General features: G+C 42.6%; 1 protein-coding gene across 1 annotated transcript; it reads left to right on the plus strand.

The window, feature by feature from the left end:
• Nucleotides 1-44,652: 44,652 nt before the first annotated feature.
• Nucleotides 44,653-194,310, plus strand: fat4 (FAT atypical cadherin 4). Its single transcript, XM_033632605.2, has 17 exons — nt 44,653-50,217; nt 119,285-119,416; nt 128,430-128,691; nt 130,500-130,850; nt 134,072-134,994; nt 137,879-138,053; nt 155,590-155,770; nt 160,928-161,178; nt 161,645-165,994; nt 167,543-167,647; nt 169,499-169,806; nt 176,503-176,588; nt 178,332-178,511; nt 178,969-179,093; nt 182,201-182,418; nt 187,730-187,991; nt 191,143-194,310. The coding sequence occupies exons 1-17, from the start codon at nt 45,124-45,126 to the stop codon at nt 193,047-193,049; spliced, it is 14,910 nt and encodes a 4,969-aa protein (XP_033488496.2). The 5' UTR covers nt 44,653-45,123; the 3' UTR covers nt 193,050-194,310.
• The last annotated feature ends 94,048 nt before the right edge of the window (nt 194,311-288,358 follow it).

Here is a 288,358-nt window from a genome sequence, read left to right on the forward strand (position 1 = left end):
TCTGGTTGATGAGCTACTTGAATGCTTAACCATTGAAATCTGTAAAGAAAATAATAAACATGTTATTGTTAGCTGCATATATAGAGCTCCAGGGGCAAGCATTGGAACTTTCACTGAGTGGATGGAAAGTATGTTTTCAAAAATTAATGATAAAATAATTTTCATATGTAGAGATTTCAACATAGACTTGTTAAATCCCAGTAAGCACAAAAGTAGAGATGAATTTATGTTTATTTACGTATTAACACAGGACATTAATGGATACTTTGGTTTAGACTAGGTAGGGAGGTTGTTATTGTTATTGTTATTGTTATTTATTATGTTAGGGAGAAGGGGTGGGAGTAAACAAGTTTTACTTCTTCTCACTCCTTTTCGGATATGCGTATTGTTTGATTTATGTTACTTCTTATTGGATTCAATATGTTTTTAAATTTTTTTTTCTTTCTTTTTCATATTGTTTATTATTATTTTCCTTTTATTATTGCATCATATTCGAAATAAACATCTCAATCAATCAATCAATCAATACAAAAACACTGTGTCCTAAGTGAATCTGACGCGAGTGAGCATCACTTTGGATGTATTGTTTCTGTTGGAATTGTCCAACTGGCTGAGAGCGACGCAGCGTTGGTGTTTTGAGCTGAACTTTTGTCGAGCACACTGTTCCAATTTATGTCTGTCGCTCGCTTTGAAGGCTCCGCAAAGGACGTAGATTGATTTGTGAAGTTGAGATGAGGAGTTATCAACCCAACACCTTCTTCTTTAACTCATTCATTCATTCCACTATCGCCTGTCCAAGGTGACACTGGGTGAGAGGCGGGGTTCACCCTGGACAGGTTGCCAGACTATCACAGGGCTGACACATAGAGACAGACAACCATTCACACTCACACCTATGGACAATTTAGAGTCACCAGATAGGCAGCCTGTGTGGTTTGTTTACATGACATAAGAGAAGTGCAACAGACTCACTCGCTGCTTGGGCACAGTGTAAAATTCATATGAAGCACACATTTCCTATAAATAGATTTTTTGTAAGTGTGCACAGTGCATCTGCCACATGGCCGAAGAGACGCACAACCAGGACACTGTCAGGAATGTGATTTTGGCATTGAAATATAAGATCCAGACAAATGAGCTCAGCAAGACCATTTTGAAGTGTATTTGTTATAAAGTTTGTGAAATATTAATACATATCCTGACCATTGTCAGGTGACTGTAAACAAACAAGGAAAAACTAGTTTAACTACGTATCTAAAGTAAAGACAAAGTCAGTGACAAAAATGCAATTTGATTGAAACTCCAAATTCCCCCGGTGCAACCCCATCTGTCAAAAACATTTCTAACAAGCGACCAACAAAACAAAACAAAATTAAAGGGAAATTTCGGTTTATTTCAACCCGTCTCCTATCGTCCTAAATTTGTTTCAAGTCACTAGTGACATAGAAATAATAGTTAGCATGTTAGCCGTTAGCCTAGATACAGCCGTAGCGTCAGACCTGTTAAAACGTAATTGAATGGGCATCCTTTCAAGTGCAAAGTTAGTCCACTAAACAAGCTTTTTCTCCACAAAGACCGCCTCATATCGTTAGGATAAATGTCAGAGAACATATAGAAAACGACATGTAAATGTGTTGTCTTACCTTACCAGTGTGCTGCCATGTTTGTTTACCATTTAGCTAAGGCTGCAACCGGTCCCATTCCTTGCAACAGAGGCATTCCTCTTCTGTGGGCACTGGGGCACAGCATTCACACGTAACGTTACACCACCAATCTCCAGAGCTAAAGCCTTCCAGCAGCCATTACTCCTCTGTTGTCCTCTACCTGTTGTGCCTCTCTCTCTCTCCTCCTCCGTTCTTCAATTTCAAGAAGCTCTTCGTCAGTGTATTCTGGCTCTAATAAATTTAGGACGATAGGAGACGGGTTGAAATAAACCGAAATTTCCCTTTAAGTTACAAAACGTGCCTTTCTTAGAAAAATGTGACATTTTAACAGATTAAACAACACATGTAATATGTTAGACTTCTACCTCCTCCCCCGAAACCCCCATATTCACAGAACCACCTGATAAACAACTCACTCTGAAGTTGATGAATTCAAGCACTTGGACAGTGACTTGCGGGGTCAGACACCCACGAAAAAGCCGTCTTTTAACATCGGCATGATATGTGGCCAATTGGCATTAAAGTTTAACAGCACCCGACGGCGTCAGAGGGAAACATGGCGGGACAAGAACGAAAATTAAGTGGGATTTATATCTACTTAAGTCTTGTGTGTGATTTATCCTGGCTTCATATGAGCAGAGGAAATTTCCGCTAGTTGCTAGGCTAATTTATACAATGTAAAATGCCATAGGCGTGTGCTAATAACGTTAGCATGTTGTATTTGTTTGGAAAACGTGTTTAGTATGAGACAGTTGTTTTGTCAGTGAACCTTGTGAGTTGTAATGGAGCTTAATTTTTTAACGTTAGATTTTCCAAATGTTGTTGTTGTCCAAGGCTTCATATGAGTAGAGGAAAAGTCCACTAGCCGCTAAGCTAATTTATACAATGTAAAATGCCATAGCTTTATGCTAAAAATATTAGCATGTTGTATTTGTGGGGAAAATGTGTCCAGATAAAGACAAGTGTTTGTCTGTGAATGCTGCGAGTTGTAGTGAAGCTGATTTGTGTACTTGTGTTTGACATTGTCGCTATTAAGCCATGTTTAATGTGTGTTTAATGTGTGGTTTGAACCAACTAAACTTTACAGCATTTCACAGAAACCCCACCGCCGACTAGTGTTTTGGAGGTGTAACTGCAGAGTGACACAGACACACCACCGCACAAGTATAAATGCTCACAACCACGTAGGCTGCGGTGTAGGCTCTGCATAGAGCTGATGCACAAGTATCAATCCCGCTTTAAGGTGGTGAAAGTGTTTTCGCATCCTGTAAGATTATAAAGCCAAACCCTGCCCTTTATTCCTAAACCAAACCAACCGCAAGTGTTGTCGATGCAACGTAACAGGCAGAACTTGACACAGCATCCCAGAACATCAGCAACCAATTCGCCCAGGGTACCTTGCACGCCGTATCTAGACGTGGAAAGTCCATGACCAAACATCGATGTGACGAGGTTGGAGTGAGAATGTGTTGGACAGAAATGTTTGACATGATCTCAGTGTCCTCAGTCGTAGCTACAGGTTTGAGATGCAGGTTAGTGATGTAGCACAAATTCACCTGAGCCGTCTATTTTTTCCTTTATTGCTATTTTTAAAAAATGACATATTTGCAAGTTTAAATAGTTTTTTATTATCAGACTGACAATTTGCTGATCCCATCAAGCAGGTGAAAAATAATTGTTTTGTTGTATTCGATGCAGGTCTGTCTCAGGTCAGTGTTGTACGCCTGTAGAAATAGTGTCTTTAAAAAGAAAACTCTCAGACTCGACAAATGAAAGTGCTCAAGTGGAACCTGAGAAGGAAGAAAGGTGCACTGTTAGACGACTGAACAATAACCTCTGCTCACATCGCCTGCGGGCAGGAGGGCCTGGCGTACGATTACAACTCCTAAAAAAGCACAAAGCAGAGGCAGAGATAGGGGAGTATTTTCTGTCTTCCTCACCTCCAGGTGTTCCTGCACTGCGGCGAGCAGCTGAACGTCTGATTCAGCCGTCACGTTGCTGCTGTAAGACTTACACACTGCTCACTGCGGGCCTCTGGGACCACACAGCCTTGTTTGCCACATTCCTCTGGCACCCGGGGCGAGAGTGATTGACACCTGTGGCCAGTGAGTCACAGGTACAGGCCCATCTCACCCCCCGTCTCACCCCCCGCCAACAAGCTGCCCTCACAAAGGCAGCCTCTGAGGGCGGTAAGCTAATCCGACAGCTAACTATCCAGCCTTTCGACCTCAGACTCCCCCTTTCATCCCTTCTCTCCTCTCTCCTTGCTACTTCGCTGTCTTTCCTGCCTCCTTCCTTTCCTAACTCTCTTGTCCATCCTTCTCCCGTCCTCTAATCACTTGCTCTCCTTTGCTCTCCTTCCTCCCTGATCCTCTCGTCTCCTCCTGACTTTCCTCCTCGTCTTTGCTTTCCTTCTTCCTTCTCCTCTCCTCCCGACCTTGCAGTTACTGCACACTCTATAGCTACATTAGCTTTCATTGACTACATTTATTTCCTGGCTCCATCTGATGATGAGATTTCTTCATTCCACTTGACCCAGAATAGCCTGAAAGTGAAAATGTCCTCACTCTGGAGACTTCTACAAATTTTTCCATGTGTGCAGAGACATTTATTTGTCATACACTCCATGTTCAGGTTCAAGGGTCCTTCCTTGAGCGGCAATTGTCAGATTATAACCTGACAACCATCGTATCTGTCTCGGCTGTAAGAAGAGTTATAAGCCTAGGACAGGAATACTGTACATGCCTTGGCCTGGGGCCACCTCTGCAAAATGACAGGACGCCAGGGGGCAGCTACTAAACAAACATTAACAATATGTATCAGTATCAATAATAAATGAATCGCCTGTTTTCAACCCTTCAATGTTTGCTGTTCTCATTCATCTTTGTCAAGAGGCAAATCCAGTTGAAACAGCCCCGTGCAGGTCAGGTGTACACAGGGGCGTTTCTAGGATTTGAGGACATTCGGGGCTTAGCCCAGACTTCTGTCGGGATCCACCTCAGGCACTTTTTTTTAATGAACAAGCTCTATTTTGATGGGGGTTTTCTTAATGCACTTTGGCGCCTTATTTTACCATTTTCATTGTGAATTAGAACATGGTGCGGGGGGAGGCACTCGCACCCTATCGCAAGCCCATGGTTTGTAGGTTGAGTAGGCTATCACTAGCCCACCTATACTTATCCTATACGTACCCCAAGATGGGGTCCAGTATTGCTCGTCTCTAGCTTCTGGGTTTACTTCTTGGGTCAGCACATTCTCACTCCAACCTTGTCACTTATTGACGTTTGGTCATGGACTTTCCACGTCCACATATGACATGCAAGGTACCCTGGGTGTGTTGGTTCTTGACGTTCTGGGACGCCGTGTCAAGTTCTGCCTGTTACATGCATTGTCAGTTTTTCAAAATACACTTATGTTTTCACAGGAAATGTACAGTTTGCATGCAGTCTCTTTCAAAATAAAAGCACCATGTCGTACAATGCTGCAAATTGACATTTTTTTCCTCCAACAACAAAAGCACATGGTTCGGTTTGGGAAAAAATGCTCTCACAGGTAAGAGTCGGTGTTACTGGACTTAGGACCCTACAATACCAAAGTGACGACACTTCCATTGACTCTTGTGGAATGCTGAAGTTAAGCCTCACGTGCCCTCTAGTGGGGCATGAGCGCATTACCTTTCCATTAACTTGCAGTATGTCTGACGCACACTTGCTTTTAAGTTGATGAAAACGGCCTTGTTTTTAGTTTTAGGTGTCTTGGTCATATTAAGTCATCCTTATAATTTGTTTATTTCAAAATGTAGAGAGTAGCATTATGGTAGACAACTGTTGTTTTTGTTTGTTTTTTTACCTGTAAATGGATCACCAATGCTCCTATTACGGTAAATTATGGTATTATAGTTTGCTAGACTTTGGAAATGCACAAGAATTCTAGGGCTGTACCCAAATATTCGGATATTCGAATATTCGTTTCTATGGGTAGGTATTCGTTATGAAAATTTGGTATTCGATATTCGTTTTTTATTTACTTTTTTTTTTTTTAACATATTTTTTTGGTGCTAAATGTAGTCTTTTTGTTGTTGGTAAATGTAGATTATCAATAAAAATAAAAACTTTTAAATTGCATTGTTAAAAATGTGAAAATATAGTATAGCCTACCAACGGAGCTTGTGCGCACGGCAGGCGTCTGAGGCAATGCCAAGTTTTACCACTTTATCACTATTCCCTCTAACTTGTAGCTGTTTTTTCGTTATCTTTTGAATTTAATATAAATTATGGAACCGTTTTTGTCAACGTTTGTTTCCCCCGTTTTGTACAATAAATTGTTGTTTAAAGTTTCAAAAAGTTTCTTTTGGAGTGCGTGACACACGTGTGTTTTGAAAACGACCGCGGACTGTCACCTGCTCAACACATCAGTACCTTCGGATGCCATGACAGTAATAGCCAATAATGTCAAAATATCATTTACAGACCGATTTAACAGACGATCACTGCTGCCCGACCCACAGGTCCATTTGCAGGTCCCGCGGGTTACGGGTCGACCCGTGCATCACTACTCAGCTCAGCCTATAAGGCTGTACACAACAGTAAGGCTATAGACATTATATTCTATTCAGGCCGGCAGAACCAGCAGCGCATCGGCTCTACAGTGCACGGCACTGCTGATTAACCATTTTATTGCAGCACAGAATGTCTGCCAGCAACCAATTACTTGCAGAGGCTTCCTACAACTTGTTTCAGCGGTTCCAATTTAATCAGAAGACAAATTAAACGGGATGACTAGCCAATGTGAAAATCAAAGCATAGAATAATGTACTGAAGGAGACTGCTGTGCCATCACATTTTTTTGTGGTTTGAGAGCAAAGATTCGGTCGCCGCTGTGCAAAATTCCACAATACAATTAGGTCCAAAAAACCCGGAGGCTGCCGCCTAGCGCGCCTATCCCGCCACTAGAGGGTGTGTGTCACTACTCTGGTATTGTAGGGTCCTAATTGGACCCAAAAATCTACTGTAACCATGCAGAAATTAGAAGTCAGCTTTTGTCGACCCCTGTCTGAAATCATGGATCCATAGTTTCAATGTGACTAGACTGACAGAAAGGGACAAAGGGTTTAAGAAAGAAAGACAACAAAGGGAACATAATAAAAACAGTCAAGTAAATTATATAAAAAAAAATTACACATTCAGTGCTCAGTGGTGGAAGAAGTGTTTTGATCTTTAACTAAAATAAAAGTGCCAACACCACGTTGTTAAAAATAAAAATACTCCTCCACAAGTTAAAATCTTGCACACAGCAGCACAAATAAGCAGCTTTGTTAAGAGTCACACACAAACAAAGGTAGGCGGGGAATGGCATGTCAGCACCACTTAGTCAACACTCATCTGTCCACCACCCTCATCATCCTGAGGGAGGGTGAAGGAGTAGGTGGAGAGGAGGGAGTTGGTTGGTTGATGCAGGTGACCTGTCTTCCCACACGGTCCGTCAAGCCTCTGACACGCTGTGAAGCCTCAGGGGGATCAAACACAAAGCGCCCGCTCATCAACGAGGCCGCTGTTCCCGAAAATCTGATCATGTTTTTGTGTAAACACCCTGAAAGCCTCTCCTTTAATTATATAAAAAAGCCAGAGATTAGTGCGCTGACAGTTACCTCAATGGAGCTAATTGTGAGTCATTTCATAGAGCAGCAGAGTTGAAAATGACTGTTGGCTCACAGCCCAAATGTGTCCATTAAAGACAGCTCTGAACTGGCCTCAGTCATGGAGGAATAATCTGCAAGTGATGTCAGGACTCAAACAATGATCCACATTCAGTCACATTATGGCAGAGAAAAGGAACACCACACCTTCACCAGCTTTATTTTATCAATGAAACTCACATTATTTGTACAAGAGGGAAAGGTGCAGCTCGAGATTAGGAAAGTGTTAATCATTACAAAGTTTTTAAAGACTGTAAATTTGAGCCACTTTACAAGTAGCTGCAGTTCTGCTGTTGTCAACATGCCCAGACATAACAGAAGTATATCTAAGTGTCTGTTAATTTTGCTTTCCATAACCCAACACTCGTTAACCAGTAACTAACTCCTTCATTTTTAAGAGAAAAAATGATGTAAAATACAAGGCCTTTTTTCTATTGTGTTGGCTTTGCTGACAGACAGCCGACTAGCTGCGTTAACATGCATAGTCCCCACTGCCCACCCTCAGGTCTCAACTGGCTAGCTAATGTTAGCCCTGGCTGCTCTCTACTGCGAAGGTAGCTGGCTCATTTGGTGATTAATGCTGGTAACAGGTGCAGGACAGTGTTGCTGCAGAAACATGGTGGCCACCCCAGTTAGGCTTGGTAGGTCAGCAGCTTCATTTTGAGGGGAAAAATCCCTTTAGCATTGTTAACTATGTTAGCACCACTAGTCGTGCTGACACTGCTAACAGTGCTAACAGAGCCAACTGATATCATATGCTGTAATGAAATCGAGCCCATATAAACGCCCCCTCTTATTGTATTCACAACCTCGTAAGTGGAAATTTTCTCAGAGCTCAGAGTTCACGACTTCGTGTACTCAGCTTCCCATGTCGTGACGTAAACACAAGTTCATGAGTTCCATTTGAGTGAAGTGATTGTTAACAATGCTAAAGGGGGTTTGCAACTCTACATTTAGCTGCTTACTCAAAGGGCACCCAGGGGAACACCAGAGAGTGGGCACAATGTTTGGGGTATAGACAGCGTTATTCGTGATAATGGCTGAATAACAGTGTTGTCAACTTAGCGACTTTTCAGACCCGTCTAGTGACTCTTTTTCAAAAAAGCGACTAGCGACAAATCTAGCAACTTTTTCTGATGTTATTGGAGACTTTTGGAGACTCTGATGTGAAAGCACGTATCGTTCTTATTATTCTCAACGAGCAGCGGATGCTGCCGTGGGCCCCTACCCATCCCAAAGCACTCACTGCCGGCCCAGTCCCCCCTCCCAGCTGCAGTCAGAGCAGGAGATGTTAACCCCTCCGTGTCTAGACTGCAAGTGAATCACGCATGCGCGGAGCCACCACTGGCTGATCCCGACCTGGCTTACATTCAGGGCGGGATGTAAATGTAAAATGTTCTTTGTCTAATCACTGAAAGAAGATTCATTTGTAGTTCTAAACATATTCAGAGTGTTTTTTTACTCAGTTTTTGTCTCTCCCACGACGTTATTCCTCTCTCCTACAGCAGCCATTACAATTCCATGCGACAATTATGCAAATTAGGCGATGACATCATTTAGCGACTTCTAGCGACTTTTAGGACAGCCAATAGCTACTTTTCTTACTGAGGAGTTGGCAACAGTGCTGAATAATCGCCGTTAGCTGTAGGCCATGTGCTATAGGCCCTGAGCTAGGTTCAGCCATTAAGGTGGTGCGCTGTTCACTAAACTGAAGAATAGCTAAATTAACCTAAAAGGGGCTTTCACTTCCAGTCATTTTAATGAGGGGAGGCAATTTCCAACACAGTGGTGAATATGAAGCACTTGCCAACCACGTGCACACACACAGATTTTCCTCTGCCGCGTTGAGTTCAAGGTGTTGAACTTCTCGCGGTTGCCATCTGCCCAGCTGATCGATTAGCAGGCACAGAGCACAGAGAAGACAAGATGGAGGAGCTGATAATGGTGGTGTCTGAATACCCAGAGTTACAGCACCAGTTACAGCCTGGTATAACAATTCCACCACACTTGTCCAAATATGTAGAAATCTTTTACAATTTTAGTGATTTCTGTTGTCTTATTACAGTGTGCAGCTACAAGCTAGCTTGCACTTATGCCAGCGTTCAGTGAAGCACCTGCTTTTGGGGTGAACACTCTTGAAGGTAGATGGTTGTCAGGGTGGTTAACGTACAATGGTGTAAAGGCAGCTAAAGATATAACCAGTCAAAAATATTCTCGGCAGTTAAACAATTAACAGTTAACTGTTGGCGTCCCTCAACAGATTAGCTGCTAGCTACCTCTGGTGCAATAATGTTTAATTGTGCGCTGTCCCTGCAAAGATAAGTTATGAATTAAATCAAATTAAATTAAATTAAGTAACAGTTTAATGCAACAGAGTAATATATAAGTTTTCACTGCAAGCCCCAAATAGTCAGCCAGACAATCAGACTGCATTGGCATCTTGTTTCCTTTCATGATTTAGTCTGACATACTGTGTTGTTCATGTTAGATGTTGATTTATTTAATTTCAGCCTAACCCATCAGTACCATATCTGCCCTGTCATTGTCACTGATAGTTGACACTAAAGCCAAAATAAAGACTGCTCAGAGCAGTTACCATTTTTCATTATGATTGAAGATGTTGGTTTAATAGTTGTTGTTTTTTTCTGAAAGTTGACTTATAACAACTGAACAGCTGCTTTGATTTCATGCTGCCATTTTTGTGACCATAATGTTCTGTTGCAATTTATCTGGCTGAAGCTCTTGTTTCTGGCTCTGGCAGAAGAAGATGACGTCCCCATTATTAATCCCACAACAAAGCTCTTACTGGTCTTTGACTGATTGTTTCTCCAACTGGGCAAACAGCTGTCAATGCACACAAACACCAGATTTATTTGTATCTCTGGAAGAATCGGAGATGTGGGCGGTGATTCATAAGTCCAGGAACCAGTCTACCAAATACTGACAAAGGAACTGCTGAGTCATTTTTAATGTCCATTTTTGTAGACTACTGCATAGTAAACACTACATAATAAACTGATTCTCATCCTTTGTACCATGGCAATAAAAAGTAATGATTTCTGATTGGCTAATACAAGTAAATGACAGATACCATGACAACACCACATCCATCAAATGCATCGAACTAACCCTTCGCTAAGTCCCGCCCCCAGACACAGACTGGCCGATCATAATGTAGCATCGGCCGGCTCAGACCAGGGTCCGACAACAACACAGCTGTGCTCCATTGACTCAAGTCTCGCTCACCAGACCTTTCTCAAGAAAAGAAAGGTCTGGCTGGGCCGACTCTCACTTTAAGATTGGAGAAGAAAAACGCCCCGGCTGCTTGTATTTCTTTCAACCGATCACAATCATTCTGGGCGGTGCCACAGCAATGGTGCGCTTGCAAAAATATTGCCGGGGGGAAACAGGTTTTGGTGTAACACAAAAATATCGCCTACAGGACACGAACCATGGCAGAAAAATGGCTACATCCCCGCAAGATCAAACACCGCAAAACTTAGTAAAGGATGTGTTGAAAACGGTTGAAAACTGCTACACAACCGGAGGTGGTAGGGCGGGACTTCAGCGGGTGGCTCGTTCCACCCAATGAGAGGCTGATCTATGCAGTGAACTTCCGTCCACTCAGACTACATTGACTCCAATGCAGTCGTTTCAGATTTCCTTCATTTTCAGGCTGGTTTTGTGGATTTGGAGCTAAATGTTGTGCCTGGGGCACGTCGTGTATTAATGATACTCGTTACCTGGAGAGGTTGGAAAAACATATACACGTTTCTTCCCTGTTCCAAAAACCAAAATCAAACCCTGAAAAGTGTAGGGTTAGCTAGCTAGCTACTGAAGATATAGCCTACTGAATGTATACACATGCTGCTTTTGCTTTGTAATGATTATAACAGTGAAACAAAGACCAACCCTGCTGTACAGGAACCAGTGAAGGGAAGCAGGGAAACAATGCTCATATTCAACCAGCTGTGTGTCATCACAGTGTGCTCAGATGAACGTTGTTTGCCTTCCCCCGGGGATCCCTGTACGAGGTCTGGGTGCTGGCAGTAGCACAGGGGCGAAGCCAAACACTGTTCATCTGCACACACTGCGATGCCACACAGCTGGTTCAATATCAGCAAAGTTTCCCTTTATATTCATTGTCTTGTGTGGCGATCAGCAGTGATGTGGTGGTTCACTTTTACACTGTGATCTGTAGCCTATAGTTCGGCTTTAGCTTCTAACTATCTTTGTCTTTTTAACCTGTTGTTGCTGCTGAGTCAGTTTGACATCCTGGATATATCCTTCAAACACAGACTGTAGACCCCTCTGTCTGCTTCTCTCTGGAATCACTCTTTCATTTTTCCACAAATATGATAATATTTTTTCAGGGAGTGCAGTTAGTTACAGTGTGGGCTCCATGCTTACTGCGACAGCTTGTTGGACCATCACAAAGGGGCGGGGCTTAGCAAAAGACACATTGCCACACTATGATCATTAAGATGCTGGGAAAGGCAGCAGTTGTTAATAAACACCATTTGAAGACTTGAGATACCTCTGCACTGAGCAAAACGAGTGTTAGACAGAAAAACATCTGTAAATGATGTCTGAAAAGGAAGACGACTCTTAGAGCCGGGGAAACAATGCTATTTTCTCTCTATTTTGCAACATATTTCTGAGGACACAAACACATAAAGTCTATATAAACCTTCATTTCAAGACGGAAAAAATAACAAGAAAGGGGTAATAAACATGCTTTTATTGCGGCGCATGTTCAGGGCTCTGAGACAGTCTCAGTCACAGATCGTTTGCTGGGTTGACAACACAAACCCAAGTCCATCATAACAAGTGTGATAAACTGCCTGAGCTTGTGTACAGAGAAACACAACATCCACGATGTGACACAGCAGGCATCAGGGCAGATATGATAAACACTGCATTTCCTTTAGACGTTTTTTTTTTTTTTCTTTTCTTTTTTTCTTGGTCGAAACTGCAATCTCAACAGCAACGGAGTGGAACCACAGTGCATTATCCAGTCTGATGAAAGTTGAGATACGGTTTGAGCTCGGGCAGTTTGTCAGGGAATGTATTCCACTTCCTTGCACATACTGTACAATCATTTGCACTGAAAGGAAGCACATGTAAGACCTGAAATATGATCATGGAAAGGCCCTTTCAAAATGACAATATCAGAACCAGTATTCATTTTCCATTCTGATAAAAACGAACATACACTTCTATATGTTTAAGCACGTTCTCAACAGTGATTCATGCTTAAGAGACACAACAGATTAACATGGTTATTACCGCTGTATGAAAACTGCTGACAAAAGAATCACGGGGAAGAATCCGACACTGCTTCTTGTATTGTTGGAAGATGAAATATGAGATAAATGCTCAGCGCAAAACGACCCCTCAACCTCGATCACAGTGATACTGTATGAGCAATGCGTGTGATGGAGGAGATATCATCGGTTTTGTGTTTGCACAGTGATACCTAATACTGCTATATAGAGAGGACATTTATCCTCAGGAATGCAGCAGCGATAAAAGTGGATTTATGGGCAGTTCTGTATGCTGGGGGCACTGTAAGGCACACATTGTTGAAAGTGAATTTACTTCCATTGTTAAAACATGTAACACAAGCACAGCCATTCAAATGAATGAAATGAAACAAATGAACCAAATTGTTTTTAATCCTCGAGTAACTTAAAGAGGGTTTCATGGACAGCTCCTCTTGGGGTTGATTTCTCTGTTGGAGGAATACAACAGGGTCCTCTTGTTGCTTCACCAGCTTCTTACAATAATAAAATGCACGGTCATGGCCATGGGGGGACTAAATCTGCAACAACTGATGGGGGCATTAACTGATCCTAAAGCTCGTGTACAAAGAACTGGATCCATAAAGGGTCGGAGGCGGTGCCCTGTTCAGTCTTATTAAAGTTGCTCAGTGGCACGAAAGCCAAACATGTTCAATTGCCAAACTGCTAAAATTAGTTGATCGTCAATGCTTCTGCACTGTGTGGCCCATGGACCCTCTTACTGTTAGTGAACAGTATGATGTTTTTTGGTAGGCGGGGCTTAGCTGGAGGCAACAGTTCTCCACAGACATTAGCTAACACTAGCTAGCAAGTTCTGTTGGCTTGTTTTAGACAATGGAGGAAGATGATACAAGTGGTGCGTTCAGAAATACTCATTACGAGTGTTGGAGCACACTCTGGGACAAATTTGGAGCGCTGTCTGAACATACCGTTCGATCCAGAGCACCGCACTCTCAGAGTGGCAGAGCGCACTCTGGACACTCTGTAACTGTTCTTTAATTCATATAGAAATATAACGCTCCCTTTCTTCGACCAACAGGACTCTCATTTCAGTGTAGAGCGTCAGACTGAATTTACCAAGGCGTTTCCTCCAGTTTGTTTTGCTATGGAAGCTAATGTTAGCTAATGTGCTAAAATGTTAGCGTTCCAGAAGAATCCAATATTCCTCTTAATCCCTCCCCAGTTTCTGATGAGGTGGACATGATAACCTTTAATACACATAACGTTATTTATCCCTACAACAGGAAATACTTTGCGCTGCACATGTGAGCATTTTTGATGATGGCCTGCGTCCAGTCCTTTGGTCTTATCACATTTAACCATAGTTGTCTTTGTTTTTGTTGACGGGCAGTGGCGGCTGGTTTTGAGCCATGACTCCTTCTATTCTGGCTCCCAATAACACAACAAGACAAACACATTTTAACACTCATATGTAGCCTCCAGCGGATAAAATGATGTCATTGTGACGTCAGCCCTAAAAGGGTCTATAGAGCAAGCACACTACAGCCGAGTCAGCAACCTCTGGTTTAACACTCTGTTAACTTGAAAAACTTCTAGACTTTTAAAATGTCATCAGACTAAATGGATTGAGTTACAATAGTGAAAGGAATCACTTGGCGGGGGTTGTAACGCTCAAAAAAATATATCCACTGATTTACAGACATCTTTTTTGAAATGTAAGTCAATGGAAAAACAAAGTGTTTTTGGGCAACAAGGCATCAGGTGATAATGTAATTACACTGTTTGACCACTGCGAAAATTGGCCTCAAAGCCCAGCACACTTCCTGGCGGCCTAAGTGGACCATGCTCATGATGTATTGGCTGTTCTCCAGCTAATGCACTAACATTGCAAGAGGATAACCATTCATTACATTGTATATATATATATATATATATATATTAACTTAAATTACTTTTTTTTTACTTTGCAAAAACTATCAAGTTCAACAATGATATGGCCTTTGCAACACTTTTATAACATTTTAGTTTTTCACTTTTTAATACTATTGAAAGAAATAGAGATTGATTGTCACTGATTTTATCTGACCGCAGCAGTTGAGCATCGGCTTCTGCTGGGGTACGGCAACGCCACCTGGACAGGACTGCAGGAAACTGATGTACTACTATGAACTAGTAGTATTAATAATGGCAATTTTTAAAGTTTAATTTACGTTTATGATTACATTTGCTAATGATTTTTTGTTTGGCAGTGTGGTGGCTCCCCATTGTTTCAACGGCCCAGTATTCCAAAGCCCTGTCAGAATCGACAGAAAGCCTATTTCACCAATAGCCTGTTATCCCAAAAAACAAACACCCACTGCCCTGAAGTCCCGTCTTCCAATAATACGCACTCCCTGTGGTTAAACAACCCAGGCACTAGGAAAAATGTTCAAATTTTATATTTCCAAAAACCACAGATACATTAGGGTTGTCAACAACGCTGCAATGAGTGTGTAGTGAAATGTAGGCACAATTTAGGCACTTGGTTATGGTTAGGAAAAGATCATGGTTTGGGTTAAAACACGCACGTTTGGTGGCACAAAATTCACTCATAAAGCAGGGACGGGTTGGTGGAAGAACACCTGGATTTGATGGCACAAACACTGATGGGGAAACAGTTTTTGTTTTTGGGATAATCAAAGTAAATGGACTTTTGGTCCCATGGGACATTTTTTGGATTAATGTGGCTTTGGAATTTTGGGGCTGTCAAAAAAAATGGCATGGCAAGACAGCAATTTTTCAGCAATATATTAAGTGAAACATTTAGAGCAGGCTTGAATGTTTGGGGGTGTGTTCTCCATATATATTATAATTTATTCCTGGCATTAACCCTTTGAATCCTGAGAAAATTGGCTTGATTTCTTTTAAAAACATGGGAAGAAGGTAATGAGCAATTAAAGAATTGACCCAGAAAATGAGCAAGACATTAGTAAAAAGAGAAAATAAAAAAATAAGAACATTTGTGAAAAAAATAAAGTTAAAAATTAACAAACAAGGAAATGATCTGGAAAGAGGGCTTGAAAATTAAAATAATTCTGTAACATTTTAAAATGTAATAACAATTACAATAATAACAATAATTTTACCTATTTTTTTCTTTTTTCTGTGTTTTTTTTAAATTCTTTTCTAAATCTGTTTTTTTTTCACCCAATTTGTGGGACATTTCTCATCAGGTTGCTCAGGGTTTAAAAGTTTAAATACTTGCCAAAGGCATCTGAAAGCAGTACAAGAAAAGTGATGTCACTTCAGGTTTCAAATGTACCTGTGGTCCTTACTCTTTAATACCAGCTAGTAACAAGCTGTCTGCGCATGACATAAGGACTACAGTGCATATATGTAATAATTACTGCCCTGATGAAATGTTGTAACTGTTGTGATGTCACAAATGGTGACCTGAATGGCATTTAACAGGAGCCACTGGAAAACCAAATGACTTCTAGCAAAACTTAACAATGTTTGGTGAAAAAATGAAATGAAGACAAACAGTGGATCCCACCCCACCCCCTGATGTTTCCACATGTTCCTCTGGATCCCGAAACGTCTGTTAGAGTCGTTCAGTTAAGATTAGACAAGATTGTTCAGCTGCATAAAAACTCATGCAGCCTGGTTTGAGCAGAGATAGATCTTGGCAGATGCAGAGATTAACTTTGCAAGCATTAAAATTCCATGTAAAGCGTGTCTGGGGGTTTGTCACTATGCCGACAAACACAAACTAAAACAGCAGAAGAAGAGAGGGAACGAGAGAGCACGGCAAAGAGGGGGAAGCTCACAAAGCAGGCTTTTTATTACCCAGAACCCCACTGTCTCCCAGGGAGCACATATTTAATTACAGACGTGACAAGGAAGACATGAGGGAGTTCAAATGCAACGAATCTGTCATCCCCCCGCCCCGAGTGGAAATCGCACTCTCACCACACAGCATGCTGTACAGATTAGCTCGGGGTCGGAAATTACAGAACATCTCCCAACCTCAGTGGAACTCTCTGCAGGAGCTTGCCAACTTTCAGAACCAGCTTCCTGCAGTCTAATGAATCTCCCGCTTCTCTTTAGAGCTGGCTAAATAGAGCTTTCTGTCCGAGGGTTGTTTCTAGCTTATCTCACAGGAGACGGACGTTTATTTTGCTTTATAGCAAGCGTGGCAAATGTGATGTTATAAATAGATTTTATCCTGATTCAACTATTTTTCTAGCAATAGCTCGAGGCCTGAGTCTGAATGTACTTTTTTATTCCTACTTGAAAAGTGTATCCCTAGGCATTTCATAGGCAGCAGTGCATTTGATACCAGTGTAACTCAAGAAATGCTTACTATGTTAAACTTTGCTTAATGGGGTGCCTCAGGGATCCATCCGCACCCCTGCTCTCCCCCCCCCCCCACCCACCGCGACACCATTTATGATATGTGATCGCTGAATCGAGGGACACAAATCACGGGATCCCCCTCTCACTTGTGGGAGGTACAGTAGGCGCTCGCCCACAGTCAGCACATTTTAACACAGCTTCTCTTTTCCGCGTTTTTCATGGATGAACGTAACACTTTCAGAGCTATTATTTTCTGCCTTGACAAACATGAAATGTATCCCCTGGTAATAATAGAACTGCGGGAGGCATTTAAAGAGGTGGCTCAATGTACAGTAAAAGATTTACACACTTCTCCACAGACAGCTTCAGGCTTTTATCTGTGTGTGATACGCAGCTCCCACATGGTCACAGAGGATAACATACTCCACTGTGCTGAGCTGCATGCTTCACATCTGAGTAAATAGATAAGTGCTGCATAATCTCTGCTGTATGAGGCGTTTGTCTCACGATGTACAGCATCCAGAGTATGTGCTCGGATCATTTACTTAAAGCTGCACTAATCAATATTGTCATATCAACATAGATCAAATAACTGTGTGTAATGTGATGGAGGCTGCTTGTAGTGACAAACCCACAGAGAATTAACACAATGACTCTGCAGCTCAGCTCCGCATTGTAGCGTAGTAGTGTCTTGCTCACTTGATCGCCATTTCAAAGCTGATAGTGTGTCAGTGTTTACAGCTTGAGTCAACTGATACAGTAAAACTACCACAATGTAAGAGCAAATCACTACAAGTAAAAGTCGTGCATTTAAAATTTCAATTTAAAGCTCCACCAAGCAAAATTCTTACATTAATAACTAGTAAAGTAATTATTCGTAGCTTTAAAGGTGCATTTTGTTTGTGCTTTTAGCATCTTTTTTACTCATTATTCTGGTTTTACAGCCCCCTCATCAGCCCTGTTTACATCCACTGGAGACATTACAGCTCCCCAAAAGTGAAGCCAAAACATCTCAATCACCTACTGGTGGCTGGCTGCAGTAAAGTATCGGCTGATGCTGGCAGATGGAACATGGGCTAAACTCAAAGTTCAAAGTCAAGTAATTTTTCCCAAAGATGGTTCCTGTCATTTTAGGTCATTTTAATCACCCTGATGTTGTTCAAAATTCCTTACAAATTTGGTTTTAATTAGTTATGTGATGCTATAAAAAGAGAGCTCGACATCATGATTGACAAATGTATGTGCTCGAATCACGCTTGGTTTGGTGGGTGTATGGGCGGGAACTCGTTGAGATCACTACTGCACAGACACTGGCTCAAAATGACGTCACCAGTGCAAGATGGCAGCAGCAGTATCGGAGGTATTATGGCCTAATTTTTGCACCATGGTGGGAGGAAGCAGGCATACTGTAGAGATGTGGGAGATCTCCGGGGAGTCGTTTTACAGGTAAAAATGAACACCAGACGAAATACTTCTCACCTCAGTTGTAGTTTTATTAAGGGCAGACGTTGTGATGGTACAGGTCACGGCTTCAGCAACAAAAAGAGACTTCTAACACAAAATAACTGGCACATGTGCGGACTAGCTTCTTCTCCCATCAAAAGTAAAACAACGACAAAGCAGACGTGACGTCACTATCTAACCCACAGGTAGGCGGCGATCATTACAATACATCACTTCCCTGTCATCAGAACGACATTTATACCTGTGCAGTGGTGTGTCTGTGTCACGCAGTTACACCTCCAGAACACTAGTCGACGGTGGTTACAGTGAAGTGCTGTAAAGTTTAGTTGATTCAAAACACACATTAAACACACATTAAACATGGCTTAATAGAGACAATGTCAAACACAAGTACACAAATCAGCTTCACTATAACTCGCAGCATTCACAGACAAACACTTGTCTTTATCTGGACACATTTTCCCCACAAATACAACATGCTAACGTTATTAGCACAAGCCTATGGCATTTTACATTGTATAAATTGGCCTAGCGACTAGCAGAGATTTCCTCTGCTCATATGAAGACAGGATAAATCACACACAAGACTTAAAATGCTATTTTTGTGGAGGCTTTATTGTGTTGTTGTTGTGTGTTGTTTCCACCGAGGGAAATGGTTTCAGCTTACAGAAATAGACAGGAGGTCTGCGTCGCCGCAATGTGTAGTTACATTTATGGGGAGGTGCACGTCAGGCCACAAATCCACTTTACTTCCATCAGCGCACTGGTCATGTGATCACAGCCTTCCTGATTACATTATTTATATATTAATAATTGACTCATGATTACGTGGGTTTTATATGAATTGTGGTGCATTACTTTTCATAGGTATAGGTACAATCAGTGCATGAGGACAGACTGTTGTTCTGCTTTCCCAATTGGCCATGAAATCAATTAATGCTGCTTTAAGTAAGATAAGCCAACGATGATAGTGAAATAACTATGCAGTCATAATGAAACGGCCCATTTCAGTTTTATATTGTTACACTGGATAATTATTAGTGATGCATCCATGCGTACTCAGCATTTTAATGTTGTCAAGGTGCAGCTGGTTTTAATTATCTGATACACAGTTGGAGAGTTTAATGTGCTTTGTAACAACACATTTTATATGCTTATTGTAGGTATTTCTTTGCAAAGTAAATGCTGTCAAATCAATGAAGTGGGGTAAAAAGTACAGTATTTACTTAGTGAAGAATATTATGCATAGGTAAAAGTCTACAGTAAGTACAAACAACAGAAACAAAATTATATTCAAGCACTGTTTTTCAGTAAATGTAATTTGTCTCATTCCAGCGCTGACAGCAGTGTTAATTACATAGTGTTTGTTGATGTAACAGTAGGAAAAGGTTACTCAGCTATAACCATAATCCTCCCAATAAGCTTCTACAGTGATGCCATAGTCATGAAGTCCAGTGTTAAAATCTAATTGCAGAAATTACTTTTGTGCCTTTTAGTGGAGATTATTTCATCAGTAAAACATTCGAGTGTGTGAGAGCCCAGTCCTGGAGGAAACATTGTATTATCTGAAATCACGACGATGTGCATTGATTCTTCACTCCACACGAGGCAGGGCAATAGTCCTGAGGATGATTCAAAGATGAACTCATCTGAAAGGGCAATCAGGCTCAAGTGAATTGCCTTTGAAAGGATTCCAACTTGTACTTAACCCGAGATGCCATCAGTCTGACACCAAACCCAGTGTGCCGTTCAGAGCTCCTATTAGCCTGTGTCATTAAACCAACATCATAAACCCTGCTAAGTACAGTTTCCCTGCAACTGGAAATGTTTTCATGGATTTAGAAAATGGTGCCCCTGCTGATATGGTACATAATACCGTCATTTCAGTTCTTGCCAAGTCATTACCTTTATTTGTGTCGAGGGAGCTAGTTTATGAAATGAGGTACGTCTTTAACGCCTAAGAAAAGTAAGGACCTCACAGCGAGAGGGAAAACTGTCATGTTTTAGCATGTAATAAATTGATATCTTATTCAGACAGAGGAAGTGATTATACATGACAAGTTATTGTGATATACAAAAATATATTTATACTTCGGCTGCTAACTACGGAAAAAAGAGATCTGTGTTTGAATCACCGTCCCTGTTTTAGTGTCATTAATGGTTAGCTGCATTTAACCAGGGAGAGTTAGCTTAAAAGAGAAGTGTGAAGGGGGGCGGCACGGTGGTGTGGTGGTTAGCACTCTCGCCTCACAGCAAGAGGGTTGCCGGTTCGATCCTGGGCGTGAGAGCCCTTCTGTGCGGAGTTTGCATGTTCTCCCCGTGTCAGCGTGGGTTCTCTCCGGGCACTCCGGCTTCCTCCCACAGTCCAAAGACATGCAGGTTAATTGGTGACTCTAAATTGTCCGTAGGTGTGAATGTGAGTGTGAATGGTTGTTTGTCTCTATGTGTCAGCCCTGCGATAGTCTGGCGACCTGTCCAGGGTGAACCCTGCCTCTCGCCCGATGTCAGCTGGGATAGGCTCCAGCCCCCCCGCGACCCTCAAGAAGACGAATGAATGAATGAGTGGCCGACACGAAAATGCAAATGCCCCTTTCTAGAGCCAGTGTTTGGTTTGTCTGTTCTGGGCTACTGCAGAAACATGGTGGGCTTTGTGGACCAGGGTAAGGTAACAAAAACACAACAGTTCCCAATTTCAAATGATTATACACTAATGAAAACATAGTTATTGATATTATATTGCATTTCTGGCAATATATCCTCCAAATCATACACACTGGAACTTTAAAGCCCAGTTCAGACCAAAGATTCACGACGAGACGAGTGGAAACATGCAACTACTTGCAATGCTCTGTCCTGCAACGTTCTAAAAACCTGCCGGTTCACACCAATGCAACTAGATGAGATGGTGTATCATCTCTATGCAACAACTCTCTGTACTTCTGTTCTGATTTGCAGCTTTTCAGGTTTATTGTGTGACTGAATATAATCTGTAGCTTCTTAAAATATGAATGAGGATAGTGATAGTGAGATACTGGCTACAGTTGCATCTGTAGTAGTAATGGATCGGCGAAAAACAGAAACAAAACCAGCATCAGATGGACTGTATTCATAATAAATACACCACAATAATATAAATAACCAGTGGCAATTAATCAGTCAGTGAGAATGTGTGTGGTGGGCGGGGTATAAGAGCATACAGTGAGCAGCAGCAGCGACACCAGCTGAGTTACAGGTGACACCATCAGCTGGTCCGAGTCAAGCCCATATCTGGAACTTTTCTCTACGTTCTAAAACGGTATCATCTCATCGTGTATCTTTGGTCTGAACTGGGCTTAACAGTAGTAAGCTAAGGGCCGTTTCATAGTTGACGCAAAGGCACGCAGACGCGAACGCACTGGGACGCATCAAGACGCATTGGCCGCCATGATGCTTGCTTGCGTCTCAAAACGTGTTGTCCGTTTTTTTTCATACACTACGCAGTGACGCGTGTAATACCATGCATTGCCAGTGAGGGTGATAATATAAGCAATGTACTTTTTGTTATTCACAGAAGAAGCAGGTATAAAATATGGCGGGCGAGGAGGAAAAACTTTGCGAACTCTTACGGGCACACCCCCATTTATACGACAGTTCTAGTGCCCTGCACGCTAATAAAAGAGCAGTACTAGCTAGCTACAGCAGTACTAGCTAGCCGGAATGTACTGGTGACTCTGCTACCCCCTATTGCACGAGCGATGTATTGCATTTCAAGTGTCGCCGGCATTGCTTGCGTTCAGTGTGTTGACTGTGAAAGGAAGTGTGTTGCTCGCGTCGCTTGCTTGTGTTGCAACTATGAAACGGCCCTAAGTTCTGTTGCTGTGGATACCCACAGGTTCATATTTCTTGCGCACTCACTTAAAGGGAAACACCACCCATGGAAAATATACGTCAGAGCCAGACTTTGGTGTCAGTTTTATTGGAGTCAATGTGGTGGGCACTGCAAATAACGCTAAACCTGTCATATCTTTGTGGTTTCAACTTTGACTGAGAAATCTTTAAACCATATTAAGAAACACACATCATGTGATGTTTTTTAATCTAAATGCGCACTTTTGTTTTCCTTGTTATTGGTCTCCAAACAGATCATGGCTCTGTCCAGCAGCTAAATCTGCTGGACAGAGCCATAAAGGTTCAATCAATATTGTGAACATGAGTTATTCTCTGTCAAAGCCAGAAACCACAGAAGGAAGTCTCAGACGTGTGATGTCATCAAGTAGAAAGTCTGGAGCTGCTCCATCTGAGAGCCTGATTTTGTGGATCCACTGAATGTTTGTTCTCTTTTTATATACACAATATATATAATATACACATAAGCGTTATTCTATTGTAGTGTTCTCAGTTCAAAAACAGAAAATGTACCCATGTACTCGGAACATTCTCCTGGGTGCACTCAGCGTCATCTATAACATCTTTCACCATTTGTTGACAATGAGACAGCTTCAGACTCTATCCCCTATGACTAGGGGGGCGAAGAGGACAGGAGGAGTGACTTATAGTGACTGATAAATACTAAACTTCACTCAGTATTTTCATGTCAGATCTATTATCTATACAGTGGCTTTGCTGTTGTAAAGATTACTTTTGCTGCTATAGAAACATTTAATTATATTTAAAATATTCAATAATCCTGTTCTGAATTTATTTATTTATTCATTTTAAATTAATTATTATCTAAAAAGCAGTTATTCAGAAAAGAACCGATAAGAATACTGATAAAGTACCAAACCAATCAGGAGTATTAAACGTGCAATATGTAATTTTCCGCCACTAGGGGTCTCAAACCAAAACAATAACAGAAGACGGAGTTGGATGACATCATGAAGTAGCGTGGGATCATGGAAGTTGTATAACAGATACAGATCTAACGTTCCTCACTCCGTGTAACTGAAACCGACCGTGGCAGTTTTTTTGGCAGAGCGAGCTTCAGCAGCAGAGAAATGCTCATGGACAAGGTATATTGTTTCACTTTTTGCCCGGACATGTCCACTTTTCACGTCCCGTCCGGGGTGTCCGGGTTTTTTTTATAAACTGATTATAATGTCCGGTTTTCCGTGTGTTAAAGTCATGGTTCTCTTTTTTAGCGACTGTCTCGCTAACCTCAGGTATTTACACTCTATTCAGAAATGCTACTTACTTTAGCTGAGCGGTTAGCAATCTGCTAGTTATTTGAGCAAGCTGCTAGTTACTTAGCTTTACAGTTAGCGATGGCTTCTCCCTCTCTGCTGCTCTCTCTTGCTCAGTGCGTCTTATGTTTAGCTATTCCTCTGCCTCTTTTATAAATGCAGTTCATTTACCGGCACCAGCTCAGCATTATAGAAACCTATCGTTAGATGTTGTGGTTAGCCAGCCTCTGCTCCACACCGCTCCGCAGTGGTGGCCGCTGGCTGGAGCGATGGTGTCCCGGCTGGCAGCAGTGCTTGCAATACACTGGTGGAAATGATTAATATTTCGATAACATCAGCCAGATGTTTGCTTACCTGTCTAGTAGAACACATGCAAGGTCGGCGTCGAATTGTAGTCCTAGATTTTCACAAAGCTCTTTCCATCTCGGAAAGGCCACACCAATATTTATCCTGGATTTAGCTCTCTTCTTATCCCAAATTCTTCTGGGATCGCTTGGTTGACCCGTACGTTTCCGTTTTAACGGCTTGTTTACCGGGACAGCTTCGGTGTCAGAATGTGCAGCAACCGTCAATGCATAATCATGATCCATGACGAGTTAGCTTAGCCTAGCAACAATAACGTTCATTCTCTGACGTCTCATCTGGTCTGCTGCTGCTTCTTCTCCTTCATTTAATGTCTATGGTAACTGGAGTTACGCCACCATTGCGACCTAATGACACGGTCCGTAACTGTTATTAATATTTCATATTTATCTGGGTTTGAAAAATTGTTGGAAGCATTTCTGATAATCAAAGTACACAACTAAACAAAATATATAATATTGGTTTAGTCGTTTTTCGAAAATTTTATGTGGAAAAACTACATATTATACCTTTAATAAGAGCAGTATAAAATCTTAACGATACCCATCCCTACCTATGACATTACAAATTTGAGTTTTAGTGCACTAACTTTTGGATTTGGAAGAGAGTTGTTTATATTTACTAATATTTTTGGACTGTCTTCGACCACAGGTTTCACAGGGATTAATTTTTAAAATGGGTGTACTTCCCCTTTAAGGTGTCTGTTACCTGAATGATAAGCACAAGGGCTGATGCAACTGCTTAAAAAGTCAAATGACAAAGAGTAGTCGATGTCATTTTAACCAGGAGAGTAACAAATGTGAGTTTAAAATATCTGTATTTAAACTAAACATTCATGTGATGTCTTGACATGACAGCCAATCAGTGCAGGGTTTCCTAAATGTCCACAGAGAATCAAGATGGAGGCTAAACAGGAAGTAGCAGTTAGTTAGCTAGCTGTAGCAGAAGCATTCACACAACCCCAACTGCATGTTGTACAGTGACCGAGTTAAAATGGATGACTGGAGGAACATTTACTAAACTACTGGAGCTCCTGGTAAGTTTTAAAATGCTTGTTATTTGATATTTGATACCAGTCAGCCTGTCTCTAGTTTGAGTCGAGTTAGCATGAATTGGCTCTCCCAGTTAGCACTAGCATTAGCTTTCCCAGTTAGCACTAGCATTAGCTTTCTCAGTTAGCACTAGCATTAGCTTTTTCAGTTAGCATTAATATTAGCTTTCTCATTTAGCACTAGTGTTAGCTTTCTCAGTTAGTACTAGCATTAGCGTTCCCAGTTAGCACTAGCTTTCTCAGGAAGCTTGTCAGGTTTAATGAATGGTGGTTAAAACTGTTGACAGGAGCTGTGTTCACGAGCTCCTCTTACGGTTCCCAGTTTGACTCATTCTTCATTCTGCGACTGGGCGAGTTCATGGACTTTTAAGTCGTAATTTAGAAACAATAATATTTGCCAAAAAAAAAAGGATGTGATGTTTTAAGTTTGCTGAAACAATGTGAAGCACCAAAGTCAACAAGTTTTGTACAAAAATGTTTGCACTTTCTGAGTTGTTGTTCCAACCTGACTATCTTGAATTTTTCCAGCTGACCCAGTTTTTGCAACACCGTACCTACGGCCTAGACTCTCCATAGACATACCTTACGCTGTAGCCTAGGATGTAGCCAGACGTGCCAACCTGGTCTCACTCCAAAGTTGTCAAAAAGCGCTGCTCGGGCAGTAACTTCCAGTGTCAGACACTGACAAAAAAGCTGTCCTTTCGTGTCAGCACGATATGCAGCCATTGGTCGTTATTGTTTAATGGGGGAACTGCCCATTGGTTCGACATCCCATTGTTCCGACCATATTAAACTCATTGTTCCGAAGTCCGTTCCGAAATCATCATGATGCCCTGTGGTTAAGGTCTGGTTAGGTTTAGGCACAAAAACCACTTAGTTAGGGTCAGGAAAAGATCATGGTGTGGGTTAAAATGAAAAAGAAAGTGACAAACACATAAGCCGTGAGCCTGCTCCGCCTCAAGCCGGTCGCGGCGCACCATACGCCCGCCGCGAGCCGTTCAGCACCGCGGACAGTCGGACTAATAGGATGTCGAACCAATGGGCTGTCGAACCAATGACATGGACCTGTTTAATGGCACCTGGCGGCATCAGGGGGAAACACGACAAGACAACAATGAAAGTTAAGATGGTGAAAGTCCAAGTAGGGTGGGCGGAAGGGGATGGTGGATGGGTCCAACAACCACCGACTGTCACCTGTAAGGCCAGTGTCTGCTTCCTGTAAACCAAACCCTGTTCTTTTTCCCTAAACCCAACCACATATGTGTTGTTGAAGGAAATAAATATCAGTTCATGGTGTAGTAACGACGTAGTTCGTTTATTTTTAAAGAGACTGTATGCAAACTGTACTTTTTCTGTGTAAACGGAAGGGAATTTTTTAAAAGTAGACAATGTATCAGGCAGAAGTTGACACGGCATCCCAGAACATCAACCTCGCACGTCTTATGTCGACGTGGAAAGTCCATGACCAAACATTGATATGTGACGAGGTCGGAGTGAGAATGTGTTGGACATATACCTCTTCAGAAATATTATCTACAAGTCGAAGCAACGACGTCCTCCTGTCTATTTCTGTAAGCTGAAACCATTTCCCTCAGTGGAAATGAAGCTTTATTTACTTTATTTCACAGACAAGAAACAATAAATCGTGACAGCAATAAAGCCTCCACACAATGGCATTTTAAATCTTGCGTCTGATTTATTGTGGCTTCATATGAGTACAGGAAAATCTGCTAGCCACTAGGTTAAACAGTATGAAAATCTTACAGGCTTGTGCTAATAACGGTAGCATGTTACATTTGTTTGGAAAACGTGTTTAGTATAAGACAGTTGTTTTGCCGGTGAACCTTGTGAGTTGTAATGGAGCTGAATTTTGTAACATTACCTTTGTTAAATGTTTCTGTTGTCCATGGCTTTATATGAGAAGAGGAAATCTATGCTAGCTGCTAGGCTAGTTTATACAATGTAAAATGCCATAGGCTTGTGCTAATAATGTTAGGAAAACATGTTTATACTAAACATGTTTAGTATAAGACAGTTGTTTTGTCAGTGAATGTTGTGAGTTGTAATTGAGCCAGATTTTGTACTTTTGTTTAATGTTATTACTATTAAGCCATGTTTTATGTGTGTTTTGAATAAATCAAACTTTACGGCACTTCACACAAACTCAGCACAGTGTTTCCTGTGTTTCCTTAAGTGTCTAAAATGACTTTCCATTCCAGACACGAAACGGCTGCCTCTGTTGTTCTCAAAGTTAATCCTAAATTCATGTTTCCAGTCAGAGTGAAGCATACGCACGGCTCTCAAACACTGAAATCTCCACCAAAAAGACCTTCAGATTTCACATTTGCCCTGTTTAAATTTGTCCTCTGCACCTCAGGGATGTTTGTAGAAACTCAGGCAAACTCTCAGACCTCAGGACTGTGTTTTGAAAGGGCATCCAGAAAAAAAAGAGGGGGTCCGGCGAGAGTGTGAAATTGGATAAGGGGTCTAATGAACAGCAGCACACTCCACTCGCTGCAACTTGTCACTGTCCTCCTCACTCCTCTGCAGCCTCGGTGTGGAGTTTCATATTAGTTTCAAAGGACTCAAAGAGCACAATCCTCCTCATTTTCTTATCTTGACTTGGGATCGACTGCATGAGCAAAGCAATTTGCGGTGTGTGTATATGGCAGCTGCCCCACTGTATGATCCCCATCTGTATCTATCACAGGTCAGATTGTTATTGAAATGACTTCAGTTACTTTTCTTTGTGTTGCCTGAATCTCTCCTGAGAAACATTTTATTATAACGGCATGGTGAAAATTAAAATGAAAACAGCCCAGTCAACTATTTTTAACTGACAACAGAAGGATATTTAGATTCCCTTTTTATTAAATCATGCAGATATGAGCCATTGAAAATCTAATTTGGATGCTATTTTTCACTGGTTTGTGTTGGCGTAAACTTTCATATCAACATCCTTTCTGTGTCTGAATGTTTGCAGTGTAGGTTTTGATTGATGTTTCGTAATGTTTATCATCTTCAGTTTTAATTATGTATTACTCAGCAACATTATCATGCAAACATATGGCTCCCTGCCACTATCCAATTATGCCCAGTTAGTCAAAGGCACAGCAGTGACCACTTTAGCCTCAAATAACGTTGCGAAAACAAACAAAATGCATAATTTGCTAATTAGCCAGACTAATTATTTTGATGACACATGCCATTTCATTGTTGAGTCACTCATTACAGAATTTATAATTGTTGTTAATGATATTAATAGTCTCTGTGCCTGTGGTGTAACATACTGGCATCACTATTTTTGGAGGATTTTGGGAGATAAAGAGGCAGAGAGCCGGTCATCCCCCCTCTAGACTCACAAAAATATTTTGGTTTTTCCAGATTACCATCAGCATGATTCTGCTATAAACAGACCGGTGTCCTGAGGAATAAACAGTTTGGGGGAAAAAATTAATTAAAAGAAAAAAAACATTCTGCTTTGCTGTGCCCTCACTGTTACTGCTGATCAAAGATTAGTTTTTTTAATGATACAACAGTGACACCTGTGGATCAGCAGGGGTACTGCATGTAGAGAAGCAGGCATAATCCAGTGTTTTCACAGATGACACTGCATGTATTATTTTTTTGTTGGTTTTACTCAAAAATCCCTGATATTCAATTCTTAATTTTGAAAAATAGAGGGTAAACAAGAGAGGACAGCAGAGGAGATACCCACCTTTTTGTGGCTTTCAAGCTCAGTTACATTGATGTGCAGGTATCTCCTCTGCTGTCCTTTCTTGATTGTCCATTGTACCGACGCACCCAAGATAGACTTTTTGTCGCCCCAAGTAGGCGCAGTTTAACACCAGCCCTAAAACATAAAGGTTAAACAAGAAAGGATGGCAGAGGAGACACCCACACACCAATGTAACTGGGCTAGAAAGCCACAGAAAGGTCCACTGGCTGAGATAAATGCTAAAATAGTCTATTTATTTAAGACATCTGTGCACAAAAAAGGTGTTTAAAGTGCAACAAAAATAATAAAGAGCGAGTTAAAACAGCAGCAAACATTTCAGCCCTTGACTATCATCAGTTCTGTCAGTGTTTGCTGTGCTTGGTATTTTTTAAGCCCTCTAAGCGGACTCTGCTTTTGCAGTCCCCCGACTTTTTTGCACATATAGGCCCGTTTCCACTGCAGGAACTTCGGGGTAATTTTACGGGGCCGGGGCCGATGGTGCGTGTCTCCACCGCAGGAACCACCCCTGAAGGACAGAGTTCCGGAACTTTTACAAGGGCTAAACAAGTCCCTGCCTCGGAGTAGGTACTCAGAACAGCCCCGAAAAACTCCTGGCTGGGGCTTGGGGATTACTTGGTGCTGATTGGATATACTCAAGGAGGGATGAGACGTTTTGTAAATAACAACATGGTTATCGTAGATTAGCTGGGCTAACCGTTAGCTGTTAGCGGTGTCTGTAATAACTCAATAAACGGTCCGTGAAAAAAAAAAAAATTTTCCAGCAGATATCTTAGTTACAACATGATTGAGCTAGCAAAGCAGTTTTGTGTTGCTATGTGTGGTATTTATTCAGTTTTGGGAAATCACCATGTCTAGAAAGCATCAGCTGACAGGGACAGCTAACAGCAGCAGCAAAGCTAACATCAGGACGTCATCTGTTAAAAGCCTCCCATTGTTGGATATTGTCAGTTCATTTTAAAGAGGACTCAGTTCTCTTTCTGGTCAACTTCAGCTCTGCTGGGGCCTCAGTCCTCTTTCTGTCCACACTATAGCCAGTATATAATGTATGTTGACGTACTTTATTTCTTCTGTGTTGACGTGGCACTGCAGTGCGGTTATGAAGCCCCTCACTTTCAGATGAACTTAAAATTTGAGTGAACAGCACTGAGGACTTGAGGTGGTCTGAGTACGATTTGCTTCAGAGAAGTCTGAGTTCTCTTGGCATGTTCACATATGTGCAAAAAATGCCAAGTCACTGCTCTGAGTCCTCTGAGTGTGAAAACACCCTTAAAGTCCCCCCACACACTCAAAAATGTATTTTAGGATATTGTTCTGTTGTGCTGGTGTAGAGTTTGTCTTTAGCAGGCTGTTTTCATATTCATCTGCTGAAGGAGGAAAACTCCTTAAATCTGAGTTTAAGAGTGTTTTCACATAGTCCTTTTTAAATGAACCAAACTCAGTCCTCTTAAAGTGCACCAAAAAGTTTGTGTTCACATTGTCAGTTCATTTGAAAGAGGACTCAGTTCTCTTTCTGGTCAACTTCAGCTCTGATGGGGCCTCAGTCCTCTTTCTCATCACACTATAGCCTATATATGATTTATATTGATGTAGTCTTGTTTTTACTTTGATGTGGCGCTGCAGTGCGGTTATGAACTTAAAATTGGAGGAAGACCTTAGTGTTTCTGTGCGTTGTGGACAGTTGCTGTTTGATGTTTTCCTCATTTCATATCTGGAGGAGTGCAGTTGTTTCATCGTCAGACCAAAGTACTCCTTGTCCTCTGGTCGTGCTGTCATTATCTGTGGCCATGGTTCCATTGTGTTTATTATGCATCCCACTGAAATGTGATCTGTCTGCGGCAATTTTGGAGGGCTACAATACAATAGCAAAAGGAAAAGCGAACCCAGAGCGTTTTGTGTTCACAATGCACAGGAGGTGGTCTGCGTTCGGCTTGCTTCAGAGGGGTCTGAGTTCTCATGTGTTCACATTTGCGCAAAAAATGCTGAGTCACCACTCGTAGTCCACTTAGAGGGCTAAAAAAGGACCAAATACCCTAAGGGAGCAATCACACCGATATGAAACGCTAGAAACGCTAGAAACACGACGCCAGTAAAACCATTGTTTTCCTATGATACGGCGCATCTGACCAGCATTCAAGCATCTTTTTAGACGGGTGTTTTTCCGGCGTCTTTTTAGACGCACGTTTTTGTAGACGCTTCTTTTTAGACGCGCGTAGACGCTGAAAAGATAAAATATTTTCAACTTTTTGAGCGTCAGACGCCAGTAGCTAGCGCGCATTGAATAAGCGCTTCCAGCGTTTCAAGCGTCTTTGAAGCTTCTGCGTCTCTAGCTTCTCATTTCTGTGTGATTGCCCCCTAAGACTTATAACCAGCATTGTAAGCCACTAATGGTCCAGTGTGCAACTTACACCAGTGCAATGTGAAAACATGAAATGCCGTACACACATGCTGGCCGTGACGTAAGAGACATCTCGTGTCCAGTATAATCATTTGAAACTAAAAATTATCAGCACAATCATAGATCCTGTATTTTCCGGAGGGAGACAGAGTAGATGTAATTCAAGAATTTTCACCAGGTAATTGAACTTCCTTTCTTTTTGTGTGTGTGTGTGTTTGTGTGTGTGTGTGTGTGAAAACCATATCATACACAAGTTATTATTCAGATAAATCAAACCATACCTGTAGGGATTTTCAAGGTGTGTTGGCTTTGTAAATCAAAGGAGTAATGTGGCTGGTGTAAAGTGAGTCATTACTCAGGCTACAAGCTTTACTGAGTTTAACACATGGTGCAGAATTCATTTCTGTTTTTATTATTTCTTATTAATACATATGGTGCAGCAGATGTTAACAATAAATAAAGAAGCAAACAAAATAAAGAGACGAGAAAACACAGCTGTTAAGAATCTCATCCAAAGAAATGAATTGGTTGTTTTATGACTTTATTGGTTGTTTTTTGTCAAGCTTGAGCAGCAGTTTGGACAAGAGTATGTGGATTCCTTAACATTACACCTGTACTGTAAAATATCACACAGGTTTTTAGAGGACTCAACTAATCTTTAATTATTAAATTAATCTAAGTACACAGTTTTTTTAGGGCTGTACTCGACTCAGAATTATGTCTGTGGAATCCAAAACATTTTCACTCCGACCTCGTCACATATTGACGTATTGTCATGGGCTTTCCACATCCAGATATGATGTGCAAGGTACCTTGGGTGTGTTGGTTGTTGATATTCTAGGACGCCGGGTCAAGTTCTGCCTGTTACATGCATTGTCTTCTTTCAAAATACACTGCTGTATTCATAGGAAATGTACAGTTTACATTCAGTCTCTTTCAAAACAGACATACTACATTGGTAAAACACCACAAATTTATGTTGTTTTTTTTTTCCTTCAACAACACTCACACGTGATTGGGTTTAGGAAAAAAGGACAGGGTTTGGCTTTACAATCCTATGGCCTCCCGTGTGAAAATTGGTGGTTGTTCAATCCATCCACTTCCCCACTCTACTTGGACTTCTGCTGCCTTAACTTTCGTTGTTGTCCTGCCCAGTGTCATTAAACAATAACAGCGACCAGCCACGTGTCATGCCATTGTAAAAAGACGGCTATTTTCGTCAGCGACTGATGCCAGAAGTCACTGACCAAGCAGCAGTTTTAGACGACTTTGGAGTGAGACCAAAGTTGTTGTAACTTCCTTTTTTTTTTGGTTTAAACATGTATCAGTGTCTTACAGAGAATATTTCATTGTTGAACATCTGATTCTAATACCAACATATTCTCACTCCCAACTCGTCACATATCGCTGCTTGTTTACTGGACTTTTGACGTCTACATATGACGTGCTAGGTACCCTGGGTGCGTCTGTTGTTGACGTTCTGGGACACCTTGTCAATTTACGCCTGTTACGTGCATTGTGTCTTTTCATGACGCACTTCTGTTTTCACAGGAAATGTTCAGTTTTGGCTCGTTAGATGCGCAGTCTTTTTTTAAAATAAACTTACAACATCGGTAAAACACAATTTGTATTTACTTTCCTTTTTCTTGTGTCAAAAAAGCATGTAGCTAGGTTTAGAAAGAAAGCCATCCATCTCCTCCCCCGCCCATCTTACAGGGACTTTACAGCTCCTTATATCAAGCTGGTTTCTGTTGACAATTCAAACTGATGATGTCCGGCTACATTACAAACTGACGCTGCTTTACCGGTATTTGACGATTTTGGAATGACACTGGCTTGGAACACCACGTTACTTTGTCGTGGCACGTATTGTATTGAAATGACGGGAACTGCCCATTGGTTCGACATCCCATTGTTCCGACCATATTAAACTCATTGTTCCTAAGTCCGTTCCGAAATCATCATGATGCCCTGTGGTTAAGGTCTGGTTAGGTTTAGGCACAAAAACCACTTAGTTAGGGTCAGGAAGAGATCATGGTGTGGGTTAAAATGAAAAAGAAAGTGGCAAACACATAAGCCGTGAGCCTGCTCCGCCTCAAGCCGGTTGCGGCGCACCATACGCCCGCTGCGAGCCGTTCAGCACCACGGACAGTCGGACTAATGGGATGTCGAACCAATGACATGGACCCGAAATGACGTGGTGGTTGCACAGTTGGGTTAAGGCGCAAGAACTCCTTTAGGCAAAATAATTGCACTTGTTACATATGGGACATAACTTAACTGTAAAGGACGTAAGTACGTTAGAAAAAGGACACAAACAGTTTTATACCACCAATGAGGTTGAAACACTAAATACTGCCCATTGTGTGACATCACTGAGCCAGGGAATGTGTACATCCACCATGACAAAGGATCCTGATTGAATTTGCAACACATTCTCACTCCAACCTCATCACATATCAACATTTAGTCACTTTCCATGTCCAGATACGATGTGCGAGGTACCCTGGGTGTGTTGGTTGTTGATGTTCTGGACATGTCAATTTCTGCCTGTTACATGCATTGTCTTCTTTCAAAATACACTTCCTTTTTCACAGGAAGTGTATAGTTTGCATACATTCTCTTTCAAAAATAAACACACTACATTGGTACAACACCTCAAATTGATTTTTTTTCCCTTTAACAACTAACGCAGGTGGTTAGGTTTAGTAAAAAATAACAAGGCTTGGCTCTGGAATCTTACAGGACGCGAACACTGCTTTCCTGGGTGAAAGTCAGTGTTTGTTGGACCCATCATCCACCACCCCTCCTACCCACCCTAGTTGGACCTCTGCAGCCTTAACTTTCATTTTTGTCTTGCTGCGTTTCCCCTGACACTGCCAATTGCTGTTAAACTGTAATGGCGACCAGCCGTGTATCATGCTAACATTGAAGGATGGCTTTTATTGTCTGTGTCAGACACCACAAGTCGCTGCCCAAGCTCCAGAATTCAACGACTGTGGAGTGAGACCGGGCTGGATGTTCCATTGCTACTGTTTGTCGGCATGTAATTCTAACACAATATGTGCCACCTTCACATACTGCGGTGCTCAAAGGTCATGGTCATTTCAAGTATTTCTGTGAGACCACGTTCACATAGTCCACATTTCAGTTCATCCCAGAAGTGCTGGATGGGGTTAAAGTCGGGGCTCAGTGGAGAAACCAAACATGAAACAGACGGGGTGTCCACATACATTTGGTACATATAGTGTATTTATCTTCCTCAGCTGTCACAAAGTGATTAAAGCTACCAGACGTTAGATCATATAGCTCTGGTAGCTTCATCAGTGAGTTAGCGGCAGCTCTTAAACGTCAGGATGGGTTAACCACTCCATCTCATGTCATCATCATCCCGCCCTTTTCCCCTCTGACTGACTCCAGTGAGAACACACTGAAATACCTCATGTATATTTCATCAAAAGATTTGTATTCTGTAATTCTACATTTCAACATGACTGCAACATTTGGCCCTCCACCCTCGAAATGAATGACTCTGTTTGGTTTGTTTGGCAAATGCCGGTGCACACGATATCTTGTGCGACGCCCATACCCAACAGTGGAGTTTACTGATTGATATTTATTTCCTCGCGCTGAGATTTTCTCAGCGTGAGCAGACGAGGGAGATGGAAACTGGGAGAAGTGTGAGCACGCTAGGAAACAGCAGGCCCTCACATTAGACTCGGCAACAAGGGGTCGCTGGGAAAGCGGAGAAAACTAGGATGACAATTTAAAACCCAGAAGCATGTTAAACAAATACAGACATGCAATAGATCCACTGTCAGCGTTAATGCTTGGCCGTTCACACACTCGTTATTGGAAAAGAGGGCAGCGTTGTTTTGCTGGCTCTCACTTCCCCGAGGCATACAATAACCTTTTTGTAGCTCACTTTTTAAAAGCCCATTCAACTCAACTCCCGTTGCCTGAGTCTGAAACCAGCGACTCGCTTGTAAAAAATATACCCTCCTCTTCAACATTGTTTCTCCGCGACCCCTGAGGGATGAGACGGGGCCGACCCTGAGAGCCGCGCTCAAGTGCCGCAGAATGAAAAGACGATGATTAGCATCTCATTATCCGTCCTCATATCTGATTTAACTCAAGTTCAAACCTGATTGTCCTTCTCTGCGTCACTTCTTTCCGGTCACTTCTGCACACTTCACAGGAGACAGAACACGGTGCATGAACATAAATGGCTGCTTTGCATTATACTACAGCTCTTCATCTTCTCCTTGACTCCTGTGTTTGATCTTTATAGCTGAGCTTTGACTTCACAGTATGTTGATAGATTTTATGAGAGCAGGCAGTGTATACGTGCGCTGATTTTTTTTTTTTTTTTTAGACTTGAAGAAACAGCCTTTGATGGTCAGATCTTATTGAGGGGAATTCACATTTCTGTCTGACATCTGTTGGTCCATGTTCGGTTATTAACAGCCAAACATAATTTCATTTCACTTTCATTTTAACATCCTTGTAAACTTGTTTTGCATGCAGCTTTCTGCACGGCCTCAGAAAAGTTCATTTCCAGACAAAAAAACAACAAACTACTCAGCTGGTGCGTGACTGATTTACATGGCAGTACCCTAATATTTCATTCAGTGTTGACACTAATCTGAAAACACCTCTATTTTAATGTAAAATCAGCTGGAATCACAAGGTGGGTTGCAGCAGGGAAAGCTGCCTGCACCAGATTTTTGTGTAGGTGACACGGCATAATTTATGAGTGGGCAGCTGAAGCTTATTCAAGTGAGGAAAATCAAACATTTATTGTAGGATTGATAGTTTGATCCTTGATTGTTCTTGAGCAAGACACTGAGCCCCAACTGCTCCGTCTGTGTAAATGTAGTGACAAAAGCATCTGCCAAATGAAGGTAACGTTAAGATACTGTGTTCTCAACAGCAGTAAGAAACATCTGGTCTAGAAACGTTGACTCATCAATCTCAGATCTGTTGTCTCTCTTGTTCTTTTGGTTTCCTTAAATTCAGCAATAAAGTCGTGATGAAAATAAGTATGTTGTTTGCAGTTTTCCACTGATGTGTATTAGACAGGAGGTCTGCGTCATCTCTGGAGAGGTGCACGTCAGGTACGGCGTCAATTCCACACAGAGGTATAAATCCTACATTAGTCAGACAGTAAAGAAGCTTTTATTTACTTTAATTTCACAGATAAGAAACAATAAATTGTGAAGACAATAAAGCCTTCACAAAACAACATTTTAAGTCTGTGTGTGATTTATCCTGGCTTCATATGAGTACAGGAAAAGTCTACTAGCCCCTAGGCTAATTTATACAATGTAAAATGCCATAGACTTGTGCTAATAATGTTAGCATGTTGTATTTGTGGGGAAAACGTGTTTAGTATAAGACAGTTGTTTTGTCAGTGAACCTTGTGAGCTGTAATGGAGCTGAATTTTGTAACGTTACCTTTGTTAAATGTTGCTGTTGTCCCTGGCTTCATATGAGTAGAGGAAGAGTCTGCTAGCCACTAGGCTAATTTATAGAGGTGTAATGATACATCGATCCACATCGATACATCAATTCATTGATTAACGAACCGATTATATCGATGCAAAATGAAAACATCGATCCATATCGTCATCTTAAAGATACACATTTATTTTGAAATTCACATAGAACGTCTGTGTCACCATTTCTGGGCAAGCGCGCCTCCACTCAAACAACAAACACAGCTCGGAAATAAAATGGTCACATCATATTCTAGTTGTTTTTGTGAGTTGATGTAAATGATTGTGTTAGATGGGCATATGATATCGCGTCATATCGATCACAGGCTCCTGAATCCAATCGAATCAAAATCGTATCGTGACAGACTTTGTGATATCGGCAAACATCGTATCGTCATCCAAACAAATCGATATAATACCGTATCGTGATGAAGCTGGTGATTTACACCCCTAATAATTTATACAATGTAAAATGCCATAGGCTTGTGCTAATAACGTTAGCATGTTGTATTTGTGGGGAAAATGTGTCCAGGTAAAGACAAGTGTTTGCCTGTGAATGCTGCGAGTTATAGTGAAGCTGATTTGTGTACTTGTGTTTGAAACTGTCTCTATTAAGCCATGTTTAATGTGTGTTTAATGTGTGTTTTGAATCAACTAAACTTTACAGCACTTCACAGAAACCTCCACTGCCGACTGGTGTTTTGGAGGTGTGACTGCAGAGTGACACAGACACACCACTGCACAAGTATAAATGCTCACAGTGGCATAGGCCACGTGCGTAGGCTCTGCATAGATTAATTTCTCATTGTTTTATGTCCCTTTGTTGTCTCTATGCTTATGTTCTTTTTAATTCTGTCTTTGTTGATCATTTTGCCAATTTTTGTAGTTATTTTGTCGCCCTTTTTACACAGAGATTATGCAATAGGGTCACTACTAAGTCCCTTCTTTATGTCTCCTTTGCATTTTTTTCACTTCGTTTTTTTGGCTTTATTAGCTAAGACAGTGAACCCCTTTTGCTGCTGTTCTTCTTCTTTGAGTTAGCCGCTTACTGCTTGTAGCTGCTTTTGGGTCGCTCACATAACACAGTGTGAAAACGTCACTCCTGTCCTGCCCATCGTCCCGTCCTGCTATACAGACACTGTTTCGGCACTGTTACTACCTCCATTCTCAGTGCAGAAGCGAGACAACTCTGTCTTCCTCATTTGTACCTTTGGACCTTTTCTACAGAACGGCAAGGGTTCATAATGGTGCAATATTACCGCCTTGAGCAGGCAGTGTAAAAGGGGGCTACTGTCTCTTCGCAGTTCCTTTGCATGTCTTTGTGGTTATTTCTCCTTGACTTAGTTCTTTAATTCAGCTCCTGAGAGTTAGGGTCAATCCCAATACCCCTAGCCCTTGTCCACTACCCCTTGGCCCTCAAAATGAAGCAACGAGGGGACGGGGTAAAAATCTTTCCCTAGGAATTGGGACACCACTCACTACGTCACCGTGTCGGTTACGTTCATGCGTACGTAACTATTTTAAACAGGAAGCTGCGAGCCATCTACATTTCCAACTTTCTTTACGTGTCCACCAAATGCCCCCAGACTTCTCTCCTTTCAATCATCTCATTCCTCTCACCTGACCCTCCCTGCCCATCTTCCACACCTGCACCTCCTTCCCTCATCAGCTGCTCACTATATAAACCAGCCCCAATCCATTGCTCCTATTCCAGATTGTCTGGTGTGTTCAGCGTAGCTTTGTAGCCCTATATCTGTCTGCTTCTGCCAGTTTGACGTTCTCCCTGATTGTCTGAACTCTGGACTCCTGCCTGACACAGACTGAATCGTTGTCTGATGAGGTATTCTCAACATGCTTTCTCACAAAGTGTTTGTCAGGAAGAGATTTTGAACTGACTGCGGCGCCAGACAAACGGTCACGAGTGTAACCAGAATGATGGGAATCCTCCTCTGGGGACCATGAATATAATTAACACCAGGCCTTACAGCACTGGAGCCAGTAGTTGTCCAGATGTTGCGCTCTGGACCAAAGTGTTGGATGGACGGACTCACCCGCTGATTCACTCACACTGTCCTGAAGTCCTGGCACCAGCAGGGAGAGGAGCTTACTGTGCTCGGAAAGATGTAAAATGGCTGTCACAAAGTGGCAACAGACGAGAATGATGACACAGAGGAAAATGAGAGAAAACTAGAGAATTAGGACTTACATGAATCCCTCTTGACAGGTATTTTAAGCACAGCAAACACAAGCCAACGTCAGCGCCAGTCCAAACCATCTCAGCATTTCCATAATAGAAAATGAAAGCAGCCTAGCAACACACTCGTCATCTTAACATACATTTTGCTACTGTGTGTGCATGCCGGTGCAGGCCATCAGATCAACATCTCTTCCACGCCAAAATTAGCGCTCTGATCAGCGGCGGCACATGAAAACATCAGTCAGTGTAAGGGAATTAAAGCAAACATAACAACTTGATATTTATATCAAAAGCATCCTGAGAGCTCCTGGCTTAGCCGCCGTAATCAGGTTAGCACAACGTCTCCTGTGGGGAAGTAATCTACTTTGATGCTCAGTCTGCTACCAAAACATTGAATGTGTGTCAGGCTGAGCAGCTACCAACCAGTCCAGCCCACTCTGTAATTTAATTACATTAGTTGACTCATGTCCTACTTAACGTCCAGGCAGCCAACGGCCTGATTACGGAAGCCACAAATTGTCAAATTCCAAACCTGAATAAACATTTATGTCTCTCAAAACCAGGAGGGTTGTAATTATCGTCCATAATGTGATTTCACAGGACAGATGAAGTGCAGCGCAGGAGTTCACTTCCCAGATCATCTGCGCACAGATTCAAACCGCTCTTCCTACTGCAATTAGACTTCTCAGTGAACTCATATGACCTGGACCAAACCTCATCTCATAGCACGCGCTGTAGATATTTATCATAAATATGTTTCTGCAGATCATAATGCCTCGAGTTCCCAGCTCAGTCGCCAGAGGGGAAATGTAAGCATCGTACATTTCTGTAAACCATGAATGTTGCATTTGTTTTATGCGTCTCATTAAAGTGATGTCGTATATGAGCTGACTTCGTCATCTGGAGGTGGAGGGGATGGTGGTCATGGCGTGTCACCAAGGTGAGACACCTGCCAAGCTGCAGACCACTGTTCAAGACCAACAAACCGTTAAGCGATTTATTGTTGTGTTTCCAGCAGCATTTTAGGCATGAAAAGTGGTTGCTTTTAACTGAGAGTTTGTTGCTTTTCCTGTCAGGATTGTGGCACAGAAAGCTGTTGCTCTGTTTTTTACAGACATTGTTTGTTGTCGTGTCAATCATGCCACAAAAACAATTGTTTTGTGCCGAGACATCGCTGCATTTACAGCTGAGATAGTGTATTAAAAAGCAGTTGTTTTTTTTCAAGGCATTGTTGCATTTCCTGCGGGGATTGTGCAAATAGAGACAGTGCCTGTGGGGTGGGGGGCCCCTGTGAATGATCCAGATTGCCACCTTGGAACTTCACCTGTGTTTAGAAAAAAGCTCACATTAAATTAAAAAGGGTGCCATTTGCTATAAGATGCAAACCCATCGCTGTCATAATTTTCTTTTCTTTTCTTTTTTGGTCAAATCTATAATGAAATTAAATGCTTATTCTCGGGGAACGTGCATGTGGATGCTGTCTGATGTCAAGTCTCTATTTGATCACGTGACAACGCGTTACGATACAGTAGTTTAGGTGCAAAATCTGTCATGACTGACAAGCTGAGCCACAAGTCCAGGGTGCGGTCATGTCTTTTAAACATAAAAGTGTCAGTAAGAAAAGACAAGAGAAACGAACAGGAGGGAAAAATAGTAAAGCTCCTTAAATTAGACTCATTTAGATTTTGTATTAACAGTCGGCAGTGGTGTGTGTGCACCTTATAAGAAGTATTTAGCGTGCATTAGGGCCCGTCATAACTACTTTATGCGGCTGGCCCCCATACTCGGTATTTTAAGCCAAAACATGACCTTTGCCTGACCATAACCAAGTGGTTTTTGTACCTAAACCAAACCACACATTAACTTCAGCGTTGTTGCAACATAAAAGCGTCCAAATGTACCCTATCCGGGTTTACAGAAATGTACAATGCCATCACTTTTCTCTGGCGATTGTTTGGAATTCCACCTGATCGTACCTTACCCCACAGTGTAATTAATTACTGCTCACATGCAAGCATTTAATTCCAACATGTATATTCAGTCTCCTGTGGGGAAGGGATTGAAGCTCATCCTACAGCAGCATTATTATCTGCCTTATTTCTTCTAACCCTCAGATGTTACTTTGAGAAGTGAAAGTGTGAGGTGAACGCTGCTGGACTGAATATGAAACCATGCTATTTGCTAAAATGACAATATTATTTAGGTATAAAACAATAAGAATACACCAATATGAAACATTTACATTATGGAACTTAATTCAAAGTAAATGCTAAGATTTGCATGACTGGACTCATTTTAGGAAGGCACAGTAACTACTACAGTAAGTGATTGTAAAAGTGTCACTTCAAACAGCTTTGTGAAGCTCTCTGTGAATTATGTCACCCAAATGACCAAATTTCCAGTTACAGTAATTACAAAATCAGTGAGTTATATTTTGTAACCCTTAATCTGTCCAAATAGTCTTTGACTGATATATAATTTTATATTTGGATCGTCTCTGCCTGCTCTGCCTGTTACTTAACGTGATACCAAAAAAGTTGGATTAACTGGCTTTTTAAGTTTTTGCTTTTTTTTTTAACACTTCAGTCAGTTTTGTTTTTTTTTTAACGGAAAAGTACATTTAGGAAATGTGATAGAGGACGCTGAGATATCTTATTCACTACTAAAATTAAAAACAGCAGTCGTTTCATGTTAACCTGTGATGTCACCGAGCTGAAGATACAATATGATGCTCCTGCAGAGAAAACAATGATACTCCCATCGTATTTTATAACTACAGAGTGATATCAGAATCAGAAATACTTCATTGATCCCAGAGGGCACATTGTGATTCATTACAGTCGCTCCGATGTAAAGAACAGAGAATTATAAGGAGTAAGAAATAAAGTGTGTAAATATAAAGCAATAAAATAAAATAAAAATTAAATTTGCATTGAAAAAATAAAATGTGCATTATGCTGCAGTGTTTGAATATTAAAAATAAAATATGTTTTGTCACTGTGCTGAGGCTGTAAGTGTGAAAATATAACTACAATATATACAGTACAGGCCAAAAGTTTGGACACACCTTTTCATTCAATGCGTTTTTTTTATTTTCATGACTATTTACATTGTAGATTCTCACTGAAGGCATCAAAACTATGAATGAACACATGTGGAGTTATGTACTTAACAAAAAAAGGTGAAATAACTGAAAACATGTTTTATATTCTAGTTTCTTCAAAATAGCCACCCTTTGCTCTGATTACTGCTTTGCACACTCTTGGCATTCTCTCCATGAGCTTCAAGAGGTAGTCACCTGAAATGGTTTCCACTTCACAGGTGTGCCTTATCAGGGTTAATTAGTGGAATTTCTTGCTTTATCAATGGGGTTGGGACCATCAGTTGTGTTGTGCAGAAGTCAGGTTAATACACAGCCGACAGCCCTATTGGACAACTGTTAAAATTCATATTATGGCAAGAACCAATCAGCTAACTAAAGAAAAACGAGTGGCCATCATTACTTTAAGAAATGAAGGTCAGTCAGTCCGGAAAACTGCAAAAACTTTAAATGTGTCCCCAAGTGGAGTCGCAAAAACCATCAAGCGCTACAACGAAACTGGCACACATGAGGACCAACCCAGGAAAGGAAGACCAAGAGTCACCTCTGCTTCTGAGGATAAGTTCATCCGAGTCACCAGCCTCAGAAATCGCAAGTTAACAGCAGCTCAGATCAGAGACCAGATGAATGCCACACAGAGTTCTAGCAGCAGACCCATCTCTAGAACAACTGTTAAGAGGAGACTGCGCCAATCAGGCCTTCATGGTCAAATAGCTGCTAGGAAACCACTGCTAAGGAGAGGCAACAAGTAGAAGAGATTTGTTTGGGCCAAGAAACACAAGGAATGGACATTAGACCAGTGGAAATCTGTGCTTTGGTCTGATGAGTCCAAATTTGAGATCTTTGGTTCCAACCGCCGTGTCTTTGTGAGACGCAGAAAAGGTGAACCCGGACCTGAACCCAATCGAGATGGTTTGGGGTGAGCTGGACCGCAGAGTGAAGGCAAAGGGGCCAACAAGTGCTAAACACCTCTGGGAACTCCTTCAAGACTGTTGGAAAACCATTTCAGGTGACTACCTCTTGAAGCTCATGGAGAGAATGCCAAGAGTGTGCAAAGCAGTAATCAGAGCAAAGGGTGGCTATTTTGAAGAAACTAGAATATAAAACATGTTTTCAGTTATTTCACCTTTTTTTGTTAAGTACATAACTCCACATGTGTTCATTCATAGTTTTGATGCCTTCAGTGAGAATCTACAATGTAAATAGTCATGAAAATAAAGAAAACGCATTGAATGAGAAGGTGTGTCCAAACTTTTGGCCTGTACTGTATGTATCAGTAGAATACCTGGCCTCCAAATTCCCCACATCCCAGTCTGAATGAGCATGTGTGGCACGTGCCATTAACCCACCTCACAACCCACTGGACTAAATGGACCTGCCGCCAACGCACTGGTGCCAGACACCGCAGGACACTCCCAGAGATCCTGTGTCCATGCCTCGACCGGTCAGAGCCAAGTCCGATCCAAGGAGGCCCCACCTTGGATTAGGGGTACACCTGGGGTACTGCCACATCACAAGAATCCTTGAGCAGATTGGGACCTGGGAAATTTAGAAGCCAGGTCGACACCTTGAGCTTTTTGTCACGCTCCACAGGCCATTTCTAAACAGTGTTTGTAGTGTGGCATGCTGCTTTTTTCTGCTTTCTGCTTTCTCTTCCTACCATGAGGGGGGGGGGGTACTTGGTCTGCAACGGTGTTTGAGTGAAAGGGTGGGAATAAATAAGTTTGTACTTCCTCCCACTCCTTTTTGGACATGTAATGTTGTTTATGTTTTGTTTTCATGCTTCCTTTAGTAACCTGTGTTTTTCTTTATGTCTTTCAACCACTGTATGACTGGTTTATTTGCTATTTACCATGCCACTATCTAACTAACCAACTAACTACTTCACACAGCTCCAAAGTTATCATATGTTTAAATGAATCCCCTCCTGCTCTTTACGTTTTACTGAAATGTACTTTGGTTGCAAGTACCACACTTTGGCCGCTAGATGGAGCTACTCACCCACACATATGGAGCTTCCTGCAGCTTCCATTACATGCAAATATCACACTGGCTGTTATAAAGTCTGGAAATGACATTAAATAGCTTTATTAGACATGTAATTATAATAGAGAAGTATATATTTTTAATGCATTAGGTTTAGAAAATAAAACTGTGCAGAGGACAATAAGCGTCAGTGTGCACATAATTTAAATTATCCAGCAACAATAGAGCATTACATTTAAATAAAAGGTTGTTTCTGCAGCAAATTGAAGCACAAATAATTATATGCTCATGTAGAATTAATTTTATTTTTATAGGATTTTAAGGGCATCATTATAATACTCCTTTATGATAAGTAATAGGACTAAAATATGATTTTAAAGTGACTTTTTCCACATGTTATGCTTTGTGTTACCCTCTGTTATCCAATATTTATTGTGAGCATTGTTTCTATCAGAGGATGAGTGTGTTTCTGTGTGTTCTATGACTAACTTTGATACCCTGGGGTCATTGAGGCAGTTTTAACAGGCGTTAATCAGTTACTGAAGTAATTAAGAGCGCTCGGGGCATCGTTACCTGTTTCATTTGATTGACACCGTCTTCCACGAGCTGGGACAAGCGGGCAGCGCTGCACAATGGAGGGGGAGAGGCGGTGGGAGGGCGGGCAGGAGCGCAGCTATCCAATGGGATCAGTGATGGGAGGGAGTTGAGTCCAACTCCAGCTTTGTTCCTAACTTACTGGGACTCCTGAGCACAATATGACTGAAGCGCCTGCACCGTTATTCCACGGGACGGTGCGTAAAGGCTGAGCCGCCCGCTCGCACTCTACACCGCTCAGTGTGCGCCCTAACTTTGGATAAACTTTTTTTTTTCTTTCTCCACGCATCTTCCAAAGGAGCCAGGAAGTTTTGTCTGTGAAGTGGATTGTTGTGAACATGCTTTTTGCGGAGTTGAAGTGAAACTTGTGTGATCTGTAGGAACCATTCTCTCCATTCAGAGGATTTAGCTGCGCTGCGCAGGATAAAATAACACTTCTGGAGTACTTTGGGGACACTGAACAACTGTGGAGAGACACTCTGCCGGGCTTCCCATTGAGTTTTCTCTGCACATTCGCTGGAATACAATGCTCTAGTGACTCGTCGGAGCTCAGTGAAGTTGATGCATCATAGGCATGGACTCTGTCTGAGAAAGGTGGACCGGCTATCTGACCATGGCGCTCACAGGTAGGGGCTTTCATTTGATTTTACTCATGTTATGGACTCTGTCGCAGTACTCAGCGTCCAGCCAAGTCCGTCAAGAGTTCCAGGTCCTGGAGGAGCAGCCTGTCGGCACCTACGTGGGCACGATAGAGACCAAGCCCAGCTTCACGTACCGCTTCAGCGAGAACCACAAACTTTTTGCAATTAACGGCACCACTGGAGTCATTTACACCTCCTCGGTGATTGACAGGGAGGTTTTGCAGAGTGATGTCATCAACGTCGTGGTGCTGTCCAGCCAGCCCACCTACCCCACCGAGGTCAGGATAGTAGTTTTGGATATTAATGATAACTCCCCGGTGTTTCCAGACGCGTCCATTGTCGTGTCTTTCAAGGAGGACGCCAGCAGCGGCAGGCAAGTGATCCTGGACACTGCTACAGACTCAGACATTGGGAGTAACGGAGTTGATCACACCACGTACAGAATAGTGAAAGGCAACGAGCAGAGGAAATTCCGCTTGGATATTACAGTCAATCCTAGTGGAGAGGGGGCATTCTTGCACCTTGTTTCAACTGGAGGCTTGGACAGGGAAGTTACTCCCTTCTACCAGCTCCTGGTGGAAGTGGAGGACAAAGGAGACCCGAAAAAGTTTGGCTACCTGCAAGTAAATGTCACAATCCAAGACATAAATGACAACCCCCCTATTTTTGATCAAGATCAATATCAGACTAGTGTTTTTGAGGATGCAGCAGTAGGGTCCAGTATTCTGCAGATTACAGCATCAGATCAGGATGAGGGAGCCAATGCTGAAATCAGGTACTTTTTAGATGAAGGGACACCTTTTCAAATCGACCCCAAAGCAGGTACTATTATAATAAAGGAGGGTTTGGATTATGAGAGTAAGAAAGAGTACTCCCTGACTATTCATGCTGTAGACAACGGGGTGCCGTCGCTGTCAGGCAGAACAGAAGCCACAATCAAACTTTTAGATGTGAATGACAACGACCCGATGGTGAAGTTCAGGTATTTCCCCACCACTTCTAAATTCGCCTCCGTGGATGAAAACGCACAGATTGGCACAGTAGTGGCTTTACTCACTGTGTCAGATTCAGACTCCCCCACAGCTAATGGTAACATATCTGTTTCAATCTTAGGAGGCAACGAGCAGAGACACTTTGAAGTGCACACGTCCCCTGTGCCCAATTTGAGTCTGATCAAAGTGGCCAGTGTGTTAGACAGAGAGAGAATTTCCTCATACAACCTGACTGTGTCTGTGTCGGACAACGGCAAGCCTATTGCTCGGTCCTCCTTTGCCAGTCTGGTCATTTTTGTGAATGATATCAACGATCACCCACCCATATTCCAGGAAACACTGTACAGAGTAGATATCAGTGAAGACATACCAAAAGGCAGCTACATTAAAGGGGTTTCTGCAACAGATGGTGACTCTGGGCAGAATGCCAACCTGCGCTACTCCCTGGTGTCTGGAAACGCTTTGGGCTGGTTCTCCATCAGTGAAAACAGTGGTCTGGTTACCAGTGCCGCTTTGCTGGATAGGGAAATAGCATCTGAAATTGTGCTTAACATTAGTGCCAAAGACCAGGGGCTGCAGCCTAAGATTTCCTACACTAAACTGATAGTCAACATCACTGACGTGAACGACCAAGTGCCCACATTCACACAGAGCACATATCACGTTTCCCTGGTGGAGCACGCTCCTGCTGGGACTGAGCTGGTGCTGCTGTCTGCCTCAGATGACGATCTCGGGGCCAATGGAACTATCCGGTTCTCATTTGATGCAGAGACTCCAGCCAGTGTCCAGGAGCTGTTTCGCCTGGATGCCGTGTCAGGGCGATTAAGCACAGCCGTGGAGCTAGACAGAGAGGATCAGGCCTCCTACTTACTCCACATCCAGGCAGCAGACGCAGGCAGCCCTCCTCTGCACTCTGTAGGGAAAGTCAACATCACCCTGAAGGATATCAACGACAATAGGCCAGTTTTCTACCCTGTGCAGTATTTTGCAAACGTGAAAGAGAACGAGCCCTCGGGTTCTTATGTAACCACAGTTTCAGCCACAGATCCAGATTTGGGTCGAAATGGCACGCTCAAATATATCATTACAGCTGGAGACGCTTCCAGATTCCGCATTAATAGCAACACAGGGAGAATCACCACGCTCGTGCCCCTGGATAGAGAGGAGAAAACTGCCTACCAGCTGCAGGTGACAGCAGCAGATGGTAGCGGCCTGCGCTCACACACCCAGGCCATAGTGACTGTAACTGTCATAGACACACAGGATAACCCACCAGTGTTCAGCCAGAAGGTGTACAGCTTTGTCATGTTTGAAAATGTGGGCATCGGGACAGTTATAGGGACTGTGTCAGCCACCACTGTAGATTTAAACACAAACATTTCATATCTAATCACCTCGGGGGACCAGAGGGGGCTTTTCACCGTAAACAGTGCAGGTCAGATCACAGCATCGAGCCAGATCGACAGAGAGGAGCAGGGTTTCTATCAGCTGAAGGTTGTAGCCAGAGCCGGGGAGATCACAGGAGAGGCCTTTGTTAACATCACTGTGAAGGACTTAAATGATAATGCCCCTCATTTTATTCACGCTGTGGAGCACGTGAGCGCGGTGGAGAACTGGAGCACAGGTCATGTCATATTCCAGGCCAAAGCTTCGGATCCCGACGAAGGCACAAACGGCGTGGTGGTTTACAGCCTCAAACAAAACCCCAAAGGCCTGTTTCATATTCATGAGAAGCACGGCCTCATCACGCTGACCGGGCCGCTGGAGGTCACCACGAGCTCTTACGAGGTCGAGGTCATCGCATCAGACATGGGGGTCCCCCAGCACACCTCCAGCCTCATCCTCATCGTCAGCGTTTATGACGTGAATGACAACTCGCCTGTGTTTGACCAGCTTTCATACGAGGTCATCATCCTGGAGTCTGAGCCCGTCAACAGCCGCTTTTTCAAAGTGGAGGCCACCGACAAAGACTCTGGTCTTAATGGGGAGATTATGTATGACATCGCGGGTGGCAACACTGGGGATGTGTTTGGCATTTTCCCAGACGGGCAGTTGTACATCAAAGCAGAGCTGGACCGAGAGATACAAGACAGATATAACTTAGTGGTTGTGGCCAAAGACCGGGCCGTGGAGCCGCTTAGTGCCACCGTCAATGTCAGCGTGATTCTAGATGACGTAAACGACAACCGTCCCCTCTTCAACAGCACCAATTATGTGTTTCATTTTGAGGAAGAGCAGAAGAGGGGTTCTCTGGTTGGACATGTTTTTGCCGAGGATAAGGACTATGGCCCAAACAGCGAGGTCAGATATACATTTGAGGCTCCGCAGTCCAACTTTGAGCTGAACGCCATCACAGGGGAGTTGACCAGCACGCTGCAGTTTGACCGCGAGTCGCTCATGAGACAGAGAGGCGCCGCCGTGTTCAACTTCGTGGTCGTCTCGTCAGACCAGGGTCTCCCCAAGCCCCTCAGAGACCAGGCCAAAGTGCAGGTTTACATTCAAGACATCAACGACAACCCGCCTAAATTCACCAAAGACATTTACCAGGCCTCCATCTCCGAGTCGGCTCAAAACCTGACACAACTGCTGCGGGTTTCTGCCTCCGATGTTGATGAGAATAAAAACGGACTGGTTCATTATCACATATCTGAGGGCAACGAGGAGGGACAGTTCACTATTGATAGCAGCTCTGGGCAGGTCACACTAATAGGAAAGCTTGACTATGAAACCACATACTCTTATTCACTGAAAATCATAGCTGTTGATGCTGGAGCTGTGCCCCTCTCCTCCTCCTGCATGCTTAGCATCAGCATCCTGGATGAGAATGACAACTCTCCCTCCTTCCCTAAATCCTCACTGTCTGTAGACGCCCTGGAGAACATGAGGATAGGGGAGCTGGTGGCCTCTGTGACCGCCACTGATGCGGATTCAGGTCAGAATGCAGACATAACGTATAGCATCACAGCCACAAACAACCACGGCACCTTCAGCATCAGCCCCAACACCGGCAGCATCTTCCTGGTGAAAAGGCTGGACTATGAAACTCAGTCATTTTACAAACTCAACATCACTGCAAAGGACAATGGCAGACCACCCCGCTCCTCATCCATCCCTGTGGTCATCCATGTCAGGGATTTTAACGACAACCCTCCAGTATTTGCCCCTGGTGACATTTTTAAATCCATTCCTGAAAATCTCCCCCTCTCAGCCTCAGTTATGACAATTACAGCTCATGACACGGATGCAGACATAAACGGGGAGCTGGAGTACTCCATTGTGCAGCAGATTCCCCGGGGAGGTCACTTCAGCATTGACCCGGGCACTGGGCTCATATACACCACCAAGGAAATCGACAGGGAGTTTTCAAATATGTTCGAGCTGACAGTCAAAGCCTCCGACCAGGCGGTTCCAGTTGAATTTCGCCGCTTTGCCCTGAAAAATGTCACAATATGGGTCACTGACCTGAATGATAACGTTCCCACTTTTGTGTCCCAGAACGCCCTCGTGGCTGAGCCAAACATAGTCATCGGCTCCATCCTGACAACAGTTCTGGCCTTTGACCCCGATGAGGGTGCAAACGGAGAGGTGGAGTACGAGCTTGTGGAAGGAGACTCTGACACTTTCATCATGGACAGGTACAGCGGTGATATTCGTCTGGCCTCACAGCTGGTACAGTCCCGGCTCATGTACACCCTCACTGTGTCCGCCACTGACCACGGCACCAGCCGCAAGACCTCCAGAACCGAGCTGACCATCATCCTCCAGGGGATGGACGGGCCCGTTTTCTCACAGCCAAAATACATCACTATCCTCAAAGAGGGCCAGCCGCCGGGGACCAACGTCATCTCCCTGGATGCCTCGAGCCCGCGGGGCTCTGCGACCAAAGTGGAGTATTTCATCGTCGGGGTTCACAGTGATGGAAAAGCGGTGGGACGCCTTTTCACCATCGGCCGCCACACTGGAGTGATACAGACGGCTGCGGAGCTGGACCGAGAACAAGGCTCCGACCTCTACCTGGTGGATGTGTATGCCATCGAGACGGACGCCAGCCAGCCCAGGACACAGCGTGCTGAGGTGAGTACACTGCTGACTTCTCTGTTCTCTACAGGTACTGGAAACCACCTTATATTTTGTTGTATTTGATCTGTTTGGCAGAAAGAGGGCATGAACTCACCCACTGGCATTTGTTATAGACATTTGGATGGAATAAGTGTAATGAGATCAAGGTTTGAGCTGGAAAAAAATGGGGAGTGAAACTGTCCAAGTCACACATAAAACAGAGCCACCTATTGCATATGTCTGCTCATTAATTAAATTCCTTTTTACGCATGGCTCTGCATTATATTAAATCATAATTTTCTTGGACATGAGTAAGCAGGCCTTGTTCTTTGGCACGATAACTTTATTGTTCCCGTTTCCAAAAACACACTAGCCATAACAATTCATCTCGAATGTGCCTCCTTTAATATTTGAGCAGTCTTGGGAAGGGAAATGAGTGCTGCATGTCTTCTACACAGGGTCCTCTGCTGCTCTTGTGAACTGAAATATTCTTATCAGCGGATATGAACTGCACAAATCAAAAAAGGACCACATTTTAATTTCCCCGCTGTAGACATAAATCATTCAGGGCTGCTGTTTCAGGTTCATGGACCATGATGGCTTCTCCAGTGTCTCAAGTAGAAATGAAAAGGAGAGTAATTCAGTGCAGGTATGCATCATCAGTGCCAGTATTACTTTGAGCCTTTGAGCCTGAGGCTGTTTTGGCACCGGGGTGGTCTCGGGGTACCTTTATACCACCAGGAACTGCTCCACAGGCAATAAGTGACCATTAAAATTGGGTGACCTCTTAAGACTCTGTGAAAAGACGCTGAGGGCGGAGAGAGTGAAACTTAAGCTGTCCACTGAGTTTGCATTATGTGATGCACCTTTTTCAGGCTTTCCCTAAAGAAAGAGGGAGTTAAATTCTCTGAAGTGTAATGCGGGAACCCTAAACCCAGTTTTGGGTGGCTAAGGCCTAGCCGCCAGTCAAATGAAAAACAAATGTGAGCCTACGTATGTTTTGGAAAAACCAGGACTGGAGATGCCATGTTATTACAGGCTTGATGATGCACACATACTGCATTCAAACTGGACTTTTCAGAGCAAAAACAGAAAAAGGTGTGAGCTTCTTCTCTGCTTAAAGGAGCAGTGTGGAGGATTTAGTGGCATCTAGAGGCGAAGACTGCAGATTGCAACCAGCTCTGACTTCTCCCATGTGCCAAGTATGAAAATCCGCTCAGAATTCCTTAAGTGTTCATTGTTCAGGAGGTTTTTACCAGGAGCCGAATTATCCGCAGAGGTCTCCTCTTCTCCAGTACAAACAGTTTGGGTGATTAAAAGTGGTAGAAACACTGAATAAAGAAGTTTCACAGTACAAATCAATGTTTCTGAAATACTGATTTGTAACCTTACACTGCTTTATTAAGTGTTTTTATTGGTTTTAATCACCTGGTCTGTTTGTTTTGGAGAAGAAGAGACCTAAGTGGATGATTAGGCTTTCGGTAAAATCTTGCACACTGCACCTTTAAGATCTAGACATTCAGGATGTTTTTACCAGGAGCTGAATTATTCGCAGGCGTCTCTTCCTCTCCAAAACAAATGGACCAAGCGATTTAAACTGGTAAAAACATGGTTCTGGGCTACTGTAGAAACATGGCAGTGCAACAAGGTGAACTCGGTTCCTTGTGTAGATATAAACGTCTCATTCTAAGGTAACAAAACCACATTGATTCCTATTTTCAGGTGATTATACACTAAAGAAAACATACTTATTATATTAAATTTCAGCCGATATATCCCCCTAAATCCTACACACTGGACCCTTTAAGAAATCTGTTTTGTGTTATGATGTGAAGTGATTTAAGAGTTTAAGATTAGCTGGATGTTTGACAGTTGTTATTGATGCCTTTTCAACCACTGCAAATATTGAAGCTGAAATCTAATACGGCAATCAGTTATTTTGGAGACAAACTCACACATTATTGAAATCAAGGATTACTTGGCAAAATCGTGTTAGCTAAGTTAACTTAAAGGTTCGCTCTGGCCAAATGGGAATATCAAATGTTGTCTCACTTTGCCTGAAGCGAAGATGGCAATCTGCTTTCCTGCAGACTCTACTGTCGGACTAATGAGAGAATATAGTGCTTCAGTGCTCAGTTCCCAAACCTTAAAGTCTAGATTGGTTTCATGCTAGGCTTGAACTTTCTCACCCCTCAGAGAGATGACTTTACCACACCACCTGGCTGCGTAGTCAGTCTCTCCATTTTGAGAAGCGTGAGATCTAATAACTTGGAGGAATTCAAATGACCCTCCACGTTTGGAAACGTGGGCTGGTTTCGTGCTGAAATGAAACGCAGTCGTCTTTATTGCTGTATTTTTAATAGCAGAAATGAGCAGTATTTGTATCTCCTCTGTCAATGGGATCTCAAAGGATACTGTGTGGTACGATAGTGTAAACCTTCAGACTTAGACTAATGTTTTTCCAGTGCAGTGTTTATACACCAGATACCCGGTAGCAACTGGGGGATTATTTCCACCCCTGGGGTTGTGACCCTTTCACATTCTCCATTTCCCATTCTCCCCATTGATTGGGTGCATGAGGGAAAGCTGGCATTTTTCCCCTGTCTTCTATACACCATGTGTGATGTTTTGGAAACACTGGAACAAAGAGAATTTGGCTGGACATGCCTTATCGACCGTCGTGATCTTAAACAACTCAAGACCCTGCTGGGCCTGCAGTGGAAAGAGTGCAGAGAGAGGGATTCTGGGTTTTTTCCTGACCTTTTCTGCATTTTCGAAAGTTTCATTGTGGGTGATTGTTTATAAGATCTGTCATAGCAGGACTGTATGTGACGTTTGGTCACAGCTGGGTCATGTGTGACGTGCAGAGGGCATTTCTTTTGGCCATTTAGTGGTTGTTGAACTCCTTACAGAAATTCAGATGATCATATTTAGTTTGGAATGTTGCACAGACGACGTCATTACCCAAAAATCTCCTTCCTCTTAATATCTGATGCAGATAAATACGCCAAAAAATGTCTTGGCAGCAGGTTCATCCATTGTTGGTGAATCCAGATTGCATTCATAGTGTTCAGGAGGATGTTTTTTATTTCACTCCAAGTTTTGATTCATCACATCCTGCATTGTCCTCGTTCAGAGGTGGAGAGAAGCATTTCCCCTCATAGTCCAAACTGAGTGAATCCACACTGCATCACCTCAGACAGACTTCTCTCCTCGAGCTGAAACTTTCAAGGGTTGGTGTTACTTTTGGCCACGTTTTAATCAGCGATGTGACGGCAGGTGTTTCCCATCAGTTGCTAAAAACAAAACACCTGCGCGTCACTGATTGGGATATAAGCAGGAGTGTGAAGTACTCGAAAGTCTATTAACCTGCTGAAGAGGTTTATTTGTTGATTCTCAAGAAGAATGATCTTTAGTCGTTATAAGATAAACAAGAGTGCAAAGGTTAAAGTGGAATAAATAAGATAAGGACTCATTTGGGGATCAAACACTCACCACAGGAAGGCTTGAAAGCTGTGGGTGGGAACTTTAATTACAACTTTTCGTCATGTTTGCTCAAACTGTCACTTCATCTACACAACAGAACATGCAACAGATAATCTGTCACTTCCAATGTCATTGCCGCACATGAATGAAAACAACCAGAGTCGAGGAGTTAACGCAGCTGTCAATCATGTCAATCACTGCTCCTGAACTGCATCAAACTATCAAACTAGGCAGCACTGATCAAATATGAATCAAGACCCTGTTACTGCACTGCCTATTTCTCACCTAAATGTTTTCAGAAACATTTTAGTGTACTGTTTAGCTGTGAAATGAGAGGCTGTGGCCCGGCCGCCATGTTGGAAACAGTGCACCTGAAGCAAAGGTTTTTGTTTCACAGCCAAAGAATACACTAAAATATGTTTCTGAAAACATATACGGTGAGACATTGGACATACACTAACAAAATCTTTATTCATATTTCATAAACGCTGCCTAGTTTGACAGTTTGATGCAGTGATTGACATGATTGACAGCTGCGTTAGAGATTCCTTGGCTCTGATTGGTTGTTTTCAGGCCCAGACCTAGCTCATTTGGTGCCCTAGGCATATCTTTTGCCAGAATATGTTTGCTTGTGACTTTTATTTGAGCAGTTTGGGCTCTTGGCATCCAACCAGCAGCACAATGATGTTACACAGCTTTCAGTTTGTTTATTGCTGGTGTTTTCAGCTGTTTACATTTGTAATTTGCAGCCAACAAACATGAATGTAACTGCTGCAAATCATTCAGAGTCACCTTCAAACCCTATGTTGCCTACTGAGAAGATTTTTGGTGGACTGCTCCTTTAAAGAAAGAAATGTAACCGTGTGATGAGAAATAAATCAGAGAGAACAAGTTTTTTCTCATTGCCACCTCGACTGTCTGTTTCTTATCCACTGTACTCTTCCCCTTCATCTGCCGCCTCACACTCAATCCCTCCAGCCCCATACACCAGACCGCTACAACTGTTTTCTTAAACTCACTGTGAATCAAAATGAAGTGCTGTTTTTTTTTCGGAGAGGCCCTCAAGTGCCACATCAGTCCTTGCCCCCTCCTCTTAAAGGCATTGTTCCTCCCCTGAAAGTAAACACAGTCGGAGCGCTCAACAGGCCTTCCTTTGTTTTGCCTCCGTAGATAAAGTGTTGCACTGCCCCGGCCACAGATCGGGAGGCTTTTGTTATTTTTTTTGTCTGTGCCAGCGTCTTGCCTTGGCAGATTTAGGAGTGTGTATGGATGCCCCTGTCAGCCGGCTTTCCTCCCCTCTCCTCACCGGTGAAGGACGTGGCGTAGATCTGTTTGGAGCTGTGAGGCTGGAGAAAGAAATGGTTTGGGAGGGTTCTGGACGTGTCAGACGGTGTTATTGGGAGCTGTGGGAATGGAGGAAGAGGAGGGGTGGAGGGAAACACTTTTAGGAGGGTCTTGGAGGGGCCAGACACAGGCGGCGTTGCAAGGAATCATGGGAAGGAGGAGGAGGCAGGGGCAGGGCTCCTGATCATGTCGTAAGCAGGTGGGAGTCATTTGTTGTGTAAAATGATGGACGTTGCCATGGTAACGCCACCCACTTGTTTGTGGACTCCTTTGAAGTTTGTCATTTTGACTGTCGCCATTTTGGATTTTTGGAGAAGTGACCATATTTGGACAAGAGGGTGACGTTAACCATAATGCTAGCTGCTAGCTCGGTTAGCACAGTGCATTTACAGCTATGGTTAACTGTGATAATGCTAATGCTAACGTTCGCTGGCGGAGAACAGGCTTAACCCTTTAAAAACAAACGTCCTGTGGATTGCAGCTGGAGATTGTTGCTTGCATGATCCCGTTTAAAGCTATCTAAAATAGGGGCGCCCAGTAGCTCAGTGGGTGAAGCAGGCGCTCCATGCACAAAGGCACTGTCCGTCGCTGTAGCCACGGTCTCAATTTTGACTCGTGGCCCTTTGCTGCATGTTGCTGGGTAATATTTATGTTATCCAGTGTCAAGACTTTGATCATGTGACGAGACGATATGTGCATGAAAGTGTGCACTGGGGCCCATTGTAACTACCTCATGCCACTGGTCCAGGCCCTTAATTATGCATAACTTTAAGCCTTCATCCCATTTAAACAAGTGAGTTATAGCCCCATGTGGTCATTCAAGGAACTGCAGTTTTTGGCACTTCAGCTTCATTCTTCAGCCCTGGAGGTTGCTGCTCGGTGGGAGTCAGTCTTTGCAGCCACAGTCTTTGCAGATTAAAGGCAGATATAGAAGTTAGTGTTGATCTTTGTTGCTATGGACAGCTTGAGCTCCTCCTCTTTGTTAAGCTGTATATCTTTGTCTCTTCGCATCTCTTTAGTGTTTCCCTCCCTGCTTTGTGTTTCTGGGAATCTGTTTGTGTCTCTCTGTGTTGTGGATCAGTCTGATTCATAAATCTCGCTGGCAACGGACTTCAAAGTTTGCTTTTCACTCTGCGTCTCTTTCATTCCCTCTTTTGCTGCCTCTGTGTTTCGGTGATGCTGAACCTCCTCCAACATGAAGGGAAATGTGATGAGTTTCTAGAGAGGATAGAGCGTGAGATAAAACCTGTAAAGCCAGACAGGTCAACGAGGCAGGGAGGGGAAGGTCATGTACGTCTGGACAACATGATACGGATGCTGGTTTGTGTCTGTGTGTGAGTGTATTAATAAAAATTGAAAGATTGATGACAGTTTCCAGAGAAAGGTCGAACGCTGATACTGATACCCCCAAAGCGAAGCATTTAGTGTTCTTTGTCGAATCAAACTGAGCAGAAAAAAAAGCTTTGATTACACTCGAATCATACACAAGCTCAGTATTAAAATTTCATGTTTCTCAGAGGGGACATTTTCCAACAACTGGAGGAGGAATGATGCAGAACAAACTGCCTCCCTGTGTGTTGTAATTCATGGTCTAATTGTGATTTTTTGACTGTGTCTTCGCTCGTGCACTTGAGCTCGACAAAAGGGTGGTAACAGTCCAGAAAGGCCGTAACCAAGGTAATAACTCACGCTGTAATCCGCCCGGACACGCGTTTTCGAAATGGTCATTGTGGAGGTGAGCATCTGCTCCTGGTAGGTGGTCGCTGCGGGTGAACCTGCGGGTGAGCCGGTGCAGAGGAGCGCAGGTCGTCCCAGAGCGCCTGTCCGTTTTTATGAGACAATCGCCATAAAAGTTGGATAAACATTCGCTCATGCATAGATGCGTGCAAGCAGACGCTGCCAAACACACACACTGACCACAAGTTCAAACTGCCTCTCAAGTGCAGGCAGACTTTAAATGGTAGCCACAGTCAAAATAATTCAGTTTCATTTAGATTATTATGATTATGTTACTGTCAAATAAGATCATTGCGCTGCTTTGTGACTGCGATTCTGCACATTCAGACGGAGCCTTAACGAAGCCAGCAGTTTATGTTCTCCTTTTATTACACTGGACTGTTTGTTAGTGTTTGTCTTGTTCCATTTATTTTGTGGCACAGTATAACTTTGTTTGGAAAAGTTTAAAGCTGTCACTCCTCTCCTCATTCGACCACTTGAGATGAACATTAAAGTTATGGTTCTTTGTGCTTTTCCAATAGCCTCTCTACAGAGCTCATATAGTTTTAAGTGTCTTAAGTTTTGACTGTAGTTGTATGACACGCCGTCTCACATTTCACCGTGTTTGACTTTTTTCCCATCAGAGAGCAGCGACTGGCACAGCTCACACTACACATTTGTCAGACTCGGGGGCTGAGAGGTCAGGAGCAGGGTCATATTGTTCTGCTCTGCCGTGTCCTTTAATGTTAAGCCAAGTGTCACGTTAGTCATGAGAGAGCAAAACTAACTTTTTTTTGGCCACAGGCCACAAAGGCTGTTAAATCTCACAATTCACCAGTCAGTTTGGCAAGACGAGATTCAGATCTGTGTGCACGGCTGAATACCTGCTGCTCCGGAGACTGAGGAGACAAATTTATCATCAGTAGCATAGTGTCAGAAATGTTGACAATGCTGGCAGTGTTTGTCAGCATTTGTTTGAACCTGCTTAAAATCCAAAATGTTAAGGTTCAGTTTATAATTCTGGAGACAGATAGTTGACTGTTGATTCTCTTTAACTCGGGTGGGTAGTCGGTCTGAACCAACAATTTAAAGCATTAGTATTTGACGACCTAGAAATGAGACAGCTGGGACCTTTTTAGTCAAAGAAAACTTTATTTCCATTTGCAGTAATGTATTTGGTGGTGTAGCTCTGTTCTGGGGCCTCTGCTTTTCCTAGGCCTAGGCAGAAAGAGTACACCTCTCCACAGCTGGTCCAGCCATGGGTTCATATTTCTCCAAAGGCATTAGTTCAAGGTCCTCACAATTTACTATATTCAGCTTCGTACTTGTGTCTGGCCATGTCGTCGAGCTAGTTTTCTGTTCTCTGTCAAGTAGCTGTCTGTTAGTCACTCACTATGGCAAGCCTTTTTAACATTTAATTGCTAAGTTTGACTATCCGGAATTACCATTATAGATATCAACAACACCATTTTGACTAGTCGTAATGTCATTGTGACTAGTATGAATTTTAATTGAAGATATCTATAACATCATTCTGACTAGTCAAAACTCTAATTACAGATATCTGTAATTCAGTTTTGACTACCAAGATTCAAACTACTTTTGCCATTCATGTGTATGGGGATTGTCATTATAGATATCTCCAATGTAGTTGCGGATATCTGCAATTCTTATTGCAGATATCCGCAACTGAATTGGAGATATCTACAGTTCAGTTGCAGATATCTACAACATCATTTTGACTAGTCACAATTCAAGTTCAAGATATCTACAACGTCATTTTGACTATCTGAAACTTAATTCAAGATATCTAGAAAGGACCATTAGATATCTTCAGCTGATGATAATTAAAAATATCTTGAACTTGAATTATGACTAGTCAAAATGACGTTGTAGATATCTCAAACTGGAATTACAGATATCTCCAATTCAGTTGCGGATATCCGCAATAAGAATTGCAGATATCCGCAACTACATTGGAGATATCTATAATGACAAACCCCATACACATGAATGGCAAAAGTAGTTTAAATCTTACTAGTCAAAACTGAATTACAGATATCTGTAATTAGAGTTTTGACTAGTCAATAATCTAATTACAGATATCTTGAGTAAGAGTTTTGACTAGGCAAAATTATGTTGCAGATATCAGTAATGAATATCCAGTCTAGCGATTAAATGTTAAAACGGCTTGCCATACACTCACTCTCCAGCAGAAAACTGCACTTCAAAATAAAAGCTCTTTTGACATGTTTGTGAGTCAGTTGTGGTCCATTCACAATGGACCTGTGACCCACTTTTGGGCTGCGACTCACCAGTTGGGAACCACTGATCTAGTACAGTAGTTCTCAACCTTTTTGTATCAAAGACCCCTAAACTGATAGCCATTAGGTCAAGGACCCCCCATTTAATAAGATTTCACTTTAGGGGCTTTAAGGACTTTAGGAACTGGAAAGATTCTTGTCATTGGAAATGATAAAGACCAGAATTTTGATGTTGTCAACGGCAGTTTTGGAGATAAACATGGAGGAAATAAATCCTACGATCAAGGTAGTCACTCTAACTCCTCCTTCTTTCATTGGGCGTACTTCTATAGTGAATTAAATAGTGAAAATGAAGTATTCCTCACTTTCTGGGAACCCCCTGGAACTCTCTCAAGTACCCTTGGGAGTCCCTGTACCCCTGGTTGAGATCCACTGAACTAATGACCCCCTCAAATTTGTCTTGTGACCTCTTGTGGGGATCCCAACCCTAAGCGTGGGAACCACTGCCATAGATTAATAAATACTGTGTAGATAGGTAGATAGATAGATAGATAGATAGATTGCCAGGGTACTGAGGAGCAAAACAGAGCGGACTTTGGTTGGGACAGAAAAACATAAAGTTGGCAGTTCTCTGTCAGACAGAGGTGAGGTGTTGCACAAAGTTATTGCTCAATAAAAGAAGCCAAAGCCCTCTGTGATTAAGCAGTTATAGAAATGTTGCTGAATAAGATATAGATTTGTCAATGTGGTTGAAACCAGACTCCAGCGGATCAAAAGAGTAAGTAACTAAGATCATGTATCTGACAGGCGTTTGGCAGTTTGTGATGTTACTGTAGACACATTTTGGTTCACGTTCAACACCCATCCCGACGTCTGGGTAGGTTTTACTACATCAGTAGATATTGTTAGATCTTGTAAACTAAAGTAAAAGTACACGAAATTACCTTTGAGATCTCATTGTCTTAACTTTGTTATACTCATTTCATTGTCTGCTGTGGCTAACTGAATTGTCCTGGTGTGGTAACTCCACCCTGCTGCTACTCTAAACAGGTTAAAACAAAAAATTATTTACACACTCTACTTTTAAACTTGGTCTGCCGCGAAATTATGTTTATAAAGGGAATGCACATGTATATTAAAAGAAAACTCTCTCGGCTCTGCGGTCGACTGTCCGCAGACTTTCTTTTTTCACTTTTGCCCCCTTTTCTGCCTCATGCAAAGTCAATGCAAGACCTCGGGTTAGAATAATAAATGAATGTGGCCAGAGCTGTGCATGCTCGGCGGAGTTTTGCATCATCGGGTTTATTTTCACATCAGAGATACATTTCTCTTGTTCTGTGACTTTGATTGTCATGCCTCATTTGGGAGGGGTCATTCCTCTGTCTTAAGCACACATGCTGCGACCAAATGTGAGACTGAAATAGTATTAATCGCCGCCGGGAACTCTCCTTTGGTCTGGCGTGATCAAAAGGGAGACTTTTGCCGTTTTGTACCAGGAGGGAGTGCAATCACACGGGTCCATCAGAAGCTGTGATCTAAAGTTTCCAAGCTTAATAGTCATTCAAGCGTGACAAGGTTGATTGGGAGTCGTTGAAGTGATCAGGTTAAGCTATGATTCGGGTCTGAGCAAGAGCTAGGCTGGGAAATAAATCTTTGCCTGAGTATGACTCCATCCCAGAGATTTCTTCATCACTTCTCTCTGTGCTGCTCTGACTGTGAAGGGACCATAAAATATGCCCAAGTCTGTCCAGCTTTGAAAAAAAAAAAATGTTCCACTACTTTCACTTGTAAAACGAAGGGAGGTAGAGAGAGAGGGAGAGCGGAGGGTTGATTTTGGCACATGCTCTCCTTGGTAATAATGGATCCCAGCTACAGAATGATTTGTTCTTACACGTGACTTACCGAGCTCTCTAGCATCAACAAACACTCAAACACATCCACATGCAGGAATACACACGGCAAATTTCCATTGTTTTCAGAGCTCAAACTTCACCGTGCTGCCTCGCTGACCTGCCTGTCTGTCTCTCCGTCTGTCTGTCTGCCTTGCTCACACTGGCTGTCCATCAACGGCACCTCCAAAGTGACATTTAGTGCGGTCGCCTCCTTCACAGATCCTCCCATCTCTGGGGACATCAAACGAGAAGGGGAGAGAGGATGTGCATTTCTGCATCGTATGCACTGTTCTCACGTGCACACACACACACACACACCTCATCGCCACAGTTTGCGGTAAGCTGAGCGACCCCGGGCAGGAAGGGGTATCTCCCACAGCCTGGGCAGATAATTTAGGAGCTAGATGGGAGATGGAGGGAGGAAAAAAGAGGGAGGGGGAGGGAGTGAGGTTTGAGCTGGGAGCTAAGGAGGGAGGGCTGGAGTAGGGCTTTAGTGTCAGAGGCAGGAGACAAGCAAAGATAGACTGGCACCAGAGAGCGAGAGCCCGTGTTATTGTTATCTCCCCTCTTATTTTATGAGTTTTCCATCAGGAGATCCACTGGAGCTGCTGCTCTGTGTGCAGCACACGCTCCCACTTTATTAAGAGGTTAACCATATTGTGATTTAGCATTTGCACCAAGCTTTACTTTTATGTTTCCTCGTTGTTTTGTTGTGATTGTTGCTTTCAAAATCTTGTGCTTTGTCTCGCTTGCTTTGCTGTGCAGGTCTTAACTCAAAAAATAAGCCAAGCCACAGTCCATTTGCAGCTGTTTTCAATTTTGGAATTGAAATATTTCAGCTTTCAAAATGTCCCTGCATGACTTTTCCGGCAATTGATTTCTGTGCAGGTTTGTTGGACTTTTAAAATGTTAGTCGTAATTCAGCTCATGCGCTTCATTTGACAGCTTGTTGGCTGTAGGGTTGGGCGATATGATGGTAGAAACATGTCCACCGGTAGAGATTTGGCAAAGCTGTTTCTGCCACGGGAGCTATTTGGGCAGGTTATGTAGCAAATCAGGAGTCTCTCATTGTACTGAAAAAGGGGAAACCTGTTATGCTTAAAATTATTGTTCGCAGGATCCTTAAAGGAATATTTCACCCACAAAATGACCATTAGTGTATCAGTTAGTCATGTCGTGTTACCTCGAGTCCGTGAAGAAAACGTTTTTCTCGCATGCCTCGTGCAATAACGTAATTATCGTGATAATTGTGATGTCGCATGTGGGAAGATGTTACGTATTCTGTGGTCTGTACTCGGCAAAATCTTCAGTAAGCTTTTGAAGCCCTCTCTGATGATCTAAGGCAAGATATGAGGTAACACTCACCCTGATCGACCTTGAATCACGTCTCAGGTCGTCTTATGATATCACAACCGTCACGCTCGCTTAAAATATGATTCCAGTGCAAGTATTAGAAAAGTGCTTGTGCAGTGGCCAAGCCTGGGCTTGTAATGAGCTTGTCAGCTGTACAGCCAGTCACCCAGCAGCTCTTTGGCATATTGGCGTGTTGATGTCATGAAGAAAATGATCTTAATTTGCCGCTTTTCTCTGCACTGCTACAAACAGTACCAGAAGTGATCCTTCCCCAAAAAAGTTGACTTTTATTGGCTTCGTCTCTCACCTTGAAAATCCACCGGCCTTTCAAGTGTGATCTAATGGAGTTTCCCCCTTGTTACAGCTGTGTTTACTGCTTTGTTCCTTTTGTTTTTAAAACCTTTATACGCTTCTTTTGTAAAGAGGTAGGTGCACTAATTGTGTAGTGGTATTTACCTCTAAAACCTAATCAACCCAGCGGCGCGCAGTTTGTTTCAAAGTCATGCTGTGCAGCCAGACATTGTTCAAACCCACAAAACTTTGTTATGAATTCTGGTGGAGATCCTAAACTTTCCAAGAATACCAAATGTATGAGGCACGATTCTGGAGAAAGGTGGATAAAACAATGTGCTAATCATCTAACATTCCTACGTATAATGCAGCCATTAAAACATGGAGTCCTGGGTCTGAATATTTCACTCACTGGAAACATCATATGTCCTCATTGAAGGGCTAAAACATGTTAAACAGAATATATGTGATATGGTTTGAAAGATTCTTCAGGAGGAATAAAAAAAAAACTTAAGGTTAAAGGATCAGTTCATCTAAATTTAAAAAAAAAAGAGTCATTTACCTCTAGTGGGATTTTGATGATCCTAGTTTTTATTCTCAAACACTAGCCAAATGATGCCAAATCTGCATTACAAGACACCAAAAAATCTTTGGCATGTACGGTTCTTAAAAGCATGGATATGTTACACTGGTACATTATTATATAATGTTAAAGGTATGGTTAACTTATGGATAAGTGTAGGCAAAAACAGCCACTGGTAATGGTTACAAAAAGACCATGTTTTGGCTTAAATAACACACTTTTATTGGCAGGAAACGCAGAAATATCTTGGTAAAAACAACCATTTTTTTTCAATATCATCAGGGCAGGAAACATGGCGATGTCTTTGTAAACAACGTCCACTTTTGGTTGCACTATCTGGGCAGGAATCGCAGCGATGTCTTGGTAAATACAGTTGTTCGATGGGTAAAAACATCCGCTTTTCGTTGCATTATCCTGGCATGAAAACTCAGCGATGCCTCGGTAATGACAACAGTTTTGTTTTTATACCGACAGGAATCGCAGCGATATCTTGGTAACAGCGACTACTTTTCACTGTGTTACCCTTGCAGGAAACACACTTCGTGGCACTATCCCTAGATGACATGCTATCTAGCATGCCTTCCACCTCCGAATGACAAAGTTAGCTCACATACTACGTCTTTTAGAAAAGTTGATATGAAAAGTAAAGCATAGAAATGTATCATATTCTTGGTTTGCAGAGACGTACAGTGCCAACATTCTCTTCCAGTGACTGACTGGGCCGGTGAGACAATGTTGTTATGTTATGTTAGTTGGGTGAACTGACCCTTTAAGCTTTTATTGAGCTGACAGGTGCTTCTTATCAGGTGTTTCTGTTAACTCACAAAACCTCCTCAACACACAGGCTTCCCTACTCATTAAAGTGCATGTACAAATCCTCCTCCCATGGGCCGTTCTGCAGAAAGGCTGCGGTTGTGTGAGCACGTAGCCGAGTGGAACGTCTCGGGAAAACAGCTTGTGGTCACCAAGACAATAACTGCAGCGCATGAGCCTCACTTTGGAGGATTATTATCTCATTCGGGGAGATTCTTGGATCAGAGTCGGCTCGATGCTGGCGAGGCTGCTCTGTATTTTCAAAGCAGTAATCCTAAAGCATCTTATTTTTCACTGAAATATCACAGAGCACGCTGGATGCAAGCTTTGCATTCAGGCTTTACCATCCTGCATGAACGCTGTGAGACTCTGCACGGCAGCGAGCGAGCGCTGGCCCCCATAGCAAACAAAACACAGTGTTTACACAAATTTGGAGCAACTGATCTGCTGTCAGAAACAGAGAGGAGAAAGGACTCCTGGCTTGAAATAGCTAGGCATTTTGGTGAATGCGGCCTTCCTCTCCCCTCTCCAGTTGGGCCTGTTTAATTGAAACCAGCTGGTGAGCATTCTGGGCAGCGATGTGCGGGTCCAGTCAACGTGACTCAGGCTGTCTTGCTCACAATTGGGGTACCTGAGCCGCCCTCCCCGGCTCTGTTGTCATGCAAAAGTTATGTTTTTATTAAAGGTGGTGATATCTGGAGCTGCAGAGGAAAGTGTGACTGTTTGGAGCTCGTAGCTGTGGCTCTGGTTTCGATTACATTCGTTGACAATGTGCTATTTTTACTCTTTTTATGTCCTCTCTTTTCTGCCCACTCTGTGATTTTCCCATGCAAATGATGAAGTGGCCTAATTTCAGCAGGCTCTATTGTGTGTGGATGTCGAGGTGTAATTTGACAAAAGTGCCGTTCTGAAAGTTGACTTTATGGTCTTCACTTTAAAACACTGTGCTATTCTGACTTGCATTGCTTGTGTTTGTGTGTACATGTGTGCCTGCTTGCTCACATGCATATCTCCTTTATAACAGCACATGCCTTCAGTGTTAAACTGCGCTACTCTTGCATACTTTTTGCACAATCTACCAAATCTTGGCGCCCTCTCCTCATTTTTCTCCAGTTATCATGCTCGGCGTCTCTGGCACTGACACGTAGCTCCCCGGGATGAAGAAACAGAAAAAAAAAGCAGCCCACCGAAAAATGAATCATCCAAAACTTTGTCTAAACTTGGCTGGCTTGCTGCTGACGGACAGGTCGTAATGAAGTCTCCCTCCCAGGACATTGTGTTCTTATGGTATTACATGGAGGGTGATCAGATATTACATTGTGTCTCTATCTCCTCCAGGGGGCTGCTGCTAGTGGGGCTTCTCTCGCACTGAGGTCTGCAGACTAAGTGCATGAGCCTGTGGGTGTATGACTGAGACAGAGAGGCGGGGGTCAGTACAACAACAGCACCACATGAAACTTAGCCTGAGCTCCCTCCAAATCTGACGTAAAATTTTACACTGCAAAACATCCATAGTTCATTATAAAGTAATTTCTCTCTGGTGCAACACGAATATTTAAGCCTGTTTCCAATAAAGTGAACTTTTCCAGAAATGAATGTCAGTGTGTTTGAAACAAGAAAAACTAAGTAGCTGAACTGTAATCAGGACAAGGAATCTTGTTTAGAAAAACAGGTTTATCATGCTTTGCATCATTTTTTGTCATATGTGCATATAATAGTTACAACGTCAGATGTTCATATTAATGTAATGTGTTTCAAATAATGAGGGTAATCCCTGTGAGCAAAAGAATCTAAGGCTCAATGTGTTTCCAGTGTTTTTTTCCACTTTGGCTACAAGATGATGTCAGATTATGACGGATTTCTTTCTATAGTCGTCACCAAGTGTTTACATTGCATAGCCTACACTGCTACATGAAGCTACAACATCAGGGAAACATGTAAATGTAGTCACTGATTTTGTAAATTTCTTCCCAGTTTTGGATTATATTCCTGCTGAAACATGCCCAGTTGTAGAGATTTCGGTTTAGAAGCTTTCATTAGTAATTTAAACATGAGAAAGTGCTGCTAAACTCTGACTCCGTGTACACTGCTACATGTAGCAACATGCTAATGTCAGAAAAATGTAATCTTGGTTTCTGACGTTGTTAATTTCTCCCTGATTTCGGCTCATATTCCTGCTGGAACATGTCCAGTTGTGTTTGGAAGCTTCTCTCAGTGATTTTTAACGAGAGAAAGTGCCACTATAGATATTCATACCCTGGCTGCAAGTACATAATGGCATGTAGCTTATGCTAACATCATGGAAACATATAATCTTGGTTGCAGATGTGTAAATTTTTCCCACATATGTTCTATCTATGTTCAGAAGCTTTTATTAGTGTTCTTTCATGGTAGAAAATGCCATTGTACACAGTATTTCACTGGCTACAAGTGCATCGCTACATAAAGTTACATGCTAACGTGGTTGCCAATATTGTGCATATCTCCCCGATTTCGGATCATATTCCTGCTGGAATGTGTCCAATTGTGTTTAGAAGCTTTTATTAGTGATTTTTAACAGGTGAAAGTGCCACTATAGACAGACATACCCCAGCTTATGCATGTAGCCACATGCTAACGTCGGGAAAACCTGTAATCTTGGTTGCCAATGTTGTACATTTCTCCCCGTTTTCAGATCATATTCCTGCTGGAACATGTCTGCTTGTCTTTAGAAGCTTTTACTGGTGATTTTTCAGGGTAGAAAGTGCCACTGTTCTTCATTACAGTCATTCTTCAGCTGTGAGCACACTGCTACATGTAGCTACATGCTAACGTCAGGGAAACATGCTATCTTGGTTCCTGATTTTGTTAATTTATTGCCAATTATGGATTATTTTCCTGCTGGAACATGTCCAGTTGTGTTCTGAAGCTTTTACTGGTGATCATTTAGGGTTGAAAGTGCTGTTATACACAGTCATTTCCCAGCTGCAATTACACTGCTACATCTAGCTACATGCTAATGTCAGGGAAACATGTAATCTTGGCTGCTGATGTTGTTCATTTCTATGTTATGTTCTGACTATTAAAGCATGTAAACATTGTTGTAGAATCTCAAATACAGTATGAACATGAAAATGAACATAACAGGTCCCTTAAAATATTTGCACTGCACTGTGGGTTTTTTCAGTTTTAAGAAAACTAGATTTTAAAGTGAAACTTCAGTCATTGGACACATCATGATCAGATTACCCTTCATGGGGAGGACTGTTAAGCCTATGAAAATAGTTATGTTTGATGGCATTATTATGTCTTCTGTGGCTTTGGAGACTGTCAGGAGCTTTGTCAAGTCTGTAAAAATAACCTTGGTGATGTCATCGGGGTTATCGCGGCTCAGGCTCGGAGACTTCAGAATGTATAACAGAAAGATTGCAGAGAGACAGAGCGAGGCAGTAGCACAGGAGAAATCCCAGACGTGTATGGGGGAGAAGCAGGCATGTGTTTGTGCATACTGCGAGTGTGTTTGCATCTTCCCCTGAAACCACTGCAGTCATCCAGCACGCCAGCTGCCTCGGTGCTAATCCCTCCTCCTGCAGATTTACACATGATCTTGCAGAGGCTTGGTGCCATTTGATGCAGTTATTTGATAATGAGTGAGTGATCCAATGGAAGGCAACACTCTCAGGACCTTCCCAGTGAATCATGTGACCTTTGACCCAACTTGGCAGAACACGAGCGGAAACACTGCCTCTCGTCTTGGCAGTTAAACAACCAGCTATGTGTGTCTCCGAGTGTGTGTTTGTGTGAATATATACTCTTTTTAGGAATTGTGTTTTATCAGGCTGATAAATGTTTGTATGTGTGAGCATATGTGTGACAGGGTCCGACGGCGCGGTAGACTGGCAGCACGAGTGTGAACTCTGCATGCTGCCTTTATTCCTTTGACGTCTGACAAGGCTGAGGCGCTGTTGGTAATGATGTGGTTATTACTTCCCATCATGCCTCACTGCAGGCCGGGCCGTAAAACAGTGCGGTATACTCTCTTTGTCCCTCGTCGGCTGCCTACGGGGACCGACACTTTGCTGCTCTTTTATGAAGCGTTTTAACTCTGTGGAGAAATGTGCCGACACACTCGTGGGACCTCATTTACCAAACAGCCTGATGTGTGATTTCATCGTATTATCCTGTCAAAGATGGGAAGTTTAATTCTGTTTTCCTCTTTCATGTCTCGGGACAGTGATTTTTAACCAAATTCTCCACATAGCAGCTTTGATTGTTCTCCTTTTTCTTCCTTTTGAATTCCGAGTATCCTCTTTGGGAATTAAACTCTCCTCACGGAAATCAATCAGTAATAGGGCATGGGCATCACATTTCGAATCGTCTTTGAAACTCAAGATTTATTCTCAGGCTTTATACACAGCCCCCCCGCTGTTGAGTTTGCACGAGCCCTGCGAGGAGGCCGTAGTTGCCCCGGGCCTGGAGCAGCGCCAGCTGCCGTCATATGGAACCAGTTTGATCCCCTGACTGTCAAAATGCCCCGTCTGCCCCCGGTGTTGGACTCCATATGGAGGCTGCGTGGACATGGTGCTGTTTGGTATTAACACAACAACGACTTCAGTCTCTCACAAGAGTTGGGATTAGATATCCACCTCGTCTCTCGCCACAGGAGGGTCAGATGACAGAGAGGGCAAAATGTTGAAGTATGAAGTGGATTCGACGTCGACGCCAAGGTTATATACTGATTTAGAATTTTAGGAATTTGCTGTAGATGCCTGGTGGGGCTGTCATCGTCATAATGGACAGAATTTTTATACAGATACACTCACATCTTTATATGTTCTGTTTATTATATCTATTTATTGATAGAATTTAAAAGCACTTTGACCTAAAGACAGTTCTGTTTGCTGTTTGTTGTGTTCAGCTTTGATTAGCAAGTGATCTCTGAGAAATGTGGTGTTTAACAAAAGTTTGTCTACTTGGAACAGAGGATGCTAATTATACAACACGGAAGCCCTTACATGAGGAGTATTTATCACATTAGGGCTGCAACGTTTATGGTGATGATTATTTTCATTGTCAATCAATCTGTTGATTATTTTCTTGATTAATTGATGAAATGCCAGAAAATGTCGATCAGTGTTTCCCAAAGCTCAAGATGGCGTCCTCTAATGTTTAATTTTGTCCACAACCCAAAGATATTCAGTTTCATGTCAAAGAGGAGCAAAGAAATGAGAAAATATTCACATTTAAGCAGCTGAAATCTACAGAACATTAATTGTCTGTCGGGATCAAGTATCATGTTTTCACATAAGATAATTAACTTGTGCGCACAAATAAGAAAAAAAAACTTTTGGGACTTCAGGAGCATTGTAGGAATTAGAGAATTTGGACAATTTTTTTCCTTAAAAAATTACTCAAATCACTTATTCTATTATCAAACTAGTTGGTAGTTAATAGTTGACAATTAATCAATTGCTGCAGCGATGGATTACCCAGCTAGACAGTTTGATGAGTCTGCTAATTATTTTTTTATACTTTGTAGAAATGAACGGAAGCCAGTGGTTACCTGAGATGAATTCAATTCAGTTCAATAGAACTTTATTCATCCCGAAGGAAACACTAAGTACAGTAACCACAATTTAACGCTCACAACCAGAACAACCAGCGGGTTCCTCGGGTCAGGGTCACAACAAGAAAAAATAGAGTGTTAAGTATCTGCCAAAATATACAAATGTAGGCTACAAGATAAGTGTTTTCAGGGAGCAAAAGCAAAAACCAGTGTCTGACAGAGTAACAAAAGGAGTAAGATGAGTTACTAAAAATGAACTAAAATGGTGGACAAAGCAGCCTGCATGTGATAATCAATGTAATATTGAATATGGTATAACAATTAGAAGTGCAGTGCGATTTAAGAACATAATTTTAGTGCAATATCAAGGAAGGGAAAAGGAAAAACAAATCCAAATCTAATCAAAATCTTACAGCAATGTTTTCAGAGAATGTTTTGCAAAAACACAAAGCATAGTTGTAGAGTTCAAACCTGCAAATACAGTAAAATTTGTCATATTGGTTGTCAGTGTTGCAGTTCAGTGTCAGAATTCAGTCATTTCTGCACGTCTTGCACAATCTTGATTTATGCCAAAAAGACTAAATAAAAACCAACATCCCTTCCTCGCCGTTTGAAAATCTCTCATCTTCAAAAAAAAAAAAAGAAAGCGTTTTTGTTTCCCTCATTAATCCTTCTCCGTTCGTTTACAAAATCAAACTCATATCATTATGACACAAATTAGCCCCCTGCAATCATTACCCCATTGTTGGGGTTGTTTACATTGTTGTTTTTCCACTGCTCTGCATACATCAATTCACTCTCGCCTTAATTAATTCTTGCAGTGAAATTAACTTGGGAGAAGTCCCGGGATGATTCATTTAGGGTGTATATGATTAGGACCAGCCTGGAAGATCAGAGGCTCTTTTTAATCTGTAGCACCGATGCTAATTCATCCACCACCACCCCCCCAAACTCCCCTCCTCCTTCCCTCAATCCCTTCCTGTCTTGTTTCATTCTTTCCGATCATAAGACCCCCCAACCCCTCTGTGCAGTTGGTGTCGGATGGAAATGAGGTCTATGTGTTTCTTTAGGGATAGGAAGGATAGATAAATGGACGGATGGATGGAGGGGATAGAGTCCCCCTGGTGTGGAGGCGCTCTCTCCAGGTCTCCATTGAGCGGAGATTACATCGGCGGTTGGTGGCTGTAAAATGCAGCTCTCCCCTGGCAGACACCAAACAGGACTCACAGGAGTCTTTTCAAACCTCCCCATTGTTAGCGAGGGATTATTCTTTGGGTTGTTATCCCATTACGCTGTAATGGTAGCAATTTTCTGCTTAGGAATTTGTATTTTTCGGGGGGGAAATACATGCCAGAAAGTTTTTGAATCAGGCATTTATCATCGGTAATTTGTAAAAAAGTGTTACATTTCCATGGCTCGTGACTTTTTAGATCCAGAAATACTTGTTTTCATTGAGGCAATGATATCCTGTATTTATATGTAAAGGCATATCTGTCTTGATGTGGGTAAAAGCTTTACTAAATTGTTATAAAATTACAAAATGAGACAAAGGGTAGGTATTAAAGGATTGTTGTTACAACAGAATTCCTCAGCACAATGCTTAAGTCGAATTCTTGGAATATTTTGGGTATTAATTTTTTCCTGACGTGAGCAATGGTCCTTTCTTCATCATGGAACGGGACATCAACAAGGCTTTTCAAAGTAATGCTCTTAACAGGTCATTAAGCTTTTTTTTTAGTTTTTCTGTACGTTTGCCCAAACACTAAAACCTTGTGTCTTTCACGTCTGATTAGTGACACTTTAATAAAGTCGTTTAAAGTTCAGCGGACTGAATTTTCCACCTTTTCTAGTGTTTCTATGGTCACGGGGAAGCGACCCGCATTCAGGCCTGTACGCAATCTTTTAAATGCAAATCCTTTAAAAGTAACTGTGTAATTCTGTCTATGGGGACTCTCCCGACTTGGCTGCGAGAGAAAGTGTTTTTTTATATAAGGCAACCACGGCTGTTTTCCTTTCTGTCTTCTTGATCTGACAGCAATTGACTAAGCCAGTCCTTAAGGCGTGACAAAAGCTTGGCAAAATCTTTACATTTCTTTTCCTCCTCTCTCCCCCCTCCCTTGGCTAACTTTTCTTGGATGGGCCAAGGTGGACAAAGCCTGTCTTCTCTTCCACTTGATTGGGTCAGAAGGCTGAAGTTAAATGTTTGGTTCAAAATTGTCTTAGCATTCCCAGCATCATGTTTTCTCTTTCTCTTTTTTTTTATGGCGCTTGGGTAAGCTCGGACGACTATGTCGAATCGGTCACAATCAAATCATTTACGGTGAGCTCACAGCGAAGGAATTAATGCATTTTATATGAGGATGCCGAGTCTGAGGCAAAGTCCCCTCAGCAACATGTGAGAAAACTCCCTCTCTTTCTCTCTCTGTTTTACTTATTGAAATTATAGCTGTCACCCACTTCACAAGGAGGAGAGCCAGGGGAAGCAGGTCATTGACTTGATTTTCATGGGAAGGCTGATTCGGCCATTCAGGGTCTGATAGGTCCAGTATTGACAGCCCTTTGCGGGAGGGGAGGGGAGCATGCCGCCTTCATTGTACCCACGGTTTGCTGAGGAAAAACAAGAGAGCGCCTGGGAGACAAAGACCTCAATGGGAACAGTAGCCCCTGTGTCCCCTTGCCTCTGACTGCTGCTGCTGGGAGGCTTGTGTCTTCCATTCTGGCCTCAAGTGCTACTCCCACCCTCTCTCAAACACCCCGCCACCCTCGTCTCCCGCTCTTTTTTCATCCTGTCAAGTGGCTGCAGAGGTGTTGCCGTTTCATTCTCTGACCCCTGACACCCTCCCTCTGAGTCCCATCGCGTCTGAGTGCAGAGGTTGTTTGTCATCTTCATTTGCAGGAGGGTGCTCTTCCCTTGTATCTGTCGCGGGCCGTGTGGGGAGCCTCGCTGGTGTTCTGAAGCCGGAGTTAGACCTGGGCTGATATCGGCCTTTTACTGCAATACACCAAATCCTGTCAGTGTCATTCCTTTATCGGTAAGGATTAGGGTATTGGTGCTCGATACCTTTAAGGTGTCAACCAAAATAACCCAAGTAGTACCAACTTCTCCAGTCAAACAATACCTGCTTTCAATCCTTTTTGTACCCAGATCTAGAAAGAAATGACTGCTTGCATGGTGTTATTTCCAGCCAATCATCACGAGCATTCTTAGATTTATTGCAACCTGTAATTGGTCAGCAACTTATACAATCTGTGTTGTGGTGAAGACAAATGGGTGTATTTGGTAATTCAGTGTGCCAAGATGCCAACAAAGCATCCGGAAGTATGGTTTTACTACATGCCTGTGGTGTCTGGTGGCATTTTACGGAACTGAATTCTTCCATTCACATGATGGGTATCGAATGAAGTAGAAAAAAAGGTGCTCTACTGGTATTGGTGTCACTTTAAGGGTACGGGTATCATGATTTTTTAAACAATACCCAGCCCTACTACAGAAACACTGATCCCACTTCTCTCTTTTGATACAGTTTCTCAAGTTCTGCCAGCAAGTATGGTTTTCTGATACTTCTACTTTACTATCTCCTGCAAAGTCTGAATAATAGCTGAAAACATAAGCATGTTGGCTGCTGCTACTCCAAAAGCATTTGTATACTGGAGACCATCTTGAGATGGGATCAAACCAGATTGTGAGTTTGGCAAAACATTTGAACTATGGCAGATTTATTCATTATGCCCTAGAGTGCCCTGGATCAGTGGACAGGAGTGATTGATTGAAACTTGGATACAGAGAGTTGTGACTTAAAATGTATGTAGGCGTGAAGTGAGAAGACCTGTGGCGCTTTCCCTACTTCCTACCCTTGCTTCCGGTGAATTCAGCCTTCATTTTGATCTCAGTTACACCCCTGTGAAGTTCTGTGGCTGCATCTTCCATTGTTGTGACGCAGCCCAGAAGAAAATGTTGGCATTTAACGTTTCTGCAAACCATTAATACGTTCTACTTGTAAATGTCATACGTATTGTGACAACTTCTGCCTCACAGAGGACAAGGAGAAGTTCTGAACACTGACAATCTTTATTGACTTGTAAGAGCCTAACATCAGACTCAAAACCTCAGTGGAAAATTCAGCTACAAATTAACACACAAATGACAACAACTAGCATAAACCATCATGTTCTGAACAGACAATAGACAACCACAGACAATAACAAAAATTGACATTTGTGTTATGCAACAGAAAACAGCAAACTACAAACTACTCAGTCCAGCATGCTTGGAAATGTTTCTAAAGTGATGTAGTATAACCGAGGCCAGACACATGCCAAGCTGCAGATCACCGCGCGAGACCAACAAACAACAAAACAACACAGGTCATTGTCGCGTTTCCAGCTGCTTTTTGGCGCCAAATGTGGGTGATTTCTGGCAACCTGTGGCTCTTTTTCCAACGGCGATAGTGGCAGGAAAACCCAGAGACATTGCTGCTTTTCCAGCAGGAATTGCTCTTACAAAACCAGGTATTTTAGGCCAAAACATGATCTTTTCCTTGTTGTTTTTGTGCCTAAATATAAGCACATGTTAATGACAGCGTTGTTGAAACAGAAAGTTTCAACAGCTCGCTACATAATACCAGACAAATGTGACATATCTGTTGTTTAGAGAAACATACAATGCCAACATTTTTTATGCTGTTTGGCTTAGTGATGCTGCTGCGCCGACAAAACTGTCCACAGACAGACAGACGGACATGTAAACACTTGGCAGAGTACTCAAAACCACTTCTGTGGTAGTTCCGTCTACAGTAGGCGTCTTCAGGACCATATTTTGCCATGACACACACACACACACACACACACACACAAGGTTGAAACAATACCAGCCACGCTGTCACAGCTGGTAGAAACACAAGTTCAATACTGGTCAAGTCCTGCTCTCAAGCACTTGCTCTTGTTTTTACAACTTCACGTTGAGCCAAAGAGCCCTGGCCACTCATCAGAGTGTGTAGGACACTAGTCTGGGTTGAAGGTTATCGGGCCACTCTTATCGAGGCCTCTCTTTGAAGTAAGCCCTGGCTCTGTTTCCCTCCTGATAAATGCTGTATGTGGGCTCAGTCTGGGCAGACGTCCAGGATGTGTGAAGGATGGAATCATTTCTGGTCCTGTGTTTTGCAGTGTGTTCCAAAACACCAACTAATATATTGCCAAAGGTTGCCAGAAATAGTTTGGACGCTGATATGATGCTGGAGAATGCAGCGCTGCGTTGTTTGGTGCAAACTCGGTCCAGATCTTCACCTCTGAGCGTTGTGCTGTTACCGAAAGATAACTCACTTTAATTTGTCATCAGCCTGACATAATCCAGGGTCTGACATTGCTCATGAGGCTTATTTATCTTGTACCCTCTCGCAGCTAAATCTGTAACCCTGCACACAGATTAACAGAACGCACTAAACTGAAGGATTTAGAGATGATGTGGGACAAAAAGCGATCCTGCTAGTTTCTGCTGTCAGTGTGTGAAACAGAAAAGGGGGGTTGACCCTGTGGGTTTATGAGCAGGAAAAAGAAATACAACGGAGGAGGCTGAACTCTAACCCCTCCTGACTTGGCTTCCAACCTCTCCGAGCACTCTTTGACCTCTAACCTTTAGGCTCTTTGGCTAACCCAGGAAATTGCCCCGGCCCCCCTCTGACAGCCAGTCAGTGCTGCCTTTAGTACCATCTTTTCCGACGTGTGGTGAAAGGGCCGTAATGAGAACACAATCGAGAGTCCGACACTCTGAAATCATGCAGCGTTGACAGTCGGAGATCACAGTCCATGAATTTTTGTTTCTAGACATCAAAATGATGATAAGCCAACTGGTAACCATTAAGCTGTTTGAAACTCGGGCCTGTATCCTTCAAAGAATTTCATGAACGCACACATTAACATCTTGGTTCCCTTCAGATTTTTTCCTTCTTTCCTCTCGGTGACCACAGTGGATTGGCATGGCAGACTTTGTAGAGGGACTCTATCCTCCTTACATCCCACACACCCAATCCCCCCCACCACCACCTCAATCTAATACTGGCTCCTTTTGAAGTGTGGATTTTCTGGAGAAGTGCTTTGCGGCCCCTCCCCGCCACCCCACACCCAAATCTGTCTATTGATGTATCAGGGCCCCTGCTTTCATACAGGGATATGGTCCCTCGAATTTCGGTCGTGAGCTCTTTATCGTAATTTACTGTATCAGGGAGTGCTTCTCTCCTGGTATGTGGGGATTGAAAGGAGCGGTCATGTGCTGAACTGATTAAGAAGTTGGTGGTGACCCGAGGTTAAACCCTCGGAGAAGAGAGGAGGGGGTAAAAATACAAAAAGCAGTCGGAGCGGGCGTAGATGAGGTGGTAAAATGGGTCACACAAAAGGTGGAAAAAACATCTTGTCCCACTTGAGAAGAAGTGAAACTTTGCAGACACTAAGGTCAAGGATTCATCTCGCCCACTGCTGCCAGCGCCTCCACCCTGAAAGAAGTTGAAACTCCATTAAAAAACGAACCTTTCAAATGTCATCTTGACTTGTTTTGGTAAAGACACTTTTTCCTTATCATATTCCATTAACTTGCAATTACCTCACTCCTGTCTCTCCCCACTCCGCGCCCTCACTCCTCATGATTCAAGGCACCACCAGACTGTTTTCGTAGCTGGCTTGTCTCTTTGGAGGACTGGAGTAAACTGAATGGTGACAGCTTTGCCTGCCAGGCGAGTTGTGTGGTGCAGTGTCTGTATTGAGTCTGAGTTTTTCTCCCCCCTCTCTCGGTCTCTCCCCCCTTCTGCGTTTGATGAGAATCAGACAGATTTAGCCGAGGTTTGTGCAAGCGCAGAGGCCGGCCGGCTCTCCGCGCACCGCTGCTGCCGTGCTAATAGTGGCACAGCCTTGGACCGCAGAGATTACGTGTTACCAGGCTGAGATGTCACAAGCCCAGGGGGCTTTTGTTGCCATCAAAGGGACGCCTGGTCAGTCTGTTCCACCATTAGTTATCACACTGACTCAGATGAAACAATACAGGGTGGAATTAAGGGAAAAGAGTCATGAACTGTGACACATCTGCTCAGCCCAAACTTTTTTTTCCATCCCATTTTACAGCCTATTGACAGGACCGTCCTAGAAACTCTTATTGCAGGATTTCCGCTCTCCCTTTGACAATTAATTGCTGCTGTCCTTCCTGGCAACAAAGTCACATTAAAGAGCACTGATCCGTTTTGATGGTTAACTTAACCCAGCTGAGCAGAGCCCACTCCAGCAATCAGATGTTAACGGCATATTGCGTTTAATTTGGAAAAAGTGTGTTAAGGACTCTTTTCTTTTGAGCCTTAGTTGTCGTGAGGGGAGGCGGATCGGAAACTTTCTCGCTGCCAAATTGGTGGTCAAAGTGGCCATTGCTCTGCTCCGGCAGCGTGACAGTGGTCTTATCAAACTTTAACGATTCTCGCCACAGAAGTGAAGATGTCTCAATGCTGTCTTTGTAGGGAAGCCCTGTCCGTCAGTGCTCAGTGAAAACCGTGAAAAATCGAGCTAAGTGGAATTAATGAGCGAATTTTGCCCCCGAGACCTGCGCTGCCTCTGTCTTTGTTTGTTAAAGTGAGTGTTTTCACTGCAGCCTTTTTGCCCTGGCATGGGGCTCGCAAAGATCTCTGGGGTCCAACAGGTAATTCCCAGGCATTTCCCCTTGTTTGGCTAAGGGAAAAAAGTAGAGTCTACCCATTCTGCCCATCCGTGTATGTTAAAGTCATCAGCCAGTTGGGAAAAAAAACAAAAAAAAAATGAGGTGGATGTGTGCAAGAGCGTCCTTAATGTTCATTACTTCATTCAGAAAAGATGTGTCCCATCCTGGGAAATGTTTTAAAAACTGAGACGTGGAGAAAAGGGCTTGTCATCTAAATGGTGCATTCTTTTTTACGTCTGTCACGATGCATTTAGCTCCAGTTAATGGGAATAAAGTTTACTCAAAGAGGAGACGTGTGTATATTAATTGCGAGCGTTTCCATTCGGCTCCGTGTACATCTGAAGAGTAAACAGCACTTCTGATTCTACTCAGATCTATTTCAGCTAAAAGATGACCTCTCTTAAAATTAAACTGTGCCATTAATTTTCAGCTGTCCTCTCCAAAGACGTATCAGAGTGTTGTTTGTATGAAGATTTGATGGTTTGGCTTGTTAGAAAGTTCTGGATGTCTGCAGCAATTATGTTGCCAACTAAACGTCCATATCCAGTTGCAGATTCAGAGAAAAGACAGATGTTGTATCTTCAATACTTCATCATAGCACAAAATTAAGATATACTGTGTTATAGTATACAGTATGCACTCGATAGTATTCTGTTTTGATTTTATTAGACAAGAAATCAATGTCTTTCTCAGTAAGTGACACAAGATGTGTGCAGTTACACATCAATTAACCGTGACTTGAAACACGACTGACAATTAGACAAGTAGAAAGCAAAATAGTTTGTCTTTGTCTTTGGTTTTCAGTGATCTTACTGAAGTTGTTTTAATTTTTTTGCTGCTGAAAATAGCTTCTTAATTTCCTGTGTGAATTACATTGTCAGACAGTGGTGTCTGTCAACAGTACACACAAAAAACAAGCAGGAATAGTTTGCATTTGGACATCTTTGACTGTACTACATCATGTCATGGTGAACACACTTAAGACTTATTTTGAATATTGTTTAACTTTCCAGTTATTTTCTGAATTAATTAATTGTTTGGTCTGATGAATTCAGGAAAAAGTAAAAGAAAAATGCCCATAAGTCGGCAAGATTTCATTGGTCGCTTAGTTGCAGAAAAAAAACAAAAAACAAATGTGAAACTCTATTAGGAGCTGCGTCTTGTCAAATAAATCCAAACCTGTATGACTGGACCATGTGGGAATTTAATTTGAAAGGACAGACACAGGAAGTGTCCACGCTCAGCAGTCAGACAGGAGTCAGGTTAATTTCCAGGGCTGGTACCTGCGGTTATTCCACAGGCTAGTTAATAACATGTCGGGCAGGAAATCCAAAGTGTGGGATCATTTTGAGAAGGTGAAGGACAAACCTAAGGTGATATGTAAATAATGCCCTAAATGACGACTATTGGTCGACTAGTTGGGGGCAGAGACAAAAACCCAAATGATACCCAACCCTAGAGACAAGAGACAACAGTCTGAGAAGAGTAATTTCACATGGCGTGTTCTAAAGACAGAAAAGTAGACAGCGAGAACAGTTTTAAATCAGGAATGGACAGACTGTTATATGTTCATTCTTCCCGTGGGCACATCAGAACCAGTATGTCTCATCAAATGTACTGAGACCGTGGCGATTTTTAACAGCGCCAACATGAAGCACCACCATGAGACGAAAAGCAGGGCATCAAAACCTTTGTAGAAATGCCACGCAATGTGAAGTTAGGACACGGCTCGAGAAACTGTTTCCTGCTGTGATATTGCATCATGTGTGGATTCTTATATTTATTTGCGGTGCATGTGCGAGCAAAGTCCACGCGTGTGTGTGCGAGGTTGGTGTGTTGCTTTGTGGTTCTTAGTGGGGATCCTCCGGGGCCCCAGAGAGCCGACGATAAAAGCCTTGTGTGACACTGAATCACCGGCCTTTAGAGGATTTCCACGGCCCTGAAAGGCAACTGTGATAATTCGGGGACAATCCTTCCCCGGTGGTCTCCCCATTGGCATCCCTTAATAACTGTATTAGCAATTAAGAGACGAGGCCGAGCCGCAATCCGAGCCTGCAGCCACCCTCGCAAATTGTACCGTCTCCCCTCGTTTGGTCCGTGCTCGCGGCCGGGCTTAATGGGCTGTGAGAAGACATCATCCATGTACTCTTTAACCCTCATTCATTATGGTCTCACCATAATAGATAACAGACTCAAGATAATGTCACTTGACGATATAACACCATACGCTGTGTTTATTTTCAGTCGCCGTCCCTCGACGGTTGTGTAAGATAATAAATGAGCAGATCGGGGAACAGCTAAGGCCGACTGAAATTTCTAGGTTGAGGTTACAGATATGGGAGTCTAACCCCCGGTTTCAACACCTTCAGGCATGGTGAGTGATGTGGGGCCCAGGCAGGATCTCCTGGAGGATTCTGGGTAACATTCTTTGCATTAATGCAATTTTATTTTCACTGATTCACCAAGAGGATAACCCAGCTTTCCTTCCATAATCACACTAAACCTCACATGCATGTTTCCTCAGGCTAAATTACAAACCTCCCCTCACGGCTGCGATCATCTGCCGGCTTACGTCCTTATGAGGCGTCCCTAAGCATGTTTCATGAGGCTGTTGTTGGATGAAACCCACATGTACAGCACATTATCAGGCACCATCACTTTACAGTGTGTATTCAGTAGAGTTTTAAAATGAAGCAACGTCTACTTGCAAACCAATATTACATCTCGTGTCTTGGAGTTCTGAGCTTTCCCACCAGTGACTGATTTTGTTTATAACAGGGATACTCTACCCTTTAGCAAAATGACAGGAGGTCAGAGGCCAGTTAATGACATTAATAATATTTATCAGATAAAAATGAATAAACAAGGAAAATCCAGTGGCAGCAGCCTCACACAGGTCAGATGTACGCAGGGCCATTTCTAGAATATGACGACGTTCAGGGCTCAGCCTGGACCCCTGATCCTCCCCTGGCTTTTTTTTTTTTTTTAATAAACAAGTTTAATTTATAAAGTCAAGGTAAATAAAAATCGGTTATTTCTGTCTGGAGATAATATACATGTCACCATCAAACAGTTTTTCCCTGCTTCTGTGTCCAGGATTTTTTGGGCACGCCTGAAATCATGGCTCAATGACGCCCTGGAGCTAAACTGAACATAATCCCTCCCCTTATGTATAGAAATTACGTTACTTCGAACATTAAAATGCTAATTTGCTAACTGTGTGAGCGGCAAGTTCGCTTCGTTGAACGAGCTCTCTACAAGCTCCCTCGGCTCTTTCAGTCTGTTAAATACATCAATGAACATCTTCATGCTAAGTCAAGCTACATAGCCGTCACTGAGTTACCTATCAGTCGTTTTAGTTACTACTTACTCCTGTGGGTGTGTGTTGTGCTAACGTTAGCTGCTGTTAGCTGCTGAACGAGAGGCTCTAGTTGCACACTGGCTCTCTCTTTCTCCAGTTTAGATCAGTGGTTTCCAGCCACGGGGTCCAGCTCTCTCCGTCATTCAGCGTCATACTTGCGTTTGGCCATGTCGTTAAGCTAGTTTGCTGTCTCCATCAAGTAGCTATCCGTTAGTCACTCACTCTGCAGCAGGAAACAGCACTTCACAATAAAGGCTCTGTGCCAGAAATTCGCCGTTCTTAAACTTGACGCATTTGTGAGTCACTTGCGGTCCATTCAGAGTGGACCCACGACCCGCAGCGGCTCCATCTTCGTTTCAGCTCCTTCAGTGGACATGTCCCAGAGTCTTAGAGCAAAGACACCTGCTCACTTCTTCAGAATGTTGTAATCTAATATTTTCAGGTGTAACTGGGCTGATTTGTTTTTGCTTCACTCACACTTAAAGCATTTTTGTGCACTCTGTCTCCTTATTTAAGATTCAAAGTACAAAAAAAAGTGTGAATCGTCTTATTTTCATTGTCAGTTAGAAAAAGGTTGACAGGCCTCTCTCCATCCTATCACGGGCCAGATTTGGCCGACAAGCCTTAAGCTGAGTATCACTGCTCTATAACCTTCTTTGACTTTGTCCTTTCAATTATTTTTTCTTCTATAAACCAACACAACATTTCATTTGTCAGTAAAACTCCAAAATAAATATTTTTGAAGACATGTATGTATCTAGTTAATGTTTTAGTACAATTGCAGAGTGGCAGCTTTGTCACTGAAGTGAACTCATGCAGTTCCCCACCCACCACAATAAAAGAGACCTCATTTATGTTCACTTTTAATACATCCTTTAATGTTTTACAATGATATGTTTGTCATTGTTTTAAAGGGAACAGTCTGTGTATTAATGAATCCGTCAATAAAACCGGTCACTTGATCTCTTGAAACCTCAGTGACATACTTTTTGTTTTTTAATTTATAACTTTGGCAATTAGAAACATCACAGACACAAACTCAGTTTATTAATTGGAGTAATTTTTTTTTCAGTGAATATATATAGTTTATCCTTACAATCACATTGTGAGTTATTATTTTGGGCCTTTGATTGAAACAATGCCCTCTATTTTTTCATGCTCTGTTAATTGTTTTATGATCCCTCAAATCTGTCCAGAAAATAATGCGTATGTTATGTTTATAAATCAGAAGCGTGTCCGTAGTTTCAGTCAAATCTCAGGAATCTCAGTGAACGATCAGAATGCTTGAATTTAACCAATAAAAAGTTCAGCTGTCAGTGCTGCATTTTTTTCTGAGCGGATGAATGCATTTGGGACATAATCCGCTCTATCTGTGAAGAATCGTCTAAATGAGCTCGTGCTGGTGCATTTTTCACAGACTGTAAATTTCTTTTGGACAGAGCTCTGGTTGTTTCATTGCTCCTGGAAGAGAAAACACCCTGTGAATCATTTACCCACAAAAACATAGCAGAATACGCCACAAAAGTTTGGATGATTTGGTCTGCTTTTCTTTTCTTTTTTTTGGCACTTGCCACCTCGACTCTCCTCCTCCTCCTCCTCCTCCTCCTCCTCATCCTCTCCCAGCGTCTCACAAACCCTGTGGTCAGCGAACGTTAAGAAGTTATGGATGAGCATACTGATTCCTCTGATGAGCGAACCCCCCCTTCCTCTATTCTGTCCTAATAGGAAACAGGGGAGATTCATCCTCCGATCCGCCGTCCACCCCCGGAGGCCCATGATTGGGGATGTGTATGGTGGGGAGAAACCAGGGATGACAAATAAAGGCTGAACTCTTGAATGGCAAGGTTCTGCTTCCCGTGGCTCTGTTTGCAGCGTGGACCCCGGAGGCCATAGCCCCTCCGCCCGGGGGGTTGTCAGTTACTGATGGCACTGTTGTTGGTTCCAGTGTGAAGGGGGCCGAAGAAGCCCCACCACAATCCCGCTTGTTAAATAGCATGAATTAATGAAGTGGCAGAGCTGGGAACTTCCTACCCCTGAGCGACTTGGGGGGAAAAAAAAGAGGGCCACTTCCTTAGCATTTCTATGGGCCCCCAACTTCTTTTCATCCTGTCGGCTTTTCCCCCCCAAAACCCCCACTTTTTTCCCCCCGCCCTCCAACACCCTCAAAACTTCTTTTTTTGAAGTCCTTTAATCCTCGGGATTTATGCCGGGTTGGGAACTGCAACTGATAAGCGGCCTCAATAAGCAAAAAATAAGATGGCTTTTGCAGAGTCATAGGAAATGCAAATGTGAAAAAGTGGTCATGGCTAACGGCACCGAAACTTAGATGAAAGAAAGTTGCAGATGTGAATGTTTGTGTTTTCGGCTATTTTTTTTTTTTGTTTTTGCTCCCTCACTGAAACACATGCTGCGAGTGTTTTTACTGGTAGCTCATTTTACAGTTTGTGTTACAACTTTGTCACAAACTTTGTCTCCACACAAACGACAAACCTCTGTGCTTTTGGATCTTACTAAAAGCTTTAAAGGTATGCTATGCAGGAAGTGACAGATGTTACGTCCCGTCAACTTTATTTACCGTCGTGAGGTTGAACAAGCTTGACAAACAGAAATATGGTAGTGTGGGTTCTGATTAGCTAGGTGCCGCAGTGTTTGGCTGACAGTTTTTGGGTGTCAGGTGGTATAGCTTTGAGAAACAGACAGCAAGAACTACAGTATGTGACGAAAGGCTATAGTCACGACATTAACTTTTATGAACAAGGCAAAACAACGTGAATTTAGATTTCTGGTCCCAACAAGAAATGGAAATGTAAAGACCAAAGATGACAAGACTTTCAGTCTACTATCAGTCAACATTGCTCTTGCACTGCAGCGTATATGTGCCCTTTTCCTCTTCTGGGGATCACTCTATGTATTTATTACTGACTACAGACTATAGCGCTGACCTGACGTTGGTCTCTCTTCAATGTAGAAAGTTACTTTGAGGTGACACATAGCCTTACAGAGATGATAGAGTGCTCTGGGAATGACGTTTTTCCGTAGGCTGATGTGGAAGTTAGCATCACCATGGTACCCTTTATCAAAAAGCCTGTGGGATTTTTCCTTTGGATTTAGGATTGTTGCAGAAAATAAGCTCTGAGGCAAACAAATGTTTATGATACTTGCATGTTTTGTTCAGCAAGATAATCTTCACAACACAACTTTAATGATTTTGTAATCCTACATGGAGTTGCCAGATGTAAAAAACCTAACTGTTAGCTATAAATTAAATATACTACAGACACATACGACACGTTTTCCCTGCAAAGACAACATGCTAACTTTATTAGCACAAGTCTATGGCATTTTACATTGTGTAAATTAGCCTAGCAACAAAGGTTCCTCTGCTCATATGAAGCCAGGATAAATCAGACAAAAGACTTAAAAACTCTATTTTTGTGGAGGCTTTATTGTCTTCACAATTTGTTGTTTCTTATCTGTGAAATTAAAGTAAATAAAAGCTTTGTTTCCACTGAGGCAAATGGTTTCAGCTCACAGAAACAGGAGGGGGTGCACGTCAGGCTACAGTGTGGGGTCTACATCGAAGCAGAGCCTACGCTGTAGGTACGGCGTCAGTTGGATGCAGAAGTATAAGTCCCACTTAAGTCCCTACCTCACCTGTGCGCCGTTATTAGCTGAGGGCTACATGCCACTGCTCGGAGGCTGCAGCCCAGGGACGTCCCAAAATAGCAAAATAAGAAGAAAACACAGTCAGAGGGCGGAGTCTCTGCAGATAAATACACCGCCACACACTTGTAGTGGGTCATAAGTGATGGTAGAGAGGGACTATTTTGTATGAGTGTACACATTGTTTTTCAGGACAGTCCTGCATAGTGTGCTTTTCATAAGACTCAAGATTGCCTCAGCAGCAGGACAGCATTCCCATGGTGCACCAGTCTCCATTTTTACTGCCACCCTACCTTCTTAATATACGTTATTTATGAAACTCTTTCAGGTTTAGCTGCTGTTTTATTAGTCTAATGTTACTTATGATGTCAGTCTTCTACGCACCTGATTTACAGATAGCCAAAGACACAGTAACACTTTTATAGAACTGTAAACTGCCCTGGTGATGCTGATGGATGGCAGCAGCAGTACAGTGCCTCTAGTGTTGCACATGACCACGGGCAGGGGTCGATTTAAAATCCCCTTCAGTCCCAAACTCAGGACAATATTTATCAACTCTTAAGTGAAGCACCTCAAAGACAAATGCCACCTGAGGGAAATTCAATCTTTTTAGGTATGCGTCTTGCTGTTTCATGAGAATCCTGCACTCTTAATGGTCCGTGGGGCTCATACTTGTTGATTTAATGCACACTTAAAACGCAAAGTTCATACATAGCAAGTTTAGAATAGCTTTTGAGAGAAGATTCACATGGATCAGAGCATGCTGACGCCTCTTGTTCTTTCATTTTGACGCGAACAAGTCAATTTTATTGAGACAGATTGGCCTTCAGACCGCGGCTGCACCTAGACCTGTCTCATCTCAAAGTCCTCCGCAGCGGGTCCCTGCAGTGAATCACTCGGACGCAGACCGAGGCCGCTCTGCAGATAACACAGATCCCTTTGAGGTAAAGGCTGGTTGGCCGCCAGGTCCCTAATGGGAGCGTGTTTATACTTTGAGTTTTTATCTGCTGTGAAGGGCCCTCCACCGTACAAAGGCTGGAATTCCACTCGTAAAAGCTCGATACTGCAGCACAAAATGACGTAAATAAATAAATGAAAGGAATAATCGGTCAAGGTGGGTGGAAAGGCAGCAGTATGCCCATCGCATGCAACAAAAAGGTCGATGGTATCTCCTCGCTGGACCAGACATGCATGCAGGGTCTACTTTTCCGTGGAGGGGGGAGTGTAAACACGGCCCCAAAGCCTCGGCTCGCCTGCTCATTTTAGGGGCAAAACACTTTAAAGACTCTGATCCCGTGCTTTGATAGGGACGTTTCCATAATGCCTTTTTTCCAAAAAGAGTAGCATTTGCGTGGCGACTCCTGTGCACGGAGTAACTGATGTAGACGTTTCAATGTCTGGCTGCACCAATTTCAGAGGCGGCCATTTAATGTGGTTATTATTGAGTGATTAGAGTTGGCTGTTTTGGTAATGCACAATTATGCTTCATTCATTGAATGTTATTTCAAGCGTATCAAATCTATTTTCAGCCTCATATAGAAGAAACAACTTTCCTGCTTGTTTGGCACATAAACATTAACACTTTTTTTTGCATGGAGCCAAATGACTCTCTGCATGAGAACGATGGAGTTGGGCCAAAATTAGAATCTGAGTCACTTCAGATACCAAGACAGGAGGAACATATAGTTCAGAGCCTTCTGTGGTGGGAATGCCACCGAATGTTAGCATGGTTTGAGTTAAGCTAGCGTAAGTGTACTGTCAGTGTCAGCCTAGAGAAGCTGCAAGACAGATTGAAGTCTCAACTACTTTCTAACATGCTAACGGCTATGTGTGGGGGAATAATTAATTCTGAGATGCATCACAAGCCAGACTGTCGACAGCGGATTGTCATACTGTCCTCTACTCATCCTCAAATAAGCCTCGAACCGACCATCATCCAGGTGAAGCTCCTGGACCAGCTTCTTTTTTTTTCCGGAGGGTCTAGTGTGCCCGCACGATGTTCCATTTCCGTGTGTCCAGCGTTTGGAAACAGCCTTTCACCATCAATCAGAATCAGAGCAATCCCGTCCGCCTGTCCATTTCTTATACAGATTTGTGAGTTTACTGCACAGCAAAACAGCTAATAAGCTAACAACAGGTGATTCTGTGGTTGCCAAACAACAATTATCAAGAAAATTTGGCGCAAAATGCAAAAACAGCTCCGTCCAATCAGGCAGGCTTCAACAAAAAAGGCAATATGTGTACAAAACACACTGTCTGATCAGATATGCGTGAAACTAAACACATTTCAAAACAGTCAGTGTGGCGTCCAAAAGCACCTTACAAGCCACCGCATCAGATTTGCTCAATTCCCTGACCAGCTTGTTAGCTATGATATCACGGCAGCGCCCCAGACTGAAATAATGAGCAGGTTGTAGACTCTTCCCATGGACAAAACACTGGGAAGTGACCAGCTTCAAGCCGGGCGCAGAGCTCTCCCTCCTTGCCCGGCCCAAGCGACGTGCCTATTATCTCCCAGCTGTAGGAACCCCTGTGGTTGCCGTCCGACTCTCATCCCCCTCTGCAACAAAGACCAGAGGAGCTGCAGGTAGCGACGCTAAACCGGGTCCTGTTTCTTTGAATAAAAGGACGGGAGGGCCTCAGTGAGCGCCCCTTTGAAAAGTTTATGAAATTAACCAATTAGGACCTGCAGGGTAGTGAGATAGAGACGAGAAAGGGGAAGAAAGACCCTTCTCTTTTTCTCTCAATCTTTCTTTCACACACACACACACACACACACACACACACATTGCCCACTCTCCCAAAGCCCAGCATGGATTAATCACTCTGTCTGGGCGAATGAATGGTCGTTCACATCGCTGAGGCCTGTTATTTACAATTAAGTAGTTAGACAATAAAACTCACGCCGTGGAGTCTGCTCAGTCCTCCACGGTCTGCTCTCACTGCACCACTTTGTCCTGGGTTTATTTTTTCCTCTTCTCTCAGTTAATTCTTTGTCACTCCTCTTAATTCTTTACCTCTTTATGTTATCTCTTGTTTCTTTTCCTTTCACATATTTTCCCATTTTCTCTCGTCTTCTTCTGTCACTCTTTCTCTTGCCTTTTCTCTATTTGTTCCTCTTTTGCGCTCGCTCTTTTTACCCCGTCCCGCTCCACATTTTTTCCTTTGCAATCTCTGTTTTTTTAACTCCGTCTCTGTCTCTCTTACTCACTCTTTCTCGATTTAAACGTCTTTTTCCCCTCCTGCTCTTATTTTGCTGAGAAGGAGCAGAACCAGATAATGAGGCGAGGAAAGGTCCCGGCCCATTAGCTTCCGATGGAGGAGAGCAGCAGACTTGTATGACTCTCTTTTGCTGTTAAGTCAAATCACTCACTGGTAAACACATTGATATACTGACTCACGCAGCCACATCCGTGTTGAATTTAATATGGATCTGCGTAGATTTAATTTAAGGTCACAGCCTGTTTACTTGTCTTTATGCTCTGTTTACATATCATCAGTTATTTATCAGTGGGTGTTTATGTTGTTAAGCTATTTTTTCTCATTCTTTGAAAACACTGTAATACAGAGGTTTACTGAGAAAGTGTCATGTTCACTCCTGGCATCTTCTGAAGAGAAGGAAACCTGCCCTTATGACTCTGCTGTTTCTGTGACAACAGATACAAGAAGGAAAAGAAAGGAAAATGGAGCCTTAGATGATCAGCATCGAATAAAAAAATATCGGTGTCATACATTAAAGAAGAAAGAAACCTCATCGACCTGCGTCACATTTACAGGCCGCACAGGAAATTTGACTTTGGCAGGGTGTCTGTTTTCAGCCTCTGGTGAGACTACATTCAGGTAACTAAGAAAATACACAGTTTAGCAGGCGTGCGTCGTCATATGTTAGCCTTAACAGTCCTCCCTGTAGGTGTGGTTACGGAGCTTTGCTTTTGTTTCAAAAATGCCATTTTATAGGACGAATGTAAAAAGGGGGGGACACCCCTTTAAAGATGGGGTACTCCCAAAGGTGAACGTAGGGGTACAGAAACTGGGTATGAAACGTTTCACATATTGACTTTTGAAGCCTAAGCGTGTTTGGTAATAACTGAAACAAATTTAGTGTAATTATAATACTTAAATATGTACATTTGACTTTGTCACACATATTACTGCTGTATAATCGACCCTGTTACACTCAGTCTAAGACTAGCATTTGATGCCAGGCTGTACCATGAATATTTTTTCTGTCTGTATCCGTATTGTATTTTAATAGACCTGTGTGCTGTTATGACGCAGTGCAATTCATTAACCTCTTCAGTGTCTATGTATGCAAACTTGAGTCAGAAGAACATTCATTAACACATTCAGACCATAGACTGTGTAAATTAATGTACATGACCACTGCGACGTCACCCATTGGTTTGTGGCCTCCCATTTTGAAGCCTTATGTTTTTAGCATTTTGGCCTTTGACCGTATTTGGACAAGAGAGTAGAGATAAGCTTCATGCTAGCTGCTAGCTTGGTTAGCAGGGTGCATTCACGGCTATGGTTGACTGTGATAATGCTAATGATATTTTTTGTGAGCAAAAAACAGGCTTAAAACCATTAAAGCAACTTGTACTTACTGATAAAAAAAGAAGTACGACTTTTAGTACAACTAGACACTGAACATGAGGTTCAAACATTTAGGCGACAAAAACAATTTACTTTCATGAACTGAAAACACACTGAAATACCATCAGCTGCGTCTGTGCCTATACTCTGTGATTCTGGAGTCGCTGTGGTAGCAACTTGTCAACGGACAGCACCACCTGTGGCTTAACGTGGTGACGCCCTCCATTACACATAATTTTAAATCTAAATAACATTTAAATGAGTGAGTTACATAAAAATTCATCCCCTGTACAGTTGTCACAAATGAGGAAATTAGCCACAGAGACTAAAACCTTTTTTTGTACCAGGCTGTAAACATGTTTATTTCTGCTATAAAGTTGGGTATTTTAACATGGGGGTCTATGGGGACAGCCTCAAGTGGCCATTAGAGGAACTGCAGTTTTTGGCACTTTTGTGTTGGCTTCATTTTTCAGTTTATCAGGTTATCACTTGGTTTAAACCACTTAAAAACCAGCATTACCTTTAATCTTTGTTGACTGTATCTAACATGACCTTAGTTGTGAAAAACAACACTAACAAGCACAACTCATAAACACAGTGAACTCACATTGGTACCCATGTACTCACAATCACTCACACAACCAAGCCGTGCAGACAGCGGCGGTCAGAGTACAGACTGCGACTTGTGTCCAGCAGCACGGTCACTCATATCCCCCTGAGAGTCAGCATTTACTACAAAACAAATAACAGGAAGCTGTGCTGGCTGCGCTGCGAGAATTCCAACAATCCCCACCCTTGTGTTTCGTTCCTTCCCTTCTTCTGCTGACTTAACTTTACGACCTCCTCCAGCCTCGTGTCGCCTCGGTCAGGCCGGGCCTGAAGTGGTTTGACACGGAGCAGTGCCACTGGGTATTGTTTCGCTCACATTGTGACTCAGGGATTGTTTGTTTGTCCAGTTTTTGCCTTATTTAGAAGCAACAGCCGAGGGAGGAAAAGTGTTGGAGGGGGTCAGCTTGTACACAACTTCTTGATAGAGAGAAAACATATCTGTGCTGTGGATTGTTGCAGGGTTGGTGGTTTATTTAGTTTCAGCCTCAGCTGCTCTTCGTCAGGGCTTTTTTTTCCTTCTGTGCTACGTGCTCTTTATTCCCATCGCAGAAGGACTGCAGAGTTTGGAAACTCTTGGTGCCATCTCAGATCTTCCTTACGTGGGTCTTTTTTCCACATAGAGTTCTTCCAAGTCATTTGTAGAAGTGGTCTGCTAAAAGCTTTTCTTCCTTTGAAGCATCTTGTTCTGAAATGGAGAAAAACTGTCACATTTCCTCAGACTAAATGACTCTTGACATCACAGTAAACGGATGAGTTAGTAAGTTATTCTGTCCATTATAAATATTCCTCTGATTGATAATAAAGCCAGCTGTTGTCTCCAAACCTGCCATGAATTCTAAATAATATTTTCTTAAAAATAAAGTGTGTAACTGGAGCATTAAAACCTTTTATTCTCTGCAGTCAATCTTCACACATATAGCACGTCTTATATGAGCATATAGCGTCCAGCGCTGCAGCGTTGGTTTGGTAGTAAATCCCACAAACTGGTTGTAAAGCTGATTTACAGACATGATGGCCACAGTCGATTACAGTTTGAACTAAATCTGGCTCAGCTCTGTTTATCTTCCAAATCTGGACGCTGGAGAACGTTTAATTAGTGTCAATAGTGGTTTAATTATCCCATTCGTTTTCGTGTCATAGGTTGCTGCGCAGCATAAATACACTTGTGTTACACTTGTGGAATGCGTGGAAACTGACCAAGATGTAGAACCCTTAAATTTGACATCCCCATACTCGGCGAATAGATCTTGATCGCACTGGAGGAGAAAGTTAATTTTTATCCTCTGTATTTATGCTGCTTTATATTTCTTTTTAACAAAAAGCAGGCCTGCCATGACAGTTTTTAAGCAGCGTGGATTTGGAGGTCCTGATGTTTCATAGTTATGCACGGACCAACTTTGGACAATGTCATCAAGATAGAAATAAACAGCCTGGCCAAGCGAAGGCGGAGAGGTTTTGGAAAACTGATTACAGGCCTTCGATTTCTAGCCCACACTTGACCAAAGAATCAACATATTTAGTGTATAACATTTCAGGAATAGATGAGAAGAGAGACCAAACAAAAAAGAAAAAGAGAAAGAAAGAAAGAGGAGAGTGTTTAACAGAAAATAGCATCACTCTTTTCGATTGCCAGCTCCAGGGCCTTTGCCAATAACAACATCGAGGGGAGTCGCTTGCAAAGAGGAGCGCACTCCTTTTTGGATGGATTACATTTACAATCTTTGTTGAACTCTGCCCAAGAAAAAGAGAAAAAAAAGATTGCTGTCACTCTCTTGGTGCAAACACTATCTCATCTCCCCAGCAGACTTAACCACATTTAGGGTATTTGGGGTAAAAGTTGTATCATGTGTGCAAACGCTGTACCCTGCCCTTAGTTTGACTTAGAGAGGATAAATGGCATCTGTAATCTGTTTGTTTTCATACGTGTGTGTGTGTGTGTGTGTGTGTGTGTGTGTGTGTGTGTGTGTGTGTGAGTGTAGGTGAGATAATGCAGAATACGTCAGCCGGGGCTTAGATTAGGTTTCGGCCATGTTGAGTGATTCACTTCTGGGTTATCTTAATTCTTTAAGATAAGGTGGACAGTTCTCAGACTCCCAGCGCTCTCACTGTTTCACCGTAGTAACTGTCCTGGATCTTACCTGCAGTCTGAATGGGAATTAGTGTCATCAATGAGATGTTGGTATCGAGCCAAGGTAATTGGGTTCAGAGGTGTTGTAAGCAGCCACACAGGGTAGCATGACCCACTCAGTGACTTAAAGGCTCCTTATTGTAAAATGTTTTAATGTTTTTTTTTATTTTGGATTTTTTATTAGGTAGGTATAGACCCCAGTAGTAAACAGCATGATGTTTTTTGGTGGGTGGGGCTTAGCTGGATGCAAAACAGATCTCCACAGACATTAGCTAGCACTAGCTAGCAAGTTCTGTCGACTTGTTTTAGACAATGGAGGAAGATGATGTGAGTGGTGCATTCAGAAATACTCATTCTGAGTGTTGGAGTGCACTCTGACACAAACTGGACCGTTGGTAAATTCAAAGCGCTGTCCGAGTGCACCACACTTTCAGAGTGGCAGAGCACATTCTGGACACTCTGTCTGTGGAGACAGAGCAGCAGAGCACCGAGTGGAGTGAATGTGTGATTAATTTAACTGTTCCTTAATTCATGTAGAAATATAACGCTCAGTTTCCTCGACCAACAGGGCTCTCGCCATTAACTTTCCAAAATAAAGTCCCATGATGTTCAACCAGAAGAGGAGGGATTTTTGTGTATAAATACTTTTAAAGTATCAAAATGCTAAATCCACAAAGAAATGCACACAGTCTGTATTCAGAAATGGTGCCTTTAAATGAGCCATTAGGACTTCCACGAAGTTGTGATGTCACAAGTATACTACATAAAGGTAGAGACTGTTGCTATAGTGCCATTACAGTCATTTCCTAGGTGCAGTGACAGCGATGAGACCTGAGAGCGCTGATGTGAAAGACCCAGAAACACTGACCAATCAGAGCAGACTGAGGTTTCAGGAGCGGGGACTTAAAGAGACAGGCACTAAAACAGAGTTTTAAACAGCGAGTGAGCGCAAGTATATTCAGGCAGACAGTTTGAGGAAACCAAAGTGTTATTTGAACATTAAAGCATGTAAACATGTTCTAGGAGAAACCCAGAATACAAGTATGAACCTGAAAATGAGCACAACATGGGACCTTTAAGTTCTCCAGAGCGAGCCTGAATGCACACACAGTGCACAGTGTTCATACAGGCCAACATTACATTCACATTTGGGTTGGATTGCCTTGAATTTGCTACAACGGCCTCAAATAGCTCACAGTCAAGGCTTCAGCCAATGATCTATTCTCCAAAGACAAATGGCAAAACTGTAATACCACTTATTTTCTTAACCCTGGCCAAAGTATAATGAACATCTGCAAAAATTACACGTCTTAATAAGATTTTCCAAACGGCAGTCCACAGTTTGTCTGACGTCACTCCAGCCCCCTCCCCTGCCTTTTTTTTTGCCCCAAAATTCACATCGTGCCCTTAAAAACTTTCCCCGGCTCCCACCCAGGCGTCCCCGCTCACTGTGACAGACACCATTCATTAGTGTGCTGTATTTGTCCGTGCTGTTCGGCCTTTTCCAAACAGAGGAGATGAAGCAAACACCCAGGAGTGTCTAATGGTCTCCCCAGCTGTTGATGCACTAATTGCAGAGGCCTCCGAGTGCCGCGTATCCGTCTTTGAGGCCGTGATGGATCTCTGAGAACAGTTGCAGATGAGACCGGTCGCAGATGAAACGTCACACGCAGAGTTGGGGTTAGCGCAGAGTGGCTAGCATATATCACTCCCCGTTTTTGATAAATAGTTTCCTTTCCCAAACACAGCTGCCTCGTCAAATATGGGGTCCTCTTTCCCCCCTCTTTACCGCTGCCCCAAGAAAAACCAAGACATTTTGGATAAATGTTAGAGTCCAGTCCCACCTGAAATCACTCAACGCTGTATGGAGAAGTGCTGTATGGGATACAGTGTGGGATGCATTATCCATGTCCGCCTCTGGAACACCGTTTGACCGTCCTCAGCTGTAAATTATAAAGCAGTAGTCCCATCTGTTAACATGCCTTAGAGCCTTGAAATTATTTTCTGAGAGAGATGTGAAAACATGCAGTGGTGCATCAGCTAAATAAATAATTTTGCAAACGGTAGTGGCTTTTAGTTTAAGACTTAATATTATTGTGTTATGGACTGGTGTGTTAACTGACTTAACAAAACTGTAAACTTTTATGTGAACGCCTGCATTTTGTGAAGATTCCCATCATATTATGTTAATGTGGGTTTACTTCCACATACTTTACGTTCTGTGGGTATTACTGCATACCAGAGGGGGCCGAGTAGCAGGAGAATTAAAGTACAGCAGTTGATGCTATTTGCCTTTGTTCAGCAGATTAATCCAAAGCACCTCACAGCAACACAGGATGTTTGTAAACCTGGCAGTGTGAATGATAAACCCTACTCACTGAACTACAATGATCAGCAGTGATTCAAACTGACACAATAAGGCAGTAAAACAAGTTTATTCAATAATCACATGAACATTATTATTATTATTATTATTATTATTTATTTTTTGTCTTAAGGATGTGTCTGGGCCCACAACATCAACGACAACAGTACCTGAAGCAGTACAAGGTCTCTTAGGCTGCTTTCAGACCTAGAGTCGTCTCCTTTGGTCTGAATCAGGGACTAATTTTGTTCCAAAGTTGTTTAATTGCCTAGAGTTGGTTCGTGTTCTCACGGCAGCATTTACAAGCGGACCAGATCAAATGCCTTGTGTGAGAAAGCTGCTCTTGATTGGTCAGAATTTCCATGTGGGAAAAATCCAGGAAGTAAATCAAATGTTGAAGAAGAGTACACTTGCAAGATAAATGTGACACTTTCTAATGTCACAATGGAGGGACAACTACGCAGGTTGATTTTAGCGCTGCTCATCGTGGACTATATTGCTGTCATTGTTCATTTTAGTCAAACCATACAGTTTGAAAACGAGGCGCATTGGATGTGCTGAATGTGCATATTAAGGCAGTACAGGAGGAGGTGCACATTAATAATCCTCCAGGACTGTAACATGCTCATGTTTAACCCAAACAATGTGTCATGTGACTGCAGTTGGTTCACATCCAGGTCGGAACACGTTCTCACCACAAACAAATCGCACCAGAGTTCGTTTGTAACCAGACTGAGACCACCTCTTCAAGAAGGTCTCGGTCCGGTTGTTTTGGTGCACACCAATGAACTTGAGTTCGATTGAACGGAACCAAACAGGGCAGAGTTGGCTTGCTTTGGTCCGAATCAGGGGCTAATTGTGTTATAAAGTTTTTGTTACAAAGTTGCATAATTGTCTCGAGTTGGTTCTGGGGTTATAGAGCATTTAGAATATTCAGAAAATGAGGAGTTTCCTTAAAAAAAATTGGAAATTTCTAGTTATCTAGTTATCATTATGTAACCGCTAAGCCCTGATAGAGCAATCGTTAGTTGTATGCGAATATAAGCGTTTATTGATGTACTTGTCAACAATTAAATCCTCCTGTGGACATCAATGACGTGATGCTGGTGTATTAATCTGATAAGGAACGACTAAACTCTTAATAGAAACACTTAAAATGCCCTTATAGCTACATACAACTACATTATAATGTGTCAGACACGCTAGAACTCCTAATAAATGCCAATAGGAAGACTTTAAGTGAAGTGTTACCAACTATTGATCTTCACTGTCATCCCATTTTGTGGTTTGTTTTATTTGAATCCAATTCTTCCCATTTCAGTCAATGCTGTATTGATGTATTCACTTTCTTTTTTTAATCCTGTCATCGGTATTCAGTGAACGCAGTGTGAGCCCAACCAAATGTCCCACTGTTGCATTGATGTGGTGCACAGAAATGACATAATCTTGCAATTTTCTCTGAGAATGGGACCGTCACCACAGCGACGAACAACTATTTACGAATTTTGCCTGTCAACGCTGCGTTCATAAAGATACGTCGTTGGCCCGGTCATTCACTTAGTGAGGGTAGATAAGACGGTCGCTGAAAGAGAGATGGTGAAGTGCAGATAAAGTCCGGGAAGTGTGTGTTTGTGAGAGAAAAGTACTGAGTGAGAAAGTGTGTTTGCCTACAAGCAAAAGATAAGAGAGTGAAACCAATGCCAACTGCTAACGCTGTAAAGTAACCCTCCGTCTGCTCGGACACCGAACAACCCTCTTGTTAAAATTCCATTCATGGATCAGCACAGTCACACATTTCACACTGATCTCTTCCTGATTTGGATCCCTAGTTTAGCAGAAAACAAACAAACAAGCAGTCATTGGTGTGAGATTATGTCAAAATCTTCTCACGGCAAGACAAAACCCCTCCAGTCCTTGTTTGGTGTTTGTTTCACATGAGCATGTTTGGCTTTCTAGTAATGAGCCCGATCCTTAGCGGTACCCAGCAGGCCAGGGAGTGCTTTTGACAATTCCATTCCCCGTCTGGCTGACCTTAATCTGGATTAGTTGATTTTCTTTCCTTGGATTAACAGCTTGTGGTTCAATTAAACTTCACGCAGCCGAATGAATTTGAATCATGGAAATACAGAGCGCTGCATGGAGCTCGGAGCGAAACTGAAAAAGCTCCAACTGCAGTGTTTCCTCCGTGGACAACCTCTGCTGTCCGGCCAAACCATCTGGCCCTGGGAGATTTTTTTGGCCTACCGAGTTTTAGGGCTACCGTGCTATGCAAAGGCATTCCTAGACAATGTGGAGACATAGAGAGAGGCGGTATAGCTAAAGGGTTAGAGACTCTCTAAAAGGCAGTTTGAAGTCTTAACTATGAAAACATTCCTCAGAAGTATAATTTTTGTGCTTGAGTTGAAGCTTTATGGGATGGAAACAAAGAGCCACTTTACACTGGATAAGTAATGTTAGATCAAAACCCTGTGCAAAGGCAAAGCGGAGACAGGAGAGCTAGCATCCTATTTAGCTTTTTTTTTTTTTTTTTTTTTTATTTTAGCTAGTTTAGCTTGCTCAGTAACCTTCCAAAGGTCAAACAAGCCACTCTAGCATCCACCTTTTATTCCACAATCATTAATCACAGGGTAATAAATGTAATTTTTTCCAGTTTCTTTTGGACTAGACTGTATCTTTTGGTTCTTTCATATGCAATTACGTTAGCTACAGTTAGCTACAGTTAGCTACTTGTGTTTAGAGAAGTGTTGTTCTTTAGCTTCACAGTTTGGTTTTAGGGGGTTTTGTTTCGTGCTAGTACATAAAAATAACATATATGATATAGGGTGCTGAGACAGGAAGAAACAAGGGCTCATTTTCATGATTGTAATTGTCAGAATATGTAAGAAAACTAGACTTTAAGCAAATCCAATGGCGCATTAAAGGGAGGGTTGACCCCCAAATTGAAAATACATATTTTTCTCTTGTCTGCAGTGTTACTTATCAGTCTAGATTGTTTTGGTGTGAGGTGCCGAGTGTTGGAGATCTCAGCCATAGTGGTGGCTGGTGTCTTCAATATAATGGAAGTAAATGGCACAAAGTGGAGACAGAGCTAGCACCCTTTTTAGCAAGTTTAGCTAGCTCAATAACCAAAGTCCAAACAGCTCACAGCTGTCAAGGTAAAGCAGGCACTTAGCTTGTTTTTATTCCAAAATTATTAATCCCATTGTAATAAAAGAGTTACAAAATGCCTTCATGTTCACTGTCATATGTGATAACTGATCAGATTCACAGTTAGCTACTTGCCCATGGAGTACTATTGTTCTTTAGCTTCACTGTTAGCTTTTTTTTGCGCTCTTTCATAAAAATATCATGAAACATGTAGTGCAGAGACAGGAAGAAAACAAGGGCTCATTTTCATGTTTTAATTGTGTCAAAATATGTAAGAAAACTTGAATTTTGCTTACAATGACATTATTAAAAGGACAGTTCATCCCTGAATCTACTGCTAGCTCACCTAGCACCAATGAGCTAGCTAGTTACAGCTCAGCTGAAGAGGATGTCATCAATGATTACATCTCGCACTATAATGAGCACGAGGCTCTCGACCATGAGTAGATGCATGTTTCCTTCTGCACAGCGATACGGTTTGTAGTTGTGGTGTGGTCGAAGGAAATAGTTCCCACATGAGACTGCTCACAACAAGGTCTGTGGATTATCTTGAGTAACCGGGTCATGATTCCTGGAAAGAGACGTTACTGTTGAGTTTTTCAAATTTTTTTGATGCTTTGAGCACCACAAGCTGAGTGCCATCTAGTTACATTATATTGGAGAGAGGGCAGACATGTCTGTGGCTGATATCTCCAACACTCGGTAACTCACACCAAAACAATCTAGATTGATAAAAGCACTGCAGGTAAGAGGAAAAAAAATTGATTTTGGGGTGAACTGTCCCTTTAATGCTTTTGGAGCAAAAATGAGAGCTTGAAAAAATGATTGTAAAACTACAACTTGAGCGACCATAAAGCCCACAGCTTGACTCACAGGACAGGCTGAAAAAACACGGGGGAGAAGAACTTGAATGAGAAACACCTCCTCAATAAATAACAGTTAGGTGCCCTTGAGAAAGGCACTTAACCACTCATTCAAGCCACAACGGCTTGAATAAAGCCTCTGGTTGCCAACAGTAGATGGCTGTGCTCGCACTGAGCAGCTCCCAGGTGTGAATGTGTGTAACTGTGTGAATGCGAAGCAGACGACTTGGATGCCGGCTCAGCAAAACCCTTCCCTGGGTAGAAAGATGAGAATTCAATGGTCCACTGACGAAGCGAGCTTCATGTCAGATGGAAATTATATCACCGTAATGGAAAATAAACCCCTCGCTGTGTGACGGTCTGGTGTGCTATACTTCACAGAATGGAGACATACAGTAGCATTTATTTTGTTAGAAATATCTCATTATTTGTCTTAACTCGCGGGCTATTGTTTAAACAGGTAGGAATAAACAGTGGTGGCCCAGAGCTGGAGTTACTCGAAATCTGAGCTACATGTCAAATGAAAGAGGAGCTCTGGCGTGCAGTGGAAAAATAGAAACAGGAATTAAGACCCACAGAGGGAGAGACTGGAGGGATGTGCTTGTGAGGGTAGTGACTGGATTGGAGAAGTACTTCAGTTTGACTGACAGTGGGTACAGAAGGCAGATACTGTCAGTACTAGGAAACATTTTTACAGCATTCTTTCGTTATCATGCACTATGTAGGGATTCCTCTTAAATTTAATTGTTGTCAGGCATCTGAAACGGAATTCCCTAAAAACTTGGCGGACAGGACAGTTAAGTTCGGTAGGTTTCCACTGTGAAAAGTTGCGGATGGTACCAATGAGTGCTGCACGGAGCAGTGAGTGACAACAACCCCGCCCACATTTAAGAGTACTGGTTGCGATCTAGGGTCTAGGTACCATGTCTGAAGGGTTGCTTTTGGTTCCAAAGCTACCATACCGAAATTGTTTGGTGGAAACGGGGCTGGAGAGTGTTCGATGCCTGTATTTGTAGCCTCATCGGCTTGCATTGGGCCGTCTCGTCACTTTTTGGACAAGCTAAAGTTGTTTATTATTTATCACAGGTTATCCACTAAAGTATGAACGTGCACTGAGATGGTCAAAGAGCATCTGCGTGCTGCAAATTCACACTCATCGGGGTGAAGTTTTGAGGTAGTCCCCATCTGAAACAGCAAACACTATTACTTCCTTAATGTAATCTAGTTCCTGTTTGAACAGGATGTGCAGGCAGGATGAAGTACAATGAGGGATCAATCTAATGAATAAACCAGTCAGTGTGATCGAAGGCAGGAAGGTGGGATTGTTTTAAAAGAGTTTTATTGGTTGGATTTTTGCCATGCCAGCAGTGCGGCTGCGGCGATGGCTTTGTTGGTCTTTGGGTAGGTCAGTCGACCACTTTGTTCTTAACGGAAATACCTCACAGTATATATTAGACAGAGTGCCATGAAATTTTGTTCATGTATTCATGGTCACTGCAGTATAAATCTTACAGATTTCCCCCTTAACTTTCCCTCTTACATCACCACGAGGCTGACATTTTGTTGTTTAGTCTGTTAGTAGTTGTTTTTAGTTTTAACAGTAGCGGTAACTCTGAGATCGACGAGAGTGATTAGTGATGGACAAATGGATTCTTCTCGACAGCTAGTGCTGCCTGCCCCACAAAACTTGTCTTCAATGCAGTACCAGTCATCATGTATAAGTTCACATTAATACAGATATTTATTTTAATGCATTGATTCAGCATCCTACTTGTTAATAGGTAGGCCGTGAATGCTCAGTGTTACAGAAATGTCAATGATCAACCATCTGTCATGGTTCGAGGGCCAAGTGTCAGACTCAGTCCCAGTTACCTCTGCAGTCTTGTGCTGTATTCACTTGGTGTCAGAATAATCTGATCATTTCCACACTTACTTAAAGCTCATAGACACACTGAAGTTGGAAGAACGACCATCAAATGAGCACGTGAATGCACCGTTGGCCTTGGCCTTGGCCGGTGGAGATCTTGACTTGAGTCTGATTCGATTGCTTCTCGTTCACTCACTGTAGCAGGCAGCGTGAGCAGTACCTTATAGGTGTTTTCAGACCAAACAGTTCTGGGGAGCTCCCCCGAGAACTACGTGCAGCTACAGGGTCTTTATGTTTTTATGTTCTCTTTTGCACCACCAATGGGAACATTGAAGTGACGTACTGCAAGCCCAGCAATGGGAGATGGGGCAATGTCACTTTGGCTTGTATTTCCACCTTCACATATATGCTCAGTAAAGCCTGAACTTCATTGTCGGTCCATTTATTTCATTATGAGCTGTTGTTTGTGTTGTTGGCCAACAGGTTTTTAAAAATAGCAGTTGCTGGCGCTGCATTGGCTGTGTTTGACCAATCACTGTACACTTACGTCACTCATGGTTCCTCTTGTACTGGGAGAGTACTTACTCTTAAGTGGGAGCTAAAAGCCCAACAACACGGTGTTCTAAGGGGCCATACACATGCAGCATCTTTAACCGCCTGGAAACGCCAGGTTGGGCGCTACTCTTGTGCCTACTATGTGCCAACTTTCAAGGGCGCGGAGGCAGGTTGCATCTGAGGTTGCTAAGCAACCATAACCAGCACCAGTGGTTCCCAACTGGTGGGTCGTGGGTCCATTCTGAATGGACCACAAGTGACTAACAAACACGTCTGTAAAAAACCACACTTTATTTTTAGGTATGATGAGTTACCAGCACAGAGCTTTTATTTTGACTTGCTTTTTCCTGCTGTGGAGTAAGTGACTAATGGACAGCTTCTTGATAGACACGGCAAAGTAGCTCAACGACATGGCCAAATGCAAGTATGACTGAACGTATTAAACTGTGGACCTTGAACTAACGACTGACTGGACCAGTTGGGAACCACTGTCATAGCCTACTTACCAGAAATCCTGAGTGCAGAGTTCGTCTTCTTCTAGGCGTTGTTTTTTAAGTGTATATTAGGGCAAAGTATTGTCTGTGGGACAGATGTCAAGCTCTGGTAGCGCTGCAATAAAAGGATTAACCTCTCCATATTTACCACAGACTGATCTTTATGGAAGACAGGAAATATAACTGCCAGCTTTGATTGGTTGGTTAATTGGTTATCTCAGGGCACACTCAGGAACTCAGGACAACGTTGCTTTAGTTTTTGCAGTGCGGACACAACAAAAGGGGGGTTCTGAGGAACAAGAAAAAGTACCTCTGGTCCAAATACACCTCATTGATAACAGCCAGTGGGCAAGTGAGAAAGGTCAGGGATTTTTGAGCATATGCATGTTCGACAGGCCGAGCCGGTACATATGGGACACAAAAAAAGAGTCGTTCAGAAAGATTAATTGGTTATTTTTCACCCAACACTAACACTGAATCATTTTTCTATGTGTCTGAGAGAGGACATCCTTCATATCAGCATCAGACAGCTGATTTCTAATGTTTACTGAAGGGCTATTATCAGCCTGACATGTCAGTTCAACACTTTGGGACGCTGTTGATCAAAACCAGCAGGACAGGCTGAGAGAGGGACTCGAAAAAGAGCGTGGAGGTGGGGGGTTCGGGAGGAGAAGGAGGGGAGGATAAGAGGAGGGGAGAGTACAGAGAGAAAAGAAGCAGAGAGGAGAGACAAGAGGCCCAATTGACTTTAGGGCCTCACTTGTCTTTTTCTGGTCTCTCAATTGCTGCCCTCATTCCCCTTTTCCACTCCCCCACTCCCCCTCCTTCTGCCTTTGTCCCGCCGTGCCAAGTGGTTGGTTTCGTCCATGCATACCGGGCTGTGGCGGTGGAGGGGGGTGTTGGACGTGTGGAGGTGGAGGTGGTGACTGTTCCTGTCGGTGACTAGATCATATGTGACACTGTAAGCCCTTTTACCCCGGCGCAGCCCTACTTAAATCCTCTTCTCTGCACTCACTGACAGCGGCCAGACGTCCTCCAGCTTAGACATTAGAAGCTTTTGTTTCCCCTCCTGCCCCGGATGACGTGCAACCGTCAAACCAATGTTTTGATTTTTTGACGTAGCGTCCACGACTCGGCCCGTATGGTAGTGATACTGGCACGGCTTGTGGTCGTACGGATGTTTTTCTCGGATCCACAGAAAGCCATGAAAGTGGTTGTGACTGTTTGTGGGTAAATATTGTTTTCATTACGGGGACTCGTCGTTGACATCCTGTTAAAACTGACCCAAACACTCACAGGAAAGTAAAAGCAGATCTGATTTTATAACGTGCACAGGAAGAGATCGTGCCCCTTTGCTCCTTTTCCTACAAGATATGTGTGTATTTGTGTTATCCGAAGCTGCTGAGTCTAAACATATCTCATCTAGATTTTTGTCCCGAACACAATCTGCCTTTTCCTGCATGCATTGTTTAAAATGTTGTGTAAATGTTGAATTAATATGTCACTTGTCAGGGCTCTGTTTGTGTGTTCGCTGGGTGTGGGGTGAGTTTCGGATACATTGTATATCTTGAGTTTCATCCCCACATTGTTTGCTACAGATACTGATAATGTTTTCAGATTTTTTTTTTGTTGTTGTTGTTGTTATTGTCGCTAGACTAAACAATTTCCTCGCTAGTAAACACTTAACGTTGTCGGACTTTGGTGTTCACCGTTTTAAGGAGCCCTTTGTTTGAGTGATTGCTGGTTTCACTTCCCAAGTCAGGACAGCATTGCGCTTTTGTTGTCTGAGTATTTCTTTCTGTCAAATTCCCAAATGCCCACAAGTCCTGTTGTCTGGGCCGCCTGTCTCTTTTTATTTTTTTTTGAGGGGGGTAAAAGTCTGGAGGATTTATTTAAACAAGAAGTGATAGAAATGAAGTACAGAAGTCGTCCCCCTCGTCTGCTTTTCTTCTCCCAGTACTCAAAATACATGTCAGAGCTGCAGGAGAGGTCAACTAACAAATGACACCCTTGTGCTAAACTGGGGTTTTGACCCCAGAGTAACCAAGGGCTCCCACAATGCAACTTCTCCGAGGAATTAATCATCACCTTCTGACCTCGCGCGCTGACCCTCTAAACCCTGGAGAAATCCTAAAGGTGTTATGGATGATAGTGGAGACCGAAAGAAAGGAGGAGGAGAGTTAGGGGGGAAAGAAATCTTCCTCTCTCATGGGGCGTCTATGGGGCCTTTATGAGTTGACAATTAATAGTCTCTGTAGGTTTCCTGAATGGGGAATTGAGACGAATTGTCTCTTGGCTATTCAGCTGCGTTCAAGCGTGCCGCCAGACAAAAAGAAAAAAAAAAAAGAAAAGAAAAAAGCGATGGCTGTGAAGGCGAATTACCCATAAGGCTGTTTTTGAAACATTTCCTTTTTGTTTTGCAGACACAGGCCCTATGGGAAGACCCCCATGTGCACTCACACACACACACACACACACACACACACACACACACCACCCGGCGGAGTAGTGACCATTTCCAAAGCCAGAAACCTGCCAAAAACAGAGCCACTTTAAAAAAGTAATCTTTCAACAGCTCTTCTTATTGCGAGCCGTTTAGCCGCGGGACTGGTGAGGGAAAACAGATCATATTGAAGCTGACATTTGTTTGTTCGTGCTTGACGTCTGAAGGCAGAAATTATATTCACTCATTTCAGTAGCCACAGAACAACATGCTGTACGTCAGTCACTTTCGCTTTACAGACAGCTAGGCATTGATGTTACGGGCCGAGCCGTAAATCATGAATCAGAGCGCCTCAAATTATGTGGAACTCTAAAGGAATGGGAGGCGAGGCGCTCGCTCCATGGAGAACGTTTTGGATCGCATCCGGAGAATGCAAAGGATGAAGCTGGGAATTGCCATGAACGGTGGGAGATAATGAAATGTGCAGGCAACATGGGAAGGCCATTGAAGTTTTTTTAATCCGCTAATGATGTCTTAGAGCCCTAGAATTCGTCTTTGGCCACAGGATTTCTTCCCATGCTATTTTGTCTTGGAGGCTGAAGTGCATACAAATGGCTTGTTAATTAAGATGGATGGTACTTCTAAAAGGCCCATCTTCATGATAATAAGAGAGAGTTAAACATGTGAAGCCTTTAAGACCTCCTTGTAGGGTGGAAGTGCGTGTGGAGGTATGTGTGCGGTATGACGGCTGGGGGGAGGGGTGGCATTACCGTCACACATGTATGAATAAGCATGTCGTAGCCTACCGTGTGATTGGTGCACAGTTGGCATTTAGTATCTGTGTGTGTGAGGGATAAAAGGGAGGCAGAGCTATCTCAGGGTCCTCCAGTCTGTTTCCATGAATGGCCTCAGCAGGGGGAAACTGTCCCTCATTGTCAAGTCATTTGGCAGAAGTCTTTTTTACGCCACCTCATGTTAAATTCATCAACATTTCTCCGTCATTTTTTTTTCTTTTGCCCCTCAGAATGTCTTCAGATCAGGTTTTCTTGCCAAGCTGGTTCCTGCTGAGGCCTAAATGACCGCGGCAGATGTATGGTGCGCCAAAAAGAGCAAGAGCTTTCATGACAACGAAGCATAAAGGGAAAGAAAGTTCTTGGCTTGTGTGATGTGAAGCAATGGGCTTGATTAGGCTGGCTACTGTAAATATAGTCTGTCCATTATAGGTCAGAATAAACCAGACACAGAAGCAGGACGCTAACAAATTAGCAAACAAGCAAAGCAACATTGTCATTTATGTGGAGTTGTGTTTGTCCACTTGATGAAGCAGGTTGAGGGTTTCTGATGCAACTTCACCTCCTTCCAAGGTGCATGGAGAAGGGAGATAATGGCATTGAAACTCAAGACCAAGACCTCTTGGTGCAAGACCACAGGAGGTCTTGAAATAAATTTGTTCTAAATACTTCAAGTGAGTTCGCTTACCCCTACTGTCATGTTCAAAACTGCTCCCTATCTCCCACATTCCCCCTCTGAAATGACTGGAGGTACCTAGTCAGTACGTTGACATGCACAGCTTAATCGAGCTATGCTCAAAATTTGATTTTGACGTCCCAGTTTATATGCAACTGAGAAAATCGAATTACTGACGGGAACGTCGCTAGGTGGCGCTATGCGTCGTTTCAGCGGGTTTATACAGCCCCCTTTCCGACCTATTACGTCACTTAATAATAAACAACTAGAGTCAGGCGGCAGACCGGCATTTTCAAACAACAGCAAGATGGATAATCGTACAGCTTTGTTCATCTCGTACGTAATGTACGCGTTACTGATTGTGCAGATAAGGTGCGCGCTTTCCCTCGTGGTCATGGTGATTTTGAGAGGCAGACAAGAACGCCGTATGCTGTTGGAGGGCTACAACAATAGCATGTCTTGTCTTTTCCGGGGTCATACGGCAGCGAGCATACGCACATGCATTGTCTAGTTTAACTCCGATTACGGCGTATACATGCCGGAGAAAATCGAATTTCAATCGCATTATCTGGGTGTCTTAATCGGAGTTGGAGAACTCCGATATTAGTCGGAGTAACGCGTTTACATGCACTTCAGTTGTCCAGTTATAGTCGGATTAAGGCAATAATTCGTTTTTTTCAAGTGTCATGTAAACGTACTGACTGACTGCGGTGATGTGAAAGCCCCTCAACAGTCGTAAGAGTGGTATCTATCTTTTCTGACTCTCACTAAGAACATGAGTTAGCATAATTCCCAAAACGGCAAACAACTCCCCTGAGTGCGCTCAGAGTGGCTCATTCTGATCTTTGCAGTTTTTATACAAGCACAAATATATAAATCATTAAAAGGCAACAAACCGTAGTTGCGAAATCTAAACTTCTCTTCCAAGTTATTACTCAAGCTGTTATCTTATTCTCAGCCTGATCAGCAGGAGCTCTGGGTGGCAGTCAGACTTCCTTCTGGAGCACAGGTCAACCACAAGATCGACTACTGCATCAACCCCCCTGTTCACACACACACACACACACACCCTACCCACCCCCACCCTGCTGCTCCTCCCAACATTAATGTTTTCAGGGGTTTTTCACATAAACAGGGGCTGCAGGGGGTGCCTGCAGCTTTCCACACAACAATCCCAGTCCTGTTTTGGATTAAAGCTGGTTTTTACAACACCCCATCAAACACACACACACTCGTACACACATGCACTTACATTCCTGACTCTCTGTCCTCCACTCAGGCCTGTTTAAATGGAGTAAACAGCAGTTAAGTATCGTCTTTTTTAAAGTCTCACCTCAGGACGGAGAAGTCTGATGTTTTCAGTCCAACTTAAGTTCATAAGTTTAATGTAAAACTGAACTTACTGACATAAATGGAGACGGGCAGCGACTTGCAGAGAATTCTTTCTCAATAATATGTCAATGAAGTGACCGTGAAAACCCCCAAAAGACATTTTTTGTTATGCCTGCCCTGGCTTGCTAGACCTAAAAAGAGGACAGATTTCACAGCCCGAACGCTGTCACCAACAAACAAGGAGCCAGGGAAGAGTCTGGGAACATCATTTCCTTTGATGATGCTCTCTGAACTCCCCACCACAACCGTGATGGAAACCAGATCTAATGAATTGATAATCAAATCAGTCCCAAACATCATTACAGTAGGCTAATTATTTAACCTAGATTTCTAGGTTAAGGAATTACTACGGGGGGAGATGTCATCACAGACGTGACTTGTAATAATTAGGTCAAATCCAGACTGAGATGCTTTGCTAATGCATTTTTCGTCCCCCCAGCTCCTGTAAATCTCATGCATTTATCACTGCTCGACAGCAACTATGAAATGGATGCCATAATAGTCTTTAAAGCCTCTCGCAGATCTTCCAGAAGTCTTGGAAAGTAACGTTGGCTTTAGAGGAAGATGCCTGATATCGCATAGATTTGGCATTTATCTGTTAAAATCCCACTGATGTAAAGCCTGAGAGTACACGCTGGGCCATTTGGAACAAACTCCATGTCTTATATATATTTATGATGGCTCCAGACACATCAAATCAAATTAGCATCAAAAGAAAACAATAATACTTTTTTTGGGCATCACCAGGGCTCGAAGACGTGCTTCAGTCTTTTATATAAATACATAGCTTTACCGAATTGGAAAAATACTCCATTACAGGTCAGCTTGAACAGAGAAATATCCTCACTCCCTTTCAGTGCGTTAATTTATTGATGTTTTAACCTGTGAGCTATATATTTAATGTTGTACGTGGTCCAGGTGGCGCTGACTTTGACCACCTTATTATCCTCTTGGAGAAACTGTAGCAACGTGTTATATTGCAGCTGTCGGATGAAAGCCGAAGCTTGTATCTCCAATTCTGGGGATTTTGCTTCCTCTCATATCAGTTGAAGGATTACATGCTTCTCTACAGGCTGGAAAACATTCTCGTACCTCTTATCCTTTGTAAAAATGCATTGCCATAAAGTTGAACACAAGGCAGCTCGTGAAAAGCCGGCGTCGTTATCGGAAAACTGCAAATGAGCTTATCTTAAGTTGAGTGTGAAATGTTTTCCAGCAAAGTAAGTGGTAAGTACAGCCTTTAGAAGTGGGAACAAAATAAAAGTACAGTGTTTTAGAGCTCTGATCGAGCCCAAAAAAATCAGGTCTAACCCTAAATGAACCCACAGTTTCTGTGAGTTTTGAACCCAAGCCACATTTTTCTTCTAAAAAATATATTTTTTTATGTGTTATAAATATTTTTAGTATTAAAACATTTACTACAAGCTGAGGCCTTATATGTTTCCTTCTCTTCTCTACTTCAATAGTCTGTCATCTCGTACACAACAGGTTCGGCACAGTGGGCTGCGTCCCTCTGTGTTTCTAGTGCAGTGGCTCCCAACTGGTGGGTCGCAGTCCAAATGTGGGTCACTATTACATTCTGAATGGACCGTCAGTGACTTGCGAACGTATCAAGTTTGTTAAAAACACACTTTACTTTGAAGTAGAGTGAATTTCTAGCACAGAGTGTTTATTTTCAAGTCCCGTTTCCTGCTGTAGCGTGAGTGACTAAAGGACAGCTAGATGACAGAGACATCTAGCTAGCTCGACGACATGGCCAAACTCAAGTATGAGGCTGAACGTATTAAATTATGTGGACCTTATTATTCTATTCGTTGGGAAAATTCGCAATGTGAGACAAAATGAAAAGACACATTTCCTCCTTTGCCTCTCTCAGAGCTATCCTCCACCTTCTCTGTGCGGTCCACATCCTCCTCTTCATCATCATCCACCTCAGTATTACTATCTGACCTGTTGAACGTAGCTGCCTGAGTCATGAAATGATTCTGTGCGCCCCGTTCGTCTGTGTCGTCGCCGGTGTGTCCTTCTACCACATTATCTTCACTGATTCTTGATCAAACGTCTCTAAAGGCTCTGACAGATGTGAAAAATACAAAAAATCAAAACTGTTTCGAAAATTTTGACACAACGTCAGGTCGTATTTTTAGATGTGCAACAATTTCAGACGAACAAAAACGGACGTAAATCATTGAGAACCGACCTGATTCAAGTCCTGGGGAATAATGAGAAGTTAAAGCCTGGTCCGGCCCAAACCCGGCGGGTCGGGTCAAGTCGGGCCCAACTGGGCTCAAGGTCTTTTCACACACTGAGGCCAATTTTTTTTTTGGTCCAATATAATCACATTTAACAAAAGTAAACATGACTTCAAGTTGTGTCAATCACGTTTGCACACTGAGTCCGAAACTGTCATCCGCCATTTAAACTTTCAGAGCTGCTTTAATTTTCTGTGTGACGTTTGACCAATAAGCAGTGAAGAAAGTGTGGCAGCAGGACACATCAAGACAGAGGAACAGGTTGCACAGTATCCTGTCATAACTCACAAAGCTCACTATCAGAAGGTCAGATAATAAAATTCAGGCTAATCATGATGACGAGGAGGATGTGGACTGCAGACAGAGAGAGGGTGAAAGTGTGGAGACAGAGAAAGGACAGCTTAGCCCCTTCATGTAGCTGCGGTACCAAATGCCAGACACAGGGAAAGAGTGGCACCAATTTTTATTTGGTCTTCTATTGTGAATTTCTGCAACAAATAGAACAATAAAATGCATCGGGCTCAGTGTGCAGAGGCCTTCAGCCTGAGAGTCAGAGCTCTATTGTGGTTTTATCTGAAATGTGGAGGAGCAACAATGTGAAGTGCCTAAAAACAGCCATCAAATCTGAAGCTTTCCAGTAGCTGAAATGGTTCAGAATCAGGAAAATCTTTGTTTTTGATCTATTTTGAGGGTTTTTATGAGCAATTACAAGTGTTGTGTTCCTCAGCTTTCTCCTCTCCATGGTCTGCATGGTTTGAAAGCCGTAATTGGAGGTGATTGTGAAGGGAGCGCGGTGATAAGGCCGTAGACTCACGCAGAGTCTGCGGCACCAACATGGATACCGATAGACGGCTGACTCCAGTTATGGTCTCCTTCCATTTTTTAAGAAGTCCTTAAAAAAGACAGATAACTGATAAAAAGAAAATACATTTCTTTCCCTTACATCTTCAAAGCATACTTTCACAAATAGGCTAATTATTTTGTTTTCTACCTTTCATCTCACAAGGAGGAGAAAATGCTTGTTTTGATGTTCTTCTAACCTCTTAATCCAGGGATACAGAATGCGCCGCGTTTAATAGGCTATGGTAATTTCAGTGATGGCTTTGAATTGTGCTCGGGCTTCAAGGAGAGCTAAATCTTGTCTCGCCTCCATTAGCTCTACTCTGATCTTGCGCAAGGTCTAATTAAACTTTCCGTCTAACTCTCTCAGGTAGGAATAAGAGGGAAAGAGTTATGGCTGTTTATAGTGAAGACGAACCCCGGTTTGCACCGCTCATGGCCGGATACAGGACCATTAAAAATGGCAATCCATCACGATTTGTTTCCACTCTCCTGTGTGCAGAGATGTTGGCGAGCCCAGAGCCTCTGTGAAACAGTACGCTGGTCCAGATGACCTGGTGGGTTATTCGTTCTGTTGGATTTTATGTCCCACCAGAAATGCTCAGAGGGAACCTCGCTTGGCAAGTGTTTGCAGGGGGCTTGAAGAGGCCTGCTGTAGACAAACAATCTTTTAACAGTTGGTGAAGTGGTCCGCCGAGAGGACAGTGATCCCCTTTATTAAAACCACTTGTCCGACATTGTCTCTCCTCTCTCTCCCCTGGTTGGTTACATAAGGCCAAGGTGCTTTGTGATCGTTTGCAGGCTCTCCTGTTTTGTTTTGTCTGTCTCTTTCTCTTACTCACTCCAGCTCTGTTTTTTTCTTTCCACCGGGCTGCAGAAGATTTTGGGGGCACTTGAGGGGGATGTGATCGTATCCTGACTTCTCTCTCGCACTGCGCGTTGAGGTTTGGCCGACGTCCAGCTTTGTCTGCTTTTTTCCCGGGCACATTCCCATCTCCGGCACGCTCAAATTCCTGTCTCCGGAGCGCGCATGCACTTTGCCGAGCCTGATGACTGCGGTTGGAAGATGAATTACTCTGCAGGCATTTGTTTGACAGATCGAGCCAGTCGCCATTGTACACGTGTTAAAGAAACCCTCCGGAGGAGATCCGTTTGACCTTGTCTTAATTATTTAGTTGTGTTTCCTTTTGTTTTTAAAAGACGGAGCAGAGATGGCACTTTTACCAGCGTCCTTGACCCACAGAACCAATTAGTTCTTAAACTCCCCATAAATCTGGAGCCGAGAGTCCAAGATGTTCTATGTAAACATTTGGAACAACCACAAGGAGAGGTAGGGAAGGAAGTGAAGATGAAGTGAAATAATGATGGCCTTTGTCTGCATATCTCCGGAGTTGCAGGAAATGAAATATGTTGAATGTGCCGTTTTATCACCCACTTTACAATTTCTCTCACACAGCAGGGCATTCATCAGATGTGCGTGGATCATGCCATACGGTTTTCAGATTAAGCAAAGCAACGCAGACACGGGCCTGGGCTTTTTCTAGACGCTCGGTAATCCATTTTCAAAGTTGAGAGGATGACAGATTCCACTGTACAATATAGAGTGGCTCTTAAATAGAGCAGGAACTTTGGGGAAAGTATGAATTTTCCAATGTGCAGGAAGTTAGAAGTCTCTTGGAGGTTAATGCTTTGTTGAAGCAGTAGTGGGAATTAGTCAGGACGTCCTTACTGACCTGCTTGGGTGCGGTTCTTCGAAGGTTTCACAGTCAGTGGTTGGAAGGGATGTAACCTCTCCGTCTGCATATGAGACGTCCCAGTGATGACTCTCCCTCTTCTCTGGAGACACACAGCAATTTGAGCCTTAGTATTTTTCTGCTTCTGTTGGAATCGTGCATGGATTACTGAACGGGTCTTCTGGGCACAGGCTGAGGGACCCAAAGAGTCAGGGGACGCCTGAACCTTCACTTGCAAAATGTAAAATGTCAAATTAACATTTACCGACCAGGAGAAGACTCAAAATGACCACAAAAAGACACAAATTGGGGCGTTGGTGGCTTAGTGGATAGAGCAGGCGCCCCATGTACTGGGCTGTTGCCGCAGCGGCCCGGGTTCAACTCCAGCCTGTGGCCCTTTGCTGCATGTCACTCACTCTCTCTCTCTCTCTCTCTCTCTTTCGTACTTGACTGTCCTATCAATTAAAGGCAAAATGCCCTAAAAGATATCTTTAGAAAAAGACACAAATTATGTCAAAGAGACACAAAACAACAAGGACATACAAAATGACCACAAAGAGATGCAAGGGGGAACTGCAAAGGAACTACAGAAACAGGCAAAACAACCAAAAAAGTCACAACATTACCTTAGTAAGACAAAAAATGACTACAGCAAGACAAAAATGACTACAAGAAGACACAAAACAAGTGCAAAATATGACTACAAAGAGATACAAGAAGAGGTGCAAGAAGAGGTGCAAAGGAACTACAAAGAGACAAAAAATGACAACAGCGAGACACAAAACAACCACAAAAGAAACAAAAGTTTCTCAATAGGACACAAATGACTGCGACGAGACACAAGCAACTACAAAAAGACACAAAACAACTACAAGGAGACATAAAATGACCACAAAGAGATGCAAAGGAACTAAAAAGAGACACAAAAATAAGTACAAAAACAGCAAAACAACCACAAAAGTTCCTCAGTAGGACACAAATGACTACAAAAAGAAATAAAAAGCACAAGGAGACACAAAAACACCACAAAGTGACAAAAAAATGTCAAAAAAGACACAAAATTACCTCAAGAAGACACAAAATGACTGCAACGAGACACAAACGACTACAAAAGACACAAAACAACTACAAGGAGAGATAACATGACTGTAAAGAGATACAAAAAGACCACAAAGAGACAAAAAAATGGCAAAAAGGACACTAAATTACCTGAAGACGAGTCAAATGACTACAAGACACAGACGACAACAAAAAGACTCAAAACAACTACAAAGAGACACAAAAAGACCACAAAGAGATGCCAAGGAACTGCAAAGAGACAAAAAAACAACTTCAAAAACAGGCAAAACAACCAGAAAAAGACACAAAACCACAAAAAGATGCATAATGACCATAAAAAGACACAAAGCCAGCACAGAGTCCGTGTATCTTGCTCCTGTGTAGGAGAGGTGGTGGGGCCCCTTACATATCTGTGCCCAGGAGTCCATTGTCTCATAACCCTCCCATGGTTGGAACACTCTGCTAACCAGCCCAAGCTGCACCGGCCCTGGACTCGGTCACGGTCCTCACATTACACAAGGTTCCAGCTGAGGCATTAGAGCGCTGTAACCTTAGATAACCATCATGTCATTGTAAACAAACAGTGCATCAAACCTCAGATTGGATTAGATCTGGTTATTTCTTCATCCTACGTTGTGGAATCAGCACATTTCAAAACCTGTTAGTGTTGACTCTCTTTTATGGCATTGCAAAAATTCCTTTGTGCCATTTAGTTGTTTATACTGCGCCAAAACCTGACTAATTCCTTTTAAACAGCACATGATTCTGGCTCGGCTCTGTGATGAAGTGTTATATTTGGAGCTGCTTTCTGATCCCCATTTTTTTTCCTCTTTTTGACACATCAGGTCCAACTCGAGCTCATGTGCACATCAGTAAAAAATGGATGATGCAAAGTGGAATTGTTCAATCTCAGAGGCCGACTGTAACGAGAGCTGGAAGTCGGTGCTTCCCCCGACCCCTGACCCCGAGTCGTCAACAGCATCTAATGAGACATTTAATCATTTTGAAATGATTGTTTCCTGCAGGAGGCGCACCCTGCTCCGGTTTTTACGATCAGATGAGCTCAACGTTTACGGGCCAACTGTTGCATCAGCTGCGCTCTGAGTCCACATTTTTTTGGTCTGCTTTGGAAGAAATGTTTGTGCTAATGATGTGAATTTCAACCTTTTCACTCAGAAGTTTGCGGTGTTCGACGGAGCAAGCATGCACTGTATTACTCATCTGTAATGCAAACCATCCCTCACTTAATTAATCAGAGCCTCTACTGGTTATTAAGTGGGTAACTGACAAAGTCTGTGCGCAGCCTACATGGGAACATGCTCAAATATTAGATCTCTTGCTCCTGCGGTGACTTTTCCCCCTGTCTGTCCGTCTGTCTGTCCATCTGTCTATCCATCTGTCTGCAGAGGTCTTGGCAGGACTGCAAGTATGAGACGTTTTAAGTGGGAAACATATGAAAACCTGTGCTACTTGCACTTTTTAAGATGTGGGGAGAATGGCAAAGGTTGTTTGCTCTCAGGGACGCAGGTGATGCTTTTACCTTCAGCTGTAACCAGAACTGTTTCTTCTCACTTTGGATATTACAGCGTGGTGGGATGGAGGAATTAGTTTGGTGTATTCTGTTACTGTCGAGGTAAACGTCTGCACTTTGATGTCTGCTTTGCTTCCACAAGCAAGTCGTTTTAAAGATGGCTAAATGTCGGGTGTCAGTGTTACAAAATGTGAATGCAGCAACGTTTTGATACTTCTTTAAGGTCAGTTCACCCAAATTACAAAAACACATACAGTATTTTCTCAACTGGTCTCAGCTGCGACAGTTTTGGGGTGCTTTCAGACCTGGAGTTGTCTCCTTTGGTCCGAATCAGCGACTTCCAAAGTTCTAAAGTTGTATAATTGCCTAGAGTTGGTTCATGTTCTCACGGCAGGATTTACAAGCGGACCAGATCAAATGCCTTGTGCGAGAAAGCTGCTCTTGATTGGTCAGAATTTTGAGCTTTGCAAACGATGATCATCAAGTGTGTGCTCACACATCATCCTCTGACCCAGTCAAAAATGTCCAAAAGAAATTTCAACACATGACGCAACCTGTTACCTTGACTCCAATTTCTGATCCCTGGATTAGCCAAACTGAATTAGTTTCAACTCTCTGAAGGGAAGAAAAATGCATTTTCATGTTAAGACTAAATCTAAAATGGCTGCCAAAATTATCACTGCTCTACCCCAACACAGTGGAGGTTAATGGAATCTTCTTTGGTGCTCCTCGCAGCATTAAAAATGACATTTGAAAAGCTCGACAGCAGCACGTCCTTCCAGAGTCAATGTTTTGGTTAGTCTGGATAATCCCTCAACAGCTTTCATATGGACTGTTTCTTTGGTTGAAAGTAGTTCCAGTGAGGTCGGTGAATTATTCAAAATAACTGGAACATTTTTACTGGAAAGACAAACTGCTGTTGAATTTTTCAAACGTATTTTTCCCATGCTTTGAGCACAACAAAAAAATCCATTCCCCCCGATGATATTAGGGTCACCGCAGAAATTCCAGATAGCTCAAAATCACATTAACACAAAACTATCTGCATATGATTAGAGGTTAGTGGAAAAAATAAACTCTTTGAAATATGGATCAACTGAGTCTTGACGTTCAAACTCTATGATTGAGAAAAGAGAGCAGATTACATAACATAAGCTCAGACGTCTGAATTATCCCACCTGTCATCCCTGCGTATATCATATAAGCTCTGGGAATTTTGTGACAAGATGAATTTATCACTGCCGAGCTCCGGCTCCGGTCTCAACCTCTTGGACAAATACCTTCCATCACTTAAGGTCTCATAATCGACAGCGCTCAGGAACCACTTGACGCGTGAATCATTCATACCTCCCTATAAATAATAAAACCCTGGCAGCCAGTTAGCAGCACCTGCAACTTGAAACAGTAGTTCGTGAAACACAATCTTTTACCTTGTAAACTAATGTGTTTCACCTGCCTCGGCCGGGGCATCTGGGTCCGCCGCCGCAGACAGGTAGATGGAACAAAAACCTTTCTTCCTGCCTCTCTCAGCCTCCCCCTCCTGACCTTGCTTCCTCTTCCCTCCAATGAATTTTTCACCAAAGCTCTTTGATATATTCCCGTCCCGTGGGAGCCTGGGTAATGCAAACTGGAAGCGTGAGGCGTAATTATTTCTCAAAACTGCACTTCTGCCCTAATTAGTTCACTCCTCAGAAGTGGGCCTTGCATTATTTACACATCAAGGGGACACACAGGGCGGGAGATAAATATTCATTGTTTGTTGACTTTGCCCCGGTCCCTCGGCTCAGGCGCAAGTTGAGTCGAGAGCCGCTGTCATTGTGCCTTGTTTGTGCGACTTCTGCATCGCTGGTGCCCGGGACATAATCTGCCTTGTTCTTCTGTAATTATCTCCAGTCATGCAGACACAGGCTCAGAGTTGGTTTAATAAGTGGACAACATCCTCGCCCTGGCACGAGCGGATCAGGCAAATAAAAGTGTTCAGTGATGAGATTTGTTGTAATTGCAACCTTATGGAGATTTGCCCCGCTGCAGTCGGTGTCAAAGCGGTAAACAGCGAGAAGCATATTTTATTCAGCCAGACTCTGACACCATTTCAGCTCCGTCTCCCCCAAGCTTTTTGTTCTGGGTCATCTTTAATGAACTGAGTTTTTCCAAAAGGAGTCTGTGGCAGCTGTTTGCGAAGAGTTTCCTGCTACTGTTGGTTGCAAAAGCAGGTCTGTGGGACATGTGACGTCTTTTTCCTGTCAATAGGAGGGTATGAATAGGCTGCTGTATCTGACCCCCCACCTTGGTGGTCGTACGGCCTTGAGGCCTATTGTCTGCTCTACAAATGCCTGCTGGGAAACTCTTGTTGCCTCGAGAAGCTGCACCCATTGTAGACTTTTGACAACTGTTCTTTTCCCATTTCCTATTTCATCTCACTGACGCGCAGCCTCGTCCGTGTGTGTTGCGAAAGAGAGGTGGGGGCATCTTGTGATGCCTGGCACAAGAATTACCATAATCACTGTCAACATTAATGGAGATCCTATCGCTGGAGAATTTAAACACGGCTTTTCCATATTTATAGAGTCAATAAACAGAGAATGCGCAGCAAAATGTCTGTTATGATTCAAAAGCGAGCCATGTTTACTGGCTTTGAAATGCATATTTGGGTTAGTGGATGAGGTGGAGGGGATCGCAGTTTAAGTTGTGGGATATGAGTGGAAATGTAATATCGCCACACCAGACATAGAACATCTGAAACCATAAATGTCTCACTCTCACTGTCTCCAGGGTTTCCACTTTCCCTCAGACATTTGCATAGCTGAGCTTGTGTAACTGTTCTCTGTCCTGCTATAGGTGGCAGGCTGCGGTGGGTTGATTCCCACTGGAGCTGTAGCAGTTAATGTATTGTTGTAAGAAAGTACCGGTGTTATATTTCTTTTAATTCTAGTGCTGTTGTAGTTAGCTGTTGTTTTATTTGTGCGTCATGCCAAATATTTGTGTGGTTGGCCGCTGATTGACTGATTGGTGACAAGCCCTGGCTCACAGTCGGCGCTCCAGTTCATCCCAAAGGTGTTGGAGGGGGTGGAGGTCAGGGCGGTCAAGTTCTTCCATGCCAAACTGGAAAAATCATTTCTTTATGGACCTGGCTTTGTTGCTGTATTTACAAGTTGAAACAGGAAGGGGCCCTCCCTTAATTGTTGCCACAAAGTTGGACGCACACTATTGTTAAAATATTAAGATTTCCCCTCATCGAAAATAAGACGCCTCTCCAAGACTATGAAAAACCAAAGCACAAAGAAAAAAGGATATGGAAAAGGCCGTCCACATATTTTTGACCTTGTTGTATATTAACCGCAAACCAGGATGGTGACAAAGAGTTCCCCAAGTGTGGTGAAAGAGCCGCTGGGGATCCTTAAATGGGCTCACGTGGTCTTTTTGTAAAATGCGGAAAAATAAAATGTCACTTTGATTTACTTGAAATCACATAATTTCTATAAACAATTGATCTAATCATAGGTTTCCGTCTCACCACTGCGGAGTCTGTATTAAATTTAGGCTATCAGAACAAGTCTCACTATATGGGACAAAGTTTATGCACATGGGGGGTCTGTGGTCCACAGTAAATGTGTGTTTATTTTGGTTTCTAAGACATGAAAGTGAAAATCCCTGAGCTGCAATTAGTTTGCTCTACTGTTACACTCACTGTAAATCTCTATGGAAAAGAGCCTCAAGTCAATTTGTAACTTGTACAACTTCCATGAGCTCCAGTGACAGTGGGGTATATGAGTTCAACCATAGACCCACAGTGCAGCTCTATAGACATGTTCCTTTATGACAGTTGAACATGTGGGTACTGTATATGATGCAGTGCTACAAATCTCACAACAAATTTCTTTCTTCTTCCTCTTCATTTCTCGTCCATTTGAACTGATGAGCAAGTTTAATACATTCATTCTTAATTGCATGCATTTAAATATTTGATTTAAAGGTAGCCCAAATACCTCAAACCAACATGGGAGATGCATGTGACTGCTACTCCGCTAAGCTAGGCTAGTTACCTTTTATCTGGTGCTACTTTTTAATGTTAAATGTAAATTAGCTTTACCTAGGACCATCTCATATGCTAGCTGTAGAAGGACTTTTTTATCTTGTGTTAGCCTACTGCTTTTCTCCATTATGATTACATGTAATTACTGCTTTGTTTATGTGGTTTAACAAACACAATTCCTAAAACATCGTTGCATCAAGATTGATAATTAAATTGCAGGAAACATGTCAGGAAATCAGGGTAAATTAGCTTTAGCTACAGCTATCTCACCAGTTAGCTGGAGTACACTCAGAGGCTACAGTGATTACAGTTAGCGTTAGTAGCTACTACTCTGCTAAGCTAGTCAGTTAATGTTAGTGTTAACTCAGTTACTAAGATGTTGCAGCATCAACATTGATTTATTACAGGAAACTGTTTTTGTTTTTTATTTTTTTAAAAGTTGGTAAATTAGCTTTAGCTAAGGCTATCTCACCAGTTAGCTGTAACTAGCCTAAGTGCAGTCAGAGGCTGCGATGATTACAGTTAGCATTGCTGCTACTTAGCTAAGCCATGTCAATTAATGTAACCTTTAAGCTCATAGGACTTGGTTACCTGATGTTACCTCTTTTATTTAATATAATTATGATTACATTTAGTTACTGCTTTTCATGTGGTTTAAAGAATTAATTATTAAGATGTTAGCGCATTAAAACTGATATTCCATTATAGAAAACAGGTAGAAAAAAGAGGTTAAATTAGCTTTAGCTAAGGCTATCTCATTAGCCAGAATGCAGTCAGAGGCTGCCATGATTCCAGTTAGCATGGCTGTTACTTTGCTAAGCTAGGTCAGCTAATGTTATCATTTAGCTAGTAGGAATTCTATCTGACCTGACTTTTTTACTCCACTATGATAACATGTAGTTACTGCTTTTTATGTTGGTTTAACAAACACCTATTTCCAAAAATGTCTGGGCATCAGAATTGATTATTTAATTACAGGAAACAGGTTTAAAAAGTTGGTAAATTAGCTTTAGCTAAGGCTAGTTCACCAGTTAGCCGTAATTAGCCCAAATGCTGTCAGAGGCTGAGATGATTACAGTTAGCGGTGCTGCTACTCTGCTAGGCTAAGTCAGTTATTGTTAACTGAATTACTAAGATGTTGGAGCATCAAAACTGATTATTCAACTACAAGAAATGAGTAAAGGTTGCTAAATTAGGTTAAGCTAGGTTTATCTCATTAGCTGTCTGACCTCTACAATTTATCTTTGACCTCTCTTTTCTAGTTGTTGCTAAATTTAAATGTTTTCCTAAAAGTTTAACATTTCATTGGCGTAATATATTTGTCACACAGTAAAACAGATAGATGTCAAAAGGTCTTGTTTTTAATTCACTCTCAACCAAATATATATTTGCTGTGTTTTGGCTTTGCAGGCCAGACTGATTCCACTATCAGATCTAAATAAATGATCTTTGGATAAAACAATAATTCAGCCTCCTTAGTTTTTGACCTTTCAAGTTAATATACTTCACTTCATCATTTCACAACTTTTCCTCTCCAGCCTCTGTGGAGTCAGAGAATGATAACTTTCCCCTTCTTGTGCAGCTTCTTCATCATCTGAAATTCAAGAAGATGGACAAGTTTTTTTTTCTTTGCAGGGATCTTAACAGCTGTAGCAGGCCAAGTTTGGCAGAGCCTTAACGGAAACTGTGGTGTTTATTCTTCCTCTGCAGGTGGAGATCACGCTGCAGGACGTCAATGACAACCCGCCTGTTTTCCCTAATGATATTCTTGATGTGACCATTGAGGAGAACGTTGGAGATGGCTTCAAGATAATGCAGCTAACAGCCACGGATGCAGACAAGGTAATGGCTCCCCCAGTTTCTATTCTGTCTGACAGTGTTTTTGTGCTTTTCTGTGCCCGTTTTCCACTCCGCTGCTTTCAGAATAGATATCCTGGGAGTGATTTGAATTGAAAATATGCTCTAAATTTTTGTTCCTACAGTGTAGAAACCACTATAGATTCAAATGGGATTCAGACGCCAAGGCAGCTGTCATTAATGAAATGAAGCTAAGTCGACATTTAGTGTCTTTATTTTGGGCCATTCTCATGCCAAAGGAATTGCAGATTCTTAGGCCGCTGAAACAACATTAAGACCACGGTAGGAATTACTGCATATGAGTGACAGAGTGAACAATAGCTTCGATTAAGAAGCTGACAATTGTGGGTATTGTATAACGACTGGAGCCACGGGAGGAGCTTTAGTTATTAGTTGGACAAAAATATGGAGTCAAACATATGACATGAGAGTACGGCTGAAATGATTGTTGAAATAATTAATTAGTCGATGGTAAGAAATTAACAGAGGTGGGACAAAGTCTTTTTCTATTCACATGTAAGTCTCAAGTCTTTGCACTCAAGTCCAAGCTAAGTTCCCAAGTCAAGTCCCAAGTCCTTTAGTTGCGGGTCCCAAACCAGTCATATTGCGCTCTTCAACAAATTTAATGAGAGGTGTGCAGTAGTTAGAGTTGTCACCTCACAGCAAGAGGGTTCCTGCTTCGAACCCAGGGTGTGGGAGCCCTTCTGTGTGGAGTTTGCATGTTCTCCCTGTGTCAGCGTGTGTTTTCTCCAGGTACTCCAGCTTCCTCCCACAGTCCAAAGACATGCAGGTTAATTGGTGACTCTAAATTGTCCGTAGGTGTGAATGTGAGTGTGAATGGTTATCTGTCTCTCTAGCCCTTTTTAAATAGGAATTGTGCAAATTTGCAGGAAAGCCCAATCAGTCTTCTTTCAGCATTGGCAGTATAAAAACAAAATTGGGGAGTGCAGCAAAATGCCGCCTACCTACTTTTGTTCATACAGAATGTGCCTTTTTCGGGGCAATGGGGGGCGTGAGCAAGTAACAAAATGTGTAGCTCAGCGTGTGACGTAAACAGTGACGTGGGAGGGAAGCCGTGGCTGGTCAGTCCTTTGGCGATTCTCTCATAAGTCGGCCCGTTCTTCACTGTCCCCATCATCTGACGGTTAATGGCCTCTTCGTTTGCGAGGACAAGGAGGGTGCACAATTCCTTGTCTCCCCAGTTGCTCTTCTTTACAGTGTCTGTCAGGTTTGTGTTTCCCTCTTGCTACTAGCTGCTCATTCCTGCTATCAGCTGTTTCCTGTTTATCCACCGCCAGTGGGTCGCACGTGCGGCGTCATCAACAGCTCCTCTCACAAGTCATCAACAGCCCCTCCTGTGACGGAAGGGCGCCTCCTTCTTTTTAAACCAATAAGATTCTGCCAATATGTCTACCCTACGAGGCGGAAAATTGGGCACCTCGGATCAACTCGCCAATCCTGCTCTGTGTGTCTAAACCCTTGCAGCTTGCCGGCAAAACGGCCCAACATTCGCCGAAAATCTGGCAGTGTAGAAGGAGCTAATGTGTCAGCCCTGTGATAGTCTGGTGACCTGTCCAGGGTGTACCCCGCCTCTCACCCAATGTCAGCTGGGATAGGCTCCAGCCCCCCACGACCCCTAATAGGCTAAGCAGTTACGTAGAATGAGACAGACAGACTGGGCTCTCTTCACTCTCAGCGACACAAACATATAGCCCACATCTATGAATCAATCGGCCTTCATACATTTTTCTCCTCTGGACACACACACACACAGAATTGTCCTTTTCTGTCTTGTGTGTTGACGTTATCTGAGACGCGTTGAGGCCACTGGTGTCACAGAGCCTGCAGGAGAGCGGCCAGCGATTGATTTTTGGGCCTGCCGCTCCGATAGTCCCTCCGCGGCCTCCATAGTTCACATTACATCACCGAGATCACTCTCAATTAGTTAAAGGCTCCATCTTTCGCTGCTTTAGGCAGGATATGGACATTAAATCCTGCAGTGAGTGAAACACAGGCTCTGCCTGCATCTCCAAGGCCTGCGGTCTCTCACCTAAGCCAAAGGACACAGTTGAAGTGAATGGAAAAAGTCAGGCCATAGAGGGGAGAGAGATCAGAAAGGGGGAATATGGACTCAGATTTAATGTTAACTTATGAGGCCACACGTCTTTTATTGCACAGCTGTTGCCTCACCGCCTTCTCTTCGCTCTGATTGTGAGAAAAGTCGCACACTCCTGGCCGTTTCTCTTTAGCCGGGACACTATATTGACTGTAAATCTCAGACCTGGAGGCAGGTCCGTCTTTTCAGTAGGGGGATTTTAAGGACATTATTTGATTATTTTCTTTTTTCAGCGCCAAAGTATTCACAGCTTTGATGTTGAAAGCATATGGTATTGAAATCAAACTGCGCAGTTGTTCACTTTTTCCTCATATCTGAGTTTCAGAGGAGTGTCAGCCTGAGCTGTGGTCTGTAAGATGAAACTTTAGGCTTTCAGTCATTTGTTGAAAAATACGCATTCATGCACACGTATGCAAGTCCTCCCAAATGATCAATTTCAAGAACTTTAATTAAAAAAAAAAAAAAAAAGCCACATTTTGCTTCCAGACGGGGATTCAAATGAAAAAGAAAACACAGCAACACTTGAAGAGAATGTAGAGGAGCCTTTTTAGGAATTACAGATTCTAGGGATGTTTACTCCAAACTTCAGTGCTGCCATGAATAGGTTGCTAAATAGAAGCCTGTACTTCATTCCAGCTCTCACTCAGAGCCAGATATGAGGCCAGCCAAGTCTTTGCCCACATCCTTACGCAGGAAACTTAAGTTGCGCTGACACTGAGCGTACGGAACGCATTGGAGCCCTTGTTGAGAAAGCCACATGTGTGAGCCAGTGCAGAGTAGCCAAGAGTGCAAGCTGTTGGCCAGCTGACGGGCTGAATTCAGACATCATAATGATCCCATCCAATTTAACAGTGCTACATGTGGGATTCATGTGTGAGGGTATTAAAATGCTGTTTCTACGCATCCGTTTTTCGCAAGGCCCGTTTCCACCCCAAAAAAGAAGGAAGAGGTTGCAGCAGGGTGGAGAGAAAATCAGTATAAAACTTTGCTCTTTTCTCTAACGCAGGCTGCTCTGAAAATGTTTCTCACTTCATTTAAAAGGAAAATGCTGCCTTTTGTGCTTTTGGAAAGACTGAAAGTTTTATTAGATTGCTGACCTTACGTGGAAAATATGTCACAGGTAAAAAAAAAAAGCTTTCTTAATGAAGAAAAGTGCAACAATGGCTGTTTCAGGAGCCTCAAAATGAACGGTAATGTGTTCCAGAGGCTCATACACCCACTGCAAGTGTATTTCTAGACACTTTTTGCAGTTGTGAACTTGTTGAAAACAGATTTAAAAAGCAGCAGTGCAGCCGGTCTCTGCCTTTCAAAGGCTTTATGCTTGAGCTCTCAGTGACAAAATGTTGCTTGTTTTTCAGTCTGTATTATGATTGGCTTGCGTGCTCGGTACTGTTGGATACAGGAAGCTCGCTATCCCCGCCGGCACTGTCTGCTTCGCACCTCACACTTCTCATAGGAACTGTGTGCTCCCAAAAACTACTCATCTGCTAAATGAGTTTCCTTCTGCTCCGGTCGGGTACACCATGCTCCCTGGAACACTGCTATTTAATTGGTCGGCCCCACCCCCTCCCCTCAAAGAACCAAAGCTGTAAAGTAGTCAGAGTCTTGAGTGAAGGTCAAGAGGGCAACCAGTGTGTGTGAGTGTGTGTGAGATCTTAATTACTTATGGTAGTTCAGTACAGAGAGAGGAATTAGTGCATTAATATGAGAGTGGAGATATTTTTTAAATGCATGCCTGTGTTCATAATTTGTTTAGGTGTGTGTGTGTTGGACTGTGGCCTAGATGGACCCCCTGCTCGGCCTCTCCCACCTCCCTTGCTCTGCCTTTGAACCCTATCAGAAAATTAATTGGCAAACGGCGGGTGTTGGGTTCCGGACTGCGGCCCAGGTGGCTGATGGGATTGCCAGATCTGGAGCCACTGATTGATGACAGCAGGGTCCTTAGATGAGCGGAGCCCCGCTCCGTCCTTCTTGTCTCCCTCTGTTTTTTTTTTTTTACTGGGCCTGGATCTCTGACCGAGTCTCTGGTAATGCAATGAGCGACTCGGGTCGAGAAGACGGAGGTTTTATCCATCGTAAAAACAGGCCACGGGAAAGAGATAAGAGCAAGTCATGAACTTGGCCTTACGATATTGACTCCGTCTAAAGCTGTCGTGTCTAGACTTGTTGGTGCATTAACATTTATGCACAGAGTCTGTTAAACATAGAAAGGAAAGAAAATATTTAATTCGTCTTGTGACAGACAGAAATTATGAGGGCTGCACTGAATGTCATTTTTTTTAATATTTAAAGCTTCTATTAATGTTTTTGAATGAAGCTTCAGATGTCTGTTGTCATATTTTATGACATCTACCCCCGTCCAAAAAAATCCCCAAATTGATTCATCGGAATAAATGACTTTGTCTTTTTTCTTTTATTAAATCAACTTATGGTGCAGTTAGATTTCTATTTTTTAAATAAATGTTGACTTTTGGACGGTACAACGCCCTGGAGTCAATGGAAAAGTTTGGATCACACAAGTTGGAAACAATCATACGCAGCTGGTGACTGCCATTGTTCCGACAGCCCAAAATTCCCAAGCTCTGTCAGTATGAAAAATGTCCCATTGGATCAGAAGCCCACTTCCCAGACAGCCTGTTATCCCAAAAGCAAATGCCTGTTGCTCCAAAGTCCCATATCTCCGAAAAATATACACTCCATGCAGCTAACCCAACTGAATCATCAGAATAATGTTCGCAATGCCGGTTTCTGTAAACAACAGACATGTTACATTTGTCAGCAGCTTGTGGTGAATGTGTGGTTAGGTTTAGACACAAAAACCATATGGTTATGGTTAGGGAAAGATCATGTTTTGGCTTAAAACATCCACATTTGGTGGCAGAAAAGTCGCTGAAAGAGCAGCGGTGGGTTGGTGAATAACTCCCAAGATTGGTGGCTCAAATGCAGCTGGGAGACAGCGCAATGGGTTAGTAAAAACTCCCGGGATTGGTGACTCAAGCATGTCTGGAAAACTGAAATTCACTTCAGGGAGTTTGCATTTTTGGACAATCTTTAGAGCAATAGGTGTTTGTATACCTGCCTACCTGGGCTTTGAAATTTTGGGCCATTCTAGCAATGGCATGGCACCACACAGTCACCACCGGAATACAATTCTACAAACACTATACTACTAATAATATGTCATGTGAATTTTATCGTTATATAGGTTTTAAAATATCTTGCCAAAAGAGTGCAGTTGAAAATTAGCCAACTGAATGGTTATATCACATGCGTTTTCAGTTGTTTGTTGTTTGTTTGTTGTTATTGGTATGGACTGAGATTATTCCTGACATGGTGCTAAAACACTTGTGTACGGAGATCATTTTCTTTTTAAAACCCTTTAAAAATGAAAATGTATTAATGTGGATGTGGCCTAAGTTCAACACACAGCAGTGTACAACCTAAACCTCACAAATATGGTGCCTGGAGAAGCAAAGAGATGTCACTCCATTTCCAAGGAGGCGCTAGCATCAGAGGGGCAAAGACGCTAAGCAGCGACAGGGAGTTGAGAGAAGTTTGTGCCAGCGTCCTAAGTTTAGCACTTGTGTTCCCACAGAAAACTGCCAAATTGTTCAGGGGGTTGAATGTGTATCATGCGTGCTCAGCTAATACATGCCTGAAAGCTACAGATTAAATGAGAGGTGAGAGACAGCGTGCTAATGCTACCCTTCAACATTACTGCATGCACACAGTTTATGTAAAATATAGTTTGTTATGTGAGCACCATTGTCCACCTCGGCAGTAAATGTGTCGACATGCAGATACAGCGACAGCTCAATGCAGCGCCTCTCTATATAAGCCGTCCCATTGTCCAGGCAGGATCAAAAAGCATCACACAAACATCAGACATAGCTGAAAGAGCCTCTTTTAGCTTAGCTCTTAACCAGCTGTAACCAGAGCTCCAGCTCACTGAATAGCAGTAGCTTTTTGATGTTGCTTTTTCTCTTTGGCAGAAGACACACAGTGAGACAGTTGTCTGATCTCTGATTGTCCCCGGCACAAATATAAATGTCAGGCTCTGTCGTCGGGCTCATTCAGTTGTCATATCACATTCAGTGCTCTCCTATTCCAAAGCCTCTTGCTATAGCTATCACATGTGTCATGGCGCTTGTACATGTCCAAGGCAACAGGGGATCTATTAGTTGCATTTATAGAGGAACACTATAGCCTCCAAGAGTTCAAAGACTGAGAGTGAGTATCGCCAGGACATCGCCATTCAGGTTCTGCTTCGCTTTCTCTGTCCAGTGTGACCTGTTGTCTCCTAGATGAGCCTTTTACATTATACTTTTTGCATTCACACTGCCAACAGGAACGTTGAAGTGATGGATTGTGTGGCCCCGTTCACACAGAAAGAAGCTCGCTGGCGCTGTACTGTCTTTTTTTTTGTTTTGTTTTGTTTTTTAAATTTAATGCCACTAGTGGGAAACAAATGCTTGCTGCGTCTTTTTATTATTGCCAGGCAACCAGGGACTCACCTCCTTACTTTAACCCTCTTGTGTAATCAATCGACCATTTATTTTTATCTATTTCACAGTAATCAGTGTGTAGTTCCTGACATGTTGAGGCAGAGGGTACTGTCTGTAGCTCTGGTTGAGGGTGAGAGGCTGTCAGTAGATAAACAGAGATCTGTGTGGGTACATGAGACCCTAAAAAAGAGGCTGGATCATGGGGAGCACCACCAGTTGGTCCAGGAGCTTCTCCTCCATGATGGACGTTTCCAGGCATATTTTAGGATGACTCAGGGGCAGTTTGACAACCTGCTGTGTATCATCGGCCCGTATAGCTCTGGGTATCCAGCAACCACTACCACCAGTTTCTCCTCCATTGTTTACCAACTGTAAACTTGTTGTGACCACTGCAGAAGGCCCGCCTCTCAAATCATGCGATTGGATAATGGGAAAAAATATGACAAAAAAAGACATGACCATGACGTTTTCCTGCTTGAAATTGAAGTTTTTTCAACACGAGAAGTTCAGACCGCTCTGGCAAAAACGCCAGGCACCTAGAGCACAGAAATACGAGGCACGTAGCAACGCAAAAACAGCTAGCAAAAAGTTGAATCTCATTTAAAACAGTTACAAAAATGCTTTCTGTGTTGGCCTAAGCTGGCAGGCAGTTGGTATAGCAACATCACTTTTGCTCTGATGCGTCAAAATCATGTTGTATTTCCACTGTCTCATATATACTGACTTCACTATCATCTTTTTTTTCCATTTTCTTCTCACAAGCTGTTGTTTGTGTTATGTGTTGTCTGTTTACACAGCTAACAGGTTTTTAAAAATGGAGGTTGCTGGTGCTGCACTGGCTGTGACTGGACTGGTTCCTACTCTAAAGAAGGAGCTAAAAAAGTTCCCCAAATGTCGTTCTAAGAACTAAGATCGTTCCTAATTGTTGCAGCGCAGACATAACTTCTTAGATTTAGGTTTTTAACACTTTGAAAAAACGCCATTAGTGTTTTAGGCTTCAGAGAGTTCAGTTACTGCGCTGCTAAAATTTCCATTATGTCAAGTATTTTTTTTGCCTCCTTGAGTGCTGAAACTCTTATTAAAGCCCCATTTCCACTGAGCAGTTCGGCTTTTTTTCCACTGTGAAAAGTTGTGGATGGTACCAATGGAACCGTTCGGTACCGTCCCCATGTTTGGTCCCCCCTCTGTTGGGGTACCTAGCACACGGATCTGGTACTAAAAGGTGGAGCTGTGAACACTGCAGTCTGATTGGTCAGTAGAGGACGGTCACTCTGCTCAGGGCTGAGTTGTGTCTGGTTTTGAGGCTCATGTAACCACTGTTCATACTCTGTAACTATAAAATGAAAGGATGTTTTGCTGCCTCTCACAGCACCTGGAGCCTAAGAAAAAAATAGTGACATAATTTCACTTTTTTAAAAACTTTAAAATTAATTTTTCATTATACTTGCGCAGCAGTTCACCTTAATCTGTCTTCTTTCACGGTACGACACGACGCTAATTTCTTACAACTATGCAAACACGTTGATTTGTTTTTGTAAAGAGGATGAAATAATCTGACTGCACTGAGATATTTTTGTACTTTTTTAAAGAAAACAAGACTTTCAGGCTTTATAATAGACATTAATGACTTTATAAGAAGCAGATTTTTATTTTTAATGATGTTAAAGTTTCCTGTTTTTCCTTTTAGTGTTTATTTTTAAGTCTTTGTTCCAACATTGAAATCTTCCTCTTGTAAGCATGTTTGTGTGTGTTGTTTTCCTCCTAATCAAAGACATTCATGACATTTGGAGCCTGTCTCATGTTTGTGCAGGTCAGCTGGGTGTAATCCCTTTACATTCTTTTTCCTCCTTCTTCTTCTCCTCCCGTTGATGTCTGCGTCTTGATTTGTGATCTATTGATCTCATTTGAACCCACAAGCCTTTCCTTTATGAAGTGTCTCTGTGGAGAAGGGTTTCTTTCATGCTCGACAAGTAGGTAGTTTGATCCGGAGACGTGACACGCTAACGTGTGGTAAACTGATTTCCGACCAGATAGAGTTGCTTTGATACTTGTAATCACGATGCTCTTCCACTTCCTGGCTCGAGTTCAGCAAAGTACATTTAACTTACTGGCCCCTTCGTCGCTCTGAACCCTGAGAGAGAGTTGGAGCAGCGTTCTGGGAAACGTAGCCAGCAAATATTGACTTAAAATTTGGTTTGGTTTGTTGCCTGCGATGAGCTCAGTGTATTTGAAACAATGAACAAGTAAACACAAATGTAAGTTTGTGGTTTTGTGCCGTAAACATGCAGATTTAATCATGCAAATAGATTTGAGTTCAGGTTACTGTATTTTCACTCAGTCACAAACTACAACCTGACATTCTCTGTCTTCTTCTCAGGGTCCCAATGCTCTCGTGACCTACACCATCATCAGCGGGGCAGACGACAGCTTTCGGATTGACCCCGAGTCCGGGGATCTGATCGCCACCAAGAAGCTGGATCGGGAGCGCCGTTCAAAGTATTCCCTCCTGGTGCGGGCAGACGATGGAAAACAGTCGTCTGACATGAGGCTGAACATCACTGTCAAGGACGTCAATGACCACATGCCCAAGTTCTCACGTGCAACGTATTCATTTGATATCCCTGAAGACATGGCGCCAGGTGAGATCACAGGGTTCGTTTATTCTAGCGCAAGACACCATGTGAGGCATTTATGCTCAGTGCAAGGGGTGGGCGATATGACCCTAGAATAATATCACGATATTTCAAGGTATGGACCTTTATGCTCTGCCATTTCTCCTCTAATCACATTCACATATTTTTTAGTTTTTTGTCGAGCCACGTAGGTTTACATTACCAAAGGTTTATGACAAAATCACATGACGACTCGACTCGAGAGGTAGAGACGCTGTGCTGCTGCCAGAGGAGCCGCTGAATGAGTTCCCTCTGAGCGGTAAGACACTAAAAGAGTCTGAGAAGTCCGGGGCTGTTCATAAAACATTCAGGACGCCACAGTTTATTCCACACTACTGAAGCTGCTCCTCTTTTTGGAACCACCGCGGAGTCGGTAATAATTCCGCTTTCAGCCATGCTTGTTGTTGCCGTGGGTAACAGTGTGACGTCAATAAGCCGAAATATCGCGAGTATCTCGATGTGAGTTTTTAATATGATGTTAAAAATTATACCGGTATTATCGTGAACGAGATGATATGGCACACCCCTACTCGATGCATAAACAAAATATTCTGTGGATTTGCAAGAAGTCAACGAGTTTTAACGGGAAAGTAGGCTGCCTGGCAACAGTAGCAAACGCTGATATACTGCCAAACATCGCATTTGTGTTCTGTAATTATAACTGCTGCTTACCTCAAAGTCAACATTATTTTATATTCTTTGCTTCCCCCGGGTCGCCCGTCTTTCCATGAGGCTGTTTTGCTACCGTTTACAGCGATCTGTCATGTTCTTCCATAAACCTTTGTCCCCGATGTGGTGGCTTATATCTTCCTATTAATTTCTAATGAGGCCATTTAAGTGTCCCTGTGATAGAGATGTCTGTACAGTTGAAGCTTCTTGGCCAGTCCTCCCTGTCGAGCTGAACAGTGCAGTGGGTACCTAGTTACAAAGATTCAGAGGTGCACAACCAAGTGCCGCGACAACTTTCAGCCTTTCTACTTGCAAAAGGGATGATGATTATCACATTTTCTGGTGTGCAGAGCTCACACCAGGGACTCAATGAAGCATCCAGTTACAAACTAAAACACACTAAAATGCATCATTGTAGACAATGTAGATGTTGTGGACTCAGACAGGCAAATTTATGTCCTCTGCTAAAGCCCTCAGACTAAACTCAGACAACTCTGCTAAGGTCATCAAGAGCTTCAAATTATTGGGAGCAGCTTCTTTGCAGGAGTTTATAAGAGTATATTTTATAAGAACACTCTGTAGTTTATAAGAACATTTTTATATGACTGCTGTAGCTCCTCCAAATCCTCCGTATCTTCCTTGAGGGGACAATTAAGAGTTTAATAGGTCAAAGGGACAGTAACTGATATTTGATTTATATGGAAATCTATCAGCGACCAGCAGGATTTACAATAATACTGACAACTGTCTGGCATTGTTCCTTCATCCCTCCCTTCACTTCAGTCACAGGGAGGAGAGAAACAAGTTTGGAGGTGAAAGACGAAGTCAAGTGAGGTTGTAATTAAGATACAGTTAAAGTACAGATACTTAAGTACTACTTAATCATCAGCTCTTAGCATTATCATCATGTCTACGTCTTCAGTTTAATACCAGTGGTTTGAAGGTTCCACACAGTACGGGCCAACCCTGGCCGAGTGCTTACTGAGCCACTGGTATTAATAAACAGTCCTAATAACCCCCTGCAGATATATTAAAGTCATTTTCTTCTATAGGGCAGTAAAGTCTAACTTCTCGCCTCTGTGTTACCGTCTGTCTCACTCTCTCAGGCTCCATCGTGGCGGCGATCCTGGCCAGCGACTCTGACTCAGGGTTGAATGGAGAGGTCACCTACTCGCTGGAGGACGACGACGAAGATGAGACGTTCCTCCTGAACCCGGTGACGGGAGTCTTTAACGTGACGCGTCCACTGGACTACGAGACCCAGCAGTACTACATTCTGACGGCGAAGGCCCGGGATGGCGGCGGGCAGGCCAGCACGGTCAGAGTGTATTTCAACGTCCTGGATGTGAATGACAACCCGCCCGTCTTTAACACCAGCGTGTACAGCACGTCTGTCTCTGAGAGTCTGCCACCTGGGTCCAGTATTGTCACCGTTGGGGCCAGTGATGCTGATGATGGTATGTACATGTGGGAATTAACATGGGGGATGAAATTAAATAGAAGATAAATACTAGAGCTGAAAAATTACTTACAGTGCTGTAAATATCTGAGGGTTAATGAATGAAATGGACCACATTGATATTACCCAAATTAATAATATATTTAAGCTCTATAGTTGAACATTTTTTTATTTTATTTTATTTTCCATCCATATTTTATTTCATTTTATTTTATTTTCCATCCATCATCCATATTTTATTTTATTTTAAATTTCCATCTATCATCCATATTTTATTTTATTTTATTTTACTTGATTTTATTTTATTTTAAATTTCCATCTATCCATCCATATTTTATTTTATTTTATTTTACCTGATTTTATTTTATTTTACTTTAAATTTCCATCTATCCATCCAAATCTTATTTTATTTTATTTTAATTTCCATCTATCCATCCATTTTTTTATTTTATATTATTTTATTTCATTTTACTTTCCATCTATCTATCCGTATTTTATTTTATTTTATTGTCCATCTATCCATCCATCCATCCATATTTTATTTTATTTGAGAAATGACAGGAGGCATGATTTCAAGATTACATATTTTTGGAGACATGCATTTCAAATTGTAGTTAAATCAAGGTAGATAAAGTTAAAGGGACAGTTCACCCCAAAATCAAAAATACATATTGTTGTAGATTGTACATAATGCATTTTTTTGGCACTTTGAGAGCCACAAGCCGAGTGCCATTTAGTTCCATTATATTGGTGAGAAGGCAGACATGTCTACAGCTGATATCTCCAACACTCTGCAACTCACACCAAAATAATCTACACTGATAAGTGGCACTACAGGTGAGAGGTAAAATATGTGTTTTTGATTTTGGGCTGAACTGTCCCTTTAAATTCTGGTCAAGTGTCAGTGTATTTAAAGCAAACGGTTCAGTGGGAATGCCTTAAGCAGTGATGTACTCTTATACTGTGTAAATCAGCCATAGCAGATTAATTTAATGTAAGCCTGTCACTTTGTTATGACAGTTGGTTCCACAGAAGCTCTCAAACCTACATTTTATTTTTCATTTTTATTTTGCGTCGCGCATGAATGACTTGATGAAATACGTCTTCACCGTATGATTAAGTGGCCTGAGTTATTTCTGCGTTTCAGGTGGTGGGTTTCGTGCTTGTGAAGTGCCGTGCGGTATTTGAACAGTCACCGCTACTCTCCGCTGTAATTACCGCTTCACCCAGACCTAATGTGGTTATTGTGACCTACATTCCTGGGAACTACGCTGCCTGGTTCTCAACCAGAGTCTGGCTTCTCTCTCCACTGTCCACACAATCTGACCGCGTCGTCCTCTGCAGATATATACTTGCTGCTTTGTACTGTCAAAATAAAACGCTGCCATTGTTAGCACTTCCTAAGCCCTGACCTCCGACCCCCAGACTTTGTCTCCAGAAGCCATAGCCTAAACTCGGATGGACGTAGCACTCAGGCTTTTGATAAGGGATTACTTGTGTACTGTAAATACACGCTGGAGTGTGGGAAGGTGCCGGCGCTTTCCACATGAATACCCCGTTGAGTTGAATTACAGACGCTCAATTTAAGATCATTTTAACCCCCAGTTCCAGGGGAGTGCTGCGGATTAGGCCAGATTTCAAGGAGAGATAGTTTACTGCACCCATCCACTCAGTCACACTGTGGTTGTATCTCATTTAAATAAATGTCTCAGTCGTGAGGGATTTTCCAAAACGGCACAGCCGCACTATCAGTTTAGGAAGTGGTTTGCAGTGGTGTTTCTCTTTTGATAGTGATCTGTCATGCTGCAGGAATGGATCGTCTACTCGAGAGTGGCAGCCAGAGCTCCAGCTGCTGCTCATGCACAATTTGTGGAAATGGATGCAGATAACCCGTTTAAGTGCCCGATGCAGACACATACAGAATATTTAACAATCACATCTGGAACAATGGATGCTAGTCAAAAATATCAACATTCAACCTCTAATCGTGCTGTTCTCTCTTTTTGTTATCTGGCTGCTTTTTTAATTCAAGGTCATACTAAATAGTTCCTTGTAGATTAATTTATTTTTGGCCCTGTGAGCGTCATTAGACAAGGTCTGTTGTTAAAAATACAACCGAGCTCTCGACACACTTCAAGCTGGAGTCGGCAGAAATACAGAAAAGGCAAAGAAAAAAACATGGCAGAATTTGAAAATACACCCTCCTCCTGCAGCTCTCCCCGCTCTGTCCTAAGCCCCTCCCACCAGAGGACCACAGGCGTATGTGCACTCTGCATACAGTCACCCAGTGTTTCCCATACATTGATTTATTTCATCTTATTTAACTGTACAGTTGTTTGCAGCTCATTTGCTCAGACCCTCTTTGCCCCGTGTTCTCAGTTTATATCAGACCTAAAAATGACACAAGAATTAGCTGTTAGCCGTCCCACAGTCCCTCCACCTCGTTCCCCACCATTGTGAACTGCTTCCCTGGGAGGAGAGCATGCAGAAATTTGGGAGATAGATCTATAGTCTGTGACTGTAGCAGCTCAAATTCGGCCAGCGCAGAAGGCATTGCCACGTCTAACCTGTGTAACAGCATCTTTCTGATCTGGCGGGGAGTTAGGGCTGTCAAGTCCCATGGAGCTGGGGTTTACGCTGCCTGGATTCAGGCTGGGGGACCGTCTACGGAGCTGCTGCCCACTCTCCTTCCTCCTGGTGAGGTGGTCTGTAATGGCGGGGAGCGAGGCGGAGTACACACTGTGATTCGAGGCTCAAGCTAACAGTAGCTACATACTTGTAAACTTGAAGCAGCAGCTGTGACGTGTTTTGTTTCAATAATTGTCAGACTCTTTTTTTTTAGACCCGTCTTGATAACTCCTTCTTCCTTTTTTTTTGGGGGGGGGGGGGTACATGCTTTTCAAACTGATAGAAAAATTAACATTTCTTAGTTTTGACGATGTCTTCTTGGGTTGTGTGGCATTTTTCGCTATTTTGGACATTTTGAAGACTATATGTTCGAGAAAATAATGGACAGAGTGTGAAAATGATTATTAGTTGCAGCCCTGCAGTTTGCTAAACAGAATTTGTGGGTGCTGAAGATCAAAAATTCAATTTGTTACGTCTCATTGGCACACGACACTAACAACGTGTAGTGTCATGGTAAAAGAAATCTAACTTTAAAATATTTCAGTTATTGTAATTATTGTCTTCTCATTTCTTTCTTGGTGTGTCTTCCAGGCCCAAATGCTCAGCTCCTCTACAAGATCGCGTCTGGTGATCCCCAGGGCCACTTTGTCATCAGCAAGGAAGGAGTCCTCCAAACCAAGAAGGCCTTGGACAGGGAGAGCCAATCCTTCTACAACCTGGTGATCACAGTCAACGACCTGGCTCCTCCTCCCATGACCCGCTTCACCAGCACTGCCCAGGTGTCCATCATTCTCCTGGACGTCAACGACTGCCCGCCGGTCTTCACCTCTCAAAGGATGACCTACATCCAGGAGAACACGCCGGTTGACACGGTCGTGTTCACTGCCAAGGCCACAGACGCTGACAGCGGACCCAACAGCTACATCCAGTACTCCCTCAAAGGACCTTTTGGTAACAAGTTCAGCATCGGTACAATCGATGGAGACGTCAGGTTGGTTGGGGAACTTGACCGCGAGGAGCTTTCAAACTACACCCTCACAGTCGTAGCTACGGATAAAGGCGAGCCGCCTCTGTCTTCAACAATGGATGTGTCCATGATGATTCTGGACGTCAACGACAACACGCCGAGCTTCTCGCAGAATATCTACGACATCGAGATCGAGGAGAACACCTTGACTGGGACTGACATCATCCAGGTGTTCGCCAGCGATGCGGACGAGGGCACCAACGGACAGATCAGATTTTCTATCTCAGGAGGCAACACCAACTCTGATTTCAGGATTGACTCAGTGACGGGGGTAATTTCGGTGGCCAAGCAGCTGGACCGTGAGGCACGGTCATCCTATTCACTACAGGTCCAAGCAGCCGACCGAGGCAGCAGCCCCAGGGTGGACCGTGCAACAGTCAACATAGTTCTACTGGACGTCAACGACTGCCCACCTGTTTTTGAGCTCTCTCCCTACACCGTCAACGTCCAGGAGAACCTGGAGAACCTACCGAAAAACATTCTGCAGGTCAGTATGTTTGTTTTTTCTTTTTGTCACTGACATTTAAGCAGTTGGATGACATTACCATTCACAGACACGACTTTCAGAGTGAAGAGAAGGCCATGTTTTGAATGACAGCTCTAAGACTTTAAATAAGCTAATGCCTTAACCAAATTTGTAGTAATAGGCTACTAACTTAATAAGTGCAGGTATGTGAGAGGTATCCATGCACTGAACCACTTAGCATGGTGGTCTTATTCTGCTCAGCACCATGACAAATACGTGACTAAAATGATACAGAAATGAAATATAATTGCAATCTGCTCTGCACAATTAGAGCTGTTATAGGATTTCGCCGAAATATGAAACTGGGCTAAATTGCATGACAGGGCAATTAACATCCCAAACCTCCCTGATGACTAAATGAGCCATTTATAAAAAATGGAGGGGAAGGCCTGATTCCATTCTCTTTCGCCTGTGTACCTTTGGAGGAAATGAGGGTACAGTTATGTGGTGGGAAGGGGTCCAGACGTGGTGGGTTTTTGCCCACACATCTGTGCGTTGCTAACCTGGCCATGCCTGTCTGTGGCATGCACGACAGGGAGGGCTGAGCAGCCCACAATGCATTTGGACACACCAGTGAAAAGTGGTAGTTAAATGCCGCAGCACGAGGGGGAAAAGTCAGACAGGCTAATAGTTTTGTACTCTCTGTTTTTGTGGATTCCCTGGGAAAGTCTGATTAGACAAAGTGAATAAGTAATGATCTCCCTTCCCTCAACAATTACCTTCATGGTGCCGCCCAGCACCGTGATGGTAATTAACCCTCTGCTGCTTCAGTGGAAAGACTCAGGATGGTGGCTGCACTGGGTTATTTGCAGCTATATTTGGCTGTATGGATTGAGCAACATGTTTCTTGCAAGAATGCTCCTCTTAAAGACGTCCAGGGAGAAAAACAACAGTAAAACGACTAATGTTGGAGAATGGTTTTCCGATTTGGGGAACATGGTGCTTCGGCCATTACTCTGGTGTTTCTGCGTTTCTCCTTCCAAGGATCACTTGTCAACTAATCCACTGAAATGTCAAGTTCAGTTTATTTGTATAGTCCAAAAGCACAAATTTGTAGAGTTCTGTCGTGCTCTTTATCACTGTAGATTGTTTTGGTTTGCGTTGCTGAGTGCTGGAGATATCGGCCGTAGAGATGTCTGTCTTCTCTCCAGTATAATGGAACTAGATGGCACTCAGCTTATGGTGCTCAAAGTGCCAACAAATACATTTGAAAGCTCAGCAGCAATGTCTCTTTCCAAAATCATGACCAGGCTACTTAAAATAATCCACAGACTTTATTGTGAGCAGCTTCATGTAGGAACTATTTTCTTTGTACCACGGCTGAGTCAAATGCATCAAAGCCATATTTTTGCTACGGTAATCATCATCCAAATCAGAATTCAAATGCTTTGTGTTTGTTTTTGTCCCCAGTAAAATGGTGGAGAAAATTCAAAGGAGGTGGGAAGTGTCACACACAAACAAAGCCAGTGTTCTCAGCGCTGTTATTGACACTAGATTACATTGGCTGTCCGATGACGACAAGCAAGATGAATTGCAAGCGATTATCTGTGGCTGACAACTGTGGTGACGTACTTGCTTTCCATCTAGTGATGTGGCATTTTTAATTATTAATAACTTACAGAAGCATTGTGTGCAACAGTCCACCTTCCACCTTCTCTTTCCTCTCTCTCACACACACGCAGCTGCGCTACATCCTGCTATAGTTAGCTGGGGTTGATTAGCATGTAAATATGACTGATTACTATTACACCTACCCACATGCATCTAGTTAGGGACTCGTAACAGGCGAGATGGAAACAATGGCATCCTCCCGGGCTGAGCTGTAACATTAGCTAGCTCAGTGGTGCTCGTGAGCTAGCAGTAGATGCACACTTCCTTTGGTGCAGTGATACAGATGGAGGGTGTAGTTCAGTAGAGAGAATATAGTTCCTACATGAAACTGCTCACAACAAGGTCCGTGGATTATCTTGAGTAACCAGACGAACAGTTTGGAGACCGGAAATTTGCGATGTAGATGGTGAGGTGGAAGCCTGGTTGTAGAAATTGTCAAATATTTTTTGGCGCACACCATTTTTTGCTTTTGTCCGTATGTATATTTGTAGTATGGATCCTACGCAAAATGAAACCCAGTGTCATTATTTCTGTAAAGAGACATTGCTGTTGGCTTCTTCCAACGTATTTTTTGGCACTTTGAGCACCACAAGCTGAATGCCGTCTAGTTCAATTGTACTGGAGAAAAGGCAGACATCTCTACGGCCGATATCTCCAACACTCGGCAAGTCAGACCAAAACAATCAAAATGGATTAATAGCACTACAGGTACATTTCGGGGTGAACTGTCCCTTTAATGTGAGGCTATGGTGCCTTTGCTGAATGGTGGTCACATTAACCACTATCCTATAAATGTCAGTTGCACAGCGGTATGTAGTATGAGTTAACCAACCTAGAGGAAACTACAGATCATACCAGACCACGTGAGGCTGTACTGACACCGGAGTGTGTTGAACTGAGCAACACTGTGTTTTACTGCTCGTAGATTCAACCTCTCATATGTAAGAAGAAGACTGTGTTGTGTCTTCTCTCAAAGGTTACATGGTTTTCCTCTGAGTGTTATCATTTCATGCTATTTTGTACATGAAACACAGTAAAGTACCTCAAAATTGTTCCTAAGTATAGTACATGTTACTTTCCACCACTGCTGCCATGCTATTACAGCTCTCCACTTCTCCTGTTTGCTGCAGACAAACTCTCGTTCTGCTGCTGGAAATGAAAAACACATTTCTTTTGCAACAGGAAGAAGTTTGATCCTCAGAATCTCTAAGAAACTTGTTTCTGTGTTTTCCAGGTTGTCGCCAGAGACGACGACCAAGGTGCCAACGGCCAGCTCAGCTACATGCTCAGCGGCGGGAACGACGAGGGTGCGTTCAGCTTGTCGTCCAGCGGTCAGCTGAGCCTGACCCAGACTCTGGACCGCGAGGCTCAGGGGAAATACATCCTGCTGATCACAGCCACCGACTCAGGTGAGGCCGCAGTGGATGTTTGGAGCAGCGAGGGCGGCTGATAGCCATCTTGAAATGTTTGACGGTTTTAAGTAAAAGATGATTCTATGCTGGCCTTGCGGTGTTATGTTTCAGTTTATAGCGTTCCGAAATGAGTTGTTTATGTCTGAGCTCGCACCACATTCAACTTGTTCGACTTATCATGATGATCTGGTGTATCTGGTGAGGACTGAGCACCGTGTAATAACTCCTTACATGGACATTGTTGAATTTTAGCAAAGCTAGAAACATATTTTGCAATCAGCCATCAAAACCGAGCTGAAAAGGAATATTTTCATGCAATGTCAACAAACAGCATTTTGATTTCACAGTGTGCTCAGTGCTCTTTTTGTGTGGCACAATAACCTAAACATTCAGGAGTTTTTAGCTTGCAAAATAGTGGGTGTTTTTTGACCTATTCCCCAGAAGTCCTTTCAGCGGGTTCGATTGAACAGCATCCTCTGTTTATTTGGATACGGTGGTAGAGCTTGTTATAGCCAGATAAAAGGTTAACTTGTTATTGCATAGAGGCCAGTTAATGTGCAGTTAAAGGAGTACATGCGTATCCCCGTTGCAGCCAAATCACATGGTATCCCAGTTAAGTATATGTTTCCCCGAGCTGCTCTGGCACGGCCGTCATGGTCTGAGGGCGGTTCTGTTTCATTCCTGGACTGGCCATGTGACCGTTCATAACGCTGTGTATTTTTGACTGTGCACAGGCTTTGGTGAGAATTGAGACAATGCTGCATGGAGTGTCTTGTTTTTGAGAAGTGTTAGATACTTCTACATAAACACACTTCCTAGCGTTGTATCCAAACCTTAGTCAGTGAATCATTTGCACATTTGTGGGGGATGATGTTACATGTTAGGTTCATTTTTCTTACAAGAGCACATTAATTGAAAACAGCACATTTTCAGAAGTGTAAGTCACAAAAGAAAGTGTATTTTTTTTCTCCATGCTTTGTTAGGATTTTCCCGCTGCTCAGAGGTTTGTGCCACATGGACAAAGTTGCCCAACAAGCGAACATACTAATTAGGATTCGATCCCTTTTTGTACGCTTCACAAGGACTCCATATTTAGAAGCCTGACAACAATTCCAAAATATTTTGACAGGACGTTTCAGTACAATGTTGGTGAGAGGCAGAAAGAGGGATTTGGGGTAGAATATCAAAATATCAAAAACCCCATAATCATAGTACAGGCCAAATTACCCAGCAGCATTTTCTCACATTTTTGAGGCCTCGGCTGAGACAGTGGGGGGAAATGGTTCTCCCAGGCGCTATCTGGCAGGAAACGTTGAAGGTGGATGGTGCAGACATGTCTCCAATTCTGCTGTCTACCATGACCCATTTTCAACCGCAGACATTCATCTTAACATGTTAACGTCTGCCTTTATCTTCCTGCGCTGCCATATTTGACTAGTTCTGCTCCGAGACGCTGTGTAGCTGAGAGAGAGAAGAAAACACTGAGGAGGATTTATCACTGTTGAACTTCAGTCTGTAAAAGTATTATTCTGTCAGACAGGACTTAAGCTATCTGTTTGTCTAAAAAATATGTTGTATTGTCATATCTGGTATTTGTATGACAGCCAAGATAGAATCCTGCAGCAGCCGCTGTGCCCTGCAGACACTTTATCATGGGCAGAAGAGATAATTTCATGATTTAACACCACTGCTGCATGAGTTATGATCGGACAAATCTACTCTACGTTCTCAGCTTTTTTCAAACTGTTCTCTGAACGAATCACTGACTAGTGTTGCACAGTGTACCGATACCAACAATTCAGTGCTCTCAGAAAAGGTACAATACCTTGCTTTATCAGTACAGGTACTTTAAGAATGACAGTATTTTAATAAGAGCCGTATTTCCTATGAGTTGCGTCGATGTGTGACAGCCGCGCCCTGCTTGTGATAGACAACTTAAATATGGCCCATGGCCTCAGATTTACATCTTTTCCAGCTTCAGAGTTTGAAGAGCAATTAAGGGCAATGACAGGCTAACGGTTTCGCTAAATTGGCTTTATCTTTTTTGCAAACTTAGGGAGTGCTTGTTATTTTTGAGGGGGGCGGGTGGTGTCAAAACAGGGGAGGCATGTCAAATAATTGTTTTAAGCACTGGGGAGGGACTTGAGTTTTTTATTTTGGCTGAGGGGAAGGACACACAACTTTATATGGTTCTATTTTGTATTTATTTTAAATACACCCTCTTAACCCCAAATCCTGCAGGTGGGCTTGAAAGACATGTTTGCTTTAAAAATTAAAAATCAAAAATTCAAACCATTTATCATAGCCAGAAAATGTGAAAACAGAAATGATGGTCAAATTTATTTATTTGTTTTTTAAAGATATTTTTTAGGGCTTTTTGCCTTTAATCGATAGGACAGTTGTTAGCGTGAAGGGGGAAAGAGAGGGGGGCGGCATGCAGCAAAGGGCTTTGGGTTGGAGTTGAGCCTGTGGCCGCTGCGGCGAGAGATAAGCCTTTGTACATGTGGCACCTCCTCTACCAGGTGAGGTAATGTGCGCCCCCAACACATTATTTTTAAGGAGAATTTGCATTTTGCTCAAGACATTAGCAGTTTTTGTGATAACTCTCACTCCTGTGCTGTTTGCTCATTTGATTGGCTCAAGGAAAAATATCTATAGCTTGTGGGCAGTAAAATAAAAATAAAATAAAATACCAAGCCACACCCCAGCCCTCCTCTGATAAATAAAGTACAGTCCCTTACCAAAGTGGCGAACATCTCTGTCTTAAACAAAACACAAGTTATAAATGATCAATTTATACTCACTCATGTTGGCAAAGGTAATCATGACATGTACATTTTTGTCAATAATTATGTCTGTCACTAGAAAACGTATGTTTACCTGTAAGTCTGGTACTTCCAGGATTATTAGCCTGCACATTACAGTGGTGCAATAAAGGAGACGCAACACTTCTTGGCGAAGGTTTGCAGTTCACTGAGAACTTTATCTAGGTTCTATTTAGTCAGATTATTTCCTGAATTGTTTAGGTATGTGCTGTGGTATCGTTTTAGTATTGGTGTCAAGATATTTAGGCAGGTATCCTATTGGCATTATAATGTTGGTATCAACACTATCACTGACTTCCATGTATTCAGGCCAGGCTGTGTGGCTGTGTATTCTGCCACAGTGGCTCGTCCTCCTGGGACATTTCCATCCATGTCAGTGGAGGTAAACTCATTAATCGCAGTCTGAGCAGAGCTTCAGGAACCTCTCCGCCTGCTGTGCTGACTGAAATCTGTCATGAAATGGATGGAAACAAAAGCGCTCACCGGGTGTTGGTTCCCATAATGTGTTCTGGCTCGGGAGAGCGGCAGAATTTGGCAAACGTCTGCCATTATTTGAAAATCTGTGCACAGCCCCCTGAAATGTGGCATCCATACAAGCTGCTTAGAGGTGTTTTACAAGGCGTCTTGTTGAGAGGAAACTTGAAGATCAGACCTGAGATATTTCTGTTTTTCTCTCCCTCACTCTTCCTTGTTTATGGAAAGTTGTTTGGAGCATTTCTGAGTTAACAAGTTGTGCAGATAGTGGGAGACATTGGGGGGCTGTGGGGTGCGATCTTAACGCCAGGCCAACATCTGGGATCAGCTGCAGGCAGATCAGATTTGTGAGCCACTGCTTAGTAACGCACAAGTTATGCCCCTGTTGAAGAATGTGAAACAATAAGGTTTCCAGCAGAGCCACACAGTAACACAACTTTTACCACTCAGTCTGCATAGAGTAGATGTGAGTGGACATCTGTGGATGGAGAAAACATGGATTTATTTATCTGGCAGCTGGTCAGGTGTGTTTTTGCAGCTGATTAGACTTTTATAAATACCAGAAAGGTTGATAGCGTTATTTCCATTCTGTTTTTCAGTGTTTATAAATGGGGTTCACCTTTTTCTGTGTAAACTGTTTTCTTAACAAGTCAACAATGTTGCCAGAAGCTTTTCTGATGTTGTGTTACAATGGAACAGCCTTGGAAAGCAAGAGGGACTTTTCAGGGTTCAGGTCAGGGTTTATATATGGTGTTAAGTTATTTATGAAAGTTTATCATCAAGAGTCGTCAGTTAGATGTTTGTTATTGTTGTGTTTATGTTTATAGATGATCATGTGTTCTATTTATGGTGTAGCTTGTACAGATGTTATCTGGGTTTTAAAAGGGACCTATTGTGCTCATTTTCAGGTTCATACTTGTATTGAAGGCTTCTACTAGAACATGTTTACATGCTTTAATGGTCAAAAAGCACTTTGTTTTCCTTGTACTCTTTGTGCTGGAACATCTGTATTACCCTCTGTAACAAGTCACACTTTCTACCATGAAAAATCAACAGTTAGAGGTTATAAACACAATGGGACATGTTCCAGCAAAATATGATCCTAAATCGGGGAGAAATTAACAACATTGGCGACCAAGATTGCAGATTTTCCTGATGTTAGCATGTAGCTACATGTAGCAATGTACTTGCAGCCGGGGAATGAGTGTAACAAACCATAAAATGTGATCAGGTGTCCACTTTTGTGTCGGGATCAGTTGCAGACTGACTTGGCAGAGATGTCTGCCGTTTTTTCATGGATTAGTCTGTTGTGCTTTTACTACCACTAGATGGGACAAAAAGTGTCCATGAATGAGGACAACAGGTCTAAGTTAAGCAGAATGAAGTAAAAGGTGCAGGAAACCCTCACGGTCTCAGGAGGATATGATCTGAACTTGGGAGAAATCGGGCAGAAACAACATCAGCAACCCAGAATACTTGTTTCCCTGATGTTAGCATGATGCTACATGTAGCATTGTAGGCTACGTAGTGCTCACACATGCCTGCAGCAGATGACCTTATAAAGAAATCCGCCATAATCGGACGTCATCTTGTAGCCAAAGTAGAGCAGTTGAAAAGAAAAAAGTATTCAAAACAGTCTGAAGCCTGAGGAAAGGGAAAGAGGTCCCTGTTAAGGATTTGATCATTTAATTTCACACTTCATGGTCTGTCCTTCTCTTGGTTTTTAGACATCAAAGATCATGTTAGAAGTAAATGCTCACACATCAACATCCTGTGGTTGAGAAGACTGAGAGAAGTCATGTTACAGGGTGTTTGTAGGTCCTTTGAATGTCTTAAAAAGTCTTACATTTTTGTAACTATCAGGCCTTTAAAGTCATTAGATAATCTTTTAATTTCAATTTGAGTCAAACTCTTCTGTCTGAAAGTCCACACTTCTGGTGTTAGAAAGCTTTAAACCTACTTTCTTACTTGTATAACTCCAAAAATCAGAGTTACATTTGGTTGAAAATTATTTAAAAAGGTCATAAAAAGCAAAAGTAGACGCCCTGTAATGACAAATTTAGCTAAACTGAGCAGAACTGAGGGAATATTTGGGTGATATTGAGGAGATAAACAAGTTAGTGTGACAGTTCATGTGCGGTGAGGTTGTATGCGTGCACATGCTTGTGTCTGCACATATGGATGTCTGAACTTTTATGCACGTGCATGTCATATGTGTTGTTTTTGTGTGTGTGTTTATACATTTGCATCTGTGTGACTTTGTGTGTTATGTGTGTTGCCTGCGAGTTCGTGTGAGTCTGCGTGTGGTGGTGAGAGCGTCCTCGGGCTGCATTGACATGCACCATGTTTGGTCACATTTATTAAAGGGAAGGCACAGTAAATCCCTTGGCCCATGCCTATTATGGCGGATACGGTCGCATAGAAATCCCATGTCTTTCACATCCCTCCAGCACATCGCTCCATAGTGCCACGCTGTTTGTATATGGCCTTTTGGCTGGTGGGTGAGGGGAAGTTTTCGGGGGCTAAACGACCGCTTAGCAGATAAAGAATTTTAATGACCATCCCTACTTAAAAGCAGGATCTTTTATTCTCTTAAAAGGCTCCCATGAATCTGGTGTATAAACCCTCCTGTCGCCTCCAGTTTTTTTCCCACTGACCTCATTAATTGAATAATGATCTGTCAATCACCAGCTTGTCATCAGGATGTGAATAAGAACAACAAAGAAAATTTCACTGAGCATTAATCTGTTCATCTCTGGCATATTAGGCAAATTTGGAGCAAATAGAGTCCTGTACGAACACTGATAACGCAGCGTTAAGACTTTGCTAGATCACTGTCCAACGCTTGCCACAATAAATCTTTAACAGGGTCCATTTCTGAAGGTTTCAGCCGGTCTGCAGTTTAGCGGCAACACAAGACTCAGCCAAATAAAATATCAGGTTCCTCAAATGAACTTTAACAGAGCAGTAACGTTCTGGATCAGCTCTTAAAAACTGTGCAGTAACAATGTGGTCTTGCAGAGTTTTTTCCCCTCGCCTGTTTTCTCTTTTCCACTCCCTGGTACACTTTAACAATGGCTCGATCTGAATGTTTGTGTAAATAGCTTTGTAAGTAATGGGTGGTTTTATAAAAAGGTGGTGTGGGCTGGATGATTAGCTTGGCGAGATTCACTTTTTAATGATGTTTATTTGCTGTGTTCCTCTGAGGAGCCTGGTTAGCACATCAAGTTCTCACCAAGCTAATTTTATCATAACTAGCTGTAGCTGTTCATGACTTGTTTTTATACTTAAATAACTCTCAGTGTGTTCTGTGTGTGTGAGTAGGTTTGCATGGTTTCACTCTGAAGCACTTCTCCAAGTCATATATCAGATTTATACGGCCAACGTATGAACATTATAGAGCTGTGTTATGAGCCAGCTATGCTGCCAGTGTGTGTTCTCCACCTTTCACACTGCTTATGATCTGCTTGTATTGCTGTGTCACCATAAAGTGGGGAACATGTACAGAGTGTTCCACAGATGCACTGCTAAATAGAGATTTCCAAATATTCAGCCACACAGCAAATAAAAGCACCATTGTAATAAAAAAACAAAAGGCACATCACTTCATTAAATTTCACCGCAGGCCCTAAAATATGAGAAAAAAGCAGCACTTTTTTGTCCGTCGATACGCTTTCCTTGCCTGCCCTGCAAACCGCCAAACCCTATCCCGAACATATGGGGAAGAAATTATGCAAAAGCAGTCAGACGCGGCACTCCATAAATAACTGGCGAGTTGTATAACATTAGATTTAATTTGACGAATGCCTCTGAGATCGCTGTATTATTAGAAATATTCTCCCCTTCCTTATAGCGGGAAGCAGCTTTGAGTGCTCTGCTCAGATATCCCTTTCACTCTGTTGCTTGTTAAGTGTGAGAAAACCTCTGTTTACTCTGTTATGTTTGGCAAACTGTGCATTGGGACAGCTCGCACCCTGCACTCAGCTCCGCCGAGGCCATTCATGGGTGCTGGACGGGGTCGCATTAAAAGAAGCTTTGTTGCAAAGCAACAGGTTCTCAGAGGCAGAAAAATGTCAATTTTGCCTTGATGGCGGCCAGTTCTCTCCCCCCCCTGAGTAATGATGTGTTTTATTTACGCTGTCCCTTAAGAGCACAATCTAGCCGCAGTCCATAAACCGTAATTAACCGTTTAGCCTTAAGCTTCAGGCTACAGATGGGCTGTCTCATAAATTTACACATTCATCCGTCTTCCCTAAGTCAACCTGTCCTGCACTTCCCACTTTAATGAATCCGGTTGTTTGGACATCCCAGCTTTATCCATGTTTGCCTGTTGTCCGATAAAACATCAGTCAATCATATATTGAAGGAGGAGATTATCTCTTTTGCCAGCAGAGACACTCAAACCTGCTTCTTAGCGCGGCTTAGACTGAGCAGCCTTTCCCAGGAGGTGGGTGCTGCTGTTTCCTTCAAATCAACCCCCTGCGAGGCTCTCACAGCAGTGCGCGCCCTCATAGCAGCTGCAGCGGTCAAAAAACAGATCGCTTAATCGTCATTAACACATGTATTTGTACCCCCTCTGGTTCAGAAAGTATGGCCACGGCACCTTCTTGGAGGTTAATGTGATTTGTTCGGTGGTAATGTACACTAATAAGGTGCTTAGGCCGTGCCATATGTTTATCCTAGACAATACTTTCTGGGTTGAGAGGCTTACAGAGAAAACTGTCTGTGGATCTTTAGGATGGACGAGGCAGCAACAGATGGTCAGCTGGTCTAGTTTAGTCCCAGGGTCCTGAAAGCTTGTTATTTTGGACGCCAGTTATTTGGGGTTATTCTGGGCTTTCCCATTTTCTCCAAGCGTGATCCACGCTGAAACGAACGCTTAGATCTGAGCTCAGATTCAGCAATGAAATATTAGCAGACAGAACTGAATGTCATTCCCACTGCCAGTTTAACAAGCACTTTAAAGTATTTGGGATTATTGCGAAATATCAAACAGAGGGCTCTGTTTAGGTTTTCACTGCCCCAACTGTGTCATTCCCAGATCTGAAGGGAATGTGCTGCGTTTAATTAAATGGTAATGGTGTTTCAAGATTCAATTAAAGCAGGGAGGAATCCTCATGTGGCTCGAGCGCTTTGAGCTCCCCGACGGATTCAGTTGCTTTGTGTGAAACGAGGTGCACTGACGTCAGCGCCTTTATCCCATAGTGTAATGGCTGCTCATAGGATAAAAAACTGTTATCTGAATACCATCAGTCTGATGTGTTCCCAGGGAGAATCCCCTCAGTCTTGGAGACAGGGTTATCACCAGGACTTAGCTCGGACTTAGCCTTTATGGTATCCATACCACTTCAGAGCTCAGTGACTCCAGCGCTGCTCTCTGGGGCAAAACCACCTCATGGAAACACGCCACCACAAGGTCCACTATTTTCTTAGCTGATTGAGGGAGCACGCTTCCCTGGATCCAAACCCCATTTCCTCGTGTGCAATAATAACCGAGATGAATTTGGATCAAGTTTACACACACGCACTCGTCTGGACCGTAAGAGATGAGTGGCATTCGCTTCCAAAACAATTTCCTAGCCGCAGCGAAATTACTCGTGTAAAAGCGCATAGTTTGTCTTGTTTTTTGAGCGATGATGTTGATAAGTGCTCAGTGTGAGGTAAATACAGATGATGTGAGGCTGTAATCACCAGGAGAGTAGTGTCAAGTCATGGCGGTTTGCTTTCCTAAGTAACCCAAGATTAACCCCTGAAATAAGATTATGTTCATGGCTCAAACTTCACACCGAGGTGAGGTACTGCCTTGATTGCCTTATCTGTTTTGGCCAACAAATTATCTACAAATTAGAGGTCTTGAAGCAAAACGATAACAAGAGTGCAAACACATCAGTTTCTCTCTGTGCTGTCGAACAGGCACAAACACTGACCTGGATATGTGTTTGTATCTCACTCAGTGATCTCTTCAATTAAAGAAGCTGTGTGCGATATTCAGATCATTATTATAGTGGCAAAAAACTTATGCTGTGTAAAGACATAGAGGAGTCATGGCGTCCTGAGCAGAGTGAAGTCACGCTGCCTCTGTGTGTGTTGTAATCTGAGTTTCACTGGTCTTTGTTGTGGTAGCCAGTCCGGCCAGGCGTACCGTGAGTCCCAGTTAGAGATGTGCACGACTTATGGATAAATATTGCTGCTCATTTTGTTCACCCAGTGAAAATGTCATTGTAATATTCAGGCATGTTTCCTAAAGATTTATTTTCTTAAAGAATATTGTTTTGATAAATGTTATTTGATCACTGTTATTAAGTGAGTTGTAATGTTCCATAGCGTGATGTGCAATGTTCATGATGCACAGTGCAAAGTGCTACACATTTCAGCAGCATTTTAAAATAAGATTTGGTTATTGGAAAACATGATTATTAGTTTCAAATGGCTCTGATAATATATACAGTATTATTTCAGATGTGATTTACCTCATAGATTAAAATGTGCTCAATTTTGGGGCGCACAGTAGATCAGTAGGTAGGACGTGCATCCTCTGTACCAAGGCAGGGTCCTCGCCACGCCACAGCAACCACGGGCTCAATTCCACCCCACAGCCCTCCACCGCATATCATTAAAGACTAAAAAGGCCCCCAAAAACATGTGCTCAATTTTGACCCTTTTTTTTAATTTACTTTAAGACTAGTCCACTAGTCTAAGTTTAAACTAAGTTTAAAGTTGTTTTTAAACATCGTTAGAATCATCCTCGGTCCCTGTAAGTGAGTCCCACTGGCTAGCTAATCGCTGTCGCTCTGCACTGCACTCATACGATGAATACTGCTGATAACGCTGTCCTGACCCACGGTGGTGTAGTGTAGCACCCACCCTCCAGTTCCCTCAACATTAACACTGTTATATCTTTTAGCACTGTTGCTGTGTTACCACTGTTCAAGCTGTATTATAGACACCTGTATGTTCTGAATGTTGCATGCAGAGTGTGTGGAGCCAACAGTATACTCAGCAGTGAATTTTTTTGTAGCTCCATATCACACTAAACTCTGAGTCCGCCCACTTTTTAGCGGTGCAATCAAATGCAAATGATTTGATTTAAATCCCTCCTATAACTGTACACCAATCAGATATTCTGAATCACAGGGATATACGTCACAGTACAGAAGCTAAAGACGCTCCAACTTCAGTTTGACTTGAACACCATTAGCTCTGTCAGTACTGTTGCTGTTGTTAGCACTGTTTTCTCTCTTTATTTGTAAAGTGTCAATAATTAAAACAGACAAGATTTGAAAACAGCAGCTTTAAAAAAAAACTGATAAATACACTTTGGTATGAAAAACTGAGGAATTAAAAAACAGTTTAAATGAACTTAAAACTCAAGTAAAACCGGGAAAAGCTCTCTAATGTTTGAAGTTTGCTTTAAGAAGGAACTTAAAAGAGATCACTAACTTGGCCGAGCTGATTTCCTCTGGCAGACTGTTCCAGAGCCTCGAGGCCCTGACAGCAAACGCTCTGTCCCCTTTAGTTTTCAGCAGGGCCTCTGGAACAGATAAAAGACCTTTGCCCCAAGACCTGAAAGTACGTCCTGGTGTGTACGGTACGAAGAGGGCGGAGATAGAGCTGAGAGAGAAACCATGAAGAGCTTTTAAAGTAATCAGTAAAATCTTAAAATCTACTCTAAAACATACTGGGAGCCAATGGAAAGAGGCTAAAACTGAAGATTAGCCTCTGTCCGGGCTGTTAGCACCGTTAGCTGTTACCTCCATGTTGAGAGCCGTGTGCAGACAATTTTGGCTCAGACTCTAAATTATAGATGTGCTCTGAATGTCACATGCAGCTCCTTTAAATGCGTTTCATCTGTTGATGAGCATTTACTTTTATTTGAATCTCTTGCCTTCAGTGTTGCACCTTTAAATGTCAGACAATATAACAAAGAAATAAAACAGGCTCCATTTGTATGTAGCCTCACAGAAAGTGTAGAATTTGTAAACCTGCTGTAGAAAGAAAAAGAATGGAGGGTCTGGGGACGGGATTTGCCAATGGAAAAAATACTTTTCTAACCACAGTGCATGGCAGCCATCGGTATAGGCAGCTGACTTCCCTCTGCAAATTTCCACCAGCTCTCTTTCCATGGCAAAATGATGTCATTTGTCGTATAGCAGTGGGCCAAATTGAACGCTGCCAGATTTAGGCACATTTTCTCGCCATATCCCCTCTCACCCCGCCCACCCCTTCCTCGGCTTGAGCCACGGCGCACGAGGTGACACCCGCCTCGGCTGCAGTCGTCTCAATCATTGACCCTGACACTCTACCCTGCGCTTTGCCAGATTCCAGCAAAGACTGTGTGGAGGAGATGCTGGCATTTCTCAGCACTCTTGGAGAGCATTCCTCTCCTGTTGAGTCACTCCCTCAAATTAAAAAAAAAGGGGGGGAGAAAAGAAGGATGGAGGTTATTTTCTACATAATAAAAAGAGTTCTGGGTTTGTTTTTCTTACTGTTACAGGTATGGGATTGAAATTTAAGAATCGGAAACAGACGGCATACTCAGCTGCGATGTTGACCCCGTTATTTAGCAGCCGCCGTCGTATGAATCTTAAGAATGTCTCACCCTCGCTGTAGCTATTTGAAACAACTGCCATTTACATACATTTGCATACCTGCCAAGATATAGAGTTCCTTGACGACTAAATCTGTCAGCCCACGCGATGTAACAAGATAGATCTGAGCTATTTACACATCGGACGGTAGATTTGGGGGGGAAACAGCTGCCAGGGGTTATGTGATATCAGTGAGCCCCAGGAGGCTGAGAAGGCACGTCCTGAGGCTGCACAGAGGTGCATGATGCTGTGAGGAGGGATACGCCGAGAAAGAAGAAATGCTCTGTTTGAACCTGTGGACGACGGCGGGGTCAGCACAGGTTCAGGGTCACACAGAGGAGCATCAGGGGGCTTTGGGAGCATTTGAGTGTGATTTAGGTCTTCACAAGAGGAGGGGGTGGGGTGTCTTTACTCCGTGCTTACTAAGGATTAGCCGGGGTGTCCTGTGCCTTGAAGTCCCCGATGGTGACAGAAGCAATGCAGGTCAAAGGTCACACAAGTGTCGGCGGAGGAAGAGGTTGTTCGTTCTCCCGAGGCAGTAAACAGGTTGTGACGTCACGTCCTATGCAAAAGTGAAACGCCTGGAAGGAGGGCAGTGTGCTCCACACACACACACACACACACACACACTGGGCTAAACTTGTAGCTCGGCCTGCTTCCGCTCTTAGTGGGGAAACAATGCTATTGAAATGCAACAGAGGGCCGTGTGAGGTTCAGTAAAAATACAGCAGCTGGCTCGATGTTCAAAGCCAAATATTTTCCTCATCCACTCAGTCTCTAGGTAGGAGCTAATGGCCTTTGTAGACAAAGCCACTTAGCTTCCCAGAGCCACTTATCAGCCTGCACAGAACATCTTTGATCAACAGCAGTCTTAGCGAGTTGCTGACTGTCAAACACACTTTGCCCGGCAGCAGCAGCTCCGCGCCGGTTAACTTAAAGCGATACGGACACCTTTGCTGACTTGGATCGCTCCTCAATTAAAGAGGATAAGCCGAGGAGGAGCCGGAGCTGCTCTAATCTGTTGCCATGACAACCTCCTGAATGATGACTCACGTCAATCCAGTCACGTTGCGCACTTGAACGTGTGACACCGCAGGCTCAGGCGGATTAGACAATCAAGTATGATGTTGATTAAGTAATCCTGCTGACTGCGTCTGTTCGGCCACTTAGCCACATGTTGCTTGATTACATAACAGCCCGGCGGTGGCACAGTATAGAGATGCCGCCTAAACTGGGCGCCACAATTTGTGGATTGTGTTTCTTTGCATTCGACACCAATGTTTAACTCACAGATGATTCCAGTGTTCTGTTTATGAGCAATATTCTCTTCACCACAGATATTTGTGAAGGTGGAAATACATTTTCACCTCAAACTTCAACATTGCCTATATTAGGTTATAAACAGGACTCTTAAAAAGTTTTCGTTCGAGCAGCAGAGGACGTGACTCACTTTGGTAATGAGTCACTAAAGATTAGTGCTGCATGGTTTCTGGGCCTCCTTTGGGATGGAAATTGTTTACTGTTACCTCTGTTTGTGTCATTTATTTTGCTTCTGGAATTCAGCTCTGTTTATTCTAAACACGCATGTTAGCCACTTCTGTTCTGACCAGAAAACCTGGCCGCATGACAAGCTTCAGGTCGAATGTCTGTTTGTTATCATAAAGCCATGGCAGCGAAGTGATGTTACAGTAAACCATCGTCAAATCTCCTCTTGTGAGGAATCCCCTGCCCTCTTGAAAGAAGCTGCGGTGGTCCCCCAACCCCACAGTAATGTTTAAAATTGTTGATCTTCTTAAGGAAAGTCTCCTCTCCGCCCGCAGGGAGGTCACAGTTTAGCAACAGCAACCACAGAGCTTGTGGGGAATTTTATTTCTTTGTCTTTATCTTATTCAAAGTGTGGAGCGCTACGGCTGTTAATCTCAAAACTTTCAACCAAAATGTGTCTGTAGCACTGAGTTTTAAACATTCTTTTCTGGGAGTATCTGTACCAGAGTCGTTAGCTGAGCTGAAATACCCAGTATCAAAACTTAGTGCAAATAAACAATCAGGAATGAATAAACGAATGAATGGAAATTAAAGACAAGAAGTAACATATAACAAACAGCCATGTAATTATGTTAGCAAAGGAAAAATATATATGTTGTTTATTAATGCTGGCATGTTGAACAAGATCTGCATGATGAGAATCTGCACACTGACTTTGAATCATCCACTCGTGGTTAAATCCAGTCTTTATTCCACTCTTTGTATTTTTTCATACATCTCCCACTGAGTCCCAGGCATCGTCAGCACAGTACCTCATCATCATTCATGCAGTTTTTATTTACTAAGTTGTCTCACTCATTGACTGTTATTCCCCTGACAATGACCTGACAACGCTGGGGGAATGGAGTTGTGGCTGGATCTCTTGCAGCAGGACTAACTAGACATGTATAGTGGAGACAGACAACTGGCACATACACAGCAAGCCCAAATTAATATTTAGAAATAAGCCCAAAAAATGCAATCAGCAGCCAGGGCCACCCGTAACAGGAGAATAAGGGAAAAGCTTTCTGTGGCACAGCGGCTATGGAGGCCAGCTGTAATCATGTTCATTCTAAATATAAGCAATGATCAATAATAACATCCTATACATCTGTACAGATACTCATATATATACATGTATATCTTAAAACAACAAGAACAAACATTGTATATATTGTTAGTTTAGTAAAATATAGCCTATTTCATGATTGAACCCACCTCTTCTGAAAAATGGTATAAGCCTTTGTTTTTTGTATGCATCTGTTGCAGGAAAAAAATCTGTGGGCAGCCACATGACGTGAGAAATGTATTGATCTAAACTAGAAGAGACAGAGCATGTGCATATGTTGATACTTGCAAAGCAGATTTGGGAAGGGTTCATTCACTGGAGCTTTTTCAGTGGCCCAGATATTTCCAATATTCCTAATATTTGTGAACAGCTTAACTGAAAAATCTGCCCAAAGTCACTTGAAATAGTTTGACTTGGCACATGTGATCATGTGTCTCCAGCTGATCAGTTGTGTTCGGATTTTGTTACTGCCTACGTAACTTTCTCTAGTCAGCTTAAGCCTAGTTCACATCACACAATTTTCACCCTGATTTTGCGTCGCGTAGACTCTCGTAATGTTTTGAGTGTTCATACCTGGCGATGTGTGTTTCTGTCACCGGGAGTCTCGCCAACTGCGTTACGACCTGTGTGCACACCACAAGATTTCTCCACCGAGCCCTCGCCAACAGAGCCCCTGATAGCACGGTGACGTCACCAAACTATGTTTTTTAACTTGGAGATGACACATCATAAAGGCATGGATATTCTTCCCAGTGTTGAATCAGATCTGCCTCCAGGGTCCAAACACAACGCGCCCCCCGTGATCCTGTGGACAATGGCGGCGCTTGCCTCCTCACATTTCTTCCGTCCTCCTGCGTGCTGACGTGGGACGTATCCCGCCTCTCATTGGCTGATGCTCTTTGTCAGTCGTGTCAGACTTCTCCAGTTTTCTAGCATGCCAGATATCCAGTCCCAGTCTCAGACGAGGGGACGACTTGCTCGTAGACTTGTTCACACATGAGGACTCGTCGTGGCAGACTATCTGCCGACTCACCTCCGACCCAAGGTGGCTCTCAAGATCCTCTGCGACGCCAAAATCGCAGTGAAAATCGTGTAATGTGAACTAAGCTTGGAGAAGAAATCATTTAATCACGTGGCTCTTCTAGACTTTAAAATGTCATTGAACTGAATCAAATTCTGATAGTGAAACAAATCATTTCACAGGGTTTGTGACGCTCTAAATAATGTATGCACTGATTTACAGACATCTCTTTCACAATGTAAGACTATAAGGAAAGGTGTTTTGGGGCTCAGTGGCATCACGTGATGGACGTCTTAATTCCACAGTTTGGTCACAATGTCACATTTGTTTCAAAGCCCAGCGCACCTCATGGAGGCCTGGTTAGTACGCATTAGTGTTTACACTACAAAAGATCTGTTTTCAAATGCATCTCACACCAAGTCGCCAAATGTCTACATTTATTAGATCACAATGCTGTCGTTTACAGATCGTTCACACATGTATTTAATGCTCTCCACTTGTGATCAGATCACCGCAGATGCATCTAAACACCAGGTGTGAACAGGCTCATACAGTATGACTGTAAGCATTTCATCAGCAGTGCTCGTGTGTGATCTCAGGAGGCTGCTGAGGGAAAGAGAATTCATCTGAGTTCCAAATGAGAAAAATTGGAACAAACCATAATGAGCGTGTTGCTCTGATTTTATCATATTTATAAGATAATCCACGCTGGCTGAGAAACAGAGCCACAGTGTCCCTCAAGCTCTCTCCCCTGACCTTCCACCCCACAGCACCGTCCTCTCTCTGATTCCTTATGTTTTGATTTTGCACAGACTCCGCATTAAGAGAGAATTCTGGTGGCCACCGTCCAAATGTTTTTTATTATCTCTTATTAATCCCGGCCCCCACGGTACGCGAGTTCAAGCATCTGATGTTTTTAACAGCTGAGTACACAGGCCCGCGAGACACAAGCTCAAGATTGTGTATGTTTTTATTTGGGTGTATTATAGTTGACACATTCACATAGATTCCTGCGGAGAGCTGTGGGAGGGAACAAGTACAAGTTAGAGGTGGGGAAAGTGCCTCGTACAGCTTTTCTCAATCCTCAGGTGCTCTTTGTCCTTATAAACAATGTAAGCATATGCAAATCATTAAGAGTTGAAAATACCTCCAAGCCTTTTAAAGATGTCCCCAGATCCCATATTGTGACTCTCAGTAACAAGGCTGAACTTGTGTTTATGTTGGGAATATATATCAGGCGGTGCAGCCTGCCATTTAAGGAAGGATTATAAAGGCCGGCTCAAGCAAGGCAGATGTCTGAATCTCTTTTTTTCTCTTCAGGTTTTTCTGCATTGCGGCTCGTTTTCATCTGCTATTGATTTAAATCCGTCCCCCGGGGCCCAGTGAGCCCCGTTTCGTCACCCGCTCTGGGAGAAAAACGGTTGGATTTTTGCTGAAAATAGCACTTCTCCTTGCTCAAATTCCACAGACTAACTCGCTCAGTGCCGCGCACCTTAAAATAGATACCTCGCTGTGGAAATTAAATCTTTGAGTGTCCAAGACCCCAGGAAGGACGCCTGAAAGATTTGGTTTCAGAGACATTGAGCCCTTTTGATGTGTTCTGCACTGTGTTGATGTGGCAGCATGGCCGATGGAAACCCAAACCGGCGGCCAGAGAAATTTGCTTGCATTAAATGCAGCAGAAATATTGTGGCTGAACCCTCACAGGAGCATGAATTGGTTCAGTGTGGATCTCGCTCTAAATGACGAGTCATGTACAATAAGTCACCGTGTGTCTAAAAGTCAGAATGGGAGTCTTAATGGTGCTCACATGTTACTGTTTCCCCTCTACCAGCTCGCCATGGCACAAAAAGGAGTTCCTAATTCTGTCAGTTAGAAAATTCTCCATGTTCAGGTCTGTCATGTGAATGGAAAGCATAATGAGTTGCTCCTGTCCTGGCCGCTCAGGCAGTTTCTCCTTCACTTCTTTTTAGTGTGCTCGCCGGAGGAAACTGCTGCTGTCACTGATTATTTCTTTTTCCTTCATCTCCAGGTTCTCCGTCTCTGAGCGGAACAGGGACGGTGACAGTGCTGGTGGACGACGTGAACGACAACGTCCCTGTTTTTGTCTCCTCCGCCTTCCACACCACCATCATGGAGAATGCCCCGACAGGGACGGACGTGCTGTTGGTCAACAGCTCTGACGCAGACGTGGGCGTCAATGGTGTTATAAGGTACCTGCAGGCCTTCACACTCCTCTGGTTCCTTTAACCTCGTATTAGGATCTTTTATTTGTATTTTTAAGGAATGCCTTTGGCTTACTTTTAAGAAATAACCTTTCACACCTGCCTCATTTGGCCCAGACTTTTTGACTTTGTAGTTTGATTTGAACCGAAATGGTGGCACGGTGTTACAGTGGTTAGCAGTGTGCCTCACAGCAAGAGGGTTCCTGGTTTGTAACCCAGGGTGGGGGAGCCCTTTTGTGTGGAGTTTGCATGTTCTCCCCGTGTCAGTGTGGGTTTCCTCCAGGTGCTCCAGCTTCCTCCCACAGTCCAAAGACATGCACATTAATTGTTGACTCTAAATTGTCCGTAGGTGTGAATGTGAGTGTGAATGGTTGTCTGTCTCTATAGGCCCGTTTCCACTGCAGGAACTTCGGGGTAATTTTACGGGGCCGGGGCCGTTGGTGCGTGTCTCCACCGCAGGAACCACCCCCGAAGGACAGAGTTCCGGAACTTTTACAGGGGCTAAACAAGTCCCTGCCTCAGAGTAGGTACTCAGAATGGCCCCGAAAAACTCTTGGCTGGGGCTTGGGGATTACTTGGTGCTGATTGGATATACTCAAGGAGGGATGTGACGTTTTGTAATTACTAGTTATCGTAGGTTAGCTGGGCTAACCGTTAGCTGTTAGCCGTTAGCGGTGTCTGTATTAATTCAATAACTCAATATACGGTCCGTGAAAAAAATATTTTTTCCAGCGGATATCTTAGTTACAACATGATTGAGCTAGCAAAGCAGTTTTGTGTTGCTATGTGTGGTATGTATTCAGTTTTGGGAAATCACTATGTCTAGAAAGCATCAGTGGCTGCAGCTGACAGGGACAGTTAGCAAAGCTAACATCAGGACGTCATCTGTTAAAAGCCTCCCGTTGTCGGATACGACATGAAACTACTCCAGTTAGCTCAATCATGTTCTAACTAAAACATCTGCTGGAAAAAATATTTTTTTCACGTACCGTTTATTGAGTTATTGAGTTAATACAGACACCACTAATGGATAACAGCTAACTACGTCCCTACGTTGCCCCGGTCAAAATGGTCGCGCAACGATTACGTCACATACAGAGCCCGGTAACTTTACAGGAACCTTCCTCCTACTCCGCTCTCTCAGTGGAGACACGGCGGTTGAGAGGGCCGAGCGAGAGGACGTTCCTGTAGTAGTTCCTGCCCCCCAAATAGTACCAGGAACTTCTTCAGTGGAAACGGGCCTTTTGTGTACCCCACCTCTCACCCAGTGTCAGCTGGGATAGGCTTCAGCACCCGGTGACCCCTAACAGGATAAGTTATGGAAAATGAATGAATGAATCGAAATTACAGATGTGAAACCTTCCCTGGACCAAACAGCCAAACCTCGGTCTGACAAAACAAGGTGGTCTATCCAGATCAAACTGAACAATGTCAAGTAATGGGAGCAATGTAGTGCCGCAGTGTGTGTTTTTTTGTGTGGTTAAGTGACAGAAAGAGTGACGTTGGCTTTGCTCAGAGCAGACAGGTGTTGGCTTTCGGAGCAGAAGAGAAATAAGCAGTAAGGATGTCAAGAAGTACTAAATGTACAGTGTAGCTTTTGGCTTTCTCAAGAGTCAGTTGGAAAACACTCACAAAAAAATCAGACACATTGGGATACGAGGGATGGAAGAGCAGCTCACGTAGGTGATGACGACAGGACGTAGGTATGTCATGTGCGCTCACACGATTACAATCATTCATGTATTCATTGTCTGTAACCGCTTATCCTGTTAAGGGTCACGGGGGCTGGAGCCTATCCCAGCTGACACTGGGCGAGAGGCAGGGTTCACCCTGGACAGGTCACCAGACTATCACAGGGCTGACACATAGAGACAGACAACCATTCACACTCACATTCACACCTATGGACAATTTAGAGTCACCAGTTAACCTGCATGTCTTTGGACTGTGGGAGGAAGCTGGAGCACCTGGAGGAAACCCACACTGACACAGGGAGAACATGCAAACTCCACACAGGAGGGCTCCCCCTCTTGCTGCGAGGCAACAATGCTAACCACTGCACCACCGACTGCACACTGACACACTAAACTCCATCAGATATGTCAGAGAGAATGTCGTGACGACCCAATCACACTGCACAACAAAAAGCTCCAAGTGCGTGTCATAAAATGAAAGAGTCAAGCGACACCTTTTTCTATCTAAAATACGTAATTGAAAGCATTTGACCCACATAAGAGACGTGCTTCATGTCTTCGAACATCTGTTTGTTGTCTCGTTCTTTTGACCTGGTTACACTGTGTTCTGTATTTTTGTTTTTATGCTCTTATTAAGTTATATTACATACAGAAATGTGTAACGGCATGCAACAAAAGTTCCTGGCTGAACTCAAACTGGGGACGCTGGGTTCATGACCCTGTGAAGCACTTTTAATCCAATTTATACATAAAAAAGTGTTTGACAGATCTAGTTATTGTGATTATTCAAGGTGCAACAGCAGTGCTCACAGGAGTTTAATTAAACAGAGACCTCATAATGAAATAATCAGCAGCATTTTTTTTCTTTACACAAATGACATTGTGCTGAAATGACCAAAAATACAATCTTATAATAGTCTAGATTTAAGATGTTGTGTCATTTCCTGAGCAGACAAGTGAATGACTTTAATGAAATTATATTATAATCTCATCTTTAGATTTCATTAAGAGAACGAAGGAAAATCATACGCCAATAAAAATGACCTCATCGTTTGATTTATTTTTTCCAGGAGCTTCTGAAGGAAACAGTAGATAATTTGCACTGAGGGTTTATTTCAAATGAGACTTTATTTGACAGATTAACGCTGGAATAAAACCTTTAGTGTGCATAGGACTAATGAAACATTTCTTTACGATCCAGAGGAGATGGATGCAGCTCCAGTAAGGACTGTGAGTAATCAGGTCAGCTCCACTTTGCTTTGATTCCCCGGTGTGATGTGTGTATCCTTTCAGGGCCGCACAGGACTGGGTTTTGGCTTTCCTCACGCCTTCACTGAAACGTTTTACCTCATCACCAGCTTTGTGAAATTCCAGGCCGATGTTGCAATTGTTGACAGGAGCTCAGGAGCAGAGTGTAGAGTTTTAGTCAACACCCCGAGTCATTGTTTGGGCCGCGATTCTCAAGCTGGACGACAGCTCTCTCACACTCACAGCCCCCCTCCGTGGAGGAGCTTGTAAGAGCTTCTGGCCAGTCTCTCTCAAGCCGGACACTGACTCAACTCCGACCCCTCCTCACTCCTCAGTTACCCCACTGGTTGCACATTGGGGGGTACCACAGCGCGCTCCAGTTTCCCAAAACATGGTAATGAGGATGTTAATTGTCTATGACAGTATGAGTTTTGCCCATCGGGGGGTTTGAGGCCCTTAATGGAGACCAGGACTGGTTACCTTCAGTTATTAGTTTTGATTCTCACAGCCCATTAAATGTAAAACCTGAGCTTGTCTCTGGACTGTGTTCAGATCTGTGCACCTTCATGTTGTTGATGACGTCCAAATAAGCTTTGCATCCACTCCGCTTTCAAACGGTGTTCTGTAATTTGTCGTCCCATCTCTGGAGGCCGATGCTTTTTCAAGAAGCCTTTTCAAAATACACACTGGTCTGTACATGTATGTGTCAGTTTACATTTGTGTCTGGGTCCTGCTGCTGAAATGTGATATCAGTTTGAAAGCCAAAGACTGCGGCCCCTCAGTCCTGAGGAGTTTTATGTTAGGTGATGTCATGTATAAATGTTTTATTTATTTGTACTGTGTGTGATATTGCTTTTATAGCTTTTGAATTTTCTTTGTCTTTTTTTTTCTCTTTAATAAAAATACCATGTCCCACAACAGCGGAAATTAAATTAAATTAGATAAATCGAATAAAGGACTCTGGAGTTCTCCAGCCTGAACCACAGTGGCTCCCTGTGAGCACTGAAGCAGAAAACAGTGGCAATACAATATGAAGCTGGATGCTTCAATCACCAACTAACTGATCTGATGTGGAGCCAGTGCAATGTGGTGACCATTATTGGGCATATTGTTCCATTAAATGTGCTCCTGGGAAGTTTGAAACAGTGCCCTCTATAGACCTCACAGTGACAGTACTGAGCAGGAGCCTTCAGTCTCTGGCTGTGCAGCAAACAATATGTAGAAAGTGTTGAGGAGAACGGCTTATGTAACACCTGATGCTCAGTATTTACACTAGAAACACCTGTAATAACACAGTTACCTCACTGTGACTGCCTCTGAGGAGACCTTACTGTGAGAATTTGACGGGCTGAAACAGTGATTATGTGTAATTTCATACTTCTTACTGTCCTTTTACAATCTAATAACTTATTTGAAACACCAAAACATAAGTATATGCAGGTGCATTCCTTCAGAGGCACCATGACTCACTGTTTCTCTACTGTTTTGTTCTATAAGCAGTTCTCAGGATCTGGTTAGAGCTGATTATAGACGGTTTTCAGTTACACAGATTAAACTTCCTATCAGCAAAGACTAAGAAGATTGCTTTGTGGTACACTTGAGTATTGGAAATGAGGTTATTTGAATTTTTAGAGCCTATCCCAGCTGACACTGGGACATTGAGAGGGGCGGGGTACACCCTGGACAAGTCGCCAGACTGTCACAGGGCAGATTATTTTATGCAAAAAGTTTTTCAAACTCAGCACGATGGGAATCAAGGTGAGAGTGAGTGAGAAATACAAAATACCCCCCAAAAACTTGCAGTCATTTGGCAGGCGTTTCCCAGTTCTGTTCTGCCCTCATCTCTGCCACGACACAAAAAAGTCATGTTTCATACAGTAAATATTTGGCCAAAATTCTTCCTAATCTTGCGTAATTGATGTCAATTCATGTTTTTATTTCGCTTTAATTTTGGTTAGTGTAAAACTTATCTTAAATTTTATTCTTGGTAGAATTAAAAAAGTCTTAAATCTAATAAAGCTGTAGGAACCCTGTGAAACTCCTCTTTAATAAAACATATCTGACTACAAAACAAACTTCACTGACAGACCTGATTACTATGATTGTAAATAATCCAGCACAAACTCAATTTGTTCTCTCGCCTAACCTCATTAAATTTCACGAAGCTTTCACTGACACTTGTCCTACTTTATCTTCCCCACAGCTACAGCCTGACCGGAGGACACGGCCAGTTCTCCATCAACCCAGCCACAGGACAGATTATCACCAGCTCCCTGCTGGATCGAGAGGACAGGGCCAATTACCAGCTGCTGGTCGTGGCAACAGATGGAGGGCAGCCTCAGGGCTTGTCGAGCTCCGCCACGGTGTCCGTGACGGTGGCTGACATCAACGATAACCCCCCTCGCTTCCACCATCACCCCTACGTCACCCACATACCTGCGTCCACTGCAGCAGGTCAGTATTATATGTCCTCCTATGTCCACCTGTCCTCACTGTGACTGAGCTCTGAGACCAGGGTTAGGTCATTTGTCAGGAAAATTGATATTAAAGGAAACTTTTGATTTTGTTTTAAACAAGGTGTCCACTGTTTGTTTTTACATGTTTTAACTTAAAGTTTGTTTTTATGCATTTTATTTGCACGCCAGTATATTAATAATAACACACGAAACATGACAATTTTGGAAAAAAATAAACTGAATCAATGTGCAAAGGCCTTTAGTATTATTATTATTTATTATTACTTACTGCATATTGAAATATTAGGATTATTATGGATTATGGTTGCGGGAAAGTATGTTAAAGGTCCTTGTTTTTAATCTTTTTCATCTCTTTGCTCTCAACGTGTTTGTGATTATATTGCATTGTCAGCATCTTTAAAATAAAAACAAGTTATAACACAAAACCTCTCGTGTGTCTTTAGGGTCCCTGGTCTTTGCTGTTACCGTCACTGATGAGGACTCAGGCTCCAACGCCCAGCTGCACTACTCCCTGATCGGGCGCAACTCTGAGAAGTTCAAGATCGACCCGGTCAGAGGCGCCATCACTGCCAACGAGAAGCTGACAGGAAGCTCAGAGGTCACCCTCACGGTCAGAGTAAAAGACGGCGGAGCCAACCCCAAAACGGACACGACCACCGTCACCGTCCGCTTTGTGACCGGAGGAAACTTCCCTGTCATCAAACTGAAGGAGCACGTGTTCACGTTCCCTGAGAACCAGCAGACAAACCACGTTGTGACAACGGTGACCGGCTCGTCTATGAGGGGAGGACCGTTGTCTTATTACGTTGCCAGCGGCAACCTGGATAATGCTTTTCATATCGACCAGCTGTCAGGAGAGTTGTCTATCAGACACCCACTAGATTATGAACATATTCAGAAGTATGTTCTCTGGATTGAAGCCAGAGATCAGGGCTTCCCTCCTTATTCGTCCTATGAGAAAGTGGAAATAACAGTGCTGGACGTGAATGATAATCACCCGGTCTTTGATAAGGATCCCTTCCACGCTGAGATACTGGAGAACCTTTCACCTCAGCGGGTGCTGATGGTCTCTGCTGTCGATCTGGACAGCGGGCCCAATGGACAGCTCGAATATGCCATCATTGACGGCAACAGGGAGAACAGCTTCAACATTAATAGAGCAACTGGTGAAATACGAACCACCAGGCCTCTGGACCGAGAGAAGGTGGCTCAGTACACTTTGAAAGTCAAAGCCACAGACCGCGGTTTGCCACCCAAAAACACAGCGGTCAAAGTGATAATCAACGTGCTGGATGTGAATGACAACGCTCCCAGGTTTTCCAAAATTTTCAGCGCTACGGTGGCTGAAAATGCACCAGTGGGTTACACCGTCACCAGAGTCACCACCACAGACGAGGACGCTGGTTCAAACGCCATCAGCCGATATTCCATAACAGACACCAGCCTCCCGTTCAATATAAACCCAAACTCAGGAGACATAATGATAAGTCGGCCGCTCAACAGAGAAGACACGGATCATTATATCGTCAAAGTGTCTGCCCACGACTCTGGCTGGACAGTGAGCACAGACGTCACCATATTCATAACAGATATTAACGATAACGCCCCCAGATTTAGTCGTCCCTCGTACTATCTGGACTACCCTGAGCTCACTGAGGTGGGCTCTCTGGTCACGCAGGTGTCTGCCACAGATCCTGACGAAGGTTTCAACGGCAAAATCTTCTACTTCATTCGGTCCCAGTCAGAGTTTTTCCGAATTAACGCAAGCACTGGAGAGATATTCGTTAAGCAGCAGTTAAAATATCAGAACTCGACAGGTGCTAGTAGTATAAATATAAACCGCCACAGCTTCATCGTTACAGCCTCAGACCGGGCCGTGAAGCCTCTGATGAGCGAGACGACAGTAATTGTGAACATTGTAGACAGCAACGATAACCCGCCTGAGTTTGATTCACGTAACTACTTCACTCCTGTCACTAAAAGCGTCAAGGTTGGCACCAGACTGATAAAAGTTGGAGCTCATGATAAGAAAGACTTTGGCCTTAATTCTGAAGTTGAGTACTTGATAACGGGAGGAAACAGCTCCAGTAAGTTCAAACTAGATAAAACAAGTGGATGGATTACAGTTGCCTCCTCCCTCACATCTGATATGAATAAATTTTTCCTCATTGACATCACAGCAAACGACAGAGGGAATCCTCCTTTGTCGGCGCGGACGTCAGTGCGGATTGCAGTCACGGAGGAAAACCACCACACACCTGAGTTCTCACAAAGCCAAATCTCAGCTACCGTACCTGAAAGCCTTGTTGTGGGAACGGCAATCAGAACCCTGTCTGCCAGAGACAAAGACAAAGAAATGAACGGCCTTATCACGTACAATATAACGTCAGGCAACGACAAGGGTCTGTTTTCACTTAATAGTAGAACTGGAGTTTTATCCCTCGCTCAGCCTCTGGACTTTGAAGACAAGCAACAACACGAGCTCCGAGTTTCAGCCACTGATGGCGGCTGGATTGCAAAAACAAGCTACGTCTCCGTCACAGTACATGTGACTGATGTGAACGACAACCCCCCTGTGTTTGATCCTGACGAGTACTTCCCTGTTGTGCAGGAGAACGTTCCCAGCGGCACCACTGTGGTCAAAATGAACGCCACAGACCGGGATTCAGGAGCTAACGCAGTCATGGCTTATGTGATACAGTCATCAGACAGTGACCTCTTTGTTATTGACCCAAACACGGGCACCATCACCACCCAGGGCTTCTTAGATTACGAGGCAAAGCAGGTCTACCATTTGACAGTGAAGGCCTTCAATGTCCCAGACGAGGAGCGCTGCAGTTTCGCCAACGTCAACATCCAGCTGAAGGGAGCCAACGAATACGTACCCCGCTTTGTCTCAAAACAGTACTACTTTGAAATCTCTGAAGCTGCTCCAAAAGGCACAGTGGTCGGGGAAGTGTTCGCCAGTGATCGAGACCAGGGGGATGATGGAGTGGTTTACTACCTCATTTTCGGGAAGAGCAGAAAGAAAGGCTTTGGCATCAACAAGAAAACAGGCCAGATTTATGTCACAGGTACTCTAGACCGTGAGAAAGAGGAAAAGATTTCACTGAAGGTTTTGGCAAAGAACGCAGGGAGCATCCGGGGGGCAGATATCGACGAGGTCTTTGTGAATATCACAATCCTCGATGCAAACGATCCTCCTGTTTTTACCCAAGAGCTGTATGACGTGCAGGTTAGTGAAGGTCTCTCACCTGGTGGTCTGGTCACCTTTGTGAGTGCTGAGGACTCAGACTCTGTCCCAAGCTGGAGCAGGTTTTCATACTCCATTGCTCCTGAGTTTGATAAAAATGTTTTCACCATCAACCCAAAAACTGGCCAAGTTTCTGTTGCTGCAGAGCTAGACAGAGAAACAACTCCTGTGTATAATCTTACAGTGCTTGCTGTGGATACTGGCACACCTCCTGCAACCGGAAGCACAACCGTGATTGTGAACCTGGAAGATATCAACGATAACGGTCCAACTTTGACAACCACTTACGCTGAGGTAATGGAGAATCAGAGAGCTGGCATTGCAGTTACAACGCTCACAGCATCTGACCCGGATCTGCCACCCAACCAAGGCCCATTCTTATACAGCCTTCTCAGTTCTGGCTCTGCCAACAGCTACTTCAGCCTCAGTCCAGCTGGAGTGTTAACCACCAGTCGGGAGATCGACAGGGAACAGATCAGCGACTTCTACCTCTCTGTTGTGATCAAGGACTCTGGTGTGCCTCAGATGTCCTCCACGGGAACGATTCACGTCAAAATAAACGATCAGAATGACAATCCCTCAGAGCCGAGGTCCATGGAAATCTTTGTCCACTACTTTGGGAACATGTTTCCTGGAGGTTCTTTGGGAGATGTCAAACCCCAAGATCCTGACATTCAAGATAGATTCCACTGCTCTCTTATTCCCCCATCCTCCGGTCTGTTTAATATCCCAACTGGAACATGCAACCTCAACTCTAAAGCCCGCTCAACAGATGGAACTTTTGAACTAACCATCCGAAGCAGTGACGGCGTCCACGGTTCAGTCAGCAATACAGCTCGAGTCCTTTTCATGGGTTTCACGAATGCCACTGTGGACAACAGCATACTAATCCGACTCCAGTCTGAAGGAGTCAGAAGCTTTCTTACCAATCACTACCTCAGCTTTCTACGCATTGCCAATTCTCAGCTAGCAGGACTAGGCACCGGGGTGCTGCTTTACGGAGCATTTGAACTCAACAATCAGACTTTCCTAATGGCAGCTGTGAAACGAGGCCACGGACAGTATGTCAACCCCAGTGGTGTGGCCACATTCTTCCAGAGTATCAAAGACATTTTATATAGACAGAGCGGGGTGCAAATAGATGCAGTGGACCATGATCCATGTACACGTAACCCATGCCAGAACGGAGGCAGCTGCAAGAGGCGTCTCAGTGTCGGGCCTGATATGAAGACAGAAGAAAGCGTCCCAGTGATTCTTGTTTCCAACCACCCCCTGCAGCCGTACGCCTGCAGCTGCAGGCCCGGATACACAGGAGCTCTGTGTGAGACAGACATCGATGAGTGCCAGCCATCGCCCTGCCACAATGGCGGCACCTGCCACAATCTGGTGGGGGGTTTCTCCTGCACCTGTCCCGAAGGTTTCACCGGGATGGCTTGCGAGAGGGATGTCAATGAATGCCTTTCCAATCCCTGCAAGAACGGGGCGCTGTGCCAGAACTTCCCCGGCGGCTTCAACTGCCTCTGCAAATCCGGCTTTGCAGGTACTATACACGCAGGAGTCACATTTTATGTCTGACCACACAGTCACTCATGTAGGAAAAAAAACATGTGGGGACACACACATGCACACACACTGACGCTCAAACAGTCACACACATGGCTCCGGGTCCAAGCAAAATATTTGCTTCTGAATGTTTCCAAGAGGTGTTGTAGCCATAGCATACAAGCACAGCTGCCAAAAACAGTTTGTTTTTCGGATTACTAGTTGGGGGGTATCAGCTGTGATGCATATCAGCCTGCCATGTTTGCTTTAATAAAAAGGATGATGCGAAGCTGACCCTAGTCAGGACTCGAGTGCAGACTCCATACACAGTTCACTAGTATCACATTTCATTATGTGCTTTCATGCAGCGATGACCACACACAGATACACTTCTAATCCAACTCAAGGATTTCTTAATCAAGGATTTCTCATTTGGCTCTGTTTTTAAGTTGTATGACAAATGAGCGGCTTTATAAAAGATCCAATCGGGCCTTTATGTTTGGAAGTGTAATGAATACGCTGCATTATTACCCTTGATAAAAGGGGAGTGGATTTTAAGTGGAATTACTTAGAACAGTCATTTGAGTCCTGCAACGCTGTCCAGCCGCTGACTGCAGCATCTGAAAGACATTTTCAAAGTGGGCCGTGGCAGGCCATTTGCCTCAAGTCAAGTCATTACTGTCCCTTTTTATTATGACGATAAAAAATGAGCACAAATCTTTAAGGTTTCATCAAGATAAATGACCCCGGTGAAGAAACGCACCTATTGACTTACAGTAGTTTGCATGCCCTCACTGTGAACTCTCAACTTCCTGTTTTCCCCGCCTGGTTTTTGGCAGCAGAATCAATCTCCATTAAGCAACTTGTCTCAGGATTTACAGCCTGAAATATATTTGCACAAGTTCATTGTCAGTCTTTCGTACTGTGCCATGCCTGGATCACTTATCATCTCACCCCGGTCCATTATTTTTATTATCAGTTTCACATTTCTTATCATGACGGTAAAACTTTCAACTCATTTAAATGTTTCTTTATATATTTGACATTGCAACTGTTTGTCTTTCTGCACTGCAAAAAAGAAAGAACAGCCTCATCCAATCGTAATTTGATCCTGCAACGAGTTTGAAAATCTGATTATTCTTAGTGAGAGGAATCTGCCAATTGAGTGAGATCATTTCTTTTTTTCCTATGAAAGTTTCAAGATGTTTTGGATCAAATGATGTCATCGTGGACAAGTGATTTCTATTCCAAAATAGCATCACTTGTGTCAAGAAAAATTTTAGAATAAGTGAAACTGCACTGAAACAGATGAAATTACATCTTCCTATTATATATTTTATGGTTGTTTCAACAAAAATCTGATTTTAATACTCGCTACAACTTTAAATGATTTGTTGGAGCACAGATTTTTCTTTTTTGCATCTGCGAGGTGATGAAAGGCCTGCATGACTTGGCCTGTGGGGAAAGTGAACTGTGTTCCCCTCGGGGGTTTCCTGTGTTGTCTGCCACCCCATCCATTTTAATTTGTGTTGTTCTGTGAACCCAGGCAAAACGTGTGATTCCATCATCAATCATTGTGAGTGTAACCCTTGTTTTAATGGCGGGTCCTGTCAGAACCGAGTGGATGGATATTACTGTCATTGTCCATTTGGTAAGTAATAGTAGGAAACTTTTCAGGCTGTTATCGAGTCCTGGCAAATTCAAAAACAAGATGTTTGAGATGTGCAGCCTCCCTTAAGAAAAGAAAGTCATGATTAATTAATCAAAAGTGGACACTCATTTCATTTTGTCTCCATATTTCATGATTTGTACTGTGGCTGTCATCAGTGAGGCTACGTTCACATTGCAAGCAAATGTGACCTGAATTTTTTTTATTTATTTATTTTGACACAGATCTGATTTGTGAGCAGTGTGGACAAAAAAATCAGATTTTTTCCAATCAGACCGGGGTCACTTGTATGTGATCCGATACATATCTGATCATCAGCCATGCGTCCTGTTGGAATATATGTGTGTTTTTCTCGTACATCCATGTTTTTTCCGATGTCATGCTTCACGGCACAGGCGCAGATTACTCACCATACACAACCGCAGCCATACCACTGACCATGAGATGTTTGGACGATGTTGGATTTTGGAAACTAACCAATACAACTTCAAACCAACAAAATATCAACATCGTCTGTTGTCAGTGTTCTACGTCAAGTTGAGGTTTGCATTAGACGTCCTGACGTTGAATTTAAATTATCTGACGTGACAACTTAAACTCAATTAAATATCAACGTCTAACAATGTTGCTGTCCAGCTGGGTTGTCGTGAGGTGGCGACAGAGATATTGGAATGTAGCCTTGGACGTAACTAAGGTTTTGGAGGAACTGGTCTTCCGTGAAACCCTCCGCTACTCCTGACTCCTCCCACCCCAACACCTTTCTCCCCAGAACTACCAGCAATAGCTGCTATCAAAGCTAGTGGACCGAAAGCCCATAGTGCGACAGCCCTCTAATCCGAAAACAAACGGCCACTGCTCCAAAGTTCCATTTCACGGAAAGTACACTACACCCTTCCCAAACTAAGATACTTCTTAGATTTTCAGCCAGCTCTGTATCATATCGATGTGGGCAGTATGTGAAAATTAAGTAAGATAAACTAAGGTAAAACCAGCACCCACATCCCCCAGGTCAAATCTGCCAGATGACATGTTTGCTAACATCAAACAGTTAAACTAAATGGTGCTGATCAAATATAAATCAAGATTCTTTCACTGTGTTGCCTAAAATATTTTCAGAAACATATTTTAACTTACCGTTTAATACAGATGGTTTGTTACTAGCCGGCCTCCATATTGTTTCCTGCATCAAAACAGACAAGCTCGCATTCAACACCCACCAGTAGGAGCACTAATTGGTCCGGTGTGGCGCGGTGAATTCTGGTAGTTGTAGTTTTTCAACCTCAAAAGCAAAAGCAAATGCCACAGTCAATTTCTCTGTTTTGTTCTGATCATATAGCATCAGTGTGTTTGTGTCAGTTTACTGCATAGACAGCCCAGTTTTCTGCAGGGAGATACTTCTTTAACAAACTGCGGCCCTTCAGATCTCTTCCTCAATATGGGAGGAATTGTCATCCGAACTCCGCAAGAAAACATTCAGCAGATGAACGCTTTCTTCGCCTGAAATGCCTGTCTCGCAAATGTGACATCAAATTTGGTCAAGGCAGAGATCTGTTCACACTGATGTCAGATATGCGTCAACTCAAACATGAATGTGAACAGGCGTAAAGATCAGATCTGTAATGTGAACGTAGCCTCCAATTTGAAGAAAGAAGAAGTTTGTAAGTTTTCAAAGATGCAAGATTATGATCGGACAGCAGTTAAATCTGCTTTGTCACTACTAAATATACAGCTTGATAAAGATTCTCTTTCATCTGTGGATATTTTTATCACAGCAGCACCGTGAATCATTCATTGGCTTCTCTGATTCCACTTTTGGTCTCTTTCTGTCCTCAGGGGTTTTCGGCAAACACTGTGAACTTAACAGCTATGGCTTTGAGGAGCTCTCCTACATGGAGTTTCCGTCTCTGGATCCCAACAATAACTACATTTATATCAAGTTTGCTACCCTGAAGAGCAACGCGCTGCTTATGTACAACCACGACAACCAGACCGGAGACAAGGCGGAGTTCCTGGCTCTGGAGATCTTTGAGGGACGGATGCGTTTCTCCTTCAACTTGGGAAGTGGAACTTATAAACTGATGACCATGATAAAAGTTTCGGACGGGCAGTTCCACACAGTCATCGCCAGGAGAGCAGGGATGGTAAGAGCGTCTGTTTTTATGGTGGGAATTAGCTCACATTTTAAACGCTTTTCATCATGCATTCTTGAAAGACTTTTCATTTAGAACGCTGCGGAAAATCGGAGAAATGCCACATGGACTTCCAACGTGTGCTGCACTATCAATAGCATTTATGTCCTGCGCTTTTATAGCTGGAACCTGCGTCCAAATTTGGCCTTATATTCCTTTTTGCACCATCAGATGATAATTAAGCTCCCCCCAAACCACGGGTAGCTCAGCTTATGGTTTTCATGGTTTGTAATTATATTTTATTGCTCGTTGTGATTTACAATACGAGGATCCAAAATGGCCCTGAAGGTTGAAACTCTGTCTCCTGTGCTCTGAATGAGAGGCTTCTCCCTGCCAGCAATGCAGTGGCAAGGAAAGAGAGGGGGAAAAAAATCCAACCAGGCTCTGTCAAAGCTTCTATAATGTAGCTCTCCTGCTGGACTTCAAATCTGTCATTTCCCACCGTGCACTGAGAGTTTCATAGGAAGCTGGTAAAATCGTTAAATTGTCAGTTTTGAGATGGTGCAGAGTGACGGGATGGAAAGGAATACAGCGCACACTGCGATTCTGTCTGTGTGTAGTGCCCTGTGAATATTGTGCAGAGGTGGTCATGTAAGGGCTCTTGAAGAATGAGGCAGAAATGCGTGTCATGCCTCCAGTGCCAACTCCCTCAGGCGGTGTAACGTGAGCCTGATCACTGTGTTTGCGAAAGGTGCTGTGGGTCATTTCGGTGGTCAGGCTTGAGGTCTGTTCTCGGCTCCTGCCTCCTGAGCTCTGAGCCAAAGTCAAAAGCGGACAGAAACCTCGGACACGGTCACGCACTGCTTCACCATGAAGGCTCCGAGTAATCAGAGGGAGCAGAGAGTTCACAGATACTGTTACAGTTTGGATTTTAATCATCATACAAATCTCTTTATTCTCTCTATTGTCAAATATAATGAAATACACACAGTATAACAGGAGCTCATGTTAGGTCGGACCAGTGCAGCAGTTATCTAGCAGAATATGTAATATTATCACGTTTTGGTTTTGCTATATAAACCAGCATTCATTGATTTAAAGCTTTTTGGCGATGGGCTTGGGAGCAGCGCAACAAACTGCTAACACAACATTGATTTATTATCACCTTACAGATGTTTATATGGTGAATGTGTTAGCAAACAGTTGCAAATTTACACACCGACTCTAGAGGGAAATACCTGGCTCCTTCTCCTCTGAATGCTTCAATATGTTCACGAGCTCGTCACTAATTGTGTGTCTGGTGTTTGGTGCTGGGCAGGTGGTGCACAGTGGGTTTATTACGGCGTCTTCACTGGAAGAAGAGAATAGACCGAATCACTGAGACGTTTTGCAGCAACAGTCACTTCCGGGTGGAAAACTGGCAACTGTTTTGAATTGTAGAGCTCATTTTCTGCCCCAACTTTAACATTTAAACATGGTTTAACATGGTGGTCCGACCTGTCTGACATTTCTGCTGTGCTTATTTTATTTTATGTTCTCTGTCTGTACGTTTATGTACACCATTTTGGGAAATATGTTCATCGCTTTACCTCACACAATAGCTGATAGAGGCAGTGGTAGACAGGCAGCCCACCATTTTGTGAATATGTAGCCTGTTAATAGGTAGCTTACGCAGGGTAAACAATAGATTCTGATTTACCTCTTAGCAGGTGTTATGTTATATGGTGTTACATATTGTGGCTCGTGCCCTCAGGAGAGAGCACATCATAAGAGACTGAACATGTTTGAAGAGAGTGATGAATGGCTTATCAGCAGTTTCCCACTGCCAAGATAAATGTTGCTGCAGCTATGCAGTTCCCTGGAATGGCATCTAAGTCATCGCACACACCGCTCTCACCCAGTACCCTCTCAGGTTCAGGTCCTGTCTGTCATTGGTTTCCTGATGACAGGGATGTCTCAGAGGGAAATAGCTGGCTGGGGCGTTTTTCCTCCTTAATACACTCATTGACCACTTTATTAGGTACACCTTGCTAGTACCAGGTTGGACCCCCCTTTTTAATTCTTGGTGTCACAGATTCAACAAGGTGCTGGAAACATTCCTCAGAGATTTTGGTCCATATTGACGTGATGACATCACACAGTTGCTGCAGATTTGTCAGCTGCACATCCATGATGAGAATCTCCCGTTCCAGCACATCCCAAAGGTGCTCTATTGGACTGAGATCTGGTGACTGTGGAGGCCATTGGAGTACAGTGAACTCATTGTCATGTTCAAGAAACCAGTTTGAAACCCGTGTGAATTGTAGCCTCAGTTTCCTGTTGTTAGCTGACAGGAGTGGCACCTGGTGTGGTCTTCTGCTGCTGTAGCCCATCTGCTTCAAGGTTGGACAAGGTGTTGTTGCTTCAGAGATGGTCTTCTGCACACCTTGGTTGGAACCAGTGCTTATTTGACTTCCTGTTGCCTTTCTATCATCTTGAACCAGTCTGGCCATTCTCCTCTGACCTCTGGCATCAACAAGGCATTTTGGCTCACTGGATATTTTCTCTTTTTGGGACCATCCTCTGTAAACCCTAGAGATGGTTGTGTGTGAAAATCCCAGTAGATCAGCAGGTTGTCTTCATCATGTCTACATGACTCAATGTGTTGAGTTGCTGTCACGTGATTAGCTGATTAGCTATTTGCATTATAAGCAGTTGAACAGGTGTACCTAATAAAGTGGCTGGTGAATGTGCAGATTTTAGTGAATGAGACACAATGAGAGCACAAGACACAGGTTGAGTGACAGAGAGCAGCACTCCCCAGACAGACAGAGGGGAACAGGAGGTAGAAGACTGTCTATAGCACGCAATGTTTCTGTAAGTTAAGTCATGTAGTGTGAAAACCACAGACAGAGAGTTGTGTAGTGTGAATAACACAGAGTCATGTGGTGCGAGCTGAGCCTTCGGGGACCTGAAAGAAATCAGAAAATATTCCCAAAGTCACCAGTAAGGAAGAGTTGGTTTGGGACGAGCTAAATGCCAAAAAACTTTTAGCCAAAGCAGAATGTTCGGTGACTAAATGGGACGCAGTAGAGGGAATGTTGCAGCCAGGGACAACAGAGAAAATTAGAAAATTGGATGTAATTTTTCGATGCTTCAAGCACAACAAGTTTGAATACCACATTGTGTTGAGGTGGCGGCAGCAGTCTCAAAATCTGTGCGGATAAGAAACAAAACTTTCTGTATGGTCAGATACCACAAGGGAGAGCAGGAGGAAAATAAAAGTAATTTGGGTGAAATGACACGTTAATAACAGTTAGTGTGACAGTAATAACGATCATGTGACAATAACTGTCTGTAAATGATCACAGCTGAGAATATCCAAGCAAGAGCTCAGCCAGTTTATTTTAAATCAGGGATTTTGAGTAGGAACAAACAAAAAGAGTCTTATGTACGAGGTCTGCAAATGCAGTTTGACAGATTAGGACTTGCTGCAGCTGATTAGCACCAGCAGCTAATCATCAAGCTTTTGATTAGCTGGATTTTTTTGTCTTAGAAACGAGCAGAGAAACAGTAACTCAGTGCCTGCACCACAACAGAGAGCGATGCCATGGTCCCTCCATTATGTTAGTCATGGGGAAAACAATGATCTCCAGTGGAGCTTTCTTCACATTTCCTTCAGTGTTAGCCAAACACAAAAACACACTCCTCATCTTTTCGTGTTACATTCGGTATTAATTTCCAAGGGGGTTCTTAAGATACATATTTTCCCCGCCACAGTGTGAGGCACTTGACAGTGAGTGCAGAGTATTTAAGTCATGGCTGTTCGGCCTTTGATCACAGGAACAGACATTAATAAAATGTTCATGTGGTTCTTTATGGAGCTTCGCAGAGTCACGAATGCATTTGAGACAAATGAGTCCTGTTGTTTCTCCTCACTGTTGTCACCGTGTGTATTTTACTCCGGCTTGTTTCTGTGTACGTGGCCATGGGTCTGACTCAAGTGTGACTCAAGTGTGAATCGAGAGTTGTGTGTGTGTGTGTGTGTGTGTGTGTGTGTGTGTGTGCTTGGTGGGGTCGTGCTCTCCTGGATGATTTGTGTCAGAGATCCGGGCCGGTGTGGTCCGTGTTTACTTTAAATCCAGGAGAGGTGGAGCGTGATTGCCCTGGTTTTTCAACACTTTCACACACTTTTCCGGACGTTTTCCTCACCAGCCCATTTCTTTTCTTCCTCGTAGGGTCGTTCCCTGTCAGAGCACACAGAGAGCAAGAGAATAAGCCACATCTGGACAAAAGCTTTAGTGCCATTAACGGGAAATAGGAACTGTTTTGCTGTAACGTATGGCATTTTTTTTATGCCACTCACCCATCGACCACTGTGATGAATTGATGAGGAATAATTGGCCTGCATACCATTTGGTGGGCAGAGCTCGCACTAACAACAAGACTTAGTTACACAAATACTCAGGGAGAATAACTGCAGCGGTTGAAGGAACCCTCAATGGGTTGAGCCAGAACCCTGGAGTGAAAGTCATGCTGCAGTGCATGAGAAGATATTTAGTCTGGCACACTATCGTGGGTTTTCAGGCATGAAGATGTGCACACAACAAAATATATGTTGGCAGGGAATCATGTTGCTTTTGAGGATTTTTAAGTCTCGTCTTCCTTTGTTTTCGAAACCTCAAAAATAAGCATTAACACGCAAATGTGGTGTAAAACACACAGTCACATTCTGTCACTGTCATTCTCACAGAATGTGGCTGAACGCATGCATTGTCATCGTCACTGATCCTTTCACAAGCCTTAAAGGAATATGACAAGATACTTTTGCAGATTAACACCACTCTATGGCAAGGTGTTTGGGCCATTGTAAGTAAATGAAAAAAAAATACATAGTCAGTGGTGGGGGTAATTATCCAAGAAACAACTCAGAATTTCCAAGATTGAAATCATAAATTTACAAGAAAAAAACTTGGATGTTCTCTGAGTTTAAAGGGATTAATTTATGAGAAAAAACCTTACAAGTTTGTATGAAAAAAAAAAAATACTTGAAAAATCTTTAAGGTTAAAGTGGTAAAATATCAAAAGAAAAAACACAATTTACAAGAACATTTACAGGGAAAAACCCACAAGTTTACCATCAAAAGGTTTTAATGCTCTCTGAATTTTTTTAGTTTTTTTTTTTTTTTTTTGAGAAATAAATATTTGAATATTCACTTATGTTGAAGTGGTAAAATATGAGAAAAAATTCACACGTTTACAAGGAAAAAAAACTAGAATATTCTGTAAGATTTAAATGGTAAAATACAAGAAAAAAATCATTTTAAGGGTAAAAAAGTCTATATTTTCTGAGATAAAAGCTGTAAATTCACAAGAAAAAAACTACAGTTTACAAGAAAAAAATAGAGAATATTCTCGAAGATTTACGTGGTAAAATATGAGAAAGTTTACAGGAAAAACAAGTGCACATTCTTTGAGATAAAAGCTGTAAATTTCAGAGAAAATAACTCACAACTTTACAAGGAAAAAAAATTATATGAAATTAAAGTTGTACATTTATCATTAAGAAACATACAAGCTGGGGGCGTCGGTAGCGTAGTGGATAGTACCGGCGCCCCATGTACAGAGGCATTACCTCGCTGCAGTGGTCGCAGGTTCTAGTCCGGCCTGCAAACCTTTGCTGCGGGTCAGTCCCCATTCTCTCTCTCTGTCTCCCCATTTCACACACTGTCCTGTCAATTAAAGGCAAAAAGCCCAGAAAAATAATCTTTCAAAAAAAAAAAAAAAAGGAAGAAGAAACTCACAAGTTTACCCGAAAAAAAAAACAAACTATAATATTCTCTAATGTTAAAATGGTAAAATATGAGAGAAACAGCTAACAAATTTACAAGAAAAAAAAAAATCAGAATTCCACAAATTTTCCAGAAAAAAAAGCCAACGTATTTGTCAAGGAACCACATTGTTTAAATGACTATTCAGATATTCTGCTAAAGTTTATGTACACAGTGTTTTTTAAAACCCAAATTGGCCCTAATATGCCATCATGCATTGCTCATGTCTGTACGCTAAGTATGAAGCTAACATCAGCAGCTAGTTTAGCTTAACACAAAGACTGAACACTGGGGGAAACAGCTCATGTGGCTCAGTCCACCAGTGACAGAATCCACCTCCTGTACCAGCACTGTTTGTTAATCTTTGTTTTTAGTAATGAGCATGCATGTATGCTCTGAATAATTCATTAAAATATTGACTTTTATCAGACAAAATCAAAATAATGTGTGTTTGGATCTCTTCAAACTGTCAGTGAAACATATTTTCGTGCAGTCGTCGTGACTCCAGGATTAAACACATTCACAAAAGAGCCAAAATAAAATGATTACATACTTGTATTAATCAAAATTTGTCTCTCCATCAACTCCACTATGAGCCTACTTTTTCATATCTGGCTCCGCCCACTGACTCTGACTAACACTCAAGTTATCTGAGCAACATCTGGAAGAGAGCAGTTCACTGTGACAGTGTTTGTGCTGAACCAGTGCTGGTGACACACTCACTCACACATGACACTGATTATAATACAGACAGAGAAGCAGAGTGACTGCGACCAGCGTTGTCGACCACAGTCTACCAGAGCTGGGCTAATAAAAAATGGCGTCTGAAATGAGGCGACTGAACAGCTGTTCATCTTACAGACAATCACACATGACATGTGTTTCTGTCACGCTGCAGGCTGCGTCCCTGACTGTGGACCTGTGTGGTGATGACCAGGAACCTGGCTACTGTGCTGTGAGCAATGTGGCAGTGCACACTGACTGGTAAGAAAATCACACACACACACACACACACACACACGTACAGTACACAGATGTTCTGCCTCTATGACCCAACTGTATACATTAAAATAGTGTTGACAGTTTTAGGTCCAAGACTCGGAAAACTTGATGCATAATGAAATTTTCCAGGTCTGTAATGGAAAGAATCAACAGTGTTTCTGCACCTGGTGTGAACGTATTTACTGAAATCTCTCCAGTTGTTGTTTCACTTCACTCTGTATGGTAACAGGAGACCAATATCTGCGCTCTGAATCAACAACAATTTAAATGTATCTTAAGTTTCCAACCTTTTTTTTTTTTCTTTTGACTCCTTAAAACAAAGAAATGACCCTGCATGAGTCTGATTTTCAAGACCCACTCCTCAACCAGCACCACAACATGCAACACTGCACCCACTCCTCCACTTCTATAAGACCAATAAGCTCCACAACCTGACCTCTGTTTATCTGAGAGCACAGCCCTCACGCCCTGAAAAATAGGCGCTCGGAAACGTGTGCAGGCCGTGATGGCAACGCTGGGGCATTTGAGCACACCTGCCATGTGTCCACATTAAAAACAAAGAATCTGAGGGCGCAAAATACACAGCATGTGTACGGCCCCTTAGCCCTCCGAGCTAATGCATGCTAACTACACTAAAGAAGTCTGCAGCTGCCTGAAAGTGAGGATCACCCACTCTGAAGCTACATCTGGGGACCATAGCCAGTACACTGCACACTGACTGAAGAATATCAGGCGACTGAGTGGTGTCTGAGTGATGATTTGGATCTTTAACTTTCAGGGGGCGGCCCTGTAGGTTTCTTTGTCAGATATGTTCATCCTAACCATATGTGTGCTGAGTTTGGCTCTGTCAAAGAGATTAATTCTGCTCCTGAAGCTGAGCTGAAAATGTGTGTTCAAACCTTTATGTGAGACATTTAAAAACAACCAATGAGCAAACAAAGAACCATCATGCATATCAATTAAAACAGAAACTAAATCATACAAAACAACAAACAACAACAGCAATATATGATCACTAAAGAGAGAGAGATACAGGGTGATAAACATGCTGAGGTTTAGACGTATAGTTAAAAGCACTGTATCAGTTAAAACAAGAACAAATATAAGACACATCCCAAATTTAAAAACCTAAAATGTCCGTACAAGCTCTCCCTTGTTTCTTTCATTTTTCCTGTTTTATATCTAATCTGTCGCAGCTCTGTGGAGAGTAAAAGCTTTTATTTTCATGTTTTTCCTTTTTGTTCCTTTTTATTATCTCTGTCTGTCTGTTAAAGTCTGTGTATGAAAGTGAATCGCTCACAAGTAAAATCCAGTTCTCGTACATTTTTGTGTGATGATGAAACAAAAATGAGTCAGAGTCATAATGAAGTCATCTGTTGTAAATGTGCAGTTTGTGATGTAAACCTTCATGAAATTACTGCGCCGTCACTGCCTTTACACAGCTCTGTGTGTGTGTGTGTGTGTGTGTGTGTGTGTGTGTGTGTGAGAGTGATTGATTTGGCAGATGAAGAAGGGCCACAGAGGTCTGCAGAAGGTTTATTTTGTAAGGGTCTGAGGAGCATGTTGTTGTGGAACTCGCTGACCCACAGTGTGTGTGTGTGTGTGTGTGTGTGTGTGCGCGCGCGCGCGCATACTTGAATGCATTTGTAAGCTTTCCGTGCATATGTACTTTTGTGTCCGCGTGCATTTAAGTCTTTGTGTGCTTCTGTTCATGTGTGTGTGTAGGATCCTGGACGTGCAGCCCAACAGGCTCTCGGTTGGAGGCGTCAGGTCAATAGAACCCGTCCTTCATCGGCGCGGTCAGGTCGCCACCCACGACTTTGTCGGCTGCATCATGGAGTTCGCCGTCAACGGCCGCCCGCTGGAGCCCAGTCAGGCGCTGGCATCGCGTGGCATCCTTGACAGGTCCGCGTACCACCAACCCCGCCCCCGCTCCTCCTGCTGCTGCTCCCGCTTTCACCCTCGCTCCATCATCTCCCTCTACTTCCCATCTGTCCGTCTCCTCTAACCTCCTCGACTCTCGCTGTGGGACATCTGTTCACACTCCCAAACCCTCTCGAGAGTTTTTAAAAAGATGTTTTTTTTTTTAATACAAATGGCAGATTTTTGACGAGGGAAACCAATTGCAGAATTCCGGAGATTTTTTTGTCTTTTCTGTCCTGCTGGTGAATAGTGAGGCGAGAACAGATCTTTTAATATGCTAATCCTCCCGGGGTTCTTTATGGGTTTTTGTATTGCAGCACGGGGAGAGAAATCACAGCTCATCTGCCCCCCCGCCCCTTTCTTTTCCTGCGGACCCCCCGGCTACAGACTGTGCGGCTGACTTGTCAAACTGACGTTGTATTTGTCGCTGTTTCTGTAGATGTCCGAGACTGGAAGGAGCCTGCACCACCAGCCCCTGCAGACACGGGGGCACCTGTTTGGACCACTGGTCTTGGCAGCAGTGCCAATGCGTGGACGGCTTCACTGGCAAATTCTGTGAGAAATGTAAGTCTGCGCCTTTGAAGTGTGTCTTTATTGCTGAGGCTGCACTTACTAAGGAATATTCTATCATGATTATTTATGATTCTTCCCTCATGAGTCATCGAGCTGCACCATGTAGCTTAATATAGGCCACATCACTGCATTCAGCGCTTTATTTCAAAGCAGTTGTGTGTTTTATTATATAAACACTCGACATCAGAGAACTAAAACAAACCTTTGAGGCTCACAATAACTACCAGAAACTTGTCGCTACTGTGTAAGGTGCTACATTATGTTAACCAATAATCATCACCACATTCACTGGGAGACTTTCATGTAGTTGCTGGGAACAAACAAGCAAACCAAATCAATCATCGCTTGAGAGGTCTGGGAACACGGACGCTTAATTTTGTTCTCTTCTGTTTGCCATTGAGTTTGATCTTGTGGGAAATCTGCTGGTTTGCTTTGTGGCACGAAGCAGGATTACAGAACATTTCTCCTAATACAAATGGAGCGTACTCTCTCAGTCATGTGTTTCATCTTCAGGAGAGAAAAAAATAAACACGATGCCATTAAAGACGAGCAGGAACATCCTCCTCACAGAAGGAAGCAATGAGGTTTATGAGGAATGCCCAGATTTTGAGCCGCTGGTGACTTAGACGCTGCCAGTCATCTTGAATTTAGTCTTGTGGTTGCCATAAATTTTACCCATCAGTCAGAAGTTTATCCCTGCATTCCTGGAAAATAGCAGGTTATGGAAGCTTGGTGAATGTAGTGACTTCTTGCAGGGCTGGTTGGTTGAATATGAGTTAGTCCGCACAGTCAAAAAGATGGATTTGCACCATCAACGTCTGTCTCACACCTCTCCCGTACATACAGTACAGCAAGTGAGCAAACTCCTGGTGATGGTGCACAGCAAAATGTCCAAATATACTGCGAGCTACAACATTCAGGGAGCCTGTCGAGCCTAAACGAGACTCGCTGTTGCTCTGAAAACAGGCTGGAGGTTGAGCAAATGTGCAAAACGTCTCAAAACAGAGTGAGGGCGAGTGTTACAGAGGGCTTCACATGAAAATAAGACAAGAATAAAAATACAATATTTAAAAAATGTTAATAACTAAAATGAATACAAAACACAAAAGTACAAATCAGGCATTAAAAGGAAAAGCTTTCCTATAAAAATATGTTTTAAGCAATGATTTAAAAATGCGTCATGTGTTAGCCAGCCAAATCTCCTCAGGCAGAGAATTCCAGAGCCTCTCGGCCTTGATGGCAAAAGCCAGGTTACCTCTATCAATCAATTAATTAATCAAACTTTATTTATATAGCACTTTTCATACAAACAAAGTGGAGAAACACCAGATGCAGGATAAAAACAATTTTAAATAAGTAAATAAATACATTAAAATGAATAAATAAGTGACAAAAGAGAAGAATATGTCAACTAGAAAAACAGATTGATTAAAAAAAATAGATGAACACACAAAAATAAGAAATACAACATTAAAAAAAGACATAAAGAAGCCAGGCTTAAAAGGTAGGTCTTGAGTTTGCTTTGAAAAACATCAACAGCCTCGTCTCCAGCCTCGATCTAGGGACGACTAGTGAGGGTAGGGTTTAGGATCTCAGGTCACGACTTGGAGCATAGGTAGTTCAGCTAAACCAGATTGAGCTCATGTTGTTGTTGTTGAACTGGCAACCAGTGGAGGGAGGTGAGAATTGGGGTGCTATGTGACCTACGATTTCTGCACTAGTTGAAGCCGAGCTCCTGAAGATTTTCTGAGTTGTGACAACACCCAGCAAGCAATAGTCGTGATTTAAACGTATTGGCTATATTTAGCTCAGATTTAGTCTAGCTACATGTAACCCAAATCTAGCCGATTTAATTTTGAAATTGATTAAATGTAATTTTCGCTATTGCAGATGGCGTGCGGTATGATATTCAATCACATAGAGAGTCAACAGTAATTAACATATGTTTATCTCCATTTTTTGGACATGGTCTCTACATAGCCGTATAATTGATGACATCTACACTTTGGCTATGGTTAGACGTCTACCAAATTTTCACTGACAGCCCAAATTCAGCCGTGATTTAGCCTAGACGTCAGGTCTTCATGTAGACGGCTATTAGACGTTTTTTAAACCAAAAAATGCTTGCTGCAGTGCGTTACAGTGGTCGAGGCGCGAGAATTCAAAAGTATGAACAAGCTTTTCTAGGTCGGGAAAAAACTCCTCTGATTTAATGTTGATAATATTTCGTAGGCGAAAGTATCAGGAATTAATGAGGTTAATGACATGTGGTGCAAAGTTCAGCTGAGAATCAAAAGTGATGCCTAAATTTCTCACTGTAGATTTTATATTAGCTGCCATTATCTGACGTGATATTGTCTTGGGAAAAACTTAATCTGATGTTCGTTTATTCGCATCACGTCCAGTTAGGAAGAGGTGTCGTAACGAAACCATGAATCTTTTGTGGAACCGTCCAACAGAGCAGAGCTATTGAAAGGTATCGTCCAGTGAAAGCTAATGAGCTGCAACAGCTGTCTCTGTTTTCAACTCTGTGGCTCTGAGTTTCGTCAAAAGTCTGCAGTCTTTTATTTTTGAAGGACAGTTTTTATTCAGCAGCACTAATTTGTGCACCAGTGTTTATTATTAAGTTTAACATTATAAAATACTTGTGTATATGACATTTATGAGCGTGTAGCTGAGGGCTACGTGTCCATAAACGTCCTGACTACAGCAGAATAAGAGGAAAATAATAAAATACAGACAGAGAGGGACTCTCTATACATTGTTTTGTTTTGTTTTTTTTAAAATCCTGCATCGTATACTTTAAAGGTTTACACAGCCAATGGGATCACTTTGACATTTCACATATTTAGATGATATTTTCAGAGAGTAAGTGCTGCTCTGTGGACTGACCTACATCTTCTACTTATGGGAAGGTATTCGTAACCGCTGGTGAGAATGTAAGGACCAATTTGTGGTTATGGCAGTGGGATTAGGAAAATCATTTGGACCTGACGCTCCTCCAGCTTCAGAGTGGAAATATGAGTTTAATAGTTGTTTTATTAAACTTCTGTGAAGTCGGACAGGATTGAGGATGTTCTCCATCTTCTCTCCCACAGACATGACAGCAGACACCGCCCTGTCCCTGGACGGCACCGGCCGTCTGGACTACTCCCTGAAGCAGGGCCCTAAGCGTGACGTCCTCCTGAGGCAGTCGCTGCAGAGCGTGACCTCTGACCCCGTCCGTCCCAGCAGCATGGAGGTCAAGTTCAGGACGCGGAGCAAGAGCGGCACTCTGCTGCATGTGCAGGAGAGCAGCAACTACACCACAGTGAAGGTGAGAGACAGGAAGTGAGAGTGGAATGTATGTGGACAGAGAAACATCTCATACATTTTCAAATATGTTAATATTTAGTAACGACCTCTACACAACGAGTCGCATCATCTTGGGTCGTGGTTTCACAATAAAAGCCTTTCAAGTAAGTGAACGTCCCTGAACTGTTGCAAGCGTTCATGTGAGGAAGTCTGGACTTTGCATTATCAGCACACAACAGCAGATTACTAAAGCCAACAGGACAGATCAAAGAATTGGAAGCCTTCCTACCAAAACATATTAAAACACACTTATGAAACTATAAATAACGACCTCTGTCAGCAGAGGTTAAGTGAAGGTCATGTACGCTACTCATTGTGTCCCCGCTGCTTGTCAACATCAGTATTAAACTGTTAATGATGTGTGAGGCCAAAGACAGTTTCCTGAAGGTGGAACACAAAGCTCACAACAAATATGGATGATAATTGACAAGATTTTATTGGATTCTTTATGGATTCCCTCACTGATTCATCATTTTCTGTGTGGGGAAGAAAGTAGCGTCAGCTGTTTTATTATCCCTGAGTCACAGTGTGAAATGAGAGAATATACAGCATGTATGCGTACGGTGTCAAAGACATGACATTCCCTGAAATTAAACCCATGTTTCATCGACTGATTTTTCAGTTTATAGCTGGTGTTTCCACTCTTTTGTGAAACAAACATTTAACAGACTGTTTTCATTGTTCTTCCTGAAATGAAGCCATGATGCGTTGGACCGTTTCTTCCTATCCACCATGACTCCGTCTTGTTGCGAGTTTCCAGCAGTGTAGACGCATGAGTTTGACATCATTGTTTTGCAATGTGCAGCTGACAGAAAAACATACCGGCATCGATAAAAGGAAGCGATAAGTTCGGAGGCATATGATTCCAATGGATCAGACAATTTGGAACTGGTTAGCGATTCTCATCCCTGCAAACAAACAAACTTACTAAAGAAGAGAGGAAGACTTGTTGCCAAATAAAGGCATACGTGATCCAGGTCCAGGCACTCAAGATGGTTTGAGAAATATTAAAAGCCTTTATTTCATCGGACTAAAAACAAAGGTCTGTTATATTTTTCAAACCATCTTGAGTGCCTGGACCTGGATCATTTAGGCCTCTTTTTGGCAACAAGTCTTCCTCTCTTTTTCTGAAGCGTTCCCCTCCATGAGCACCGTTGGTTCGAGGGGCACCAGTAGCGCTCCTGATACCTTTTTCAGTCATGAACTAACTTACTAGTTGTAATAGCCGGACACACCAAGCCAACAGTCGACCTCCAGTCTATGTTGGACCATGTGTGTCTGTTGCCCTAGTTTTTGCGGTGTGTCCAGCACCCTTGGCACTTGTCGGCCCTTGTTAGCTATTGTTCGGCTAATTCAGCATGTTGAATCAACGTCCAAGATGGCGGATCTGGTCAGTGAGTGAAATCCCTCTGATTGGCAGTTCAGCTCAGCACACAAGAGGAGAAATGGAAGTGAGGAAAGTAAACAAAAGCTTAAAGTCAAGAGGGACTGAGATCAAAATGATGTTGTTTTATTAGGTAAGATAATTTCTTTAGCCGTTGAGCTCTTCAGCAGAAAAGGTTCGTAATTGCTTATGTTATTGTTCGTTAGCGCACGGCAAATATCCTATGTTCTTTCAGCATCTGCTTGTGTTGTCAATGTGCATCTTGAACCCGTCCTGTCGGTCTCTCAGTTTTTCTTTTTGAATGATAATTACAGACGACCGTCGCCTGCTGGTGTTGAGAGTTATTTCCTCTCACACAAGCTCAGAAAGTACGTGCTGGTTGACTGTTGGCTGAAGTCTTGGTGGTGTGTTCAAGTGCATCATCTTGGCCAAGACAGGCAAAATGAGGCGATGCAACTGTCTGTCGCAACTTTGATGTTCTTTGGTTTGTCTGAGCCTTTAAACCACATTCATCATTGACGTCACATAGAGAATGAGCTCATTGCAAATAATGTGTCATTTCCCCAAATTAAAAGCACTACAGGGTGCTGTTCATGATGCTAACTAACGCTACTTTGCAAGAAGAAGAGGCTTTTGGATGAGCTTAGCTTGAGGTCACACAGGTGCATCCTGTGTCTTTAATCACCTTCACTTGTGGCACAATAACTGTGGTCGCCTCAGACTGACTATAAAACCAAGAATTTGTCATTTGGAAGCTTCAGCTGCTTCATCCTCACATCTCTGTCTCACATCCTCTCTAGGAGGAGCTAGGGCGCGAGTAAGGGAAGCGAGGAGACACGTTAGCATAATGAAAAGCACCCCGAGTTATGGCAGAAGATTCAGCTTAGTTTGGCTTTGTTACTCCGTTAATTAGCCCGCTAATTTTGCAGAGCAGCCACTGTTACTGTAAGCACCAGCCACCAGCCATACTCGCAGACTCAGAAGGCTCATTAGCAGAACGTGCGAGTCATAATTAGTTCATGATCGTGATTAGCTTGTAGTCGGCGCCAGCACACAAATCAGCTTTGGCTCATCCTTTGGTTGAGATGACGGAGCTGAGGCTCTGCAATGTGGCTGCCAGATGATGATCTGTTGCATCACTAAAATCATTCAGTCATGAGTGTGTTGGTTTGTGTGTAAATATACAGTAAGCTGACAGTGACAGGTCTACCACTAGGTGTACATGCTCTCAGCTCTCCTTTGTTTGATTCCCTCCTTACAGTCATCACCCCACACACTCTCTCCAACTATAGGCAAACTCTGAGGGTCTCTCTCAGCCTCCTCCCTTCAGTCTAATTCATCTTTTTTCTCCTCTCATCTTGCTCAGCACCCCCTCCCTCTGACTGATCCTGGGCAGCTGCCCAAAGAGGCCTAAGCGCTCATTCATCCTCTTCAATTTTCCTTTTAGAGCCCCTCCACCCTCACCACCACCGCCGACCCCTTCTCACTTTATATCAGACTTTCTCTCTTATGATTTTGTTTTCCGGCTCTGAGCAGCGCCTGGTGCTCGTCGAATCACCATCACAGCTTCCTAAACTGTCCGGAGAAGTATTATAAAAGTACCATGACGCTTGAAAACGCGGAGCAGCAGGGGAATACATACTGTATATGTACATATGTGGAGAGTCTGAACTATATATATACAGCGCTGAGATATAAAAAAAAAAAAAACGCTGTTTAAATATGTTTAATAGATAAACCTCATGATTGGTTTTCCAGATTTGGAGTGCTCCGTTTTCTTTGGCTTGGGGGACTTTCCGCTTTTCCCATTTTAAATCAATTCTTCCGGAAGCGACTTATCATTGCTGATTTTTCGGGTCTTTGAAAAGGGAGGAGAGCGGGATTACTTTTCCATCGAAGTGGGGAGTACACGTATGAGATTACCATGCACGGTGTAAGCCGCAAATTTGTTGTCCATGCCAAAGTGAGCTTGATTAATTCCTTTTAAAGATGCACCCTGTCCTCCGTTGTCTGGAAAGAGCCTTCACCAGTGGGCGTTTTGAAAATGAGCGTGTTTCCTCTGAATTTGATGTTAGCAAGCTTCTGATCATCGTCTGGCTGAATAACATCACACAAGTCGCGCGAACATGATTTACTGCGGCGCGTCCCGCCGGGAGGAAGATTTACGAGCGTCAAGCTTCATTTTGTTTTCAATCTCTGTCCTTAAGATCAGATTCTGAAAAGCAGCGTGGTGGTTTTGTGAAGATTTCCTCTCATCGCTCATGATTGATGCTGACATGATAAGTCATTGCATTAATCTGAAAAACTGCATTTTTAACTCAAGTTTATGAGACTCTTCCTTTAATATCATACGCTTGAAATTAAGGATTTTAACAGTGTGCAGTTTCAGGGATTAATCCAGTCTGTCTACTCATCTTTAATCTATGATACACTGCTTAATGTGCGTATTAAAGGGACAGTTCGGATGTTTTGAAGTGGGGTTGTTAGAGGTATGTATCCTCAGTTCGGAGAAGCAGGCTGCATAGCGTAAGAGAGTGTAGCATTTTACTGCTTACCCACCTAAAAAATGTCATAGCTTGTGGACTTAATTTTGTGGTTTCTTCCTTGTTGTGTTATTCATTCATGTTTAATCTGTTTCCTGATTCTCTCCTCATGTGTCATGTCTGGTTTAACGTCCTTTCTATCACACCTGTCTTCCCTCAGTCTAGTTAGTCCTCCCCTGTTCCCAGAGTCTTCCCTTCACACCTGTTCTGTATCAGCATTGTTTGCTCCACCCTAGTGTTTAACTCCCCATTTCCCTCCTTTGCCCGTGTCCACCTCCTTCAGCTGTATCTCGTTCTTGTGATTAGTTTTCTGTGTGTATATACCTGTGTGTTTCCCTTTGTTCCTTATCAGTTCATTTGTATTCATCCCCGTGTGTTTCCTGCCTGGTGTCTTGAGTTCATTGTGTTGGTTTTCAGTTTAGTTTTGGTTCTTCTTTCTTTTGGACCTTGAGTTACATGCTTGTTTTAGATGGTTTTTTTTTTTTTCAGCTTTAACTCGCTTTTTGTTTGAATCCTCAACCTGCCTGCTGCTCTGCATTTGCTCTGCAAAAAGTCCCACCTAAAAAAATCAATATCCATTTAGGTGTACACAACATTTAGAATATACTGCTTTATCTTGCCACCAGACAGCGATTTCCAATGAGAAACAAGCCATTACATCGCTTTCTTCTAAACCAGACCCCATTGAGAAAAACAGTGATTTAACGTTGCTGAACACAGGAGCTGCTGCTCTACTGCTGCCTCCATCACTTATTTTATTTGTGTTTAAGTGTGATATTTTGGTGTTGCAAGGGTTAGTTCAGAGTCTCAAATGGTACACAATAACACAAACTAACCAACTGATGGAGGCAGCAGTAGACCAGCAGCTCCTGTGTTCAGCGAGCTAAAATGTACTGTTTTTCCAATGGAGTCTGGTGGCTTTGACAAGAGCATAAATGGGGAACTGAAGCTGTTAACAGGCTGTCTGACAGAAAGGTAAAGCAATAAAAAATACTCTTAATATAGCGTGCACTTAAACTATCATACGAGGGACTTTTTTAGGTGGCTAAGGGTGCTTTCACACCTGCCCTGTTTGGTTCGGTTCAATCAAATCCAAGTTCATTTGCCCCCTCAGTGCGGTCAAAACATTGTTTTCTAGTTGCCGCGCCTCGTTTTCAAACTGTATGGTTTGACTAAAATGAACAATGACAGCAATATAGTCCACGATGAGCAGCGCTAAAATCAACCTGCGTAGTTGTCCCTCCATTGCGACATTAGAAAGTGTCACATTTATCTTGCAAGTGTACTCTTCTTCAACGTTTGCTTTACTTCCTGGATTTTACTAAACTCTCTGTTTCTTCTCTCAGCTGAGGAATGGCAACGTCCACTACATCTCAGATGCCGGCGTCGGAGGGAAGGTGGAGCGGACCGTGGGAGAAGCCGTGCTGTCGGACGGCCAGTGGCACACGCTCCACCTGGTCAAGAACGGCTCTGCCACGGTGCTCCAGGTGGACAGCAACCACCCCAGGGTCATCCAGCACGCCACGCAGGACTTTGGAGGTCTCGGTGTTGTGACCTTCTCCCTCGGAGGGATCCCACCTGGACCTGCTCAGCAGAAAACTGCAGCAGGTGAGACTCGAGATTGTATTTATGTGTTTGGGGCTGGGGAGAAAAAAGATAGCGAGCCAACTACTCCTGACTGACTCCTGAGCTTCTAGCTCACCATAAAGAATTACATGAGAAGGAGTTTGATCAGACAGCTTTAGTGTCCCATATTGATCTTAATACTGTCTCAGAGGCTTTTCTACACTTTCAAGAAAACACTTCACAGCAAAACACTGGATTTTTTTTAACTTTTATAACAATAAATTAGTCACATTTTAAATATTGCTCTCTCTAAAACTAACCATGACGGTCAAACCCTTGTTGAATGTACACATGCACGTGTGTGTGTGTGTGTGTGTGTGTGTATTTACAGCTGTGTCAAACACAAATGCTAAAGCTTTCAAAAATCTGGCGTTGGACCAGAAACCCACCCACTCTGTACCTACTGTAAATTACTAATGCAGCAGCTCATGTTATGGAGACCTCCTCTACATGTATGTGCACATGCAAATGCTGTACACGTGTGTGACAGAGCTCTCATGAGCTCGTGAGCCCTAATAAATCCAGTGCTTTTTTTATTTTTTTTTTCTTCCCCAAATGAATTAATAGTCTGCTGCTCAAACTGCTGACCATATTTGGTGGCCGTCCAACACAGCCTCTGTGAAACTGGCCCAAAATCTGTTTCTATGTGACGCTGCTGAGATTTACCTGCTATGAATTTACATTAGTTGAATAAATGTTTCTTTATCAGAGGATCATTTATGGAGAAAATAACTAATATTGATTTAATTTGACTTTGTCTTGGAACGCCCTGCATCTGAGGACTTTGGGTGTTTTCGTCCATGGAATCTCATCTTGGTTTAGACTTAAATCACAGATCCAATGTCCTCGAGCGTGAGCTGGGAACAGTTTGGAAAAGGTGAAGGAGAGGGTTTCCAGTGGGAGTCATGCAAAACAGTAAATAACAGACTTACAGGGGAGGGAGAGTCGAACCTAATACTTTGCACTAATATGGTAAAAATGAGCTATTTGAATTATTCGTTGACCTTTTTTTTACTCACAGAGTAGGAAATACATAAAGCTTACATATTGTGTCTGCCTGTTATCCGACCCTTCCCTCGATGTGTGTCTGAGCGGCCGTGTTCTGTTGTGTACTCACTTTCCAAGAGCTAATGAAAAGGCACAAATGGATTTAATCTGCACTGGGATAAATTCAATAAAAATCTATTTACATCGGTGAGGCAGTTCTGTTAGGCAACACACGAAGCAAAAGATTGAATTAGACACAGAGACATTCATTTAACCCAGATGTTTGTCTTGAAGCTACAATGGCTCAGACGATGGATTCTCTGGGAGAAAAATATTTCATACTTCTTTCAGATTGGCCAGAGTTTGATTTTTAAAATATGAATTCTTTGGCGATGTTGCTTTCCACAAAAAATTTCACTTTTTTTGTCCCAAATTGGAACTAAATATCCATCCAAATGAAATTGCTTTAGATCTAATGATAGCTCCCAGTTCCTGTTATTTACACGGCAGCATCAGCAGACATTTTGAAAACCAGTCTGGTGGCAGTTGGAAATGAGTCCCCTCCAGGCCGCTGTTGTGTCCTTGTTAGCTGCTGGTGGCTGCTTCTTGTTATCTGAACCATAGACTGCATGAATTAATGGACGCAGCTCCTGTGGCATCACACATTGGTTTGTGGACTCCGGTTCTGAAACCTTGGGTCTGGCATTACGGCCGTCCCCATCTTGGGTTTTTGGAGCCAGAATTAGAGCTCTGATTGGCCCAAAAAATTAGCCTGACCCTTCACTGCAGACTGAACAGATTTAAAATGTCATTCAAACCTCTGTCTATGAAGCTTTTTAATAATGGCAGATAAAGCCAGATCTGGAACTGGATTATGACAATTTGCTGAATTGCTAAATTTCTAGAGGTATTTTTAGCCTATGATGTTATTTATTTATCTTTTTACATTTCCTGCTGCTGCATTGGGTGTAATGTTGATTTGTCTATGTACTGTGTTGTATGTTGTATTTCTATGGCTGCAGTATGAGCGTAGTTGCGATGCGCAACCTCTCCTTCATCTTGCAATTCTATTATTTCGATAGTCTGTCATCTTGTGCATGACAGGTTCTGCAGAGCAGGCTAAGCCCCTCCGTCTTCGAGGGTGCATGGCAGTCCATGACAATGCAGCGAGCATGCTCTTTGCTGCATGTTACGCACACCTCGCCATGCAGCCTCTCTCCCTCTGTTTTGTTTTCCGTCCCCTTTCTTGCCTGTTTTATCCCTGTCCCATAGTTCTCCGCTATATTGCTCCGTTGTTCCAGCACTCTCCCTCTCTCAGTTGCAGTCCCCCATCTCATGTAGTTTATACTTTATTTTTTTGCACAATTTAAAACACACAAAAGGCAAGAAAAATGAATAATGAAATACAGAGCAGGGAGAGGCAAAAAAAACCCAGAGGGCTCATTTAAAGCCTCCACCTAATGAAGCTTTCACAAAGTTATGAAGAACTCGAAAGTACAGAAAGATAAAGAACAATACATAGAGTAATACAAGTAATGACAAACCACTAATAGCAAAATATCTTTGATAGCATCAACAAAAAAGCAATAATAGTATAATATAGTTCTTTCCTTCTTGATTCAGTCCATTAAGTCCTGCTGTTTACACACTAGAACTGCCAGTTTCATAGAACAAAAAAGTGAAACTGACAAAACCTGACCTGATTCAAGCCTGGGTCGCGCCCAGTCAGGCTCAGGCAGAGAAGTGAGCAGCTTTGGATGACAGGTTGAAGCTGTGGATGAGCGAAGGGTGGGATCTCAATCATTGATTGTGTTAACGCCTCACTCAAAGCTGCACCGCTCTTTATTATACGTAACGTTAAGTCTTGATAAACTGTAAATGGGTGAGTTATATAAAAATTCACCCCTGTCCAGTTGGTATGTATGTGGAAATTAATTATAGAGACCAAAATTGTTTTTTTTTTGCGCCAGGCTGTAAACATTTCTGCTGTAAAGTTGGGCATTTTAACCTGATGGTCTGTGGGGATTGACTCACTTTTGGAGCCAGCCTCAAGTGGTCATTCATGGAACTGCAGTTTTTGGCACTTCTGTATTAGCTTCATATTTCAGCCACTTGTTCTGAATCAGTTTTCTCTTGTTATTCGCAGGTTTCGACGGCTGCTTGGCCTACGTGAAGTACAACGGGGAGAACATGCCTTTCACTGGAGAACACACCCTCGTCACCTTAACGAAGACCAGCTCGTCCGTCAAGATCGGCTGCAGAGGTCCCAACCTGTGTGAGAGCAACCCGTGTTGGGACGGCTTGATGTGCGTCAACCAGTGGTACACATACCAGTGCGTCCCGCCGGGCGACTGCAGCTCAAACCCCTGCCAGAACCACGGCAGCTGTGTGCCAGACCCCCGCTCAGGCTTCACCTGCGTCTGCTCTGAGTTCTACACAGGCAAGACTTGTGAGACCCTGGTGGCCTGTCTGGGTGTCCAGTGCCCTGAGGGGAACGTCTGCAAGACAGCCAACAATGGCGGGTATGTCTGCAGCCCCAGTCCCACGGCAGAGACGATGGTCCTCCCCATCTGGGCGGTGCCCGCTATTGTTGGCAGCTGTGCCACCGTCCTTGCTTTGGTGGTGCTCAGCCTGATCCTGTGCAACCACTGCAAGGGCCGCAACAAGACCAAAGTGCCAAAGGAACCCAAGGAGAAGAAACCCAAGGAGAAGAAGAAGAAAAAGAAGAAGGGTAGCGAGAACGTAGCGTTTGATGACCCAGATAATATCCCGCCATACGGGGATGACATGACGGTACGGAAGCAACCAGAAGGAAACCCCAAACCGGACATCATTGAGAGGGAGAACCCTTATCTGATCTATGATGAAACAGACATTCCCCACAACAACGAGACTGTCCCCAGTGCTCCCTGCGCCCCCTGTAACGTCCCTGAGGCAGACATCGAACACTATGACATAGACAACGCCAGCAGCATCGCTCCGTCAGACGCAGACATCATCCAACACTACAAACAGTTCCGCAGCCACACGCCCAAGTTCTCCATCCAGAGACACAGCCCGCTGGGCTTCGCCAGACAGTCTCCTTTACCCCTCGGAGCAACAAGCTACACCTACCAGCCTCAGTATACACAAGCACTGAGGTCCACGCCGCTCAGCCACTCCCACTCAGCGTGCCCCACCCCAAACCCGCTCTCCAGACACTCCCCAGCCCCGTTCACCAAGCCCTCCTCCTTTTACCGAAACACTCCGACCAGAGAACTCAACCTGGCTCGTCGTGAGGGCAGCCCGCTGGACCTGCACAACGACATGTGCCAGCCGCCGCCCATGTTCAACTACGCCACCCGGCTGGGGAGGCGCAGCAAGAGTCCGCAGACGATGGCGAGCCATGGCCACGCCTCTAGGCCTGGCAGTCGGCTCAAGCAGCCAATCGAGCAGATCCCCCTGGAGACGGGGCCTCCTGTGGGGCTGTCCATCGAGGAGGTGGAGCGGCTGAACACTCCGCGCCCACGCAACCCCAGCATCTGCAGCGCCGATCACGGGCGCTCCAGCTCAGAGGAGGACTGCCGCAGGCCACTGTCGAGGGTGCGCAACCCCGCCGATGGCATCCCGGCCCCTGAGTCCTCTTCAGAAAGTGACTCACACGACTCCTTCACCTGCTCAGAGATGGAGTACGACCGGGAAAAGCCGGTGTCTTACAGCTCCAGAGTCCCCAAGCTCTCGCAAGTCAACGAGTCGGACGCTGATGACGAGGACTACGGCGGGAGGCTCAAGCAGAGGCGGTACTCGAGCCGGAGGGCGGAAGGAGGGCCTGGCATCCCCCAGATGCCTCCGACCGAGCAGCACTACACCCTGCCCCACAAACTGGGCCAACAAGCCGGGGGCTTCAACTGGGACAATCTGTTGAACTGGGGCCCCGGCTTCGGACATTATGTAGATGTGTTCAAGGACTTAGCGTTGCTTCCCGAGAACGCGGCGGCAAAAGACATTGAAATGAACAGTGGGGATGGCTCGGTGACCATCCTAAACGAAGGAGAAGCCGAACAATATGTATGAGACTATTTATTGTTGTAGAATATGGTGACGTTCTCCGTTAAAAAAAGAAGACTGTATATTTCAAGAGAACATTGGACTACATGTTTTTTACATTATTCATGATTATAAGACGACTTTCAATGCAGTAAGGCAGAAAATGGCACCTGTAACATGACAGATTTTGTCATCAGCCACCTTGGAATAGTTTACCAGTCTTTTCTAGGTCCAAAGTCAACTGTACAATCATGCATCCGTCTCTCCGAGGCCTCATTACAACGTATCCATTGACACTGAAGAAAAAAAAAAAAAAGAGAAAAAAGAAATCCGTGTCTGAATTCAATTTAGCGACTGCAAAGCTCCGTCCACGTTATCTTGATCAAACATTTCTGTTTTTTATTACCTCTCCTTTCCGAAAACTTCTGTCACATTCACAGCTGAGAGATAAGATGGTAGATAATATTAACACTCACAGGAAGAGAATTCCAGCGGAAACTCCCGGTCTCCGTCTTTCTAGGGGTCGATTTTTTAATTTACTTAAAAAGGAGCATGTGTGTTTGATCTGACTGCACCTGTAGGTGACAGGACGCGGCGCTCGGTGTGAAAGCGATCGCGCCGTTGTGCTCGCACGGTATGGTGGCAGACCCCACCAGTGCTGTGATCCCTTCTCTCTGTCTCTGTTTCTGTCCGGGTGTGTTTTCTCACAGAAGACTGGCTAAACGCTCCAAGAGGGAGGATTCATCAAGTCCCCTGCCTTACAGACATTTGAGGATTTCAGCACGGGGGAGGAATTTTCCTCTTCTGTTTTTCTGGTTCAGGAGGAGAGGAGGTTTGGGGGAGGGGGGGGTAGTGTGGTTTATCACAAATTTTCCGACCAGCCAAGCGTTCGATGATGATGATGATGATGATGATGATGATGATGTATGGATCCTATAAACATGACCCCGACTAAAACACTATGAACTTGTGTACATTTTTTTTTTTAATTCATGAGAAGTCATGAAGTCATTTGTCGTTGGTGTCCGTTATTTTGACATGTATGGTTTCTACATTTTTGTACTGTTTATTAACTTAAATTACTTAAGCTGTGTTTTTATGGATATTTTCATATGCTGAAATGTATGTTCTTACTTTCGGGGAAAGTAAGATTGAAGACTTATTTTTTACATTTGTTACATATGTAACATCAGTATTTTCCACTTTTGATAAAACTATAACATGCTGTATGCTTTGTACCTGTAAAAAGCCAATAACAGAATAAAAAAAGTATTTATTTAAAAGACGATTTACAAACTTTTTTATTTCCCGCAGCATTAAGCAACTGATTTAGGCCCACGTACTGGTGAACAAGCAAACAGACACAGCCTCTTCAAGGCAGGGAGTTCATGCCGCTATTCAGCCTCAGCGTTCTAAATAAAAAGTACATTCCTTGAATGCCAGGACAGAGTTGTGTCGCCTTTGGGCCAGGTTGGGGGTTGTATATGCCCCGAAATGACATCCTTAGAAATGGCACAACCAGCAGGACGGATGTGATTTTTTGACAACTTGTTATGCGTTTGATTGACCACGGAAGATTTAAAAAGCAGCTGGTTGCAGTTAGCATCTAGCTCAAAGAGCACTGCCTCTTCAAGGTGGGAATTTCACGCCATTTTGCTGCCTCGCCATTCTGTATTTGAGGTATGGTCACAGATTTGGGGGAACAGAGTTGTCTCGCCTTTAGGCCAGCATTGGAGGTAGTAACAGCACCAAAACAGTGTCTGTTTAAAGGGAAAGCTGGCAGGATGGGATCATGGGCGAGACGTTATGAGTGCAACCTACCAAAGAAGATTTAATAAGTAGCAGTTAGCAGCTAGCTCAAAGAACAAGAACAGCGGCCGAAAATGTCTGCAAATTAGGAAAGCAGTGAGGTCCAGGAGCTCCTTACCCTCCGAGCAGAGGACGAGATCAGCCGCCATGTAACAGGGACAGTAAATGAATGTTATTGCCATGTTATGTCATTGTTGTTGTTTAGAAAATGCTTCAGACGTGTACATACTATGTCACACTTGAGGCTGATGCTGCTGTGTTACATGCCTCTTTGATTCCACGATGCCAGTATGCCGTCTACAATCACACACTGGAGCTTTTTAAGTCTGCCAGAAACTACAGTTTTGGATCAGAACAGTTGAACCAGCTGATGGTGGGACACTTTCCAGCATGTGATTGTTGTCAATGAGGAGTAGAGGGAAAACTTTAGCATTTCCGGAGCATGACTCGTATGATTGAGTGACCTCTGTCGTCCTTAAATCATCTGTTTTAGTGACCTGAACTCTGTTTGCATGTTGACAAGAGGCCAAAATGTAGATATTCCAAAAATACCTGTACATGTGTAGACGGAACATGTAAGCAGTTTTTATAAATGGTCACCTCGGAGCTCACATCACCTCCCATCCCAAATCATTTGGGCGGTAAGGTGATTTATATTCAAGGCTGACTCTGTGCCGTCTTTAAATAACACTGAGTCTGAACAAAACATTTAAAAAGGCATTTCAGGACCCGAATGAAACTGAGCCACCTCGCTGACGGCCAAGCAAAACATCAAGCGGACTCCGCGACGCAGGGCCCTATATTGCTTTCAACAATTATTTACATCTGGCTTATTGAGCAGAACCTCTTTTTTTGTCATAGCTCAGTGATTCGGTATGCAACATGCTTATCTTCTCCGTCATCGAGGGGAGAGAGGCCACGAGAGAAAACGCAGGGAGCCGTGAACCCAGCGTAGAGTGACAGCCAGAATCTGGGTGAGTTACTACGGGCTGGCGGTCCTGCAGAGCGCTGTGTTGACCGAAGCCTCTTTGGGAAGGCCGTACCACGCTGATGCTGAGATAATAATAACACTCAGGATGATAATGAGAGCGTGGGTGGGTGGTGGGACGAGTAAATAGGAGATGGATTCAAATAAATGTCTCAGGATCTCCTCTGGTGTGACACGACAGACTGAAAGATATCAGGCAGACGCAGCTTCAGCAGCAGTGAGAGGCTTGTGTACACAAAGGGCACATTGTTCTACAGTATGGGAGGATGTAAAACACTCATGAGGACTGACATGAATCTGTCTTCCTGATTTTCTTGGGGGCAGCATGGTGGTGGGGGGGGGTAGTGCTGTTTTTGGATACTGTCCAGATGGCTGCTGGACTTCACTGAATGGCAGAGGAGCTTATGATGTGTTTAAGGATTAATTGCAGTATTTATCCAAAGTGCGAACATTGCGTGTTACATTATAGGACATGGCTCTTGGAAAAATACAACATATGTTATTCCTGTCAGCTCAGATGGAGCTGTTTCACTGAGCAGTGAGATATTTGTGTTGGTAATGACACGAGAAACAAGTTACAGTCGCCTGAAGGAAAGGTTGGCTTTCTACGTTTCTGCAAACCATGGATTTGTTACATGTGCACGTTTCACACGGATCATATCAACGTTCTAGTGACGTAATATATGAGCTGACTTTGTCATTGAGAGTTGGAGGGGAGGGGACATCTAGACAGTCACTGTTGGGCACCAACAAACAACAAAAACAGCTGTGACTTGTTTTGTCCAGCAGCACCAAAGATGTTTTAGTGGCACAAAAAGCAGTTGTTTTTCCCCAAGGCATCGCTGCATTTCCTGCCCTGAAAAGTAGATGTTTTTTACTAAGACATTGTTGGGTGTCCTGTCTTACAGTGCCACCAAAAAATGGTTGTTTTTTGCTGAGATATTGCTGTGTTGCCTTTCTTACAAAGCCATGAAAAGCAGTAGTTTTTAACAAAGACATCGCTGCATTCCCTGTGGGGACAGTGCCACAAGAAGTGGGGTTTTTACCGACACATTGCTGTGTTTTCTGCCTTATAGTGCCACTAAAAAGATGTTAATTTTAACTGATTGCTTAATATTGCTTTGTCATGCCAGGAAAAACAGTATTTTTTTACAGAGACATTGCTGCATTGCACTCCTGTAAAGTGCAACAAAAATCACAAAGCTTTTTTCACCAAGACATCACTGAGTTTCCTGCCTTACAGTGTCACCAAATAACGGTTGCTTTTTACTCAGACATCGTTGCGTTTCTCATGAGGATAGTGCCAGCAATTATTGGTAGTTTTTTACAGAGGCCACCAAAGAATATTTTTTTACTTAGACATCATTGTGTCTGCTGTGGATACAGTGCCACAAGAAGTGCTTTTTTTGAGACACAGCTGCATTTCCTGGTAGGACAGTGCCACGAAAAGTAGATGTTTTTTTTACCAGGACATCACTGCATTTCCTGCCTTATAGTGCCACCAAATAGCGGTTGTATTTTACCGAGATAGCACTGCATTTCCCGTGGGGATATTGCTACGAAAAGAGGGGTTTTTCACCAACACATCGCTGTGTTTCCTTTCTGATAATGCCATGAAAAGCTGTAGTTTTTTACCGAAACATCGCTGCTTTGCATTCCGGGAAATTGCCACAAAAACAATTGCTTTTTCCCCAAGATATTGCTGCATGTCCTGTCTTATAGGGCCACCAAATAGCAATTGCTTTTACCAAGACATCACTGCATTTTCTGCCTTATAGCGTTACAAAAAACAGCTGTTTTTTACCGACACATAGCTGCATTTCCTGCCCTATAGTGCCACCAAAAAGCAGTTGTTTTTTACTGAGATTTTGCTGTGTTGTATTTTGAGCCAACTATAACCAAGTGGTTTTTACCTAAATCTAACCACACCTTAACCCCAACATTATGTAAATGTAAATAAAGTGTCAGTGTATCTGCTACATAATAATGTACAAATGCAATGTATTCATGGTCTGCACAAACATACAGTGCCAACATGTATTCAGGTGATAGGGTTGCCTACAGTGCACATCCACATGATTACAACACTACTTTGGGAGAGCATAATTGTGTAGTGTGCACTTCATAAATTTCTGAAGCTGCCAGTTCAGATTGGAACAAAGTGACTTTGTGGTGCCAACAAGTGAGCTGTAATGTGTTCTGCAGATCTTCGCACCAAACGTGTTCATCTTGAATGAAGATGTGAACGAGCCGCCGTTCGGTTTCCCATGGAGCTCCGACACAGCACTGACTCTTTTTCCCTGCGAGTCCACGAATGTCATCAAAACAAAATTCCCATTAAGATGATTTCCATGTTGACTTAAGAGTTTCTCCAGTATTTATAAAAGGATGTGGCACTGAGCTGCGATTGACTTCCTTGAAACGGAGAGTTCCTCCTTAAAATCCTCCCCAAAGCTTGTTTATAGAGATTGATTATTCTGAGCCTCAGTGTCCTCGTACAGCCACAGCGCCTCCCCGAGCTTCACTTTAAATGACTCATAATTAAAAGCACATTTATCGCTGGGACAAAGAACATATTTCACTCTCGTTGGTTGGTGTTAAGCGACTTTTGATTTGACTGTGAATGAGTGTGTGTGTAAAACAGGGTGAACGTCATTTAAACCTCGACACAAATTTCAACAACAGGGTCTTCTTCACTTGTAGTAGATCCAGAGTTAATTATTTTTGTACCAATTGGGACGTCCTGGTGTGTTCAGGGTTTAAGAGACAGGGTGTGTCTCTGTAGGGTTTGTCAGGGGACAGTGGTTGCATGTCATCACTTTTATCTCTGCCCTCACTTTCTGTCACCTCTTTACAACTACTTTATAAAGTAAATAAACTTAAATAAAACTTAAACTTACTGTTAGCTATGAAATTAATATGAACAATGGTTTAAAAATAAGTGTTTAATAGTGGAATATGTAGTTAATCAAGTATTTGTGAAGATGGTCTGAAGTACCTGACTCCCCCAGACAGAGTGCTCACTGCTCCTCAGGATGCAAGAGAGATTAGAGTCAACAGTTCAGTATCTGACCAAATATATCCCGTTCCATTCCTGAGATATGACGTTGAGTAATGGCCAGAAAATAGTTTTATGCAGAATATGATGATGTCACAGTGAAGTTGACCTTTGACCTTTTGGATATAAAATTCGATCACTTCATGATTTTATTCTGTTAGACATTTGTGTGAAATTGTCATAATTAGTCTATTAATGATCGAGTTATGGCCAAAAACACATTTTTTGAGGTCACACTGACCTTTGACCTTAGACCACAAAATTCCAATTAGTTTATTTTAGTAGTAGACGTTTGAGTCAAATTCAAAGAAATTCCCTTAAGGCGTTCGTGAAAATGAGTCAAATGCAAAATTACATAGACCTTGACCTTTGACCACCAAATTCTAATCAGTTCATTGTTGAGTCCAAGTGAACATTTGTGCCAAATTTGAAGAAATTTCCTCAAAGCATTCTTGAGCTATCACGTTCACAAGAATGAGACATATGAGGTCACAGCGACCTCGACTTTTGAACACCAAAATCTAATCAGTTCATTATGTGAAGTGGACGTTTGTGCTGAAATTTAAAGAAACTCCCTCAAGGTGTTTGTGAGGTATCACTTTCACAAGAATGAGACAGATGCAATGTCATATTGACCTTGACCTTTGATTACCGAAATCCAATCAGTCCAAGTGAACGTTGGTGCCAAATTTGAAGAAATTCCCTTGAGGCACTCTTGAGATATCAGATTCACTCCTGTTAGCACATTGATCACGTGATCACAACCTCTCCAAATATGTGTGTTATACACAAACTACCAGCTTGTGATTACAGAGGATATGTACGAATGTTGGTGCATTACTTTCCGTAGGAAAATGTACGAACACCGTATGATAAGAGCCGGAATGTTGTGACATTTCCAGCGCTGGTTTTGGCAACAATACTATAGCATATGACCTTTTCCTAACCTTGGTTGGAACCAGTGGTTATTTGACTTCCTGTTGCCTTTCTATCATCTTGAACCAGTCTGGCCATTCTCCTCTGACCTCTGGCATCAACAAGGCATTTTGGCTCACTGGATATTTTCTCTTTGTGGGACCATCCTCTGTAAACCCTAGAGATGGTTGTGCTGAAAATCCCAGTAAATACTCAGACCAGCCCATCTGGCACCAACAACCACGCCACGTTCAAAGTCACTTAAATCACCTTTCTTCATCATTCTGATGCTCAGTTTGAACTTCAGCAGCTCGTCTTCACCATGTCTATGATTAGCATGATTAGCTATTTGTGTTAACAAGCAGTTGAACAGGTGTACCTAATAAAGTGGCTGCTGAGTGTAGGGGAGACCGGGGATGGTTGTAACACTCAGTTTGCCTCATGTCTCTGAGTTCAAATTTGTCTGTTCTAGAGCCAAAAAAAGTTTTCAGGTGAGAAACCAAACATTTTCATCACAGTTGTTTTTTACATAGTGTCCATTGTGTTGTATGTACAAATGTTTCACTTACATAGGTTCAAGTAGTAGTTTCTATAGTTTAATTTGATGTGTTTCATTAGTGCTAGCTTTGAAGCTAAATGCTAAAAACAGTTAGCTCTTTCATGGCTGCTAGGCATGGGGAGGGTTGTAACTCTTCGAAAGTGTTTATTGTTCAACTGTTAAAATGCTGTTCAAACGTCAACCTCATTCAGGCTACAACACACACACACACACACACACACACACACACACACACACACACACACAGGTTAATACTTTATTATTCTTGATTTTATTTATTTTATTGTACTTATTTTTGTATTTATGTTATATATTTCTATTTATTTTTATTGTATGTTTACAAGTTTATTGTTCCTTCTTTATTATTCATAAACGTGCTTGAATACATTTAGCCTATTGTGAATCTTTTTTAAGCACAATAATTTAATTGTTACATCCATCCCCAGCTAGTGTTACAACTCACCCCAGTACTGGGGTAAATTGTAACAATATACCTCTTTGTATTTGACATTAATTTCCATAATCTGTGATGGTGTAGTATAGGTCGAAGTGTGTGTTATTTATAGCAGACAAATATGGGTACCACGTATCAAAATTTAAGAGCTCTAACAAAAAAAAGCACTGAGTTACACTTGCTCAAACAAAAAGTGTTACTATCATCCCCGGTCTCCCCTATCGGCACAACAAAAAAGAACATTTATTTTGGCGTTTGGGCTGGATAAATGACAGATCTTCCTCGACCTTGAAAACTGGTTGAGAAAAACAATCTCAACTCAAGTTCACTTGATTGTTTAGTCAAATATTTCACTATCGAAATTGATGTTAATTAATTTTCTGTCCATCCGAGTGTTCTGCACCATTTATATACTGATTTTTTGGTTTATCTGTGAACTGTAAATTGAGCGTTTCTGATTCAAAGTGGACCTTCATCTCTGTTACAGCTGTATTTTACATTAACATCATTAAAAGCAGCCAGTGGATGTTTAAAATAATGCAAAAGGTCATCAAGTATCATCTGAGCTTATTATACCTGCTTTAATGAAGGTCATAAAGTCCCTACATGTCCCTACATACCTCACAGCTCTCCGGCCTGTGTCACCAGGGTCACAGTGTTCACACCTCTGCAGCATCTACCCACATCCTCAGCTCCCCTCAGACCTCTCAGCATTTCTCATCTCATTATATGAGATATATATGGCTCTGCAGCTCGACGGACAAATCACCGGTTCATCCTCTGAGGGTTAACATGTGAAACAACATTAACGCTCCACAAATTATCACCCGATCTTAGCGCCGCTCTCCGTTTCACATCTGCATCAAAGCTGCAAGGCTCGCCCTCGATAAGTGTTCCTTAATGCTGCTGTGTGTACTGCAGCCAGCCGGTGCCTTTCAACACACATGAAAGCTTCAGCCAGCCGGAGCTGTTGGGAAATGAAAGAGAAAAATGTGTGTGCGTGTGCGTGTGTGTGTGTGAGGAAGACGATGGCTGTCCCATCTCTGGAAAAGCGCCTTTCTTCCCCTCCGACTGTAAAGCTCTGCGGTTTCTTCCTCCACCGTCGAGGGGCTCGGATTAAGCGGGGCTCTGGTTGCCACCAGCTTGAGAACATTTATAGAAGTGTATGATGGATGCTAAACAGACAACAGCGTCACCAGGAGACCTCTGCCTCGAGTGTCACTGCGCTGTGAGGGAGTCGCTCTGTCAGGCCGCGCTGAGGCAACACATCTGTTTCTGATCCCATGTGTGACATTCTGCTGCTTCAGCAATTTCAGAGTTTTGTTTTGTTTTCTAATTCGGGGAGATGCTGCTGACTTAAGTGCTGGTTAACTCACTGTGTGTTTGGCTGCCGCTCCGCTGGGAAACAGAGCATTCTCCCAGTTGGTCCCACTGGTTTCTGTTGCTTTGGCAGATGCAGATGTTGGTGTTGTTTACAGTGACTTGTGGGGTAAATCTGATGACCAGCACACTGTTTGCACAAGTCCTCCCTGTAGGTGGGTCCGACCAGCTGGGATCAAATTTAAGTTGTGATTCAATCATGTTTCTGTAAAGCTGCACTGACAGTATTTCAACAACAAATGATGACTCTGCTAGTCCTCTGATCTACGCAGCATTTTAGCATCTTTTTGCTCATTGTTTTGGTTTTATGGCAACTACATTGATCTGGTTCAGTCTTGTCGCCCTCATGGATCCTGATTCAGCCAAAAAAATCTCTAAAAACCCAACTGTTCACGACCTGCTCAGCACCAAACTGCAGACAAAACACAAATGGGACTGACATCTGGTTTAATATTTTAAAGCTAAAGCAGCTAAGCTATGAGTATCCCTAAATGCAGCCCTCTTGGTCAAACCCACCCTGCCATAGTTTGATCAGATTCATCTGAAACTTTAACTCCTATTATAAAAACCTTGTTATTCCTCACCTGGCCACCAGTTGTCCTCAGTGGACCGCACGTCCTGCTCTAACGTCACCTGAAGTCTCACCTGTCTGCACACCTGCTCCACATTTCTCATCAGCCTCTATTTAAATAAACTCCTCAGGCAGGGAACACTTTCACACAGTGTGATCACTTGCCTGTTTTTATTTTATTTTAACCCCTGAGTAAGTTCCCTGAATCATCACACACCCTGAATTATTGTCATCTATACGACCACCTGTGGAAATGCCTTTGAGCAATGACCCCTGAATCAAAACGCCCAAACGTTCCCTCACTGGCAGACTTTATGTAAAGCCACAATTTCTGACTGTTAAAAAAAAAAAAAAAAGCAAATAGGGTTACAAGAAACTGGGGTTTGAAGTCCTGTCTTGAAATGCATTTTATGCCCACTGCCCTCTCAGATTTGACAAATAGACGGTAACCACTTCAGGCGCAAACAGGTCCCAGTCCAGACTCTGCAGGGTGAACATTTGGCCTCAGCTCTTATCGAGGCTTTAAACTCTGTGGCTGCAGTTCTTTAATCACACTGCAGTTCAGTTTGGACCACAACTCCATCTTCCAGAGGGGTCTGCTACGAATCACTCATGATCCGCGGCTTACACATAGAAACATTGCATAAATGATGGTCAACAAGCAAATCACACAGGCCGGGCCAAAACCCCGAGACCAGAATATAACATAACACACACACACACACACACAGAAGTCTCCATGTGGCCAAATATGCCTGGTGTGGGTGGACTGGCTATCCAAATGTTTACTGTTCCTCCAGCCACTGCTTCTCTGGAACAGCCTCAGCTGCAGTTTAATGCAGAAAATAAAAGGGTGAAACAGCTTTTTTTATTATGGTACAAACCATTAGGGTAGCAATTAGGTATGAAGCTTAAAGTTGTATGATCAAGGTTTATAATCCTGATTACAGAGCGAGATATTGTAATCATGATTAGTCCAGATTAGTCTTTGATTGAGGAAGTGGATTATTTAATTGCACTTCTGCAACTTGAGTCAACATCTTGATTATTTTCAACTGCAGTGGTAACTCAGGGAGAGAAATTAACTGCTTCAATATTGCAATTCTCTAACTTTTTTTGGAGACAACAAATAACATTAGCACCATTTGATCTTTCCACCCAATCACCAGATAAAAATGTTGGCTTGCAATTTATTAAGAAGTTACACTGAAACTTTACGTTTGGTTAGGTTTAGGCACAAAAAACACAAAACATGATCTTTAGTTTAGCATGTTTTTAGCTTAGCTTTAACTTTTGGGGACACAATCGCCGCTGAAAAACAGCAGTCTCTCTAAAATACAACTGCTTATTGTCGCACTGTCCCCGCTGGAAAAACATTCAGGTGTCGCTAAAATAAAAAACACCCACAACTGGGGCTGAAAAGCAGCTGGAAAAACAGGAATGGGTCCTCAGAATCATCCACATCTGGGGCTGAAAAACAGAAGGAAACACAGTGACAGGTCCCTAAAAACCACCCACGTTCAGAAGTTAAAAATCCGTAGAAAGCAGCCCCAGGGTCCTAAATGCATGCATGTTTAGTGGATGAAAAGCCACTGGAAATACAGTGGGTCCCTAAAAATCACTGACGTTTAGGAGCTGAAATGTTGCTTGAAATGATCCAGGCCCCTACAAAACACTCATATTTAGGGGTTAAAAAGTCACAGAAAACAAAGTCATAGGTCCCTAAAACACACACACACATTTGGGGGCTAAAAAGAGCCATGGGTCTTTACAAAAGATTCACATTAGGGGATTAAAAAGCAGCTGGAAACACAGAGACAGATCCCTAAAAACTCACATTTGGGGCTGAAACACAGGGGAAAAAAATGGCAATGGGTCTTTACAAAACACCCACTATTGTGGGTGGAAAAAGCTGCAGACACACAGCAGCAGTTCCCTACAAAACATCCACGTTTGGGGGCTAAAAAGTTGCAGGAGAAACAGCCGCAGGTCCCACAAATTATGCATGTTTGGGGGATGAAAAGTCACTAGAAAAACAGCAATGGGTCCCTGGAAATCACCTATGTTTGCAGGTTAAAAGCAGCATGAAAAACAGCCATAGGTCCCTAAAAACACCCACATCTGGGGGGTGAAACACCACTGGGAAAACAGCAGTGGGTCCCAAAAAAAACATCAACCATTGTGGGCTGAAAAGCTGCAGTAAACACAGTCACTGGTTCCCTAAAAACACCCACCTTTGGGGGAGGAAAAGCCACAGGGTTAACAGCAACAGGTCAGTAAAAATCATCCACGTTTGGGGGCCTCAAAGCCTCTGGAAAAACAGCCTCAGGTCCCTAAAAAAATACCCACTACTGTGAGCTGAAAAGACGCAGTAAACACAGCAGCAGTTCCCTAAAAAAAAACACCTTTTGGGGCTTAAAGGCAGCAGGAAACACTGTAATGGTCTGGGGGCTCAAAAGCTGCAGGAGAAACAGCTGCAGGTCCCTAAAATCATGCATGTTTGAGGGATAAAAAGTCGCTGGAAAAAAAACAGCAATGTGTCCATTTAAAACACTCACTTTCAGGGGTTAAAAAGCTGCAGGAAACACAGCCATAGGTTCCCAAAAACACTTACATTTGGGAGATAAAAAGCTGCTGGAAAAATGCCGCTGGGCCCCTAAAAAAGACACACGTTTGGGGGCTAAAAAGCTGCAGGAGAAGCAGCCACAGCTCCCTAAAATCAGGCATGTTTTGGGGGCTTAAAAGCTGCTGGAAACACTGTGACAGGTCTTTAAAAACACCCACATTCAGGGAAGGTAAAGCCATTTGAAACACAGCAATGACTCCCTAAATCAACGGTTCTGTTGTTTGTTGGTCTCAAACAGTGTTTTGCAGCCTAGCAGGCGTCTCGCTGAGGTGACATCCAGTTATCTCATACACTGTGTCACTTTATAAACGCTGATATGACACATATCAAAGATGTAAATGTAAGGTCTTGGTGGTTTGAGCCGGATCCTTCATGATTAACTCTCCTCCTCTACGTTAAAACTGAGCCGTATATTTCCACCTCCGATAACGTCACCTCTCGTGCAGATCTCTGCGGCTTGTTGTGAACTCGTGAGCCACTTTTTTGGTCAGGACAGTAGCATTTCTTTTATTGTGCTGAGTTAGGGAGAAGATCACTGAGAGCTGAAAACAATGCTGGCTTCGCTGCCAAGATCTTACTCCAGCAAAAACAAACATCCGTGATGAACTGAGGGAGGTTGTTGTTGTTCCATCCAAACCACAATCAGAAAACCATCAGCAGGAGGAGGAAAAAAGAGTTTATTTCTTTTTGCACATGTAGCAATGTCGAACAGGGATACCTCACCTCAGATTTAGATTATATCAAAACAACTCAGCTGCCATGTCACTCACACTGTAAACAGGAATCTGTTCTTTTCTCGCACATGTGCATTACCAGGCTTTATTTAATCTGTCTCCTCCCTCGTTTGCTTGATTTGTTTATCACGAGGAAGTTAGAAGGACGTTGTTAATACGTCTTTTATTTTAATGCTGCTCTATGGATGATGAACGCAGGAATATACGGCTCTTGAGTCGTGCGTTATGCCTCGTGTATTTGTGTTACATGCTTTTATGCATCTGGCTACAAGGAGAATTTCCCCGCAGGGACAATAAAGATGAATTGAAAAAGGAAAGGATCAGAGCGCAGGAACAAGCAGCAGCAGCAGCAGCAGCGACTCAGCTCCTTGTTAAAGGTACCCAGTGGAGTTTTCACTGTAAACAAACAACACTGAATGTTTCTCAGTGAAACACACAGTGTCTCCTTCAGGTCGGACAAAGACCTTGAAGCATTTCCTTAATGAAATAGCACACATCAAACTTTTGCAAATCTTTATTTATGATTTTGAAAACAGCGATTTTAACACAGACTTGTTACCATATTATTTGCAGAGCTGGATATGTCAGCTGCATCAGCCTTAAACTCAGCGTTTCCTAGAGGCTAACCACATTACTGCAGCAGAAGAAAAAAGAAGCTAAATCTGGTGTATTCAATCAAACCATTGTTATTCAGGGAAACCGAGCATTAAGCTCTTTTACAGCAGTGCCCTGAGGTCACATTGAATGAGCTAGAAGTACACAAACATATAATAGCAACTGCAATCCCAGCTGACAGTGGGTGAGAGGCAGGGTTCACCCTGGACAGGTCACCAGACTATCACAGGGCTGACACATAGAGACAGACAACCATTCACACTCACATTCACACCTACGGACAATTTAGAGTCACCAATTAACCTGCATGTCTTTGGACTGTGGGAGGAAGCTGGAGCACCTGGAGGAAACCATCACGTAGGCCCTGTTTAGACGACAACGGTTTCTCTTAAAACGGAAAAGTCTGTCCTTTGCCTTTAAGAAAACCCTCTGCGTTTATATGATGACGTTACTGAAACGATCTCCGTTCACACGGAGCCCCAAAATCGAGTAAGGTAAAGCTGCAGTACCAGAGGCTGCAGTTTCAGGACTGTGGTTTTAGGACCGTTTAATTTTCCGTGCGGAGGCTGCACCCTGAAGTTTATTCTTATTTTTTTGCTATACCCAAATACTACTTTCTTATTAAATAGTTCTAATCAGTGTTGGGCAGTAACACGTAATTTGATTGATGAAGCCCAGGTATCTATACATTACCAATGCAGTCCTCTCCGCTCCTCTCACCCACACTTGAGCATCCGTCCAGGGAGGGCTGCGGAGGTCAGGCCAGGCAGGCCAACACTGTGTATCCCAGAACAGGTGCTCAAGTGTGGGTAAGAGGAGCGGAGAGGGTGGAGGGTGGAGTTGCCACAGTAGATCTACACTGTGCTGGAGAAGCGTTGATAAAATCAACAGGGTGAGCAGCACAAACAGAGCTCGGCATTGTTGTTGTGATGGTCGACTTTTTCGCACATGCCTAGTGACTGGAAGCGTGATGCGCATGTGCGAAAAGTCTCCGTTTTCAGAGGAACTGCATATTCAAAATGCCGCTGTCGTGTAAAAGATCAGCCAAAACGCAACTAAAATTTACTGTTTTCAGTTGAAATTGTTGTTGTATGAACGGGACCTCAGTCACGAGGAGAACATGCAAACTCCACACAGAGGGGCTCCCCCACCCTGGGTTCAAACCAGAAACCCTCTTGCTGTGAGGCGACAGTGCTAACCACTGCAACACCGTGCCACCGACCTAGTTTTTAGTTAAATTATATTCAAAGTTCAAGAAAATCCACCATTGAAAAGATTTCTTTTCTAAAGTTCAATAAATGTACGAAATGAGTCATGTTAAAGAATACTTAATATTGACTAAAATATTAGGGACTATGATTTTTAAAGATATTTTTTGGGGGGCATTTTGCCTTTAATGGACAGGACCGGTAAGTGTGAAAGGGGGAGAGAGAGAAGGGGGGATGACATGCAGCAAAGAGCCACAGGCTGGATTCGAACCCAGGCCGCTGCGGCAACAGCCTTTTACATGGGGCGCCTGCTCTACCACTAAGCCACTGACGCCCCAGGGACTATGATTTTTGCCATAATCAAGCAGCCCTACCTCTCATATCACGACAACTAGGGCTGCCCCCGACTAAGAATTTTCCTAGTCGACCAATAATCGTCATTTAGGGCCATTCATGGACAAGTTAAGTGTTATACAACAAATGATAGGAAAATGTTTGCCCGCAGAGTTTACATATCACCTTGGGTTGGTCCTTCACCTTCTCAAAATGATCCCACACTTTGGATTTCCTGCTTTATTTGACAAGGCGCAGCTTCTAATAGAGTTTCATGTTTGTTTGTTGTTTTTCTGTGATTAAGCGACCAATGAAATCTTGCCGACTGATGACTTTCTGCTCGACTTCCGTTTGGTTGACTGTCATGGGGCAACCCTACTTGGTGCAGAAACAAACAAACAGTCCAAACAAAGTCTACCTCCGTCTGAAGGATCCAGACAGAGCTCCACATTCTGTAATTGTTAAGCACACTTTGTCTTTTTCCAGTTATTTTACAGGCCGGGCACAACAAGCCGCACTAATGTAACGCTGATGTCTTCTCTCAGCGACAGCGTATTATGAAACACAGAAACAGCTGCTCTACACTATATGTAATTACTACATATTTCTCTGCTGCAGCCTGTTGTGATGTTTATGAAACCCTAGTGTTCCTGCCTGTGAGTGTAAATGTGTGTGAAGCACGTACGTAAACTCTCCCACACACACACAGGTGGATGAACATACAGCTCTCATACTGTACACAAAACCAGCTGCTCCTTTTGACCTCTCTGCTGCTTCCCATGTGCTGCTCTCCAGGCTGTAACCCTGGATGGTTATTAGTTATGATGCCTGTAGGAAATGACAAAGGCTAAATGTCACACTCCACAACAGCAGCGTGGATAATCTGTTTCCTAAATTTAAAATTGGCTGTGCTGGGTGGCTTGGGAGTTGGCAGCGTTCAGATGGAGCTGTGCCCGTTATTATACTACACAGATTGAATGTATCTGCCGCACCGAACTGGAATTCCTGAAAGAAAACACATCTGAAAGGATGGCTCATTAAAACCATTAGCACAATATGGGCTTCTCATTGGCACATGACAGCCATTTATCCCACAGCAGATCCGTGGTTTCTGCTAACACCTGGTGGAATTTTGTAGTTGAATAGTTTGCAATGGCCTCCACTTTGCCTGTCTTTCACCCTCCTGACAGCCTCGCGTGTACACGCAGTGGGAAACAAAAGTCACATACAAAGTAATGGCACTTTTTAGGTATGGAGGAATGCGTGCACACTTGGCAGCTGATAGGAGCACATTAATTTTCACCCCCTCCTAAAAAAAAAACACGTTCATTGCCTCATTGTCCCTCCTTTGCTCATTGGCTACTTCAGTCGCCTGGTTCCCTTTGGATTTTCCCATGCCCTGCTATCTTTTCTCAAGTCTTAATCTTTTCATTCTGTCAGGCCCGCTCTCGGCAGCCTCCGCACCATTTCCAAAGGTCTGGGCTTCATGCTAATTGTCTCTCAATGGCACGGTTACCTCCCACCTACATAATGCACCTTGTTTCCTCCGCTCAGTTGGGGCTGAACCATTTTGGGCTCATTCAAATTCAGGAGGGAGACGGACTGTAAAAGCACTGCCTCAGGCTGCGGCCACGCAATGCAACTGCCCAAAAAAAAGAAGTAAAAAAAAAAAAAAGATTTGCTCTCCTGTTTATGGTGGAAAATTTCTGTGGGTGGGCTGACCAGTGGGACCTTTTGAAGGATGAGTTGCGTGTGATTGCTGTTGTGTTAAACCAGACGTCATTTCTCAGCTACAAGTTCCCCGTGCCAGCATTTATCACACAGTTCATCATGTCGTGCGGCAGCGCTACCGAATCCTACACGTTTGAATTAACTTCACTTTCAATTCAAGTGCCTCTTCAGCGTCTGCCAGCAGTTTGATCTATAGTTCTCAAACGCAGCGAAAAGGCGAAGGGAGCTAAAGGTTATGAAAATCATAGTTAGGACGTGAATGGCGAGCCCCTCTCGCAGGTTAAACGGGAGTGCCGTCGTGAAAGGAGCATAAGTTGTGCTAATTGTGTCCACGTAGACCCCAAATTGGCTGTTTTTCTTTTGCTGGAGAGATCTCATCCACTCAGGACTACGACGACAGCCATGCACCATTAACATCTATTCAAGTGCACACGCTTTGATCTTCCCTGAGAGAGGGAGCAATGGGGGAACACAGGGGGAGAAAAATAAGGAGAAAAAACATCATCAACAATTCAAATGTGCCCAATTATTGGACCATAAATAAAAGCCTAATTAGCATAAATTGCTTCCACATTGTTGCTATTTTTACATCATTTCTCCTTCTTCGCATTTTGTGGATTTTTGTGTGTGTGTGTACAGGCCTGAGTTATGATGGAGATGCTTAATTTCATAGTGAAATTGCTTTGCTAATTAAAACTGCTGGATAAATATTTGCTTTTTGCACAGAATCCACATGTGTTTTTATTTGGAAACACACACACACACACAAAGAAAAGAAAAAGCTTATGTTATCTCAAAAAGGAGCTGATACTGATATCATCACCGCAACATTTTGATCCATATCACAAAACTGTCAACGCAGCGTCTGCAGCATCACAAACTTTAGTTTACCTCTGATGTAAGAGACATCAACATCAGCATTTATGTAGCCGCTAACATTTGTTTTCGACTTGTTGCCAATTAAATTAGAGCTCAATTGATTTTGCTTTTTTCTAAAATTAGGACCAGAGTGAGGGAAAGCACTGAAACACAGCGGCCAGAATTAGTTTCACACGTTTCCCTGAAAGGTTTTTGTTTTCCAGTCGTCCTCCGTGATGGTGCTCATAAAGGGCAGCCTGTCTGCTCAGTCTGGTTTGGGTTATGAAGTCACTCAGAAACAAGACGGCGAGGATCAGGTCGGATCACGGTTCTTTCCCAGCGTCTTCTGAAACATTGTTTTTGATCAGACGAACCAGGATCTCCAGAAATGGAAACAATATCTCACCACTCCTTTTCCACCATTAACCCTTAATCGACATTCATGCAGCATCTTCGTGTGTCTGGGAATTCAGTGCACTGCCTGCTGGGAATTAAACCTGCGCTGACTGATTGTAGTTTCATCTCTCTGACCAGCAGACCATAATTATAACGAGGTTTAAAGATGGCATTCCCACGCAACATGAAACCTAGCTTTCCCTCTTTGTCTCCTCCGGGTTAAAAACCTCAACACCCAGTGATACTCGGCTGTCTTCTCCCACACACTCTCAACACGTCGGGCTGGAGCTTTGGCCTGCCTTTTGACTTTAAGACATCTTTTGTTCTCTTGCGGCTTTTAGTTTAGTTTTTATTACATGCTCCGATTCATCTAATTCCAATTTATAATTGCCAGTTCGAGGCGCAGAAGGTTACAATAATAAACCATAACTTCTCTCAAGTTTGAATGTTTTCCTTGGTCACTGTTGATGTCATTCGGCCATTAAAATGCCAAAAAATGACTTAATTGTAATTTCCATCCAAGTTGTGGAGAGAAAGCACACTGATTTCCAATAAGTGTCCCTATGGATTAGTGCGAGGAGCTGTTTTGGGTGGTGCAGGTTCTCTGGAGGATCTTTTATGGCAGAAGTGGACAATAAAAAGTGAGGATATGATGAAATTACACTTTTTTTTTTTTTACTTTTCTCATTTTTTATTGAGAATTTGACTCAGAGCATTTGACAGAAAGTATAAAAATCGTTCCCAATTCAACCGCCAGGATAAATGTTGGCATTGTACCTTAACGTGAACCGCAGACACGTTACATTTGTACATTATTATGTAGCGGAAACTTTACCTTTTTTTGACATGTCAGCAACACTGTGGTTAACATGTGGTTAGATTCAAGCACAAAAAGCACTTGGTTATGGTCAAAGGAAAGTCATATTTTGGCTTTAAATGCCCACATTTGATGGCCTAATACTGGGAAAAAACAGAGCAATATTTTGGTTTTCATGACAATGAAATATCCTAGCACGAAACCCAGCAAAATCTTGATTAAAAACAATGTTTTTTTGAGGCACTGTCCCTGGTGAAAACACAACAATGACTCACTAAAAAACACTTCTATGACCTTCTATGAAAAAAAATATAATACTCATGTTTGGTGACTAAAAATCTTCTGGAAATACTGCAATGACTTGATAAAAGAATCAGGGTTTTTTTGTTTGTCGGTCCTAAACAGTGGTCTGTATTAGTCTGCAGCTTGGCAGGCATCCTGCTGCAGTGTCATAGCTGGATATGCAGTGGCATCAACAACAGCAACTGCCTTTCATGGCTCTATCGCAGCAGCTGCTCTTCGTGGCATAATCCTGGCTGGAAGGGCGGCCATGTCTGAGTAAAATACAATCACTCTTCGTGGCATTATCCTGGCTGGAATCGCAGCGATGTGTTGGCAGAAAAACAACTGCTCTTTTTGGCTCTATCCTGGCAGAAGATGCAGCGAATTTTCTGTAACTTTTAGTGGTACAGTCCTGGCTGGAAAAGCAGCGTTGTTTCAGTAAGAAATAATCACTTTTTGTAGCACTATCCCTGGTGGAAACACAGTGACAGGTGGCTAAAAGGTGGCCTCTGGTGGCTAAGAATCAGTTAAAAATGCAGCAATGACTCAGTAAAAAAAAAAAAAACTGGTTTTGCTGTTTGTGGACCTAAAAGGCTGCAGGAAACATAGCATTGGGTCCATAAAATACAGCCACATTTCAGTGCTTAAAAGCAGCAGGAAATATAGCAATGGGTCCCTAAAATACAGCCACGTCTGGGGGCTGTTTGTCTTGAACAGAAGTCTGCAGCTTGGCAGGCATCTTGCTTCAGTGTCATGGCTGGAAATGCAGTGACGTATTAAAAAACAAAACAAAAAGGCACTGTCCCAGCAAGAGAAGTAGTATAATTTTGGAAAAAACTGCTTTTTGTGGTACAATCCTGGCTGGAAAGGCAGCAATGTCTCAGTAAAAAAAAGATCACTTTTTGTAGCACTATCCCCGGTGGAAACACAGTGATGCGTGGCTAAAAAACATCAATTTCTGGTGACTAAGAATCAGTCGAAAACACAGCAATGACTGTAAAAAAAGAACTAGCTTTGTGCACCTGAAAAGCTGCAGGAAACAAAGTGGCGTTTCCCTAAAACACACCTACATCTGGGTGTTAAAATGTGGCAGGAAACACAGCAATGGGTCCCTAAAAAACAGCCATGCTTGGGGGCTGAAAAGCGATTGCAAAAACAGCAATGACTCCCCAAAAATAATCGTGTTTTGTTGCTTGTCGATCTTGAACAGTGGTCAGCAGCTTGGCAGGTGTCTTGCCTACGTGTCATACCATATCAGCTCACACACTACATCACTTTGAAAAGGTTGATATGTTACCATTGAAACTGACAAATGAAACACATCTGTGGTTTGCAGAGACGCACAATGCCAACACTTCTGTCATTCTTTGACCTCAACCAAAGATGACACTGTTTGAGAACCCTTTTGGGAACCCTCGTTCTTCACAGTGTGTGATGAAAAAAAATAAGGCAGAGACTTGTCTTTGTTTCCCGACGCTGAAGTCAGTGTGAGTGTGAGTTTGTGTGGAGGTCAATTGTGTCTGCGTCTAGGACACTGAATCCAGACCACCTCTCCATGTTGATCAATCAAAGAAAACCAAACATTGCTCTCCGTTCTCATCAGCCACCATGAAATCATGCATAAAGGGGGGAAGATTCTCCGCTCTCAACAGATGCCGAAGTTCAGTGTGCTTTTCAAAAGCTCCTATCATGGCTGACCCGCCACTGAACCTCTCCGCTCTGTCTCGTAGTCACTGCCAATGTAAGCAGATGCCTCCTCGGGGTTCGCTTTCAGTCTCTTATTTATGCATGGGATGATAATGCTATCCTGCATGTGATACTTCAAGAGAGGGAAGAGTCAATAACTAATGGAATTCATGCTAAACAAGCACTCCTCTTCCCTCTTAGCGTACCACCCAGGTTTTCTGCTGATACACTCACCTCTGCTGAGCATCGACTCCGAGCCCACACAGTTTGCCACAACAGCTTTAGCTCAATTACTGCAGGTCCTGCTGGATTGAGCCCTTTATATCTCCAGCTGGGAAAGCTCACTCCTCTAAACTCCTAGAGCGGGGAAGCTTTTGGAAAGATCTATAAAATGACATCCAGAATAAAAACCTCACTCCCTGCCTCTCCCTCTCTGCCTCGGCAGCTCCACAATAGAAGGTTTTACAGTTTGAAAGAAGGTATCAGTCTCTTTTAAGTCCTGCAACTGGATACTTTTCATCCGCAGAAGTTCAGCAAACCATAAATCAAAAGTTGTACTTCTGGAGTGATGTTCTAATCAAAGGATACGTGCACAGTTTAAGAGTCATCGCAGCCATTCAGATGAGTTGTAAACAAAATCAGGACACAGTATTTGATACAGTGCAGTAATCAGAGTTTAACGTGAAATATTTAATGAGCTCTGAGATGTTTTCTTACAAACCTGCTGTCCAACTTCTCACATCAGCCTCTGCTGGCAGGTAAGGCCTAGGTGCTGTATATACAGGACCTACAGACAGACTGTATTGTATGTCATCTTTAGAAGTGGTTCCCAGCTGGCGGGTCGCGGTCCAAAAGTGGGTCATGGGTCCATTCTGGATGGACCGCAAGTGACTTGCTAACAGTGGCAGTTCTAGGCCAGTTTCAATGGGGGGGCCAAGCTAGGGCTAGTCCTTTTGATACAGGGGCACATACAAGTAGGGTCAAATATCTAGGTCTCCCCCGGGAGAAAATTTTGTATCTATTTGATTTAAAGGCATCAATCTGGTGAATTCTGAGAGCCAAGTTATGATGTCAGAATATGCCCAGGTTTCAACATCTTTGTGCTTTTTATGTGCGAAAAATGTTCTATTTTTACTGATAAAAACACTAGTGTTATGTTATGGTGAAGGGTTACACTTAAAATACGGCTAAGGATTAGTGGTTAAACATTTCAGTAAGAAAGAAAGAAAAATGACTAACATACTAATGGAGGGCTAAATCATGTGAAGACTAAATATTCTTTTAAAACTCTCTCACTCACAAATACAGTTACAGATACACAAAACAATACAAAATACGCAATACGAAAAGAAAACAAAAGGTAAGACAAATTAATTTCACACAAACAGACACAAATTACTGCTTTCCTCCTTCCCTCCCTTATGATTTGCAAGTATGGCACCCTGAATCAGAGTATTTAATTTTATGTGGCTTCGAAAAGAAGATTTCAAAAGCCCTCTGGTAGTTGAAGGCCTTTGGGACAGGCCCATTTATGGCAACCCACTGGATCCATGGTGTGCGTGATCCGGCCGAGGCGCGGGTGCCGGAGCTAGTAGCGGCCATTCTAGTCCATGTAAGCTGTAAGGTCCACCAGCCGCGGCCTAGAAGCAGCTCAGCGCTCCGCTAAAAACACGCACCAGGGTCAATTTGCGCAGACCAGATGAGTCAAACAGGAAGTCAGGTGCAGAAAAGACGAGAGTATTGTTGGGTATAGAATGATGTTATGTGTTTTACTATAAGTTGTGTTTCACTATATAAGTTTTAGATGTGTGAACAATGAGAATACTGAGATGATTTCAGCTGATCTGAATGTGTTTGCTTTGCAGAAGTGGAGAAGTACAGGAGAGGAAGAGACATGAAGTCTGAGGAGCACATACCGCAATGCTTAGATAATTAGTTTCATATATGGTAAAAAGAATAGAAAGTGATATACAGATAGTAAGGTACAGCACGTGTAGGGAGTTGTGTTGTTCTCTTGTCTTTCAAAACAGGAACCACACCCCCACCGCCAGCGGGAAGGAGTCAGATTAACACGAGGCAGGGGCGTGGTGTGGTGAAGGAGGAAGTAGAACTGCCAATGAGAAGAGGACAACGCCTTGCGTGCACAATGACACTCTGTTACGCTCAAATATACTGGGTCAGGGAAAGGACAGGAGGTCAGACTTCGTGAACTGACACACCTTTGTTGTTCGTCAGGGACGTGAAGTTGAGACCCAGAGCTCTGTAATTTTATTCCTTTACTGCTTAATAAACTACATTAACTGAGACCGAATATCTTCTCCTATTGCTTCATTAAAGAACACGCAGGACTGAGCTCACACATAGCACATTAGAGAGTAGGATGAGACTCTTAGTCCATCAGTATCCGGTCAATTTTCACAATAAAACACCCATGAAAACTCTGGATCGTATTTCACATGGCTACATCAACATGATGTGACATGCAACTAGTTTTGTTTTCAGAGCTTACTTCAATGGTGCTGTGTGTTGCCGTGCAGGCTCAGAGTTGTCTTAAATACAGCCACACAATTCACTTCTGATGTTTTCGGTGGGTGCGCTACTTTAAGTGGTCCGACCAGCAACCTGTTGAGATGATTTAGTTTCATGTTCCACGTTGCCCCTCCGACTCTTCGGCAGGGGGCCACAGGGGGGGCCGGACTCTGAGTTACGGGGGCACTGGCCCCTGCTGACCCTCCCCTAAAACCGCCATTGATTGCGAACATGTCCAGTTTGTAAAAAACACACTTTATTTTGAAGTCCACTGAATTTCCAGGACAGAGCTTTTATTTTGAAGTGCTGTTTCCTGCAACACATTCTCACTCCGACCTCATTACATATTGACGTTTTGGTCATGGACTTTTCACGTCCACATATGACTGGCAAGGTACCCTGGGTGCATTGGTTGTTAATGTTCTGGGACACCGTGTCAAGTCACGCCTGTTACATGCATTGTCTTCTTTCAAGATACACTTCTGTTTTCACAGGAAATTTAACGTTTATATACAGTTTCTTTCAAAATAAACACATAACGTCAGGTTGACATTGACATTTTATTTTCCTTCAGCAACAAAAACACATGGTTGGGTTTAGGAAAAAAGAACAGCTTTTGGCTTATGGGACGCAAACACCGCTCTGTCAGGTGAGAGTCGGTGTTTACTGGACCCATCCACCACCCCGCCTACCCTCCCCACTCAGACTTACCACCGCCACCTTAACTTTTGTCCTTGTCCTGCCACATTTACCCTTGACGCCGCTGGGCGCCATTAAACTATAACTGCAACCAGCTGGGTATCATGCTAACGTTAAAGGACACCTTTTTTCATTGGTTTCTGACGCTGCAAGTCACTGCCCAAGCGCTGGATTTTGGACTTTAGAGTGAGACCGAGCTTTTTCCTGCTGTCGAGTGACTAAAAGACAGCTACTTAACAGAGACAGAAAACCAGCTCGACGACACGGCCAGTATGAACTGAATATATTAAACCGTGTGGACCTTGAACTAATGACTAAGGAGAAATCTGGACCCTGTGGCTGGATTTTGTTTTTTCTACCCACACTAGGTGTGTAAACGTCAGCATATTACGTCTGTGCAGTTCAGACTTGCGGGTAGTGTGATAAAGCAGTCAGTCACATGACCTCAGTCCAGCTGGGCAGGTGTTTCAGTTCCTGAAAACCAGACTGAGGGTCAAAGTTTCAGAGATGGCTGCGGCACAGATACGTGAGATGCCACTGGATGATCGACCTACACTACATCCTATTAAACTTCATCTTAATGTTACTTCATGTCTTGACATCACGTTCTTAATGTCACCTAAAACTTGAGAACTGTTAATAAATGAAGGCTAAAATTCTCGAACCATTTTACCTTTGTTTGTGTTTCAGTGTTTCAGTTCCCAGAAGACAAGAGGGGAAAACCTGAGAGACAGCAGCGATGACTGTGGATGGACAGAGCCTGTCAGTTCTGCAGCCTGTATCTGGGTTTCCAGATGTGGCTGCTCTCTGTGTCCCTCACTTTACCTTCCACGAGACAGCAGGCCGCTGAGTTTGCCTGTGACATGAAAATGTGCTCTGCTCCTGAGCACTTAAACCATGGGAAGTATTCTGAATGATTTCTTATCCGCTCTTATTCCTGCCTTTTATAGACAGTAAAGTTTACTAAGGTTGGTTTGATGGAAAACGATGAAACAGGGTCCAGGTTGGAGACGGATGGAGTCAGACGTCTTGGTGGATAAAGGTCATGCATGCAAAGCAAAATCCTTTTTGGATCAATGAAGATTACGACTAAAAAGCGAATCATTCAGCTCCTTGTTCTGCAAAACTCAAAGCAGTAATGCTGACACCGGCATCTTCTGTCTCCAACTTTGATTACTTGAATATCTTCATGTCTCTGATGAATTATTTTGTTTTTGCCAGCTGAAGTAGCTTTCCATACTTATAGCCAGGGAGGACTTTGGAGGACCAGTAAACCTATCACGATCCATAATATATGCCCTTATTCAAGATAATGGCACGGAGCGCAGGAATTTACTGCTATCTAATAACCTCGGAGCCACCTCCGTTTGCTAAGTCGTAAAAAACCTAAATGTAGACCATCCTGACTGTGGGACAGATGGGAATCCAGGCCTGTGTGGGTTTCTGCATCTAAGGCATCCATTGGATCAGATAATGTGTTTGCTGACACTGTTCAGCAAAGACAAGAACCATGTGAGTCCTTTGAACCGTCTCATAAAAATACCTGAACAGGATCCAAGATTGACTTGTTCAAGTGGTGGGTACCGAAAAAAAAAACATTAATAGATCCCATAATTGTTGCTCTATAGACTGCATGGCTTTGTGTCTCATTCAAACCTCTTCTGACAGTCCACACCCTGCTGCCAAATCTGTATAAATCTATTTTCCAAATGGCTCGGAGGGCCGTCTCTCCGCCTCACCTCGCCATCCCCGAAGACAGTCTTTAAGTATCAGCGTGTATTTTATATCTCAAAGAGCTGAAATCAAATGAGAGGAAGATGCAGTGTCCAAAGAAAGCAGATTGTGAGGGTGGAATACGAACCAGGTGCGGCGTTTGGAGGGTCTTCACAAGACTCTCACCACTGAATTTAATCGCCTGGAAATATTCAGGCAAAGCCTTCTTAGGTGACCTGCTGAACTCTCACATGCTGCCTCTTTACTTTCTACTCTCAGAACACTATTTGACATATATTTTGTACAGTAGGATATAATTATGCTATTACTATGGCTGCATATTTCTGCACGTAATTTAAAATCCATCACTGAACACACATGTTCGGCTGCTGTGAGAGAAACAATGTGCTGCGTCTTGTTTTTGACGCTGCCCATCATAGGAGCTGGAGCTGGAAATAACCTTTAGCTTTGCACACGTGTGCAGTGCATTTGCAGTTTTCGGGCCAACACGTCAATACACAATTTTCAGTTCTCAAAATTCCTTGAGTTGTGATTTATTACCATTGTTGTAGCACGCCTGCCTCTGTTGGGACCGCCACAAGCCAACTTAACCTTTTTCCAAACATGTCAGGGAGGACGTTTTTGAATGGTTCAAAGGTAATTCAGCTACAGTCCACTGCTACTGTACGACAGCCAGTCGCCAGACTAAAATGTTACCATTGTACATTTCTGTACATGTTACATTTATATGTTTCATACATATGATGTAGTTCAGATTACATGTATACGGGCTGATTTTCTCATCAGAAGAAGGAGGGGTTGGTTATGGTGTGACACCTCGGTGAGACGGCTTCTGAGCAGCAGACCACTTGTTTAAGACAGTGGTTCTCAACTGGTCCGGCCACAGGATCCAGATTTCTCTTTAGTCATTAGTTTAAGGTCCACACAGTTAATATATTCAGCGTCATACTGCTGTTCGGCCATGTTATTGAGCTAGTTTGCTGTCTCTGATAAGTTGCTGTCCGTTAATTACACACTCTACAGCAGGAAACAGCACTTCAAAACACAAGTTTTGTGCCGGAAATTCACTGTACTTCAAAATAAAGTGTGTTTTTTACAACTTTGACATGTTCATTAGTCACTTGGCGGTTCATTCAGAATGGATCCACGACCTACCTTTTTTTTACTCATTAATTCTTAAAGCTATTTCTAATTGGCTCTTCTTCTTTTTAATGGCGACTTGTAACGGGGCAGAGCATTACCACCCCCAGCTGTTGTGTTAAAGTGTCCTTATATCCTTGTCATTAGTCCAGTATTTTTCGGATAATTAAAAGCATGTGTTGCCGCTCTCAGTGACAGCTTACTGGCTCCGAACCGTAGTCAGGAACACGCTGGAGTTAATAACATTAATTTTAGCCTGGCTCATTCTTAGCTGCTAACTAGCCCCTAACAGTCCGGACCACTCTGCAGAAGGAAGGATGGCGAGGCGTTTGGGTGCTGTTCACCAACAATGGCTTTATTGCAGTCTTCACTAAAAATGGGCCTGATGCCCTCTGTTTGGATGTTTCCCAGTAAGGTGCAAGATTAATTCAGTTTAGTGTGTCTCATTCTGATTCTACTGATCAGGCACTTTTCCCTCCTGTTTTCCTCCAGTGACCTTCCCTCTCCAACTTCTTACTGAATCTTATATAAATGCCATCTGTTAGTATCTATGTCTTGTAACTTCTGCCTCTGCATCTTAATTTTGTTCTATACAAAAGTTTTTGTTTCTGCTTTTCTTACTGATGTTACCAACTCCACTTGATTTGCTGATTGCCATAATCTCAGCTGTACATACTAATATATGGTCAGTTGTTCTCTTAGTCACTTCAACTTTCAATTTCAGAACATTTATTATTGCTGCTTGTTTGGTTTATTGTGTTTTATATAGGCTAAATGGATGCCTGAAACTTTTGTATCATCTATTAAAAAATAAGAAATAAAAGTTGTTCAAAAGTTGATTCATTATCTTCTCTCTGTCCCTGTTAGCTCACTACTTTTTTTTTTTTTTTTTTTAAAGCAACTTTCTGAAGACTGACAGACAGACAACTTGAGCTGTCTGCCCCACCCACACCTGACGGACTGGACAACCTGCAGCATAAATCCAACACACCTTTCAATAGAGGCGGGCTCTTTAAACTCTCACTGCCCTGCCCTCTGATTTGACCTGCTGCCATGTTGAACTGCTAACTCTTGCTGCTAATGTTAGCTACCACTGCTACTTCTGCTATGTAGCAATTCATAAACAAGCTAGCTAGCTAATGGTCAGTTAATGTAGCTTCAGGACTGTTTGTGTAGAAATAGACATCAGAGTTTCGGGCGGCCATGTTGGCAGCTCAGGACTACATTTTTCTCTTCCTGATGGACTCAACTCTGAGGTTAAACTGCTTCACTTCATCATGGTAAGCTGGCTAACATTAGCTACCAGTGCTACATCTGCCATGTAGCATTTCATAAACAAGCTAGCTAGCTAACAGTCATTTAATGTAGCTTCAGGAAGCTTTGTGGAGGAATATGGGCCGACTGTTGGACTCATTCAAAAGACAGAAGAGTTTCCGGCGGCCATGTTGGCAGCTCAGGACTACATCTTTCTCTTCCTGGAGGACTCAACTCTGAGGTTAAACTGCTTCACTTCATCATGGTAACCTGGCTCACGTTAGCTACCAGTGCTACTTCTGCTATGCAGTATTCCATAAACAAGCTAGCTCGCTAACAGTCAGTTAATGTAGCCTCAGGACTCTGGAGGGATATAGGCGATTGTCGGAGTCATTCAGAAAACAGAAGAGTTTCCAGCTGCCATGTTGGCAGCTCAGGACTACATTTTCTCTGCCTGGAGGACTCAACTCTGAGGTTAAACTGCTTCACCTCATCATGGAAAGCTGGCTAACGTTAGATACCGGCGCTACATCTGCTATGTAGCATTTCATAAACAAGCTAGCTAATGGTCTGTTACGATAGCTTCAGGACTCTTTGTGGAGGAACGTAGGCCTGTTGGACTGTTTCCAGCCGCCATGTTGGCAGCTCAGGACTACATTTTCTCTTCCTGAAGGACTCCACTCTGAGATTAAACTGCTTCACTCCATCGTGGTAAGATGGCTAACGTTAGCCACCAGTGCTACATCTGCTATGTAGCATTTCATAAATAAGCTAGCTAATGGTCTGTTACGATAGCTTCAGGACTCTTTGTGGAGGAACGTAGCCCTACTGTTGGACTGTTTCTGGCCGCCATGTTGGCAGCTCAGGACTACATTTTCTTTTCCTGAATGACTCCACTCTGAGATTAAACTGTTTCACTTCATCATGGCAAGCTAGCTAGCCTTAACTAACAGTGTGTAGCATTTCATAAACAAGCTAGCTAGCTAACAGTCTGTTAATGTAGTTTCAGGACTGTTGGCGGAGGAATATGGGCTGACTGTTGGTACCTGTTGGACTCAAACACACTCATAAGACAGAGGAGTTTCCAGCCGCCATGTTGGCAGCTCAGGACTACATTTTCTCTTCCTGAAGGACACAGTTCTGAAGTTAAACTGCATCACTTCATCATGGTCTAACATTTGCTACCAGTACTACACCTGCCATGTAGCATTTCATAAACAAGCTAGCTAGCTGACAGTCTGTTCATGTAGCTTCAGGACTGTTTGTGGAGGAATATGGGCCGACTGTTGGATTCATTCAGAAGTCAGAGGAGTTTCGGGCGGCCATATTGGCAGCTCAGGACTACATATTTCACATCCTGAAGTACTCAGCTCTGACATTAAACTGCTTCACTTCATCATGGTAAGCTAGCTATGGTTAGCTAGCGGTGCTACTGAAGCCATGTAGCATTTCATAAATAAGCTAGCTAGTTAACAGTCTGTTCATGTACGTTAGCTTCAGGAGTGTTTGTGGAGGAATATGGGCTGACTGTTGGACTCATTCAGAAGTCAGAGGAGTTTCTGGCAGCCATATTGGCAGCTCAGGACTACATATTTCTCATCCTGAAGGATTCAACTCTGAAGTTAAACTGCTTCACTTCACTTCCCTTCACTAAGCTGGCTAATGTCATTTTATGTTAACGGGCATGTTGTCAGTTGGTGTTTGTGTGTTTGGCTGTACTCATGAGGCTGTGTATGGGCTTGCTGGCTGCTTGTTTCTTACTGTACTGAACCTGTGTGCAGTGTTGGCATTGATATCAGCTGTGTGCTGTGTTTGGTCTTGATATGGTTGAGCTCATTTCCTCATACTTTTTGTTTGGGACCTGCTGTGAGATGCTTTCATGATGCTGATTAATGATGGTGAAATATAATACTCATGTTTGTGTGTGTTATGGGTTGACTTGATTATGTGGAATATTAAGTTGTTCCTGTTGTTTTGGAGCATTTCCTCCAGCTAAATACAACTAAAGTCTCTGGTAGAGGTTGATACTGTACAGTATAGCGGATTTAGATAATTAGTTGGAAATAGTACTCTGGGTCAGTGTGATTGTTCCTCAGACATTCACTGAAATTGTTTCAGAAAATTTTAAGTTTATGTATAATAACTTTTTCTTTTTGTGTTGCGTTTTAACTGGACGTTGTGCTTACTCATTTGTGTTGTATGACAGTTGCGTTTGCCTGCTTGTGTTCATTGTTGTAATGATGTTTATGTGGCCCTCTAAGCCAGAGGCCTGTATTAGGAAGCCAGGCCAACTTACCCAGGATATCTTTTGGTTGTCTGGCTTCACTAACCCTAACACTGGCCATCTGGATAACCAGTATCATGAAGCTGGTTATCAACATCATCAGAGCTATGAATGAAGTATGTCATTTGATATGAGATATCTGTGGGAATGTTCTTTTTATGGTAATGAAAAATTGTGATTCCTGCACACACTAGTTCACTTTTGCATTGATTTATTTAAAAAAAAGCCTATAATCTTACAACAGAAAAGGCAGATGTAGAAACACTAGAAATAATTTTCAAATATTAAAAGTAGGCCGAGCCACTTCAGCTTACCCAGGGTATCTTTTTGTTATTTGGCTTCACTAACCCTAACACTGGCCGTCTGGATAACGGGTATCATGAAGCTGGTTATCAACTAGTTCAGTTAGCTCCGGGTTTTCCTATCAGCCACGAGCACGTTCATGTGAAAGAGGTGGGGGTGTTAATTATGAGTGACATCATCAGAACTATGAATGAAGTAAGCTACTTCATATGATATGAGATGAAATGGTACTGTGGGACAGTAAAATATTAGTGGCGTGGGATGTAAACGACACTCCTTATAACGGAAATGTAGAAACATTGAAAACACTATCTAAAAATGTTACTGTTGGCCGAGACTTAAATTAGGTATCACCAGTCTATATGTTACATTAGTATGGAGTATTTTTTCATTATTTAGTTGGATGATGATGAAACCACTCTGAATATGTCACATGAAACACTAAAGTAACACCAGACTGTTTGTGGTACTGAGGTAAAGGGAGGAAAAGCAGCCTAGTTAATGACTGATGAGGTCAGTCTGACCAGTATGTTGCATTTATAATAACAGGAACAGGAACAAAATATTATCTGTTTTATTCTAGTTCTCATCACACAGGTGTCTCATGTTCTTTTGAGCTGCAGTGATGGAATCAGAGTGTAAAATATCAACACTGTCAGCAATCACTGCGGGCTGAAATAAACTTTGAATAAGTTAAAATCCTGCTAAAATCGCATTTAGTGTGTAAACATACTCTACATTTATTAGAAGCTCTGTTTTAAAACCAGTGGAAATTGAGCCCTGGAACAATTAAATGATCCCACTGACCTATAACAACATAGAGGTTACTCTTTTTTACCTGAGACTCCGGACTTCTGTCCATTGCTACTTTTTTCTTGAGTGATCTGATTGGTCAGAGGTCAGGGTGTTGCCAGGTTGTGATCCAGTACTCTAAACATAACCTGCTTCGGAGTTCACTGTTCAGTGTTGGTTACCAAGGTCATTTATCCCGGTACAAAGAGAACCACCCTTGTAGTACTGAAAACCCAACGTTAACCCTAAAGTTGCCTCGCTAACCCCAAATCCTACTTTATAGTACAGGCTTACAGTTGCTCTTGAAACAGAGATTTTTAATCTTAATGAGACTTTAACCTTAAGGACATATATTTTTAAACAAAGTTTCATAGAAGAAATGATCTGTTCCAAACCATGACCTTTTCTCAGCCTAATATTCTTAACATTATATTTCAATTATTGGAGGTGGTCTGCTGAGGAATGACCACACAGCCGCTTGACTCTCACATTATAGTACTGTACTCTATATGCTGTTTGTGGTCTGGGATGTCCACCAGGGGAACGGTCAGGTTGTGGTTGGTGCTGCCGTCCCACACATTCTGTAGTGTATTCTACACAGGCTAATAGTTGGCGTCCATCTTTGTATGTAATGCGGTTTTGGGGGGAGAGTTTAATTCTCATGTTCCCCAACCTCTGCTGTGCTGGGCTTATTATGCTTGAGATGCAAAATATTAACTATGTAAATATCTCCTCAGATGATTATTATATTCCACATGAGTCGGCTGTCTGGAATAACTGGTATCCACTTTACTTTGTGTGACCCCTTGAACAGTAGGCTACATTCTGGGATTTTCTTATCCTCTGGTCTAACCCAGACTTTAAGCCATTATTTTAGCTTTTTTTTATACTTAGCATTCCAGTTTCTGTGGCTTTGTCATACCATAGTAAAGATGTTTTGCTGCGTAGGCAGTTCTCGTTGGTGTCCCGAGATGTTTCTGAAAAAGGCCAAAATAAAGACACTACAGAGGCTGTAAAGCTGGACTTGTGTGTAGTTTGCTATAATAAGACATTTTAAACATACATGTGTATGTAATTTACTGGAACAAGCTCCACAGTTTGACATGTAGCTACACCTATACTTACAGTTCTACTTCTAAGTTCGTCTGTCAATGGATTACTTTTGCATTTTGTGCCAAATGGAAACATGTAGCTCTGTCTACGTGCAACTTAACATTAACTAAAGATTAAGGTTGAATCTTCATTTATAACAGTTGATTTTGGAAATGTCGGGCAACAGTGCCCCAAGGCAGATGAGATGAGAGGAACTAGGGATGCACCAATATGGATTTTTCTGTGTGCTGTTAGACTGTGTCTAACCTGTTTAACAGCTGCAGGACGTTTATTGATGTGGTCTTTCTCTGGAACTGTGAACACCACCTCTGAATGGAGTTATGTTTAGGTGCCTTGCGCAAAGGCTGTTGGTGTTGAATGATAGTATTTCCTTTCACCTTCCACTGTGCATGTTTTGCAGTCAGTCTAGAAATTTGCTTACTGATTGTTTTCTTTGAAAATTAATCTACTTCAACAGTTATTAGTTTATTGGCACTTCATATAACATTTTGATATTTCAATAGTCTACCAGCACTTAATTCATATTAATTCACATTAATTATTCTCTTTTGGCCTCACAGTTTTAGCTTATTTAATATTGCTCATATTTATTTGATTTTTTGCTTTTATTTGTATTTATATTTTGCACTGAAGCATATTTATCAATTGGCAGCATGTGTGAAACTCTTTTTATTTCGAGCAGAAAAATAACAAATATAGAAATCTGAATTTACCACTTTTCTATGCAATTTATGATGCTGCTGAAATAACAGAACAACTGTCTGACATGAGATGTGCATTGTTTTTCAAGATATGTCTCTTGATGTACAGTCTCTAGAAGTGTATGATTTAACTTGTTCCCATGGTCTGGTGTTAAAAAAGTAAACAAAAATCACTTTAAATTGTAATATTTAATTGCAATACTTAAAAATCACAGTACATATTGAATGGGCGCCCAAGTATCATTAAATCGGAAGATAAGCATATCGTACCAGCCCTGTAATCTACCAGTTATTTTCGCAATTTATCAAGTAATAGTTTGGTCAATAAAATTTACATGAGAACTTCCTAAAGCCCAGGGAGAAGTTATGTTTTGTTATACCCAAAGATGATAATTTTACCGTCACCTGTGACATAAAAAGAGCCAAATCATCACATCTAAAAAGCTCAAACCAGAGAACTTTTTGCATTTTTGCTTTAAATATGACTAAAATTCTGAAAAATAGTTGCAGATTATTATTCTGTTGATCAATTTATCAACTCTAAGTTTCAGCTGTACTTTTTACATTAGGAGTTAACGGTCAAGCAACACCAACAGACTCCTTCCCTGGTCATCTCGCCCGCTGTGGCTCATCACTCTGCAGACTGTATCAGCTGTCTGACAAAGTAATTAGATCATCTCTGAAAACACACTTTAAAGCTAAGAGGTCCAACCTTCCACTTATAGATGAGAGAGATGTTAAAAGACGTACAGTTAGAGGTCGACCACAACTGTGATCCACAGAGATGTGGTCCAGTAATTGAGGATACTTTGGCTGACGCTCAGCCCCCGAGTTGATTTACAGGGTCCTGATGATTTTCCCAACTTCAGGACCCTGGCGTCCGAGACAAAAGGAGCCTGTGCTGCCATTCGCTCAGATGGATGAGACGTGAATGAAGCTGAAAAGGAGTGAAGCCTGGAGTCTAAATCTGTAATCCGCACTCTGTGCAGCTCATTGATGAGGTGCAGCAATGAAATGCTTCCTCTAAAGTGTGTCCGACAGCGCTGCCTGTTTGTGATATCCAGAGCCAGGAGTTTTCTCAATTGAAAAACTTTCCAATCCCAAATTATAGTCTCAAGTGACTCTGGGGATCCAGAACCATTCCTGGTCGAGGACCTCTGGCCGCTGGGTTGAGTTTGAGTAGTTCAACATCAGTTTTTATCAACTTGAGAAAGCACTTTGTTAGCTCTGCCCAAGCAAGAGCCCTCTTCAATAATCTGGTCAGTGGTAAGAGGCACTCCACCAAGAGAGCTTATGTGTGTGTGTGGTTGTGTGGGTCTGTGCGTGTGTGATTTCTCTACGTCTCTGTGGAGTTTCAGACTGGATCAGAGAGGCAGGACATTAGAGAGCAGCCAAGAGGGCCTGGGTTTTCCTGGCACACAATAGCAGGAAGTGCTGCTGCCACACTATAAATGGAAGCTGAAATAGTGGCAAAACTCAGTCAGCGAGGCCTTTCTGCCACCAGCCAATAGGATTTATGTGCTCGCTCTACCCTTTTTCCAACTTCCAAACTGTGATAATGAAACTAAATAGAAAAAGAGCACCAGGAAAGTTGTACATCCAGGCCAGGCCGAGTAATTATTCAACCCTTGGCTTTTGAAAGATGATACTGACAGTGATAGTTTCAGATTGAAGCTGCCAAATCTTATAATCTGTGCCCAAATTATTCATAATTTCTGCCATAAACCTTCAAGAAAGTTCTAGGGATTCATCATTTCCTCCAGAATTTTATTCTTGTGAGGGTGGAAAAGTCATTAAAACTGTGAAAAAACCCAAAGTAATGAAATTGTTCTTGGTGGGATAACAGCTTCTCAAGGCAGAGCTTCATTGTACGCTCTACAAACTGGCAGTAAAATACCCCATTAAAATTAAATCTCATCTGTACTTCCATCATCTTGGTGGTTGCAGTGTATTTGCCACTACTTTTGCCATGTTGGCAGTTAATCCAGAGTAATTTGTAAACCATTTTAAAGCTTATGTTAAAATCCAACACTCTGTTCTTGTTGCGTTAATGACTAGTTCACTCAGCCAGTCCTGAGCAGAGGCAAATAGAAAAGTAGCCCTCTGCTTGGCCGTTGGCTGTGACAACCAGCCAAAGTGGTGGAAACCTGCGGTGTAGATCAGATCCCCCTCACTCTCTGAAGAGTTGACTTCTGATTGTTAGCAGACATCAGCAGCCAACCAGGAGGATTGACTCCATTTAGGTTTGATCATAAACCGTCTTTTGATTCACAGAAACAGCCCACAGCCTTTCTAAAAATAAAGTAAGCCTGCAAGCCTCTCCAGACAGGGTCTGCTGCTATATTGAATTTATGGACAATATTGAATTTACTATAATGCAGGACCAGAAGAAGCTGCAAATAGGAGCTCTGGGTCTGTGTTTCTGTAGCAGGGAAGGTATTGTCATCATTCCCCTTTCCTTCAAGTACTGAGCCAACACATTCTCACTCCCAGCTCTTTAAATACAGCAGCTTGGTCAGTGGCCTTACATGTTAATCTATGACGCTCTAGGTACACCTCTAGCATCAGTTTTGGACTTGCCCCTTACATGATACAGTTTTTAAAAAAAAATAAATTTCCATCTCCATGGTTTTGCCACCAAACTACTTGCTTAGGTTTAGGTCAAAATACGTCCGTTTCTTATAGTAAATTAACAACAGTGTCACTTGACAACTATGTCACATGACGTATGCCAGTAACTATGTAATAGGGATCTCGTTTTTTGTTACTTTTGCTTCCAATAGTCTCTGGTCTGCTCCCAGCAGTTAGCTAATGTCAGCCTACGCCACTTTGGCTGGATCGGGTCAGAGCTAGCTGGTGGCGCTGCTAATTCAAGAATACCGGAATATTGTGCCATGCTGTGCCAGTAGCGGGATGACGTGGCACAATGTTTCCATAGCATTGCTGTTCGCTTGGGGCGGCATTACTAGTGGTAATTGCTGAATGAATGGTGCAGCTAGCCTGGCTACAGCACAGTGCAGAGTGGCCAAAGTTAGCCAGCAGGGAAGCGTTTGCAGTGGCATGTTAACGTGGCTAGTCAAAAATGTTCTCTGTGATTAACTGATTAATGATTATCTGTTGATGCTCCTTGTTAAGAGGTTGAAAAAACTCAAGTTGACGTTTGGCTACAAATGGAAAACAGACACTGATCTCCTGAGTGAAAGTCACATGTGTGTTTGACCCATCCACCACCCCTCCTTCCCACCTTATTCGTACTGTCTTGCTCTTTATTGCCACAGCCAGGATTACATTTAAGCTAGCTAAAAGCCTGGGGCGTCTCATACAGATGTTTAAAGGTGCCTTGTGCATTGGTATCAGAAGCCAAGCGCCACTCACCAGGCTGCTGTATTTGGCACCCAGGGAATGAGAATGGGTTGACAGAGCAACGTCCTTCTTTGTGGGGAATGATGAGGTTAGAAGCCAAACATCGATCTTGTGCATATTCTACATTCATATAATAATCTCTCCCTCGTGAGTTGGCTGGACTGAATCAGGACACACTTGTAAACTATAATTGCATGTTTTAATGTTTGTTTTTATTTGGGAGTTCTGAGAAGCAGCAAGTAGGGTCAAAATTCACTGCATACAGGGGAATACAGCACCCAGGCACAATGCTGAACTGCTGCCTCAACTGTGGTTTGATACCACAAAGGTTTTTTATTAAGGGACTTTACAATAAAACGTGTTGTGTGTTCACTCTCCGACAGCTGAAGAATGTTTTCCACACAGTGCTGATGGATTGCAGGACAAATCACGGGTGCAGAAGTTCAACTGTTTGCACATTAAATCTCTAGAAGTTGCAGAAAAATGCTCCAGAAAATGGTTTTATCTGGTAGTGGGAATAAAAATCTGCCCTTTGGAAGATTGTCAACGATGGACAAGTAGATTAAACTGCAGCACATGTCCAGTAAAGATAATAAAGTATCTAGAATGGATTAAGAGTATTGAAATGACACAAACAGACTGGTGAATATGCAGCATTATTTTGTCCAGATCTGCAGATAAGTTCAGTCTCCACAAAACTTTAATGATCTCTGAGGGAAAACTGGGTCACTGCGGCAGGAAAGATTATACTGTAAGTAAGAACACCAAAAATACAACACAGTAAAGATCAAAGACGGTTCAGATACAATGTCCCCGTAATGCTGCTGATAGAAGAAGAAACTACAAAGTTAGTTTACAGGTACTTTATTTACTTTACTGAGGCTCTGTCTCGTGCATGTCAGCATCTCTGTTTTACAGTTTAAAGTCCATCACCTCTGGAAAACACATCACATCCCTCACCTTGGAGAAACCCTCTCTGTCTTATGCTGTGTGGCTCTTTCCCTGGAGTCCATGAAAACTTCACAACCTCCCCTGAAATGTCAAGGGTAACCTTAGTGAGAAGAGCAGGCAGGAGGCTGGACGAGAGGGAGAGGGGGACTTAGCAAAACATCTTATGCTCTCTAAGATCTGTTCAAATATGTTAAGTCATCAGTTTAGGGGACAGATACCTTCACCTATGTGCTGTGAAACTGTAATTATCCACAGGTTTGAGTCAAATACGTGTTATAAATGTGGTTTGCAGTGTTGCTAACCCTACTTGATTAATTGTCAAGTGTAGTCAGGGATACACCAATTTATTGGCAGATGTTGGCCTTGTAGACCGTCACTGGCCTATTAGCAAATTAGATGACATACACCGATGGCAGTGACTGATGTTATACTGTTGTGTCACATAAATTTTGCACAGGCTAAAAAGCAGAGCTTAAGGCTAACGGCGTCCCATCATCCCAGGGACAAAAAACTGAGATCTTTCCCAGAAGTGAATTTGCGTTTCTAATGGTAGCCAAGGCATGACCTGCTTTACTCTCCCTCTGATTGGCTAGTGCTGGTCGCCTTGGTTGGTTGAATTGATTAGTTTTAGGCAAAAGGAGTGAGATCGGTAAGGGTAAGAATGTTGGAGTAAGAGTAAAGTAGGGTGGTTCATGCCTACACTATCTTAGAAAATGCAAATTTGCTCCCCAAAATGCTGGGACAAAGGATGCAGTAAACACAATGTTGACATGTCATTGGATGCAGATTGCTACAATGTGAACGACAAATCTACGTTGACATCAGCAGGAGGAAAGCTTGTTAAAGTTAGCTGTTAGCAGCCGGTGGTTGCAACCAACAACTACAGCAAATTAGTTACATTATGATACGTTTAAGCTCTTTGTAGTAAAAAACAAGTGTTAGGCCAAGGTAAATTGTAGTGTTAGCATGATTCGCTGGATTTAATCTTGTAAAGTGCAGGTTTTGGTGAGAAACTTGAATAAATACAATTCAGTCAGGACCACTATATTCAAAGAAAACTTTATTTCCATTTGCAGTATTATATTTGGCGGTATGGCTCTGTTCTGGGGCCTTTCTGCTTTTCCTAGGCCTGTGCAGAAAGTCTAAGGTGAAGAGCGCACACCTCCCTGCCCTTCCATGTGCCTACATGGAAAGCCTGAGGCAAAGAGAGCAGCAGCAAAGACGCCCTAGGAACAGAACAAAGCCGCATCGATGACAGACAGAAATGACATTGATAACTCAGACAGAACATGAAAAGGAGGAGCTGGGGTCGAGGTGGGTTGCAAAGTGGCTTGCAGGGGAAGCAGCAACAGTAGGCAGGCCTGAGCGGTTTAAATAGGGCACCCTGAATGAGATTTGCCAATTGATTGCATAGAAAGGAATCATGTGATCTATCAGCTGACTCTCTTCCATCAATCAGCTGCTCCATCAGTTGATTGGGCTGTTTGAGATCAGCTGATGTAGCTGGGTTGTGAGCTGAGCTTGACATTGTGTCCTGCCTGTATTTAATGCTATGCTCCGTTTGTTTGAAGGATACATTTGTTGATGTTTTCACAGCAATATAAAATAGATATTGAGTGAATTATGACATATATAGTAAAGAGTAGGGCCTTCCCCTGAAAGTCGGAGATTCAAATCATCTGTTGGAGTCCACTATGATTACTTCAAGTTGAGCAGTCTTTTTTTGTAATCTAAATGTTACGCTGCGATCTAACATCAGTCCCCAGATGTAGCTGCAGTAAGCACTCCTCGCTGTCACGCTTCTCTTTGATACAGGCAGCTGCGGATACAGAGGCAGCTGCCAGCAGGAGGAGAGGCTTTGGCCTGTTAGACTCCTAGATGACGTGTTCTGCCTACGATATTCTGCCTTCTGTATCGAAGTGGTGGATTTATAGCTCACAGCAACATAATGCGATACAGTCGCTGGCTTTTGTTTGATATCTAGTGTTGGCAAAAAATGTTGTTGCACATCTGTTTGTCAACGATATTACGAGAAAGTCGCTGTCACACTGAACATCCCGCTTAATATAGCTCAAGCTCTCTAACTCTATATGGGAAAAAAAAGACAGAATAGTCGAATATTTCTATTGAATAGCCAAAACTGGTTTGACTGACATAATTCTGAGTCAGGTACAGCCCTTGTAAAAAGGTGTTTTTCCATGAATGAAGGTCATATTAATGGTTGTTTTATAAATTTGTACAACAATTAAACAACAATTACTTTATATAATGAAGATGTCTTTGTTTCCCTCGCACAAAACATGGGAAAAAATAACAACAGAAACAAAAAATGGTATCCACATCCCTGATTGTGGTACATATTGTATCTCTGCACAACACAATATCATTTATTTTTTGCCGCAGAGTTTTTGAAGAGCAAAACATTTGAGTGTAGTGATACCTGGAGATAAAAAGCAAATCAGTTTAAGAGCCTCATGTTTGGACAGCAATCTTTAAAACTCCATCATCTGGATTAACCTCCTGCCCTCTTGAACCTGATGGCAGAGATAACAGATCACTTACAGCACAGTCTGCTGGCTTCATACTCAGACATGTTTCTGACACTGAGCTCAGTGTTTCTCTCACATTCCCCACTGATGGCTCTGCCTCAGTCTTTGTCACAATAAATCATCGTTACTTCCTCGATTTCACGGATTTTAAAATTCACTTCTCTCCCCCGTGAAGTTAAATACCACGTTTGTGATACCAAATTATCGTAGCCTGCCAGACGACTTTCACAATGCAGTTGGGAAAGTGCTGCTTTTTGCATTCCTCCACCGCAGAAGCGTATTTTGTCAAATCGCTGTATGACAACCAAGTAATTGTGCATTAAGACTAAATCCTTAAGTCAGTTTTCTCACTTCAGATGAAAAAGTGATACTCAAGCAGATCTCCAGGGGATCTGTATAGTACCATGCAGTAAAAACAGCTTCACCTGCTGTGCAGAAGTGAATTAAGATGTTGGCATGACAGATAAGGTCAAAAGTAAACAGAAGGACACATGGCAGCGTTGTGCTGCTCCCAGTATCCTTTACATTAGGATGGATATTCAAGCATCCATACATTATGGCTGGAATGTGTACTCCTGCTCTTCCAAAGAGTTTTTGTGGTTTTCTTTTCTGCATTTAAAGTTTGCGCTGTGAATAAGCGATGACCCCGGGGCATTCAAATCCTCTTAAAGCATCAATGTTAACATGTGCGATTTCAAAAAATACAGAAACTTTTTCAGATACTTATCTCCTGACCGTAACTCAGAGGCATGTTTCTACTGACCAGGGAGTTGTGATTTCTTCCTTAAGCCGAAAGCCCTGGCCAGTTTCTGGCTGCAGTAAATCTCACCAGTAGCTTAGAGTTGAGCCAAGGGCGGGTCTGGGTTAGTGGGTCAGCCTGCCAAGTGGCGACTCAGCTGGCATGTCGGCCTGCTTTGAGATAATGTCAGCACATGAGAATGCTAATGGTAACCAAGGCCCTGCAGAGAGAGCAGGAAATCGTGATAGCATTACTCCAACGACTATTCCTTTGAGAATATTAAACTTTTTAATGTTTTAATGTCTCTACTGTGAAGGCATAAAGCACACTGTGGTGGAGCAGGAAAGATTAAATGGACATAAAAGCAAAAACATCAGACTCAGGAAACGCTGTCTGCTTTGATACATAATGAAATGGACTGTTCCTCATTAAAGGACTTGACGAAGAAAAGCACACCTTTGTGTGTTAAGACATAACTCGCTTTCCTAACGACAATTAGGGCACCGACTGAAACGTTCCCAAAGTATTTAGTATCGACAGTTCATGCCAAAATTAAAAGCAAATATCTTTCCTCTTACCTGTAGTGTTATTTATGAGTCTCGACTGATTTGAAGTGAGTTGCAGAGTGTTTGAGATATCGGCTGTAGAGATGTCTGCATTCTCTCCAATATAATGGACCCCTGGACCTTTTTCCTTGTCAAAGGGTTTTTTGGGGGGAGTTTCTCTTTATCCGCTGTTAGGATACAAGGACAGAAGGATGCTGCATACTGTAAAGCCTCTGAGGCAAATTGTGATTTGTGATATTGGGCTTTGTAGATAAAAATTTAATTGAATGGAATTGAACCTAAATAGTTCCTGGCTTGTGGGGCTCAAAGTGCCAAAAATCTGAAATCTGGCCCATATCAGAGCTTTATTGATAGTTTAATGAATGTCTTGTAGATGTGGGTGTGGTTTAGGCGGGTGGTAGGAGGCAGGGTCAGCACTGACGTCACACTCGGGGGTTGGTTGTATTGACTCAGTAGCCGCTATTAGCTGCACCTGGAGAGAGAGCTGGAGACCCTTGAACTGAACAGGCACGCCACGAGGAAGATGCCGGAGGCAAGACATTCTGTGAGAGACTGAGAAGGCGTATGACACGCCACCACGAATTATCCATGGAAATATGTATTTATTCTTAACAACCATGAAGAAGAGCGTGCTGGCCAACTGGTCCGACAGAATGGCACCTGAGGGGTGTCCAGTGAAGTCGCTCGGTCTGAGCCAGCTGGTCGCGAGAAGCAAGAGCAGTCAACCACACACTCCCCAGATAGGAAAGGTCACACTCACCCATGGAAGTCCAGCTACATTTCTCACTTCTAATGCAACACGTAGGGAGAGGCACTAAGTTGTGGGCTTGCCAGCTTGAGCTGAGGTTTCACAAGCCTGGTTTGGCATAGTAGCGTAACAATGACGTTTACTGGCTACTAGCTAGTGATGCAACTAGCTAGCTCCCACCTGACCTGAATGGTACGCAATGCAGAGCAGCCAAGGCTAACGTTGGCTTACCAGTGGAGACCTGAGGGTGGGTCTCCACTGGTAAGACATTTACATCACAAAAGGTTAAAAATTCACCACCTATTAATAGATAGCACTTTGAAATGTGCTGCTAAAGCTCACTGAGTGTCCACCAAAAATAAAGACTTCTTGTATTTCACGTCATTTTGAATCTTTTCTTAAAAATGTACCGGTTAGTTACAGGTTTGGGTGTCAGGCTATCAGATGCAAAATTAACCGAAGCTGACATCCCTAGATTGGAGTCGTATCTGTGACCACCTGTTGAATCCAAGTCCAGTATTCACTCACAGGATGAGTTTGATTTACATAAACAAAGAAGTTGTGATTTAATTTAGCAAACAACCACCTGTTTCTGGTTATGAAACAAGGTTTGATCCAGATTATCCAAAGCCGTAACGATCAGAAATTACGCAATCAAATAACTTGACTTTCACATTGAAAGGGAACAAAATTGAAGACAAGGCAAAATCTGAAAGTTGAGATTTCAGTCCACAGTTTGACCCGAGCCCCTCACCCACTTTCCCCTCTCAGCATCTGAGATCAACACATCTTGATGCTATTCAAACAAGCTGATTGGATATCAACACAGCGCGTGACATTGTGATTGGTAATGTTGCTAATACGGTTAGAGGAATCTTGGACAGGGTGTGGAATGATAATCATTACGCCTGCTGCGACTCACTCAGAGTAAACATTAGCTTAGCTGGTGGATATTTCTGGCCGTGTGCACCTGTTTGCATGTCACAAGCTAATTCATAACTCCTCGACTGCTGTGCTATGTAAGGAACACATTTCAGCCTTAAACAGGTCCATATGGACAAATACACTTGTTGAGAAGATTTTGGTCGACTTTCTTCCTCGCCATGCAAAATTAGCTCCATACCACTCAGGCTGTAATAGGCTGTGGATCTAATTTGAGCCATAAATTTGCCTTGCAACAGCTTGCACAGAGGATGGACAGTCAACTAAGGACTTGATAACTTAATTACTGCTACACCACATGCCGCTCGGTTTGAAGAGAGGCATCTCCAGCGTTTCACAAGCCTTATAAACCTTGTGTTTAATCAGCTTGTAAGGCGCTCAGGACATCAAACGCTACCACTGTTACTCCACCACGTGTGAGCACTCTGGTCTCGTTTTGATGTGTCGTACATTACTTAACCTGAGGTTGTGCCTGTGTAGAAGCTGATTGGGCCCACTGCGTTTCATTATGCCCGAGTTCTGTGTGTCATTTCTTTGTTTCATTTAGTGCCAAACGCTTCTGTCGTAAAACTTAAATAAAAAAATAAATGTTACACTCGACTGTCCCAATCTGTTCTGAATTCTCACTATTTCATAAAGAGTCAAATTAGACGAGTGGAAAGAGTTTGACACAGCTACAGACAAAGGCGTTAATCTGAATATCCTGCCATGTAATATCCAATAAGAGGGCACATTAACACCTTAAATCAACCAGCCCACATCTCCATTTCTATTAGAGATTAAAGCTGAAACACTTTGTTGGTAAAAGGAAAACTCTTCAGCAACTATTTTGATAAAAAATATGATTGATTTAATCAAGCCAGAAAACAAAACATTTGCTGACTGCAACTTCTCCAATGTGTACATGATTGCAAACTGAATATCTGTGGGATCTGGTTTGTTGGTTTGACAAAAACATTTGACCCAGCTGGATAGTAATGGTTGCCAGTAGGGGATGCCTTCTGACGTTAATATTGTGGAATACAGGATCGAAGTTCGCAAGTGCAACATGTTTTTTTCATCGTGGGCATTGGCATCTGTAGATTACTCTCATATTTGGTGATGCGTTATTGCTGCATTTCTCATCATAATGTCCAAACCAGTGGTTCCCAACTGGTGGGTCACGGGCCCATTCTGAATGGATCAAGTGACAAGTGAAAAAACACACTTAATTTTGAAGTACAGTGAATTTCTGGCACAGAGGTTTTATTTTGAAGTGCCATTTCCTGCTGTCCATTTCCAGCAAAGTAGCTCAACCACATGGCCAAACGCAAATATGATGCTGAATGTATTAAACTGGGACGACCTAGAACTACTGCTATTACTACTACTACCTTGACTGAGGGGAAATCTGAACCCCTTGGCTGGACCAGTTGGGAAGTGCTGGTCTGAACTGTCATTTCAATACACCAATGAAGTAAAGAAATCCCAAGAATAAACCGAAGTATTGCAATTCAAGTGTTGTTTGGTGACTTTAATAGAGCTTTTAAACGTTAATTTATCGTCACACTTTAATTATTAACCTGATGTACAGCAGCATTGTATCTTCCATCCATCTTCTAACTGCTTCATCCTCTTGAGGGTCACGGGGGGCTGGAGCCTATCCCAGCTGACATTGGGCAAGAGGCAGGGTTGCATAGTATCTTAGGTGTTCAAAAAATACGGTGAATAAAAATGGTGTGGTAGCCCGCAGCCACTATTTAAAGTTAGTGTTGGGCTCTGTTTGAAGACATTTTTGACATTTTCACATAGATTTACAATATATCAATTAATCATGAAAATAATCAGCAGGTAATTTTTTTTAGAGAAAGTGGCAGATAAAAACAATGGTCTGTACAAATTCAACAAAATCCGACCATCATCCCAGTCTATGTAAACACCTTCCTGCATCATCACATGTGGCTACATTATAGTGAGAATACACAGGCACTTATTTTCACAGATGACTGAGCTCGTCATGGTGACGCTTTTCACTCTCCTCAGCCTCTTCAGCGCGATGAAAGGCGACACAAAGCGCCGTCTTCTCTCAATAACTTTGAACTCTCCCCAAAACAAGTTTGAAATGCTGGTTCTCACACACGACGGACCCAGAGGTGGAATTTGTGAATCGAGCTATAGATTGAGAACCCGAACCTCCCCCCGCCCTGGAAGAAAGCGCTAATTAGCTCAGATGTCCAGGCAAATACACACCCCGGTGCACCCCGGGAGATTGGGAAATAAGATGTTGTTGTTGTTGTTGGAAAATCTCAAAGGAAGGATGTTAAGTTTTACATCCAATTTGGTGTGAGAACAAGCTTACCTCAGATAAATTAATTTACCTAACTCAGGTCATTAAAGAACATATTACCTCATGCACATTAAACAACAGCTGAACAGTTTATAATTATGAGCTCATAACACGTTTTGTGGCAAGTAAGGGAATCCCTGGGCCTTGGCAGCAGAGATGAAGCCATGCGGAAGCTTCTGTTCCCCGACTGAATCTGACACAGCGACCACTCCAAAGTTGATTTTGATTGCACTGATCAAAAGAAGCACCGTGTCTCGATATTTCACCCGAGGCAAAGAACAGGGGACTTCAAAGACCTCCATACTAATCCCATTTGGATTATTTAATTAAGGACTCAGGGATATTAGAGACAAAACAAGAGCACGGTTGTCACATCGCTGAGTGACCTGTGGGGAGATACAGGTGCACCAGGAAACACCAGTGTATCACCACACACTGCATCATGCAAGACTAAAACACAGCCTCACTGTGATGTTAAACAAAAACATTTCTTTACTGTGCATAAAATGCTGCTGCGCTGTTATAGATTTTGGCAACGGCTCACTCTTCCCATTTGTTTTGGTTCATTGCATAGGTTGCTCTTTGTTCGTTTAATTGTCATTCCAGGGAACATTCCCCAGCTTGGTTTAGATTGGTTCATGATGGCAAAAAATAGTGGAAAAGCAGGGAAGATATGATCGTAACCGGGCTGCAGTCACGTTTTATGTTAGATGTGGAAGTGATCTCAAGCTGGGCTATTATTAGAGCTGTCCCTGGGGAAACTGCTCCTTGGTTTAGGGGTGACGCTTGGACCCAAACCTGGTATCGCTTGGCAGGATCAGAGGGGATAAAGGACGTATTGTGTGTGTTAAAAAAAAAAAGAAAAAATGTGTATTGTGTGGCCGTTTATTTATGATGAGAATGACAACATAGATTATGTCAACTCTTAAACCCAACCATGCAAATCAGGCTTATACTAAAAAACACATTGCTTTATTTAAAAAAAATTAACCCACAGAGACTCACAGTTGCTTTTTTTTTAAATACAAAAACCCCTCTCTCTTAAAGATGCACTTTTCTTTTACTCTTTGTAGCTGCCCAGCACAACCACCTGTTCTGCTGTCATGGTTTGACTGATTCATCTAAAAATGTAAATGATCAGTATAGCCTATAATTTACATTATAATATATAATTATATATTTAGCTTTATAGTAGCAGAAAATCAAAGTTCATGTAGGACTACCAAACATAATAGTGTGGTTGTAGACCTCTAAATCACTGCCAACATCTCTGATTGTTCCAAACAGGTCTGATGTTGTGCCCATTGACGATTATTTCCACCAGTCAGTTTGAGTTTGAAGACAGGGCTATCATGTTACATCCATTAAAAAGAGCCACAATAAAAGGAAACAAACATAGTCAGGCTGCCCCCTAATAGTTGACCAGAAAGGTCATTAATTGGCAAGATTTCATTGGTTGCTTAGTTGCAGAAAAAAAAAACAACAAAACGTTAAACTCTATTAGGAGTTGTGCCTTGTCAAAATAAATCCAAACCTATATGACTGGACCATGTGTGACTTTAATTTGAAAGGACAGACACAGGAAGTGTCCACGCTCAGCAGTCAGACAGGAGTCAGGTTAATTTCCAGGGCTGGTACCTGCGGTTATTCCACAGGCTAGTTAATAACATGTCGGGCAGGAAATCCAAAGTGTGGGATCATTTTGAGAAGGTGAAGGACAAACCCAAGGTGATATGTAAACTCATTTTCATCGGTCGACTACAAACATGACGTATCATCTGAAACATGGAGGTAGCTACATGCCCATTAGCCCACAGCGTCATTAACAGGCGGCTCGCCTGGGTTTGGGTTTACAGTCTTACGGGAAGCGAACACCAGCCTCCCGGGTGAAAGTCAGTGGTTGTTGGACCCATCCACCACCTCCCCCGCCCTCCGTACTCAAAATCCTGCTGCCTTAACTTTCGTTGTTGTCCTGCCACGTGTCCTCCTGACACCGCTGGGCCCCTTTAAACAATAACGGCGACTGGCTGCGTATCATGCTGACTTTAAAGGACGGCTTTTTTTTTTATTAGCGTCTGCCACTGGCAGTCATTGACCAAGCGGCAGTTTTTGATGACTTCGGAGTGAGACCAGATTGTCACCAAAGAGTTTTTTTCCTGAGGACAGTTTATTTTGTTGATTCTTTACAATGAGGGTGCCACATATTTACTCTATGCTACAAACACTAGCAATTGGACGAGGCACTGAGCATCTATTCTGTGCTGAGCAATGGACGATTGCCATTTTATTCCTGGTTGCTGAGAGTAAGAAAATGTTCAATCTTGTGGTGTAACACTTCGTCTGTCAATGCTACTTGCAGTGGACGAGGCGTAGTACAAATACCACAAAGACCAACCATCACATCTCACATGTAGGCTACAAGTACTGAACAACAACTGATCGGATTGCCACATAGATTAGCTGGTTCATCCTCTCTCCCTACGTACTTCAGACATCCCTTCATCCAGAGCAAGTACTCTGCCTTGTCCTGACATTTTACTTCTGCAAATATTCTGTATCATAGCAACCTGATGCAACAAAAATGTCTCAGCTGAGAAAATGCTGCACTTCCAAAGCACTGTAGCCCACCGAGCTGGGCGTTTTCAGAAGAGTCTTGTTAAAGTAACAACAAAGTAACACCAGCGATTGTCCGAGTCTTGGGAATTTGGTCAGACAAGAGCATATCGACCAATAAACCAGAAGATGTCAGCCCTGTGAAAAATGTTAACTATTCGTTGTCAAGACCACGCTAGCTTTAGTTTCACGCAAGCTTTAGTGTCACATGATACTGATACTTTACAGCTGAACAAAAACTCCCACACTTTCTAAGAAGACGAAGCGTTAACATGATCATGATGTCAGACTGGGTGAATCTATGAAACAAACAGTAATTCAGTCTGATTATCTGATAACTGCTGGTGGCCAGTTAGCAGTTTGATGGATTTATCTGCGTGGCTAAAAGATATTGTTCACCCCAAATTAAAATTCAATCATCTTCTCACCCTCATAACTCAGAGTTGAGACAGTAGAGGCCCAGAGCGGTACAGTAAACCTCAACCTTTTTGACTCAAAGTGGATTCAACAAACTTGGATTATACTGCGGTTGTTTTTGAAGAAGTTTGATGGCTCTTTTTTGGAACATTCAGATCTCAATCACTTAAATTGTTTGAGAAAAAAATGAGCTCAAACTGTGGTATTTAAATTGCTCTGAGCTTGGTGGTTGTTCAAACCTACCGCAGACATGGGTGGTGAGATGAATTACTTTCTTTAACGTGTCTTGCTCAAGGACCCCTACCTGTTTGATGGCTCTAAACGGAGGTCAGATGTGTCATACTGTGTCCTTGCCCAGTTGCCCTGAGGATTTCACCACGGACCTCGAAGTCCCTAACCTTTAGGCCACAATCCAACCTGTTATTATGAATGTCAGTTTTATCAGACAGGGACCTGTGTTTGACTCTTTGTTTTGGATTAAAAACACATTCCAGTGTGAGTGCGGATGCTTGTGGGCACCGTATGGATGCAAGAGAAACACTTAATGGAGTCTGTTGTTAGTTACCATGGGTTTGGGAGAAGACCAACTGTCTGTGTGTGAGACTAAACAAGAGTACGGGTGATGACTGTTTGGGGTCCAAAAGTTCAGGATGTTCACAGTGTCTCTGTCCCCCCCAAAGGCCAGCTGTGAACACGGAGCTCAGGTCAGCCATGATGATCAAATTGTGGCCAAGAGGCTCGAGGTGATGGGCTGAGAAAGGCAAAATAAAGCTCCTTCAGATATTCAGCTATTATATTACTAATACCAGTCCTGTGAATAAGTGTGCAGGTAATAGTCTTCACGAGGTCATTGTGTCAAACCCCAGTTCCAAAAATGTTGGGATGCTGTGTAAAACGTAAGACACACTCACACAGCAGAGGGAGCCTGCTTTATCTTGAGATATACCCACTGATTGCATGTAACACAACCCTCTTTTCTTCTGCTCCGGTTGTTGATGTACGTCCCCGTGCAACATGTTCTCACTCCCAGCTCATCAAATGTCACCGTTTGGTCAGTGGACTTTCACGTCTACGTATGACACACTAGGTATCCTGTGTGTGTCTGTCGTATTGTAGCCAATTTACACCTAATACATGAATTACGTCTTTGAAAATACACTTCTGTTTTCGCGGGAAGTTCACAGTTTCTCCCATACAGTCCTGTTCAAAATAAACTTACAACATTGGAAAGCACCTTGTATTTGCAATTATTTCCTTGTGTAACAAAAGCACATGGTAGAAAAACACATCATGGTGCAGGTCAACATTCATACAGGAAGCGAACGCTGGACTCTTGGGTGAAAGTCCAGTGCTGTTGGAGCCATCCACCACCCCTCCTGCCCACCCAAGGGACTTTCCAGCTCTTTAAATTGACCCTTCCTGCCTCTGGACGCAGACTGGCCAATCATACCGTAGCATCGGGCCAGACCAGGGTCCGCCAACAACACAGCTGTGCTCCATTGACTCTAATGCAGTCGTTTCAGATTTCCTTCATTTTCAGGCTGGTTTTGTGGATTTGGAGCTAAATATTGTGCCTGGGGCACGTCGTGTATTAATGATACTCGTTACCTGGAGAGGTTGGAAAAAGATATACGTTTCTTCCCTGTTCCAAAAACCAAAATCAAACCCTGAAAAGTGTAGGGTTAGCTAGCTAGCTACTGAAGATATAGCCTACTGAATGTATACACATGCTGCTTTTGCTTTTTAATGATTATAACAGTGAAACAAAGACCGACCCTGCTGTACAGGAACCAGTGAAGGGAAGCAGGGAAATAATGCTGATATTCAACCAGCTGTGTGTCACTTCCCTTGGAGATCCCTGTTCATCTGCACACACTGTGATGCCACACAGCTGGTTCAATATCAGCAAAGTTTCCCTTTATATTCATTGTCTTCTGTGGCGATCAGCAGTGATGTGGTGGTTCACTTTCACACTGTGATCTGTAGCCTATAGTTCGTCTTTTTAACCTGTTGTTGCTGCTGAGTCAGTTTGACAACCTGGATATATCCTTCAAACACAGACTGTAGACCCCTCTGTCTGCTTCTCTCTGGAATCACTCTTTCATTTTGGTGTTACTGTGGTGACCCATATGCATTAATTTGCTGTTATTTTGATGGATTTATTTGTTAGTGAATACACTGGATTCGGGCACATTTATACAGGAATACAGTAAAACTGAGATGAAGAGTCCATCCATATATTTTATGTTTGTGGACACACATCATGCTGTATGTATAGTATGTATTCTGACCTGTATTTCAGGTTAAGATGAGTTTAAACTTTAACTGTCTCCCTGGGAAAAACTGTATACGTGACTATAAACATTTATATGGTCAGTTCAGTATTGCACTCCATTAAAGCCCAACTGAATATACATACACAGTGTAAATATACTTGAATGAAATGCACTCCTGACAGCTCACAGTTCAGTTGCCAGTTTTCTTCACTCCCCACACTCAATGAAACTCTCTTTAATGCAGTTAAGTGTTAGTTCATATCCTAAAGCACAGCTAAGTTTAACAATAAGCTGAATAGCTTTGATGTCTCTAAGAGCTTCAAAGATGAGAAGTTTTCCTTCTTAATCATTAATCATGCCCTTGAAGCCTGAAAGTTTCCCAGATGAAATGCAAAAAAGATTTTTCATAATAAGGACGATAATGTGGATTCATCTAGGCCAGGCCCCCGGCGGGATCCCCAAAAAATAAAGCCTGTACAACTGGACACTGATTGTTGTCCAGCATCAGCAGAAGGGTTGCTTTGTGAAAACTCAGCGAGGTAATTGAATCCCAACCGCTATAAACAAAGTGGTTGGATATTAAAGATTGCATAAACACTGTAACTGTGGCAAACAGGCTTTATCTCCAACATCATCAGGCAATGTCTGCTCACTTTTACAAAATCTCTACTATCTAAATAAAAGTGCTTACTCATGACATGTACTTCATACATCCAATATATCTATCTCTGACATCCACCCCCTCCTCTGCACAACAGCTTTTGTTTAGCCTTAAAACTCTGCTAACTAAATAGTTTGAATGGATGTCAGATGTTTGCCATGGCGGATATTTAAAACTATGTAAACTAAGTAATAAAGTGGGAATCCAATAAGTGCGATGCAATCATTCTCTTTCTGAGTTTGCGCTTAACATTTTCTGCATCTCGGTGAAAGTATTCCACTCTCCAGAAGTTTGCTTACTTTTGAATAAATGTAAAACAAACCCAAAGACATGAAAGAACATCTAACCCGAAACAGCATTTCTAAAAACCCTGAGGGGGTTGTATTATCTGTCGTTTTTTTAGGGGCATTATTAGCATAAGGTCATTATATTCCCAGCATTGTTAAGAGGAGAATCCGAGCTCCTCCGGGAGTAAATTTAACATCTCTTAATTTGGCTGATAAATTTGGAATCATCCAGAACTGTAATCTGATTGAAACTCTCGGATGCTTTTGAAGTCTGTGAAAATGAGGAATCAATTACGGAGCACACACCCATTTATTTCTGTGTTGTTCCTGGAGAAGCGCAGTCATTTGCCTCATTTTAACTGTGTCAGTGCTCTGTGATTAATTAGCCACAGTGCAGACGCACACATCCCAGAGAGCCTGCAAACACCCTCCAGCTTGTTAGCACAACCTGCCAACTGCAGTTAATGTTTCCACCTGTTCGTTTTAGGACGAAAACAGCTCCCTCCTCTTTCATCTGTGTGATGTTCATCATGGCAACTTGACTGCAATGTAGACAGGGCAATCATTTCCCAGCCCCTCTGAATCACTGAATAATAAGCTATTTTGGCTACTTGGCCCCCGAAACAATGGCTGTTATGAAAGTATGAATACAGAGTCTGTGAAATGGAGGATTTGCTCTATTTCTTTACCCTCAATGCTCCTAATGTGTTCCAGAGACTTATCAAAATGAAATTAATATGAGTTTGTATTCAATCTGCTTCAGCTCACAGCTCATGATGGCTGCTAGTTTCCCTTTTTTGGCAGTAGCTTCTCACCTCAATGAGCCCAGGCTTTGTTTCACGTCATTATTAGAGGCTGCTGATGTTTTGACGTGATTGGTGCCCTGCTGGCCAAAACTGTAGCTGAATACTTTAAAAACATAAACGTGAGCTTTAGCTTTCTTTAACACAAGTTAATATATAACAAATTTGATACCCATTTTATTTTGTCTTTATAATTTAGCTAGTATGGCTAGCTTGAATTTTAAAGGTTAGCTGTACAAATTAAATTATGATACCCTGTAGAGACAGAACGCAACTCAATAAGTCCCGCCCACACCGGAAGGTAAAAAAATGATCACTGTCCATTGACTTTGTATTGTCTGGAGATGCCTTATTTTCACCTTCTGTTGCAAGCGAACAACTAGGGGTGTAATGATTCATCGACATGGAACGATATATCTATTCAGTGATAAACGATCCCTTATCATCGAGGCAAACTGTTCTGTCAGGTGATGCAGAAAAATAATAGTATTACATGTAATTTGTTAAGCTATGAGTACAGGAAAAAGTCCACTTGCTGCTAGGCTAGGCTAATTTATGCTCTTTTATGTGTGTTAGTAGATGCAATTTAAAGTAAACTTTGCTGCAATTATTAATCACGTGTTGTTTTTAGAAGTATAAAGAAAGGGTGCTAGCTTCTTTTGTAACAGATTGTGTTAATGGGCATTTATTATCGTCTTTAAATCGATCACAGGCCCCTGAATCACATTGAATCGAAGTAGTACAGTGGCAGACTTTGTAATATCGGCAAATATCATATCGCTCTCTCAAGAATCGATATCGTATCGTGAGGAAACTGGTGATTTAAACCCCTACAAACAACCAAAAAACCCCTAAAAGCTGCTGTGTGATGGAGCACACTACCAAAAGGGTACAGATCTGAGTTTTTGTAAGCTGCCAAACTGAAAACCCGAGACAAAATTGTATATATTATGTTGGAGATATATATAATTTTTACAGAGCTGGTACTATTGAATAAGTTACAATTGCTAATTTGACCAGACAAATTGCAAAGGTTGAACTTTTTAAGCTAGTCCAGGTTTTGACCTATTTTTTTTTTTTTTTTTTTTTTAGGTTAAATGATAATCTGGTAATTTGATCAAATAGTATTTCACATCTGGCCATTCAGCGGGATCTTTTCTCCAAGATAAGCGAGGTTTGGAGAAGGGACACTGAGATAGACTGACAACATTGAGTTTGTCAACATAACTTTCCCTCTCTGGTAGACCTATGTGTTTGGGTCGCAAAAAATTGCGACTGTTTTGGTCGCATATAAGAAGCTAATTCATGTCGGAGAGAAGAGAAAATGAAGAGAACGCTGAAAGTCTTTTTTAGAAAAAACACCACTGAACCATCGCTGTGAATGAAAGAGAAACCTTAGATGATGATAATACTGATGATGATGACAGCCATGACAACAATGGCGAAGCGACAGCACCAGCAACAGCAAAATCGGTAAAGGTGTATGCTTTTCCGAGAGAGTGGCTAAAAGAATTGGAATGGCTGAGGTACGAGAATGGAGCTATGCATTGTGTACACTGCAAGGCCTGTGGGCCGGAGATCACCGGTAAAAGTCTGTTTACTACTGGGTCTACACATTTCAAGCATGAGAGGTTAATTACACACGGAGAAAGCGCGAAACACAAGAAATCTTGTGACAAATGTCTAAGAAGAATGCAGGCTCGATTACTCAGGCATTTTTTCGACAACATGCTGCTGGACGAGCAGCTGAAGAGGCAGAGATGAAAGTGAAATTTAACACTGCCTACACCATCGCGAAAGAGCACCTCTCCTTCACCAAGTTTAAACCTATGCTGCTTCTCACTGTTGGTGCTTCTTACGTTACGGTAGGTGCTCCCAAAATTTTGCTGGTGCTCCTAACTTTTTGAAGTTAGGAGCACCAGTGCTACCATGTAAAAAAGTTAATTTCAAGCCCTGTAGCTGCAAGCATTTTGTTAGCTTTTTAACCCTTGTTTTCCCCTCTGGATGGCGTAATTATCAGATTATCTCTATTATGGCAAACTTTTTTTTTTTCATTTTATAACAGAGAGTTCACTGATTGACATTGTATGGCTGGCCTGCATATCAAAACCTCAAAATAGCCTGTAGGTAGCCATCTTAGACCCCATTTCAAGTGCTGAAATACAGATTTTGAGGACTTGGGTTGGGAACCTGAGGGTTGCCAGCTCAAGTCCCTGCCCGGACCAAGCATGGAGTGTGGGCCGGTGGCTGAAAAGGTGCCAATTCACCTGCTGGGCACTGTCAAGGTGCCGTTGAGCACCCCATTTCCTCAGGGTGCCTGTGCATGGGCAGCCCCCTCACTCTGACATCTCTCCACTTAATGCATGTATATGTCCTGTTTGTGCATGTGTGTGTATTTCAGGCCTGCGTGTGTGTGACAACAGAGGGAAAATATTGAGTTTCCCTTGGGGGATTAGTAAAGTATATCTATATCTATTTTGTTTAATACACCTTGGTTTACACATGCAGTATCCAGGCTCCATCAGCCAGATCACAAATCTGATTTCATCCGTCTAGGTCCAAGGTGTGGAGGTATTGCACCCGAGGCTGTTTTTGCAATTGCCAAAATTATCTACATTCAGGTTTAGAAAATCTTGCTTGTTTTTTAACTACCTGTTTGTCTGATTGCTCATCTTTTTTGCCTCAACTGCCTTTGCTGTACCGGTGTTGCTGTGTTTCTAAATCTCAGCAATTACTTTGCTGAGCAAAGTGTGTTCACAGAAAGAAACACTGCGACCCAAGTTGTATTTAACTGGAATAACTGGAGAGTTGAATCTGGAAGTCGGCTTTTCAAAATAACCTTCTGTTGTACTTCAAGCTGATTCGAAACCTTACGTCACTCTTATATAATTTTTATTTTTAATTTTATTTCTTTAAGCTTCAGTCTTAACAGTAGTTCTGCAGCAGCTTTCTTACATCTCAGTGTGTGTTTCTTTGTAACACAGACCAGTTGAACAAAGGTGACATTAGTTTTTTTTAATTTATTTTTCCTTTCTAGGTCCAGTGCAACTCTGCGTCCAAAAATTATTGCAGTATTTGCAAAACTAAAGCACAAACTCTTTAAAATGCCTCCTTACTGCCTGGACCTCCACTGGAGGAAAATGAAGAATTTCCTGCAGGCTCATATCTGGTCCTCGCACACTATTTTTGGCATCCCTGCTCTTTCCTGTTTTCAGAGTATTGTTGGTCAAACATAAAAAATTGTCCCACACAGCAACAGGCACTGTCAAAGGTTTAGAGGGACTGACCTGTAATTGACTGTGAGCCTCTTATTGTTTTGGTTCAGCCATTAACTGAGGACATGTCCCGTACCCTGTACACCTCCGCCCGCCCTCCACACACACACACACACACACACACACACACATGCACATAAACAACACTGACCGTGATGAAAGAGCATTAATCCTTAAAATTGAATAGGATTACAGTGTTAAAGAGCATCGCCGTCACTATTCTACTTCCTGCCCCCCCGTGTCATCTGAACTGTTTCAAATCCTTTCAAAGGCCAGACTGTTGTGGCAGGAGCTCACCCGCTGGGCTCGTCCTCTGAACCGTACGCTGACGTCTAACTCGAGCAGACAGGTTAATTTGGGCAAAAATTAAAGTCGGCACTACTGGAACTTATAAACGATTCATTTTAGAGCTCTTTTTCCTTCTAATTGGTGATTGTGAGACTAAAGGAAGAGGAGAGGATGACTCATTGTTGAATTATTCACATGCACCAGCTGCGATACTTTGCCGTGACATTACCAAGCCTGAACCAAGAGGAAGCTGTTTAGACCTGTGGCTTACCGCAACACCTGTCTGTTATATGTGATTTTTAACATAAGTTAAATATTAGTCTGTTTTCGTCTTTTCGACAAATCCTCTGAAGAAAACAAACAAACAATAACTTGCTCCAACTAATAAGTCCTGTCTGTGAACCCAGAGCATGATATAACTTGTTTCTGTGTCATTCTGTGTCTGGATGACATGTTGCCTCATACTGTAATGATGAACACATACACACTGCAGTTTATTTTGATTTAGTCCTGCTCTGTAAATACTCACTGGCACACCAACATGTTTATGAAAATAGTCCCCAACAAACACACTGTGCAGTTCTGTTTGTGTAACATCTGCTAAATAACACAGCACCCAACTGTTTTAGGTTGTTTAAAAATGAACCTATACATTTATGACCTGGTTTTAAGGACTGTATTTTCATGATGAATCACTCAGTGCCTCCAATGGGATGGCAAAGTTGACAATATTGACGCATTACGTGTTTTATATAGACCCTAATAATCCACAGATAATCAGAATAATAGACCCCTTCATGTTAGGAAACAGTGACCTTTTTTTGGTGGGCGGGGCTTAGTTATTCTCCACAGACATTAGCTAACACTAGCTAGCAAGTTCTATTGGCTTGTTTTAGACAACGGAGGAAGATGATGTCAGTGGTGCGTTCAGAAATACTCATTCTGAGTGTCGGAGCGCACTCCGGCACAAACTGGACCATTCATAAATTCGGAGAGCTGTCTGAATGTACCTTTGGGTTATCCAGAGCACCACACTCTCAGAGTGGCAGAGCGCACTCTGGACACTCTGTCTGGGGAGACGGAGCAGCACAGCGCCGAGCGGAGTGAATGTGTGATTAACTTAACCGTTGGTTCATTCATGTAGAAATAAAACGCTCGGGTTCTTCGACCAACAGGGCTCTCATTTTAGTGTAGAGCGTCAGACTGAATTAACCAACACACCATGCCAGGTCACTCACTGTCAGTGTTACTTGAATAAGTAAACACTGACCAGTGGGACCAGACTGGCCGACCCGTATGCTCTCACTCAGTGGATGGATGATTTGACAGGATTGCTGAAGGTCAGATGGCCCACTTTGAAAAAATAGGTGCTTGGAACATGTACTTGTCGCAACAGCATCGCTTTGGCATTTTAGTGCGCCTGCTGCATGTCTACATTGAAAACGATGGACTGGAGGACGCAAAAAACGTGGCATCTGTACGGCCCCTTTCAGAGCAACATTGTCATTAATTAGGAGTAGTGTTTTTGTCCAGCTCATTAATGTAAATCCAGTATACACACTCTTTTAGCTCTGTTTTTGGTCTCTACCAACTCCTGGAGGAATATCTGTCTCTTTAGCTGCTAAATGCTCCACTATGTTCATCAGCTGGTCTCTAACTTTGTCTGCCTGGTGTTTGGTGCTGAGCAGGTCCTATAGAGAGAGTTCCCAGAGCTTTCTCTTTTAAAACAGCTGCCTCCAGTGGCTGAAAACAACATTATTAGAGCAGTGAGAGTGAACCAAAATCAAATCAAATCCAACTTTATTTGTATAGTGCCAGAGCAGGAGTAAAACAGCACAGAAAAAGTAGGTGTGAATAGCTAGACATTACAACAATAAGAAAGAGATAGGCTGGGGTCAGGCCAAACAGTAAAGCTGAGCTGAAACTCACTTTAAAGCTCTGCAAAGCCATCAGGTGCTGCAGATTCAGGTGATAATTCCCTGTAGGCTCATCACTGTGTGACCCCTCTCACTTTATCCCATCATTTTCACATTGTCATTATAAAAATATAAATTATAGCTGCTTTAAGGTTTTCGTTGTGGATGCATTTTGTTGCTGAGAAACGAGCTGTTGTGGCTGCTCAAAGCACAGATGACTACATCCTCTGAAATGTTTTGTAAGTGTCTGCCTCAAGATAACTTTGAAATCAACCAAGAGTTTTACTTTAATTTTCTTTAAGTAGATGCCCCATTTTTGAAACCTTTGATTGTCCTCCACACTTTAATATTTCGCTGATGTAATGTAGATGATGCTGCGGGACAAAAATAGTTTGAGTTGGACTGTGTGTGAATTAACACCCCAGTGTAAGTAACCTGATACACAGGCAGAACAGGGCTGCTTTCGGCCATCATTTATTTTACAATTAAGGACAACTCCATTTTATTTATGTCTATACTGTAAACATTCAGAATACATAATAAACATGGTGGACTATAAATTTGATTTCAAATCATAACGAGCCGTGATTTGCCACAGTCTTAGCTCTGCATCTGAAACAGATGTGCTCTAACTGGATCTGGGAACAGCCGATCCAACAGGACCAAACCCTGGAGGACGCTTCTCTGTGTCTTTTCACGTTGGAAACATGAAATTAAGACGTTACACGAGGAATATACTCTTGGGGCTGCTCTCATGCTGTGTAATTTTTTCATTTATGGTCTCTGCTCTCACAGGAATCTGATGACATCACCATCGGCTCGATTTATGCTGCGAGTCGCTCGGTTGTGTTTGCTACCGCTGCAGACACATACTGTCTCACATGTCTCCTTTTACAGTGTATCAGCCTTGAACTGGGACTGGAGAGAAAATTGTTCGCATAGCGCACATGTGTCATCCCAAACTATTCACTTAACTGCTTTCACTGTAATGCAGTTAGTCAAGGGACTTTTACCCCTCTCCTCTCCTTCTCATACTTTCTATAGTTTATAGCTGACTGGATTGTGTTGCTGCGAGGCATCCTTAATGCCCACTAGCACTACAAAGAAGTCTGTGCTAAACATTTTAAACCCACAGCCAAGCAAATTTTCTCTGCTGTTATCTGAAGCTCTGAAACAAAGATTATGCATTGTGGAAAAAATAATGCAAGGAATAGGTTTTTAATCCCCTGATGATGAGATTATAGAATGTGACAGTGTGTTTTTTAGTTATGCTGTTTTAGGGCTTATAGTGTCTTTTTCTACAAATCCAGACAGCTGGGTATCAAAAGAGGTCAACTGATGTTTTATTTTCAGGGCCTATTCTGATGCTGATTATTAGTAAGCAAGGAGACTGATAACCAATATTTGTAACCGATATGCATTTGCATTAAAACTGAAATTTTATAAATTTTAGAAAAACACAATCTCCACAACTCCAACACAAAACTTTGTCAAAATCCTTTGAAGAGAAGGTGAGAAGAAACAGGGCTCTCATTTTAGTGTAGAGCATCAGACTGAATTAACCAACGCACCATGTCAGGTCACTCACTCTCCGGGACCGCCAGTGTTACTTGAATAAGTAAACACTGACCAACTGGACCAGACTGGCCGACCCGTATGCTCTCACTCAGTGGATGGATGATGTCACAGGAAGCCAATCTTACAAAGGAGGACCACACTTGTTTGTTTTGCTATGGAAGCTAACGTTAGCTAATGTGCTAAAAAGTTAGCGTTCCAGAGAAATCCAATATTCCTCTTAATCCCTCCCCAGTTTCTGATGAGGTGGATATGATAACCCTTAATACTCATTACGTTATTCATCCCTACAACAGGAAATACTTTTTCCCTAACCTGATATGAAGTGTGCGCTGCACATGTGAGCATTTTTGATGATGGCCTCCGTCCAGTCCTTTGGTGTTATCACATTTAATCATAGTTGTCTTTGTTTTTGTTGATGGCCAGTGGCGGCTGGTTTTGAGCCATGACTCCTTCTATTCTGGCTCTCAATAACGCAACAAGACAAACACATTTTAAGACTTCTGTGTAGCCTACAGCCCTGTGGGGGAGAGGCAGGTTTTGCCTCCAGCTAATAAAATGACATCATTGTGAGGTCTGCTCTAAAAAGGTCTATCCTCCTAGAAGGGTTTGTATGATATCCTACGAATTAGCAGCCCACGAATGACATTATGTCCTTAACATAAAGTTATGTAATGAACTTAAAATTGTGGAGGTTAGATTTAGGCAATTGAAGTTACTGTAGGTTTAGGATAAAGAAACATGGTGAGGACATACCTTAAAATGACTCAAAGTTCACACAGTTACAAATATCCGTCTCCTTGGGAAAGTCCTGTGTTTTATGACCCATTCACTGCCCCCTGCAGACTGCTCAGGACTGCTTTCTTGTTAACCCCCATTAGTGCATTGGTCATGTGATCGCAGCCTTTCAAAATATGTGGGTTAAGTGTGAATTACTGGCTCATGCTTATTTGGAATATGTACAAATTACTTTTCGTAGAAAAGAGCTAGGGTCAGAGGCTGTGCTAGGTTGGACGTCCAGGTTCAGTGCTAAATGCTTTGCACTGAAGTGATATGTCAGGCTTGAAGTACTCCAATGGTACGAAGATTCCCTACTGCAGAAATTGCAGAAAACAGTGCTCCTATCAACAGTTCCATCTGGGCGTTTTCTTAAATGTTAATTTTTCATTCACGAGACAGTGTCGTCTTGTCAGCCTCCATCACATATATGACAGCAACAGTTTGGACAAGTATCAGTTCATTTAGCTGGAACTGCCACACTCAGGGAGGTGAAGTAAATTTGCTCAGTGTTCTCATGTTGATTTTATTGGAGAGAACTGAAAAATTCAAAATGGAGTGAAATTTCAGGACCCACCAGTAGTTTCTATGTCACTGAACTACCACAACCACATATTTAACAGTGTTCAACTGTTACTTTGTGATGTGACCAGGCAGTAATCCCTCTGGACTGAGTTCAATTTTCTCCCCCAAGATTCTCTGCTTCTCCAGTTTGGCTTCAAGGTCAGCTTGAGCATCCTCTTTATCCTTGGCATTTTTCTGGCTGCTGCCACTGCCTCCCTAATCTTTCTCCAAAAATGCACACTTATGTGAAGACTGAAAAAAAAGTCGAGCTCCATCTTGTTTCTTTCATAGGTGAAGATCTTGTTTTTCTTTGAAGTCCTCCAATAAATCATAAGGTGTAGCTTTTCTTGTGGGGATTAAGTTGAGGAAGTCAACACAGTTGTGGTCACCACAAAACGGCAAAAGAGTTGAGATGACATATTGGCTTGGATTAAATTTTAATCCATCACTGTCTGTTGTCGTTACTGGATTTATTCAGCCGCTAAATGACAAAGTAATGGAAAATCTGCTTCTCTTTATTTTTGCAAATGAGGGCAGGTAATTCACACTCTGATCCATGATCTGCTTTTCACGATTTTTTGGGAGTCAAGGCTGTTCCACTGACTGATTGCCAAATATGTAACAGTCGACCTGGTATGCATCATTTTAAACTCACAAAATTTACAGAGATTTATAGATTTGTTTCAGCAGCATTGTGCAAATACTTTTGGAAGGGAATCTAAAGAATGAGGGTTGAATGCTCAGCCCAGTATTGTTTTATTTCATATTTTTCCAGCTCTTCCTGTTTGGATTATGTTGAGATGCCACCCCCGTGGTTTATTATATATTATTGATGCCACAGCAGAAAGTCATCAAAGACAAACATTGTTTCTTTCCACCAAGAAAACCATCAAAAGCACAGTCCCGGAGGCCCAGTGGTTTAAAACACATGCCATGCAACCATAACAATCTGGGTTCAAGTCTGGTCAGAGGCTGTTGTTGCATGTCAAACCTGTATTCTCTGTTCATATTTCCTGTTGCTCTTTATTGTTATGTCTTTAATTAAAGGGGGTGAAACAGAAAAAAGGGCCAAAAATGCTGAGCTGAGTTACAGTAGGATGGATAAATGGCTCTGATCCAGGAAGTTGTCATTTGTTGCTTACATTTTGTTGAAAGTAGATCCTTTTTTTAAATCTGTTGCACCTGATGCCCAAAACCGTCACAAGCTTCACATTTATTGGATCCAGGCAACAGAGAGAAGTCAAGACAGTTTTACATGTAGCCCAAAACTGAGTTTGTCTCAGATGAAACAAAGGTAAAACCTTTACAACCATGTTACTGAGGTTAAAGAAGCATCACTCTGTTTTTGGAAATCCAACAACTCCCACACAGTGATATGTCAATTTCAGGAGTCATGTTCTCCCAGTTAAACTATTTTTCTCAGTGCATCACATACATATTATATCAACAGTTATGTAAATATAAGTATAGATAGATTGTACTCGTTGTTTGAGACGGATCTTGGCCAAAAAAACTTGATCAGTACATTGTTAGTCCAATCTAAAGATGTTTAATTTCCAACAATATAAAACAGAAAAAAAGCTGCAAATCCTCACATTTAGGAAGCTAAATTCAGCTAATGTGTGGCATTTTTGTACGATGAATTAATAACTGACTGTCAAAATTGAATTTTTTTTTTTTTTTTTGAAAAATTTGACCTTTGGCCCCATGATGCTAAGTAGCTTACAGTTTGCAAGTTACATTATCAGCTGACATTACAAGAAACCATGTAGAATAGCTAAGTTACAGCTAGCTGGCTAACATTAGCTCAGGTTACGGCTAGCTTGCTGGCCACCACTGTATCACTCTTGACTAGCAGAAAGCGCTTTGTACCGTTACTTCTTTTATTGTTGGCTAAATCAACACAGATTGTCACAATACATAACTTATTATCATGGATCACGCTAGCTGGGGAAGTAATTTTGAAAGCTAGCCAACTAACGAATCCACTAAAATAGTATTTTGCTAGTGACAGTGTTAGCCAGCAAGCAAGCTAATGTAGCCAGCTAGCTGTGAGCCTAACTAGGCTATGCTGCATTAATCTGACATTGGTTGCGTCTTAACAATAGCTTACAGCAATACAGCCAATTTACCAGCCACATTAGCTCTAGAGTGTGGATGATTAAAATAGTGTTCATCACCAAGACAGTAATTTGCTACATTAGCTAGCTAGCATTTTATCTGTTTTAGCGAACACTAACGTTAGCTAACATTAGTTGGTTAAATCCATAATATCAAGATGTAGTTCACATATCAGTGCACATTTGGGTTTCTTTTCAACACTGGGGGACACTGAAATTATGATATTGAGCAATAAACTTGATGAATTTACTGTTTATCAGAACACAAATGAGACAAGAATTAACTAGCTAGCACAGCCCATGGACCCTCCACTTCACTCCCCACCCACTACTACACTTCTTCCCTGTGAGAGGAGCGGGTGGCAGCTAAGACCTAAGTTGCTGTAGGAACTAGAATTAAGCTAGTGTAAACCCAAGCCCAAGGGTTGATGGTAGGCTGGTGGCCAGCGGCAGCAACAGAGTGTGCTGAACCAGCTGGGACTCATGGCGGTCCAGACCCCTGTTGCTCTGGCACTTGGTCTTGCTCTGTCTAAATTTGAGTCGCCACAGGGTGCTAAATGAAGGTCCATCTGTGCCAGGCAGCTGCTGCAAAATATATATATAACAGAAACAGCATGTTTGGACTTTGTGTTGTGGTGGGTGCCAGTCAATTTGGTGACGTTAACGGACTCCATTTAACAGCTAACATTAGCTACTGTTGCTCACTGTTAGTGTGTAGTCTCATTTTTTAAGTTATGTTACCACCTGTTCACACATTGGCAAAAAAAACAAAACAATTGAAACTGGTAAAAAGTTACATGCTGAACCTTTAGAGATGCACTCCCTGCAACAGTATGTAGACTCTCTGATAGATGGAAAATAGCCAAGACATTTGGTAATGACTGAGGCCTCCAGAGGTCCAATTTTAAAAAGGCACGAGACTACGACAAATCCATATTTAACTACGACAGTCCTGCATGGTTCCTAGATCGGCTCCATGACCTAACCGTTCTATTTTGAATCTGGGTCTATCCAGGCCACTTCCACTGTGAAATCAGAGCAGCATGTCTGCGAGATGTGTGTCAGTAAGCTATGCGTCGAGAGAGCTGGGAGTCATTTATCAGTCTAGGCTCGGGGCCGCTGGGAGAACGAAACTCAACCTGACACCGGAGCTTAATCCGCACAGGTGTCTCTCTGTAAACCGCCAGCTGCTCCTGACATGCAACCCCTCCATTTAGGTTCTGTGGGTGTCATGTGGGGTAATACAAGTCCATTCATTGATTCAGGGCGTTATCATAGTGCCCCAAGTGTTGTTAAGAGTTTTGAAAAGTCTTCAGAGTGTGAAGATTGGGCTTCTGAATCTTAGTAGGCTAAACTGATGTGCTTCAAAGACTGAAAAGATCTCAATGTGTGCTATTTGTTATTTAACCAAAAAAATCTTGTTGCCACCAAATGTACCCACTCTGTATTAGCTGTAAGCTAGCTATACAAACTCACAACTCACTAGGAACTTTTTTATATATATAAAGTCCTAAACAACATTTTTGAAGTAAAAACCTCATCGGCCCCAGCTCCCCCAATGCTTCAATGACCATAAAATGCCCGATGTACAGTACGTGTTGAAACATCTGACATGTGGCATACAAAAGCAAACATGTGCCTTTCAGCCTCGACATCATTTTTCAGTTCAAAGCAACGATTAATAACAGCAGGAATAACAAGGCCCTCCAAGAAACTCCATCAGCTCACGCTCAACTGACCCAGCACAGAAGAAATGTAGTTCGGATGGTCTGAAAAGCTCCCAGAGGTGCACTGGTCCTACTGCGTCCCACTGCTGTGCAGCACAGTAGCGTACTGTAGATTCTCAACCAAGTCTGTGTACAAAAAGTCATGTGCCGTTAACATTTCAACAGGTTTGTTTTATATCGCTTTGGGGATGGAGTTTGGGGGGGGAGAGAAATCACATATGCATGCAGTATGTCTTCTGACCTCTCTTCTTACACATTAAATCACACGATGTGTTTGCTTGTGGTTCCACTGGATATTTGTCAGAGACAGTGGCCACATCCGAAGATGGTGTTATGGTTAATTTGATGGAGCTCGTGGTTTGAAATCTCCTGGACCACAGTGTGTCTTCTGAGCTGTTCACATGCAGTCTCTCGTTCTGTATTGCAGGGTCTATGTCCAGTCAAAGTAGTTAACATGATGGCCCAATTTGAGAACTCTTATAGTTATCCCATTTACCATATATTATGGACTGTGCTAGCTTTAGCTGTCCAGAGAAACCTGTGGATTTTAAATGTTGGAGCCAAAGTGAGAGTGCTAGAGTGTGATTTTTATCATCCCTTTAAAGTTGGAGTAGGTAGAAATCTGGAAAAGGCCAAAAAACCTGTAGCTCTCCCCTCTCTGTCCTAAGCCCCTCCCACTAGACGATCACAGGCATATGCACGTGCTTCATACAGTTATTTCCTCTTATTTTTTGTAGAGCTCTGTCGCTGTTATGAGACCACAAATGAGCCAAGAATTAGCTACCACACCCCACAGTCCCTCCACCTCGTTCCCTGCATTTTTGGACCACTTCCCTGGAAGGAGAGCAGGCAGCAGCCCCAAAAACTGACCTTCTGTTGGTGGCTGAAGCAGCCCCAGTGGGCTAGAGGGCAGCATTAGCGCTAGGTCTAAGCTGTGTAACGGCAGCAACAGAAAGTTTCTGATCCGGCGGGGAGTCAGGGCTGTTTGGCTGCTGACTGGGAATCTGTCTTCAAAGCTGCTGCCCATTCTCCTCCCAGCGAGGTGGTCTGTAGTGGTGGGGAGTCAAGCTGAAAACACACTGGACGTGTTGCACTGCAGCTCATCAACAGACGACCATGCAAAGTTATCACTACTTTTACTGAAATTTAAAAATAATAGGGGTGTATTTTTTGATGCGTGGCATTCGCCCCCCATGTGTTTTGACCCACAGGCGGAGGACACACTGTGATTGGTGGGTCTAGCTAATTTTTACTAATGTACAAAAACATGAACTTGAATTAGCCACAGACGTGAGCCTTTAGCTCCAGTTAGCAGATGGCTAAACTATAAAAAACAATTTCTCTCCGTCTCTGAAACGCTTTACTGACATTGACATTTTTTATGTGTTTTATTGTCAGACTTTATTTTAAACTCTCTTTTTGATAAGTCTACCTTCCTTTTTCGGGTTGCTTCCCAGTGTAGATAGTTGTTGCCAATGCTGGGAGGGCAACTTTTTCTGCAGGATTCTCAGTCATTGAATCAGGCTCCATTGAAGGGATGTGCACATGTATTTGCAATGGCCAATAGGAGCTTTCTCTTTCTGAAATGACCTGTGATTGGCCAAAGTCTACCGTCATGGGCTAGATTTTCTAAAGTCTAAAAACAGAGCCAAGAGAAGGTGCAGAAGTTTGGTGTTCGCTCAGTCCACTTGAATTATAGTATACTCAAAGGTTATTAAAACTGTCTAGCTCTGCTTTAATACTTAATTCTTAATTCATACGCTCATTTATTTAGTCCTGCTGAAAAATTTGTCTTAATAACTGCTGTCTTTAATCTTGTCAGTTAACTATATAACTTTGGTTGATTTTAAAACGAACAGCCAACTCTTGGAGGGGTTAAGCTCCATGTTTTCTTTTCCATATTCATGAAAACACCGACTAATTCCACCTCTTTGAAACCAAATAAGCAGTCATTTCACAGGGAAAGCAGAAACAGCCATTAACTCAATCTGTGTGAGGCCCCCTTTGCAGAAGTCACGCGTGGAAGGGTTAACTACTCAGGTGGAATGAGAACCAGAAATGACTGTTTCAAGATGAGAGTCACTTGGAGGAGAAAAAACACTTGTCTCTCATTAACACTCAACCCTCAGTGGCCTTTTCTGGAGTACGTTTGCATCCACCTGTTGACCCTGGCTCCACTACTCGCCTTATCCTCTCTCTGGAGGCGGCCTGCACGCACCAGGTGTTTCCCGTCACACGTGATGCATCTCTACTGCATGACTGGAGTAATGCCCTGTCTTTATTGCCGTCTTTGCCGGAGCCAAACAATATGTTTTTGACACAGTTCTCTCACAGTAAGCCGGCGTGCCAAGGATTTCACATGTTTCATTGTAAGGGCCTCCTGATCGGGGTTTATCCCAGCCTGCAATATTGGGAGACTAGACCTCAGGAAATCCCAAGTGAGCATGAGCACACAACTTTTATTCAGCAGAGCGACTGGAAGCTTCATTTTTCTACAAGGGGGTGCCACACACATACAGAGCAAAGTGCGGCACGTGTGGCATCGCATGCAGGCAGGCATGCATGGTGAATAATGAGTTCATGGGATCACGGCTGGTTTGGCTTCAGATAAAGCCATTTACTTTCTCAAAGAGTATATTTGGCTTTTAATTAAGCTAAGCCTACATAACTACCTGATCAAGCCCCTGATTCACAGCAGGCTTTGGCGACCTACAGCACAGGGCTCACGCATGGCGGCAGATATAACTCCCCCGATGTTGTTCTAACATCCCTGAGAGTGTGAGGTGCAGCAGTATGTCGAGCGGCTGGAAAAGCATTGAGGACTCAATCTCTGAGAGACAAAACAGAGCAAGAGACGGTTTTCTCGTCCAAAAACATGAGGAGAAAAAGTAAAAACAGAAGACAGAAAGCGACAAAGACAGTCTGAAACAATAGTTTGGCTCCGAGCCCTCTCCTGTTGCCTAAAATGCTGATTTAAAGCACAGACATATTTTCCATTTGTTTCTCCAGAGCTCCATTTCCTCCGAGTCTCAGTGACCTCCCCTCACCCTCGGCCCCTCTGCTTTATTAGCAGCGGGACAGCCCACTCGGTGCTGGTAGCGGAAGCCCATTCAAACCAACAAGGGCAGGAAGCCAGTGTCCTCATCACAATGCCAGCTGCTTCCAACTTAATTTGTCAGACGGTTCCTTTCAGCAAATTTAATTTGAGAGAGATACAGATAATAATCCGCCGACTGCTGCAGCGAGTCAGGCTGCAATCGAGGATTGAGCTTCTTAGAGTGACAGGAAGTGAAGAAAACCAATGGCCTCCGAGAAAACGGAGGGTTTTGTGGGAAAATGGAAGGTCTCCACATAAGTTTGTATAAACAGGAAATGGAATACCTTAGTCTTTTCCTTTTTTTGCCTCTCGTTTACATAGGACTGTTGCACATAGGATGAAATTGACAGAAATTGAGCTGAACTCGACTGACCTGATTTCTGGTGGAACAGAGCTGGAAATGACGATGTAAACAGGAATTATGTGGCCTGTATTGGTGCAGTTCAGCTCAGAACAACAGTGTCAGGAGAGGTTGTGTCTCGAGTCCAGTCATGAAACCTGAGGCATCTGGGAAAAGGCTCCCAGCACCTCTGCTCTGTGAGCACGGTGGTTTCATACAACACATTTAAATGGCATATGGTAGGAACCCATTGATTTACAGACTATTTTGGTTCCACTGCTGGATTTGACCTTACAGAGGTGCGGAGTTTGGCCAAGTTTTTTTTTTCCTTGTTACCATTAGAGGTTCAAGGCAAAAGATGGAATCTTGTGAAGGAATAAGACCTGATCCATTTTCCAGCGCTGGAAGATCGACTCTATTGCTTTATTTGGCAAAAAAGGACAACAAGCTTTCAAATGGCGGCTTAGATTTCTTTGTAGTGTCTCTGCTGCAGATTGGATGTCATCGTATCATAGCTGAGATAGCTTTGAAGTCGTGTGGTGCCTTTTGTTCCAAAAATTATCATATATCCTCTGATTTTAATGTATTCATCATGGAAAACAAAGTGAATGGAACTAAAAAAGTAATTCATACAAATAAGTCTCTGGTTTCTGTTTACAGTGCTTCATAAGATGTCCCACTTTTCATTTAACCCTCATTTGACACTGTTCTGATGTTTTAAATCAGACAACAATTCAGCTCCAGTCTGAATGACATAAATATGTGGTTTTCACAAAAGGCATGTTACTTACTATACATGCTTGTTATTGAACAGTTGAATCCAAATTTGTCAGTGCCAATAAATAATGTTGGAAGAAAAAAACAAACATCTGACTCAAGTGGTGTGTGGTGTGTAAATGTGTCTTTAAAAAGCTGCACATGTTGCTGTTTCAACACTGATGAGGTTTATATTGCCATCAGATATGGGTTATATGTACATTAACAGTCAAGACAGTCAAATTAAATCACGTATGACCCCTGAATTCAAGACTGAACGCCCATCCATTTTCAACTGCTTATCCAGGGCCGGGTCGTGGGGGAGCTCGGAGTAGAGCTGCTCCTCCCTCACATCGAAAGGGGCCAGCTGAGGTAGTTCGGGCATCAGATCAGGATGCCTCCTGGTAGGGGTGTTCCCGGCATGTCCAGCCAACCCGGTCTCACTCAGAACTCGTTGAAATCCAGCGCTTGGGCAGTGACTTGCGGCGTCAGACATTGACGAAAAAGGCAAAACTTGACACGGCATCCCAGAACGTCAATAACCAATGCACCCAGGGTACCTTGCATGTTGTATGCGGACATGAAAAGTCCATGACCAAACATTGATTTGTGACAAGGTGGTAGAGAAAATGTGTTGGTCCAACTGGTGGGAGTCCCCTGGGCAGACCCAGAACATGCTGGAGGGATTATATATCTCGTCTGGCCTGGGAATGTCTCAGGATCCCCCAGGAGGAGCTGGACAGCGTTGCCAGAGTTAAGAATGTCTGCTGGAGTACTTCCCCAGCGACCTGGCTCTGGATAAGTTTGAACGTGAAGCTGTGAATACATTATCCTGTTAGACAAAGCTCTACAGGAACAGTGGTAGCCTGATTGTTAAAGGCTTTGGCAATTTAATAAGTAATTAGCAGTAATTAATTAGTATAGACACATGGGGGTGAAGTAATGATTAAAAAATTTGACATGGCTGATTTTTTAATTTAATTAATGTAGAAATGCAATTATGAGAAGTCCCAGTTCCAGGCAAATGTGCCTTCAGTGATTACTTTCATACGCTCATTGGGATCAGAATGATGCGGATTTGGGAATCCCATGTTTTGCTACCCAGGATAGGCTAAACCATTTTACTTTGTGCCAATTCTTCAAAGCAACATTGGACTTGGCTTTGCAGAAAAATGTGATGAAAATACAATGAGAAAACACTTTATTGACATCATGATAAATTGAGGTGTAAAAGCAGCACAAGTACAAGAATAGCTGTGCCTTCCAACACCCATACTACCATACTGTATAGCAGTGGTTCCCTGCTGGTGGGTCGCGGGTTAATTCCGAATGGGCCGCAAGTGACTTGCCAACATGTCAAGTTTGTGAAAAACTTATTTTTTAAAGTACAGCGAATTTCAGGCACAGTGTTCACACTGTTTCCTGCTGCAGGGTGAGTGACTAACAGACAGATACTTGACAGAGACAGCAGACTAGCTTCACAACGTGGCCAAACGCAAGTATGACGCTGAATATATTAAACTCATAGACCTTGAATTAATGACTAAGGAGGAATTGGGATCCTGTGGCTGGACCAGTTGGGAACTACTGCTGTATAGTATGCCAGAAAAAGATTTAGTATGTCCCAGTACATAGTATGTCAAATGCAATATGCCAAAAATACCATCCAGTCAGATTTTTCAGTATGCAAGTTAGCATGCTTCTCTGGCTATTCTGACCCACGTCCCATCGACTGAGCTGCAACCAGATGACAGCTGATTGACAGCTGTAAGAAGTCACAGTGATGGTTGACGGTGCATTCAAGTAACTGATGATCAGTCAAACAGTAATAATAGGAATATTGATTCATTAAGTCAACAAAATAATCATACATATTACAAACAACAAAAGGATATGACTGCGAAAATGACAATGACAAAGAGAACTGCAGATGTAATTTCACTGTCACAAATACAGTATGTTCGAAGTAACAACAGCAGAGCTCCCTGGGTCGATCATCGTCTCTGGCAAACTTGATGAGTGGCGTTTGTTTTATCTCCAAGTTAACGGACGCAAGAGGGTCAAAGTTCAGGGAGTAATGTTATGAGACAGTAGTATGTCCTGATTGTGTGCATACTACATGTAACAGTACGTACTTTTTAAGGGCCACTGCAGTACATATTAAAAGTAAAAAGAGAAGGTATGCGATTCAGAACATACTCAAGATGCATTATGTTGTGAGCATCAACAAGTCAGGCATGAAAAACAAAAATGAAAGGTACTCAATAATGTTGAGTACACGGTGGTTACAGTCCTCTTACTGACATGTACATGTCTGTATACATGCAGTTCACACATTAATGTCTTTACATGGTCTGTCAGGATGAACTGAATGTCTTTCTGCTCATTGTAAAATCCCACAGTGTAAAGTGTGTCTACATTTCTCCGGTCATTTACAGTTGCTCACTTCCTTCAGGCAAATACATACGATTCCTCTAAAACCACTTCAACTGTCCAAGTTTCAGGCCCGTTTCTGCACAGCTCCTCGGTAAAGCATGTGTTTTGAATCTCTCGTATGATTTCTCCGGCTCTTTCCTTCCTCTGGAAAATGTCTAATTTCAACCCCGGGTAAATAAATGCGCCATAGTTACTTTTGCGCTGCTTTCATTACACTGAATCCAGTCGTGTGCGTCAACTCCCTGACAAAGACTAAAACAGACAGCGTGTATGAGTTTCGTAGATTGCCGTTGTCTCAAGTAACCATACCTCATGCCAATTATGCAAAAGCTGTAAACACAACCAGTAGGATAATGATAATAGGAAAAATATGCCCCAGCTCTCTCTGGAATAACAAACTCAGCCCAAGAATAAGAATCTCAAACTGTGTGAATATTAAACAACAGGACAAGCTTATATAAATATCCCTGAAGTCCTACCTGTTATCATATAGTGTTTACAAATGAGCGGAGACAGAAGAAAGACACCGAAATGAGCCAATTAGACAAAAATGTCAAGTCGAGCACGTCACAGGAGCCTGTAGGCAGTGACATAAAGGCCTGCTCACATCCTGTCATTTGTCTCTGTAATTAATCGTTGAAGCACAAGTTGAAAAGCGAACATTTGTAACATGGGCATTATTCATCTTTGAGAGAGGCATAGTTTTCACACGAGGACAATATTATACCCCTCTTTCCGTGTGAGCTTCATTTAAACAAGGCACTAAATCATTTAGCACTTCCTCAGATGTTCCTCCAAGAAACTAAGGAAACGTAAGTGATAAAAAAAATGGTAGTTCAAGAGCTATTAGGATACAGGATGAAAAAAAAGATGGCAAACATGTGCTATTAATGACCAACATCTGCAATGTCAAGAAGATGTTGCTATTCAAGCCTTACATGGGAATCAAAGACACGTGCATGGCAGAGGGTTAGCGGCGCTATGAGTTCAGCCAAACGCTGCCTGGCACTTTGTACCGGGCATGCAAAACAACCATGGTCTGCTGAAGAGTAGTCACTCAACACGGGAACAGCTGCCTGCTGATTCAATTCTAAACAGACAAGAAGGGTTTGGTAAACTACTGTTATGCCAGAATCAGGTTTATCAATCCTTTCCCTCTTCCAGCCGTCACTGTTTGTAATGAACCACATTAAGTGTGTCCCCAATCACTGTATGAAGTCACTGAGTGAATATGAAAACCACATTGGGCTCTTCTCCTTGAAGATGGCAGCATGTTTCATCCTCTGGTTAAAAGTTGGAGAGTAAGGAAGTGGCATTCTGCGCCTAAATATAAACATGTAGATCTTAAAGTCAAGACCACCTCACTCAAGCCTAAGTCAATTAAAGACCTTCTTCAAAGCCAACTTAGAACCTGATTACACAGGAAGCAAAACACGAGGTGCACAACACTGCCTTTTCTGTTTTTTTTAATTGATTGAATGCCACTTGTGTAATCAATCGACAGTTTTTTTGTTTCACAGTAATCAGTATCCGGTTCCTAGAATGCTGAGGCAGAGGGTACTGTCTGTAGCTCTGGTTGAGGGTGAGAGGCTGTTAGCGGATAAACAGAGATCTGTGTGGGTACATGAGACCCTAAAAAAGAGGCTGGATCATGGGGAGTACCACCAGTTGGTCCAGGAGCTTCTCCTCCGTGATGGATGTTTCCAGACATATTTTAGGATGACTCAGGGGCAGATCGACAACCTGCTGTCTATAGTCAGGCTGTATAGCTCTGAGTATCCAGCAACCGTTACCACCAGTTTCTCCTCCATTGTTTACCAACTGTGAACTTGTTGTTGTGACCACCACAGAAGGCCCGCCTCTAAAATCATCTGATTGGACAATGGGGAAAAAGATGACAAAAAAAGAGATGACGTGGTGTGCTTTCTGCTCTAAGTTGAAGTTTTTTCAACTTGAGGAGTTCAAAGCGCTTCAGCAAAAACAGCACCCGCCTAGAGCGCAGAAACGTTAGACGAGTTGCAACACAGAAATCACAAGTAAAAAACTTAATTCTCATTAAAAACAATTACAAAAAGCTGCTTCAAGAACAAGTCCAGAGCAAACTACAAGAATGAACAAAATACACTGGCCACAGGAAAAAATGCTCTCTTTTTTGGTGATTCGAGGCCGAGCTGTTGCTGCAGCTGCACTTGTCTCCGTCTTAATGTTGCCGTTGTTCTTTCGTGCTGGGAGGCGTTCTTCTTCTTACTTTGCCATTTAATGGCAGACAGTTGCAGGTGTATATGCTGTCTGGTCAAGCCCAGAAGAATTGCTTCCAGGCACTTAAGGTACTGGAGAAAAATAAGTGCCGTCATGTTTTCAGAATTTTGGCATCAGCTTACGTATGTTGAAAAGCATTTTATTTCATGTCTTCATCAGCTGGTGGGCCATCACCACCAGAGTATCCATGAAAGTAGTTATGAAAGGGACTTGATGATCGCTAGAATTAGGTGGGGAAAAGATGGATATATCGATATCAGGAGTTTTGAAATCCTGTCTCACAGTATCATAAATGCTCTGCAGTAGTTTTGTTTTTGATTAGTCTTTAAACTTTTGCATCTGTTACTTAAACTGGACTTTGTTATCTTTTTACTGGTACTCATAGCCACACGCCCAGAGCAATGTGCCACATAGCTTGTTTAATTTTATTTTGTTCGTTTAACGCAGTTTTATTTGTATGTTTTATTCAATCTGATGTCCCTCAAGGAGGTGGTGTTACTCAGAAATAATGAGCTACATAGTTTCATGTACCAGCCATGAGTAACAGTTAAAGATAATTTTATTTCAGATCATATAAAAGTTGCATTTCACTGTTGAGATCTATTATCCTTTAAGACAAAAACAAAATCTCATTCACCTGAGCGTACAGCTCTTGGAGAGTAATCCAGGGGGCACTGTCATACCCAGGAGAATGGTGAAAATTCCTTTAAATTAGCATATTTACATTTTATTTTTTAAATAAATGTAGCTTATTCAACACATTCTTCCTTTTTTACTGAAGAAATAATGACTTGTTTCATGATATGATGGCAGATGTTAGATGATTTAAAATACAGCAGGTCTACACTGAAAATATAAATATGTAACTTAATAACCCACAGTGTGACTGCCACAAAATTGTTGGTTACATTGAAAAAACTCTGGTATTGTTTGGAGTTATATTGACATTAAAGTTTATATTCATGATTTTAGCACATGATGAGCATGTTCCCTTTAGCTACGTCCTGAGAATACTACACTTACAAAATCAGTCTTTTGAGATTCGCCTGCTGAAACACAGTTGACATTATCTAGATTTATTATTAACATCTGGTACTTTTATCCCTATCATAATACCTTCATGTCAGAGATATGAGCGCTTTGTCTCTTTGTGATGGTTTGCCATGAATTCTTTTAACAGCGGACACAAGAGGCACTTACGATCTTCCTCCAAATGTATTTATACAAAGACGCCTGTAAAGCTATTGGCGCACCTGTTTCTCAGAAAGACGGACCAGCTATCGCAGACTTATCTTGCCAGTTTCATCCAACATGTTTAAATTTTCATCCACTGCAGGAGATGGCACATGTGCTTAAAAACAGGATGAGGTCTATTCCAGACAGATGGGAAAGAGCAAAGTCTGGAAAAAGGGATGCCAGCGGGGATAATCTGATTCTGGATCACGATCTGCACACCAAAGCAAAAACGGGCAAATTTCTCAAAGCAGCCCTGGAGCATCTTTAGAACCAAAAAATGTCACCAGGATCTGGATGTGATCTGTTTTCTATCAGTGTTGATTGAACTTGATGGCTTTTCTTGGCATGACAGTAAAAGCAGGATCCTCCAGTGACATTTCAGCTCTGTGTCAGCAGGGTTTTTGCAGTAGCAGCGACAGATCAGAGTTTTGAGGGGGCATCTGTTGTGAGATGGAAACATGCAAAACATAGCAGTCACCGCGATGCTGGATAAGGTTCGTGTGGGTCCTTGAAAAAGGGGATGTAAGCTTGTGGCTGACATTGCAGAGGGCGTTCATGCATGTAGGGACAGTTAGCGTGACAGTTGTGGCTCTGTGTGTTTTGTATTTAATGTGTTTTGGTTTTTTTTGCAGTTAGGCCACAAAATCTACCCAAAATGGGATAATAGTGCATATTTCACTTTTAGTATTTTTAGATTAAAAGTGCTGTATCTCAAAAATGCTTGTTCCATAATTAAACAAAAACACTTTTCTGAACAATTAAACGTTTTATGATGTTTCCACAAGACACAAAAACACAGTGAAAAAAGGCTGACGAAGGAAAGGGGTAAAAAAAAATGCTGATAAAACACAAAAAAACTTGTATAGACGTTAAACCTGTAGCTGCCAACACATTCAGCTGCATTTTAAATTCAAATGAAGCCGGTTGTGAGGACTTCGAGGATTACTCCAACTGCCCAGGCGAAGCTTTACTGGTGGCCAACAGGAGAAGAATGTGGTTGGTTGTACTGGCGGACTCCCAACTGTGTCTTTCAGCAAAATAAAGCAGAATTAAAAAGCGCATGCATACTCAGCAAACCCATTTTTGGATGAATGAAAAAGGGGCCGGAGGGAGAGAGCAATAGCATGGCAAGCTGTCATAAATCAAAACCTTCATTCAGACTCAAGGTATGCACTTAATATGACATGCTAGAGAGTTTCTCAGCCTGCGGAGAGCCACCAAACTGAATAAACTAACATCTGAGTGCAGAGGGATATTCCAATCAAAACTAAGAGCTGGGTATTTAGTGCAAAGTACGCATGGCGTACCCTATAATCCTCCCTGCAGCTCGTTAAACATAAACACTACTCCTGTTTAACAAGGATGACTCCTTGTTAGAGATTTTAATCCCTTCTCTCATGCTGTTTTCAGTCTGGTATGATTGTTGGATTAAGTTTACACTGCAGCAGATAAAGCAATATATGGTGACAAGGGACCTATAAATGCACGTACGATCCTCTGAACGGTTCATTCTGACATCCAATCTCCTGTTCTCACTCTCTTTTTTAAAACTACCGACAGCGCGGCACTGTCAGTTCCTCTCGTCTCTGTGAAGAAACAGAGCGCTGGCCTCCGAACAAGTTCCCCCCTCAACGTCCAAACATCCAAATCAACCTGTCCCAGGTGCTTCGTTTGCCTCCTTCCTCTGAGTGGCCCACATCCTCTCACCCCAGTGATCTCTCTTTCAGCTCTCAAACAAACGTCTCTACCAGACGGCGAGATACACTCTGTGTAGATCTTATCCCCGACGAGGGCAGAGAGCAGCGCAGAGATGAGGGGAAGTTATCACATGTGCAGAATGAGTTCTTGCCCCTTTATATTCAGCAGCCAGTTTCATTAAATGCGCCTTCAAAAAGTGTGATCCAGTGCAAAAAAAATCTCAGCTACCACATGCAGTGGCTGATGTCCAAGGCAAACACTCCCACCGATGTGTACACCAAGACAGATGACTATAGGACTCAAGGCCTGGCTAGCACAACGTAGCCCTATTCAGTATTTATTTTCACAGTTCAAAGCACTGGCAGCAGCCCACTTAGTGTCTGCAGTCCAGTCCAATGCACCCCTGATTGCCACAGTGAGGCTTCGCAGCCCACAAAGTCGTATACTGTAACTTGTGCCAGCTACTAACTCCACATCTGCAGTACCCCGCAAAAATGGCGAGGCAGCATCCAGGAGGGAAGGAGGGGGTTTGAGGGTAGGCTTATGGGTAGGGGGTAAAGGGATTCCTCTGAAACCACACTTTGCTCTGGGTTGAACGGCTGCTTTGTGCAGCTTGGCGTGATCACACAAGCCACATTAAAGGACAAGGTCTGTTATTCACCCAAGCAATGATAAGTAATGTCTTGCAGGCCACCGATCGGAGCGGCGAACTTTCTGCCCTTGGCTGTGAAGTTTATCACTGCACTAACTGGATACCGTCTTACCCGCCCACACAGGGCTCCGCTCTATAAAACCTGTGTGATATACAAGCTACCGTATAGAATCAAGGAGGATGCCGGGTTATTACGGGGATACAGATGTGAGCGGAGAAGTGTCTCATGTTTCTTGCGATACTTTTTACTGTCTGGGAATTCCTCTTCTCCCCTGATTGATTTCCTCAAAGAGGGATAAAGGTGGAAAATCTGTTAAATGTTGAGGGAAATGTTGTGGAAAAACATTTAAAAAGTGATTACTGGAGAGGATACAGAACAAGCTCTGCTCACTGTGGTGTGATCAGAAATCTAGGTCATTTAATTCAATGTGATCAAGTTTTATTTCCCTTTGTCTGTACACCAGGGCTTCGTTCTGTTTGCATTAACGGCTCCATATTTCATCAAATATTGCCAATGAAGAGCCAATGATCACTATCAACTTCAATAATGTTCAAATACAAGTTTAAATGGACAGTTCACCCTCAAATCAAAATTCATTTTGTTCCTCTCCTTCTTAGTGCTATTTATCAGTCTATATTGTTTTGGTGATTGTTGTGATGACACTCAGCTTGTGATGCTCAAAGCACCAAAACTATACCCTTGAAAAACTCAACAGAAATTTGTCTTTTCAGAAATCATGATCTTGTTACTCAAGATAATCCACAGACTTTGTTGTGAGCATTTTCATGTAGGAACTATTTTCTTTCTGCCAACCGTATCACAGTGCACAGGGACGCATGCATCACCTCATGGACGAGATGCTTGTTCTTGTCACAGCATTTGTGGCGTTCTTCATGGGCTGAGCTGCAGTGTTAGCTAGCTCAGTGGTACTGTGTGAACAAGCAGCTTAGGGAATGTTGTTCAGTATAAAGAAAAGACTTCCGATGGTAAACTGCTCGCAACTCGGCCTGTCACTGCTTTTGTTGGGTGATATACTGTCTAAGAAATAACTATGTTTGAGACCATTTTATGCCACCAATATAATGATAATATAATAACATAATAATGCAAGTACAGGCTTTCAAAGAGCTATGAAATTTTTCAGAATATTTATACACTGGAACTGGAATATGCAAAAATGATCAACATATTTTTTGAAAAATTAATTAAAAAAAATAAAATGACTATAAAATACCTTTATAGTAACCCAGAATTACTCAGTCTGAGACTTAACACAAAATTTGGCCAACAAAAACTAATTGGACCAATAAATAAACTTGATAAAGCTCCAGGAACACTGGAGTTACCTTCATGATCTGGTCGGTGTACTGCAGTCAGCTTCTGGGGATGGCCAGACTGGGAGCCACCAGGTTTGCTGGTGGATTTACAGAGTGGACGATGAGGTTTTTGGAAGGAAAAACTACAATCTACAGACTTTTTTGCTCGTTGCCAGGGGTTGACACGCTAATGGCTATCAGGATTGTGCTTCTTCCACTCCAAAAGTGCAGCTGCAGGCTACCAGTCAGCTACACTGTGTTGTCTTTGAAGTGTTATTTTTCTTTGGACTCGGCCAAATAGGCGGGGTTACCATGGAAAAACGGGAGAGTCACTGCACCCAAGTGTTGTTATGGTCGGGAAAACCCTGCTATTTATGGTGACGTTCTTATGTTAAGAAACAGGCATGTAGCCAGAACACAATGGCAAATATCGAGGTCATGTTCATACAGTATAATAAATTAATAACACCATTATTGCATCAGGCCTAGACGAGATGCTCATGCTCGTAACAGTGTGAGATTTAGATATTAATGGTGTCCTCCTCCGCTGAGCTCTAACATTAGCTAGCTCAGTGGTGCTAGGTGAGCTAGCAGTAGATGCACGTTTCCTTCTGCGTGATGATATGATTGGCGGGTGTAGTTCAAAACAAAGTACTTCTTGCTCACAACAAGGTCTGTGGATTATCTTGAGTAACCAAATCATTAATTGTGGAGAGAGACATGGTTGTTGAGTTTTTCACATGTATTTTTTGGCACTTTGAGCACCACAAGCTGAGTACCGTCTAGTTTCATTATATTGGAGGGAAGACAGACATCTCTGTGGCTGATATCTCCAACACTTGGCAACTCACACCTAAACAATCTACAGTGATAAATAGCACTACAGGTAAGAGATAAAATATGCATTTTTGATTTTGGGGTGAACTGTCCCTTGAATTTTGAATCCACCTCTCGCTTTATGTGAATGTCACACTGTGTAAATGACGCGTGTTTTATTTTGGAAAGACGCAGTTCATCATTCAGAGCAGCCTGAGAAAGGAAAAGAAATATCTATCTTTAGTTTACGGTTATTGGCTTTAATATTTATTGCCACATTAATGAGTAAATTGAGAAAAGTCAACTTCAAGTTCCATCTAAAGTTCAAGTCCAATACATTCTCTAATGGGAGATTTGCATGAACACAATAAACAAAATACAAAAACATACTGGAGACACACTTTAAAAACTCCCACCCGTGCCAAAAATATCTTATGCTTGGATGGCAATTACTTGAGTCTCCTCCAGCGTATTAATTTAAAAAGGCTTTTCAGCAAAATTAACCCAAATTATTGTTTCAGCTTCCAACTGATTTTATGCATTTTGTATTTTTTGACCAAACACTGTGTTCTGTGCTTTGCTGACTTGACCCCAAGAGAGCCCTTCAGCCGTATGTAATGGGCATGAGACTAAATCAAGGTTGGCCAATACACACATACGCTGCGTTTTTACTGCCTGGCTACTACTCATGAAGTCCCTCCACTCCAAGTTTTTCCTCTCAGTCTGGACTCTGTCAGATGCAGTTGTTAGCGTGTATGCTACATGTGAACTGAGGGCTATTATTCACAACAAGCTCATCAGCCTGACTGAGCTGGATCACCCCTCTGTGCTTATTAGTCTAGGCAGTAAGTACCACACGACAGCAGGGACTAGTGAAGTTTTCTTACTTCTGTTACGGTTCTGGTTTTAGGACTCATCCAGAGCGAGTACAACAGAGAGTTTGTAACTTGTGTTTTTGTAAGGCCATTCCTAATACAATACTGACATGTCTCTCGAAAGAGTTTTTCATTCCTCGTTCCTCCTTTTCACACTGGCAGTGAAGCAAAACTGAAAAAGTCATGGGACAAAATCCACAGTCCTGATTCTGTGCAAAAATGCATTCCTGAAATTTAGCCTAAGCTAATATGTAGCTTCAGTCTAAGTTAGCCAAATAGAGCAGGCATCGTTCCTGCAATTTCATGTACAGGTACTGCACTGACTGTCAGGATGAAGTACAGCACAGGAGCAAGGAAACACTGTCCAGGGAAATGCACAGAGGGGATTCTGTAAATGGATCAGAAGTTTGGAAAAGGCCTAAAATAATCTTATTCTTCGTGTAATAACAGCAATAAGGAATCAAAAGCAGCTCTCAAGCAGTCATGGTAAGATATAGTGGAAAAAACAGAACATGGTGACAGTTCCAAAACCATTTATGACAAATAACAGATTCAAAGTTAAGTGAACTCAACAGGTTGTAGGTCCTAATAATCTTTTAATGCCAAACATTTTCACACGTAAATAACCGATGTGATGTGCAAGAGTGTTTATTGTGATTAATGAAGTATTGTTTTAAGGTCCACTGTGTAGAGTTCAGGGGCATCCACTGGCAGTAATGGTATAAAATATTCATTACTATGTTGTCATTTCTTTATATCCATCCATCCATCCATTTTACATCCGATTATCCGAGGCCAGGTCGCTGGGGCAGCAGGCCGAGCAAAGCACCCCAGACGTCCTTCTCCCCAGTGACGCTTTCCAGCTCCTCCTGGGGGACCCCAAGGTGTTCCCAGGCCAGACAAGATATATAATCCCTCCATCGTGTTCTGGGCCTGCCCCAAGGCCTCCTACAAGTGGGACAGGCCTGGAACACCTCGAACAGAAGGCGCCCCGGAGGATCCTGATCAGATGCCCGAACCAACTCAACTGACCTATTGTGACACAAAGGAGCAGCAGCTCTACTTCGAGCTCCCTCCAGATGTCCGAGCTCCTCACCCTATCTCTAAGGCTGAGCCCAGCCACCCCATGAAGTAAACTCATTTTGGCCGCTTGTATCCGCGATCTTATTCTTTCTGTCACTACCCAGAGCTCATGACCATGGGTGAGAGTTGGGACGTAGATGGACCATTAAACCAAAAGCTTGGCCTTCTGGCTCAGCTCCCTCTTCACCATGATGGTCTGGCGCAAACTGCTGATCCATCTCATTCTCCATTCCACCCTCACTTGTGAACAAGACCCCAAGATACTTGAACTCCCTCGCTTGAGGCATTAACTTTCCAAACCCAGAGGGGCCAATACACAGGTTTCCGGCAGAAAACCGTGGCCTCAGACTTGGAGGTGCTGACTCATCCTGACTGTGAAGGCGCCCCAGTACCTGCTGTATTACTTTATAATCACCTGAAAATAAGAACCATTGTGTATATCTACATACGGAGCGGGTCCTCCCCCGTAGAGTACTCCATGTTGTTTCTACAGAAACGGACAAATCAAACACTGGCTATAGACAGGGCCAATTTCATTTTTGTGTCAACCACCATAGTTCTTCTACATGCTTGGCGTATGGGAGAAGTTTCAGTTTTGCCACCTCACCGCTAAATCCTGCACACTGGACCTTTAAATCAGGAGCAGCTTCTGTAACAAGCTTGCCAAAAACATTTCCTTGTCAGTACAAATTGTTGCTATCTAACAAATCAAACTGAAGTTTAGCAACAAAAATGTAAAAATCCCAACTTGGTGTCTTCTTTGTGTCCTTTCCAGAGCTTTCAGCTGTATCACATGGTCCAAAAATGCCACTGAGCTGGACTGAACTCCCTCCGTTGTGGAAGACTGTTGTGAAGGTAAGTAGACTTAAAGTTGGGATTGTTCTTGAACTACAGTTGCAAGGTCAAGACTTAACTTTAATTCTTGATTTAATGATCACCTTAATGTGATGTGTTAGCTTGCCAACAAGACACCACGTGTTCTCTTCTTTGTTGAGCATTCTTTGCGATCAAAAATCTAAAGATAACAATATGTGGCGTTTCTTACCACACGCAGTCCATCTTGAACATGAGAAACTCCTTGACTATGCTGTGACTTCATCCTTTCGCTATTCTCCTCAAAACCTCAAAGACAATTCCCTAATTACAGACTCGTTACGAGAGAATTGTCCTTCGTACAAATCAAAAGAACCAAACAGTGATGAGAAAATGAAGGAAGAGCCCCATTTTCACGAGATGAATCAGCAGGAGAGCAGATGATTAAGGGCCCATACCCCATGTCCGCCCTCTTCTGTCTGTTTGTTTGAGAGAAACACCATGCCAAGACAGAAATCTGCAGAATTAGATGGTAATAAATTGGTGATGAAATAATCCTGTTGGGCAATCCCATTCCAAGGGACGGGAAGTCGAGTTTCCCAGCACTGTGTGTCAAACACAAACACAATGGTTTATAGACATGATGAGTGAGCCTCGTTGAGCCCCTCCGTAACAAAATGCAAGCGTACTGTACTTGTTCTGTTTGGTGTAGTCATTGCTCTTTGTTTGGTGCTCATGCTTAAACAGGGAGGGCTGCAGAGAGTGACTCATTATGGTCGGGGTACTTATGAGAGCAACAGAAACCAGATCAAGACAGTGCAGTTACAACAGCTGCATATGGCTTTTATTATACAAATACAGAAAACTCTATATTGGTCATCACTGTTGATACAGTCATGTTGGGAACATCTAGAGTGAACAGCCACGCCAGCAGCTCTTCAAGGCCACAGTTTATATTGTACATGGAGCTGAATGCTGACGACAGCATGCTAACATGTGCAGTGACAATGCTAAGATGCTGATGTTTTATATTTATGAAGTTAACCATCTTAGTTTGGCGTGTTCACATGATAACATTTGCTTATTAGCACTAAGCACTAGGGATGAAATGATGTATGATTTTATTGAGGATCACAGTTAAAAACACTTACAATAAGTTCATCATGTTGAATTTCCGTTATCGGGATGATTGTGAATATTGTGTCCAGCAGCACCCAAACAGACTGCTGGGCAACCAACAATAAAAGAGACTTTGCAAAGACAGGATGCATATACACACCAAAAACCACAATCAAGTATTGTCATATATTGAAAGATCTGATCACATTTCAAATAGTTGAGAAACCTGGCTTTTTAAGATAATTTGTTTGTGTTTAACTAAAACAAAATATGCGTCCTATATGTGATCTAATAAGATATTTGTTTATTAACAAAATACATGTATTGCAGTATGTATGTATTGTGCTATTTAAAGTGTTTTAAGAATATTTTCATGATTATTGGGATTTCGATGACTGCTGGTATCACTGTACTGATTTAATGATACCGCTGGTATCATTCATTCATTCATTCATTCATTATATTTTATTTCCATGTCATGCCATATATTTGGCCCATCCCACATGGGATTACAAGACATATTATTTACAAAATATACATCTTCCGGTCTTACATGTACGAAACATGTGGAAAAAGAAAAGAAACACAAACAATTTAAATAAATATAAAAGACCTGTCTATGAATTATAAAGAGCTTTTTTCCTCTTCTCCCAAGCTTTTCCCAGATACCTGGCTAATTTATATGTTTCATGTGTAAACAGCCAACTCAGTCTTTATGCGTCATCCATATTTACAAAATCAACATCCATTCTTGTCTTACTAAACAAAACTTCACGCAATTCACAATATAAAGGACAGTAGAAAACAAAATGAAACTCATTTTCTATATCATTTAAAGAACATATTGGACAAATCTGTCTTTCTTCTTCTAAATTAACATACCGTCCAGTTTCCACAGCCAGAGGTAAAATGCCAGATCTCAGCTGGACACATAAAGAGCTCTGCTTTTTTGACAAATTATATACAACATAATTCTCTGTACCATATTCAATTTTTATCCTTGTAAATGTACGCAGTTTTGGTTTAGTCCATATATCCTCTGCCCACTGTACTTTTTCCTCAGTGAACACAGATTCTCTAAACAAATTAATATTAAGTTTTTCAGTATTAAAAAAGGCATTACCAAACCCAGAACTACAAAATAATGTACGTACATCTTTGGACCAGGAACCATTAATTTGTTTATCCCATTTGAATATTTGCCTTGTCAGCCTACTTTCTTCCATATTAAGTAACCGATTCCATAACTGAACAATACATATCTTACAGCGAACCTCACACGATTCCCATCCCATGTCCCCCACTATAGCCAACTTTGGTACATATTTGTGCACACCCAGGAAATATCTTATAATACTGTTTTGTACCGATTCACACATAGAAATACTTCTAAGGCCCCTAACCCCAGCAGTATAGTCGAGCACTGGACATACACAAGCTTGAAACAGCTTGGAATATGTTTGGAAACTCATATCTTTCAAATTTTTACTCTAACCAATAATTCCTCCCAGAGCTCGACCTGCTGATTCGGACAGAACTTTAACACCTTTCATACAATTCACATGTTCATCAATATAAAGACCAAGGTATTTATATGAGTCTGCATAATTCAGTTTATGTGATCCAACTTTAAACTGGTAAGTACTACGAATAAATGAAGGTTTTCTAAAATGAATTATTTCAGTTTTCTTTTGGTTGATATCACTGTTTCTGGATGGCGTTGCTGTGGAAACATGGTAGCTGCCCACTGGTGTCCGTGCAGGTTGCCCTGGTGAGTAAGCTGCTTCATTTTGAGCTGCAGAATCCCTTGAGCATTGTTAATGAATGTATGTTAGCACCACTAGCCGTGCAGATGCTGCTAACAGTGCTAACTGTTAGCAATGCTAAGGAGGTTTTGCAGGTAAAAATTAAGGCGACCTGGGGGATGAGCAGCACAGTTAGCCATCTCCTGCCCAACCTGGTTGGTGTGAAGTGCAGAACAGTGAAAGGCAGCTAACCAGTGTCGCATGAGCACCGTATTAACTTTGTCCTTGATGTGGTACACTCTAGTGCATACTACCAGCAATTAACAGATAAATGGTTAACTGTTGACATCCCCAGTCATGACCCAAAGTACTGAACAAGCTGAAAATTTTACCGGATGATGTGTCAGATGAAAACTAAGGGATCACAAATTCATCCAGAGAGGAACATGAATGTCTGTACCAACTTTTATGGCAGTCTATCCAATCACTTTTTAGACGCTTTACAAAACCACACTGTGAGCACATGGTGGTGTGAGAGGAAACCAAAGTCATTAAAGTACATCCTCTGGGAACCATAAATGTTTCTTTATAAATTGCCAACACATTCAGTCTATGTTGAGATATTCTACTGAATAATTAAAATATTTGACCTGCTGGAGGATTCATCCTTGGGGAGTGATGGATATCTGTGCCAAATGTCATACAAATGCATTGAGCAGTTGTTGAGACATTTAACTACGAAGCCCAAATTACAGCCTCATGGTGGTGTGAGAGAAAAAGTCAGGGCATCATCAAAGTCAGAGGGATTCGTCCTTTGGGGAACATGAATAATAACAGTTTAAGTCAGTCCATCCAATAGTTGTTGAGATATTTCAGTCTGGAACAAACTGCTTGACAAACAGACAAACACTGCCACATTAGAGTGGCTGAAAATCACACATTCACAGAAAACAGCTGTGGAGAGCCTCTGCAAACAAAACTTTTTTGGGCTTGCCTTACAGTAATTCCACCTACATATTTACTCTATTTTGGTCTTTTGCCCTTAAATGTCATGTTCTGCGAAGGCCCGATGTATCTCTGAAACACATTTACCCTACATAGCACTTTTCCTGTCTTGGATTTGTAAGATGCAGTGCTCAATATTTTACATGTAGTGATGGTGGTACTATATAATCCAAGATCACAATCTATCTGCCTGGGCTGCCTGAGGGAAACAACAGCAAGTGGTTTGATCCAGTCGGAGACTTAACTAACTGTGTCAGACTAACCTATAAAAGCCATGTTTTAGGTCCGCAGTGAGTGACAGCTGTGTAGAATGCATGTAATTTTGCATGAAGCCACCAGCCCACCCACAGTATAATATATGGCATCCAGATCGAGAGCTCGTCCCCATTTTCTTCCTAACAAAGCCGATCTTTGTCAGGGTTGTACACGTTTAAAGCTTTAGTTATAGAGATCAGATAGCATGTGTTATCGTACACCATGTGGTTTGATTTGCACAAGTTAATAAAAGTCAGATTTTACATCTCACAGTAAATTACCAAGAGTCAAAAACAGAATCACTGCTGTGGGGGGTTGTAATGCACACCATGGACCCATTCTGTTAATATGGCTGTGGGGTGCATTCACGTTAGCAGCACAAGCATTCAGATCATGTGGTAAAGTAAAAATGACTACTCCACAAGTGGATTTTATGACAAGAAAAATGTGCTGAAGTATTCAAAGTAGATGTACTCATTATGCAGAATGGCCTTTTTAAGAGTGTCATAAAGCGGGTCAAGATGGAGCTCATTTTTACAGCTTAATGTACGTACTGTGGGGTCTGGACCTACACAAGAGGTTGCAAGATAGGTACAGTACTCTGACAAGAACAAAGAAAAAATATTATCTTACTCAAATGTATTTGTTTTACTCTGATATTTGCTTTTTAGTCTTGTGAAATACTGGATTGTTTTACCCCTTCAGCCCTATAACAGTTAATCAGATGAAACAATCTGAGAGGTTTAGTGCAGAAAATAACTCTTTGGTTGAATTGCTTATAACTCATGGACATAATGAACCTGTAATGAGGGGTCACTAATTCATTTAAAGGACATATTAGACATAAAGTTGCTAACTAGAACCATATAGGATTCTTGGAATTGTCCCAATAGGACAGACATGTCCAAAGTCCAGCCCAGGAGGCAGTCGTGGCCCTCTGACCCACCTGGTCTTTCTCCAAAGTCGTCAAAATATGGCACTTGGGCAGTGACTTCCCACGTTAGACACCAACAAAAAAAACATCCTTTAACATCGGCATCATAAGCAGCCGGTTGCTGTTGTAGTTTAATGGCTGCCATGGCAACAAGGCAGGACAGGAACGAGCGGAAGCAGCGTAGGGTTGGGTGTGACCACGTGTTTTTGTTGCCTAAACCCAACCACGTGCATTAGTTGTCGAAGGAAAAAAGTCACTTGGCGGTGTTGTACCAATGTAGTATGTTTATTTTGAAAGAGACTGTATGTAAACGGTAAATTTCCTGCGAAAACAGAGGTGTATTTTGAAAGAAGACAATGCATGTAACAGGCTGAAGTTGACACAGTGTCCCAGAACGTTTATTGTCAATTAGCAGCTTCAGTGCAAAAGAATCTGTATCAGACCCTTATCTTTAAACAATATCAGTTGAACCCTGTTGCTAAGGCACTGCTAAAATGTTAGATTTGTAAGTGATTTGTGAGGCAGGGGATAACCTTTTTTTCTCAAGAGCTTCCACTTCAGTTTGGTGTGGAGATGCCAGCATTACTACACAGGAAATATATGGAAAATGTACGTGACGACAGCGAGTCGGAGTCTGACTGAATGTGGAAAAACTGAGACATATTGTTGAATTGAACTTATTTTTCTGAAAACATCATCTGTTATTCATCTATCTATTCATCTGATTTTGCAAATCAACATTTTCAGAATGTACTTCTTTACATGAATAGGGAGAAATATGGAGGTGATGTTTTTTATAGGATTATGCAATGATTTACTAGTCTGGCCCACTTGAGGTCAAATTGTTCTGTATGTGGCCCATAAACTAACATGAGTTTGACACCCCTGTTCTTCAGAGTACCTTCTATGGTGTAATTGTTTCACCCAGATCCCTTTCTGGGTGTTCTATCAAAACCTTTTGGGGGTGCTAGAAATTGCAGTTGATTAAATTACCCATAGATCTCGCTCCCACTACTCATGGCTGTAGTTTAAAAGGTTAGCTTGGAAACAAGGGAACCACGTCCATCAGCCTTAGGCTTTATGTGGCTTCTGGGGTCTGGCGTATCCCACAACAGTCATGGTTCTCAAACACATTTTTAGGATGTGGATATTTCATGAAATTACAGTAGGGTTAGGAACCAAAACTTGGTTTGAAATTAGAACCAAATACATTATGCTGAGTATCAAGTACCTGTAAGAAAATTGGCAGGCCATGTGGTATTGAATGGTGTGACATGATGGTAAAGATATCAAGTATGGCAGAAACAAGTAAAATTAATTGTTTAAGGGGATTTAATATATATTAGGTTTAAAATACAACTTGAAACATGGGTAACTATTTAAGTATTTTAGGGTGAGTATCTTGCAGAGCTCTTTCTTCCAAAAAGGTTCTTAATGGAGCCCTTAACCCTATGGGCCCTAGGCGTTTTTGGGGTATTTTTACTGCCTTTACTTTTAAGCTCATATCACAGTCATTATAAAGGCTACATACACATGCTATATCTTGGTTTTTTTTGTTTTTTTTTCAGGTCAATCAGGGCTAACCAGATTTGCCATCATTTCATGTCCTTCTATGTGCCTGTATTTTATATTAATTTTTATATCAATGAAAAAAACAAATCCGTGTGACTAAATTCTTACATGTCCCCGTCAATGTATATGGTGACTACGGCCCTGTCAGCATGCATAATTAGGCTGCAGTTGTCTGGGTGTGCAAAGGTGAAGTGGCTGGTCTTGTCATACAAAGTTTGATGGAGTGTCAACTGGACAATATGGAGATATTTGCATCTTGAAAGCCGGACTACAAATGTGGATAGACAGGGAGAAACACACGCAAGCCTAAGACGTGGTAAGATACGATATTCCTCACTATATGAAGTGACTGATAACAAGATCTGTATAATGGATTGTAAAGAAAGTCGTCATGTTTTTATTTTGTAGACAATTGATCTGTATTTAGAGCGTGATGGGATGACATGATGTGTGTGGTATCACTGGAAAGCTCTGCTCCTGTGCTTTCATGTGATATGCGTGGCATTTCTGTGCGAGCCTGCATTCGCGAGTAATCCATCCAACAGTAATGTGTGTGCAGAGCTGTATGAAAGCTTTGTTATACATGATTTTAGTGTAAATTTATCATTTTTATCATTGGACTACTGACAAGTGCTTGGTCTTGTCGGAAAGCTACAATTCCGGTGTTTCACGTGATATGTGTGGCTTCTCGCTATGACGCAGAGTCGCGGAGAAAATCAGTAGAGAAGAACAGGTGTGAATTTGGACGCACAATGCGTCGTTCGGGCCCATTTAAGCTTAGTTCAGACCAAAGATTGGCGACAGGACGAAACTGTTTTAGAACGTTGCAGAGAAAAAGTTGCAGCACTGTGAACTGGCTGTCTGAGCTCGACTCAAGCCAGCTAATGGTGTCACCTGCACCTCAGCTGGTCAAGCTGGTGGCGGCTGGTTTGAGAACATAAAGCATGTCACCTGTTTCAACAGCCAATCAGCTTGTAGTGAAGACCACTGGTCAAGTTAAAATGACTGCAGACGGCGTGTTCGCTTGCTGCAGCAGGTGCTCCGTCCCTGCAGAGCCCTCTGTTTCGGTCCTCGCGGTGTGCCGGTGTCTGACTGTATTTACTTATGTCCCCCACATGCACATTCTCACTGACTGATTAATTAATGCTAGTTATTTATATTACTGTGGCGTATTGATTATGAATACAGTCCATCTGATGCTGGTTTTGTTTCATCACTGTAGCCAGTATCTCACTATCACTATCCTCATTCATATTTTAAGAAACTACAAATTGTATTCAGCTACAAAATAAGCCTGAAAATCTGGAAATCAGAACGGAGGTACAGAGAGTTGTTGCATAGAGATGATACACCACCTCATGCAGTTGCATTGGTGTGAACCGGCAGGTTTTTAGAATGTTGCAGAATAGTTGCATGTTGCAAATAGTTGCATGTTTCAACTTGTCTTTTTTGCATATCTTTGTTCTGAACTGGGCTTAAGCTTTCTCCAAAAAAGGGTGTTCAGAAGCAAATGGTTCTGAGTAGAACCTCGGCCCTTTGGGAAGAATGCTTTGCGACTCTTATTTCTAAAAGTGTAAAGTCTGTGAATCTTAATCTGTAAAGTATCTAATAACTGAAGCTGTCAAATACATGTAGTGGATTTTCAGTGTCTTGCTGAAGGACTCCTCTTCAGTTGGAGGCTTGTGCCTATGGCTCACTGCAGTATAACTACCACTCATCATGCGCATTAGTTTTGGCAACCCATAGTGCTATTTTGGTCTGAGCTTAGAATGAATGTGGTCTGTGAAAAGACTTCAGCATGGCACAAGCTTCTATAGTCATAACAAGAGTACATGACATCAGAAATCATAAAACCTGACTCATACTATGCTTACATTACTGTCATAAAGCAGACTCCCAAATGTGCCTTATCCCCCAGACTTTTCGAAGAGCTTCTTGAAACGTTGACCCCGTCTCAAAAAATTTGGCAGCAGACGCACCAAACTCTGCTCGGGAATTGGAACCGTACAAACCTCAGCCTTCATTGGGGCTGTTATGATGTGCAAGTTGTTGAATTTATCTACATATGTCCTCAATGTTTGCTGCCATAAATACTGCGGAGAGGTGCAGCTGCCCCCTTGCACCGTAATTTATCATTCCCACCATCGGCTCAGTATTTACGACACCACACTGGAAGCATGGCGTCTTTCCAAAGGATGATCTTATGACAGTAAACGCGCGGTGATTGGTTGAGTTAAATAGGTGATGACACAGCTGGCTTTTCTCTATGCGATTGTCTAATTATGGATACACATATCATTCAGCAAGTCATGTGGGGGGAACAATAGGGACGTTTCGATCCAAAATGAGACATCCAAAAGAAATTAAAATGGGTTATAAATAGAAATTTTACAAGTCCTGATGCTTTAGCAGATGCTCACATTTGTAAGATGACCTTTTTTAGTGTTTTCATGTGTTTACGTCAGTGTGTTTATAAGAATGGATCAAATTACTGTGCAGTTTGAGACGGGCCGCCTTGTGGTGACAAACCCAAAAATATTATTACGCAATTATCACCCACTCTGCAGTTCCTCTCAGCTCCTTGGAACATTTTAGCCTCTTTTAGGTCATTGTTGTGGTTCTGCTGCATATTTGCTGTATGGTTCAGTGTCTGTGCCCCTGTTACCACATGCAACTGGCAGCTAGGAACCAACTAATGTGGCCAGTTCTCATCTACTTTACTTTTTGGCTAAAACAACCTCTTTGTTCATGTTGTAATAACTTCAACTTTCAGGACATTTTACATAAAAAATCATATTAGTCACATTTATACATCATAATTTCCAGCCCTAGTTGGGTTGTTTAATTCACACATTCTCACTCCCAATGTGTCAAATATTAATCCCTTGGTCAGTGCCCCTATGCTTCAAACTTTGATGCTCTAGGTACTCTTCATCAGTTGTGGACACCCAGGAATTGCATGCCAGTTTCTGCTCATTAAATGCATACTGTCTTTTTTAAAATAAACTTAACCCAGGGCGTCCTGGTAGCTCACCTGGTGCAGTGTGCACTCAATGTAGACTGAGTCTTTTAATAGCGGCTCGGTTTTGTGCCCGACCCACGGCCCTTTGCTACATGTCTTCCCCTCTGTCTTTCACCCCCCTTTCATATCTATCTGTTCTATATAATAAAGGCAAAAACCAAAAAACAAATCTTTAAAATATTAATAAAATATAGATAAAAATAAACTTAAACCAGCAAAATTTTAGTAGGGCTGAACGATTTCGGAAAAATAATCTAATTGCGTTTTTTTGCCCCCAATATTGCGATTGCGATTTAATATGCGATTTTTTTATTTATTTTTTATTTTATCCTCTTTTTTTCCCCAACTGTGCTGAATGATTTTAATATGATCAACACACGACATGTTAACTTACCAATGGCCAGATGTAATCAATGCCCAAAACACTGTAGCCTCATGCATTCATTAAGCTGTGCAGCCAGCACCATATTTGACGCATTGTCCATCGTGATGCAGACGTGTTTCTCCTTATGGAGATCCCAGCTGGCAAGCACCTTCCTGCTGCAATATTTCCCTGTGTGGTTGTCTGAGAAGTAGGTAGCTTGTAGGCAGCGAGCTTTGAGGTTGAAATCTTCATCAAAAATTTAGGCAAGGCAAGGCAGCTTTATTTGTATATTCTATTTCGTACACAAGAGCAATTCAAAGTGCTTTACAGAGCAATGAAATATAAAGTATCAAAGGATACAGAAGAGCTAAATTAAAATTAAAATTAAAAAAATAAATCACAATTAAAAACAGCAAAAGAGATGCAGAAATAAAACGATTATTTTAAATGATTTAAAATTGAGTTTAAAAATATGGTTGCATTATCTTTGATGGATTGCCATGCACCCATATTCTCCTTGCTCTGCAGCTGTCAGATTTAGCTGTGACAAGCTCATCCATACAGTATATGAGGGCAAGCATCCTCTGATCGATGGTCATGGTGAAAGAATGTCAAAGAAAATACCAGAATGGATAATAAAAAGCAAAGGGGCAATGCAGGTCTAGAGTGATGATATGTCCTGAGGACCAGTGACCAAGTAACAGTGTTGATGAGTTGAGAGTGTAGACCCTGTTTGATTTACTGTCCAACATTGTATTTAATATGATGTAGCAGCCTGAAACTAAAATACTCAAGTAAAGCACAACTATGTCAGAGTTATACTTCTGAATATTACATTAAAAGAAAAGTACTTTGTTCCATTTTGTTCCTGATTTGTAATGAAACCATTTCACAGTGAAACTCTTAAGATTCTTTTTGTGTCTGACTTCATGAGCAGTCAACACCACCGGTCAGTGTTTCAGCCTCGCTTTAATGTCCTGCCGCGTAAAAACCCAGTAAGCTTTTCACATGAGGTCCTTTCCCACATCTAATGAGCACGACTTCAAGTGTGCATGTGTGTGTGTGTGTGTGCTCGCCTGTGAGGAAATGAAGCTGGTGAACAACGTTATAAAATGTTACACAGTCTGTGAACTGCCACACCAGAGTGCCGTGGCACCCACGCACACTCCCTCATCATCACAGCATGGCTGTTACACTTCCTTTCCCAGTGCCTTGTGGGTACATCTGGAGAAGCGGTACAATATGAGCTTCACATGTAGAGAGAAGCGTGGAAACGTCCAGCTTTCCAGAGGACTGTGGAGAGGGGAGACGTGCTGACAAGTTCAGTTCCAGGCAAATTCGGATGAATTATTATTGGGCTGGTAATCTTTGGTCGTACTTTTCACAGTGGGATATAAAACCTTTCGGGGTGTAAATGAAGACATTCAGACAGATAATTTCCGCCATTCTTTCTCCGCCACAGACGAATGGTCTCCATTTGTTACACAGGAGCGTACTGTTGGTGTATTCCACCACATGGGCAGATTTAAAAACAACCCATTCATATCTGCTGTAAACTAAAATACTCATTTATTTCTATCCATGCATTATTGTCATTTTCCGTTTCAATTTCAGCTTAGTGTTACATTTTTCTGTTGTTCGTGCGTGTTATAGCTTTGTTTGGTCGAGTTTCAGGTTTGTTTTTGCAATGTTGTGTGGTCAGATATATTTACACTGTAAAATCATGTGGTCTATTCTGTGTATTTCAAAACTGACCTTCTCTAAAAAGCAGAATCTATGCTTTGTATAATTACATGCTTTCAAACATAGGAGCGACCCAGTAGAACCACAGTTTCTATCGTTGGCCAAAGTCCAGCTTTACTGGAGAAATGGGGGGATGAATGCCTTGCTCAAGAGCCTCTCAGGGCTGCTGAGTGAGTGGATACTGTTACTGATTTATAGAACTCGCATGTATGCAACTTTAAATGTGCTGCTGCCGGTCTCAGCCAGGACACTGGTCAACCAATAGTCATCATTTAGAGCCATTTGTCGACTAGTCGCCTACGTGTTTACGATATTAATCTAATTATTAAATGATATATTTTGGTGGTTTGAGTTGAAGGTGTGAGAAAGAATAGTATCAGTAACATTGTTAACACTGTGCTACATTACAGAGAAATACAAAACCGTACTAATGAACCTTCATTAATATAGGCCTATATTTTATCTACAAGTGCACGTCACACACTGAGCGAGCCGCCTGTTAATGACGCTGTGGGCTAATGGGCATGTAGCTACTTCCATGTTTCAGATGATACCTCATGTCTTTGTTTGTTTTGTTTTTTTGTTTGTTTTTTCCACTGCTAAGCGACCAATGTAATCTTGCCAGCACATGACCTTTCTTTCTGACTAATTTTTGATCGACAATTCGGGGGCAGCCGTACTTGTAAAGGTAGATTTTTTAATCTCTGTGAGACTTTTCCTGGAAAAAAAATAGAATAAATAAAAATACCTGAATTTGTATTGTGCAATATGACCAGTGTTTACAATGCAGTCTTTACCTTCCCCTGTTTCATAATATTCTCCTTCACTTTTCAATGTTTGGTCACTTTGACCTAATTTCTTCCTGCTATTAACATGCAACTTGTATCTGGATACATTATCTTGATAACTGCCTTTGCATTTATACCTGATATTGATAATAGTTTTTATTATCTTGATTCTTTTATCATTGTGTTAGAATCTCAGTATGTAATTTAGGTAGGCAGAACTAATGTTCTTGCCAACAAACATGGCGTGCCCCAGGTCAAAGGAACCAGTGTTGATGCGTGGACTCCACTTATTTTTCATTTTGTTGTGAAACAGTTCTTCTGCAGCTTTTCCCAGGCTTATTTGAGATAACAGGAAGAAG

Source organism: Epinephelus lanceolatus, chromosome 7 (assembly GCF_041903045.1).
Source record: "Epinephelus lanceolatus isolate andai-2023 chromosome 7, ASM4190304v1, whole genome shotgun sequence".
NCBI classification, from domain to species: domain Eukaryota; kingdom Metazoa; phylum Chordata; class Actinopteri; order Perciformes; family Serranidae; genus Epinephelus; species Epinephelus lanceolatus.

Excerpts from the sequence above, each read along its gene's own strand:
- fat4 (XM_033632605.2), top strand. The coding sequence starts at position 45,124 with ATGGCGCTCACAGGTAGGGGCTTTCATTTGATTTTACTCATGTTATGG. Across the intron at positions 134,995-137,878 it reads TACCGAAAAACATTCTGCAG|GTTGTCGCCAGAGACGACGA; the intron begins GTCAGTATGTTT and ends TGTGTTTTCCAG. Across the intron at positions 187,992-191,142 it reads TCAGCAGAAAACTGCAGCAG|GTTTCGACGGCTGCTTGGCC; the intron begins GTGAGACTCGAG and ends TGTTATTCGCAG.